This window comes from Calonectris borealis, chromosome 2 (genome assembly GCF_964195595.1).
Source record: "Calonectris borealis chromosome 2, bCalBor7.hap1.2, whole genome shotgun sequence".
Classification (NCBI taxonomy): domain Eukaryota; kingdom Metazoa; phylum Chordata; class Aves; order Procellariiformes; family Procellariidae; genus Calonectris; species Calonectris borealis.
This window is the reverse complement of record NC_134313.1, coordinates 167105224-167393581: the sequence shown is the minus strand read 5'-3', so window position 1 is coordinate 167393581 and position 288358 is coordinate 167105224. Positions and strand designations below refer to the sequence as shown.

The 288358-nt window shown below is 39.6% G+C and overlaps 2 protein-coding genes across 6 annotated transcripts; one reads left to right on the top strand and one right to left on the bottom strand.

Annotated features, from left to right (window-relative positions):
• The first annotated feature begins 53646 nt into the window (after nucleotides 1-53646).
• Nucleotides 53647-85142, top strand: LOC142078351 (vasoactive intestinal polypeptide receptor 1-like). 2 transcript variants are annotated; one of them, XM_075140817.1, is made up of 13 exons: nucleotides 53647-53679; nucleotides 63201-63300; nucleotides 66978-67085; nucleotides 67824-67933; nucleotides 70747-70844; nucleotides 71970-72102; nucleotides 72537-72690; nucleotides 74656-74716; nucleotides 76608-76677; nucleotides 77545-77636; nucleotides 78634-78763; nucleotides 82050-82091; nucleotides 84954-85142. In XM_075140817.1, the coding sequence occupies exons 1-13, from the start codon at nucleotides 53647-53649 to the stop codon at nucleotides 85140-85142; spliced, it is 1320 nt and encodes a 439-aa protein (XP_074996918.1). The 2 variants fall into 2 exon arrangements, 1 of the variants encoding a protein (XP_074996918.1); XR_012672180.1 differs by lacking the exons at nucleotides 53647-53679; nucleotides 63201-63300; nucleotides 66978-67085; ... (6 more) ...; nucleotides 82050-82091; nucleotides 84954-85142 and having other exon boundaries at nucleotides 73602-74716; nucleotides 77545-77584.
• A 15838-nt stretch (nucleotides 85143-100980) lies between these two features.
• Nucleotides 100981-250782, bottom strand: ADCYAP1R1 (ADCYAP receptor type I). Of its 4 annotated transcripts, none has more exons than XM_075144287.1 (17): nucleotides 250122-250782; nucleotides 217322-217489; nucleotides 186783-186888; nucleotides 157355-157462; nucleotides 144098-144133; nucleotides 143411-143452; nucleotides 141526-141629; nucleotides 140873-140970; nucleotides 140266-140398; nucleotides 137923-138076; nucleotides 134144-134204; nucleotides 129747-129816; nucleotides 127613-127704; nucleotides 113551-113634; nucleotides 107505-107634; nucleotides 107252-107293; nucleotides 100981-101322 (listed from the first exon to the last, which is right to left on the bottom strand). In XM_075144287.1, exons 2-17 carry the CDS (start codon nucleotides 217370-217372, stop codon nucleotides 101113-101115), a joined length of 1521 nt encoding a protein of 506 aa, XP_075000388.1. In that variant the 5' UTR covers nucleotides 217373-217489; nucleotides 250122-250782; the 3' UTR covers nucleotides 100981-101112. The 4 variants fall into 4 exon arrangements, with proteins under 4 accessions (XP_075000388.1, XP_075000389.1, XP_075000390.1 ...); XM_075144288.1 differs by having other exon boundaries at nucleotides 100981-101309; nucleotides 250122-250736; XM_075144289.1 differs by lacking the exon at nucleotides 113551-113634 and having other exon boundaries at nucleotides 250122-250736.
• Between the last annotated feature and the right edge of the window lie 37576 nt (nucleotides 250783-288358).

The following is a 288358-nucleotide window of genomic DNA, read 5'->3' as shown; positions in this document are numbered from 1 at the left end:
GTCAGCGCCTTGATACCACATAATTACCTTCAAAAACTTATTGTGCTCTGTTTTGAATGTAGTTGGCCTTTGTTCCTCCTCTTCTTGAGAGGCTGTTACAAAACCTTATTGCCCTGAAAACCAAAAACCTTGTCATTTCCATCTTACATGCATTCAATATTCCATTTCTATCTGTTTTATCCTGACCCTCGCTGGCTTTTCAGATAAATCGCACTCCTCTCTGCTTTCACCCAGCTGCTCCCTGGGTGTCTTCGTTTTGCAAGGCTGAACACAACGCGCTGTTACATGGTCTCTCACTCCTGAAGACCTTCCCATTCCCCTGACCAACCTGGACGTCTCTGCTATCGGTTGTTTTAGCTTGGCCTGCAGCTTCAAGCTCACTTGAAAAGTCCAGAAGAGCAAGTAAATATCCCTGATTACTGGAATTTCATGGCAATGAAATTATATTTTGCTGTGTTTTTAGCTCTAAATTGTGAGTTTACTTTTCAGCATCGTGGGAATGCTGGGCTAAGAATGCTGGGCTAGATTTAGGGACTGGGTCTGGATTGACAATTGATGTGTGACAAAAATTAACAACTGCTATAAAAGGACCTTTACCATTGTTCTGTTATTTTCATGAAATTATTTGGTGAAGTTATGCCAGGCCCATTCTCAATATGAAAGGGTTTTAATGAGGGAAAAGACAACAAATGCTGCCAAACCCAGAGATCCTTCACCATAATTTGTTCAAATCTTAGATCCAGGAACATGAACTGGCATTCTCAGTTGCAGAGGCATTCAGGGATACTGCAACTCAAAATCTCTCCTGCTTGCCTTCTGGACACCTGTATTACATCCATAGTAATTCCAAAAGATGTGTTTACTTATTGCAAATATGATACTGGCATGTGCTAAAAGACTTTTCTTATTTAGGCATTTGATCTGTTTAGTTTACACAATAGAATCTTTCTACTAAGATGATATTGGGGAAACATTTTGTTGTTGGCCTCTGTTGTTGCACATAAAACCTGGAAAACACCCCTCTTCAAACAAAACAAACAAAACCAAACCAAACCAAACCAAATCAAACCAAACCAAACCAAACCAACCACAAAACCCAACAACAACCCAACATTTAACTTACTGAAAGAATGATTTCTTCCTCTCAACAGACTCAGGTCTGCAGAGGCAACATGGTTTGTAATTCAGAGATCATTGAATAAAGGAGGCAGAGAAAAAGAGGGAGAAAGAGAAAGTCAGACAGAAAGGCTCCATATACCTCCCACGAGCTGAAACAGTTACCAGGGTGTCAGGAAAAAAGTATTATTATTTTAAGCTGAGACGTTAGGGTTCAGCTGATGGGTAATTAAGAATTTTCTACCCATGCTGAAGATGTAAAAATTATAGGACTTGTAAACCACAGGCAAATAATCATAGAATCATTTATGTTGGAAAAGACCCTTAAGATCATTGAATCCAGCTGGAAACCTAACACTGTGTCGTGGTTTAACCTGGCAGGCAGCCAAATACCACGCAGCCACTCATTCACTCCCCCCGCCCCCCCAGTGGGACGGGGAGAGAATCGGAAGGGTAAGAGTGAGAAAAACTCATGGGTTGAGATAAAGACAGTTTAATAAAGAAAAGGGAAAATAATGATAATAAATAATGATAGAATATACAAAATGAGTGATGCACAATGCAATTGCTCACCACCCGCGCTGACCGATAACCAAGTAGCGATCGGTACTTCCTGGATCACGCCTACCCTTCATATACTGAGCATGACGTCACATGGTATGGAATACCCTATTGGCCAGCTGGGCTGGCTGTCCTGCTTATGTTCCCTCTCATCTTGTGTACCTAGCTCAGTCAGTAGGCACGGGAGCTGTCCTTGGACTAGGAGGGCACTTAGCAACAACTGAAAACATCAGTGTGTTATCAACATTCTCCTCGTACTAAATCCAAAACACAGCACTAGGAAGAAATTTAACCCTATCCCAGCCGAAACAGGGACACACTGCCAAGTCCACCAGTGTATATAAAGTGTAACATACTCTTTTTCTTTTTTTAATTCTCTTCTTGTCTCTGTCACTATCTGGCATCCAGAAGTGGAGAGTGTTAGTACTGAGCAGGCATACTTAAAAAGTAAGTATGAAGATGTTTAATTTTATGTGTGACAGTTGTGGTCCCAGAAAATACTATCTAGTAAGCCAGTCTGCGCACAGTTAGAATGTAGGTGACAGTTGTTATTGAATAATTACATTATTAAATTGGGTGTGACATTTTTCTCATCCAGTGCTAGACATCCCAGCCTGCACACCTGGTTGCTCAGGTGTCCCTTTGTAATTAATGGGCAAACCCAGTCTTTTTCAGGATGGTTTCAGGACACTGCTTTAGGACAAGATGAATTGGTCCATATGCTTCACTATTGACTGATGGTAACGGGAATCAAGACCGACCAGTTTCTTTTACATAATCCACATTTTTTAATTTTAGTCCTTGAACTGAATTCCCATGATAAAGCAAAATTAAATTTTTACACTCATTTAACTTCCTCAATTGATATTTGCCCATTACTAGGCAGGATTTCTTGTTCTGTATCTGTAGCATTCAGGATGCTGAGATAGTCTCCTGTCTGGGTGCTACTTGAGCCTGGATTAAGTAGCTTGGGAAAGGAGAATGAAAAGATGTGTTACGTACAGCACAGTACAAATACTATACTTGTGCAGGTTTCTAAGTGATTTATTTAAGGATATTTTCCCGTGTTACAGGACACTGCATACTGCTTGTATTTATGACACCATAAAATGTTAAGTATGTGATCCAACCTGGCCTTTGGAGGTCTGCAGGACAGAAACCATATTCATGCAGAGATTAAAAAAAAAGTTGTCTCTTTTCCAGAACAACACACTTCAAGGAGATTACTGGTCTTTGAATAACTCTTTTTTTTTCCCGTTTCTTTCCCCTCCCCCCCCAAACAAAGAATCTTAGCAAATCCTGGTTGTATCACGTTAAGTAACACCATTTTATTTAGCAGCTTTATGTATCCATTCTGCTAATGCATTCACTAAAAGATCAACTTTTTCTAGTCAACAGATTACCAATGTAAACATTAACTGAATTACCAGCACATTTGATGGCTCATCTCTAATGAAAGTAAATAAAGATTTATTTATAAGAATGACAAATGTATTAAAGAAAGAAAAATGAGCAAAATCAATTGTTAATGTGAGTGGTATTTTGCAAAGAAAAAACTAATCTTTTAGAATTGTGCAATGTCTGAATCAAAACTTTTTGAGACTTGAACTTGAGCTGTAATTGCTGTTTTTTAAAGTTTGAATGCATACATACTTTGGTGTGATAAAAATAAACTAGTTTGAAATACAGTTCTGCATAAATAAAATGAATAATAAAGAGCCCAGGAAGACAATTTTTTTTTTCAGGTATAACAAAAAACAGCAAAAACTTTTTGATTTGCTGAAATACAGAGTATATAAATTTAATGCTAGAGTAAGAGTTGTGGCAAAGATGAGAGCACACCTTGATATCTGTAAAAAGGAATAATATATGCAAAAGGAATAATATATGCAGAAAGATGGCTGTGAAATTTGATGGCAATCATAATGAACAAAAACTGAGAAATGCCAGTAGATGAGCAGAGGAAAAGAAAATTGGGGGAGGAGAGGGAAAGTCATTTTGTTATATTAGAATCAAATTATGAGAAGCAGGAAGAAACCCATTGAAAAAGTCATCACATAATTATTCTACAGACACTGGGAATAGATTTGTTGGTGTTTTGCAAGATGAGAAAATTAATCAAGAATTGTCAGTATTCCTTTTCTGCTCAGAATCTAGAAACCACTGAAGATAAGAAAATGGCATGATCTTTACCTTCTCCTTTCCTCTTTTTTTTCCCCCCTTTTTCTTGGGCATGTTGCAGGCTCATTTGATCAATTTGATCTTCAAAAAGTTCTGACAAACAGTTAAAGAAAACACCTTCCAAAAGGCAACTTGCTCAAACGATGAAGTGAACTGGCTAAATGTATCCTTTAGTCATCTGCAAATCTGCGTGTGGTTGTCTTTGTCATGGAAACAGCCGGTGAGAAATTTCCTTGGGAGTGAAATCACTGACTTCCTAATCAAATATTGAATTAAAATATTTTCCAAGAGCCAAAACAGCATTCAAAGTAGTGCTTCTAGCATACCGCAGGAAAAAAATCTGCCTATTACATCTTCCATGATTCTTCCTTCTTACAAAGTGGGGATACAGAAAGACTGTCTCTGACCATGATAAATCAAAGGACTTGGAGTCTCACTGTAATGATATTATACATGTTGCTGAGAGACAGCAGATATTAGCTCAGCTGAAGCCTAGCTAACAAGGCTACATGGTGTTAGGACCAAAGCTGGATCAGGTCAGGCTCTCTCAGAGTAAAACTAATTTCTCCTCACTGTTTTGTTTTGCCCAGGAACTACCAAAACCATGAGAGAAATAGCATAGTTTTCAAATTTCTTCTTCTGGAATGAAGTGTGAAGTGTTATTACTGAAGGCAGACACGTATTCCTTTTTTTTAGTGATACTCTATCATTGAAAAAAACCCAATTTTCCACAGTACGATTTCAATGAAGGATTTTGAGCTAGCTCCAGTCACTTGATATCTCAGTTCCATGACTGCGTAAGTATAATCTCCATAAAAAAGGCATGGGCATGATCGGAAGTAGTTCCATTTAACACTTAGAGGATCTTATTTTCCTACAAAATGACTTGTCTTTATTACATCTCCTTTGTGTTGCACTGGAAAAGAAATTGTGAATGAGACACCAAGTACATGAGTTTTGTCATCCCATGGAATGCCAAATGAAAACACACTGACACAATGTACATCATCTTTGCAGGCAAAGGCTAAGTCGTGTTATGGAGGCGGGAAGTCTTACATCATTCACTTCACAGAAGTAGCTCACCTCGTGTTGTCTGCTTAAAACATAAGTTTTCCCAGGTATGTATAATGTAGTACAGAAGTAACAGTCTGGAAAGTGGAAAGCTCCCCCCTCTGCCTCAGCTGGCATGGTGGCATCATCTCAGAGTAAAAAATATCAATACGAAAGCAGAAAAAAAAAAACTATGGTAATGTTTGCCATGATAGATGACATTAGAGAAGTTGACACTTCCACTCTGTTTTTTTCACAAACATTACTCATGATTCTGTAGAATCATTACCCAGTGAAAGTCAATGCTCTCAAGTATTTGGTTTTTTTTCTTCCTTTTTTCAAAAATTGGTGATGAGGAAAAACAAACCCTGTGGTGGCTCTGAGTCAAAAGTAGTAGGAATGTATGAAATACCTGCCCTACATTTCTTGCATATGCCATTTTTGCTAGAAGGTTCAGAAAATTTTCTGGTAATTCATAGATACAAAATACCTCTTCTGCATTTCTTACTTTTAATTTGAATCTTGTTTGATGATTCTAGTTTATGGATGGAACAAACTAAAGAAGAAAACTGAAAAACAAAGAACAGACCAAACAAACACATGAAGGTCACCTCATTCATATCTGAGTGAAGTTTTTGTTAAAAACAAGAAGGAAATCCAGGAGTAGAGTTACCATGAATGTTAGTGCCTGGACAGATTGCGGCGACTGCAGTGAGGACACATAGTCACCCTCAGATGCATTTCCTGTGGCCTTCTGTAAGGGACAGTTTTCTGGAGACCCCCTGTCTTCCCAATTATCAAGATTCTTTCATAGTCTAATAAAAATAAACAAAGCCAAAACCCAGTGAGGTTCCTCAGTGAGGTCCAAAAACATTGTACCAAGAATATGGAAGCCTGGACCCCCAATGATTTGCCACAGAACCACTTCAGATGTGAATTTAGAGCTCATTAACTACTTGGCGACAGGGACCTGTTTATTTTTAATTGTATTTGGGTTGGGCTGGAAAGTAACTTTTCTCTCTTTGACCAAGAGGAAAAAACTTCACATTTAATGTCAGGTAAAGAGCGTGTGCACCAACAGTCAGCCTGCAGACAATGACGCACTGAAGATCCATATCTAAGTACAGCACATTTGTCTGTCCTTTATGATATATACTTGATCTTGCATTTCACATTTTCGATGTGTTGCTCCTAAATTGCCTAAATTGCTTTGGAGGTAAGTGACTGTTACCATAGTTGTGTTATTGATAGGTACAAATTTTTCTCTGATACGCTTGGAGAAGCTCTTAAGGTTAGAGAACTTGTGACATTTTCCACCTAGCAAGCAGTCCATTTTAGGTGCTGTGCACCTGTCACTATTTTTGGATCCTTGGAGAGTTTCCAGTTATCCTTTTTTCACAGTAGCCTTTGGCCAGCTGTGTGTTATAAAAGCTAAATTATATATTAAAATATGTATTCATGCCTAATAAAGGACTTATAAAATTAATCTTAGTAGGAAGAAAAATTATTTCTCTTTAAAGACACAGTGAGGACCCCAAGAGTTCTTTACTGATTTAACTAGAAATGAGGTAAACTTTGGTAGTTTCAGCTGGAGTTTGCTTTGAATTTTGGTGTCATACTTAAAACCAGGACATGCAAATCTAGTGGATATGAAATACCTGCACATAATGTGGCTCAAATATTCCTTTAATGCCCCCTGGCTGAAACCAAGAAGCATTGACTCTGTTAGTCTCAGGAAGGTGTTGGCATTGTGGATTAACGAACTGGGGATCTGAATTGACAAATCTGGACATAATACATCTTAACATTTTTTCCCCTGACATGGATTAACATGATAAATGTAACCCCGGAGAGAATGAGATCCTCTTAGTATTTCATTGCCATCATCAAAGACTAAGACTGGACTTTCTTTGACCAGTGCTTTTGTGTACCCTTTGTCTTTGTCAAACTTTTGATGCTCTTTAGTCTTCTTCTATACTTCTGTTTTCCCATTGCAACCGTAGGGCAAAACAATAAAAGAAAATCATTAAAAAAGAAACAAAAACCAATAATACAGTAGATCTTTCCTTGGATGTCTCGCAATACATGAGTGACAAGGGAGAGAAAAACTGGAGTGTGAGAAAGTGCTTTCCTTCCACTATATTGTAGAAGATTATTTATCATTGATCTCTCGGGGGGGTGGAAGGATGCCTGGACAGAATCAGAGGCAGCAAACATCAATCATGTTAAATCTGTTTTCTAATAACTGAGAACATATATGTCAGAACCCTATGAAGACTTTTGATAAAACATAACTTGCACAATAGAGAATTTAAGGGATAACTCTGTGCATTTATCAGTCTGTTGTTCGAAATATTGAATCGTAAACCGTCAGTCGTGCCTCTGTCTTCTTTCTTGCTACCTGTTTCATCTCCAGGTATTTCAAAAGCCTTTTAGCTCTGCTTTTGTAGTGAACTTCTGAACAACAAATAAGACTATTAGAGATGTTGTTTCCCTTTTTCTTCCTTCTCTTTTCCCAAGACTTCCCCAGTATGGTACTCCCTGACGTACTCTGTCTTCTCAAACGGAGATCATATGAAAACTTACTATTCTTGTTTCCCGTCAAAGAACTAAATGAGCAAATTAAGCCAAAAGTAAGCATGTATTTAAACCAGAAATCTACCCTGGATCACTTTGAGACCCTTCAGAAGTTCAGATTTTAACTGATACTTTCAATTTCTGTAACAGAAATAATGAAGTTAAAGAACAGGTTTTCAGTTTATATCAATAGCCAACTGGAAAGGACTGTCAGGGATGGGCTGAGCCTATGTTGATATCCTGCAAATCCCTGACCAAAGTCCTTGGGAATGAAGGTCACCTGGCGCAGCAAAGCTTGCAAATATGCTGGTTGATTCCCTTAGCTTCCAAACCAGAATGATTTCTTCCAAACTGTTTTTTGGCAATAGTCACTGGAAGTCTACAGCTGGCTCAGGCATTTACTTGAGAAGTGAATCTCTTGATCATCCCCATTGCCTGTGCTTTGTTTTACATTGTGCAGTGTTCTTGAAAACTGTGAGCTGTGATCCTTGCAGATGGAGCAAAACTGTAAGACTCCAAGAGCACAACTAATGTGCTCCCCTCACTAAAGGGCAATCCCAAACTAGACTTAATTTGATGCAACACGCCTGCCCCCCTGACCCCCCGCACTGTAGAGTTGAGCTGTCAAATTCCCATCACAATTATTTCTGTTTACGTAACCACCTCTACTGAGCTGAGCAACTTGTTAATACAGATATAGACATTGATTCTTGATTCTTGTGCCTGGGAATTGTTTGAGAGAGTGCTCTTTGGCCCAGGAGGAAGGCATGCCAAGGATCATAGTAGCAGTTTAGCAACACTGATAATCATGTCCCAACACCTCAAAACAGTTTTTATTTGGAGCGATGTAATTATCATATTCTGACTCCTATTACATAGGCAACCATACCTTAAAAATGAAAAAAAGTTCATCACAAAATAAGAATGATAGTTCAGTCAGCTTTTTAGCTTGCACTACTCTGATCAGAAAGCTGTTCCAGCAATTTCCTTCTGTGTTTGTTCAAAACTTTCACACTCCCATCTTAATTTCCAGTTGACGTTAGCATATGGTTCAGAGTTGTTAAAAGATAACAGTGAGTCATGCCTGAAAGTCACAGCGTCTGGGACTCAAGACTAAGTGGAGACGTAAACAGTGGAAGCAGTTATTCTGGACTCCCTAGAATGAGTGGTGAGAAAGAAGTACTTTCTGGATGCAATTCATCTGCCCAGGATTTGGTCATGTAACAAGAGCTACGGGACTTCAGTTATAAATGATTTGTAGGTATGAAAATAAAATTTGTTCTTTAGTTACAATTGCAGTGTAGCTGGGTGTCAGGATTGTGCCTGTTCTTGCACAGTGCATTTAAGCCATTAATGCCCCGCGTGTTTCAGGGACTGCCCAACTAGTTGTCTGCAGAGATGAGATAATGGACTGTTCTGAGGCATTGGACAGAACTGAAACTAGAGGACTGACTGAACAATCAACCATTTAACTGAGTGTTACAGGAGCTCCCCAGGTGGGAATTTCTTACAGTTCTGGAGATTGCCCCAGGCACATCCTGCTCAGCCCAGTCCAATTTGCATGCTTAAATGTGTTGATTAACGTCCTGGGTAAAGTGACTCTTTGATTTCCAGGCAATTCCTTGCTGCAGAAGTTATTAAATTGTACACAGATATTTGTATACAAACAGTACAACCTTTCCAGTAGAAGCAGAAGCATGTAGGACAGTCTGTTATAGGTGGCTGAGAGTTTTAGGAGATGTTTTGTGTGTGGTTAATATTATCGATAAAGATGGATTGTAGATGAGATGGACTGTTCACACAGGACCACAGCTAGATTATAAATGAATAGAAGAATGGTTTGGGAAGCCTCACCAGATTCAGCTGAAGGTACTACTACAAGGTCTGTGACAACAAAGACCTCTGTGACCATAGGACAGCAACCAATAGTCCAGTTTGAGTGATTTGATTTCACACGTGAACATTGTCCTATGAGAAGATCCTAACAAATGATTTTTTTTTTTCCATTTTAACAAGCGTTCAGCCTTTGAGCATCTGTGCAAAATATCTACTTTAGGATGAAGGGTGTTTCACTGAAGACGCCATTCATTATAGTGGTTAGATCTCTGTTGACCACAAAGGGAGAAATGGGTGGCAAGTATTACTACTACTACACACCAAGACACAGTACTAGCCACATGTGGGCAGATGAATTCCATCCATATAAAATTTTTTTTAAATTACCATTTTAAGAAACAGTGAAAAAGCTGATGGAGCAGTCCACATGGGCTCCATGGCCATGTAGGATACATAGTGCCAAAAGCTCATCCTTATCTTTTGATTATGCTATATTTCATTTTTGCTATTTGGTTAGCAAGCCTATTTTTGGTTCCTTACACCATAGCATGTAAAACATAATTTAGCATGGCCTGGAGGAGTTCTATTAATGTCAATATGCAAGCTGAAAAATCACACTGCCTTCAGTACTATTTAAAACTGAAATGTCTTCATACAGCTATTGGAAGTGTACTTGGTGGTATAGGTCATGTTGATTAATTGATCTTACTAAATGAAAAAGTAGAGGTATACTGTAATTTTTCAAACACCAAACAGTCTATTTTAATACTTTAAGCTCTCTGCATCCTTTATTCAGTTATGAATTTCAATAAAGTAGGATTAAATTGAATTGTAAAAACAATACATTGTTACATCTTCTGTTCTGAAGTTTCTTGTCCTCTGTACCTAAAATATAGTATAATTAGTACATACCAAGCTTCTGGTGATGAAAATCTTTCTGTCGGTGTTCTTCTCTGCTCTTTCCAATGATATATAGCAACAGTAAATGAGTAGAAATACATTTCACAGCATCCTAGGTCTGAAAATGTATTTTGCTTCTCCAGGCTACATGAATACCTGATAAAGGAAGATACCGAATGCTTGGAAAATCAGCCCTGAACTGTTTGAAGGCCTAATGCACCAGCAGTTATATTTCTTAAACATGTAAGAAGATTCCCTGTCTGCAGTTTTCCCCTCCACCTACTCATTGAAGTCATAAAGAGGGTGGAAGTTCCCTCCAATGTATTATTATAAACCTTGTTTTTTGGAAGGTTTCAGAACTTTATTTAGTAAAGAAGCTTTCATGAAAATACACCCATGTTAGTTTGCAGGGTTTGCATCATTTAATTCTCTATTCTTTTAGTGGGATATCCTGTGATACTGGAAAAGTATTATGCAAAGGGCTAAGAGCTTTCCTTGCAGTGGAGTGAACTAACGTTTCCACACCATCATGCTTTAACACGGTGATTAATGACAGTTGAAGTTGAACTGGGAAAGAAGCTGCAGAACTGGATTTGGTGTGTGGCTCCTCACTGGAAGTTGAGATAAATTGGAAGGGACTGTTGTGCTGTGTGAACACCAACTGATACCATGTAGGGTCCACTGAAGCCAAGGGTCAAGGGAAGTCCACATGACAACCCTGAATCACTTATCTGCTGCAAACCCATGCTGTGAACCACTGGACTAGGCTTTGCATCACTGACATCTGCCGCTCCCTTTGTTAGGGGTTCGCTGCTCTTTTTCTGGGTGTTGTGAAGCGAAGTCTGCAATCCTGGACCCGTGAAACTGAAGACACACAAGAGATCAAGTAAAGCAGAGCACGACACGCTTCTGTTTTTGTGATGAAATCAAAAGATTTCCTCAAGGCTTGAGAGATATTGTGCTTCTTGAAGCATCAGTTTCTGAAATAATGAAATAACTTGAAAATAACTTTTCCATGGGGAAAAAAACCAAACAAGCAAACAACAAAACTTTCAGCTTTTACTATTGTAGAGACAAGCTTGATAAGTATTAGAGTGTAATAAAAAACTCAAGTGTTAACAAGGGAGTATTAAGTACAAAAATCCCATGATTTATTTACAAAAGCTCCCCAAAAATCATTGTTCTTTAAACTTGATACATTTTTAGTGGTTGTGACTAACAAAATGGAAGCTGCTGATAATGAAGTAACGTTTCTCAAGCTGATACGGTGCTTCCTATAACTCAGTTATTTATGAACAGTTTGTGCACAGATAAACTTCAAATTGATTCTTGTTCTCCTTGGACAGATGGGCTTGAAGGTAGTATTTGGCTGCTATGATTCAGCAGCGTTGAAGCACAGCTAAAAGTGAAATTCTTTGTATCCTGGTGGCGTGATAGTACTCCCAATATGAAAACATGAACAGAAATAAAACACAATCTTGAGAAGCCTGTCAATCAAAAAGCTCAAATTATTCAGCTTAATAGATTGGGTTTGAATATATAAAACAGGGTAACAAAGTCCAAAGTGGAATGTAGGAAGATGCAATGTTTATGACCCTCTGCTTTTAGCTTTGATTACAGACTATTATTTTGGGGTAGCCTCTTTCAGTATCTATGTTATTCACATGATTTGCAACAGAAAGAGAAAAAAATCGGCAACAAAAAATCCTTCTCCAAAAACCCAAAGAGCCTGAGGTCACAATCTGTACGTTTCTAAAATTTGTTTTTCTTTTTTTTTTTATCTTTCAGATTCAAAAACAGAAGACTACAATGGATGAGTCAGGAAAGTATTTTGGTAGAGCTGTTATCACAGGATTCATACATTATTTATATACAGAATTTGAGTATATACCTCAGTTTTCTAGAGCCACACCAATCAGCTATGTTAATCCAGTTAATTAATTCTCTTAAAAAAAATGAGCAAGTGTATCTCCCACTTGCTGCAGATGTCTAAGGACAGAAGGTCATGTGCCTGTATCGAAAGAAGGTCCCATGTTTCCACCCCAAATGACTAAACTTAGTGTAAATTGGCTTGAGTTATTTTTATTTGTTTGGGGTTTTTCTTTGTTTGTTTTATGTGGGTCTTTTTGTTGGGTTTGTTTTTTCCACAGACAACCAAGGGATACCTTTGTGTGCTCTTACCGATGAAGTGTGGAAGGCATGTGAGGTGGACAGAGAAACACACACCACGTCCTATGCAAACTGTCCAACAAGCCAGTGGCAAAATAGTAGAGGGACAGGAGGTGTCCTCTTTCCCATCTTACACCAATAGGCACTAGGCTTCCCAGTGGTAGCAAAAGGATCTGTGGCTTGTGTGCATAGTGGTTTTTTTAAATCTCTTCCTAAATACACCAACTTCTGAAGTAGAGCACATCAACCAGGATGGGACTCCTGTGTGCGTCATACAAATAAAGATATTACAGAGAGATTACAGAGAGAGTCTGGTTTGCTTTCACCAGGAGTGCCTGTTAGGTTGTTTCACATAAGCAAAAGACAAAAACTGCCACCACAGTGTAAGCGAGGTACTGGTTTGGTCAAGCCCACAACACAAGGGTTGTTCTGGACCTCTACAGAGATACGAGTTCAAATGCTTCAAATACTATAAGTTCAGAGGGGATGTGGTGGTGCCCCAATGCCGTTTAAAGCCCTGTATGGAAGTCCCTTCATCTCCCTGTGCCTGTGGGTCCTCTGTCTCATGGCAGTGTTGATATATGTGGTAGCAGTTATAAGATCCTCAGATACTGTAGCAGTATGGTCCTTTCTTTGATTGTGAGATAGATCAATTACGTATTAATGGCTATCCATTAATTAATCCATTATTAGTCCATGAATGGATTAAGTAGTTCATTATCCTTTAATTCACATGAAAGGATCATGAAACTCTTCACATGAAGCTTTAGGCTTTCATTGCACATCTCTTGAGGGAACTAAAAGGTTTCCTCATGCAGATTTGGCTTGTATCAGATCTGGAAATTTCTCCTCGTTACTTCCGATTATTTTTAAGGAGAATTGATTCTTTTGGAAGTCTTCATTTTTGGCCAGTAATGGAACAAGAAGAATATTTCATCTATCACTCTGCTAAACCAATGCTACCAGAGCAGATCATTACAAAGGAATCAATCTCAGCAACATCCCCAGGATGTACTAACTCAATAACATCACTTTTCAGTGTCTGTTAGACAAAGTTTAAAAGAAGAGGCTGGGCTGGTGGGCAGAGAACATTGAGCATGGGTGAATTTACCTTGGCAAACTGGACGTACCTGAGAGCTTTGGGAGAAGGCTCCACCTTAGGGCAGGATAGAGGTTAGTGCTGCTGAATGAGCTCCAGTGTACAGATAACAACTGGATCTGTTCTTACATTCTCCTCCCTTACCCTGTGCAGAGTTTTATGCATGGATGAGCTATGGTAAAATAGGAGATCGAGGATTGCATATTCCACATGAAGGTCCAGACCATCATGCCAGCTTACATGAGTGAAACCTGTGAATTTGGGGTAATTAGGTGCAAGTCTACCACTCTGGTATCTGTTTTTCAGCTGAGTAATGATTTCAGTCATTTGGTACAAGAACTGTAATCATAAATCTCTTAGGAATGAGGAAAATAGTCTAACCTCTTCATCTCTCTGTGTCTCCATAGTGGATGCGTACAGGACAATACCAAAACTGGGAAATCATGCAGTGATACATTCCCAGAATACCCCTCTAGCCTCCAGCAATTGGTGACTCAGACTTACTGAGCCCTGGCAGGGGCTCTGTATTGAATAGCCTTTGCAGGACTTTTGTCCTTAAAATCATGCAGTCACTTTTTGAGCCCACATAAAATTTATTTTATTATCTGCTACATCTCATGGAAAGGATTTTGACAGCTAAACTATGTTTGAATCACTTTTAAATGTTCTTGGACACCTACCCCTGATATATCTCAATACCTTTGAGAACTTGAACTTTGGTTCCTAAAGCCCTGATGATCAAAGGTAAAGTCTTGCAGAACTTGAATAGGGAAGCCAAAACACGGACCTTCCTGTCAAAATCTCTCATGTTCCTGTCCTTATTTAATCTTACTCATTAGCTTGACTATTATTGATATATTGTATTCTAGGGTGTTTGGCACCTAACATGGAAAGCAATGCCTACTGGCCCAATATTTAGCCTGTAAATCATTACCGATGCAGTGGAGGAGATGGCTAGTTTCTCCTGGGCCCAAATAACTTAATGTATACTCAGAAGTAAGCATGTTTGAGGGCATTGCCAGCCCTCACTTGGAAATAGTTACCTTGAGCACAGTAACCGTGTGTACAGTATTGCCATGCACTGCAAACAGCAACGCTCTTGTTGACTCTGCCACCGCAAGCGGTTTCAATAAACCCGCTTTGCTTAGCTTTATAATGGCCTAAGAGCTCATCCATAGCCAGTTAAAGAATGTTGGTTGAAAGATGCTGACATCCAGCTGCAAAAAGACCTAACCTGATGAGCTGCAGTTATCTGACTATCCTGACTACAAACTTCTGTTTTGTTGAGGCAGAGGGAAAAAAAGCAAAAAAAAAAAAAGGCAACTGAGCAATCAGCAAGCTCAATAGAAAACAAAGAATGGCTTCACTGTGATCATAGTATCTCTTTCATGCTAACGATTAGAGAACAGTACTGCAAAGCAAGCTGAACCTGCAAAGGATTGGTTTTGGTATGGAGAGAGTGAGACTCATCACATTACCCCCTAAAAGTCATCTTTCTTTTCAAACAGGTTGAGTTAGAGCCTGGGTAGATCCCACCACTGGGGAGCTGTAAAAAAAGGATGTTTCTTTACATATCACTTCCTTCCTAGTAAATCACCAGTCATCCATGGATTTCTTCCCATTAGTGATAGGCAATGTTTTTATATCAGTGAAGGGCAGCAGCACCTTTTTCTCCAGGTCTTTCTGATTAACTTGTTAAAACAAAGAAGTCCATCAAACACTTACACTGCCTTTGTTAAAAAAAAAAAAGAAAAAGAAAAAGAAAAAATTGCATTAACTGGGTCAAAAGTCATTACCCTGCTAGGTACTGCTAAAAATGGCAAAACCCCCCAAACCGTCTCTTTATTTATCATGACAGCCAGGTTGCTTAATGAGAACCGATCTTTCATTTCTTACTTCTATTTTGGCTTCAGCACAACACCTGTTTCAAAGAGAGAATGCTATTGTGATGTTTGCAAGTTATACATTGCAACTGTACATGCAAGCAGGAGAGAATGGGAGTTCTAGCCAAAGTTAACAGTAGTAACAAGCAAAATCTGTGAATCTGTTATGTAAGGGAAGTCTTCAGGAAGCATCTGTAGCTGCCATTTTAGCGGTCCTGCTTTCATTCTAATTTCTATTCTAATTTCATTTCTAAGATCAAATGTTCACCTTAAAGTTTCTGAAGTAAATGCTCACCATGATGCTGAGCAATTTTTCTCCCCTTAGCCACTTCCATATTGATGCTTAGTGCAGACCCTCGTACCAACACCAAGCACCGAGCTCTAACGTCACCTTGAGATCTTTGGCTTCTTGAGCCAACCTCAAAGGAGCTTGCTCCAGTTGGTATCTGAACTCTGAAGCAGTTTAGTTTTCATGTGCTACAGGGGTCTTTTTGACTGCTACCACACACCTCTGATGAAGTGGTGTTATTACCTAACTGGACACTATATACACTGAACTGTGAAATAATTTTCCTGACTTTTGTTCCTGATTGATTGACTTCTAGGACAAAGAGGGACATGTTAGTGCTGCAAGTTCAGGCTGGGGGCTTTCCCCTCCTCCAGTAGTATTCCCCTAATCTTGCCTTCATATACCCTCACATGTCTTCAGCTCAACAATATTTACTCCCTAACTCCACAGCAGTATTATGAATTTAATTAGCTGCAACATTTGCAAAGTGCTTTGAAAATGATTAGTGCAATATAAATTCCATGCGTTATTAATATTTCAATTCTTTCTTTGCTGTGTTGTAGGATTCAAATGAAATCTTGCTGCCCCTGTGTGTTTCTAGAAAAAAAAATCCCCTTACAAGTGCAGGCATCTGTAACTGCTTTTATACGATTTGTTAGAAACTGATTAGACTTGGAGAGAAATTAGTCCTCCTCCAATCAAGCAGTTCAACTGAAAACAGTTTTGAAAAGAGGTCTTTGAAAAGAAAGAGGTTTGACAACACAGACATGTAAGTACCATATATAATATTATAGTCATCAAAATTTGATATTCTAACCTGTGGATGATATGGAATCAATTAAAAGAAACAAGAAACTATAAGATGCATGAAACTGTAGAATACAAAGTGTGCATCTTCACGGTAATTGAACATTGTTATTAAACATGCACCATTTTAACAGGCTTCATTCTCTTTCATCCTCAGAGCTGTTTCAAAAACGAAAGACTCCCAGGACTACAAATTTATCTGCCTGCAAGAATATCTAATAGAATTGAACTGCCAGCGAGTTTACCTTCCTTTCTTTTAGGGTATAGTCAGCATCCTCACCTACAGCTTAAAACAAATAAACCAGTGAGAGAATTTCCTCAACAAAAATACCCATAGTATAGTGGATAGATTTGCAGGCAATGGCAATACTGTTATTACATTTCTCAACATGAATTAACACAACAGATGATTCCAATGTTTGCTGAAGTGTAGAAGGTGTGGTTGCTCATTTATAGGATCTGGAAATTTCAGACTATCAAAATCCCACTGAAATACCGAGGAAGTTATATTCTTTGTTTATTTAGGGTCCTTTGAAACTCCCAAATTCAAATTCACTTGGTGTCTTTACAGTTGTCCTTTGAAAGTGCGTGATAGGATCACGGATATGAAGTAAAATGGCTTGGTAATGCATCGCAGGAGAAGAAAGCAGTGTGTATTTGCATTGATCCTTTCTAGTGCATTATGAGGGATGTAGACTGAAGTACCAGCTCAGCACAGACCCAGAGTAATTCTCAAATAGGAACTGTGCTGAGCAGCAAAGCTCAACTATATGAAATACACCCAACTTCTGTGATAAGTACATATCATCACCACGGGTCCAAAATCTGCTCTTCTCTGCTCTTTAGCTCTCAAGATAAGCCAATTTCAATAAAAATCAAAAGCTGGCACAGAAGGGCTCACCTAACTCAGTGTGGGTATAGGTAACCGTATTGACATTTCTATGACCTGGACATGCCAATTGCTCAAGAAGTACTCTTATCATTTTACTACTAAGTAAAAATTGAAGTTTGTTTTGACACAAACTTTTTGTTCTTTTTTAATGCCTATCTTCAGCAGAGAGGTCTGCCTCCCAAGATCCCTCTTGGACATCCTTCAGACTCATTTCATTCTTGTCTTCTTACATACAAAAATCCTATGAATGTCAATGTGATGTCTTTGGTCTCCTTACTAGATCAGAGACATCAAAGGTTTAAACAAATATTAGCTCACACAGCTTATCTTGATCTTCCCCAGATGTCTATCCCCAGGCCAACCATATCCTGGGCTGCATCAAAAGCAGTGTGGCCAGCAGGTCGAGGGAGGTGATTCTGCCCCTCTACTCTGCTCTGCTGAGACCCCCCCCCCTGCAGTACTACGTCCATCTCTGGAGCCCTCAGCACAGGAAAGACATGGACCTGTTGGAGTGGGTCCAGAGGAGGCCACAACAATGATCAGGGGGATGGAACGCCTCTCCTATGAAGAAAGGCTGAGAGAGTTGGGGTTGTTCAGCCTGGAGAAGAGAAGGCTTCAGGGAGACCTTATTGCAGCCTTTCAGTACTTAAAGGGGGCTTATAAGAAAGACGGGGACAGACTTTTTAGCAGGGCCTGTTGCGACAGGACATGGGGAAATGGTTTTAAACTAAAAGAGGGGAGATTCAGACTAGATCTAAGGGAGAAATTTTTTACAATGAGGGTGATGAAACACTGGCATAGGTTGCCCAGAGAGGTGGTAGATGCCCCATCCCTGGAAACATTCAAGGTCAGGTTGGAGGAGGCTCTGAGCAACCCGATCTAGTTAAAGATGTCCCTGTCCATGGCAGAGGGGTTGGACTAGATGACCTTTAGAGGTACCTTCCAACCCAAACAATTCTATGATTCTATGTTCTTGGCACTGCTAGTACAATTTATTGGTTTTCTCACTATAGAGAATTTTTTTTGTTTTATTTTTATTTTCTTCTTCCCACAAGTAGCCTATAGTCACAACAAATTGATACCTGATAAAGGTGTATTCTAAGCGACCTCAAGTTGATTTTCTACCACACTGAGGTACAAACTGAAAACCTTTGAAGTTCTTCTGCTTCTCCAGTTACTTATACACAGGGTTTCTCAGCAAAAGGCTGCTCAAGTATTGTTTACTTCTTTTACTTGTCTGAGTCTTCAGATACTTATTAGGAGAGAGACATACTAGTGGGAACTTGCAAAAGAAGTTGCAGGGTTGTGTAATACTTTTAGCATATGTGACAATCAGGCCATAAGCAATATGTAGCAAAAAGTCCTTGGAGATAATTAACATCTTTCATGATCCAGCACATCAATTTTATACATCCAGTGCAAATGTTTGAATCTGATGCACGGCAATGGGTTTGCCTTCTGGCAGAATAGGAACGTAACAGAGAGCATCACCTGTGTACAGAAATTAGTAACTTGGCCACATCTCCTCAGAAGTGAAAAATTCAGCAGTCAAGGATTAGGTACATGATAGTGTCTGTCACAAAAAGTACTATTGGGACTAAAAACTTGTGTACACCCAAAATTATGAGCTATACTGTATGATAATGATTGGGGGGGGGGGGGGGGGAGGAAGCTAGAAACATGTGCAATGCCGAAAGAATAATGAACTGATATAAGCCTAATGTTATGAAACAGAATGACAAAAAAGAGCAACTTCCACCTCCCTACACAGGTGGAAAGCCCTGTGTTGACATTTTGAAGACTAAGGTGGAAAGTTCACAGGAATGGACCCAAACTAAAACATATTGGTTAATAAACTTAAATATATTGGTTAATAAAAACATATTGGTAATAAACTTATTCAATACCTTCCAATATTTCTGTAAGGAAGATCTGTGCAAAGATGAGGAAACCCTAAAAATTACAGTCATATTTATTACAAGGACAAAACGTCTCAGCCCTGCATAAGGAAGTAATCACTATTTAAAGTTGCAGATTCTGATTTTGGGGTGAAAAGTCATAGGAAAAGTAAGTTCTGAGGGGTTTGGTTTTTTTTTTTTAATTTACTTATTTTTAAAGGAAAGGAGAGATTCTGCTCAGGGAGTTTTCCACCATAGACAGATCTCCACATGAATCCCTCTGTCTCTGTATCCTTCCTAGAGAACCTGAAAAAGCGTCAAAAAGCAGGCATGGCAGAAAGTGACCTGTAGTGAAGTGAGCTAGGACAACTTGTCTGCTTTAGGTCACCAACTCCAGTGATGCTGTCCTGGCCAACAGCAGAACAGGGACCCCAAAAAGCACAGGAGCTCAGAAAACTTGGGGGAAAAATTCACCTACTTTAGGAGGCAACAGAATAATTGGCTTCACAGTAGACCCTGATGGCTACTGCTACAGTCCTTGAAGTCTGAGGAAGGAAGCTTGATGAAGACTACCGTCAACCAACATGAGTAAGCAGGGTCTTAAACTTTGTTGATACTTTCCACGAATGTAACTAAAACCCAGTATTTACATGAGAATCCTCTACTGAATAGACTGGATTATGAGGAATTTGTTTTAAAACATTTGCTGAATTCACTAGTAGAAATATTGTTTTGGAAACTGTAGACTAGGTTTCTTTGTCTCAGTTCACCAGCTTATAACTGCATTATTCACCTTATAGGAATATAAGTACTTTCAAGGGTGCATGTGTGAAGGAAAATTACTTCTGAAACACAGGGAATAAATGACATTTACTGTGCATAAGCCTGTAAATGTTTCCTCTAGCTCAAATTGTAAATGCCTGTCATCTCTTACTGCTAAAAGAAGTAATAATAATAACAGGGCTCTCATCATGGTTCAAGGTCCCTAGATCCCATATGGTTTATAGATTTATTGCCTCTTGGTTTCTGCAGCATCTGAATTTTTCTACATTGTGCAAGAATTCTCTCATTAGGAGTTTGGCACTTTTGCGGCTTTTCTTCCTCCTCTCTTAGTAAAGTGCAAATTAATTCAGACCAGCACTACATGTTATAAAGGGGTGGATTTGCGAAGATGATTGAGAAGTGCTTCCCTGGACTGCCAGTTGTTTACCTTTGTTAGTACAATTTGCATTTACAATTATATTGCATTATCCCAAAACTGCTGATCACAACAGTATTCAAACCACACAAAATCTCTTCTAATATTAATTTTCATTCTGGTTTTATATGAGTCTATTTAGCTTTTGGCAGAACTAATTTAGAAAATGTAATTCATTTTGGAGCGATCACACCAGGGTTGTTTAGATGGGGGAAGTTTAATGAAAATGATCGTAATAATTATGAAATGACCTTTTGCTATTTATTGGAACATTAATTTTACGAGTGTTTCCCCAAGAAAAAAGTACCAAGTGGCACAGAAGAAGAGTAAAAGAATATATTAAGGATTCATTTACATTTCTACTTCTTTTACTATTCATATTCTTCAAATCTAATATTCTGGTTCAGCTTAAAACTTCCTTCTGCCTGCTGTAGCCCGCTATTATATGTAACAGACTCCTGTGGACCACTCCAGGATTACAATTGACTGCAACTGTATTGCCTGCCAGGGAGCTGCTAAATCTGGTAGCTCACAGAGATGAAGTTGCTGCAGCCCCATGCCCCCAGGTCCATCCAGTAGCAAGGCTGGGCGTGGATTTCCAACAGGCACACACACATAAAAACCCCGTGGAATCCATACAGATCAACACGGAGAGAAAACACAGCACTCATGCAAGCACAAACAGTACCAATAGCCTCATCCTGTTCCCGTCTCTGGTGGATCAAGGGGAAGGTCAGTTAGTGGTAAATACATACTTATATAGACTGTGGATCCTTCCAGTAACTGGCTTTAGACATTCAGTCTATCCAAAACCAATCCCTGAATCCTTGGACTGCCCAGCTGCTGGCACTTGGGTGTATGAGCCCTCAAAGCCCACAGACCCATTCCAGTTGCTGGACCCCCCTGCATGCACACACACATGCACACACTGTGCATCCCTCCAGTAGCTGGCCTTAGACAGTCTACCTAGTATCTGGCCCTGGATCCCTATCTCTCCTCACACCCACATGCAGGTGGGCTCAGATACCACTCAAATCCCATGGTCTCTCCAGCAGCCAACTCGCCAGCCTCACATCTCTCCAGTATTTGGCCCAGACTTCTGTCCATCCAAATACCTGGCTCCCATGCCATGTACCTCCCTCACCAGCTAGTCTGGCTTGATGTTCAGCAGTGATCAGACACAGACATACACACCCACACAACCTGCACACACTCCGGTCTCTCCGTCTGCTGGCACCATAGACACATGAGCCCTCCAACCCATGGTGTGACTCTGGTTGCTGCACTCGCAGCTGCACACAGAATAGGGAGCCCCTCACCCAGCAAAATGATTATAAATGGAGTTTAATGAGGAGACAGGACAGACTGCATTAATCGGGCGTAGGGCACGGCCAGACAAGCATACTGACCATCCACGGTTTACACGTGACCGGCCCATTTTATCCCCTTCTCTCTCTATTTTCCCATGTTTGTTCCTCCTCTAGCCACCTCAGTCCCTCCCTTTCCCTGCCTTTGGTCCTTCCCCTAACCATCTCATAATAAGTTTTGTACCATCCCATGGTGCTTTTCCCCTGCATCCCTTCCTGAACCTCATGCCTGAAAGCAGTCAACCCCCCCTTTCGCCTGTACGGCAATCCAGGGCCCTCTCCCATTAACTCATGGTGATGGGTCTCACCCCAGCCCATGGGTCCAAGGCTCTCCTGGGACAACCCTGGGAGCAACTGAAGCTTATTTCTCTGATCAGGTTATTGGGGTTCCTCTGCCTGCCATTGTTCCTCTGCATTTGTGGAAATGAATCTTTTTTCTCATAACTGAACACCACCTACTTTAGAGAAAATCCTTTGGCCATCAGCAGATGATGCTGCCACATTGAAAAGGCTCCTTAGCCGCTGCTAAGGTGTAGCACGGCTGAGACACTCTCTCCACAGGCAAGCAAGGCTCTCCCTTAAAAGTAACATGAACATAGCCTAAATCTGTCTGTCTCAAAGCAAGGAGAGACTTGAGCTTTTATTTTTCCCATTCTTAATAATTTCTGCTAGACATTAAGCTGTAAGCACATATGCTAGCCTGAGTGCATTTCAAAATAAAATGGCCATTAATTAGTTTGCAGGCAGTCCAGTTTTGAAAGATATGTTTCACATACGCGTTACACATAACAAGGAGATTAGGCTGGTGCTGCAGTCAAGGCACAGGGACCAGTAGCTTTGGAACCCACTTGTACTGGTAGGAGTGGTGCAAGTACTGTTAGGTTCACCTAGAAGCAGCGTTCTAGATACATGGGAAATTTTAGTCAGTCAAGGTATCCGGTAGGTTTAGAACTGTCCAGTGTGATAAGCGGTGCTCCTTTTGGATTACTGCTTTGGTATCTTCTGCTTCTCTTTTGCTATGCTAGATCACTGATTTTTGCATAAACATTAGAAAAGTGACATTCTTTAATGATATTTATGAAGTGCCATGGCCTGAGAAGACTCTCTAGAACAACTGTTGGTATTTTCCCACTGCCCGTGTAAGCAGGGCAAGGAGTAAATTAAAGTGCATTATCTACTGGTGAAAAGGATTACAGCAATAACAAAAATTACAGCTGGGAATTGGGAAGTGGAATTAACAGAGCAAAACCGCAGTAGTCGTTCTAACAGCAACAATTCATAAATGGCAAGGTGACTTGGAAGCTTCTGTCCTTTGAGGAGGAAAAATAACGCATCCAGTGTAATGGCAACTGTGAAGAAGAGATAGGGATTCATGCCTTTACTGGGAGTTGGAGAGCATGTCTGTTATGGTAATTTAACAATGCACATTTTTCTCAACTCCACTATTAGGATATTTTTAATTGCTCACCATGAATGTTTCTGTTTCACTAACTGAGGTGAAACCATATTGGGGTCTCAATGAGGAAAAGTGATTCATTATCTATGTGTGAAATTAAACATTGAAAAAGAAACAACCTTCAGGGTAATATTTACCGATTATCTAAATTAATCTGGTTTATTCCTGTGACTTAGGAATCCATTTCAGAAGCTGAGGGACAGTGGAGGTCAGATGTACCCTCAGAGCAATGCCACACCTTATGTGCATATCTGGGAAGTCCAGATGATGACAACCACCATCCTACGAGGTGCTGAAGCTTCACAACTGCCTTGTAGTAGTGTATCCTGAACCAGCCAAACTTCAAGGTACATACTCATCCTTTTGGGACCAGTTAAAGAGACACAGTCTGCCAGTATTCCTTATTGACTTCTATGACTTGGATAGAGCTTGTCTGACAAAAGGTTAGAAGGCTATCAAGGCTGAAGAACAAAGTCCAAACACAATTTTTTGTCTTGCTGTATTCGATCCCAAATGTTTATTATTCTCTTCAAACATTTTCAGTCAATATCTATTGTCTAAGAGTGGATGCCAAAAATGGGAGAGTGAGGCTGACAGGTCAATGCCAAGGAAACTGAAACATGTAGTTTGAATTACTCAGGTTAGTGACATTATCTTTAATAAATTACTGTAGATTGTGGAAAGTACAAAAATCTGAATAAAAGCAATTGTAGCAGATAACGAATATGCAGAAATGTTGCAGAGTCCTTCAGTGCCATGGGCACACAGTAAATAGCTTGCAGTCATTTTTATGTTGAAGAAATACAGAATTAATTCATGATGATCTATTTCTCTAAGTAAAATAATTCACATGAAAGTAGGTTACATTGATTACTGCATGTTAAAATGATTAATTAAAAGTTTTATGGGTTTTCAGTTTGATTTTAGTGTCACAACATTATAAATCAGGCACAACTCCATTAACACTGATAGATTGGCACTGGTTTAAATTGATATGATAAAGGGAGGAAAGAAATGTAAAGGTTCAGAGGAAAAGTAGTCACGTCCTTAATTGACACAATCTGGAGTCCTGTTTACTGGAGTGACTCTGTATTGATTTGCACCAGTAGGGAACTGCAATTCCAGTTTGGAAATATGACCAAATATGGAATAAAATAGTACCCCAAGAAAAGGGCTACATTCTGTCCATCTAGAGATGCAAAAAACATCTGCGTTTTTTTGCTGACTGTACAAGTAAAAAGAATTTGGGTCAGTTGCTTGCAAAATTAAACACTTGTCTAGACTGGTGTCATCAGACCAGGAATCTTCATCTGAACCAGTCACCTTAACCTGTGCTCTGCATAATATTGATTTAAACACTCTAGAGGTCTATAGTATCTCTACAGAATCAAACCGAAGTTGTGGGATCAAGTGTTAAAAGTTTAATTTTAATTTTTCAAACCTTTAATCAGACTACTAAACCCAACATTTATTAAAGTAATAGTCTATCTGTAACAATTCTTGCTCCACAATGAAGTCCCAAGAAGCTATTTTAAAATAACATTGAACTGGGGACATTGCTCACATAAGTCCCTCCCCATCTTCACAGACCAATACTAATAAATCTTACTCCCCTTCTTCCTGCACACAGCCCTTGCTGGCTCCTAATAAGCTCCCAGCCATGCTTCTTCCCCCATCCCCTATTTTCCAAGCCTTTCATCAGTTTTGGGGACCAAGTGTTACAGTCAAGGCAATTTTACAAATCAGGCATAAAAAAGAGAAGCCAGATTTTCCTATGACCTTCTTGTGTTGGAGGCTGACTCAACAACAGATCTAATATGTAGATATTATTTGGAACAGATAGCCATCTGGAAGCCTAAAAGCAGAGCAAACCCTAAGAGTTACAAGTGGGGAGCTTACAAGGAGTCATATTCTGTTATCTGGTGCAACAAAAAAGAAACAAGTAGGGGAAAAAAACAACGACCAGGCCTAAAATACATTTGTCTATTTATGCAGTGTTATTAGTTTTGAAAGGTATTTCTGTTAAAATGAGCTATTCATTACACAATTACAATAACATTTAGAAGTTCAGGGCAGTTATCACCATCTACATGCGCATGAGATGACAAGTTACTAATGCCTTGTGAGGCATAAAGATGTAAAGGTTACATTCAAAGTTTATAAGATATGGAATTAAGACAGATGGATTTGTGTGAGCCGCTTTTTCAAGATACATAGGACAGGAAGAAATGGTTTAAGAGTTTCTTGTGACCTGAGAAACAGTTTAATTCTTTTTCTATAACTGAAATATTAATGGTTAGCAAAGTTTCTGAATTTAGAGTAGCTATAAGAATCACAGAGAGAGGTCCACCTAAGAGATGTTGAGCTGAAGAAGGAAATGACATGAAATAGAGGTAAGTGGGAGCAAGGACTAATGGGAGGCATGGCCAACAGGAACAACCAGAGGAGTGGGAAAAGCTTGTGGAAATAAATAACGCCAACAGATCTTTACAACTTACATTCTTACCATTCAGCAAGTTTTAAAATCTAAACTGTGAATTTAGGTTGCTGCAAGAGAAAGTAGAAAATAATTTTCTGAGGTCAGGATGCAAGGGCTAGAACCTGTATTTAAAATTGGAATCCAATCCCTGCTGCTGCATTCCTAACAGAAATGTCACATTTGGAACCACTGGACAAGAACAAGATGTTCTATGCTACAGCATAGCCTGCCTTTACAACTGCAGAAGGAAGCTGAAAACCCAACCTGGTTGTGTTTTGCTCGGTCAGCGAGAGTTCTGCAGTGGGAAGCCTGGCAGCAGCCCAAGAGTTAATATAATCCCTCCAGGTCCTTGCTGGAGTGACAAGTCTATAATGCAGACTCTAGCCAGGTGAAAGGGATAATAGTGTGTAGGCTGATAAAGTAAGAGCTCTGCAAGGATTAAATTGGCTACACAGCTTCGTTCCCACATCCCATAAGTGAGGGTGTTTCATTGTTTAGAAAATGATGCTGTCTTTTCCCTGGCAGCACTGACTCTAGCAATCTGGCTTTAATGTGAAGCAATTTCCAAGTTTGTTTCTATCATGGGGCAGCTGGAAGAGATCAGGAGGTAGCTTATCCCTAATAGACTTTTTTCTCTCCGGGTTGATTGTACAGCAGAATGGAAATGGTTCATTTGACACACTATGAGCGCATGGCCAAAGGGGCCAAGAGTCCTGACATCCTCTCTAATGTGTTTTTAAGCCACTTTCCCTCAAATGGGCAGGTGAGTTGAATAGCTATAGAGCAAACCTTCAATTCCTAAGAAAAATGACCACTGGTTGGGAGTCCTAGTTATGGGGTGTATTATTGCCTCAGACTCTGAGGACTTCTGGGAGACAGAGTTAATTATAGCTTACAGCCATTTGGCCGTGTTGGCTTAGGCAGAGCTGTGGACCCCTTGGGCTGTCTCATGACATCCTGTTTCCTTTTTGCTCTGGGCAATGGCCGGTTATAGTCAGCTGCCTATAAGGATGAAGATGAGGAGGTAAATGCACAACTCTAGTCTTTTACGCTCCAGTATACATCTACATGCAGTGTGTGAAAAGTGACAATCCTTGTGCTTATTCATTATGACACATCCTATAAGGTTGGTAAACATGGTGACAATATAGATCATGGCTCATTACCTACAATTACAGCACAGATACACTCTATAAGCAGTTGTGTTAAATTTTTGACCAAGTTTCCAGAAACCATTGTTCTATTCTTGATATCAGTAACCAGGCAAAAAACATATCAGATGGAGCCGTGAATCTTTTCTTTAAGATTACTGTCATCATAACTTCTGGGAAAACTTTCTAGTCCCAGCTACTTAGAAACATGTCAGTCTTAAGTTTCTAATATCTTGTACTCACTTAAGAGCAGAAACTGGAAACAGATGGATTGCCACATCCTACTCTGATCAGGAAGATTTAGCTGTAAGCTTGATAAGGAATAACAAACATCTTATATCCTCTGGCACCTTGTCTTTCTGTTCTAAAACACTGAATTATTAGTTATCAGGTGTGTCTGGATCATCAAAAAAGTCTACTTGCTGCTGATTAAATTACTTATACTAATTAATCTGCGGTTTCAGTTAGTTAACTGGGCAGTCATTGCCTGAGATCTAGGAACAGAACATTTTCAAAGGTGCTTAAGGAATAAACAGATTTTGTATCACTATCACATTTGTAGGAATTAATTTGTCTTTCCAAGGAAATAGAGAGACATCTGTGACAAATTTTTCTAAGACAGGTGGATGAAACATGTGATGGAGAAGAGATTACATGGGGCTGTTTTTATTTCTTTAAATATTTAAAATATCACTATGAAAAAACTAGGAGAAACTTCTGTTAAGCAAACATTCCACATATAAATAAAGCTTGATTGCCTCAGTGATGCTAAGAAAACGTTGGCTTAAGCAGTAACTGATGCAGGAAAGAACTGATTAACACTGGACCAGATTCAGTCATCATGTCAACGTGCAAAGAGAAATAAGAATGAATTGGAGATGTGCTGATTTGTACTTACTAAAAGTCTGGCTCTAAGTTTGCTATAGAGCAAATATCAGCTAAACAAATATCAACAAGTTATAACTGGGGGTTTCTATCAGTCATTTAGACTTCATTGGAATCTTCCATAGGTGAACTAGAATAAGATGTTGCAATGTAGACCAAAAGAAAGCTGCAAGCATCGTAGTAAAAACTCAGATGAGCATGTTTAACCTTTGCAAACATTCATTATTTCTGGGCTATAAAACAATGAAGCCCTCTAATAGCCCATAGTCTGAGTCACTTCCAAGACTGAAGTAAAATAAAAATCTTGAATGGATCAGCTACAGGATTTTTTTTTTTTGGCCTATTGTGCCCAAATATATACCAGTGTTAATGCACAGATATATGCTCAGACTATCTGTATTGGGCACTTTATAAAAGTCACTATTGAGCAAGGCAACTAGAGTCCCCCGCATTCCCTTCATAGACACCTATTTGCTAAAGGTAGACTTATATGGAACTATTTCTATGCCAAAAAATGTTTTTGTAAAGATAGTTTTTGAGATGCAGGATGTTTTTTCTCTTCAAAAGCTCACCCTCAAGAATAACCTTCATCCTAGTAATCATAGCATTCAACTGTAAGGCAAAACTAAAGTCAAATGCTAAGTGAAACAAGCTAAAATTGGGTTCCCCGAATTCAGAGGTGATTGAACCAGCATGACCATGAACACTGAAACAGTAACATCTTCCTTTCCCACATGTACGTCCTACTTTTTAACAGCTATGAAAAATTAAAAGGTAAAAGCATTTGACTAAACACAACTGCCTATGTGGATAAAAAGTTTATTTTTGACCCTGGGCTCTCTTCATGGGAGATCTAATCAACACCATCAGTGAAGTCTATGGCACAATTCACTTAACTCTATCATATACATCTAAAAAGGCATGATGAATCACTCTGGAAGTGCTCATTTCTTTCTGCTGACTGTGAGTTTCCCAGGGGGAACAGCCGAGCTATCAACTGCAGATGTCTAAAGCTAAATGAGATTAATCTTACCCACAACATTTAAATCTCATAATTTACTTTATCAAAGAACTTTCCTGACTAGATCTATGCATGATGGGCATTTATATAGCACATTACAGTCTCCAACTACCCTGTACTAAAATGCCTAGAACATGAAATGTTTGCCTGTAAACAAGCACTTAATATCCTTATACTATTCTTCAAGAAGTGAAGGGGAAAATACAATAATTAATTCATTATCGTGTCTGCAATGTGCTAAGCAGCTATAAACCATGTCCAAATCCGGAAGGAAACTAGCTCAACCTCTGGCTAGGGCAGAATATAAACTTTTGAGATCAGAAAGGAGAGCTGCAAGTGGAAGATTCCTGGGTCAGAGATGCAAATGCAACTAGTAACTGAAGGCAAAAAAAATCATAAAGAGCTGGAAATGGAGCAAGATAATGGGAAGGAAAAAAAAAAAAAACCAAAAAGAGCAGATATTAAATGTTATTAAGGTCCCCTGGACAGCAAAGACCACTTCATTGGCTCAATGAGCTAGCTAAGGAACTTATGGTTATGACAGTATGGGTCCCTCTCCTCTTCTCCCCACCATAAAACCTTTCAACAAGAAAGATTTTGTATGTTGATAACCGTAATTAGAGCTGTCTCCTAGCTCAGCATGTGCCTCCTCTCCCTAAAATATTGAGTGCCTTAAACCAGTATGACCAAAAGCCCAGAGACAATTCACTAAATAGAGCAGATCCTGTAGCTGAGGAAGCTTCACTGAGAAGCCTAATGACCTGATAAATCAGTCCCTCTCTCCCCCCATAGCCAAAACTCCCATTAACATCTGCAAGTGGATGGCCAGTAGGTGGCAAGAAGAATGGTGGGGTTAGAGAAATATTAAAAGCAGCACACAGCAGGAGGAGGCTGGGATCTAAATGCCAAAGGTGGATGTGGGGGGCTGAACTTCAGCATGTAATGAAGTAGTGGATGTCTGCTTAAGGCTGCTTGTTTTGAAGCCATCTACTGAATTAAAGAAAGAGTGTCCGCATTGCAATGGTAGGGTGTAAATCATGACTGTCCCTTCCTCAGTCTCACTAGAAGACAGGCACAAACTATCATCAGGCTTAATCATTCCTTAATATCATTATTTATATTCTAAAGCACTGTGGACATTAGTGCCAAACACTTTTCCTACACTAACTTACTGCAAGGAGCCTCAACCATCCTGATAAGCCTTTATTTCTCCCTTTAGTGGCTCCTCTACAGGATTCCTTGTTGATTTTGTCTCAGAGGCCATAAGGCTCTAAATGTCATCATAAGTTGACCATGCTGCTTCTTTTCTTGTGCGTCTCTGACAGCTCCCAAGCAACCTGTGCTAGAAGGCTGGCTGTGCGAACCCATCCCCAGACCCAGGGATTCAGAGTCCCATGGGCATCCTCTTACAGTGCTAGTAGGTTAACAGATTATTAACAGGCTATTAACAGTTTTTTTCATGCTGGTATGTTTGGTCTTGAGGGAGGGGTTCAGTTTTTAGAATAGATTCAGCCAGTGACCCAACTGACACAGATCCAGGCATTTTTTTACACCAGAACGGAACATGAAGTGGTACACGAGTGTAGAGACTTTTTGCATCGGTTGCATCCCTGATGGTTATTCCTCATTTTTTACTGCCCCTGGTTAGCTAGAAAGGATTATTCTGAAAAGGGCTGCTGGATTTCATCTGAAGAAAAAAAATGTGGCTAGTCCTAGAAAGTTACTGCAGCCCTCAGCAAAAGCTTACTCTTCACGTTTGGAAGAAAAGACGATGCCCTTAGCACAACCAGATATTTTAGGCAAGTGAGGCAGAAGCGAGATAAGCCTGGGAGAAAGCCAACTAATCTGGGTCAGCAGATGGGATGCTGTAAAGCAAAAGGCACAGTAGCAGGAACTATCTGAATGAGAGCAAAACAAAAGGGCGTAGCCATTACCAGTAGCTCTAGTGTTTTTTAACTAGTGGGGATGGCAACTGAAAAATCTATAGTAGACTTGTGTGTGTTTATAAAGCAACAGGTGTTTAAGAGAACAACATTGTAAAAAACAGAAACAGCGTAGGCTATTTATTATTAAGGCAAGAGTAACCAGACGGGAATATTTAGTTATTAGAAGTTGTAAGTGAGAAAGAACAGCCTCTACTTTTTAAAGGATCTTGTAATTTTCCCCTACATGTGCCTTTTGGCACTCAGGCCAAGCTGACATATGTCCATCTCTGCAACTTTGGGGGTAGCCAGCAAAATCCCCACCGTGGATTTCTGTGCAGACTTACAGCATGGAGACTCTAAAGAATCTGCCGAGCATCTTTTTTAGCCCAAAAAGTTCTTTATTCGACTTTCTCTTCAAAATGAGGATTGAAGGCACACTTTTAAACAATGAATTCTGCTCTCATCTCATGAACAGACGATGGGGTTTGGGACCTTCTGTCTTTCTCCTAAGGTGCTTCAAAGTTGATGCTCACTCTGGACTGTTGGAAGCTTGGCTTTGAGGCTTTGGGGATAGCCAGGAAAATCCCTCCATGATGGCTACCAAGCAGTCACAGGATACATCCAGTTCTGGTGTGTTGAGTTACTGGGCTTGGCTGGAGGAAGTGTGCTCTCTGGGCTAGTGCAAGAAGAAATTAGGACTCAGAAAGATTTTACCAAGTGGTTACATAGATTTGATAGAGATGGACCTCACCATTCTCCAGCAAAGACAGAATGACTGCTGCATCAATCCTCTCCAGACACTTGTGCTTGGATTTGACATAGCAATGAGAAGGATCTCAACACCTAGGTTTCAAAATGCAGATATGCAATTGTGTTTAGCACACAGTAGAATTGGAGTTTATTGGAAACACACTGGTCTAACCAGTTATCTTAGACATATGCATGCTTTCAAGGATGCCTGGATTTGTCTATCTCCATATATAAAATAAGAAGTGCAAGGAGGACCATAAGAACATAAATGTTCAGACCAAGAGTTAATTTAATACAGTTGTCTGTTTCCAATACATAGGCAAAAGGACATAAGAATTAGACAAGCTTCCTTCCAGCGTTCAGTATCTGCAGCTGATACAGCTGGAAAAAAATGGGCAAGCTTCCATCTATCTTCATCATGGCTGGGATAATAAATACTACTACTTTTCCTTAAAGACCTTGCATCCAGATATTATCCTTGCTACAAAACTATTATTATTGTGTAAAACAAAGAGCTGAAATATGTCCTTCAATATTCCTCATTCATTCCATTCATGTGAGAGGATGACATTTATCCCTGGTGATTTTTGGATGGAAAATATGTATTTTTCCCCCACCTCTATTTTTCAAAAATAACATGTAAACAGATCAAAATCTTCCCAAAATAATTTTTAAAAAAATACATCAATTGGGCCTGATTTCCCCCACCCCTGCCCAGTTTTACTGGGTGGGAGGTATCTGTGTTGTTTTAATAACAAGTCTGATGTAGCTTTCTGTCTTTCTTTGACGGTCACTCTCTAGGACTGAAAGAATTCACATCTTGTTTTGGAACAGCAGCTAATTGCTGCTTGATGGTCACTTCACATGATGGACTCAAGGTCTGTTAACATGTGAATCGTGTTAGGCTGGCGATACAATAACTGTCAACAACAGCGACAGCACATATGAAAGTAACGTCAAAGCACTAAGAAAGACAAAAACACGGCCTGGGGCTAAGGAGAAGATGAACCCCCATGCCTGTCAGTAAGGGCTGCCATGTATATTAATTCTGCTTTTCCATTCTACTACTCAAAATCCCAAAATATGTAGGCTTGTTGTGGGTAAAAAAAAAAATCCCCAATTATGGGCTGGTTGGACAGATTTAGGTTTCTTTGGCTTCAGTTCGGTGAGAAATAAAGATGTGGAAGACAATGTGGAAGACAAGTCTGGACTCGGGACTCTCCCTTCAATGTCAATGGGAACTTAAGGTCTGGCAATATATAGGCAACACCTTGAAGAGGACTTCACTAAGGAAGGCAATATACTGTGACAATCCATTTTTGCAGTATAATGCTGTAGCTATGATGGTGTTGGACATGACAGAGGGGCTTTTTTCCTTTTATGTCAACATATACAGTAAAAAATGTTACGTCTCTATAAAAATATCAGCTTCCTGAAAACACAGGGCAGATGTGAAGGGAAAAAAAAATCAGCAAGATTGCAAAATTGCTTGCACTTAAAAAAATTCATAAAAATAATAATGGCTGAATAGAAACATTTCACAGCAAGTTTCACAAAATTAAAAAAAAAAAAATCAAGGCCTCAGATGCCTTGTTTTAATCAGCTGTGCTAGTTTATGGATTTAGCTCATCAGTCTGATCTCTTTCTCGGTCCCTTCTTCTGCCAACCTGCCCTTAATCACCAGCAGGCTAACTGAAAACATAAATGATTTCTGAAAGACTTGTGTGCAAGCAAGATCAGTGCCTGCCACAGCATGGGGTTCTTGTAATTAGGGCCTTAATTCCACTCCTTCTGCTATCGGTGGTCATCCTAGATTAAAGCATAAATGACTTTTTAATGCAAGGAAAGACTCTTAAACCAAGATATTTTCCTACTTCACCAGCAAGCAGATATATAAAAGATATTCAAAGCAATCAAATGGAAGGTTTAAAAGAGAGAGTCAGTCCACACAGCACTCAGGGCAGAAATGGACCCATTAGAGTTATAACAAACCAAGACATGTTCCCTCATGCATAACTTCTTTGATGGACTCTTCTCCCCAAAGTCTCTAGCATCCTTGTGTTTTGAGCATATCCTGTGTAATCTTATTAAATCATTCCTCTAATTAACTTGATAGCATGAACTTACGGTTGGACTTACTGGTCAGAGTTGGATTTTGTTGTTTAATGTTCAGACAGTTACAAGAAAAAAACTGCTCACTGGAGAAAAAAGTTCCCTGATGTTTAAGGAAGATCAAACAGTCTCCAAATATGGGCCAACCTTATTATGTAAAAGGCATAGGTGAAGTGTCCTGAAGACAAACAACGTCCCCCATACACACACACACACACACAAATAAAACCTAAGGCTCTGCTATCTGCTTAGCCCCAGAGGGGCAGAAGCTGGAGGCACAGGAACAGCCCTACTGCAGGGAGACAACACATTTCAGTAACCCTCGCTACATCGCCTCAGAAGCACCTTTCCTATTCCCCAGGAGCAATAGGAATACAAAAACCTGGTTTTCTGAATCCCCCCCACCCTGTTTCTTGGGTCTCTCATTACACATTCCCTTTGAAGGAGTTATCAGGCTTCAGTACTTCAGGAATGGGACAAACCACCCAATTTTTGTTGTACTGCTGAAGAGCCTTTGGCAACATATGTGGCTTTTTTAACGATGCACTGGAGCAGTAAAGAAGTTAAAGACGGTGAACCAGCCTGGTAGCTTGTTAGAGTCCCTACTAAAAGGCATCTCCCTCTTTTCTTTTCCTTTTTTTTTTTCTTTTCCCTTTTTCTACAAGAACTTTTTTCCTATGACTCATTATTTCCTTGTCCAAAGGACTTCATGCAACGGAAAGGTAAATACGACTTGGACTGGTACAAACCAGCGCTGCTGGCCTGGCCTGGAGACCAAAGTTGGGTTGATTTAAAAAGATTAATGATGTCATCTTTTTCACATAGAAAACAAAAATGAACACACTTTAGGAACAAAACTTTCCAGGCATCTGATTTACCAGCAAGTGAATAAAGAAATGCTTAGAGATTTACACAGGTAATCATGATTTTTTCTTTTTCCAGGGCCTGCTTCTGTTTACATTAAGGCTGATTAGCACAACTAAGTTAAACACGGAACAATTGTCCCAAGCTCTGTTTAGGCTGAACATTATTGCTACTGCTGTTTCAGATTGGAAGAAAAGAGAGTGTGCTCAAAACCTTTGCTTTTTTCTGTTCTGTCTGCGATTTTAATGAAAGATATCACCTCCGTTTCCGGGTTTTGCTTTATTAAAGCTGGAAGCAATCTTGCTGTTGAACAAGGTCAGATTTTTCATGTTGCCATCATACACAAAGCAGATAATGGACATGTAAGTCAAAGTTACTCACAAATATGCCCTTTTCAAAGTGAGGTCTATTGGATGACATTAAAGCAGAGACCAGTTGCGTATGAAGTCAGTGGAAAAATATGTCCTGAGCGCTACAAAAGGAGGATCCCTACACATTATTCCAAAAATTAAATTGGAATCATATTGCAAAAAGGTGCAAAAGAAAAAACAAAAGTCTTACCCAACAGCTGTCATATTTGCCTAGCTTTATTATCATGATAGACAGAGCAGTAAAGAGTCAATTAATTCTCTTCCACAAACATACCCTCTAATTAGTGACTGCTGGTCCTAGACTGAATAGGCAGTAAACATGGCAAAGTTTATCTTCAATGGAAGGTAAATATGTACAAACTTGTGTATATACTTGGAGAAAAACACACACAGACATATATATTTTATATAGCTTATAGACTAGATAACTACACAAAGTGTATAGCTTACTAGGGTCATCTACCATTAAATCTTTTCACAGTGCTTTTGTCATCTAATAAGGAGAAAGTGCATCTGCCTAATTTACTTTGGAGATGGGAAATAAACTTATGCTGTAGAATTGCCATTTTGAATATTATTATCATCATGGAGGATGTTATTAGGACAGTACCTGGAAGCTTTGATCACCTTGTGGGTCCCCTTGTTGAAGCTGTTTCATCTTTTATCAAGTTACCTTAATGACATGGTAGGAAGACTAGAAATGGAGCTGAGTGATAAGCAGCCACGGTCAGGTACACACATTTCATTTTGAAATGGGGCAGTTCTGGGATGGCTCAGCATTTGTCTGGGAGAGTACCTGGGATTTCTGGAGACCTTGTGCACAGGTGAAGGAGCTGAGGGTGAATGTTAGACCACAGAGTTGCATGAGTTAGCTCTGTAGTTTGGTGGAAAGTGACAAAGAAAAGAGCGAGGATGGAATATCAGAAGAATCAGGATGGCAATTCAGGGTGGTCCCCCCAGCCATACTGGTGGTGGGAAGCAAGGAAGAGGGCTCCATCTGCCTCCTGTGCTTCTGCAAAGACGTAGCTTCTCAAAAGCCCTGCTTCTAGCAGTCCTGTCTTTGCTTTCCCATCTTACATTCTTAAGCTTGGGAAAGCATCCCAAAGCCATGCTCAGCACAAATACATTACATTCATAAACTCTTTGCTGTGCACCTATTGACTGTCCCCATCTCTGCCTACTTCCAAAAATCCGGATTGCTCAAGACCTAATTTAAAAATTTCCTCCCGAGACCATCGTCATTCGCAGGGACTGAATCAAACTTGCTGTCCGACCTCTCCGGATCCCTGACTGACGTGTCACAGGACTGAATTTACCTTTTCTTGATCCCCCGGTAGGACGGGATGACCGGACCTGCGAAGAGCTTGGCTGCCCTCTGCGGGCAGGAGGAGAGGTGGCTCCCGGTGCCTTCGGCAGATCCGCAGCTCCATCTAGTGTCACACAGCCAAACAGCGAGGGAGTCAGCAAACAGCCAGAAAGCAAGGGAAATATCACAAGGAAGCTCTTTGGGGTGTGAAGCACGTCTTAGCAAGAAGAGAAAGGGGTTTGCTCCGTCGGAAAGGGTTGTCTTGTTAACATGTTGCAGCTACAGGTCTTTTTTTTTTTTCCACATCTTTGCAAAGGATGACTGATGTCTCCAAGGACTGGAGATACCAAGTTGTTCGCAGGAGCACTGTACCATTGGGGTTGAGCTTTCTGAGTTGAGGGCAGAGCTTTGGTCCTTCAGTGGAAAGCACAACATGAGAATTCAATGGGAGTGAGGCTGAGTACTTGAGTTCCCCTCTCCTGAGTTGAGTATCTTAGGTATGTTTCATAGAGTTACATTTCAAAGAAAAACTATAAAAATGTAGGTACCAAAGTCCAAATTACAGTTCTAAAAATCTCTGCACAGAATGGACCAGAACTCCATAAACACATGATTTTTTTTTTTTTTTCCCTGGCTTTTAATTATTCTCTTGGTTCCTAGAAGCACTTAGCCTTCCTGTGTTGAGGGAGTTTTAGCCTTCCTCATATTAACATCCAATCCAGACCCCAAACTTGACAGCTCTTTGACATTGAAATTTCTTTGACATCCTTCTCAAAGACTTCTGGTGGGTTTGCAGATGTTCTCTGAGGTCACTTAATGATGCAGGATGCAGAGGGCTTGTGGGGGTGAAGTTTTCCCTTCAGAAAAATAGATATATAATTAGAGCATTCACACATCTTGGGAGATAACCAAGAGCAGCCATGTCCTCAATCTGTCTGGACTCAAATTGACTTTTCCCGGTGAAGTAGGTTTGCCCCTGGCTGGGTGCTGCCCTGTGTTGGGGACATTTTCCCTCCGTTCTCTGAAGCAGTGACATTATTAGAATCATAGAATCATTAAGGTTGGAAAAGACCTCTAAGATCATCGAGTCCAACCGTCAACCCAACACCACCATGCCCACTACACCATGTCCCTAAGGGCCTCATCTATACGTCTTTTAAATACTTCCAGGGATGGTGACCCAACCCCTTCCCTGGGCAGCCTGTTCCAAGGCCTGACCACTCTTTCAGTAAAGAAATTTCTCCTAATGTCCAATCTAGACCTCATGTGATTATGCAGAGAAGAACAAGCCACTGAGCTCAATGTAAACCAAATCATTGCCAAATCTGTGGTTTCTTCCAATTATCACCAAGATGTAAAGTATTTCTGTATAAGATCCATATAGGCAGGCAGAGGTCAGATGTACTGTACTTAGGACTTGAGAAGAAAAATTGATTTTATGCCTAGTGGTATTTGTTCAGTGTGTGCAAATACAGCCATGTAAATAACTGACTTTGTGTTTAGTTTTCACTACTGAGAAATTAGGAAAAGTGTTGGTTTTAAAGTCAAAGTCAAATGTGAATGTACCTGATTTTTTTCCTCATTTGAAAGGTTGTATAAAGTTTCATTTAGATTTGAAGCTCTTCTTGGTCTCTTCAAATCTAAAGGATTTAAAGTCCTCAAAGATTACCAAAGAGAAAACAAAACAAAAATTTTTGGAGCAATTACTTACTCTAAATTAAAAAAAAAAAAAAATCTTTTTGATTTTAGAATGTTGGAGCCCTCTATTCTTTACTTTTAATTTGTATGTTTATTCAGCTGAAAGAAAATTATGAAATTAGCATTATTTCACCAAATCATTTAGTCAATCCAAATCTTCATTTTTCAAAGAATGACCATTTACCTCAAAGAATGTCACATATTAGTATAAAGACAGAAGTACCTTTTTTCCCCTAATTAATGGCTTAAAAATGACTTACTGGGTATATTCCTCTATTCTCCCCCCAATCGCCCTCAACAAACAGGGTAAAGGAAACAACAGTGCTTCAGTGCAAACAAAAATAAAATAATTTCCACCATTTTCGAGTAAGCAAATATTTCATTAATAACAAGGGTGTCTTTACAGACAAAGCTGTATTTGCTGACATATATGATACTGCTATGTGATCTTTTTCTATGCCAGTAGTGCTTCCTGGCCAAAAAATATCACCCTTTACTCAGTTTTTAGACATTTTAGATCCTAAATAACGCAGGTAGTTCTTTGACTAGTGCAAACAGTGAGGGATTTTTCTTTTTTTTTTTGATGAAAATGAGCCTGAAAATTTGAACTCTCATGTGGTTTCCGTGATTTCCAAGTTTTGGTCTCATGCACTGTTCTTCCCCTCAATAGGGAGCACTAAAGAGGTTGTGCTCCACTATATGATTCCTTACTTTCATTAAACTGGTAAAAAGTAATGCTATTCAGTCTCTGTTGATTTGTCAAGAGTGGCTGGAATGGGACATTGGATTTCAGATTTTTTTTGAGAAAACAGATAAGAGCACACAAGTAGACAAGGATCATGCAAGTCATCTTCCATGAAACCATTGAAATGGCTACAGAGTGATTTCATTTTAAGATGCTCCATACCACTGATTTCAGCACTGCGTTTTGCTCTCAACTCATGGATTTTGTTCCAGCGCCTGGAAGTTATTAGTACACCTGATTTCTACTTCCCTAAAGATAATTTTTTTTTCCTCGATTATTGCTAATCAAAACATTTTTTCTTGACATTTCTTTTCACAGTACTGGAGCAGTTCAGGCATGAAAAAGTGCATATCTAATTGCACTTCCAACATCCAGGGGTATCTCAGAGGTCTCCACAAGGCAGATGGATACAGCACCACAGTTAAGAGATTGTACTGGGGGAAGAGGGAGGAAGGGGGGACCTTTGGAGTTATGGCATTTATCTTCCCAAGTCATCGTTACACGTGATGGAGCCCTGCTTTCCTGGAGAAGGCTGAACACCTGCCTGCCAATGGGAAGGAGTGAATGAATTCCTTGTTTTGCTTTGCTTGTGTGTGCGGCTTTTGCTTTCCCTATTAAACTGTCTTTATCTCAACCCATGAGATTCTGCACTTTTGCCTTTCCAGTTCTCTTCCCCATCCCACTGGGGGTGTGTGGGGCTGAGCTCCCTACTGGGGTTAAACCTCCACAGAGATTCTGTGTCCTTCTGGAGCAGCAGCTGGAGGCCGGGCAGAATGTCCTCGAGTATCTCAAATGGGGCCAGATGTCCATCCTTAGGCACTCGAATTACTCTTTAAGTAGTTGCCTAGGAAAAAAAAAAAAGAATATTTTGTCAGATTTGTTGTGGGAATACTTCCTTTTTGTTTTGACTTGCGGGGTTTCAGTGAAACATTTAAACATTTTCCTAAGAAAAAAACTCACAAAAACCACACGCACAAAAAATTTACAGTATTTTGGGGAGAAAAAAAAAGAAAAGAAAAATTGTATCTAGTTGGAAATTTTATAATCTAATTCTAAAGCACAGTTCTTGGATTAGGGTTGTTTTGGAAGTGGGGTGAGGATGAAAGGACACTTAGTTTAGGTTATAGACTGCCTTCCTTTGGTGGCATTCTGCTGGATTCAGTGTAAAAATAACCAATTGCCACTGCCTTCAGATCGAGCTTTGGATACTGCATTAGAACAAAGTTCGTATTTTGAGGTACAGTTATGAGCAAGACATAGTCCATAGAGTGTCTCCTCAAATATCACCTTGTTGGTCTGGTTGCAAATGTAGGATGTGAACACTTTGCATGGATGGGATGTCTGCACCTTTTCTCAAAAGCCCAGACAACAATAAAATCTGATGATTATTTTTTGTTACCAGGCTAATTGGTTCTGCTCAAAAAAAACCATTGTCTAGGATTCTTTTATCTATGACTTAATTTTGTCTGTTCTTTTTTCCTCTGTCGCGGGATTGTCATCAATATTTATGCACCAGCACACCTTTAAAGAGTTGGCCTTGTACAAACATTTACCAAGTTTATGAATGTGCATTACATAGATGTTTCTTGGTGTACCTAAATTTCTGTAATGTGTTCCATAATAAACATGATTGCTTATCAGTTTTAAAATCAGTTCATGTGATTTCTGTTAGCAAGTGCATGCTAATAAACCATTTAACTATTTTCTTGCACCTTTCTGAGCTCAAAACACCTTTCCAAGCACTTGACTTGTCTCAGTTTTGCACATACATGCAGCATTTACGTTCTAACACTTTACAGTATTTGGCCCCTAATTTCTTGTTCTAGCTTTGCAGAGATACGAGGAGATAAACTAAGGTGATAAATGTATCAAAAAGGATTTTTGTATGGTTTTTTGTTTACAGTATGTTGATATTTATCATGCAACATTTGGCATGTTGTGATTTTCCATGAACTTTACTTAAAAAAACCAGAGAATTAATAAAACCTAAGCAACCTATTCCTACTTGTTCTGACCTGTTGGGTTTTTTTTTTTTGTTCACTGGTATACTTGAAGGAGAAAAAACAACCAGGTCAGCGTGAACATCTTTTCCATTTATAAGACTTAACAGCAAGCTGAAAAATCAATTTTTCCTGCTCCTCCACTTCAAAAATCTCAGTTCAGTAGTGCCCTGACTTGCACACTCTTTTTTTTTCCTTCCTAACCAACAGCACTTGCTCACTTCTAGTATGAAATTCAGGTGTCGGCTCCCTGTCAGAGGTAAGACCTTTGTCTCTGCACAGGCAGTTGAGTGCAAAACAGCACAAAGCTGTTAATGAGAGGTGATGCCAACCCACCGGCGTGTCAGGCCTCACTGCAGAAGACAATGTACGGGGGAGAAAGTACCCTGAGTAGCATCGAGGGAATCTGCATGGGTTGCCTGCATTACCAGCGTGTTTAGAGGTCACCGGCTATTTTTGCCTTCTTTTTCTCACTAGATCCTTGAATCTTCTGCTGCGTAAATCTCTTTTTGTTTAATTCACCATTGCAGCTGGTACATCACCACAAACAACACTTGGGCACATACCACCAGCCCCTCAGACTCTTCAGGCCGCTAAGTATTTTCACATTTAACCAACGCAAAAGAGGACAGTCTTCCTGTTGCCGCTTCATGTTTCATGAAATGTCTGTTTAATTATGGTGATTCTACCTCAGTAGCTTTTCCGCTATAATAAACCCTCCAGTGTCAGGAGGAGAAACAATAATAACAACAAACCCTGCATTAGGAGGAAACATTTAAGTCCTTGATACAAAGCTCACTGCCATCTATTAATTAACAGAGGCCACAGGAGCTGTTTTCGTTGTTCTCAGAAGAGAATTGTATTTTGCAACTGATAGTTATATCCCTTGTAATAGGAGGCTGCAGAAATAACCTACTAATCACCTGCTCATTTCAACCTGAATTAAGGTGGTGATGTTTCCAAGAAAAGATCTGAGGATGTGTACCCAGGCCAGACCTGTACTCAAGGATGTAATCATGTATCTTTTCAGGATTCATACGCCCGCCTGAAAAGCAATTCTAAGAATAAACTAACAATGCCGAAAATCCAGCGTTGCTTTGTGCATTCACCTTCGCCTACTTTCTGCTTCTATTATTTCATTTTATTTGCTGGTTAATATTTGCATCAAGAGTTGGAGGTTTAGCAGCAAGTGTAAATGGAATGGTGTTATTTTATTATTTCCTTAATAATATCTCAGAGAAAATTCAGGGCCTCTTAATGGCAAATATTATAATAAAACATTATTACTCAAAGAGCTTTTATTTAAATAGCGGAATCAACCTTCCAGTCCTGAAATATTTAAAATGAGAAAATACATTGGCTTGTTGTTTTTTTGGGGGGTTGTTGTTTTTTTTTAAAGCTTAAGAACATGAAAAACAGTGATACAGTTCAGCGCAAAGGCATTAATAGCTGATTCTTTTCTCTGACAGTGGCTGTAGCAGAAAGCTCAGTAAAGGTATAAGAGCACAACAACTATGCAGTGACTCTTCCAAGAATACCTGGCTGACTTCCAGCAGTCTGCAGCTCAACTTCTTTTCAGCTTCTGAAAAATGTTCTGGGCCAAATTGGTCAATAGCTTAATTATTTGTTACACAAGTCAATCACTTTAAACACAATGTATTAAGCTCAGCTGGTCACATTTGAATGCCTGTTGACTCATTTGGCCCTGTAAATTGACAATTGACTGCTATTAAAAGTAGGTGTTTGTTAAGGATAACGTGTGATTTCAGTTTTTTTCATCTGTTTGCACCTTCATCACCTCCTCTGGTATTTTAGCTGGCCTGTGTGTAAATCTGGACTTTACTTACAGGTTAGAGCAATGTTAGAGAATTTTTTCACCAACACTATTGTAAGGATTTTGTGATGGACTTGTTTCCTATTTTCATTTTTCACAATTTTTTTTCCTGGGAGAGAAAGAAAAAGTAGGGAAACAATCATTTTCATGATCTCTTCAGGTGAGTATTGCATATTACAGAAACACAAAAAAAAGCCCAAATATTGACATAATCACTGTAATTTCTGCATCAGGAAACTAAGACCAGAAGCTAAGTCAGTGTGATCAAAGAATGTAAAAGTACCATGTGCCTGAAGCTTCAATTTATTTTGTCAGTATGCAAGAATTATTCACCAGTTTTTCAAATAATTAATCTGGGACAATTAAAAGCTGTTTATAAAAAAATAAGTAACAGGAAAAGGGGTTCAGTGAATACGTAGAAATGATGAACTGTTCCCCACGTTCAGCACAGAAAACTAGCTATTATAAATATAAATGGAATTATCCCTGTTTAAGGGGAACTTTATGGTTTTATGTTCTCTGGCCTGACTACCATAAGTCCAGCGTTTTTTTACTAGTTTTAAAATATTGTTGGAGAAAAGAGAAGAAGGCAGTCACAATTGCCTTTAAAAGAAAGGAAATTTTGGTCAAATAACCGAGTTCATACAATAGGATCTTTGAAAAGGTAAAACCTCACAATCCCAAACTGTAAGCTTGGCCCCTCTCTGAGCTTCGTGGCACACTTACACTGCTTCTTACTCCTGCTCTCCTGAGTGTAAATCAATTGTAATGCTGAGTTAGCTTTTATGTAGTTTCTATTCATGAGTTCCTGTGTACAGATCAATCTTAATGCTGACTTGGTTTTCATGCAGCTATTTTTCATGGGTATTTACAATAAGAATTTTCTCACATTATTCAACTAATGCTGTAGGAAATAGCTTAATTCTCTGAATATAATTGTGTAATACTCTCCCTATTGCATAGTTGTCTCAAAAAAAAAAAACCAAAACCACCTTATGGTTGAATTACATGAATTTTTTAATGGAAAGAAAATGGTTTTGATGCCTTTTCTCACAGAGTTTTATTTCTGTTATTTCATAGAACCATAGAATAGTTTGGGTTGGAAAGGACCTCTAAAGGTCATCTAGTCCAAGCCCCCTGCCATGGACAGGGACATCTTCAACTAGATCAGGTTGCTCAGAGCCCCCTGACCTTGAATGTTTCCAGGGATGGGACATCTACCACGTCTCTGGGCAACCTGTGCCAGTGTTTCCCCACCCTCATCGTAAAAAATTTCTTCCTTATACGTAGGCTAAATCTCCCCTCTTTTAGTTTAAAACCATTCCCCCTTGCCCTGTCGCAACAGGCCCTGCTAAAAAGTTTGTCCCCATCTTTCTTATAAGCCCCCTTTAAGTACTGAAAGGCTGCAATAAGGTCTCCCTGAAGCCTTCTCTTCTCCAGGCTGAACAACCCCAACTCCCTCAGCCTTTCTTCATAGGAGAGGTGTTCCACCCCTCTGATCATTTTTGTGGCCTCCTCTGGACCCACTCCAACAGGTCCATGTTTGTCCTGTGCTGAGGGCTCCAGAGCTGGATGCAGAACTGCAGGGGGGGGTCTCAGCAGAGCAGAGTAGAGGGGCAGAATCACCTACATTTGTAATGGCCCCTAGAAAAATAAGAGTAACAACAGGCAAGCCCTACACAAAATCATAACTAGAAAACAGCATCACCTTTATCTTACAATAAAACCAATGTAGTTAGCTTTTGATCATCTAGAATTACTAAATCAAACAATGGTCGACTTGTTAGACAGGATTCAAATAATGTTGCTTGAATTGCAGAATTGACTCACGTGGCATTCTGCTTCCACTATTACTGTTTTCTTAAAATATGGATATTCAAGTAGCACTCAAAATTGCATCCACTTACCCTTAATACATGATATTGTTGAGTTACTACAAAAAAAATTTAATAACAAAAAATGTAGCAGTTACAGCAATAAAATATACAATCTATTCTGCTGAAATGTTAAGTTTGCTCAAAACAGAATCTCACTTAAGCAATGACTACAGCCTTAATTTTGACCCCAGATGGTATTTTGACTTACTGATTTGCCAAAAGTTTAAACAATATTCTCACTTTGAGTCAAAGCAAGATTTCTTTTTAATTTCTTTGTAAATGCCCCGAATGAGACAAATGTTACTTTTTACAGTTTTCCTACAGATTAGTTAAATTGTTGCAGATCAGTTAAACTGTAGCAAGTTCACAAATTTTGCAGGATAAAAACTCTTCTTTGTTTCATTGGTCTATTCCTGGGTGAGGTTCATGGATTTTTCTTCCTGCACTTAAGAATCAGAGGGTAAGGTGATAATTATCTGGTGCCACCATACTTGTGATAACATGAAATAAAAGTCTAGCTCTAAAAAAAATAGGATTCCATATTATTTTTGTCATGGATTTTTCATGAAGAGATGTTCTGCCACTAACAAATGGACCTATTCATTGAATATTAGTTTGGATTGTGATTTTAGCTAGATATGTTATTTGAAATACAGTTTTCATCAAATCTAAAAGAAGTAATTTGAAAACCATTTGACAGCCATAAGATTTTTTTTTTTTTATGTATTTAATCTCTTCTGGGCGGGGAAATCTTTTATACTAGAAAAGGAACAAGAAAGAAAGGGAGGGAGGGAAGTGGGAATAAAGAAAAGAAGAAAAGAGAAAAAGGTCTCCCTGTAGTAGTTTTCATAGCCAAAGTTGATGGTGGTTTTTTAATACATTTTATATTTGATCCTTTCTCATTATTAGCCTGTCAGATACTATTTGTGAAATAGGAAATACTTCAGCTCCTAAGAGTCTGAAGGGATTGCTGTTTCTGAGATGTGTGGTAGCTTAGATTGTGCAGTTACTTATATGTGTTCCTCAGGGCAGCATTTAGGGACTGCACTTTGCAGCATCCACTTTGTCAAACTTTAGGTAAGGGGAGGGTCCCCCTAGGTACCCTGTAATCAGTAGAAAAGGAGAGAGATGCCCTTCCACAAAGTAGTTCAGAGCAGAAGCCTAACTTTGGCATTCCTGGGGACTAAGTCACTTTAGAGGAAACTAATATAAGGCTTTCATTCAACATTGATGTAAATGGAGGTATTCCACAGTTCTCCTTCCATAAGCCAAATATGTATGTTGAAGGGAGTAGGCTGGTGTTACATAGATACCAAAAGAATTTTCTGTTTAATCCCAGAGATTGATGACCCTCTTGTTTTCCTGAGATAGTTACTTTTTAGGGCAAATACTACTGCTCTGATGACTGCAACTTTAGCTGGAAGACCTACAAGAAAGTTTCATCCCTACAAGACTTGATTCTGTCCCATTTGGGGGTTGTGACTCAGAACTCTTTAGCTACAGTATTTTGCACTCCCAGAAACTGTGTCAACTAATTTCCCCCTACGCATAGCTTGCAGTGCTTGGCCTTGAGCACACAAAGTTTCCCTCACAGGAAAGCTTGTGGTTCCTGTTATGATTTCATTTTTCTTTAGTTCTGCTTCTCCAAAATGCCAGCACTCAGAATAATGAGTCTCCAGGGGGTAGATCACATAAAGGATTTATGTGTTGGATTCATTTAATCAGTATAGGCAATGGCACACAGGATCCAACTGGTCTAATGTTAAAATAAAAATATAAAAAATTTTTGTTAAAAAAAAAACACTTAAGCATGTCTGCTTTTCTTCTTTCATTACAAATAAAGCTATGACATGACTATCTCAGCTGTACATATCTACAACATAAAAGCTTAAAGAAGGTGAGAAGAACCTCATACTTTCTAGGATCACAGATGGATTCATCAGCTAGGTGGCTGAATATATATCGGAGTTGGGTCCTTCTATTTATTGCTATTTACATATTTCACATTATTTTTCTAATAACCAGTCATTAAAAAAAATCAATCTGTTTACATACCATGATCTTGTTCTGTGTGTAATTCTTAGCTAATCAAAAGGTAATCAGTTCTTAGCTTATCATCCTCCTAGATGGTTCTTCTTTACGCCGTCCTCTATTAAGAAATTGGCCAGCTCACCAAACTCATACATATGGTGTTTGCATCACACCCATGTATCACCTTCTTTACGCTGTTCCTCCCATAAATGATGCTTCTTCTAGACATTAAAATCGTCTGTGAATATATTCGCACGCTTATCATGTCCTGAAAACACATGGGTGTGTTTGTCTGAGTTAATTGGCTGGGTAGTAACAGCACACACGTTTGCTGTAATGCTCACTGTGTTCCTCTGTCTTCATCCACAGGCTTTGAAAGATGTAGTAATTCTCCATCTGGTTCAGTCTCACTTTCTTGACTCTTTGCCTCACTTCTGCCAATGTCAAATTAGGAAAGCATTCTCTTCAGAGCAGGGCTATCTGCATGGCATGAAAACAAGAAAATAAGAGGGCCAGGGATAGACAGAAGCATTGGTGTGCTTGTGGCATCTATGTTGTTTCATTGCTAGCATACTACTGGCATGGTTTGGCCTAGCACTCTTTTAGATCATGCCTGGGCACAGCTCAGGTGATAGCACAGTCCAGAGATTGTTTCCAATGGACGGTAAGGATGAGGCTGGGCTCTTTCTGGGGGAAAGAGCAGCTAGCCATATGGGCAGGAACTGTCTCTAACACTTTTCTTGCAGCCACAGAATGGCCCCTTGCCCATTTTGATTTGCTAGGGCAGATGCAAGCTTTGGACCAGATCCAATTTTCAGAAAGCCCTTCCCATTGGTTTGGGTTTTGGGTTGAACTGAATGCGATACGATACTTCCATAAAGCTGAGATTTCTTAGACATGCTAAGAAGATCATGCTGAATGACAGGAAGAACTGGAACACATTGAGAACTTTGTTGTTGCTTAGAAAAAATAGTGGTGGAAAGACAGTCTTCCATTCATTTTTCAGAGGAAGTTTTGTCTCTTGATGTATATCCATTACAAAGCTGATCATATTTCCTTGTGTTTAATGTGAAGAGTAACACAGGAAGGCACAGCAAAAACCATGCTACTGTAATTTTTGACAGCAGAGCACTCTGGCTTGTCACTGCCAGAAAAGTTCTGTAGATCCCATGGATCTTCTGCTACGGCTCCTGTGACATGTCTGCTCTCCTTATCATCTAACCTTCCAAAGCTTGATTCAAATAGCCTTAATACATTGTGTTAGCACTGGGATCATTAGAAGTACACAGTAATATCTTCCATTGAAAGAACAGAAATGAATGACATCAACAATACTCATTCAACTGCTAGTGTTTGTATTAACATCCATGCATCTTTAAAATCACCACAGAAACTACATTCTGCTGTGAGCAATTATTTTACCACACCTAGGAAGCTGAAGAAGAAAATGCACTTTGGGATCTTTTACATGTTCTCAGCTCTTCAGTATATATGGAGGGACTAGCAGTGTGCTCGTAAAGTGAGTCATGGACCTTATTCCTTTCTTATTTGGAGTCCAACTGTGAATAGTACAATATTTAGTTATGTGGTTCCTTGTAATATGCAGAAATACAACAACCAAGAAACAAAAATCTCATAATAATGTCTCTCAGCAAAAGACTGCATGTATATTTTTAGGTGAGATTGAAGGGGCTGCTTTATATGAAGGAAGTAAAATCATCAATGAAGCGTACTATAACCAGATGATACAATCATGCAAGATGCTTAACATCCTAAGGAGAAAGAGTTTGTGATGGCATGAAAAACAGGTTTAGGTAAAGGAGTGCAGCCAGGCCTTGTTGTAATTCAAATAATCTTTGAGAAACACATAGCATGAGATTCATCTCACCAAAGATGAATGTTAAAAGTCAACGTAAATCAGATGTCTACTGTGGCTAGGATTTATCTTATTTGATTTCAGGCTTGATTTATTTGCTCATGCACAGGAATCGAAGTCTATTTACCCAGGTAGCCTCAACCTGCCATGTCTTCAGTGCCCATGTTTCATACCTGCCAGGCTCCTGTGAATGTTAAATATACTAAGATATCTCAGTTGGCACTGGTCACCTACTATTGGGCAACTTAATTGAGCCTTGAGGTGTATGAAGTTATACGGGTTCTTAGCCAATACAGTCAATGGAGTCTAAAGAACCATTCAATGGAATAATTGAAGGTGCCATTTGAGATGATTATTGACCCCAATGGAAGCTTAAACATCCAATCTGCATCTAGACACCTACACGTTGATATCTAAATTTCTCAATGTCTTTAACAAACTCCACTTCTCATCTCCCTTTGAAGTCACTTAAAAGAGAGAGAATGGCTTAGGACTCAGTACCTCCCACGACAATATAATACAAATGAGTTTCTAACAGGAACTTTCTATCTCGTTCCCATAACTGTAAAGGAAGTTTAGCTAATTAGTTTAGACTGGCTATTAACCACAGCGGGAGCTCACTTTTCCAGCTTACACATTCAGATAGATGCTTACGTTAGGTGTCCATACCAAAGTGTGGAATTTCACCCCTAAAGTAAACATCTGAGCGATCCTCCTATCCTCCTTTTAGTGGAGGTGAGTATGCCCTGAGGAATTGATTATCTTGTCCTCTGTAGACATCTAAATTACATCAGGCAAATTGCATTCAACGATGTTTGTGACTGTGAAAATAACCTGAAATAATCAGTTCACATTTACACTCAATGTCTGAAGTTAGATGAGAAAAGTACTACTGTAAGGGTGTGAGAGGAGCTAGCTGCCTGAGCCCCCTCTACAGTCAGTGGAGAAATTGGCATAATCAAAGAGAAAAGTCTGGACAAAAGATGCCCTTCTCTCTGTTAAACGTAAAAGAAGCAGAGACCAGTATACACCAGTTACTGAACTTCTATGTTGTTAAAAATAGGTTACTCATGTTTAACCTGTCTTCTATTTTGTAGACTCAACCTATGCCTAGAAGAAACATGGATCTTTTCTTGGCCCTTATGAGGGCAGCGAGTTTAGTCTTAAAACCACATTTTAGTGAATAAAAATCAGTGTTGTTCTACTCATCTTGAAAAACAAATAGAAATGAATTTGAGTTGAAATGGCCAGAGGAAAGCAAGAAAACAAATGAATAACATAATGCATAAAACTATTTCTGAGGACAGGAACAGCTGGTTTGTCAACTCTTTAGAGACTATTAATAGGAATGAAGATTGCATTGTGTGTCACTGGAAAAAGTAACTTCCTTTAGGTTTGAAAAAATGACTTTCTTATTCAACAAATAAGATACAATAGAAATAGAGAAGGCATCACTGACAGATTTTTTTTTTTTAAGTAGGAATACTGAAAAGATTAAAGGAGTTTATTTTTTAAAGAATCTGAATAGTATGTTTGTGGTAGATAAGTACAGATGAGAAATATTTTTCAAATTCAGAAAGCATCTTAGATGCTTGGGTGGAATTAAGTTTACAGATTAAAACATTGGGATGGAATCCACATGAGCCAAGTGTCCATGATTGCATGACGAAACTCTGCCTATATTTCTGTGGTGTCCCTGGAGTCAGGCCAGGTAGCAACAACAGAATATGGGTACATATAGAATCAGAGCCCCAGGAGAGAGCAGGAGCCAATTTTACCCAAGAAAAATAGTAAGTAGATAACACAGCTAGTGTATACAAAGAAAACGAATTGGACGAATTATCCTCATGCAGCTCTAAGTACTTGTTTTCCGATATTTAGTGCCTTACCTTTTTAGTATCTCAACAACAACCTATTTCTTCAGTTGTTTTATCTTCCTGCTTTCACCCCACTCCCTCAAACATCACAAGAGATCAGTCTCAGGAATAAAACTTCCATCCTGTTTATGTACCCTTCATTTTTTAGGTACAGTGAAGCTTTGTTTTTAATTATAGTGGCAATATGTTACTCAGTAATGTCATGTTCTGTCTAACCACTGGATTACGTGCTTTCAGTAATTACAGCCTTCTTCCCATACTTCCAGGGCTTTTTGTTTTGCATCTTTAGTCAGATTTATCAAAAGATTGTTTAGAAATGTCAATAGATTCACCTTTATTCTCTGGCTGATGGCTCATATTGCAATGTGGTGCCGGTGCACTATAATTTTGTTGTTTAAGGAGGTGCTTGTATATGCACACAGAGGAAATGCAGTTGCATTTCAGAAAGATTTTTGTTATGGAAAAGCCTTTTCAGGTAGCATATGGTATCAAAAAACATTCTCCAACTTCTACAAAGGTTCTAAGCAGCTAAGTAAATGGCAAGTCATTTTCATTAAATGGCATCAATTGATTCAGAATATCCATGATGGGGATTAGGAAGAATCTCAGGTCTATTGCTTCATTGATTAAGTTTCATACCATCATGATGGCTAGATTGCCTGTTGATGCTAAGAAGAGGACATTTTTATGCACATCAGAGTGATATTCTGAGCCCAGGTTGGTGTTGTAGAGCAGTAGGGAAACACAGCTGATCCTTATCTTAGATTAGTTACCCTGTAATTGCTGAAGACTAAAAAAAATTGCTTAGTTATAGCCAGCTTATCAGGCAAGGAACAGTTTTGTGATAAAAAGTAGCAAAATACATTAAAGCATACAAAAGATTATGAGAAGTATGGTTACTTTCCTGTATTATTTCATTATTTGATCTTCTTTGGTTACATACAGAGAAATAACAGAGAGTAGAATGAATAAAGTAAATTAATATGACAAACAGAAATTAGGTTTTAGCCTAAATAGAGGTTTAGCCTACAAAAGGATCTGTTTAAAGTAATAAAGGGATATAAGTAGACTAAGGAACTCAGAGACTTTAATGTAGGTGAGATTTATAACATTAACTATAGCGAGATGTTACAAAACCCCAACAAGAGCAGGCTTTGTTTTCTTTATTAGCATGGACAAAAACTCTTACAAGAGGAGTTTCCAGCTAATTAATTTTAAGCTCAAGAATTGAAATGTGGCCTGGTTTTTAGATCAGCTGGAGATGAGATAGGAAAAGCAGATGGAGGGGAGAAAATATATAAGGAAGGAAGTACTGAGAGACCTCATCTGCTTGAAGAAGCGATGCCTTCTCCTAAGGACCACTTATGAACACCCCTGTCAAGAAACCACACAAAAAAATACCAAAACCAAGTTCTCACTTGGTTTTGCTCCAAACTAGAAGACAGGTTATGATGACCTAAAAGACTTCATCAAAGTGACCTGCGAGGCTTAAAATAATGGAATCCAGTTGAAATATGAAATATCCAGTGGACTGGAATATCATGCTGATATTCATTTAATTGCATCTTTGTGTTTACAGTGTGACTCTTGAGACTGAGAGCAATTTTTTTTTGACACACAGCAACCAAATGTCTGAGCAACATGACCTGACTTTGAAATTTGACCTTTTTTGAGGGGACGAGATGATTGGAGCCAGATCTCCATAGATCCCTTCTGACCTGAATTATTCTGTTATTCTATGATCTCATATACTCAAGTTGGTTGAATACTGTTCAGAAGGAATTATAAAGGGTGTATTTGATAGGCCTCTACTTTGCATTTTCCTTTGCTTTAGAATTAGGAACTGTCTGATACCATGTGGTGCCTGCCTTGTAGTGGGATCCTAAAAATTATTCCAGTGTGATGAGAACCACCTTATTGACTAGTGAGAGTTGGCCACAGCTTTAACTCATCCATTATAGATGGGGAAAACCAGTCAAAATCAGACTTCAAATGATTTTTTTTAGATTTTAATCTCTTTATTTTATAATAAAATAATTTTTTTTAAAATAAATCAGACTTGATTTCTGGAGGAGCATTTGAGGCTTATCTGTGCAGGTAAGCGATCAGATGCCATTATGCACTAATGAAAGACAAAGACATATAGAAAAGGGGAGGTAAATGAGAATTAGGTTACAAATGTTATCCCACAAATCTATGCCTTTGTTCCCCTCTTTATTCTGCACAGGTTGTAGAACTGACTGTCTCTCTAGCACGAGCCTGGGGATACTATTTGATTTTAGACCCAATTTCCTTTGATTTGTAAGACTAAGGTGGGGTATATCCTGATACAAAACACCCACGTTTCAGTATTTTAATACAGCTGTCCACACGTGTACAAGTTGTCTAGATTCCCGTTACCACAGAGTGATTTGGTCAGGACTATCAGGGTGCAAAGAGAGAAATTAATAGATACCACTGACATGACTCAGTTTCTTAAACATAATTAAGGAATGCCACTCAGGGTGCCCTTATATATCTGAAATATCTAGGCGGAGCTGGCAAACATGATATAGGACGTATAGGAGAGCTATACACTCATGAAGAAAGCTGCAAAAATATATATTTCCTCAAATGGCATTAGATGCTTATTTTGGGGTAACTTAGGTGAGTCCTGGATCTCCTCTGACTACAGAGAACTCTTGTGTTTAACACCATTGGGAAATAATGAATGATAAACAGGATATGAAGTAGCACTTAAATCTTATCAAGAAAAAATGTTTTTCTCATGTCCACAATTTCTGCTCTCCCAGGCCCTGAAAATAGCTTGGTGCAATATTTACTGTGGCAAAACCCAGAAGTGGTGCCTAGGTCCTATGAAGCCTGACATTTAAAAAATTGCTATAATTTTTTGGCTTTTTTTTTCCCCCCACAAAATCCAAGCCATAGGCAAGAAGGGCTTTAGCTTCTACCTATCACACCAAGAAATAAAACTGCATTTGAGTCATCTTTGTAACACAAGGGCCAGAAAGACCTTATGCAGCTTGTGGAGGAAATCCTCTGTCACTGCTCAAAATTTTCCATCCGAGCAGAGGGGGATGCCAAAACCCAGAAACTCCAACTGTGTGAGTCCTTAGGGAATACCATGTTGTCAGACCCACTGAAAACCCAGATCCTTTGAAAACCTGCTGCCACCGACCACAAGCACGGGCCCATGAGCAGAAGGAGGGATGAATCCAGCATCTCTTCTTGCACAGAGAACATCTGCCTCCAAATACACCCTAAAAGACCAATCGATGCTCCATATCCCCGCAGTTTTCCAGGTGTGCGACCAGAGGACGGGTTCATAGAGCTGGATCCAAAATCCCAAGGGGATGCTGGAGAATCTCCTTCCCTCCACCGCAAGCCTGGTCCTGCGGGGCTCGAAGGTGCCGGGCTCCCCCAGGAGGGACCCGGGTGTCCGGGAAGGGAGGTGCAAGGCTCTCCGGGGCGGGTCTTGGGCAGGTAGGGGCGGGCTGAGCCTCGGCTTTTGGCAGCTTCACAACAAGCAGAGGGAGCAAGGAGGACCCGGCGGCTGCTGCGGAGGATGCTAAGTTTGTGCTGGTTCCTGCTCCCGCTGGTGAGTGCCCGGCAGTGATGCCTCTGGGATCGGGGAGAGGGGTAGGAGAGGTGGGGGACAGCACATCTGGCTCCTGGCACTGTTGCCCACAGCTGGATGGCTCTGCAGCTGCCCCGCAGGATCCGGGGGAGGGAGGGGATGCCCACAGAGGCAGGGTAACTTTTCTCGTAAGAGGGAGCAGGTAGAAAGAAAGAAAAATAAGGAAAGGATTCCAAAAAGGGGACGGGGATGTAGGAGGGGAGGAAAGAAAAAATATTCCTGAGTTAGAGGTTTGACCCAGCTCTTTTCTTTAAAATTTTCCAGCCCTAAGATGCTATTAATAAATGCCTTTTCATTTCCATTCCTTAGAATTGCAGTTTCCAAAGGACAGAAAAGCATCCCTAAATCAGAATAGCTGTAGCATGGCTTTAGAGGGACAAAAGGGGACAGCTTGTCCTGAGAAAGGCAACTTTGCTGAAGAAGGAGGATAACTAAAAAGGAATAGTTCCTTCTGATGGATTTGGGACATTTAGCTCTTTGAGAGGGCACTGATGTTTTTACTGCTGAAGGCATCTGCTTATAATATCACCAAGCAGGAGCATGAACAGCCTAATTTCTGCTATGCACTGGAGGCAGCAGGTGAGATTGTAACATTAAACATCAGGGAAGATGTATGAGCACAGAGACACAATTCAAGCACGTATGTCCCTCCTTAAGCCCCATGCTCTACTGCTGGCATTGCCTAGGCTGGTTAGCAACAGCTAGTGTAAGTTCAAGTGCAGTCATATATCCTCTTTCCCCTCAATCTTCAGCCTCAGAAAAGTGTTTGGAAACCTTCCTATGGGTGTGATTCCCAGGGACTCATTAATTCTAACTTTAGCCATTTCACAGTGAAATGTTTAGTGTAAGCTGGGATTCAGGCTCCCGCTGTAGTCCAGGGAGGGACTGTCACCTTACCGGGAGACATTTCATCTTGTCCTGAGAAAGAGAGATGGGGTGAATGTTCCTCTAGGGCCTGTTTTCTTCCACTGGTAACAGGAGAGCCTAGATGGTGACAGACTGGTCTTGACCCTTCAGTTTTAAAAGGTGAAAGGTGGGATGTAAATTTTCACACCTGCACCTCACATCCTCTGGAACTCGTTTTTTCCTCTGTATTTACACAGCTTTATGTATTTGTGATAGCATATAGGTCCTTGCTACGTAAACCTTGTCACGTATAGATATTATCATGTGTAATACCCTTCTTTTGGGGAAAACTAGTCAGCCTAAAGTGTTACACTGCTACAGGTAGAGTGACTTTGGCATCTGGACTAGCCTTTTTACACATAATACACGCACAACTTACTCTTGCAGCTGTCAGCAGAGTGGAGCTAACCTGAAATGATGTATCATGCACATCTGTAGGGTGCCATGCATCATTTTAATGTTTTAGCATATTGCAGCAGACTGTGCCCATAATAAAAGAAATTCTACAACCTGCATGCTCTACGTAGCTTTTAGCCTCAAACTGTTGCTCAGATATGAACTCCAATTACTTGTCTGGTAAAAGTCCGTGCTCTAAATGTTAGTGGTTATTGTGTCTCAAACTAGGTCTTATGGGAAGCTTTGCACCCTAAATTAGACAGTCAGGGAAGGCCAGAGACCCATAGGATGTACTGAGTACGTCCTTTCATATTTCAAAGGATCATGTCAGAGCAGAGAAATAATTCTAGTGTGGATTCTGTAAATATTGCATTATTCAGATATAAAAATAAACCAGAAGGCTAATCCTGAAAACTTCTTCTGTGAAACTGGGTACTTTTACCTCCTATCAGCTCCACAGGGAGCTGTATGTTGCAGGATATACTTTGTGCCTTGCAGAATAGAGTCCTTGACATTAAAAATTACCATTTGCTTGTAAATGACAAGGAACAGAGAGCAATGGGTGCTGAAAAGCATAAAAATGACTTTTCCTGTCCTAAAGAATTCAGAGTCTCAGGAAACAAAGGATGGGGACCAGAAAAGTCTCTGCATTCACTGTCCTTCCTGCTGAGCTAAACTGCTTTCTTCTTCAAACACGTAACAGCTTTTAAATTTCTGGGGAAGGGGTTCTAATGAATGGAGGTGAGAATGGAAACATAGGTGGATTATCTGTGAGCTATACATTTGCTTTAACAAAGCGTTTCTTGTGGTAATAGGCATATGGATCCAAATCCGTGGCAAGATGCTGAGCTCCCAATAAAACAGAGCTGGGTGCCTAAATTTCTGATATAGCTATAGCTATAGCTACTATTGGCTAATTTGTGTTGGAGGGACATACATGCTTCTTCTAGGGATCCGGTCCCTGCAGACCTTAAATTCCCCTCCATAGGGAAGCGGAGGTGTGGAAGAATCAGTCTGTTTAGGTGTTTGATAGCCTGGAGGGAGTTAATGAAGGGAGACAGACTCCTGTACAGCGAGTCACTCTGTCCTCAACTAGGTGTCTGAGAGAGGTAGGAGGAATCCTTCCCTGGAGCTGCTTGGCTGCCTTCATTGATCATTAAGGGAGGCTTGATGGGGGAGTTTAGATTAATCAGCTAAAATTATCTATCTAAAATTAGGAATCTTGTCTAAAGCTACTCATTTAGCCTCCTTCAATACTACTGGGAAGAGGGGGCTATGGCTTCACTCCAAGAACAGTGGCTATGGCTTCAGTTGAGTGAACTTGCTGATGGACTTTGACATCTAGGTTTCAGTTCTTTGGGATTAGGTGACATGAACCCCACCTTTAGGCCAACATGCTACACACGCAGAAAGGGAGAAATTTCTCTTTAATTTGGAGGAATGTTTGCAACAGCAGGAAACGGGGATCCTCAGTTATTAGTGTTCTGTTATTCTTTAAGTGTTGCAATTAAATGCTCTACCAAATTTAGCATAGAGCTAATAAATTCATTTTCATGTTTCTCAAGCTAATACTAATTATGTAGGGTTTATAAACAAAATAAAACTGTGTGGCTGTATTGTCACATACAGAATACTTATGAGTAAATACATATATTGACATACCTGGACACGTATGTATAGCAACTACTGTTCTGTATTCAGTTAAATACAGTCAGATAAATACAATCCAATACACAGAGGAGCATTCAAGCATTACTCCAATGTCTTAAAAACAATCTTGAAAAGATATTCCTCTAAATGACTGTAAGGCAATCAGCATCTCAGCTTCTCTTGTTCCATAGGTAATCGAGTTAGAAAGAGAAAACAAACACTGAAAATATCCTCTAGGTAGTCATTTTCAGCGAAAAAGACTCCTGAAATAATCTATTTAACTGGCTGAAGAGAAAGATTGGAAATAGGTCTTTACCTTTGGGGTTGAAAGCTTCTGGGATCAAGACTGTGTCAGAGCTTGCAAGTTGAGGGCAGGACATTCTATGATAACTGAATACGTTGCTGGTGACTGGAGTCACGTCTCTGCTGTGGTGACCTCATGCTTTAGAGTCAGTCAAAATCAAGAGTGGTAAACATGGCTTGGATATGGTAGAAACAAAGTGGATGCTCATCTATCTTTACAAGCGCATTTGAGCAGTGGACTTTTTTGCTGTATAAGAAATCTTTGGTTATTTTTTATAATTTCTTGTAGTTTTCTGACAGGACACAATACTACATATATTACATTATAATTATCCCAGAATTACTCATAGGCCACAGTGGATAAAAAGATCCTTACTGTGGTGATCGTGAATGTAGTTGTACTGAAATGGACAAGAGCTTATGGAGCTTGAGGTTGGTCCCAGCTCCCTTCAAAGCACAAGTGAAAATTGACCCTGACTTCAGTGACCTATGCTTCCCCATCTCAAAGCTTTTTAATTAACACTTGGCTTTTTGAGAAAGGAGTTAAGCAGATGGAAAACGACAGACCTTATGGAAGATTTTTATGAGATACAGTCAACAATCTGAGAAGTTTATGAAAAAGGTTGAGGATTTCTTTGTCTTCTTCAGTTATTTGACCTGTGTTCAACATTTTTCATGAGCCTTCTTCCAGCCCATAAGCCTTTCTTGTTCATCAAAATTTCAGTTGAAAAAAATGTATGCATTTCAGAGCATATCCTGGTTCTCCAGACTGTGTCTTTGGCATCACTGGCCAACTTTCAGGACTGACTGAGCACTTCATTCCACAGTTAAAAATGGTCAGGGGATGTGGGAATTTTGAATGTCTTTGCTGTGCCTTTCTGTACTCTAAAATACCAGGTGAGTTTTAATCCTCCAAGCTGGGAGTCAGTGTGTGATGTGAATGGCAGACAACTCTGGCTTTGTATAAGGGAAAGCTAAAATATTCAGGCATCAGAGTCATATCAGAAAAACTGAACAGGGGAAGCACAGACAGGGAGAATAGGGAGTACAGAGATGATTTCAGAGGAGATCTGAGGTGAGATCTGAGACATGAATGCAAGCTGTAGAGACAGAAGCAAAAAGAACAATCATGGATATTCTTAGTAAATGATTTATGCGCTTGACACAAAACCTATTCATGAGATTTTAGGATTGCACTGCATTGGAAACTAACCCGGATCACTGGAAAGATCATTCAAGTTCTTGAAACATTCCCATCTTGCCAATGAATTCAGCCATTTCTTTGATTTTTGATTAATTTTCAAAAAGACTAAGTGTTACCAATTTATTTCTGGCCCTTTGATCCCATTGAATTGTTTTTTCAAAAGTGACTAATACATTTGGTGCCCAGCTTTGAAGCACTTCCCTTGTTTTCAGAGAGCATAGAAAATGTCCCTACTTTTCCCCAAGTGTGCTAATGGACTTCTTAATGAGTGAAGATCTGTCTTTTATGTGACATCTAAATCACAGTTTTTCTACCACCACAACAGCCTAGGGGCACCATCTTTGGATGGGCTCTTGGGAAAGATTGCCTTTAACTAAGTTGCACTAAGTATGGCATGAGGATGTTGCTAGAAAAAACTCTCTTCCCAGTCTGATGTTGTCCAACATGAACAAATCAAAGCCCAAAGTACCATTAGATTGATTTTTCTGCTCAGATTTGGGCAAATAAATGAACTATCATCTAACAGAGGCAATACAAAACAATGTTATACTTACTATCAGTGAGTATACCACTTAAGGTTTCAATGCAATAACCTCACAGGTGTTAAGAATTGGAAGTCCAAAAGTAAGCGCAAGCTCAAAATCTGACTCTCTAAACTGTCCCAGGTTTTTAGCATGCCCATGCCTGTCATAGGTAACTTTTTAATGTTCACTACGTGATTGCTTTGTTCCAGGCAAGGTTGTTTCAGTGGCTAGGACTTAGAGTTAAGATGCCCCTGTGTATTTTGGCTGGTCACTAATGTACAAGCCAGCAAAAAGGTCTTCATCTTGTGATTCTCAGCAATGCAAAACCCGGTTCCTTGAGTATAACACTGCACAAAACCTCTAAGTTTTCTGTAAAAGCCTTGGGGTGAAGGCATCCCACTGTGATTTTCAGTAAGGTTCATGCCAGGTTACTGCCTAGCTACTAGGAAACGTTGATCCAAGAAGTAGCATTTTAAATCAGTCTCTTATGCTTATTACTGTGGCAGGGAAGACCGTGTCAGATTGGACATCCCTGCCTCAGAAATCTCTGCTTTGTTTTGGTTCCTAAATTATCCTTTCCTAAGGTGAACAGGAACTACTCTTTTCCTACAAGAGCTCAGTCATTACAGCAGATGCCTCCCAAATTGCGCCATGACCCTGCAACAAATACAGAGCCCCTGCTTTCTAGAAAGCCCCATCACCTAACCTTTGTAGGCAGATTAGAGCAACAACATGCACTTTTCTCTCAAGGCACTGTGAGATTAATAACAAAAAATAAGTAAGCCATATCCAACAAATCACAAGTAATGTTCTGCCCCGAAGGCTTTTCTTTAACTGTAAAATGGTTTAATGTCTTTCTTCTTCTTAAAGCCTGAGGAAAACCAACAAATTGAAGCATCATCACTGTTCTGAATTTCTTGTATATGTGTCATTTTTTCTTTCTTTTTTTTTCTTTTTTTTTTTGTAACAGTGGGATTACTTCCAGTAAGGTTACAAGATTATTAGTTAATAACACCAGCCTCATTTTTACTTCTTAAGGGATGATCTGTAGGTTACATCTGCAATTGCAGTTGATGTTGATTCTCAAACACCAAAGTGTCAGTAATGTTTAACATATGCACTGGCCTATAACAAAAAATCTGGGCTGTGGTGGCTATAGCCACCCCCACCCCAAATCCAGTAACCCAGAAGCAAAAAAATGTGAGCATGCTGATTAATCGCTTAGCTATCGGTGGTAGTGGGGTTGACTACAATCTCACCATTGGTGAGTATCACCAGCAGTAGGTCAGGATTTCTAGAATATATTGGAAAAACATGTTTTCTGGTGATTCATCAGTGCTTTCCGAGGCAGGAGTCTGATGAACTAGGGATCTGATCTGTTATGGCAGTTCCTCTGTCATGCGTAAAACTAATGCGGTACAACTTCCCTGCCGGTAGGGTATGGGCTTCCCCAGCCACTGTAAATAAATAGCACTCCATGGATTTCAGTGCAGCTCTGCTGAATTATGGTGTCTGGTTCAACAGGTGTAGATTTACCAAAGGAGAGAAAAAAGAACATGCAGCCTACTTCGAGCAGCAGGCAGTCTGGTCCACGTATTCAATGTTCAATGTACCATTTGGGAGAGCTCAGCTGCTTAGTCCCTCATTTATGTTCTACCTGCATCTGCTGCATGTGTTGCTTAAGTTGGCCTTTGGAGAAAGATAACCCTTCCTTCTCTGAAACTTTTCATAACTAATTATGTGTCTGTTTCCACATTCCCAGCACCTCTGGCATGAGGAGGGAGTTAAGTTAACCCATCTCTCCCAAGTGCTTCTCAAAGGCATTTCAAATCTCCTTTCATGGTTTTTATTTCATTTTGGGTTACGACTGGCCATTGCTTTCAAGCCTTTTGCCAGAGGACTTAGTATAGATGGTAAGTTGTATAACAGCATGTCAAGTTGTCATGACTTTTAAACATCAAGCCTAAGAATATTCCAAATACAAAGTTTCTCAGCAGTAATAAACTCCAGAAATTCCAGAAAGTAGAGAAACTGCTTATTCCCTGTCCAGCTGAATCCATCTTTATAAACTGAAATAGTGAGGGATTTAGGTAGCAATCATTTTGTTACACTACTCAAATAATTTGTTTGTTATGTAGGCCAAATGCAAAGTGAAATATGTGTTAAAAGATAAAGCGATGAGCAGGAATCCTAATAATATCTGAAAAATTTCATTTCAGAATTGTGTTACTATAGTTGAACAGCAAGAAGTACTATTTTAAGAGTCACTCATGGTGATTTATAAAATATATTTTGAATTATCCACTGGAGGAATATAATGCATGAAAAAGCCATGTCTTAATTTTCTTTTCAAACAGTGTCCTTAATCCTTTTTCTGTTCTAATATTAGGATGTACGAACCATCTTTACGGCCTCATAATTAAATGCAGCCTGTCTATGTTATTTTAAAACCCAAATGTAGGCAGAATTTTTAAAGGTTTTTAAAGATAAAGTTGTGTTCTACTTTTTTTCCCCTAGGCAGATATTATTGCTAAAATATAATAGTCTACATGACTTCCAGTAAAGTTTCTGTGGAGGCTAAAAGAAGTTCTGGTTGCACTGCTCACTGAAAACATTCTGAAGGCCAATAAATCAACTTCCTGAGACTGAAAAGGCAATATAGCAGTGATGTTTTCATCTGTACTGTGTTTTCAAAGTCATTAGAGGTTTGGAATGGCCTACAGGCTTCCTCAGAACTGTCTCAGAAAGACTTCAATCCATCATTTCAATTAAAATCACTACCCCCTGAGCCCCCATGGCTTTGCCTTGAATAGCATAGCTTGCAAAGGAGCACACCCTCTGCTCTATTCCATGTAAGACTCCCTATGTCTTGAAGATCCCAATTTCCCAAAGGAGGCTTTGGTGCGATATTCAGTTGCTTTCTCGACTCTGCTGACTCTATTGACACTGGGATTAATTAAGTATGGGTGTGTAGAATTATTTGAGACATCAAATAATGCATTTGAGACTTCTACATGGGGCTGGCAAAATTAATGCAGAATTTACACAAGAGGGCTGACATACCCTATAGCATCCCAAATGGCACTCACCATTCCTGGGTGAGTGAGACATCCTTTAAATTTCCATGGACTGCAAAAGAAGCTCAGATAACAAGTAGACACTGACATTGAAGATTCTATCTCATAATTGAATTGCCTTTCCAGAGATAACCATTTTGGGATGTTCTAGGGTATTAAGAACATCTTCACAATCACAGCAGATACGATGCAAGACTACAGTGGACATTAAACTTTCTGGAGTGAGAGATGGAGACCAAGCAAAATACATGACAGCACCTAAATGACACTAGGTATCTGTACTTGAGAAGATGAACCTAGACCCTGTCCAACAACTGATGTCTAGAAATCCATTTAGCTATTTAAATGTAGGTATCTTAATCTGTGAGACAAATATCATTCCGTAAGCTCCAAAATAAGTCACTAATTTTTTCTCATTTCTTCATCTGGTAAAATGAAACAGTGCCTCTGTTTAAGGAGTGTGTAGCAACCCTGCATCCTCAGGCAACATGTTGATAAAATTTTGTAATCACTCAGATTAAACTATGGCCAAGGTTACTATTTCTCTGATTTCTCTAAATTTTTGGACTTCAGTATTTCCTATTTAAGCCCCAATGGACTTAAAACTTCTGGTCCTATTTATTGCTTCTATTTTTGTAATTATACCAACTGCATTCAGAAGGGAAGAGCTTACACTGTGCTCTCTCAGTAGAATGATTTGTATGGCACTATAATCTCAAGGTTTCAAAGACGACCAGGAGCCCATTCTATCAGTATCAGCATCAAAGCAGAGTAGGCACACTCTCCTGAAGAGTAATTAAGACTTTATTGTCACACTTAGGGTTGCTTCCTCCAATAAAGAAAACTTGATTCTTGGGAGCTTCCAGGGATCAAAATAGGAATATTTTGCCAATAGGTAATTCTGAACACGCAAAATAATTAACTAAAAGAAAAAACAAAACACCCATGTATATTTAAAGAGATTTTTTTTTTTTTTATGGGGTCAGTCTGCATGTATGTTTGGGGGACTCAGTGTGAATATTCCCATGATGGATTCATTCAACTTTGGCCAGTTGACAAAGAGGTGGAGATCCAAAGACTGTGAAACCTATTTAAGTTTTGTGAAAAACATAGATGTAAATAAGAGGTGGTATAAATGTCGAGATTGGAGAAGAGGTGCTATGTGAGCTTGACTGTTGAGATACACTGAAGAATCCATACGAGTATACATATCCAGACGCATATACAAATTGATAAATGTACGAGATCACAGCCTCCTCCTGCCATTTACCTGTCTTTTTTGCAGAAAAATCTTCAGCTGGAGTTTTCACATTCTTAGACCTCAAAGTATCAGCCACAAGGTACAAACTGGAAAGAAACCTGGCTCTTCTCGTTCCGATAACCACAGAACTTCTTGATTTGTTTTGTCTTTCTCTCACTGAGGTTGTGGGAATCCATCCAGAATGCAAGATATTCCAGCAGGTGGTCAAAGAGGAGGCTCTCTGCTTAGAAAAGAATGAATCTGTTTCACCTGATCTTAAAGGTAATGGTCCTTATTGTCAAGCTCTGATATAAATATCCCTTGTATATAATTTCAGGGGCACAATGTCAAGATACCGTTTGTTCTCCTGAGTCAAGATTTGATTCCTATTTTATCTCATTTCTTAATAGTTTGAAGTGTTGCTTCTATAGGCTAACTTTACCTCATCTCATTTTAGACATCTTTAAAAGCTCAATGTCTAAGTCAGGACTTGTCTTCTTAGATTCCCTGCAAGTAAATGGAGGAAGGTGGGTGTCCCTAGAACATGTTTCATTGCCTCTGGTTTAGATGCTTACTTTAGGATGAGATGAATCATTCTCTGGAGTTGTATTTCTCTTTACTAACTACAGAATGAGACTAAGATGATTACTTCAGACCCTGACAAGTTTAGATGCTTAGTTAGGGCAGGAAAATCCTACTTGGAATGTCTTACATTCCTAAAGTATTTGGTGTGTTCTTTACTTATATCCAAAACTGCAAAGAAGCTTTCACAGAAGACACTGAAAAGCATGCTGAAATTATATTGTGTTGGGAATCATTCCAATCTGGTGAAAATATTCTTTGCAAAAAAAAAAAGAAAAGAACAATCCCAACTTCTTCAAAATATTTTATTTCTACATTTTTGGAGGTTCTTTGTTTCTTTGTTTGAAAAGATTTATTGTGGTGGTGTTTTGAAATCTATTACATGCTCAAATATAAATTCTGAAAATCAAAACGAACATTTCAGAGAGCTTGTAAAATATTTTTTAAAATGCTCTGTAGGGGGTTCTCTTTGCTGGCGTTTTGGCATTGTGGAGATGTTTTGAATTGATTCAAAGTGAAATTTCAAGATGTTCAAACTCTTTCAAAACTTCAGTCATATTTTTTTCTGTCCAACTTTGCTTAAAAAAGTATAAGTCCACCTCAGTGAGATTTTTCAGTTGCCGTGAATTATCAGATGTTAATTTGCTACGGAGGAGTTATGAGACAAAGATGCCTCATGCACTTGGTATGAATAGAAGTATTGTAACCACCTGGAAGTCTACCTTTAGCAGCCTACCAAAATTTAGACTAGCCTCCAGGATATTTCCTTTATCTTCTTATTTATGTTAACATAAATAAGCAGCCTTTCCAATCACTCTGATGTCTGATACCCTTCTTGTACTTGCCTACTGTATATTCATTGTATTTCCTCCTCCCCCTTTAATCAAGTCCAGAATACCTTCTGGACACATTTTGCACTTGGAAGACCCAGTAACCCACCCAAAAAAATTCTGGCAAAAATCAGGCATTTTTGATAATGATTTATTACATGCATTACAATAAGACATTCCAGGTATTTTTCTCTTTACCAGAAAAATAATTACATGATTTGGGAATCCTCTTTGTAGCAAAGGCTACTCAAAGAAATAAAAACTGCTCAGATTTCTGTTAAACTATTTTAAAATCTTGAACCTTATCAACTCTGATCTTCTCAAAGCTCCCCTTTCCACCTTTTATTCCCTAGAGATGGAAAAACTTTAATGAAAAAGGTATTTACAGCCTTTCTCAATATAGTTTAAAATGAAACATTAGATCTGGAAGAACAATTAATTCCCAATATTTCATCTGGGGTATTTTAAAACTAAACTAAGATTGGTAAAAGTCCCTGGCTTGCATTTCAGTTTTCAGGAATTGCACATGAGACAAACTGAAGGATCACAATTTGAACAGAGTTACTTCTCAACACTCACAGAGAATCCGAGCTGGAATTAGTCTATGTTGCAGACTTTTTAGTTGAAAGTAGTTCCACTTTATTCTTGTACAAAACGGTGTCTAATGGGTGTCATCACTAGAGTCTAGGGTGCAATTCCTCTCATCTTGAAGTAGATGTATAAAATAGGTCAGTTGCATCAAGCTCTAAAAATGCTTTTTTTTCTCCATTGTCTAAAAAAGAAAAAGCCCTGGGTTACTGAAGAAGACTTAAATATCTATGACGTCAACATTACTTGATATAATTCCTACTGCAGTTGTCTTGATGGAGTCTCAGGTGACTTGGGCAATCATTAGTCTCTTGAAAACCTTGGCGTGTAAAATGTTCTTGCTGCCTCCGCACTCAGTGGTTTCTCTGATAGAAACTGTAGAACTCACTGGCAATGAAGCCAGATCTAAGACTTAAAACATACAGGTTTCACTCCTACATAAGGCCACCTGGTTCTGTTTTTTAACCCCACATTGTCAAATACAATAGATTTTTAGACAAAACTCCTCAAAGGTACTATAGTCCCTCTAAGAGAGACCCTTAAGTCCCTAAGTCTGTGTGTGTGGACCACTGCATGTCTAAGTGGGACTCATGTTACCTGACTTTATTCATTTGAAAATTAGCAGCCTAATAGTTTAGGCTATAATCATCAGAGAGACCTAGGTATTTACAGCGAGTGATTCATCCTGTCCTCAGAAAGGAGTTGCCAATATATGGGATGAATCATGTGCTGGAAGTCCCTGTCTCTTCCTACTGATTACAGAGGGAACATAGCTAAGATTAGCTAACATATTTAAGATAATTAAAATTAGAGATAATGAATCAGAGCTTCTATTCTCCCATCTGACAAACTGGGGATACCGGGAATCTCATCCTCCCAAGGGTGATATCAGGATAATGCTGTGGGAGATTCTCAGGACTATCCTTTCAGAAACTGAAGAGTAACTTTGCTTAGCTCCAGGCAAGTAATATTGCTTCCACATTTCAGCTCCTGACAATTTTAGATTTGCCTTGTCATCAGTCACAGAGGAAACAGAAAAGAATCGGTGAAAGAAAATAACACCTCTCAAATGAAACTCATGCACTGCTTTATATCCACCTTACGACTACCTAGAGATTAGTTTCAGTTACAGCGTGGTGCTTTTTTTATTGGTTCAGGCACCTTTTCACGCTGATAATTTTTCTATTCTGCACCCACCTACTTGCCAACAGACACTGCGTGACCACAGCTTGAGTCTCAATGAGGTGATGCATCCGTGCCAAAGCTGTGATTAACTATAACTTCTGAAAAGCGTTTTTATTGGACTCATAGCTAGTAGCATGTCCTGTGTCATCAGCTAGCAACCTCTGGTTTAGGGAACCTCATGAATGCCAACCAGTCAGACCTACTCCTGATGGTGGTTATTGTATACGGTGCTGAGAGATGTTCTTCTAGTTTGGGATGAATCTAATCCTTGTTGAAGTCCAATGCCATTGATTGCCTAAGACCAGGACTTCAGCCCTTATTTCCTTGAAGTCAGGTGAAATTGGTAGACTTTAAGCATGGAATCAAGAGACTAAGGCTCTTAAGTTTGTTGTTTTTCAGTTAGACTCTGAAACCAGTAATGAGAAATCTCAAGTGCTAGTATTTATTCAATATTTTGATTTTGGTCACTTTTGTTTTGACAGTAGAAAGAGCTCCAGTTGTTTTGATTTTCAGATTGTGTCTGCTTGAATTCCAGGTACATTCTCTCATGAGATAAGGTGGGGGAAGGTCCAGCTGAAATGCCAAGTGTATATGTGAGCGACGATGCATTCAAGAAGAGGAAAACAATACAATCCTCCATCTGCAGAGCCGCATGTCCTGTTGTGGCTCTTCTTCATGCATGTTAATTAGTGGGAAAGCCACAGACCATCTCATTATGGAAGATCAACTGTGTGATGTTCTGTGTGTGTTTATTTAGAGGCACTTTTTTTTCAGGATGCGCCAGAGATTGGGATGGTCTAACCTGCTGGCCCAGAGCCACTTTTGGGGAAGTGGTTAAAGTTCCCTGTCCGAGATTTTTTGAAGAAATCACCAATATCCATGGCAAGACTTTTTTCCTATTCTTTTTATTTCTAGATATTTTGAAAATAAATTCTAATGTTAAAGATTCAGTAACTTACTTATTTTCCTGATTCACAATGCTATTTTATGTCAGCTGACATAGAGTAATTATCCAGATACACATCTTGGCTTATGGTCAATATTTGGTACTCTTCTGTTTTGTGTTATGCTGTACTAATTGCCTGGTCTCTTTGGTGGTCTAAAAAACATGGGTAATTGCACTATATTGCTAAGGTTATAAAGGAATATAAGTATGTCATAGAATCACTGACTTATAAAGTCATAGAATAATTAATGTTAGAAAGGTCATCTAGTCCAATCCTCCAGTCAGAGCAGGACCAAGTTCAAAAATTATGTCTAACTTCAAAGCTAGATCAGGTGTCTCAGAACTTTGACCACAAACACAAATTATGTTGTAAATGCAGGATAGGCTGCGTAATTTGATTTCCTCTGTGTAAGGACTGAATTTGCAGAATGAATTTCCTATATGAAATGTAGAAGTTCCACTGCATGTTGAAATGAATGGGAACATCTGTCTCAATTTTCAAATGATAGATATATAGAATATTATGACCCTACAGCTAATCTTGCTGAACATGACTAGACCTGTAAGTGCCTAACTTAACAATCAAAGTAGGAATAAAAAATTGTTATTTCTTGTCAAAACTTAAAGAACACCCCCCTCTATAATTCATTCTCTGATATACTTTACCATTAAAGGCTTCCTTCAGAGAAACTGTACACAGGAGGCATATTGGTCAGAACCATTCCCACCATATACCATTGCCTGTGGATTCGATGAAAGTTCCAGTAAAGGGCCTGAGGATCAGGTGAGTTTTTGATTTCCTGCTTGTGGGCATCTCCAGAGTACCCTCTTTTGAGTGTGCTGAGTAGTTGGATGCTTCTGCACATATGAGCCTTGTCAGAATCCAGTAATTACACATCTTCAGTGCTAAGCTCAAACCTTTTAGGTATATTTAGAGACTGTTTAACAAATTAGGCTTAATATAAAGCAAAGGAGTAGCAGATAGCACTTTCCTTTCTATCCAATTGTCTCCTCTTGGTGTTAATCAGTAGACTCACGATTAGTTCACTTGTCCTGTCTCACAAAGACTTTAGTTCTTTGACAGAGGTGATTTGAATCCACATCATGTGCCCATCTCCCAGGGAAGCCCTACCAACCAGTCTATGGGGAATTTTTCAGGGAAAATTTCTTCGGTTCCCTCCTGTTGCTTGTTTTTCCAGATTTTCTTCGAGTCAGAGAAAAAGATCCCGTAACTTCATAGCATGGTGGTCAATGTACATCTCTAGGAGGGAACTCTTGGATGCCATTGAGTATTTTCACACTTTATCTCAGGTGTTCAGTGGAGTAGGAAATGAACCCCTATTTTTCCTACCTAAAGAGCATCATTAGGTGCTCAGTTAGGCTCCAGGAGTGTTTCTTTTTCACCCACATCTTCATATGATTTAAATTTCCATGTTCCTCATCATCGATGTGGCCCCAGGATAGGAATGCCTCACACTGCATTGGTGGTGTTAGTGCCTCAGTGGTGAGCTTTACCTCATGGCTGAAGGTGGTTGATTAACAGAGGTGTGCTCGGTGTTTCTGCCTCTTGAGTTCTGACCTTTGTTAAATGGGACAGTTCTGGCATGAGAGAATAGGGGTGTCTCCATCCCCTCATCTCTTGCCTGTATGGGGTAAGGCTCATCCATCTTGTACAAAGGCACTAGCTCCTGGGGAACATCACCGCCTCCTCCTCCTATCGTGGTATTTTGATAGAAGCAATAGACTACCTCCAATCTATGAAAGAAAAGGCTAACTCATATATAACTCCTTGTGAGTGTTTTTGGTTCTCCAGGCATCAAAACTCAAACACAGCAGTGCTGCTTCAGGTAACTGAATCTTTAGGAAGTGTAGACACAGTTGGAGTCAGCTACTTGGCTCCATGAACTTAGAAACTCAAGCACAGCTGTAATAGGCAGTACAGATATCTGGAGCTCAATTCCCCACCTGTGAACTGAGAATATTTGTACTTCTTTACCCTGTGGGGAAGCTAGAAAGATAGATGCTTTAAAAACTTCTGGAAAGTTGCTGGAAACCATGCAAGCAGTTCAGAAGGGGTGTGAGACTGGTAAGGTACCATGCATTCTGGCGCACCCTTCTCCAGCCATGGGACCAGTTGCCATGGCATGGCTCTCACTCACTGAGCTAAACTCTCTTACTCTCCGGACCAGGGTGGCTTTCTCCAAGCAGTCCCTGGCTTGTGCTAAGCCAGGCTTAGTCTGTAGCTGGACTAGGCTGAAATCAAGCAAGGGACTATATTTACATTTTAACATTATGGAAGATTTCAGGGCAGAGCTCATCTCTGTGCTGTGGCTGTGTTTAGTTTGTCATGCCAGACAAACCCACAAAGTCTATAGAGGGAAGATAAGATCGGTAAGCTCTACCACACTGTAAACATAGGGAAGTAGGTGAGAAGAATCCCATTTATATTCTAAGAGAACCACTTTTTTGTATTTTGTACCTGCAGTTGAGGACTTATGATGTCTTCTGCATATAGTGTTGTTTTTTTAGCTACCCTACAAAAACAGATAAAATGCATCAAAATACTACATTGTTCAATTGAAGAACCTATTTTCTAATTTTCACCTGTGTTTTGAAAATACCATATAAAAGATTAGGAATATTTTAGAAACACTAGGATGATTCCTAGATTGTCAGGGTTGCACGATTTATTTATGGATCTACTGAAAATTGCTAATCAGTTTTCTCAACCTAGGATTGCTGCCTTTTGGATAAACAGAGTTTGGATCAATTAGAGAACAAAGTGTCCATTGCATTTGCAAGGACGAAATTTGCCTGGATTCAGATAATTTAGTTTCCTGGGATTTTGAATAATTAGGTGATCTTGTAGTGAATCAGGATAAAATTTGCATAGCTAAAGCAACATAAACATGCTTCATTTTTCTTGAGACATAGGATATTTGAAAGCAAAACAAACAAACAAATGAACTATAAATAATTTACAGTGTTACAATATGTGGCTACTGAATGAACTGTTTGTCCAAAGAATTAAAGACTGTGAGGTTATTTTCTTGGCTTTAACTTTCCTACCTCCACCGTGTGATGTGACTGTTTCCCAGTGTTTTGGTTTCCTCACCCGCAAAATGTAAGTTTTATTTCTCTTTTAACTATGCTGTTTATGAAAATTAACACTTATCAAATCAGTGGGAAACGTCCTTTGAGCTAAACAGAGTAGAATCTGGCCCAAGTCTAAAGTGATGGATTCACAAATCACCCATCAGCAAGCTTCAGTGCCCTAGGGGTTTAGGTACCTATAGGAGAAAATGTAGTTACTTAGCAAAAGTAACATTTTCCTGTTGAACATGCTCAAAGAGGTCACTACTTCATATGATCCTGTGGGCTGTGGAATCTGTCTCATGTGTAAGGTTATGTAGGATTCAAAAGAAAAAAAGTATGTTAATGATGGAGGGAAAAACCTGAATCAGATCTTAAGCATGTAAAGCTACACATAGGTGATGGGACTGACTAGTAAGGGAAAATGTATCTTAGTGAAATAAGCATACCAGCGTGCATGCTGCATAACCACCAGCATTGGTCTGTGTTCTCTTTTTCTCATAGAAATCATATTATTCTGCATTTTGGCGTGTCTACACTGCTGGCTATGCAGCATCAGTGATTTCACTCATTACAGCTCTAATTGTCTTTGCTGCCTTCAGGTAAAAAAAAATGATCTCTTTTTTCAGGATGTCTTAAGATAACCTCATCCTAATTCCTCTCAAACCCTCTGTGTTTCTGTTTTGTGGATTTTTTTATTATTATTTTCAAATCTTTCTCAGCCATAACACTGTTGATGGCAATGGGTCCTTCTGTATTCATGTTGTGGCATTTCCCTGCAGATGTTAAAACAATAAAGCTGGCTGGGCAGTCTATCTTAGTCTCTTTAATGACACCATACAGTGGAAATGGTCCAGCCTGTTATCACTATTAACATAAGATAACTATTCCTCCAGTGCATAGCAGGACACACCCTGCAGAAACGGACTGTCTCATGTCCCTGGACCAGTAGTAATTCTAAACTGTCCATTCCCTCTGTGAAAGACCATTTCTTCCATAATTTGGAGTGATAGAAAGAGATTTAAAGAAATCTAAATGTCATGTTTGATGATGTTGGATATTAGGAAATGGATCCTGGTTTTGATTGGTTCCAATGCACTTGGAAAAAAAGCCTTAAGCTTAGTATGCAGACAGGAGTGCACAGCACAGAAGCAGCTTCCTGACTGGTGTGGATTTGCAGTCTCAAAGGTCATATCACTTACAGAGAGACCCGGGACCAAGAGGCTTATCTGTCTAAACTTTGAAGGAGATTCCTTCAGCTCAAGGTCAAACTTGGACAGGGCAATGAGGGAAATGCAGTCTAGGGTAAGACAGCTACTTCTCTGGCAACCATCCCACAACATCCGACCGACACCTATTCAGTACTCTGTTTTCCTCTGGCCAGAAAGGGACTGAAGAGCCTGTTGCAAGCTTGTTCAACAAAAAATGCTATTTAGAATAATTAAAAGACATTATTGCAATAAAACCCAAGAGTCCCGGAGTTACTCTCTGCTTCTGGCATCTCCTTTAAATGTGTGGTGATTCAAGGACAATTATACTAGCATTTTTATTAGCTTAAACAGAAAATAACTGCTCTGCTCCCTTGTCTAGCTCCCTCCTAAATAGTGACAGATCATTTATTTGCTTTGGAAGGTGTCTTAAGTCACCCTGTATTCCTGTCTGAGTTTCGATGAGATCATGAGAAATTTCTCTTGAAGAACAATTTTTATTTTCTCTTTCCATGTCAGAAAATTCCACTGTACACGGAATTACATCCATATGCACCTGTTTGTCTCCTTTATCCTGAGAGCAATTGCTGTTTTCACCAAAGATGCAGTTTTGTTTGCAGATGAAACTATGGACCACTGCCTAATGTCAACGGTACTAAATTTCCCCTCTCTCTTATCTTTGATTTAACATTTAATTCTTGAGCTGAAGAGAACACGGCGATTTCTTAATCCCATTTCTCTTTAGTTTGCTAGAATTGAAATCTTAAACCAAACAATATTACAGAAACCCAAAGACCAAGTACTATGACTACATTCAGCTTGATATATAAAGTACAGGTCTGTTGACTCTAATGAAGCTGTAGCAATTTCTATCAGTAAAGAATTTCATCTATAAGACAAAGACAATGTTTCCTTTTCAAAAAACTCAAGTAAAGTCAATGGAAATGATGGAATCCCAAACCTACTGAAATCTTGTAATAATTTCTCCATTCTTGTGGGGTAACACTGAATTTTGCCTATACTTGTAAAGAAACCAGACACAATGGAGAGTAGACCTAATAGTTTTTTCTTCCTCTGCATTTCCAGGTTGCTTGTAAGGCTGCTGTGGCATTCTTCCAGTTCAGTATTTTAGCCAATTTCTTCTGGCTTCTTATAGAAGGGATATACCTACAAACACTGCTTTTGCTGACCTTTGTTTCGGACAAGCAGTATGTATGGTGGTTCATATTTACTGGCTGGGGTTAGTAGTTTTTTCCTCTTTGTGTTGTTTAGTATTTCTATTACTTTCAGATCTAGATAAAATATTTGTTCTGAGATAAAAGGTGCCTATCAAAGGTGCCACCTTTCTGATGAAAGTTCCCCATTCATCTAGTACTACTACATCAAAACCACACCATTATTCTGTCTTTCTTCTTATTTTGTTAGATATTTAACCGTTCAAAACTTTGAAGGAGAGGATGGGATGGATTACTACAAGCACTATGATATGCCTACTCGAAAGACTACAACATTCATCTTTGTCATTGGAATTAATTTCATGCAACTACAGTAATTTAAAAGTTAGCCATCTAATCTAAATTATCTCTCCAGGTTTCTCTTGCAGTCAGTAGAGTGAGGTAGGCATGCCGTGGTGGTGATTAATCCAGTCCTGAAGAAGATGAGTAATGTGGCTGAATAACATCCTGGAAACATTTTGCCTTCCTCCACTGACTAAAGAAGTTTGGGTGACTACCTTTAAGTTGACATTTTGCTTTTAGTAAGCAGAATTAGATAGATTAATCTCAAATCATGTTGAGTTCAGGCCTAGGAATCAAAAAATCCTATTTTTTTCAGAGACCTTCTGGCTTTCGGGAATCTTTTGAGCTTATACAGCAATTAAAATTATCTCTGATTTTTAGAATATGTGCAGGTAATACATAGAATTTCTTTCACTGCAGAGAATGTTTTATTGTGACTCTCAGATATTCTTGTACCTCATCTTGGCTATTCTAAAATGGAGGAACACAAATTGAGTGGTTACACAACATTTTTGCCTTAGGAGTGAAACTCAAGTTCTCCTGAAGTAAATAGTAATTTATCCTTCATCTTCAGATTCTTAGACTTTTTTTTTATGTAATTAAATTTTAAAAGTCTGCATTTTATAAACGGGATGTTAATTTGGAACTATTCCAATTATGATATCCTGATGCTTAGACCTTGATTAATCACAGCTAACTTTAGATAACAAAGGAAACACCTCAATTAATAATACAGTAATCCTTATCTCCTTCTATAATCAATGGAAAATGAGAGACATCTCAGGGGCAACTCAGATCTTAGGTGATATGGATGTAAATATTTATCTTGATTAATTAAAAAGGCAACTTGAACTGAATATGGTCCCAGCTTAAAGGCCTTGAACAAAGGTCTAAAATTAAGAAGGACAACTTCTGTGCCTTTCCTACAATGCTCAAATGATACTTAGAAAGATATTACCTATATTTCTATGGATATATCAGTGAAAATGTCACCTGCTTCAGATTAGAGCCCCCTTTGTGGCAGGTTTGAAAGTCACTTAGTCTTTACAAAATTCAATTCACAGAATGAGAGCAAACGCAATTGCTATTTTATAGATCTGCTTAAAAAAAAAAAAAGAAGAAGAAGAAGAAAAAGAAATAACTATTCAGTCATAAATACAGAAGGATAAACAGTGACAAGGTGAGATTAGAAATCACCAATGCATGGATTTAGCTAAATTCTCATGGAACGCTCATCAATTGATGGGTCTAGAGTGATTAGTAGAGACTCCTTAGGACAAAAATGTGAACTTTTCCAGCAAGTGTATAGAGAGTTGTATGCTGGCCACAATTCAAAAGATAAAAGCATTTTAGCTAAATAAGTGATTCGTCCAGCTTCACAAGTGCTCGTAATTCATATCCAAACCTTGAAGTAATTCTTACCTGTTATTTTTGAAAAGATAGTTTCACAGCATCCCCTATTCTCCTTTGTTTTGATTTCATTCTTCTGTGTTTTTTTTTTTCTTTTTTTTTTCTTCCCTGAACAGCGAGCTAAGTTCTTTCATAAAGTTATTTAAAATCGTCTGGCCCATTATTTGACCTTTAATGTACATCCAGTCTGCTGCACTGTGAACCTTCTTGGAATAAAGTTTCCATGGGACAAGGTATTCAAAACAATTATATTGTGTGTTCCATGTTGATTTGTCCAGGAGCTCCCACTGCTGTGATGTTTGCTTGGGTCCTCACAAGAATCCATCGACAAAATACTGGGTAAGTCAGAGTTTGGATAAGGAAGCCAAGGACATCCTATTTTGTATTGTATTTTGATTTGCTAGTGAGGAAAAAATAGATATAAAAAACTGAATAACAAAAAAAAAATGTTCCAAAGTTGTGCCTCTAATCTTTAAACTTCATAGGCAAGTAAGTGAGAAAATAGTTTTAAGTCTTCTGATTTTGATGTGCATATATGGAGTAATAAAACCTGGAAATATTATTGACATTTCATTTAGCTTCCTAATGCCCAGTCCTTGAAATAATTATATTTTAAGAAAATCATTGCTTTTGTATAAAATCAGCCATAAATTACTAACCCTAATCTCTTCAAATAAGTACCTCCCAAACAAACACTTTATGTCCTGATAAGCAGCTGCTTCTTTCATTTCCATTCAGTTCTTTGATTCTCTCTTTTTTTTTTTTTTAATTTATTTTTATCTTTTAATATGAGAGCCAGGTGTAAAGCAGATGATTATTTACTAAAAGCTGCCCTGAAGGCCTTCAGGTAATTTCACAAGGATGATCAGTTGGAAAGGACATTATTTTACACCTACCTGCTCAGGACTCAGATTAATGATGTAGAAGCAGTAAGTTCTATGGTCCACCACATTTGGCACATCCTATTTTCCTTTCTTTATATTACTGCAGTACATCTGCAGAAGTTCTCCACTGTAATGTTTCATAAGTGGAAGCAGTCTACCTTTCCACATCATGTGCTTCCTTTTTGTAGCCAGGAGAGGTGCGGGAAGATTTCATTTTTCCTCCTTTCCCACTGCTCCTCTTCCAAAGAATTGATGGGTTTATCTGTTGGATCTGTAGCAAAAGAATCTGGCACAAGATAATCCAGTTACAGAGTTCAGAGAACAGTGGAGAGAAGGAACAAGAGCTCTGACAAATTCTCACAGGCTTAAAGAGGGGGCTGAAAAGTGTCTGAACTTTGGGTGCTCTTCCAGCAAAGTGCCTACCTGCTCTGATGTATTTTAGCTGTCCACTTTAAGATGAGATTAATTGTGTCCTGCTGTATTGATCTCCTTTGACTGCAAAGGAAATGTAGTTGAATAGATGAAGACATCTACACAGTCAGATGAATCTCATCGCAGATCCTCCATTCTTTTGGTTGATCTTCTAATATTAGATATATGAACAAACTACAGTATCAGGACCACTCATCCTTTACCTAATAGCCTAGTAAATTGGAAACCTAAGTTCTTCAAACACAGCTGGTCCGAACTCACATTGTTCACATTGCAAAGACACACCTTATGCTCGGACATGCTGGTATAAGCCACCATCTGTAAACTTTATTATTATGCAGCCAAGTATCCTGTATCACAAAACTGGAAGGGAAAATATAGGAAGAGGGAGCATGATATAACCTAGCATGTATGGCACTTGAGTGGAGAGAGTTAAGCTGGACTATTACTGATGTTAAATACATGAAAGCCTCAAAACAAGGACCAAAAGCCCATTCTGCTCTCTCCCTTCAGGGTACCTTTACTAGGGCTCTAGATTTTTCTTGCCTATTTCCTCATGACCCCAAAGTCATTATGTTTGTGGATGCAGAGTAGTTTAGTCTCTGATCTGTACCCTGTAAATCAGTCACTTTTTCAACAGAAGAGCAGGAAAGAAGCCTGAAAATACAAATGTGCATTTCTTGACTTTGCTTTGGTTCTTCAACCATTGCCTCTTACTGAATAAACTTCCTTTAGATTGGGCTGCACAGAAACTTTTAGAGAGGTATCAGGGTACGAGTACTGGCAGGGGCCTTTAAATAGTGATTTCGAACTTAGTGTCCATCACTTTCCTATTCTGTGACAGAAATACATTCAAGTGTTGTGAAAAGCTCACATGGGATAGAGAACATGACTGGTTTTGTTTGCTGTTTCAGATGTTGGGATGATGATGAAAATGGAGTGGTGTTATGGATCATCAAAGGCCCCATTTTGCTAACTGTATTAGTATGTTCTTTCACTTTGTCTTGAGTATCTTTTGAAATGTGAAAGCTAAGTTAATGTCTCCTTTCAGTAAGCTGGGAAAAAAGCAATACCACATGCTATGGTATTGAATTTTAAATAGTTGGAAATTATTGTATAACATACGGTTTTGTTGTTGTTGGTTTTGCTCGTTTTGTTGTTCCCCCCCCAAACACCCTAAATCACAACCTAAAGGGTAAATGCCATCTTTTTTAGAGTCATGCTAGGATATAATGGGATCATCTTGATACCTCCATTCCACATACCATAGTCGTGTCTTTGTCTCTGTAAGTCATTTCGGAAGAAAGGCAATCTGTACTGGCATGACTCTTAGATAATATGAAGCTGGTTTAATACAAGAAATACATATAGATCATTTTATCTAGTATATTTTTTAAATGAGTTCTTAGGACATAAACTTAAGACAAAAAATCTCCTTTATGCACCCATTAATTCCATCTAAATTTAGGGAGGAAACAGTTTGTCATTTAGGACTGTATCTGTTATAATCCGTGTCATAAACAATGAAGGGAGCAGGGGGGACTATTTAGACATTGTAGGATCTGCTAGGTGCTGACAGCGAATATTAGGACTTAATATCAGACATAAAATGATATTGAGATATGTAGGTCTATATTCATTCAACATAACTTTCAGCATATCTTTATGTATAGCTACACATTAGTGGGAAAAATAACACTATTTCTAATGCTATCAATTTAATCTGTGAGCAGATCTTCACTGGTTTATACCAGTGCAATTCCTATAACCGGGAATTTTCAGTTAATTTGTATCAATTGAAGACACGTCTTGATTTGTAGTACGTTTACAGGTTTTGTCTTGTCTTTTCAGATTAACTTTATTATATTTATTAATGTGATCAGAATTCTAGTCCATAAATTGAAGTCTCAAGAGGGAGGAGGGAGCCATTCAAGCCACTTTGTGTAAGTATTTCTGGGTCTCTTGGTATTGACTCATTCTAGCTGTTATAAGAGATGTTTTATGGGCAGGAGCACAAAATGTTCAACTCCTTACTAATAGAAAGAAATCCCCAGAAGAAATAAAAATGTAAACTTTCCTTTTCATCCCAAATATCACATCTCTCTTTTTCTTCAGGGGGAGGAGGGTGGTGTGGATGTGTTGGGAACAATGATAAAAGTAAAATATAAAGTATTACAACTCCAGCAGGACCCATCTTGAAAGTGTAAACACTAAATGTCAGGTAATGCATCCATCTTGCTTCCAGTCCTTTCCACACAAATGGCCACATAGAGAAAGATGCAGATAATTTCCTTTAAATTCTTAGCAGTAACATGATGCTGATGTTCTGGTAACTGAACCTAGTCCTTCCTGTTTCCAATCCCCTTCACAATCAATGGGGATGTCATCAGTGCAGTCAGAGGACTCTAGTGAACTATTTGACTCATCCTAAAATATGTAGGTATGGCTCTTAGTTATGGCACAGGACCTAGCATAAACCTGTGCCCTTCTGGAGTGAGCTGAAGACCAAGCAGAATACCCTAGCACATCACCAGTGGTTCTTACACTACTCTTTCAGCAACTGAATCAAGTCCTATGGACAGTGATGATTACATCTCCATTGGTGGTTTTGGAAGTTGAGAGACTTATATGGGGATACCTACATGTGATTGAGATTAGTCTCAGGAGACTAGATCAGAGTATTTAGTTTGGTGCCCCTGTTTTTGCATGTGTAGGAGGGAGAAGAACCCTTAAATGTCAATTGCATGCTGATGTGTTTGTCTTTGTTCACCAGGGGTTGACGGTGGGAGTGGCAGAAAATAATCTTTCTGTAACTTCGTTGGATGTAATTGCCTCCATTATGGAGCTGTCCTCTGTATTAAAATTTGTTCCAACATATAATTGTTATCACTAATGCCGTATTTCTAACAGTGCATTGTTCTTTAATTGTTGGTTTGCCAGGAGACTTGCTAAATCCACATTACTCTTGATCCCCCTCTTTGGAGTGCACTACATTGTATTTGCATTTTTCCCAGAAAGCACTGGTCTGGAAGCTCGCCTTTATATTGAGCTGGGCTTGGGTTCTTTTCAGGTAAGCTGGACAAAATGTTTATCAGTCCTAAGAGGTTTGGGCTGAAACACCACACTCTCATGAGTTTTACATTTTAGGTTGGTTATTAGAGCAGGTGTTAATAATGTGTCTAAATTCAACACACACATTCCGTCTTACTACTTTGCAAGCTCTTTCTGTTGTCTGTTCCCTTATCTTATTATTTGAAATCTCACACTAGTTTTGAGTTCTGACTCAGACTTCATATTAATAATCATGAAAAAGAATACATCTACCTTTGTTGAATAACAATCACTGAGTACCATGAAGACCAGTCTATGGATTAAGGTGAACTGATTGAAGCTAATTCCACATATAATAAAGATGATGATAAGAGGATTGAAAACATAAGGATAATGTATAACAACCTGTTCTGTCTTTACCCTTTAGCAGTAATGAATCCATTGTGTTAATACTTCTTCGTTTCTTTTATTTTACTATACTACTGTTCAGAACAATATCTTGGATTTGAGAGGGCTGGGGCCTGGGTATGGTACACTTTGTAATAAATAGCTGAGGTCTTTTTGCTTCCCCTTTCCCCTGTACCCCACAACAGCTTGTCCATGTTCATATGCGTTGAAAGTGATCCCTCTTCATAGAATCATTGAATCATAGAATGGTTTGGGTTGGAAGGGACATTAAAGATCACCTGGTTCCAACCCCCCTGCCATGGGCAAGGACACCTTCTACTAGACCAGGTTGCTCAAAGCCCCATCCAAACTGGCCTTGAACACTTCCAGGGTTGGGGCATCCACAACTTCTCTGGGCAACCTGTTCCAGTGCCTCACCACCCTCATAGGGAAGACTTTCTTCCTTATATCTAATCTAAATCTACCCTCTTTCAGTTTAAAGCCATTATCCCTTGTCCTATTGCAACAGGCCCTTGTAAAAAGTCCCTCTCCAGCTTTCTTGTAGGCCCCCTTCAGGTACTGGAAGGCTGCTATAAGGCCTCCCTGAAGCCTTCTCTTCTCCAGGCTGGACAACCCCAACTCTCTCAGCCTGTCTTCATAGGAGAGGTGCTCCATCCCCCTGATCATTTTTGTGGCCCTCCTCTGGACCTGCTCCAACAGGTCCATGTCCATGTCCTTCTTACGTTGGGGGCCCCAGAGCTGAACGCAGTACTCCAGGTGGGGTCTCACCAGAGTGGAGTAGAGGGGCAGAATCACCTCCTCGACCTGCTGGCCATGCTTCTTTTGATGCAGCGCAGGATACGGTTGGCTTTCGGGGCTGCAAGCACACATTGCTTGGTCATGTTGAGCTTCTCATCAACCAACACCCCCAAGTCCTTCTCCTTCAGGGCTGCTCTCAATCCATTCTCTGCCCAGCCTGTATTTGTGCTTGGGATTGCCCCGACCCATGTGCAGGAGCTTGCACTTGGCCTTGCTGAACTTCATGAGGTTTGCATGGGCCCGCCTTTCAAGGCTGTCCAGGTCCCTCTGGATGGCATCCCTTCCCTCCAGCCTGTCGACCGCACCACACAGCTTGGTGTCGTCAGCAAACTTGCTGAGGGTGCACTCAATCCCACTGTCCATGTCACCGACAAAGATGTTAAACAGTGCAGGTCCCAACACTGACCCCTGAGGAACACCACTTGTCACTGGTCTCCACTTGAACATTGAGCCATTGATTGCAACTCTTTGAGTGCAACCATCCAGCCAATTCCTTATCCACTGAGTGGTCCATCCATCAAATCCATGTCTCTCCAATTTAGAGACAAGGTTGTCATGCGGGACAGTGTCAATGCTTTGCACAAGTCCAGGTAGATGATGCCATTTGCTCTTCCTTTATCCACCAATGCTGTAACCCCATCGTAGAAAGCCACCAAATTTGTCAGGCATGATTTGCCCTTAGTGAAGCCATGTTGGCTGTCACCAATCACCTCCTTATTTTCCATGTGCCTTAGCATAGCTTCCAGGAGGATCTGCGCTGTGATCTTGCTGGGCACAGAGGTGAGACTGACTGGCCTGTAGTTCCCCATGTCTTCCTTTTTTCCCTTTTTAAAAATGGGGGTTATGTTTCCCCTTTTCCAGTCAGTGGGAACTTCACCGGACTGCCACAACTTCTCAAATATGATGGATAGTGGCTTCATCCACCAGTTGCCTAAGGATCCGCAGATGGATCTCATCAGGTCCCATGGACTTGTGCACCTTCAGGTTCCTTAGATGGTCTCGAACCTGATCTTCTCCTACAGTGCGCGGCTCTTCATTCTCCCAGTCCCTGCCTTTGCCTTCTGCGGCTTGGACAGTGAGGCTTGAGCACTTGCTGGTGAAGACTGAGGCAAAAAAGACATTTAGTACCTCCGCTTTCTCCATATCCTGGGTAACCAGGTCTCCCGTTTTGTTCCGGAGAGGGCCCACATTTTCCCTAGTCTTCCTTTTATCCCCGATGTACCTATAGAAACTTTTCTTGTTGCCCTTGATGTCCCTGGTCAGATTTAATTCTATGGGGGCTTTAGCTTTCCTAACCTGATCCTTGGTTGCTCAGACAATTTCTCTGTATTCCTCCCAGACTACTGTCCTTGCTTCCACCCTCTGTAGGCTTCTTTGCTTACCTCTCTCTCAACCATGGCTGGACACTGTTTGGGAAAATACCTGTTGGCCCAAGACAAAGCTGTGTGTGTCATGGACCACGTTGACATTTTAACAACACGTAGAAGCAAAGGTCAGCATTCAGGGCTGTGCCTTGTTCAGTTTACTAATAGAGATGTAGTCTAGCACTGTCCAGTGTTTGCCTGTGTTTGCATAGTCGGTGAAATGGCTTGGCTCCCAGCTGACTAACACCCCCCCAAACAACGTCTGGCTGTAGTTCTGGGCGAATATGGACCCAACACTTTTCCCAATAGGTTGTTTGAACACAGCCATCGTCTTGTGAGTAAAATAAGATAGTTTAGCAGTAAAGATGCAAAACAAGAGCAGGTCCTCACCCAGTTTATTCACTGCTGTAAATATAGACTAGAACAAGACAGAGGTCCCTACTACCTTATCTGAGGAAGAACTTGTTTGTAGGATACAGTAAACAGTAAGTTAGTCCTTAGTGTCTCCATAGAAGGGCAATAATATACACATAGTGTCGCCAGTCCACTGAGGAATTTAATCCTGTTATGAAAACCCAATAAGTTGTGCCACATCACCTAAATTCCAATGGCACAATGAAAAATAGGTATTTTTGTTGTCATACTCATATTTTGAATGAAACCTGATGTCTTTCTCTGATTCTATGCTTTAAATCCTGATGGTTGGCTTTTTTCTCCCTATCCCCCCTGTCCTAGGGTTTTGTTGTTGCTCTTCTATACTGCTTCTCAAATGCAGAGGTGAGTAGCAAGTACGTAAAATCATCAAAACCTTTTAAACTCATGGGCCTCTCTTGTTTTTCTTTTTTTTTCCTATTTCCAAAACAGATCTGTGCTTTGATCTGCTCCCGAAAGCATGAAATATCCATATCTCTTTTTCCCCTGGTACCGTTGTTGACTTTATTCATATTCATACAGTTCTGACAGAAGGACACAAAATAAGCTTTAAAGCAATGACCCTTTAGAAATGGTTGGTGACTTTCCTGTCAGGGGACTTTTTTTCTGCTTTATGTCTAATAGCTATCATGATGATGTCTCAAGGAAAGCTTACTTTCTTTAGGTTTATTTTCTCCTAGTGAGTTTCTTCCCTTTCCCTTTCCCTTTCCCTTTCCCTTTCCCTTTCCCTTTCCCTTTCCCTTTCCTTTTCCTTTTCCCTTTCCCTTCCCTTTCCCTTTCCCTTTCCCTTTCCCTTTCCCTTTCCCTTTCCCTTTCCCTTTCCCTTTCCCTTTCCCTTTCCCTTTCCCTTTCCCTTTCCCTTTCCTTTCCCTTCTCCCTTTTCCCTTTTCCCTTTTCCCTTTTCCCTTTTCCCTTTTCCCTTTTCCTTTCATTTTTCTTTTCCTTTCCTTTTCCCTTTTCCTTTCCTTTTCCCTTCTCCAGGGCAGCCTGTGTGTTTTCAGTAGTTTTGTTCAAAATTTTTCTTTCCTGTTTTTTGTAACATTGTTAAAATTTGGATAAATTCCCTGTAGTACATTTTGGAGAGCCTGCCATTTTAAAAACTAACAGCTTCCCACAGAAAGGAGGAGAGTTACCTGGATTTCCTTGTGTAAACACTGTATAGATTGCCAGAATTTGCTTGCACTTTCCCCAAAAAGCCATGAAACCAGAGCCATAAGAAAATGTAAAACCAGATTTCATCCTCAGAAAAGTGTGTAGGTTAGATGAGAAGAATGACCCACTAATGGTGCCTCAGTCTCCCCGCTAGTTTAAACTGAACACTTTCATCGAGATGGCTAAATGGAAGTGAAATTAATCCTACCCAGGGATGAATGATGCCTAAAATATGTTTGCTACTTAGGAAAACAATTAATAATGGCCATTCTAGTGCTGTTCTGAGAGAGTGCCTTCAGGACTAACTGTAAATACAGAATGCTCTACTTCCCACCTGCCTTCTGTCTGCATAGGCTCCTTGCCAACAGCCTTTAAATAGCTTGCATATTGTATCTCGCAACACACAAATCTAGTAGGTGTTGGAAAAGGGTCAGGCAGAGAGTGCTCTCTCGCCCCAAGATTAAGTTGTATGGGTTGGCTTGTGTCCATGCTGCTTGAGGATAACTGCTTCTGCAGCAGATTGGCCACTCATTACAACTTGGCAGTGGATCCTTCCTGCATCTGTTATGGTTCCCTACAATCATAAAATTAATATTTTCTCTGTGTGTGTTCCTTCAGTTTTAAGTATCTGCAGCAATGTGAGAGACTGTGCTGCTGCCAAGCAGAGTGGTATCTGTATGGGATGAAACTGGTATTGTACGTCTTGTTTTTTGGACTAAGGTACACAGGAGTGTTGAAGGGTCTTGAGCTTGTTGGGATAGTACTGGAGTACTGGGTAGGTGGAGAAAGCCCCCTTTTATTTACTAGAGTTTTGAAAGCTTCAGATGGCTTGTTCTGTCCATACTTGAAGTTCCATACAGGGGCTGGTATGTCTGTGTGATTAACAGAGAGAATAAAGGCAGAATAGGGGCCACCTCAATGATAAATATTGCCAGTGACTTTCAGGGAGCCCTGACATCCAAGATGTACTTCTGCATGTCCCACCCTCCTTTCTGTACATTGTTGTAGAGCCTGTACCTAGTAGAGGATTAGATAACAGAATTACTAGATGAATTCCTAAGTTCAAAGTACTTAAATCACATTTGTCCATACATACATCCCCTGTAGAATTAATAATTTCACTTAACAGTTTATTTCTGCATTTAATTTGGAGTGGGTTTGTGTTAATGGTGCTACAACTATAACACTGTCATAGAATTTCAGTACTAATGAGAGCCACAGAAGATGGCAGCTATGTGGTTAGAAGCATTTGACGTATCTTCTTAGTTTAGGATGGCATTTGTAAATTGCTTTGTAGACATTCAGGAGAGCCAACCCCCTTGCAGGAGAACCAGAGGGAGATGAAGCTGAACGTGAACAGCGTGTTTCCTGCACCTACTTGGTCTCCCTCTGCTACAGTTTTGAGTGTGAGCTGCTTTATGTAGGGCAACTTTATGTAGAACCTACTTTCCCACTGTCCCCTCACCCTGGATTCCCAGTAGTGTCAATAGCAGGTTGTGAACCTCCAGGGTTGTTCAACCTACCTCTTAGTTGTGTGTCAGATGGTAAAAAAATCAGTTTTGCCTATGTTTTTGAGGATTCCGAGACCTCTCTCAAAAGTAATTTGTATTCAAATTGATTCAGTATCTTTCAGAGTTAGTAAGGGATCTTTAAGAGGGATTTCAATCTGGATAAACTGAAAGGCTGGAGAAGGACCCTTATTGTACATAGCAGGTCACAGCAAGGAGGCACAGAAGATTCAATATGAGAAAAAATAGAAATTATACAAAAAGGTAGAAATATTTATGAAGCACAGCTACAAAAACAAACTAAGAAACTGCAGTCAAAAACTTCCCCGCCATCATCTGACTTTTGGAAATTAAGTCTGTTTATTTTCAAAAGTGAATAGGGACATAGCTTAAGTTCTAAAAATGTGTTAAGGCTTAATCCTGATTGATTTGGATGCCTTTGTGCATCTGGGCTAAGTAGTGAGGCAGACATTTTGGCATATTTTACCTTCAGTACCCACTAAGTCTTAATTTTCTGATTCTCTGTTTTTAAATTCCTTTTCTATAGGTTCAAAGTGAACTGAAGAAACAACTGTGCAAATGGCAGTACCAAGAATACCTGAACTTCACACACAAACACAGGACTTTGTCCAGAGAAAACAGTCCAGTCAACTATGTCACTCAGTTATCACTGCTTGAAAAAATCAGTCCAAAAAGGAAAACATCTGCATACCAGAATGGTGTAACTTCTGTCTGAGCTTTTCTAGCAGGATGAGTTGCTGTGATGTTATAACATACTACCTAAGAGATGGCCAGCTTGGATCCTTTATGGCTTTCCATAGTGTCAAGAGCCTTCTGTGAATTTCTTGTCCTGAATGCAAGCTGCTTTTCTCACCTGGTACAGATCAGTCTCACAACCCTGGTTCTCTCTCTCCTTAAGCATACAAAATCCACTTGTTTTGTTTTGAAAAGTCAGACCTTGAGCTGGTGTGAATCAACAGGTTAGCACCCAAGAAAAAGGAACTACATTAATTCCTCCCAGGCCCAGCATGTTTGTCACGTCTTTATTAGTGTTTCACAAAATTTCCAGTTTTCAAGAGCACTTTTCCTAATCTTCGTTTGAAACAGTTATGTGTCAGTAAAGGTTTGCCATAATGATTAGTGATGTTTTATTAGTTGTTTTGAGACAAATTGAGCCTACTTAATGGGAATTATACACAGAAACTTGCTAAGCACCTGTCTATGGAGCAGCAACCTCCTTTAAAAGGAATCTCAAGGTGTCTCAAGAGTGACATGAAAAAAGAACAAGTCACATTAGCTGCTTGGGTTATTTTCTTCCACGCCTGCTGAAAAGAGAGATTAAATTAGTCCAGAGGACCCCAAGCCCTTTCTTGTCTGTGGGAAAACATGGAGTGGCTGAACATTAGGCAGATTATGCGTGTATGAAGGAAGAACATAGAGCAAACCCAATGCAGCATGCCAGTGGGGCTACCTTGAGCTCAGAATAATATACAGACCTAGTTTTAGTGCCCAGATGCTGGTCCTTGTGTAGTTGGAACAGACCTTCTGCCACCATAACCTTGAAAGCTGGCTGGATCCATCAATGAAATACACAATTAAACTGTGCTTTTGTGCTTTTTTGGGATCTCCCCTTGACGACTAATCTGCTGCGATTGCTGTGATTATCTCAGTCTTGCCCATCATTTCTCAGCTCATTACCACTCCACTCGATGTTTCTGGGGTCAGAATTATCAACACAGCAGTGTGGTCTAGTGAAGCAAAGTAAAACAGAGCAAACCAATGTTGTGCTTGCATCACTTCTTTGGGTGGCCTTCCTCTTTCTTCAGGACTGAGTTGAACTCTACCTCAAACTCTCCAAAAGTAAAGAAAGGGCACACAAGGTACACCAGACACAGCTATAGTTCCTTTCAAGATAGGACCATTCCCAGGAGAACCTGCATTCAGACTTGAAAGCACTGCTAGAGACCATGGCCATTCAAGTACATGTTGGCTTTCTGTGAACTGCAGTATCAGTTTAGCTTTAAAAAGTAGTGCTCCAGTCCCTCACTTTGCTCTACTCTTGGTTAATTATTTAGGCCAGGAGGCATTTGACTTGGTGGAAACCTCTTTGTTGATTTTAGGTGCTTCACCTCTAGTTCCATTATTAGAGCAGAGATGAATTGTCCAGATTTTTATAAATATGATTCAGATCAGTCCTTTATTGATTAGGCATTTAACCCATCTGTCCCAATGAATCAGATGTCCTCTGTAAGGTGTCATTTTATCTATTCTGACCTGCTTATCTGTTTTCCTTGTAAAAGTAACCTTTGCTCCTGTGTTGTTTACGTTTGTTGCCTAGCATAGTGATGCGAACACATTTGTATGATGTACATCTATAAAATGCAAGTGATAATTACAGCCGTTGTGAGTTTGTAAATTTTAATTATGTCAGTTTGGATAATTCATTTGAGACTTTATAAAAAAAGGACAATCTTATAATTGTGTTTACTATGGATACAGTTTTGAAGCCAAAGAATCATAGAATCATAGAATCATTAAGTTTGGAAAAGACCTCTAAGATCATCGAGTCCAACCGTCAACCCAACACCACCATGCCCACTAAACCATGTCCCTAAGTGCCTCATTTACATGTCTTTTAAATACTTCCAGGGATGGTGACTCAACCACTTCCCTGGGCAGCCTGTTCCAAGGCCTGACCACTCTTTCAATAAAGAAATTTTTCCTAATGTCCAATCTAAACCTCCCTTGGTGCAACTTGAGGCCATTTCCTCTTGTCCTATCAGAGGATGAGAATATGTGCAATTTTGCCCTTTTCATCCGAGAAAAAATTTACATTATGTGATCCTGCAACCTGACTTAATACCCCACTCCCCTTCCAAGACACCGTCACTAAGACATAGGTCTGTGGGACCCTGCTTCTATCCATTTTTGAGAAAAGACCATTAGTTCAGGTATCTGACTACTTCTGAAAGTTTTCTTGAGGAAATAGTTGTGGTAAACATTACTGAGTTGTCTAGATGAAGGAATTGACCCATATCTCTTCATCTGCCTTTGAGGAGAGACAAAGTTGCAGTGAATTATGCTTCTGTTTTTGGCTGACCTGGGAATGTTTCATCAAAAAAAAACCTGGCCTGAGGCTTTATGTTATGGAGATTTCTTCTCCAAGTACAATCTCCTCTTTACTTTCTTTCCCACTTAACTTCATCGTTTATTTGGTGCATGTATCAGCCATCTTGTGTCACACAAGCTCCCAGCTTCCCAGCTGAGCTCCCAGGATGGCCTGCATTTGACTTTAAGACCACCCATCTCACTATATGTCCTCTTCCTTTATTACTGGGAAGCTTCTTTATTGGACAAAGGATCCTGAGGAAGGAGAAATGATGGCAAAGAAAGGTGATAGGTCCAGTATACCATGAAGGATCTTTCCATCAGTCATTCAGTGTTCAGTCTCCTCATAAAAATTCAACAGCTCTATCAACTCCACCGTTCCTACCAGACCCCGCAACCTAGTCTGTACCCATATACCATCACCATGCACATTCAGCTTGCATTATCCCCTTTTGCTTCAAGCTCTTTCCAGTCACCCTCAAAACTCATCTCACAGAGATCCAACCCAATGCCTCAAAAGTTCTCCAGCAACCTCCAGCAACCAGCCACCTGCTCTGCCTGTCCTTTGTCCAAAATGTCCCTGCATCCCTCCCAATGCTATTAACATTTCCAAGCCTTTTACTTTTCAAACATTTTGGATCAGGATGTGTAAGCCATAAGCTGGAATCAAGGGCTATATGAAGATATTCTGCATATATACAAAGCCACTATTTACATAATTTGTATAAAGGGCACACTTGGAACAATCTGGTGATGAAGTTAATAATCCTGGGGAGTGCAAAAGTTTCTTGGATAAAAGTTTTGTTTGGGCTGTGAAAAGGCTGCTGATCCCTTGTTGATGGCACATCTGAGGACCTGATGGTGTGCGTAGGAGTAAAGGATATACTGCTGCGAAGGCAGCAAAGCCATTGTCACAAACGGTGTCTAGAAGTGCTGTGCGGTCTGCGTGGAGGCACTGCCATCTCGTGGTGCGTGGTGTGTGCTGGGCACGCTGCTGGCCTGTCTGGATGTGTGCAGCCCGGAAAGCTAGGCAGTGTGCCGAAACATTGCCCCCCGCTCACAGCCAGTACGAACCTGAGATGTGCCCTCTCCCAAGTGAGATTTACATAATTACCAAAGGACAGCTGCAATATATCATGAAGTTATATCAGCTAGGAAAAGCTGCTTTCTCTTCCTCTAATCCTCTGGCATATTTACACAGTATAACTCTTCAATTATTTTTAAATGCCCTTACAAACTACATTACAACCTGGAAAGGTTAAAACCAACTGTTTCAGCTGACTTTTTTGGTGTTGCAGCAAAGACAGGTTCTTAAGGTAACTGAAATTTCTCACCAAGAGTAGATTTTTAACTCTTACAGTGTCAGCATATTTTTTCAGAAAACTTGATTGTGTGGACTCCAGATTAAAAGAAATCCTTCCAGCAGGCAGCTTTACCTGCTTTGCCAATGCTGAGCTTCCCCAAGGTTGCCTAATCCATCCAGAGCTGGATTTTCAAAGCAGTGCAGAGGGATGATAGAAGCTATTGGAAAAAAACAGGCCAGAAAAACATGGAAGGTTTCAGTGCATCTCAAACTAAAGGAAGAAATAATTAATCAATTTAAAAGTGCATTGCATGACAGAGAATGATCTTCAGGAAAAATTAAATGCTGTGATAAGAAATACCCAATGCGATACTCTCTCTGTAAAGCAAAGGTGGTGTTCAGCCCACAGGCTATAATAGCTAAATTTAGGCATCTGTATGTTGCAACCTGTATATGATTTGGATGTCTAAGCCAGTGGAAGTATTAGCAATACAGTTAGTGAAATCCATGAGCCACTCAATTCTCCCTAAAGTAAGTACCTACATTTGGACAATTCTATAACTGTCTAGACATCACTGGCTATTGAACTGGAGTTGGATTCTGTTGCATAAACATAGTTACCAAATGCCATTTGAGATGTCTTGGGTCATCCAAGACATCTGCGCTGTCCTGGAGATATGATTCAGATTTTTGGACACTTATCCTTTTCTGGAAGAGCAGCTGGAGGCCAGGCAGGACACCATACAGCTCCCAAAATCACACTAGCTACTTGCATCTAATCATCCAATTCCTGCTCTTGGTGCCTATTATCTGTAATGAAAGCTTGGGCACCTAGTCCGTGTCTACATGCCTTCCTATTCCTTCAGTCCTACTCCGTGAGATAAACTCCACCCTATAGCTAAAGCATATTAAAGGAGGATCATACCTTGATTTCTTTGATCTAGGCTACCTATGTGGTTGAGTCACAAGCACATTATGACTTCCTTGTCATCTACTAAATTGCTGTGCAAAAATGACTCCTCTCCAGCAAACTTAATCTCAAGTCGAGTTGTGTTGAATGGGCAAAGTTGATTGAATCCATACCCAAGATTAAAAACAGACTTTAGAAGAGCTTAGCCCAACAATGGATGACTAAATCATGCAATGCAGAGATGGGTCCAACTTTTTTGGAAAGCCAGTGGTTACCAATTGCTCAACTACTGGAATAGGCTACAGAAACTGCCAGATAAGTTTGATGCCTGTGTCCCACTATATAGAAGTTGCCAGAAATAGTCCTTTGGTAAAGACAGAGACCTAACCTATAAGTCTTGATGATGTAGGGTTAAAAAGTGCTTTAAAATAAATTTAAACTAGAGATAGGGAGAAATAAAAAAAAAAATTAAAGAATTTTTTTAGTATCTGAGTGAGAATTTTTCAATTTCAGAAAACACAGTTGGATTTGAGGCAGTACTTTCCTTGGTGTGTTGACAGACCTAGAAAATGATGTTTTCCCAGTGTCTGGTCCTTGGAGCAAATGTACTATAGTGTGGTATTGTTTCTTTAAAATTCTGGATATTTACCATTGGAATTTTAGAGTTGGCTGAAACACTTTTGGAGGTGCTTTTTCTTCCCCTGCCTCTTAACTATAAAAGGACCCTAAAAAAATCACTTAGACTAGATGTAACCTTTAGAAACTAGGCCTTTTCCAGATTCCGTGTTCCACATTTGATAATCTCCCTGTTTAGTAAGATAGTGACTGATGCAACCCTTCTGCAAATGGTGGAAAGGGGAGACTCGTCCTGTGCTGCCTCATCCAGCACCCAAAGAAGGGGCTGAGGCTGCCTCAGATCACCTGGTAAATCCATGTAAATTGATTACCATAGGGTATTTACAATCATTTCAAATATACAAAAATGAAAATCCATATATCTGCCCTGCCTCTCTCAACTCCCAGCCTGCCCATGGGCCCAAGACCCCATTACATCCAGGCCCTGCCTCAGCAATGTTGTAGGATGCCAATCTCCAGCTTTGTAACAGCCCCACTCCACCAAGGCCTCCACTGATCTGGGATGGATCCATAGGCTGACGTCCTGGCCTGGCCTTGGACCTGTCTTGGACCTTCCTTGCCCGATGATCTGGACTCTTGGTTGAACCTGTTCTCCATCTCCAGGCTTTCCTTGCTTTCTCACTGGGGCTGTGACTGACCCTACTGTCCATGAGATGGCCCCTGTCTCCCAGCCCCCATCCCGCAGGATCAGCTGGCCCTGGCTGCTCCCTGACATATCTCTAACCTCAGTTTCAATAGATATATGTCCACTTCCCCATCAAAGGATGAGGCTCCAAATATCTGTACTTTGGCTAAACAAAGAGGGAGAATAGCAATTGAAAGATGTAGCCTTTGTGGAGGATTCACAAATCCACGAGGGCCAGACAAAGACTTACGGTAGCTGAAGCTGAGGAAAGAGATGGGAGAAATATCAGAAATAGGTCATCTACAGTGAGGTCTTCTGTTTCAGCAGGGTGAATGTACCTGATCTTTTGAAAATGATCTTTTGAACCTGATAATAAAACTCTTGAGGTTTGCTTTGACTAGAAAAGAAATGAAGCCTTGAAGCATATCAGATGTTATAGAAACCAATCTTTTTCCACCTTTGCCAGTGGACAGTGCCTTTGTTTGAGGACAACAGACTTTCTTTTCCTGTTTACATCCCTTAGAAATAATATGTAGGCCCCAAAGAACCTGTGGATCAAAGCTCAGAGCCACAGGGACTGTTAGTTGCAATGGAGAGTGTGTTACATTTGTATTGGCAGTATTAGACCATAGTCGTGCTTGATACTGATGCAGTGCTAAACACCTTCCTCATGTAACTCCACTGATGGATGGTGACGGAAGAGTGTGCACGGCCCACTAATGGCAAAGACTTCCTGCCTGGTTGGTCCAGGACTGACTTTGCCCAGCAGAATCCAGGGACTCCTTCCCATGAGGAAGGAAGCTAACCCTCTTAGCCCAAAAATCTCTATCCTGTTGCTTCAGGAAGAAATACGCTACCCTGTAACTTCACAGACAAAAATTTCTCTTTGGTGCAATTTTATATCAGAACAGACTTATACAAAATGATAATACATTTATTGTGTCATCTACAGCAGTATACATGTTAAAAACAATTTCTCAAAACACAAAAAAGGTTAGAAAGCAGCAATCGATATCTGTGTTTCCACCTCATAACAAAGCTGAATAACCCCAGATCCCGTTACCAATTAAACCAATTTTGACCAAAAAAGGTCAGTATTAGACCCAACAGGCCAGTAAGTTTGTACCTTGACACAGTCAAAAGTCAAAATACAGCTTGCCATCCAATAACTTGGTACTTCTCTTCTCAGAGCTATAGCATGTTACATTGCCACTAAATTGACAAGAAGAAGGGAAAGGGAATGAACACACCAAATATTTGTTTTTACAGATTATACCGGTACACAAAGGCCTCTTGAGACTTCTCTGCAAGGACAAAGTCCATTGGAAAAGGCATACCCAGAAGCCTGTCATTTCAGACACTGAAGAGTGCCATATCGCACAGTGTCATATCACACAGTAATTCTTTACATGGATGAATTCCCCAAAAGAAAGCCAATGGGAAACTGCAATTTTAATCATAAGAAGGTGAAAGACCACGAGGTTCAAAACATTGTTCAAGCTCTGCTGGTGTGTTTTCATACACAAAGTACAATGTGTATTTAGCTGAACTTAGCTCTTTAGTACAGATATGCACGGCTCTTAACATCAGAGCATCATTAACTACTACTGCATATTCCCTATCTTCCTAATGTTACTCTTAAACGCAATTCTGAATTGGTTGCATGTGCCTGACTGCTAAAAGCAGAGGGTAAAATCCTAACTTTTTTTCACTGCATGTGCACTATATACCATGATTTGTTTCTAGACACAGAAGTGCTGGTCATATGGACACAATCTGACAGAGAGAACAAAACTTCCTGGAAACTACTCTCGGTGAGAGCTACTAAGCCTTTATCAGGCATGTACCTCCCCCAAATCTGGTTGGTAATACCCAACAGAAGCCACCCTCAAGCTTTTCAAGACCATTATTTCTCAGTATGCATGGAACAGAACAACAGTGACTGAGCAAAGTTGCCAGGGGAAAAGTCATCTACATGTAGACTTCCACAGTGTCAACGTCTGTCTCTGATCTGGTCAGCTAGACTTCCTGGTGGAAAGAAACAGATACTTGCAAAGTATGAATCATCTCACTCATCAGTAGACATCAAAAATGTGTTTGATGCTTATACTCTAAAATTACTCATTTCTCTCTCGTGACTACAAAGGCAAAGTGGAGAAACTAGATCAAAGGAAGATATCTTCACTATTGATGTCTAAAGTTAAAAGTGATGTGGATATCTCCTTAGCTGCCTGCTTAGTGACACAGGATCTTTTCCAGGAATTTGCCTATGAGCCAGAATGCCTAATGCTGAAAGTCCTGGATGTTGAAAGGGACACATATTTAATATAGCCCTTGGTATTTAAGTCTCTAAGAAAGAAAATCAGGTAAAACCAGATATTTGGTTGTATCTTTGCATTACATACATTTCTACAGTTGTAGACTCAGGAGTCCGACAGACACTGCCTCCACACAGATATCAAAGTCTAGCTATCTGAGTTTGGAGCTGAGTCCCATCCAGTGAGTTTATCCCAGTTTCCTAGATATCCACACAGAGATCATAGATAAGACATAGGAACTGTAGGAGACACTAATCTTGTCTGGCAGCTGGAGGCCAAGCAGGATCCCATGTGGTGTCCCATATATCCTGCTCTATCTTTTCTTACTACCTTGTCTTGCGTCCCTTTAGACCTTCCATGTTATAATAGCTCTGCTGGGGTCATATTTATTGCTCTGCAGTGTCATGTAGCAGATGATTTTAAGCATCCTACATTTCTCTGGAAGCCTTCCCCACATGAGAAAATCTCAGAACAAAAAAGAAAGTCTTACTATCTTGAAATAACATAATCAAACCAAGGAGAAAAAGCTTAATTTGTTGAACTTTCTAAGTACATCCACGGAATGTGGAAGCTATGAGGATTACCTTCGGCATTTGGATCCTGCAGTTTGTCACGTAGGAAGGCTTCATAGGACTTCATGGCAGCTGTGAAATCACAGCTTGCATGTTTCTGTAGATGTTGAAGACACAGAGGGGTAAGTACAGTAGCTTCATCCAAGGTGCAGCATCTGTTCTAACTGTATCTTCTCAAATCAATCACTCACTGTGAAAAGGCTAAGAGACTTGGTTACACTGCTTTTTCATCCTGGCCCTTCTGTAATATTGGGATATAGATACTTCTTGTGATTATAGCTGGCTAACAGTTGTCATGCTTTCCTCACCATCTTCTCTCTATCATTATTTTTCTAAGTGTATGTTGGATGGGAGGCATTGAGAGGTTCATCAAAGACTGGATGAGGCTACGTGGAGAAAACTGAAAAAACGGTCATCTAGATTGTCCTGGGGAAATAGCTTGTAGTAACTCATCCTCAGCTGTTTGCAGCTGTACTTTTCAACCTTTTTTTGATCTGTGAGAGCCTTCACATAATTACAGGTAAGACAAAAGCCCTTCAGGAGCCTTACAAGCATATATTGTTATATACAAAGAATGAACTTATTTTCCTTAATCATCTTCCATGGACACTTCAGAAAGTCTAGGGGCTCTGAAGTCTCCACAGACCACAGGCGGAAAATGTCTGCCATAAGCAATTGTTTCTGAAACACTATTGAAAAACAATTTCAAATAACAAGGCAAATAAAGCCAATGAAATTAATGGGGGTTGCATTTCTTCTACTGCCACTGTTTATTAAAGTCACTCTGGACATATTTTTTTTGCTATGCCCTCTGAAATTTTTATATCTAATTTCTGGCAGGGCTGGGCTGGAAAAATAATGTGAAGTAACACTGCTGAAAAACAATTTCAAATAACAAGGTAAATGAAGCCAATGAAATGAAAGGGGTTTGCATTTCTTTTATTGCCACTAATTTCTGGCATGGCTGAGCTGGAAAGATAATGTGAAGTTAGGTATCTGCATGGTTCACGGGCCAGATTTAGTAGGGATTTAGTAGCAGCGTCAGACACGTGGGCACTGAAACCTCACAAACTGACACAATCAATATATTTTTGCCCATTTGAATGTTGATTTCCTGCAGTATGTTGACTGAATGAGTGTCCTATACCTTTGATTGGAAGCAGCAGCAATACAGCTTCTCTTGCAAGATTATAACTGAAACCAGAAAAGGAGATTGGGATCATTTCTGCCTTTAGATCTGACTGAATGAAAGCTGCTCAAAAACTAAATCTCCTTTATACACTTCGAAGAACTGGAAATCCTTCTCTTAGTTTTTATTGCTACTTTTTTTTCAGGATGTTTGGCATGTTGCTTCCAGTTGATTTTCCTGCTGTTCTCAATGGATTTGCATATGTCTGTGTTTGCTTCTTTGCATTGTTTTTGTTGCCCAAATTGAGATTAGAGCTGAAACAAATGCCGCTTAATAGCATGATTATTTTTAGTCTTATCTCTCAGCTGCATGATCAAAGATAAACTGTAGACTTTATCTGAAATAAAACTGTTCATATTTCAGGGAGAAAGGAACTGGAGGCAAGATTAGTATGACAAGGAGCATAAGCGAGCCAGGAGTTATTTTAATTTGGAATTCAGAAAAAGTTTTCCAACTGCAAGAAGAATGAAGTTTTATAATAAGTTTCCAGTGGGAACAGAAAGTGAGAAAAAGAAAACCTTACTGAATTTTAAAAGGGGAGTTGATCACTGCAGGAGTGGGAGTAATATGCTGTGAAAATAACGGCAATTACTTAATCTGAGTTCCCTTCAGATTAAGTGTCCTTATGGCACTGTGTTGATCTGGAACACCTGAGGATCAGAGACCAGCAACTCTAACTCTGCTAAATATGTTTTGTTCTTGATCATGTTGGTTTTACATACTTTTAGCTACTGATTTCTTTTGTCCACGGCATTTGTGAATCTTCGAGCTAACCAGAAGTCCTGCATAGCCCTTCATATGCAAGCACAGAAGCTATCATGCTATGCAGAAGCAGAATTTCATCCATCATTGATATGACAATATTATGAAAAGCCACAATTTTACAAAATGACATGGACAAGGCAAATTATGGCAACTAATCCTTGCATCACTGCTGAAGAGGATCAGATTCTCCCAGGTCAGGTTTGAGCAGGAGTCTAACAAACACTATATTGTGTCCAGTTCTGGTCCCCACAATTCAAGAAAGGTGCTGCCAAACAGGACAGGGTCAAAAGGAGGGTCATGAAGATGATCAAAAGGATGGACAACCTGCTCAATGAGGAAAGACTGAAGGGGTCTTTTCTCCCTGGAGAAGATAAGGCGCAGGGGGAACCTCATCGCAGTATTCCAGTACTAAAAGCGTGGTTACAAAGAGGATGGAGACTGTCTCTTCACAAGGACCCACACGGAGAAGACAAGGGGAACAGGTATAAGTTGCATCAGGAGCGCGAGCTTTCATCTCAATATAAGAGAGAAATTTTTTACAGTGAGAACAATCATTCACTGGAACAACCTCCCCAGGGATGTAGTAGAGTCCCCATCACTGGAGGTTTTCAAGATGTGATTGGACAGAGTGCTAGTTAATCTCATCTAGACTCCCTTTCTCATGAAAGGTTGGACCAGATCATTGTTCGAGGTCCCTTCCAACCAGTGCTGTTGATTCTATGATTCTATGAAACTGCTCTGCATTCCCTTCTGGAAGGTATCTCACACTTGCCATTGACGATGGAGAGAGTCTAGGGAGAGTGACCTTTGCAAATGTAATCTCAAATTATCAGCACAGTCAGTTCCTGCCCACTTCTGGTTGTTATTTAACCTTGTAGTTGCAAGATACAGTTCTTTAATTGCAATGATGGACAGCTGCTGAAAAGGAGGAGCTAGACACCAAATACGATATCTGAATTTAACTTCCAAACTGCACCTTTTCTGTCTTTCACTCTGGACTCACCTGCCTTCATGCCTCACCCTTGTTCCACCACTCCATTTTAACACCTGGTTTTCAAATACAAATACTTAAATGAGGCAGAGGAACTTGGGTGTTTTTCCCCTATTAAATAAAAACTCCCACAACTAAGCATTTAAGTTTCATTACCTAGGCTCTGAGTTCCAGATATACTAAATGTACATGAAGGTAAAAGGAGGTGAGGTCACCATGCAGCAATGAAACAAGCCTTGTCCTTTGAAATACAGGTTGTAGTTTTCATTTTGGGATGTTAATTGTCCTGTAGTACCAGCATTCCACATCAAAAAGTCAATAACCAAACAGTGGTTAGATACAGTAAATAGTCACAAAAGCTGCAGCACAGAAACTTTTTGTACATTTACAAAAGCAAAACAAGAAAATTAGACAAGAAATACAGTATGGACATGGTAGAAAAAATGGCTCAAGGAGCACTGCACACTTGTTTTTCTTTTAATTATGTATTGGTTTTAATAACATAGCCTTTCTAGCTTCAAAATATATTTCACAGTGAAAAATCAAACAAAGCACTGTTACACTCAATTGATATTTACACACGCTTAGAAGCAAACCACCTGTTGGTTTCTTCCATCCTGAAACAAATTGAAATGACAGCCACCGTGCATGGTGGCCATGCATGTCCAGCGTCTTCAGCTTACATTCAACATAAAGATTTCTTGAGATCTAATTTGTGTGATGGCATCAGAGTCTGGTTTAGATAACTATATACACCTGAAGTATGATCTTTCCAGTAACACTGAGAAAGTTTGAATGACTAAGGAAAGCCACATTTGCAAGTGCATCAACACCGCCAATAAAAAATCATAATAGAAGGGGGTTGCTTGTATAATATATTGTATATTAAATACGTCGAGAGATGCCATTTCTTCTAGTAAATTCAGTGCTGGTGAAAGGTACTGAAGACTTCAATTTGTCCATTGAATAAGAAACACAGGGACTGCAACAGCAGAAATTTCCCCTCCACTGCCCTGCAACTTGTCTTGCTCCTGAGCTTTGGCTCTAGGAATTTAAGGGACAAGTCCAAATTTTCATGACTATTCAGTCCTTGACCTCTCTTGCTGAGACCGCCAAAAAATAATGGTAATACTAATGTGCTGAGGCCAAATCCCAAGCCAAAGTGAAGTGGCTTTGTTCTAACAATAACAACAGTTTTCTGTACTGATTTTAATTTAGCTGAGGCCCTGGTCACCAGGGTGCATGATTAGAAGGTGGTTTTGGTGATGTGGACATTTGCCCACGAGGCACTGGACTGAGATCCACCAACCCAAATTGCAGAGCACTGTAGGACGGCCAGGAAAACAACAGAATCCAAAAGTAAGCTCAGAAAAATCCTTAACAACAACAACAAATATTTAAAAGAAAAAAAAAAGATCCAAACACCTTCTTGCTCTGGACTGAAACATGGCAAAAAGTCTCCAGCTAGAGGCAGTTATTCAACACCTTTTTCTCAAGAGTTCTAATTTATTAATGCTTGAAAATTGGCTACCAGCCATTCATGCAAAATATACTTTTTGATTTTTTTAAATAATACACTTACAGTATTGTCGATGTAATACCTTGTGAAAGCCCATACTACAGAAAATAGAAAACTAAATGTTATCTGTTCATCTAACATTAGATAGTCTCATTTAAAAAATGTCTAAGTATGCATTTACCTGATAGATCTGACTTTCCCCATCTCCCATGTCTTTCTGGACTGCAAAGTGCATGGTTCCTTGGGAAACTTTCAAAAATAGCTTTTAGCAGCATCTAATGAGAGAGGAAGCTCCAAACTATCAGTTAAAAATACTTCAGTGACTTTTGCAGAGAGTCTGGTAGAGGGGGACAAATTCTGCTCTCAGAGCAGCAAACCAGGGCTGAAGACTGGAAAAAAAGGTGTCTGGATCATTTATCTCCCACTTAAGATACTGGAGTGTAATGTAAGTGATTTAAACCTTTTTGCTGGTCTTTTGTGCGAGAATAGATTTCACCTGAAAGGGGTGTAAGCATCTCATAAGAGCATGATCCTGTACAAATACGAAGTCAATCTCAATATTCCTGTCTCAACATTTCTGTTTCAAATTATTTTTACATTCATTTACACTGCTACAACTGAGAGCAGATTATGTCCCATAAAGCACTATATAAGTGTTAAGTATTATAATTAATATTTTGTTCACAACTTTCTGACACCTTTTTTTTCTCCTTTTAAAAATAAGGAAACTAGCATTATTTTTAAAAACCTATGCTTAAAATGACATTAAAACTTTTTTTTTATCTAAACTAACAAAAACCAGTGAAATTAAAAGCTCACACTCAGCTGACACTAAAATTCTGAGTCTTTCACTTTTTTTTTTTTAGTTCATGATCATGTCAACTAACACCAAAGAACAGGCCTGAATTTTGAATTTCCTGGTTACTATTAGTTTCAGTTCAAAACTTCGCCTTTAAAATGTCATTTTCATTTTTGTTCTTTAATATATGCATACACATACACGCACATATATATATATTTTTATATATATATATATATATATATCAGTTCATAAATCCAAAATGAAGTGAGTGCTAGGACGGTCCTCAAAGCCTTTATGCACTGTATAAAGACTTTTAAGAATTGACATCATCGACATTTGATTGAAGTAGATATGTACCAGTCGTGGCTTTAACTACAAGGCAAAGATTGAAAGAACATTTTAGTTCCTCTCAAAGAAAAGCAGTAAGACCATTGGTGGTTAAACAAACAGAATATCCAAAGAGAGAGAAAACTGCCAGGTGTGGGAAGTCATCCGAAGTCTTTATCTTTTCCTTCCATACCATCTTATTGTTCAGTTTAGTTGCTCACCAAATGCAGATGACTTTTACTTTCCAAGATGATCATGCCAGATCCCTCTTGTGCCTCTTGCTCTGGCAGGGAAGAGTCAACAGACAGAAGTCAACCAGGTTGCAAAGGCACCACACTCTGCGTGACAGCACTACCCAAAAACTGGCCATGTTTGGACATGGTTGCAGAGGGTTCAAGGTTATCTGGAGGGAAAGGCCATCCTGGAATTGACTTTTGCTCTTAAGGTGGGAGGGAGGGGACAGTTATTTTTATTATTCAAAGAATCCAATCAATCAATCTATCAAGCAATCAGTCAATGCCAAAAATATAGATTTATCTCAACTGCATGGCCCTTTTAGAAAATTCACAGCTTAGCTAGAACATAAAGCATTCTCAGAAGTGTCCCTGGGTACGGAAAAAGACAGCTGATCCCATCTCTCTTGCCCGGAGTCCCCCCACTGATTGATGGTAGCTATGCAGCTTCATATTGGCACAACAGTTTCCTTAAGTCCACTGGGAATATCTGACTAAATCCAGTCCTGAACTTAATTTTCTGGAGTTCTTCCTGAATTGGCTGGTTTGATTAATCCAAGCATATTAGCTCCATCCTAAGACTCAAAAGAGAAACACTGCAGATATTCACATGCCAAAAGACAGGGACGGGCTAAGATACGTTTTACTAGGGCAAAAAAAAAAGCAAATCCAAACCAAAATGGAAACCAATTTGGAAAATAACAATGGTCATGTCCATTCACAGATTAGTATCAGTTTGGCAACCAAGGATCACAACTGCACAGCAATCACTTGTTACTTCTGACTGAGAATGGATTACTTGCAGATGCTCTGAAATGTAAATCATTGAGTGGGTGGGCTTGGCCTGTTGTTTATCTTTTAAACTTTTTCCCATTAATTGCCTTGAGTACAGTTGGGTATTTACAGTGATTGTTAAAAAGATATATATACACATTTCCTTTGCTTTTTCACCTCTACAAACATCAAGGAAACGTTGGGAAGGAGAGGAGAGGAGAGGAGAGGAGAGGAGAGGAGAGGAGAGGAGAGGAGAGGAGAGGAGAGGAGAGGAGAGGAGAGGAGAGGAGAAAGGCGAGGCGAGGCGAGGCGAGGTGAGGCAAGGAAAGGCAAGGAAAGGCAAGGAAAGGAAAAAGGAAAGGCAAGGAAAGGAAAAAGGAAAGGCAAGGCAAGGCAAGGCAAGGCAAGGCAAGGCAAGGCAAGGCAAGGCAAGGAAAGGAAAGGAAAGGAAAGGAAAGGAAAGGAAAGGAAAGGAAAGGAAAGGAAAGGAAAGGAAAGGAAAGGAAAGGAAAGGAAAGGAAAGGAAAAAGGAGAGGAAAGGAAAGGAAGAGACCTACACCACCACCAAAATTATGATTTTTTTTTCTTTTTAAAGGGATGGTTTTTGGTTTGCTTGTTGATTTATTTGTTTTCCTTAGCTGCTCATGTTGCTAGGTTCTCCGCATTTATGCTGGACATCCGAATCTGAGAGCTGCTCTTGCTCAGAATGGAGAGTTGTGTCCCCCCGTTCACTCCGCTGCTCGCTAGAGAAGGATGACGATGTTTGAAATCCACAGCAAAATACCGGTTGACTTTCCAGCTCCTCCATTTTCTCTTTATTTCTGATTGCACCTTTAGGGAGAAACTTCAAAAGGTCATTTTTTATGTACTTAGCCGCTCGAGGACATGCTGACAAATTATTAAGTTTAGAAAAAAACTCACAATTTGACAGACTATTATTAAACTCCTCATTTCAGCAAAATCTGAAGTGACTTCTCCATGTCTGAAAGAGGTCCAGGCATGCAGTGGGAATAACAGCCTGGGTTCTGCGTCTCTGACTTCAGATAATTTAGGATCAGCCCAGAGGTGCATAGAAGACCTGGTCAACACTAACTCCAACATGTTCCTTTAGCTAGCTTCTTGGAAAAAATATCCTGTTTTCATCAATGGCCACTACCAAATACATAACAAGGAGTTTTCATTCATCACCAATTTCCCGGCAATCTTGCTAGGTGTGCATGTGTGTACATATATACATAAGATAGTAAGGATTTAATATAAGATCATACTAGCTCAGACCAACATTTACTCAGTCTGTTACCCATTCCTGACAGTAACCTGTAGCATATTTCTGAATGAAATAGCATAAGAGCAAGGAAATATGTAGAGATGTTTTCTCCGTATATTTTTCCGGTCTCCAATGAGCTGCTGTGTCAAAGGTGTTCTTGTCTTTAATAGCCATTGCTAGATTTTCCTAGACTAGTACTATTGTCAAAATGGATCAGCATATGCCAAAATGCTAAACAAGTGCTTCAACTGTATGGACACTAACTACAGGAAGGAAAAGTCCAACTGGAAAACTTACATTCTCCTTCTAGTACCTCTACATTTCTGTTTTGGTTAGAGTATAGATAGGTATAGATTAGATAGAGTATGGAGGTATATTACCTCTGTAAAAAGAAAATAGCGTTTGCATCTATAACAGTGTAATATACCAAAGGTGAACCCTTTCTTACCCTAAGTAATTTAGTGGAAGCACAAGTCATTCTCTAATGTCTTGAGAGGTAAAATGGTTTTAATTAATCTGGTTGTGTTAGTTTGGCTAAGAACAGCCACCCCCATCCGAGGGGTTACAGGAAATCTGACACGCTGTGCATGTTACCTTGGGAAGTGCTTATCTCCACATCACTTCTAGACAAGACCTTCTGGCTATTCTTTTAGCACTCATGGAAGATAACAGATGAAACAACAGTTGTAGGTGGGAGGGGTGGATATCCAGTAATTCCAGCTGGTGAATTCCAGCTGAGTGCAAGCCACTAATTCCAGCAAGGCATGATCCGGAATTCACCTTCTGAGCTACATGGGACTGAGCCACAAATAATGTTTTAACATTTACTTATGAGTCCTTTAACAGTCACCTTGACTAAACCCATAGGCAAAGGTGACCTATAAGATTGTTTAATGAACTTGAAGAGATTGTTATAACTATCTGAGAAGGAATCACTTGGATCAAGGAGTTAGAGGCCTTTTGTACTAGACACTAGCTACTGCATGCTGTATGTGAACAAGCACAGAACACTTACTGCACTAAAACTGGTAGAAATAAATGGTCTCAGCCTCCTTGAAAAGGAAAAAAGAAGGTGATTTTAGGAGAAGTCTTCTCCTGTTGAACTGCATAACAGATGTACATCAGTGGAGGATAGAATGGATGAACTGTATATATTCCTTTTAAGGCAGCATTGAGGAGGGAGTCGTCTTCCATTAATTCAGAGAACAATTATCTCATGTATTCAGTCTGGTATACAAAGGCAGGGGAATTTCAATTGGCAGATCAGAACATGTGAATCAGAAAACAAACAAACGTGAGAAGCTGGTGCTAGCAGCAGGAGCAGCAGTTGCCATGTGCTGAGACAAGTGTGAGGCTTGCAAGGTACCCGGGAGGTGTCTGAGGGGGTTTCTGGGCATCCGACACTCTTGGGCTGTGTGTGTGGAGGGACCAGCTGGCAGGAGTCAGGTCTCACGAGAAGAGTGGGCAACAGTTGGATGGTGCCAGCTGTCCCCATGGCCAGGTCACACTGTGGGAAGCTGCATATAACCTGGGGAGCTCCCGACCAGGAGTGCAAACAGGGCACAGCATCTGTTGGGAGCAGCATCAGCAACAGGACGTGGCATCTGCTGGGTATAGCATCAGCAACAGGAGGTGGCATTTGCTGGGTGTAGCATCAGCAACAGGACGTGGCATCTGTTGGGAGCGGCATCAGCAGTTTGTGTGACAGTTCATGCAGGAAGGGCTGCGCACTCTGCCAGTCGTTGGGCTGCTGCCTGCTCTGCTCACCTGCAGCCTTAGGCTGCAGCCCTGATGATCACCTGAGCTAGCTGGTGGCTGTGCAGGCCTACCAAACAGTTTGAGGTCTCCAGGGAATTAGGAGGGTTTATTAGGCAGTACTTTGAGGTTTTTGGAAGCATGGTGGTAGAGACCAGGTAAGGGCTGCATTCTGCAGCAGACAGGTATTGGCTAACTAGCCAGGCTAGCCTGGGAAGAGTGGAGGCAGCCATCCAGACAGAGCTTCCTATCATGTAAGCTGCTGTCCAGGTGGAGGGATGCAAAGGCTGCAACCCTGTCTCCTGGGTAGAGGGAGGTGGAAGCTCCACCTGCTCAAGATGGGCTCTGGTGGAGTCATTCAGGCAGCAGGTGGAGGAGCTGCAGGAGGAAGTCAGCAGGCTATGCTGTGTTAGGGAGGGTGGACAAGAAATAGAGTATTATTTGAGATTTTGCAAGAAGAAATATTAGGGCCCAGTGGCACTGACCTCCAAGGACTACCAGACAAAGAGCTTCAGCAGAGAACAGACAGCACCTTGGAGAAAGAGGTGGCATGGTCTCTGGTGATCCTGTGGGAACAAATTATCACTTCACTCTCCTTCTTCTTATGTACCACCCAGCAACAGTTGTTAAGCCTTGTCAGCAGACAAAACCAATGAGCAATATTCACAAGGAGAAACTGTACCAGCAGCACATACTAAAAGCTGCAAAAGGAAGCTGCGAGTGCTAGTAGTGGGTGACTGCTGACAGGCACGGAGGCACTCGTCTGTCGGCCTGACATACAGTCAAGTGAAGTTTGCTGCTTGTGAGGAGCCAAGATCCAGGATGTCACAGCGAGATTGCCACAACTAGTTAAAAGCACAGACTACTACCCCCTACTTCTTTTCTATGTGGGCACCAATGACACAGTAAAGCAAAGCCTGGGCAAGATCAGGCAGGACTTCAGAGCCCTGGAGGCTCAAGTAGAAGGGACAGATGCCCAAGTGATCTTCTCCTTTGTCTTGCCAGACAGAGATAGGGGTGCAGGCAGAAGTCGATGCATCATGCAGATCTATACCTGGCTTCATGGCTGGTGTCATTGCCAGGGTTTTGTTTTCTGCAATCACAGGACATTCTTCAGTGAATACAGGCTATTGGGGAGAGATGGGATACACCTACCTAGAAGAACCAGGAGAATCTTCACTAGCAGATTGGCTGACTTAGTGAATTGTGCTTTAAACTAATGAACTTGGGGGGTAGTGTCCAAAGCTGTGACATCTGCATATTCATAAGCAGCAGGTTGGATGAGTTCACCTACCAGAGCAGTGAGGAATGCTCCCCCAACCCTCTCCAAAGACAAGAACCCTAAGTCTAGTCACCTCAAGTTTGTATATACCAGGGCGTGTAGACTGGTCAGCAAACAGGAGAAACTGAAGCTCTGTGCCCAGTCAGAGAGTTATGATATTATAGAAAACACAGAAACTTGGTGGGAAAACTCATTACTGGAAGACCACAGTGGATGGCCACAAACTCTTTTGGGAAAATAGGAAGGGAAGAAGAGAAGGTGGAGTTGCATTTTATGTAAAACAGAAATTTGAGTGTATGGAGATGAGTTACAGAGACCACAAAAGTTCTGTTGAATGGCTTTGGATCAAGATTAGAGGAATCGTCACCAGCGGGGATCTTTTGTGAGGTATCTGTTACCGACCTCCCAATCAGGATGAAGAGGCTGACGAAACCTTACTTCAGGTGCTTAAGGAAGTCTTAGGCCAACAGAACCTGGTTCTCATGGGTGACTTAAATTACCCAGACATTTGTTGGGAAAACAACTCAGTGGTACACAAGTCCTCCATCAGGTTCTTGGAGTGTATTGAGGATTGCTTCCTGCTACAGACGCTGGACATGCTGACTAGGAACAGCACATTGCTAGATTTACTGCTTACAAACTAAGAAGACTTACTTGACAACATAACTAACTACCAACGGTAGCCTTGGATACAGTGATCATAACATTGTGCAGTTGAAGGTACTGCTGAGCACACTGAAGACCAGTAATAGGACAAAACCCCTGGATTTTAGAAGAGCCAATTTCAACATGCTCAGAGCTCAGCTGCGAGGGATTCCATGGGAAGCATCCATGGAGGGCAAAGAAGCTTGTGAGTGCTGGGAAGAAGGCTCAAGAACAGCTTCCTGGAAGCATAAGAACAGTCCATCCCCTACAAAGGGAAAGGAAGAAGGCAGAACAAGAGACCAGCTGTCTTAACAATGAGCGTTTGCTTAAAAGCAAAAAAAAAGAAGCATATCGGCTATGGAAAGGCAGCCAAATACCGATCAAGGACTACAAGAACCTTGCTAGGGCATGCAGAGAAGTAGTCAGGAAGGCTAAGGCTCAGCTCAGAAAATGGCCAAAAAAGTCAAGAACAACAAGAAAGGTTCTTCAGATATGGGAGCAGTAAACAGAAGCACAGAGAAGACATAGGCCAATTGCTAAACAGCACAGGGAAACTAGTCACTAATAATGCTGACAAGGCAGAGGTTCTCAATATCTTCTTTGCCTCTGGTGCATCTGGATCCCAGGTCAAAGGATCAAGTAACTACAACAACACATGCGCCAACTTACCGGTAATGGAGGAAGGTCTGGTCTATGGCCTCTTGCAGGGGCTCAACCCACATAAATCTATGGGACCAGATGGAATCCACCCCAAAGTGTTTCAAGGCCACTGTCTATAATATTTGAAAAGTCATGGAGATCAGGGGATATCCCTGATGACTAGAAGAGGGCAAATGTCATACCCATCTACAAGAAGGGCCCAAAAGAGGTTCGATTCGGTTCGGTTCGGTTCGGTTCTGTTCTATTCTATTCTATTCTATTCTATTCTATTCTATTCTAAAGAGGACCCAGGAAACTACAGGCCCATTAGTCTTACTTCAGTCCCTGGGAAAATAATGCAACGAGACCTAGAAACTATCACAAACCAAATGAAGCAGGGGATTGGGGAAAGCCAGCAAGGATTTATCAAAGGCAAATCATGCCAGACTAATTTGATCATCTTCTACAACAAAATAATGTTTTCTGTTGACACGGGGAGAGCAGTGGATGTTGTTTATCTGGACTTCAGCAAAGCATTTGACACTATTTCCCACAGCCTTTTCCTAGGCAAACTGGCAAGATATAGATTTGGTGGGTGGTCTGCAAGATGGGTAGGAGACTGGCTAACAGGCCACACTCAGAGGGTGGTGAACAATGTTTTTTACTCATGCTGGCCTGTTACTAGTATCCCTCCAGGGACTGATACTGGACTCCACACTGTTCAACACCTTCATAAATGATCTGGATGATGGGATTGAAAGCACCCTCACCAAGCTGGCTGATGACATCAATCTGGGTGGTGAGGTGGACATGTCAGAAAGGAGAGCCACCTTACAGAAAGAACTGAACAGGCTGGAAGAGTGGGCTAGCAAGAACTGTACGAAGTTTAACAAAAGCAAGTGCAAAGTTCTGCACCTGGGATGACATAACCAAAGAGCCCAGTACAGTCCCTACCTCTGTTAGGGAGCATTAATCTGAGCCATCATCTCTAGCAAGACCAATGTTTTGATTTAATAAAGACATCACACATCCTCTTTCTTCTGCTGGGACAATGTGAGATTCAGCCTAAGGTATTAGGGAATATGGTGATGATGAGTTACAGTGAAGGATTAGAATAGCAGTTACTCCCACAAGGAAATGGGATGGGGATGGTGGGTGAGGGAGGTTAAATACTAGAAGTCTTACCTCCCCATTCAAGAAACAATAGAGAACAGCAACAACAAAACCCTAGGTAAATGGGAGAGAAAAAAAAAATGTAATTCAAATCCTTCAGTAAATGCTGGAAAATAGCTGGCATTAAAACAAACAAACAAAACCAAAATCCTAGTATACAAAACATATACATAAATAAACACACAGTCTGAGAACTGTGCATGCAAAGTAGTTACAACGAACAGAGATTTCTTTTTAACAAAAGCAGAATTCACTGTATAATCACCTGGAACGATCCCAGTCCCAATTCAAACACTAGTCTCTCCCGCTTACTGACATTTTCAGGAGAAAAAGCAAACACCGTGTAGTGAATTCCAAACAAGGGGATAAGCAGTAGTGTAGAGCGAGCCAGTCTCCTGTTACAATAGAGTGAAAGAACTTTAATGCAGCCATGTAATAAACAACTTGTGCTTTAATTAAAGAAGAAAACACAGAAAATATTTTGTTGCCTCCCTTTTGGGAAATACATACACTGTATAATTATACAAACAAATATACAACATTCCCATTTGTTCCCAAACAGTGATTTCACACACACTGTAGTTTGCTCCCACTTCTTCACACCGCTACAATAATTGCACATTAGCAATGCTTAATACTCTGTACTGTTATTTTAATTTGCATTATTATAAGCAGAGATTTTTTCTAACATGCCAAACATGAGGAGGGTAATCTTGCTAAGGGATTCAGACTGCTACCATAACACAATAATAAACCTCTCACCCAATTGCTTAATCCCGGTGGAGCGTTTGAAATCACTTTGTGTGTGTGTGTGTGTGAATTTCTTTCTGCATAGCAAAACATTCCAAAACAGCAATACAAATAAAGGTAAAAAACCCCTGTATGTTCTTATACTCATGACTATTCCTCAAGGTCTTGATTTTGGTCTCATTTATACTGTTGGAAACCTAAGTGTAATTCCATGGTAACTAATTTCCATTGCATCAGAATAAAGAGGTTTTAGAGAGAAATCAAACTCGGTACGTATAAACAAAAGGGCTGGAAACCAATGTGTGTACCTGTAAGCACTTAACTGAGTATGGATGAAATTCCCCAAAAGCAGGGCTCCAGCCAAGACTTATGCATCAGTTTTGGTCAGTGTCATTTGCTGACTGAACAGCAAAAAAGACCCAAGAGAAAGCAAATGTTGATCTGAAAATAAGGCAAGTGCTTTATTATAAACAAAGTGGTCTACAGTAACGTCATTTTCAAAGGGGAAAAAATATGATTGATTTCCTTCAGGTAAGTTAAGGAGGTAGATGGGAGGACAAAAGATCTAAAAAGCCATAAAGATTTTTGGAAGAGCTGCATACTTTTTCAAATTCAAATGTTCACTCTGCTTGTATCTATATGGAATATTGCAGACACGTTTGAATTTGTAAATACATGCTCAACAATATCCCAAAAATGATGTGTTTGTCTTACTGAAAGTGACGACTTAATTAATACATCTCCAAGAACTCTGTGATCGTATGTTGTTGTATCCAACTGGAAATGGGATATCAGTTCATTGCTGGTGTCCCTCAGTCATACTTTGTGCACTAATGATGATAAACACATCACAACCCTTGCCTTGAGATTGTACTAAACACACATGATTCATTAGTCTGATGCACACCAAATCTCAAGTCTTAGTGAAAGACTCCACAAACCAGAGGACAGAGTTCTTGGGAATTATCAAGTTAGACATTGACCAGAAGTTTTTTAACAGGAGACGAACAACCTTGGAACAGGTTGATGAAGAAAATACAGAGTTTCCAACTTTGGTGATCTCTCGAAAAAGTAAGTGATACAGGAGTGACCCAGTGTAATAGACTGAAAGACCTTTCAAGGTCTCTTCTAGTCCTTTTTCTCTATGGAGGTGTAATCAGATTAATGAAAAGGAACAGAAACATTGTGGAAAAGATTGTAGAACAATATAATCTCCATAAACAATAAAGGATGTAAAGAACATAAATGTCTTAAACTAGACATGGAATAAAAAAAAAAAATAAAAATCAAATGAAGGTAGTAAACTGGACAAAGAAGTATCATCTCTCAAAATCTGTTAGCTTTTATATTCAGAATTAATGACAACAACAACAAAAGGATAAATGTTATTTTGATTTAAAAGTCAGACTAGAATTGTGTATTAGTATGTTGTATCTCACCACAGTCATAGGAGATTAATTTTGGGAAAGATGCGGAGGAAGACTTTTCTGTTTTCAGTTTTCTGGCATTAATTATATCTGATTAATCATACAATTAGTTTGTAGGATCTTGAAATACAATGTCATCATCAACTTATTTGAGATACCGTCTTCAATATTGTCATAAAAGTCAGGAAGAAAATACATGAAATGTAAGAAGTAACACATTGTGAAGTTTATAGATGATTAAGATCTATAAAGAGGAAAAGAAGATTTTAATTATAAGAAAAACTTGAGATATTACTAATGACTGTGTGGATGATGATGAATTGTGTTTTTTCAAGAGGATTAGGAAGAAAGAAGACTTAAAGCAGTACCTGTGATATATGTAAGTTTATGTGCAATGGTGAAATGAAGATGTTAAAGAATACAGAGAGATTCCCAGGAATGTAACAGCCAAAGATATTCATCCTCTTATCTTCCCACACTCTTTCAGACAAGCAAGAAACTCAGGGGACAGATCTGAAAGGTTTGAGGACAATAATGACTCAGTTGGGCTTAAACTGACTGTTTAGAAGAGATATGTTCTCCAAAAGGTCTAGCAAAAACCTTATTTACATTCCCACAGGTAGAGGAATGTCTTAAGGTTACTTTATAAGAAAGCAAGTTGTATTTCAATTTTTGTTGAGGCTGACATTCTATTTTTCAGCTGTTATTTTCCTTAAAAAAAGTTTAAACATGAGATTTTCTCCAATAGCATGGCTGTTGGCCTTTCCATAAAGCGTTAGTACAAAATGACACAGGTAATGGTGTCCTCTGTTTTTCTTCACTCCTCTACTGAATTATGGAAAGACATCTTTATAATAAAAGGAATAGAAAGTAGAAACGTTGTCTAACTTTGACCAGTATCTGTATGAAACATGTCTTTATTTTTCCATTGCACATCCACACTTATTAAGAATATTGCTGAAGTGCCTATGAATATTACATAGGACGTAACTGGGCATGAATTGGAAATGAAAATGCACATCATATTGCATTGCTGAGTAGAATTTTCAGTGATTTCTACTGAATGTTCCAGTATGTTCATATTCTGCATTTTAAAATAGGTTTCTAGAAGACAAATTAATGCTGTGATCCAAACAAACACAGTAACTGTACATCAGATGAAAAAAAAAAATATTTTGAGCAACTGTGCAATAGGGAACGAGGACTAATGAGTTCTAAATGGTCTAAATAGCTTCTTCCAGCTTCTGTGAATGAGATGTAACAAAGATATATCTCTAGATTCAGAACCTGCAGGTACAACTGTAAGCACCGCTGAGCTGGATATGTGATGATGCCATTTGGAATAAATGAAGGAGGCCATCAGGGACATGGGTCCTCTACATCAGGGGACCTGAAGCTCTAGAAGCAATCATGTAAGGAAATTTGTGGTTGTCATTCTTTTTTCTGTCTCTGAGAGAGAGGTGAAAACTGTAGCTTAGAACACACTCTCCCATCAGTTCCAGGTATCTCCACTGCACTGAAGATGTGTTTTATGCCATTTCTGCTGGGACTGTAGCTGCTTCTGTTGGACCAATTGCAAAGTCGTGTAGCTCAAAAAAGCCGTTGTAACTTACATAAGATTTGAAGATGACACTGTACTATTAAGGTAAGGATAAAATACAGAATAGCTTTTACTCTGGCAAAGAGTTTATTGCCTTGGTCTTAGAGGTTCTCACCACATAACTTCATAACTTTTTTGAGACAAAATGTCACAGACTGTCAAAAGAAGCAAAAGATCTTCAAACCATAGCCTTTGAAGAAAGACTATGTAGTTGTTGTTTTGCTATTTAGTCTGCCTCTTCAAAGCAAGAGAATTGTTCAGTTTAAATGCTGAGTCTTAAGTGAAATTAAATTGATTAAATATAAACGTTTGCAGAGAAGACATCAAGGTCTGTGGTAGTCAAGTAGAACAACATTCATCTCACCAAGGTTTGGACATACATACTGTAGATATCTATATCGAAATTATTAGCATAATGTCTCTAAAGCCAATACAGAGAAAAATGCACTTTTAAGGCATAGTTCTAGCCTGCTATAGATGCCTCTTTAAGAAGATGTGACTCCTGTTGTAAACCCCATGGGTATGTACTGAATACATCTATTAATGTATATATTGACTAGCTTAAAGTTATAAGATATCTGCAATGATGACATCTATTTTTAATTAAATTAATTCCACACCTACATTCCCTTTATTGTCAATGAAGAGTAACAGGCACTTATGCACAAGGACGAATCACCTGTCCCTAAGGAAGGCCTTATCACATCCTAAGTCTCTCCACTGACTACAAAGGGAATCTGGACTGAGCTTGTCATATAAATTGCTGCACTGTAGGCTTGTAAAGTTTAGATTAGAGGAAGCTCATCTTTTTGGCCATAACTCAGTGATGAATATGTACAAAAAATAATCATGACAATATTTAAATAGAAGTTTAAAGAGCAAATCATGAAGATACAGGATGTCATTAGTGATGAAACACTTAATATAGCTCATGTTTAATAAACTAAAGTATCTATTTTATCAAAAGGATGCTAAACAGAGTTAACATCTGACTTTCAGGAACCTCAGTAATCTCTCTGACAGATACATGTCTTTTCCAAAAGCTTAATTAGATCTGTAGGATCACTTTCAAAGACCTGAACACAGTAACTGATTACAGCTTTTTAATTTTCCCATGCATAAATCACATATTCAGACTAAAGGACTCGAAAAGCAGTGGAAGCTTACTGAGACTTTCGTATTTTAGCACAAAAAATAAGGTTTAATTATGTTTTTGGAAGTGTACAGAGTTTTTCCAGGCTCCTGTTTAGGCTGAACTCTTCTTGTCATTGACTAGGTAGAGGATTTCACCTTAGAGAGTTGTCAGTCTGCCATCTTTCTGAAACACTGCACTTAATGGGAAATTTGTTCCTCTGCAAAGGCCCAACATGAAGTCTATGCTGCATCAGGTTATATATTAAGTAGTGAACTTCATATTTCAAACTATCTCCTCCTAAATTTAGGTCCTAGTTTTACCTAACTCTTCTTAGACTTCAAGGTTCTCTCAATGTAGGATATGGACCTGCTGACTGTTCTTCTATTCTCCATTTCTTCTATCTGCTTTTGCACAATGTCAGTCTGTTGACTGAATCTTTTGAGCATTCTCTTTGGTCTATTTCTTAAATACCTTGAGGAGATGTAAAATCACAGAGAAAATTTATTTTTATGTTTTAAATGGTTTTTTCTAGCTAACAAACATAACAAAATATGCAGTTGTAAGTTACAAAACAACCTTTTTTCCTTAATGGTGTCAAAGACAAGTACTAAATATTCTACAGCAAAATGCTAGACTGTTGGATCTGTGTGGCACGATATCTCTAAGAGTGTTGATTTGCACTCATAAGACTGCTGTGAAATTAAGGGGAAAGTTCATCAGAAAACATATTTTATAATAGATTTCTGAAAGGTACACCTCATCTAAACGAATCCCATGAGCTTCTTGTACGAGTAACAGAGTGAGGTGCACAACAAGGAAGTGATTAATTCACATGTCTCTAGACTAAATGGCATTTATTCACTTTTCTAGATGCCTCACTCTCCATAGGCAAATCTTTGACAAAGGTTTCTGTCTAGACACATAATATTTTCATATTAGGTTAAGCTTAGCTTTCCTCACCCCTGGGTGTATACCAACACAACTTCACTCAGTTCAATGGACAGAAGTTGTTTTACACCAGCTGAGAGTCTGATTCACTCAATTCTGCCCTGCCCCTGTCGTTCTAAGAGACTTTCAGGTGAAACATTTACTTTCAGTATGACCAGCGTGCCCCTCTTTGCTGTATAATAAACAGTAACTATTAATAGTTTCTATGCAGACACTAGCCAAAACCATAAATAGCATCAGTGATAGTTACAAAATTTTTTAAAACATAACCTTAAAATCTTTGATCGTGGGGCATCAGCAAAAGCACAGAACAACAACAAAAAATTCTACATGCAACAAGAACTAAATGAATGCTTGCTCTCTGGTTACTACCCCTCTGCTAATATCAATTCATTTACTTGCAACATGCGTCATACAAACACAGTAATGTCACAGGATTGCGTACACTTACAGGGTAATGGTTGATAGTTCTGACATCTTGCAAGAGTGCTGGTTAGCCCTCTTAGGCTTACAGTAGCATTTCTGAACGCAGCTGCTAAATATGACAAGATTAGCATTTTTTTCAGCATATTGTGAACAGGCCAAGGTAGGTCACTTTCAACACATTTCATGAGACACGTCACAAAGATGGAAAGCGGACATGACAGAATGAAATTACAGCACAAACCAGCTGCTTGAACTGAAGCAAAAATGAACAAAAAAATTAAAATGCGCTGGCTGTCGCTGGCAATTGTGATGCGTTGATTCACAGACAAACCAAAGATTGAACAACCTGGAGGCAGGCGGGCAGCATTACGCATCCAAAATACACATGACCTTTGCAGCCTGGTATTGTACAGAGGGTAACAGAACAATATATTAAATGAAAGTTGACTGCACGCTTGTGGAGAACAATTAAGTAGTAACATAAACTTGTAGGATGGAGCTTAATCTAAGATGAAGTTGGATCAGATGTTCCTCATTTTCGTGTGTAAGTACCCAAGGTAGTGTGGATCCCTTCTTTTTAGCGAAGAGTACTAGTAAGGACACCAAAGCACCTTTTCCGCCCATCTTCCCTGATGCATGGGGAGGGCAGTTCAGTATGGAAACTGCATGTCTGACTGGTAATTCAGAGGTACCACTTATTTTTGGTCACACACACTAAGACAGGTGTGGTCATAAAAGCAGCAGGCACATATACTATGAAGCAGGACCATGATGTCTACATGTTGTATTCTAGAAAGAGCTGCTGTGGAGAATGGGATGTTTACATTTACAACTAGCTAGAGAGAGGCTAATTCAAATCAGCTGTCAAGAAGGGTAATCTGAAACAAGACGGGAAGGCATTTTGAGGGATCTGAGGGATAGGGATTTTGTATCTTTTATGGTATGCTGAAAAACATGAGAATTGAAAATAGCAATTTCTGATCAACTTTCGAGGGGAGATTTTTTGTTTTGTTTTGTTTTGTTTCCAACACGTGGTTGTTTTGGTGGGATTCACCTCAGGGAAGGTTAGATATTTTCAGTATAGAAGTCTAAGTAAACTGGACATCCTTGGTCCCTTGAGAATCAACAGAGAGAATAAGCAGCCAAGAGAGAAAAACACGCTTATTGGTCAGGGTATATTCGACCTATTTTAGATGCCCACTTTAGGATGGATGAACAGCACACCAAACACCACTTACTACCCTGACTGAACCTCCGTTGACTAGAAAGGATAATATGATGATTTTTTTTTACAGCAATGGTCTACAAGGCAAACATCTAACTTTATTCAAACCAATCAAACTCTGTTTCTGTTGCTCTGCTAATATGCACAGTCTATGATTTGTGTTCACCTCATCATAGATGGAAGATGCAGTTTATAAACTGAACAGTAAAATAGAATAAATTGAAAACAGGAGTACTGCTAACTCTAAGTCAATCCCATTTACTAGAGTTTTGTGTTTTGTTTTTTTTTTCCTTTTAGGTAATCAAAATCTGACAGCTGCGTTATTAAAGATTATAGCATAAGAGCTGGAAAGAATACAGTATCGTGGCATGCACACATCCAGCAAATAGAAATATGAATCATGTTTCAACCTGCAAAATGAATCTCATTTCTTGGATGAGGCTAAGGAAGTAAATATGAAAATGACTGTTCCTTTTACAGTATCACTTTTGTGATAAAATTTTGCACCACCTCTGTTCTTCACAGGGCTGAGTTGTGCATTAATTGTCAGCTAAGACTGATCAAAAACAAGGAGAGAATTTTTAGAGATAGTTCCTTATTACTATGACTGAGATGGATTTTGAGTGTCTCACTCATTTTTTGATCACCTGATCTGAAACACATTTTATCAGACCAATTTTTACCACAAGAGGGTTGTTCATCATGTGTTAAAAAACAGTGCTTATGAAGGCACTTTCATAGAATCATTTAGGTTGGAAAAGACCCTTAAGATCATTGAGTCCAAAAAAGGTACATAACCTGAAAATGAAAGATCTAAAAATCAATAATCATTAATCACTTTGAAAACTCTTAATCATGGGGTGTTGTAAGGGATTGTGTTCTTCAATGACATTCTTACTGTTGCCATCGTAATCTAGAAAAAAAAAATCCCCAACCATGTTTCCTTTACTGCTTATGTCCTGTTTTATTTGGCAGGGATTGATTTTCCTTGTAGCTTTTTCTAGTGAGTAGAACTAACATGACAGCACTTGATATTTGCTAGAATTATCAAAAAGGACCGACTTGATTTTGAAAATAGCATCTAAGAATTAACTACTGCTCCCCACTCAATGAGGAAACATTTACACATGGGCTTGTGATGGAAAACTTTGCTAGCATTTCTTAGGAAAAATTAATATTTTAGTGCTGTTTGTTAGCATTTTTTCTGCCATTCTATCTAATTTAGGTAGAATCATCTCTCTGTTGTTAGATATTGTAAAGTGACTCAAAATCTTTAGAGTACAGAATTGATAGTTTTCTTCCCTTTTTTTTCCCCTCCTTTTTTTTTTTTTTAAACTTACTTACTTTAGTTATTTATTTATTTATTATCCAAATAGAGGCATTGGTGGAAGGAAAGGGAGAAAGAGACAAGAGGCAGAGGAGGCAGGAACCAGAAAGAAATGGGAAAGAGGAAAAAATAGGTAAATAAGAGAAAATTAATATAAATGAGATTATGGATATCAAAACAGTACGTTAATTAGGACAGGATCCTCAGATCTCTGTAGGCACACACAGAATGGAATTGGTCACATCTAACTATATGTATCTAAGACAAATTTAAACTGAACTATCACCTTTAACTCAGTCAATCATGGAAAGAAGCAGGCACTTCCAGAGGCTGAGCTGACCTGTGTAACAGAGGCATCTAAGACATATGGGATGCATTGCCTTACGGAGGTGCCCTGGTCTCTCAGTTTGACCACAGACGAAGACTACACTGCTTAGATCAAATACGAGACTTTAGACAGCTAAAGGCAAACAAGCTGAGTCTCACCGCATGTGTCCTGTGCATGGACTGCAGCTGCATCTGGGAGGAAGAGGGAGAGTGCTAGGGTGGAAGGGGAAAGAAAAAGTTAAACATTCCTAGGATTAAATGAGTGATGTATGATGTGGCTGAAGACTATCTTGTCAGACTGAACACCTTGACATCTGGCAAGGTAATGCAAATGAGAGAGTACACAAATTTGAGACAAACGTAGTTGCAATTCCATTCTAAAGACTTTGTAGGTTTGTCAGAGGTGCTTAAGAGAAGTAAAATGAGCATGCTGATTCACGGAATGACATTACGCTCTGTTACCAAGGCCCTGTAGATCCATAATGAAAAAGATCTGGGTTCAGGTCACTAATAGAACACAGGGAATGACGGAGTTTGTGGGTTGTCTCTAAATATGCTGAAGGGGAATCCTTTGGGAAACACAATAAAGGTAGAATTTGATTCATGCAAATTAAAACTGTGCCTCATTAAGAATCTTTGTGCACCCTGCTCAAGTAATTCTATGTAACCTCACTACAAATAGGATTGGCAACCATGTAGTAGTAGGAAAAGGAATGTAGAAACAAATCAATGAAATAAAGTACTGAAAATACAATAAAAAGTTAACCAAAGTGAAAGTAGAAAGATTGTATGGGAGAGCGAGAAAAAAAATTGAAAAATTGAGTCATACCGTTTATTATTTATGCTAGATGCCTACTTACCTACAGGTCATATTGTTATCGATTGGGGGATTTCTTTTCCTTGCTACTCGATAGCTAAGAATTTCCTGAAGCTAGACTTGATTCCTGGCCAAAACACCAACTACATTTACAAAAACCCTAGAATTACAGACCAGATATAAAAAGTTTGGAAAACTGAACTCATTCTGTGAGCAGAAAACAGACTATACAATTCCATCCTGCTGTGTGGACTGCGGGTCCTGATCCACTGTGTGCAAGTAGACTCATTCACCCCTCTCACCCAGACACAGAATAAGCATGGGTGCTTCTCAGCAAAGTCGTCATTTAGTTCCCTGTCATATAATATTCAAAGTTTACAATATAGGCTTATGCCTTTTACCTTGTCGAGCCATGCTAGCTTTGCAGTCAGTGGCGAGAAACAGGCCACAAATTGAGATTCATCTGACCTATTTTAAACATCTTGTTTAGAATGAAATAAGTTGTACTAAGGATTTTATTCTCTGGACTAGATAGATCTCTACTGACTGTGGAAGGAGCCCAGCATGATTATCTTATTAAAACAGGTGGATCCCATGCTGTCTTGCTAAAAGTACAACCATTGTTGTACTCTTCATAAAAAAAGGCAGCTCTGTTTCTCTACTCTTCAATTGAAAACAAGTCCAAAAGTCACCTTTTGTCAAAGTCTTAGTCTTGTTTCCTATAGCTCTACTTTTTACTGCTAACACCACTAAACCAAAAACACTTTCCCATGACCTTTCTAAAGGGTCTGAGGTATTCCAGGATCATATTCTGACATATTCTGGAATAATCTGAAAACAAATTGGAAAAAAAGAGAGAACGTGAGGTCTCCTTTACAGTCCTTGTCCAAAATACATTAAAATTGGCTTTAATGGGTGGTAGTAGTTTTCTTTCATCTGACTTTTTGGTCTCTAGTTTTTAGGGCTCTTGCATTGGTTCAACATGTGAGAGGTCAGCTTTGTTTCTCTTCGCTGTTTTGAATAGGTGTGTCTTCCACAGCTCAGTGGATTGCTTTTTTTTTTTTTTTTAAGTGATTTGAAGGAACATAAAGAAGGTTTGCATTTTTTGTGTCTATGTACTTGTAAAGTCAGTGAACTTCAAGCTAAAAACTAGGATGTGTGTAGGAAACCTCATGAGGATCTTACACGGATTTCAAAGCTCCCACATTAGAGAGAACTTTCAATGTCCTCTATACGCTTCACATGACTGTACTTTTAATTCCACCAAAGTTAGATTTAATCTGTTGTAGCTGAAAGCTGGCATGGTAATTACAACAATAATTTGACACAGAAACAGTATGTCTGTGAGGAAACCACTATCACCTCTCCAGAGGCTGAAGCTGGATTAGTGCTTGCAGACTATAACTGAGGTTGAAAACGAATGTTTAACAAATACAGGTTTGAACTGGAACTTTCTGACCTTTGCGCAGAACTGAGGCTTGAAGATGAAACAGAATGGACAAAGAGAGCCAAAAATCATCTCTACACTGTTCATTCTTGGCTTTGCTAACTTCTATAGGGTGGACATACAAGGATGGAGGAAGCCATCAGAGATCAAATAATGAAGAGATAAGGCTTAATATTTAGCTGCGCTCTAGAGAAGGAAGCTGGTAGTAGAGAGCAGAATACTTCGGTCAAAAACAGTCTTTAAATGAACTGTAGCTTCAAGGTCACATGTCCTGATCCTTCCTGTGTATTAACTCTGGAGATCCTATTTGAACAAGCTAGATTATTCTTACTGACTCCAGAGCGTAGACTAATGTCATGCATTATGGAATAATTCTGATGGAGGTGCAGTAACATAACTGTAGTGTAGAAGACGATAGCATGTTTAGTGAGAAAAATGTACCACACCAAATGAGATTCTTCAATGGTTTTGAATATAGGTTTACTGTTTGAAATGAAGAATATGTATGTCCAAATACAGACATAAAATATCCGAGATGTTATTAGCTTATTGTCCTTAAAACAAAAAAATGTGCAAAACCCACAGGGTATTTATTGTCACAGTCTGCCGCAAGAAGTGGATTTTCAAGCATTATAGACAGGTCTTAGTCCTGTCAGCTGGCAGAGCTCAGCATCAATATAGCTACACTGGGATTTGCAGCTCTGAAGCTTCAGTTACATTGTTTTGCCCCACCTGCCTCACATGTTATACGATAGCCCTGCAGACAACGATCCAAGTTTCAACCCATCTCTATAACCCTCCTTAAGGAAAAAAAAGAATGCTGCCTTTGTTGAAAAGGCCTGGGCTTGCAGACATTTAATCAGCTGAACTCCAGTGTTTCATTGGAAATATATAAGAGGAATTACAGTTTGGAAATCTGTCAGTAAAGATACAGGTGCACAGCAAATGAGGTACTAAGACTATGTGAACCATATGGGCAGCTTTGGATTGGTCCAATCTTGAGGTAGCATACATTTTTTTAAACTACCTTCACCGAGGCTTAATTCAATATTAAGCCATAGTAACCTGGTGGCCTTTGAGTGTGTACTTGTACTCTCCAAGGCAGGAAGAATTTGTTCCTGGGCAATTAACCAATTACCCAGTTTGCACCACACAGTTCCTTTTATGCACAGGATTAGTTACAAGAGCCTCATGAGAAGTTCACCCTTCCAGATCAAAAAACCTTCTGCACTGCGACAGCACCATCTTTCTTGCCCCTTCCTCAGGCTCTAAGGACTATGTACTTGCTTGGAATACATCCTAATAATTCTTCATACATAAAACTAAAACCACTGGATGTGAAGCATGTGAGTTGCTGAAGTGAGACACAAGAAATCAATGGCAAGGAGAAGCAGAGACACTGAGGGGAAATTAAACTCCTTTTGTTCTCATATGGTAGAGGCAAAAATGTGAATGGTAGCAAGAAGTAAATGGAAGACCATGGATGTTGGTGTGCATCAAGCCTTGATGTAAGTTGAAAGCACGTTCAAGATCAGAGATGTCAGAATTATTCCCCATTGTCGGCAGTCTCGCAACAACTGCTGCATGACCAGTTGCTTCAACTCCATGTTTATCTTTACACTAAGTAACCAATTCAAAGAAACAAAGGTTCAAACTGATTTGGGGACAAATAAAATTCCAGATCTATTCCTTTCAGCCTAACAATGCATTCAAAAGAACAAACTTAGCTATGAGCAATGCGGGAGGGAAAGGGAAAACAGCCAGAATGGTCTAATTTGGATGCTCCCAAGTTAGCTCTCAGTTTGAGGTTTCTGAAAAATTATCTGAATCTCCAAAACCATTGTATTTCCCAGTAAGCTATCCTGATAAAGGATACAACACTGAACCCAAATCCATGGGTAATTCGTAAAGATGCATGGCCTTAGGCACTGGACGTTCTCTATCCTGCTGATCTCCATGACAACGGAAGTTTATCAATACAGATCAAAATTAGGTTGTTCACTTTGATGAAATGCAGTGACTTTAAAACCACATTTGAGGTCTGTACCCTGTTTTCTTTAGGAAGGCCACCTTATTTTTGCTAATCAGTAAACTTGAATGTGTGGTAAAATTTATAATACTACAAAGACTTTATTTAAGTGTAGTTTCACATTAAAGTAAGAAGCTTTATATTGTGCACATTGCTAAAGTATTTGTGGTCTTTTAAAAAGCGATGCTGGAACAATTTCAGATATATATAACATTTCAGACGGTACTTGTGTAGGCAAAGACCTATATTTACACAGGTACACAAGCAAACACTTATATATAAATCACGCTGGCTTGAGCCTTCAGATGTTATGAGTGCTGTTCCATACCAGTTATGGCAATCAAGCCATGCTGTTTTAGGTACTAGCTTTGAAACACATTTAGGTCTGAAATATTCAGATATATGCTACTAACATTTCAATGGGAATTCATAAGACACTATTTAGCCTTTTTTTGTGCCTAAATCTCCTCAGAAACAGGACTGTTAGGGTTAATCCAACCCTTGATAGAACTGTTGAGAGTGCATCAAGCTTTGTCTTACTGTTTCTTTATAAAAAAATGGAAGGAACATTTCTATAAAGAGAACCACACTGTTGAATATAACATGGCATTGTTCTCTACCTCATTAACTTGCACAGCTCCTTGATCTTTCTAGACAAGGACCATCTATTAGTGGCTTCTCTTTTAATGCAAACATGCTATTTTCCTGTTCCTGGCTTGCTCTTGTAACAGATGGGGAAAAAAGTCTGTACTTTGCTCACTTAGGACACAATCTCATTCTCCAAGGCTGCTACAGAGCATGGAGTCAAGTGGAAATTTTAAGTCACCATTTGAGAATTTTTAAGCATGAAACATAGGCAGATTTCAAAAAAGTCAGCTAGTTCATCAACCACATAAATCAGTGTTGTATCCATTCCTCTGTTTGTATGTCCATTGAAACCATAAAATGCCCATAAAAATACCTTACAGCAATGTGCACAAATAATGTTTAAAGACAGAGTCATCCTATTTTTCATTACTACTTCAAAATAGAAAATAACAGGAGTCAGTCTCCATTATACAGAATCACCTGTGCAGGCCAAGGCACAATGGACTTCCACTCTAACCACCTTCTAAGGATTTCAAAATAACAGAAGCAGAGCACTTTTTAACATTGCATTCATCACAGATGATCTTGTAACCACAAGAAACAAGCTTTGTGATCAATCATTGATTATTTCAAAATCAGAGCCTGTCAAAGCTCCAGTAAAGCACTTGTATATCATTGGAAATCGATGGAATTTCCTTTAAAAATACTGTTTTGCTCTTCTGAAATATCCCTTTGGCAAGTGGCCCATGAAATAACAAAACCGCTTTCAAGGTGGGCATAGTTTTAGGTCTGATCCCATCATAACTGTAAAATGTAAAAGATGTATACGGGATGAAAGGACAGCGTTTAGGTTAGGAAGCTAGATTTGCCAACCGAAGATATATGTTCATGTTTCTCTACCTGCCACAAGGCACCGGCGGGGATTTTGAGTAGCCCTCTTTGTGCATCATACCCTCAGCTGTTCAACAGGAATAACAGCTCACAGGAACATTATAAACACACTAAATGTTCTGTGTTGTTTGATTTTACAGTAGTTGAGACCACAGCAAATCTATAGATAGATAATCAAATCAGGATAGGGTTCTCAATTACTTTGTCTGAAAATAAATAAATCCCTGTGTAATTATATTCTTGCTAATTATGGTACATAGCCTACATGAACTTACATTCCTAAGGAGTACACTCAATTTTTTTCCAATCTCTACCTGAAAAGATTTGGCACAAATTAATACCCCCCCCCCCAAAAAAAAAAAACCACCCAGAACCCAAAAAAACCTCAAACCAACACCCAAAATAATAATTTGTCTTGGGAAATGTAAATGCAAAGTATAGTAGTTGTGAATGAGAACATTTTCTCTAGAGTATTAAATAAACCCATCAAGAATTAGTGTCAATCAAGGTAGCAAACATCTACTCTCCTAGCATTTCTTAGAAATGAGAACTAGGTCCTTGCTGATCATGCATTAACACCAAATGATCATCGTCTATGTTTTCCATTGTATTTTCCTTTCATTGCTGGGTTAGTGGGCATTCCAGCACGCAACTGATAGTACCTGGGGTTAGGAAATTAAAGTGCCATGCTAAAGAATATACAGTTCATCAAACATCTGCCATTTTCTTGTCAAAAATAAGACTTTTGGCATGAAGACCCTGTCAATAAGTATTAATGCTGGCAGTCTAAGCACTTGCAGCAAGACAAAGCGGTAGCAGAATGAATCATTGAGTGTCCAGTGACTTTGTAGGTGAACTGTAGAGGAGTGTTGTTTACCAAAACGTTTGTGTTACAACATTGCTTCTCCTGCCCTAACCCTCTAGGTTGCACCATATGTAAAATCATACCTACCTATGATATATGCCATGTTTCTCCTTTCTTTCCAGCAAGATGCTGATTGGAGGAATGACGTAGACCTGAATTAGCTAGATATATGTGGGGTTTATTTTCTTTTCATTGAGTTTTCAACATGTGATACAAAATTTATGAAGAATCTGTTAAAGCAAAAGCAGAAACAAGCTTCCCCCTCCCAAATTATACTATTCATGATAAACTGGAAATAAAAAAAGAAAAAGAAGCTTTTTCAGTTAAATGTGTTTGATCCTCGAAAATGAATGAATAAGCAAAGATTTGATGGAAATGTGTGGGCCTTTTTAATCTTAAGGGTTATTCCAGCATGCATTTACATCATGCATACCTGCTTAAATACTGTACTGGTTTATGGTAGTGAGACTGTTAGATAATCTTCCGTCTATAATGACTCTTTCAGCAATGCAACAATGCTCATGAAAATAATAGCGTGGATTTAAGCTTTGTGTAGGCATTTCTATAGGAATATGGCTTTTTTGGGGAGGTGAATGTACTCTCTCTACAACAACTTGACCAAACCCAGGATTCCTGAAAGCAGATTCTGACATACCATGCTACACACTATCGGCTGGATTTCTCTCAGGAGAAACAGTGAAGCCTTGCCAGATCAACTTATTATTTGTTTCTTAAAATTCCGGACAAGGGACTGATGTATGAAAATACATGCAAACAATGTGGGCCTGATGTGTGCTAAGCCAGCCATAGTAGGGTTGTGAATATGTGTTTCCAGTCCCAAGAACTGTGAGTGCACATTGGATTCATGGACTTCTGATGTAGTGCTACTTGGCTTTCAGCATATGGTGTAACAGTGTCCCTAAATAATCTACTACTTCTTCAAAATATTTACAAACTCTGCAGTTGGAGATTGCTAAAAATCAGGCAGTGCTTTCTGTGTCAAAGCATGTTAAGTAAAATCTAACTGGACTGAATATACAGGTACAAATACAAGACATTGTCATTTGTACTATAGGATTAAGTATGTCATGTCCGTGACCATGGTACATTACAATTATTTATGCAATTCATTCATCAAGTGGGGCAAGAAACTTGTCTGAACTACGGAGATAGTTGTTTTAATTACACTAGGAATACAATCGATATCACTTTGTGCTTCCCCAGCACCTGAGGATCTCAGAACTTCTCACTCAGATAAAAATCTATTGCATTTGTATTACTGGACTTGGTTTGGTTTGATGCTTAATCTGGTGGAAGTATTCAGGACTGATACAAGATTAACTGAAACCGGAACATGGTTCAAGAAACAAAGTTATGTCTTTTTTATGCCTTTGGCAGTTCACTCCTACCGCTAAAAAGTAACTAATGATTATAATGACTACTGGGAGGAAGTATGAAAGCTGCTTAAGGTTCTCAGACAAAAACCCAAAAAAATCACAAAATGAAAATGAATATTAAAAAGAATGGCTTCTATTTCCTTTTTAATTCCTACCTCAGCTGCTTAGATATTTTTGATGAATCTAGCCCCCAATCATTTCAGCCATAAGGAGGAGTTTCTATCTAAAATATCAGTAAAAGAAGGGTGGAGTTATTGTTCTCTCAGAATCTGGCACGTTTTGAGCGGTTCAGTCTGAAATGGAATCAGCATCATGCAGGCAGCTTTGGAGGGGGAATTAAATGTGTGAAGAAAGATGGTTTAGGCATGAGACTGGTAATGAATGACTGAACATACAATTTGATAAAATGGAAGTTCACAATCACTAAAGCATTTGAATACTGCAGAAAATTGTTAGGCATTAGCTACATGTTTCCAAGTTTTTGACAGCCTCAAGGCAAAGGTTATTGCATATAATGATCATCAGAAAGGTTATTTAGAGAGAAAGTCTGATTTTTTTATAGGGTTAAAGCGCTCATTATTGTGCTGCAAATTATACAAATTATTGTTCGGGTTTTTTTTAAAGCGAGTCTTACACTGTATTCATTAAGCACTAGTGCACTCTTCTGTTGTGTTCCTGTCATACCTTGCAGCTAACTTCAGTAGTGGGAACTTCTTAATAATGAGTGCACAGTGGTAACAATATATAATTAATCTTTGATTTAAGCATATCCCCAAGGCTTTTGAAGCCAAATACAGGTTTAAGTGACTTGCAGAACCACGACTATAGTGTCTATAAAATAGAACTGGAGGTAGATTTTCCTAACAAAAATAATCATTAAAAGGGCCTGAACATAAACATGTTCCATATATGTAAGAAGAAAATCCATCCTACCCAAAATCAATAACCAAATTTTTGTGAGGTCTTTTATTTTCTTTTTTGATGATGGAAGTCCTGGCTAAAGGGTTATTCCAAAGAGTGGAAGATTGATACCAGAATAAATCTCAATCACTACTGCAGATATCATGCGATATTACCTTCAGAAACAGGCTGAACATCCTTCCTTGACCACAACTGATCTGTCTCATGTACTAAAAGCAAAATACTTAAATATGTTGTGGAATAAAGATCTGGATGGAGAATTTGGTCAGATGGGATGACGTTTAATAGTTTGAAACAGCAAAATAGGACATGAAAAATGCTTAATATGGACCACAGTCTAAATGCCACAGAGATTTCAATATGGTGACATAACCATACTATGATCTATCTTTTTTTTTTTTGTTATAACAGCTCTCTTTTTACAGGATATGTGTGCACAAATATTGAGTATGCCTGGTGTATATCTGCATAGACTTAGTAATTTCATTTCTTTTTATCGTTTCTGTGTGACTTTTCTGTTGTCGAATCTGTTTGGATAAACAACACTCCACTTCATAACACATACACAAATGCAATATCAATTTATACACACCCATTTATAAAGTTGCAAAAAAATATGAAAAATAATGGCAGCGAATGAAACAGAAAATATGATGTTTTCTCTTGATTTTGGTGGCTAACTATACACATAGGAAAAATATCAGTAAAACTCCGTCACCATATTGATCAAAAATGACAAGGATGTTTTATAGTCTAGTTCAATCACTGGAGTCTACGGCATGCTTTGCTTCATATGTGAGAGATGTGCAGCAGACACCAAACATGCACATAGCAGGTCGTAATCAGGACTAGCTCTGCACATCTTGGGTGCCAATTACAATCTAAGATTCAGTGGATGACTTCCCAGCAGCACATACATGGGAAGTCTTCATGCAAGCCTTAGGCAAACCATGCATACTGTTAACCTATTCACTACACTTTCTCCTGAGTTTAAATTTGGAGAAATATCCACCTGCAGAATGAATTTAAAGCATTATTTTTGTCTGTGGAAACACAGTTTAGAGCAAACTTCAAGGGCAGTACTTTCAGTAAGTGGATGTCTGACTACAGAGGTGAAAAAGTGAGGCATAAAGTATTATCATTTCATGTAAATGTAAACAAGACAATAGGAAAAAAAGAAGAAAAACAGGCAGCTGGAGGATATATTTTTCCCTGAAAATTGTCATTTAGATGGATAACATCATTATCGTATGAGTGTGGTTACTTAGGGTGAAACAGATAATTTTTAAAAAAAGTACTACAAAATAAGGATCTCCTACCTTATCCTGACATCTTTTATTTTTATTTAAGGTTTGCATGACTTGCCTTTTTTCACCAGGAATCCAGTGTTAAATCAAACAGGCTTACCTATGTTTATGAGTGCTAGAAATCAGTAAAGCTCACAAAAAATTGCAAAGCAAATATGTATGGTGTTTAGGCTGAAAAGCCAAGAAAACACCAAATATGCTGCCACATATCCTAGTTATTCAAAATGATTATATAATTTTTATATGGAGAATGACTGCATGCACTCAAAATGGGAATGACAACCATCTCAAATGGCCAATCTCTGCCCTCTAATGAGGTGGAAACTAACAAAAAGGATGTCAGCTTTAAAAAAATATAAACCACAAAGAAAATTTTAAAACTTCAAAAGCAAAATTATAGGATTTGTTGTGCATTTTTAAGCAATTCTAGCTGTGTGGGGGAATTTTTTGGCTTAAGTTGAATGCATTCAAGGTTACCAGAAACATGAACATAAGCAACTTTAGGACATCTTCCTAAATCAGAATTCAGTCCAAAGTTAATAAAACCTTTTCACCAAATCTCGGTGCTTTCAATGAACTTTGGACCATGTCCCTGGAACGTATGAAGCACAGCAGACTGTCCCATGAATATCATAATATTTATGCCTGGTCAGTATGTTAATTTCCAGATAACTGACTTGTAAAGAAGTTTGGGGGGGGGTTTAAATCTTGTATTTATGTTTGTTTTTCTAGGCCTTTTAAAGAAAGGTGAAAGCTGGCATTAAAATGCACTTTAGTGGGTTTTGGATTAAAAAAAAAAAAAGTCAAAATCAACCAAATAAATTTAATAGATCCTGTGATCTTTTTGAAAATCAAATTATTTCAACTGAGGCATCTTTTTGACTTTATCTTTTTTCCTATGTGTATATTAGAAATCTAAATTGATTACTGCTTTATTTGTACTTACAAGTAAATGCTGGATTCATTGCCCCCGATATCAGGTGACTGGAGTTTCTGCACAAGTATCACAATTATGCCAATAAAAAGCACAAAGTTTATCTAGGGGAAAAAGAAAGGAAAAAATGATGACAATGATATATTTTTTCAAGTATGAGAATGAGACATTCCCAGTGACTTGCTGGCTCCATTGCCTTATTCTTCTCCAAACTGCAATCTAGAAGTTTTATAGGGTCAGAAGTAATAGGATAAGTTTACAAGCGTTTTATCATCCCTTTTCCAGGCAAAAATATCCCCCTTGCAGTAGCTAAAGTAAGGCAGAATTTCTTCAGTTCCAAGCACCAGATAAGACAAACATAAGCGAAAATGTTTCAACATTTTTCATTATCAACCAGTGCAAAGAATAAAAAGCAAGATCCCTGCACATCAAAACCATATAGGAAAGATCTCACCAGTAAAAGTATCTTTATCTCCCACTCTCTGAACTAAGGCATTTCTCAGTTTAGTAGCATCCATCAATCACAATTTAGTGTCTCTCTTTTCCTGGAAAACCCAAGTTGTGTCATTTTCCCTCTGCTTGGCTGAATCTGTCCCAAGATGAGATGATCTCTAATGTTTTTGGGAGGGGAGGAGTGCATGTGTGTGTGTTTAATGTTCTTCTTCATGTCTTTTAGTTTCCTGTCATCCTGGGCATCTTCTCTTTTGTAGAATCATGACATTACAGATATATTTTTAAAAATTTGGAGATTAATTCAATCAGTTTATTTCAATGCTTTGTCTTCAGATTAATACCAGAAGAAAACAGTGGGAAATTTTAGTTGGTCTCTTATGCAACTTTTTACTCCTGTAAGAAGACCAAGAACTAGATGTGAACATCTCTTTCAGAAGTATTTTCTATCTGATCTGAAGACTGCAAATGAATGGGGAAGCCCAGTCATCCCTTGCTAGTTGCTTAAATCTTTAATACCTTCAACAGAAGCCAGGTATAACTGATTCCCCAAAGCCAGAATGTCATCCTTCATAGAATATCTCTGTAAAGCACGTAAATTCACATACATCGATATCACAAAAACCCAGACCATTGGACCCTCTTCACCTCAATACCCTTCAGTGTTATTAGCTGAATTACCTTTAATGTGTCTGAAGGTTACTGTACTTTAGAGAGCTGTCCAAATGCTTAAAAGGAGAAGCACCAAACTGGAAGAAAACACCTACATGTAGACAGCTACCTGTGAGCTGGGTGTCTAAATTCCCACAACAGTCAATGAAGTCCTGGCCAGTGCTGTCACTGGAGTATGGAGAGCAACTTAGCATGCCCAGAATTAGACACCTACATGTGGTGTCTAAGCACAAGCAGCTTTTCAGGTGCCACTAACCGTATTAATTTCCTAATGGGAGGAGCATTTTAAAATTCCCATATTAAACAGCATTTAAAAACCATTTTTCTACCATTTTAAACACCATTTAAAAATTCCCATATTCTTTTCGGGCAGCAGCTGGAACCCTAACAGGGTACTTTAGGACCTCTCAGTTGTTCATACACAGGTATCTAGCATCATTTGTGTCAAATCCAAAACCTCCATCAACTAAAGAGAGCGTAGATACCTTGTTGGCAATTGAACATCTTGCATTGTGTCCGCAATACTATTATAAAGCTAATATTAGATAAATAAATGTAGCCGTGAAATGAATTCCATTCAACAGACACAGTCCAGTTTCCCAGACACTGTTATCTAGGATTGTTTTAGATGCCCTGGGTTGTCCCATTTGGCCTTCAGCTGCCACCACAAATGGCACAGGATTCCCATACATCCCATGTCATATCTGCCAACCCCAGGCAAATGCTCCATATGCTCTAGGGTCTTACTTATGGCATTTGGTATCTACATTTAAGCAACTGAATAACTCCTTGTCTACCTAGTCTTTGCTCGCAAGCAGTGCACCATCATTTAACTTGTACTAAACCTTCTTTATAACAATGGAATTACTTAACATTGTGGAAGGCAAATGGTGGACGTTCAGACAAGCTGTCCAGTGTCCAGCACAGCAGATGCAGCATCGTTTGTAAAGCCATTTGAAGCTATTTGCATCGATTATTTGCCCTCAGAAGTGTTGAGGAAACGCCTCCTCCAAGTGCCACTTACCATGATTGATCCAACCACAGGACCTTTGATCACCCACCACAAGGCAGTGTTGTCATTCATGTCCCAGCAGCTGCAGTCGTTAATGAAAGAATGGGGTGGGGAAAGAGGAGGAAAGATAAAGATAAAAATATAACAAGGAAGTTAATAAACTTACAACAATTTTCAAAGGGGCAGAGAATGGGAGATTGGTCTTGCAGCTAAATTATTTTACTTGGGTTCAAAGGCACTAGTTCTTTAGTCTGTCTCTGTTGTAGCTTTCTTTTACAGCCTTCACCCAAATTATCTGAATGGAAAATAAGTATTTTTGTGGCAATTTCAGCGGTACCTCTCACTAAACAATTTATCCATTTTGGAAAATACCTCAATGCACGTTTCTGTGTCTACAGACAATACAGCTGTAAAATTGTTCCTTTAAGCTAACATCTCAGTAGGAGGGGAGAAAAGACAGGGATACCTCGAAGAGTAAGAGATGGTTATTCTGAAGTTTGATGTCTCAGTTATTTTTCCAGGGAAAGAAGATATGAATGTTGGTCCCTGACCCCGACATGAAGATTCTTACACATATCTAGTACACAAGGATGTACTAGAGGCTGGTTGTATTCACATATAGGAATGATTTTCTGGTCATTGGGTTGCAAGTCCTACCAAGGAGCAAGGATGGACAACAGTTGGGACCAGCTCCTTTTTTAAGCTGTTGGGAGTGAGTGATCATAAATAAAATGACATTTCTACCTCAGCATTTAAAATCTTCCTCCAGATTCACCAAAGGATTCTGCTGAAGTTTATTTCATACAGATGCATGTGGACATTCTTTTGTAGAGGAAGCTAATTACAAAACCCATATACATATGGGTTTTTAACTTTAACATATATTTTTAAAGCTAGGAAAACAATAATAATGAAAAAAACCTTATTATTTCCCCTGCCACACCACCCCCGCTACACTATTTTAAGTCATTAAGAATTTGATTGTCAGTTAAAAAATGTCTTTGATTTGTCTCCACTTTCTTCCCCTCATGCTTCCCTCTGGAAAACATAAAATCACAGAAAAATGTCTACTTTGTACCTGCAGTTCTTAGAAGGAGGGTTTCCCTCCCACTGGGACAACAGCCAAAAGTCCCAGCAGTGGTTGTCATGGTGCATTTGTTAGATGCCAGGAAACAATTTGAAAGAGCACACAGGAATAAAACACTGCTGATCTTATGAGAGCTTAATGCAACTTGTGTGTCATGTAAATGGTAGCCTGGTAGCGTCTGGGGGAAAAGTGAAAATCTTTACTTTAAACAAAATTATATACATGTGTAAGTGTGAGGAGTCAGAGCTAAAATTCTATCATCAAAGTACATATGAGAGAATTCCCAAGCAGCTGGGTGATGTCTGGTTTAGAAATTTCAGCTGAACTTATATTTTCAGTTGAACAATATTTATTATATTTCAGTTGAACAATATTTTACTGCATTCCCATAAAATCAACAATAAGTGTGTGTGTAGTACAGCTGGAGAGAAGAGAGAAAATTTAGAGCTGGGATGTCAAATTTGCACAAAATTACATATTTTTGTTTCTGTCTACAAAGCCTAGAAACTTAAAATCCACCAAAATCTATGGGACTAATGGCTGAGATTTTCAAATGCAAAGTAACATTTTTTGTTACCTCACTTTGAATGCCCAACTTAAAATATTTTAAAGGGGACAAGTGTTCAGAGGGAACTCCTTCTCACCCACAGAATTCTGGAGATCAGGCTCTTTTCAGTTATCAACAATTGTGTGCCACGAAACAAAAGCACCTAAAATCACCGATTATTTTTTTAATTCTATATATACATTTATAAATTAGGTGCCCTCTTTCGAAAATTACCCACTACTTGCAGCGCTCAACCTATCTAAGATGCATATTAAATCTACCCAGAAAGTTTTCAGTGAGTTGACCAATGCTGGAAGAATCTGGGCAAATTCTAATATTAATCTGGCTGCACAAGCAGCCATTGATGTATGGCAATTTGTCTGTATAAAAATTAGAAATTACAAAGGATAGAATCTACCTGCTCTAGTTCCAGTCATCTATATTGAAGACATCTACAGCCCAACTAATTATCCCAGACTCTGGTTGGGACAAATAGAGACTTGGAGGTTGTTGGGGTTTTCTTTTCCTGCGCTGATGTATTTTAAATGTGTGCTCTGGGGTGATATATCATCCCCCACAAATGCCTATTCTTCTTAGACTTATTCCTCTCCTTTTACAGGATGTGTCCCCAGCAAGCTCAGTTGCCAATGTCTACCTTGTAGATGTCAACAATGAATCAGATCAAGCTCACACAAAGGTTTTTTCAAGGACTTTTTTGGTCCGGTCCCTGTGACATCTATGAGATGGATGTGGTGGAAGAAACATCATCTTCTCCTCAGATGAAGACGACCAGAGGAAAAAAAGAAGCAATGCACAACAGAACAGTCTGTAATATCAGCCAACAAGCTGTACTACATAAACAGGCTCCCTAATTTCTTTCAAATGCATTGCTACTGTGGAGGTCAGGCACACAGGACTCTTTTTCAGGATGGATGAAGGGAAGGGAGCCAGTGGGATGGGGGAGGGATGTGATTTCCATTTGAAAAGGCCAGAGTCTGATCTCTGTTACATCTCTGGTGTACATCTGGAATAACTCCATTTAATTCAGTAGCACAGGTCTGGATAAAGAGACAGTGCATTTATCTCCACAAACCTGTCACTTACAGTGATGTGAATCAGGAGCTGAAGTCAAGGGAGCTCTGCCAGTTTTATAAGGAGCAAGCAGGAAGAGGCTCAGACTCAGAGTCTATATTTTAGTCCATGCCTTTGCGACTGTGGTTTCCTAGTTCAGTAATTTCTGCAATGTTTTCAGGCTCATGCTGGCTTCTCCCACACCCCCAGAACAATGCTCGCTGATTTTTAGAAAGTAACCACTGAGAAGCTCAGCTAGAATCTGTCTAAATGTGTTGCATGCTAAATAGCTTCTCTAACTAAAAGAAAGGAAAGGTTTGTTTTGTTTTGTTTTGTTTTTTTTCCTTCTGCGAGACCCGCAAAATGCAAGGACTGTTTGGACTCCTAAGAGAAATTAATGCATTTAGGACCAGTGTTGTAATCATAATAATGACACAACAGGGGTTTCTGGCTTGTTTTGCATTGAAATAAATGATTTAATTTGTCTTAATGTCAAAATAGAACATCGGGTCAAAGCACTGGCATCCCCAGTGGAGGAAGGGTTTTATGTGCTTTCCAAAAAGAGCATGAAAGAAGAAGGATGAAGAAAAACCTGACAGAACAGTGAGTCTTGTGCAAATTTTGGATCCAGGTAACTCTAGTATAAGGCGAAATTAGAACATAAGTCTAAGTCTCTCAGAAATGGGATTTGGGTACATAATGACACCTTTCACTCAGATCAAGGTTTTCAAAGGACCACTGCTGGATTTTCCAAATTTTAGAATAGAATAGAAGGGACCCACAACAATCGTCTAGTCCAGCTTCAGTCTCCCACATTCCTAGCATTTTTCCTAACATTTCACTAATTTCAAACATAGCTGTCATGAAAAAACCTTGCTGAGTTTGTATTTTCAAGGCGTACATTCATGTCCATTCCTACCAGCTATGCCTGCTGCTCTATCAGACCAGTCAGTCTACTGACTACCGAGACGTGCAGGGCCATCTCTGGGAGCAGCCTTTTCTTCTGGTCCTTTAGAAAAGGATACAGGATCTTTGCACGTTTTTTTTTCCCTACAGGGAGAGACCATTTGATTGGAATCTACCCTCTTGAATTCTTTCTGAAATTATTTCATTTCCTCATTTTTTTTTCACACAGAAGACAGGATGTGATTTCTGTCTCACCTTTACTCATCTCCCCCATTAGATTTGTGGAAAAAAACTCTCCAAGGGGAAGCTAAACTCCTAATTGCCTTTGTAAATCAAAGCTCAGCAGATTTCACTCATCACATCAGAGATATCTGCAATAATTTCTACAGATGAGCTCATCACGTTCGTCTTCCTTCAGTTCGAGAGAAGACAATCACAGGTGTGATTACCTGACAGCTCTTTTAAGATGAGATAAATCATATCCTGGACTCCATTAATTTAACTGAGCAGGGAATGGAGGGCCACTGGGTCAGCTGCAGATTTATGGGGTAGATGCCTACATCTTCTTTCATGAATTCACCAGTGTAATAGGGACATAAACATTGAACTATGGCTATTTATGCAGCTGAACAGGAAAGCACTCTAGGTTGAACACTGGACCTAAACTACTTGCATACACAAATCAATGTCAGAAGTGGAAGGAGAAATTAGTCATGTCCTCTGATCGCTATATTTCTGTTTCATCCTTGCCATCGTGCTGAATTCACGTGAAATGATTTCCCACGCAGCGATACCTACCCAGTGTCATCAAAGTGAAGTCTCAGCACTGCCCAGACAGTGACACAAATTGTTGGGGTACCTGCAGAAAAGATGGAGATATCGTTAGCAGTCTAGACACATTTAGTACTCAGCGATGAGCACTTATTGCAACTTCTCCACTGAGGTTTTATTTCCTAATAGCACTCGTGCATGAAAAAATGCAATTCATTACATTAATTCAGAGCTCTGGAAACATCTCTCTCAGTCAGAGGATGGGTTAGTCTTGGTGGGATTGTGGAAGCAAAAGTGATAACAGGAAAGAATGATGTTGTTTCAGGTCATTATTGCTCAAAGTTGTTGTACTGCACCTTATTGCATGAACATTAAAACATAGTCTGTGCAAAATAAAAGCAGTGACATCAGCTTCTGTATCTAGAGCTACTGTAATTGTGCAATAATTGGAGAGTGGCAGATGTTGAGCTGTAATGATGTTATTGTATTCTTTGTATTCTTATGTGGTTTTGTTGTAAATAATTTGCATATATTGCATTTTCTCTGTTATTGTGTAAATAACTGATTTTGCTCTACTTATTCAACCAAAAGAAAACAGTAGAGGATAGTATTCCATTACTCACAGGAATGTTTCTTTTTTTTTTTGTGGAAAAAAAAAAAAACAGCAAACCCCCAAAAGAGAATATTGGAAGCAAGAATTTAATTTCTATTTCAGACATTTCTTTACTCTTTAAAAAATGCCTGTAAAATACAAATTAAATGAAAACAGTAAGAATCCACTGAGAAACCTGGATTTATTTTCTTTTCTGAAAAGATTAAAAGTGCAGTTTTTCAGTGGAAGTATTTTTATAAAACAACACAATCTTGCAAGAGAACTCTGGAAAAGTTGGATCTACATTTTATGGCAAATAAAATCTGTGGCTGCAAACTGCTTACATCTATTCAGGCACCACTGGAAAAATAAAGTGCTAAAAAGCAAACAAAACAAGGACCTCGATAACCTCAGCTTGCAGCAGTGAATGAGACTGTCATGAGTTGACAGGAGCAATTATGTTTCATACATTTTGCAAGGCTGTGTTGATGTCACATTAATTAGTCATTTGACTGAATCCACTTAAATGAGTCTCTGTCAAATCTCATATTCCCGCTATTAGAAATAAAAATATCCCTGTTATACCTAGATGACTGATGAAGCCCTCCTCCTGTAAAAAAGCACACACAGAAATATTTGAAAGGAAAATAATAAAAAGAAATAAAATGACAGGCTTTGGGGAGAAGAAATCATGCATATTTGACTTAAATTGAAGTCTGCTTTTCTCACATGAGAATACCTAGAAAACATTGAGATCTTTGTGCACTTAACAGATGCAAATAATAAAAATAATCTTCAAATATCAATCATGGGTCTGATGTGCTATCTAGTTTGCACTGATATAAATTTTGATGGTATGGATATTGTTGCAAGTCTGAAACATGGGCAGGAAGGCAGAATTAGACTAAATCTGTCATAAAAATATAGTTCAAAAAGCATGTTTCAGATCAGCTTGGAGTTTTGAACCATCTGCTATATGAATATACATAAACTCACATTACTTTTCTTTACATCAAAAGATATATATATCTACATCACCTTCTTTTCAGCTTCTGAGTAACATTAGAAAACAGACAAGCCTCAAAGGCTGAGAAGAGAGCTAGTCTTGCTGACTGAGTAAGGAGCAGACAGTAGGAGAGATCTCAGGAAGACAGCAGTCTACCCGGAGAACTTACCAACGTATTGCATATCTAAGAGGAAAAAATTGTCTGGATCGACACAGCCATATGTAGTTCTCATTAATCAAAAGAGGACACTGATGTGCTCAGCATGTTTTAAGAAACAGATAAACATCCAGATGCTGCAAAATGCTGAGCTCTTGCTTATTGCTGCTTCAAAACAACTCCCTCCCCATCAGTTCTGAGCTGAGGGGCTGCTTTTGCCCTACATGACTTGCATCCAGAGTCTGGAAGTGCTTCTGTTCTTGCAAAATGCCAATTGCTCCAGTCAGGTCAGGGGAACTGCTATTCAAGTTGAAATATGCAGGAGCTGAGAAAATACTGTATTTTAAAAACCAAAAAAAAATAACCCCCCCAAAAAACAACCCCCAACCATCCACGTTTGGAGATTCTCTTAGTGTTATTAATGGATATTATTGATACTGCTTTGAATATGAAGTGATATCTATTAACTGAACACTAGGTATTATTTATCATATTCAACTCAAGACCAAATATTTTGAGGTTGCATTACAGAATGAATCCATCTGGGTAGTTCTTTCATTACAGTGACTGATTTAAAAAAAAAAAAAAAATCAGTTAATATGTTGTGTTGCAATATTCTCACATTCAGACAAACCTACAGATATGAAATTTGTGCAAACTTAATTAAAGGAACTCAGCATCTGATTTATGTTCAGTTTGCAAAGATTTAAACATTGTTTTCTTTTATAATTGTCACATTCTCATGTACATAACCCCCAAGTTCTTTTTGAAAAGAGCTTATCTCAGCTATAATGTGATTATACATCTATGGGTAGTACAAGGGGAACTTTAAACATCCTTTTCCAATAGTTTCTTTTCCAATAGCCTTTTCCAATAGCCACCCTTTTCCAGTAACCTTTATATGCCATAGGTTATTTCTGATCACTTGTTCTCTTCTTCTCTATACTTCTGCTCCTATTGTAGGGAGTCTTTACCAGGAAATGAAAATTTTTGTATATATACAGCTGCCTCAGGAGGGAAAAAAACAAAACCAGCTGTGGATTACTTGAAGGTTCAGGTTACATGAGGATGTTTTTTCAAAGGAGAATAGTTTAAGGCATGTGGTTTGTATGTAGACTTTACACATAAATATACAGGATTATCTCCAGATTATTTCAGAAGTATGTTTGTTTAAGTATAAAAATTGAGCTTAACCTTCTTAGGGTACATTTAAAATGAATGTATTTTTCTGCTTTCACCGTCTGACTTCTGCACAAAAATGTCAGCAAAGAACCGTTTGAATTAACATGTTGCAGGAATCAATTTATCTCCAGAAGGCCAAAATGAAAAATAATTACACTGGTTATCATCGTATAACTGGCCTTTCTGAAAAAAATCTCGTTTCTTTCCATTGCAGGTTTCCATTACCCATCCAAGTAGGATGAACGTATGTGGATACACTTCTCTGGAAGAAAGGCACAAATGAGGTCTTAGAAAATGGACTTAGACATAGCATTGCAGATTTGATTAAGCTGAAGAACTTGGAATTAAGATCATATCTTGTAGAAGGCAATTCTTAGTTGTAGACTACACCTCTGCAAGAGATGTGGTGTCCTCCAGATTTCAGTTCTATTCAGACAAAAAAGCACAACATGGTTCGGTCTGCAGTGGTACTTCTTAGGAACTTGTTAGGACGAGAGGAAATGGCCTCAAGTTGCGCCAAGGGAGGTTTAGATTGGACATTAGGAGAAATTTTTTTAATGAAAGAGTGGTCAGGCCTTGGAACAGGCTGCCCAGGGAAGTGGTTGAGTCACCATCCCTGGAAGTATTTAAAAGACGTGTAGATGAGGCGCTTAGGGACATGGTGTAGTGGGCATGGTGGTGTTGGGTTGATGGTTGGACTCGATGATCTTAGAGGTCTTTTGCAACCTTAATGATTCTATGATTCTGTGATTCTATGATTCTATATAAAGACTAAAAACTATACTTTGAAACTGTATGTGGAAATATTAGATGGTTTGTGGAGTCATCTTGCACACTGAGACACATTTTAGACAAGAAATGTCACATACCCCAGCCAATAATAGTGTACCAGTAGAAATATCTCCTCTCTGGGAAAAAGGTTTCTACCAATAAAGTGAAAAGGTACAATCCCTCGATGAAAAGCCAGAAGTAGTTGGACATGACACAGTAGTGAAAAAACACCATCACTGCTTTGCATTCCACCTGCAGAGAATCAAGAAAAACAAAATTATTTCCATGTCGTTTCCGCCTAACAGATAGAGAAAATGCTTTCAACCTCTCCAAATCTCTTAGTGGAAAGGAACACAGCTGGGACTGGTATTATACACATTTAACAGTAAAGTTTTAAAAGCATGAGAAGAATGTGAGGTGCCACTTAGACAGCGAAGCTTGAAAGGGCAGGTAGCCAATTTTACCAGTGGGAAGTGATCGACAAGCGTCTGCAGACAGCTTGAGAACATCTTACGTTAGTGGGAGTTCACATCGTCAATGGATGCTAATTGCTAGATTTAAGCCCCCTTCAAAGGATTAAGTGCAGAGAAGAAAAGAATCCAGTTGTGTATTGAGAAACCTAAGGAAGGATGTGAAATGGCAGGACAATTGTGGAAAGCCCTGAGAGTGGGATCAGAAAGGACGCACCCTGCTGTGTGCAGTTGGGAATTGTACTTCCTTGCCATTTGTGGGTGTTGTCACTCAGGGACAGAAAATGAAAGTAAGCATAAGCGTAAAGAAAGCACAGGGATTTACCGTAAAAAAAGAGAGAAGCTTTCATTCATTTACTGGGTGAAAATCAGTGGACAAAAAAAAAAAAAAAAAAAAAGAAGGAACTGGGGTTGTTTAGCCTGGAGAAGAGGAGGCTGAGGGGAGACCTTATCGCTATCTACAACTACCTGAAAGGAGGCGGTAGCAAGGTGGGGGTCGGTCTCTTTTCCAAGTAACAAGTGATAGAAGGAGAGAAAATGGTCTCAAGTTGCTCCAAGGGAGGTTTAGATTGGATATTAGGAAAAATTTCTTCACCGGAAGGGGTGTCGAGCATTGGAACAGACTGCCCAGGGAAGTGGTTGAGTCACCATCCCTGGAAGTATTTAAAAGATGTGTAGATGTGGCGCTTAGGGACATGGTTTAGTGGTGGACTTGGCAGTGCTAGGTTTACAGTGGACTTGATGATCTTAAAGGTATTTTCTAACCTAAATGATTGTATGATTCTATGATTCTATGATAAAAGCCTTAGGAGGAAACTGAGCTCTACCCTGACTGTGAGAGTAGGACACACTTGTCTTTCCAGAGTTGCATCCCAGTGAGACATCATTAGTCCTGCAAAAGTAGGACTTTCAATAAATCAGAGCAGAATCAGTGTATAAACTGGAAGCTCCTGCCTGGGGCAGTGGAAGGCTAACAATTTTGACTGGTTCCCACTTGCACTCCATCCTTTGGAACAAATCTACAACCAATATGTTTAAACCATCAGATCTTGAGTTTCTTCATGGAAGCTCTATCAGGGTTGAAAATTTGGTCATTAGATGGCTGATTTTAATGTGTTTTATGTTTCAAGTGTTTCAAAACAAAGAGGGAGATGCCACTATTAGAAGAGTGGTGTGAACAAACTACATATCTAACATGGTTTCAGCTTTATGATGGAGAAGAATTAAAAGCAAAAACTAGTTTCAATGACAAAGAAAAGGCTGACTGAGAAACTACACAGCTGCACTTCCCTTGTGGAAGTGACTCATAGCAAATTTAGCTCGTAACTGGATGGATAAAGGAGATCTCAATTTGGGAACTCACTGTAATTCCATCATAATTACACCCAGTGAACTGATTTATCCACTCAAATACTAGCCTTAAATGTGAAAGGAGTTGGGATTTACATGTAATATGTAGCTAAGTGCATCTGTGAAAGAGATTGCTTTCCATGAAACCACACACTTCAGGGACAAACACGTGGCTAATACTAATGATTTTTTGAGAGTGTGATCGTCAGGGGTATTTCCTATGTCTGAATGGTCACCCTCTCTACACAGGACTCTGCCTGACACCCAGAACAAATAAGGCTCTGGAGAAAAACCAGACCTTCAGATGAAGGAAATTGCTTGTGTCTGCTCTCATCCCAACTATCATGATGCAGATCTGTGAAAGGGAGAAACAACCTGAGTAGAGTCAGAAACCCAAACTTGTAGGTTTGTCCTAAAGGACGCACTGCTGGACACTGATGACATCATGAGATGTCATTTTTATTTTATTGTGAAGCTAGAGGGAAGTTTACCACCAATTACCTTCTCTCCCAATAGCTTCTCAGCCTGTGATACCCAACAGACTGCTGCCTGCCTCACTATTTTTTGTTATCTCATGCTGAAAAAAATAAAGGAAAAGGATTTGGCTTTGGTTTTACTTACCGTTGAGATAAAACAGTGGTTGCCATCCTGTTCAGCATAAAGAACCCCATCTTTAATGAACACAGATATTGCACGTAGGATGAATGAAACAAAGAGGTTCATGTGGATAAAATTTCGAGTGCAGTGAAGCTTCCTAGAGAGGAAAGAGCGAGGGAGAAGAAAAGAAGAAAAAGAAAAAAGACTTTTCTTTCGTGGAAATAGCGCACTAGGCCTAGCTGCACACATGGCCAGAGCTCCTAGCCCCTTGGTGATAAGAATAGCAACACCTGAAAGTCAAGAGTGTGGATAATACTGACCCTAAACCTGACCAAGAGGAGGATTTGGGGATTTTCCTGTAAAAGCATGCAGGGTAGCATAAAATAGACCCAGTCCAAAGCAGCTACTGCCATTGTGTAAAATAGACCCACAGCTTCTGCAGTTGCATCTATGGTGTACCAAAATGTGACTACTGGAGTGTGTCCAAGCTGGGAGAACAACTCTGTTAAAGGGTTGTCTCCCTTTTGTTCTACATCTGGTGAGATAAAAGCTTAAACATTGTTTTGGGCCGATGAGCTCCAGGCTCTTTTCTCCAGTGACTGAACAGCTCACTGCTCATGTCCTGACTCACCTGAAACGACACAGGATAACCATGGCGGTGGTGAGGGAAACAAGAGAAGTGCTGTATCCCACAGTGTACAGAGCCTTCACAGACAGATAGTAGTAATCCTTGGGAGGCAAACAACACACGGTTAAACAGTTCATCTACAGTCACGTCTTCTTTACCCTGTCAACATGCAGGGGGAACCATAGGCAGGATTTGTTTCTTGAACAGCCTGGTTGTCTTCTCCTCTCGGTTCCCGTGAGATCTCACTGTATATTAGAGCATTGCTCTATGTCTGGTGTACCCTTGGGTCTACATACTGTGAAACTTATTTGTCAGTGAGCTAGCAAAGGTTGTCTATATTTCTTTGACCACTGTGCATGTATCTGTAGAAAAAAATGAGTTGGGTAAGGGATTCTTTAGTCAATAGGGGAAGAACTGGGGGCTAACCCATTCTTCTAGAAGGAATCAGCTGAATCAACAGCAAACACTCATATTCTGGAAATATTCAGTACAGGGCTAGGAAGGATTTAAATCTTGCTTCTCACATTTTTATGCCCATAAATATCTGGTTGTTTCATTCTAATCACTGTCAAATCAGAACATGACCAGAGGCTGGACAGAAAGCAGCCTGCTGCTTCCCCCCTTCATTTGTTTTTAATTATAAGATTAATTCCCACCTGGTTATCGGACTCTGTTTCATTTTCATCAAAGCCGCAGGCATCATAATAATGAGGAAAAGGTTCAGACCAACCATCTTCAGTGCAATTTCTGCTGATGTCCCCTATGTCAAGTACAGTTGGGAATGTAACATTGCTGAAGCAAACGCCAGGACATACCCTCCCACCCCTTGGTACATGACCAAAGAAAACCCCACAGTACCACTGGAGGTACTATTTATCTGGCTATCCATAGAAGACTTTAATGGCATCTTGAAAGTTTAATGACATCTTTAATGACCCAATTCTACATAGGCACCTATGTATGTCTACTACTACAGCTGGTCACCAGAGAGCGAGAAAGATTTAACCAATATAGCCAGTGCCTCCAGGCCATCACAGATCTCATTCCCAAGTGGGTTCCTAAACCAGGGGTCAGCTAAATATCCAGTTCTCTCCATTGACTCTGAAAGGCATCTAGGGAATACAGATTTGAAGTAGACATCTACACTTCAGGTGGTTAAAGGTTAAGTCCAGTGATTAAATATAGGTAGTCAGTTTGTGCTATTTACGATCTATATCTGAGGTATCTGCATGGGACTGGCACAAGGCTAACACAAGGCTAACATGAGTTCTTGGAACAGCTGCTGGAAGCCAGGCAGAATACTGTACTGTATGTAAAATAACCATTATATGTCCATGGTGAGGCAACTGGATTTTTCTCCTAGTCAAATAACACATATCCCACTCATTTATCTTCAAGGCTCTAGATTTCCTAGGCTCTGATCTGAGAGTGACTTTGTGAGAAGGGTCTGCAGGAAAACAAAGGAAAGATGGAACGGGAAACTCTTCCCTGTCTCTGTCTTCTTAGCAATATGTTCATTTACACCTCCAGATGCCCAGTGTGGCTTCAGTTGACAATTTCAAACCTGTTTCAGAGCTTCTCACATTCCTCTGCCTGTTATTTGTTCCAGTCCCAGTTTATAACCTTACTCTAAAGCAAATGTTTGCAAGGACGCTCAAAACTGGCTCAGAGAAAACCTCTTTTTCTCTCTTTTTTACCCTAATTGTTTGGTTAATCTCATATATAAGGACTACTTCCTAAATGGCTTTCACTGGCACAATCAAAGGGCTTAAAACTTTATTGGGAAACAAGAGCTGGGGGTAAGAGAGGAAGGTGTGTCCTGACACTCACTTTGTTACTGAGGCTGCCTACGGTGGGATGGCCCCCATGGTGCTCTTTTTAAGCACCATTACTCTTGCCAGAGCTCAGTGACCTGGTTGAAAAATTAGAGCTGGGCTGCTGGCTGCACTTATTCCTCTCCAACACAATAGAACAGTTTCCATTTATCAAACTATTACAGTTTTTAAAGTTTAAGTTGTACCTTTACCAAAATTGATGGAAATTTCCAAGTTGTTGGGTTTTTTTTTATTAAGGTTGTGCTGCTTCGCATTCTTAAAGCAGTTTATTCAAGTGGCTCATAACACCAGCAGTGACCTTATTTTTAGAGAATCTGTTTGTCATCCATGCGGCAGAATATATCTATTTAATCACAGCATTCATTTAAGAACATTGCATTACTTGGCAAATTTTGGTAAATTACTCTTGCACATTCATCCCCATTTTCCTATGGAAAATAAGCACTGAATCATGGTGTTGACTTTCCTTAACACCATTTAGTAATTACTGTTAAGCAGGTAGATATTATTTATAACAACATACTTGCTAGATTGCAAGGCTCAATAGTGGAGGAATAAATTTTCGTAATACTGCTAAAAGTAATGCACCAGAAAACGTGTTTAAAACTGATTAGAAAATAATACCTAAATGGCAGGAGAAAAAGCTCGAGCTTCCTTTTTAACAGTTAAAATAAAAAGAGAAACATTCCATGGTTCTGTTTCTTACCTAGGGGAGACTGGGCTGTGCTTTCCAGCAGGTCATAATCACCTATAAAAGTGGAAATTTGGTATGAAATTGTTTAGATTGTGTTTTCTATTAGGACCCAAACTGGTCTCTGTGGAAATCAGTGAATAGAATCCATTTCATTTTTATTTGCTTGGATCAGGCCCAAATGCAATAAATACTTGATTCTGTCTTTTCAGAAAGTAAACACAGTTTTACTTGTGAGTTTAAATCAAAGCTGAACCTATAAAATTAAAACGTTGCTACTGCAAGCAGCGAGCACATAGCTAAAACCACATACAATCAAATTATGACCAATTTTATTGTAAAAATATAAAAGTTAGTTATTATATCTTTAGGAATTTACATTTATAATCCATAGATATTTAAGTATGGTCACAGAATTAATGAAAAATTATCTCCATCCATCAATGACAAAAAGCAATAATTAATTGGTTTTAAGTAAGACAGTTTAATTTTGTGGTTTTAGGTTAGATCATATTGATTTCTAGAAACTTATCAGATTTGTACTTTCACTTTTATCACAGTGTTACAACGAACTACATGTATGCATTATTGTAATTGTTAATACACAAACAACTTTTCAATAATCTGATATTATCAAGTGCTCTACATATAATTTTTGAGAACAGAGGTACATAGGAGGTAGTGAATGCAACTGGTTCTTACCTGCATGGGTTTGCCCCAAGTTATCTACTTCCCAACCTGAAATTAGAAGAATAAAAATAATTAATTTGATCTTGATAATAGCTTGCTTCCCATAAAAGCAGTAGATGTAGCAGTGTCCAGAGAAGAACTGCAAGAAAATTTTGTTTAAATCTTTTTTTCAAGATCAGTACTGTATATTATGGGTGGAAAGTGCTTTTCAGAAGATGGTTGGTTGCATTGTATTGTTAAATCTCTGGTTATCATGGAGTTTTCTCAAACTCTAGGAAGGATATGAAAAAGAAATGAGGGAGCTTTTTGGTGGGTTGTTTTTTCCCTTTTTTTCTTGTTTTTTTTTGGAGGGTTCTGAAATAAGAAAGACCCACATATTTCCAAAATATTGTGCCAAAATCCATGCTGATTTGTATACTAAAAATACAAAATGTTACAATGGGAAGTTATAAAAGTTTGGGTTTGCATGAAAAATTTTCCTTTTCCTTTCTTTTGTCCGTCCAAAAGAAGATGTTGGGATTATCTCAAACCAATCTCCCACTCGTCCTACTAAATACTTAACCCGAATTGCACTGAAGTCAGACTTTCCCGAATCCTCAGTGGATTTTGGCTCAAGCTCAGTGTTGGGGGATGCACAAAGAGGAGCTGCCTTAAGCCACCGAGTGGTGCTACTGCATCACGCACGGAGAGACTGAGAGGAGCCTGACAAAGCTGTCTGCAAATAGCCCACCCACCAGTGAAAAAATGTTTCCAACGTTTCATTGACCGCTATGGCAGGTTAAATGTTTAGATTAGCTTAGTTCTGTATCCCTTGGAGTAACCACAGGGCTTCAGGTTGTTCTTCTTTAACCCTGAACTTAAAATCTTAACTAGGGTCAAATCTTAACTAGGGATTGGAAAAGCCATTCACCAATTTGTATGAGACAGTTTTTACTAAAAGTGAAATCCAGACAAAGACTGATTTTGATCCTATGGGAAGGGAGAAAGACAGCATCTAAGGAAACAAAATAGTAAAGAGTCTTTTTAGCACAGCATAAAATGCATTTTATGTTTTATACTTTTTCAAATTCCTTATAATGTAATAGTTTTAAATTCATTGATTTCTCTCTCTCCTCTAAAATAAATCAGATGTGCTTTTTGATCTTCTAAGACAGAAAACAGAGGATTTAGTGTGAAGATGATGGAAGGAGTCTAGAAAACTAAGCTGAAGCATCAGGTAGGCTGTACTGTGTCTTTGAATGGGTGTATTCAACATCAAACCTACACATTCAACCCACCAGTTACCCTGGAGGGTTAATCCTGAAAGCCACGATAAGAACACCCTTGGTCTCCTGGCTTCTCTACCCAACTCCAGCTGCTTTCAAGATTTCACATTTGAGAATTCTTGGATGTTTGCAAATATTGGGTAGGTGCACTAATTCTGAAGAGAAATCACCAATGCTCTGAGCAAACATTTTCCAGCGAAGATCGTTCAACCTGCTGCATCAGACTGAATTACCAGATGCTGCAGAAGCGCTATGGCTGTGCTCCAGATTCTTGGCAGAATAACAGGGATGCCTCTGCAGAATATTTTGGACAGACCTGTTTCCCTTCTGAGCCTACCAAAACCCAGGTGTACTAACAGTCGTATAGCTCAGATATAGATGCCTATGTTGCTAAAATCTGAATTCAGAATACCAACTTTAGGATATCCTGTGGGAATTTTTACCTGTGGTTTTATTAGGCAGAGGATTAAAGAGCAAGCCGCTGTTCCTGGATCACTGTCTTTCATAGTGTCTTTCATAGCCTGCTGCCACTCAAATCAGTAGCTCATAATGGAACTGGTTCCTTACATGAGGGTACCTCACTCAATAGCCTGACCCACAGAAGCAGTGTAAGAGTAAGCTGCAAAAAACTTCCAAAAAACTTTTTGACTCATAAAAATCCAGTTTTAGTTTATCAGTTGTACAGTGTGGCTTAAATCGTGAAATGTGATATTACAAACTTTCCAGAACCCTTGTTGGAGGAAGACTAGGTCAATATTAAGTAGATTGAAGCCTGATGTTCCTGGCATCCTAGCACGTTACACAGATTGATCAGATTTTTTTTTTTTTTTTAATTTAAATGTTTTAAATTTAGCTATTTTATTCCTATAATCTAAAAAGGAAGAAATAAAAATTACCATTATTTCACTCTAAATATGGGTTGTAGTTGGTCACACTGATGTTATAATATTAGATTTTAGTTAACTTTGAATTTCATGACATCAGTAATAACAGTTAAAACATATTAATGCAGGTTTGTAAAATGAAGAGGCTTTTTATATTAATTTTTTTTATATACCCAAATTATTATTGCATATTAACTGTGTTTGGACATTATGAAGGGATTCACATTTTTGACAATGTTAATTTTCTGATTGCTGTAGGAGCAAAATTGCCTTTGATTAACATATTTTTCTACATCTGAGTCCTTGCTAATGTACTGAAGAAAGTTCCAGCACAACCTTTTACTATACAGGCTTTTAGACTTGATCCATCAACCTAATTTTTACTAATAAGTTAAGCTGCTGGAAAGACAATTAGATTTACACTGAACATTATGCCCTGAATTACACTAAAAGTCAAAGTTCGTCTAATGACTGTTGGGATGACATACACACATATACAATTATATTTGTGTGTGTATGCATATGTATATATATAAGCACACAATGAGGCAACATACAGCCACCATCTGCCTTTAAATTCCAATGTGCTGCTGCTGCCCTTCTCCCTGACACCATGTTTATGTACCCTGCACCAGAACATGGATGTTTACGTGACAGATAACTGTGCCAATGGCTATGTTTGCTCACATGTATGAGAGTGTGATGGAGTTCATTTGGATTATTTCTGTGCTTAACATTTAACATGTCTACATATATAGGGACAAGGCCTGAGCTTGCATTTGAACTGGGGTTGTAGGAAGTCCAGACATAGGGCAGTCCCTCTCATTTTTCAGACTATTACCCTGAAACTGTATTTTTGTGGTTTTTTTTTTCACCTGAGTGCCTTTCTGACTCTAGAGAGACTTCAGCAAATTTACTCTGGTGTCAATGATGTAATGGGCAAAATTGTAGTGCACTTCACTGCACGGGCTTTCACACGAGTCCTCTCGTTGCCTTACACTTAGGACATAAACAATGAGAAATTGGTGCATCAGAGTTCACTGATGAAGCAGAGAAAGCCTGTCAAGATGATTATGCAACAGGTTAGGTAAAACACATTACTCTCCCAGAAATTAAGAATAAATAAAATATGCTTTTCATCTGCATTTTGACTGGAAACCTATTTTTCAGGATTTTAATTCAAGGATTACAATTATGATTTACATTGACATCTGCGCTCCTCACATGTAGTTAAATAACAGCACCGCCCAAACTACAGGAAGGTGGACCCAACAGCAGCTATTAAACAGTGTCTTAGAACACCATTTTTTAAATCAATAACTATTTACATTAGTCAATAAACTCCTGAGGAAGCTAATGTTATTTTTGATAAGGGGTGGTTTATCCAGTATGTTGACAGATAGTGTTATTCACTATTTGACCAGACTGAATGGGTAAGTGTCACTCTTTGGGAAGCAAATCTTCCATTAGTGCTTTAACTGTCATTATTAATTAGATGTTGTTTGCAGTACTACTTAGAGACCCTAGAGAAGATCCATCAGAACACTGAATTGTCAGTTCCAAAGATCAAACAGAGAAACCAAACACAGAAAATATTGCTTATTTCTATTTTCTACATGAAGAGGTGAAAGAGAAGGAAAAAAAAGGTCAAAGGACTTGTCAATGGCTACCCATAGTTAGTGGCAGAGACCCAGATCTTTCATGCCCTGTTCTTGCACATTTATCAGACTTTCTTCCTTGGTTTTCATGTGCTGAGCCCCAGAAAGCATAACTGCCTCCTCACTATCCTCCAACGGATGAGAAATTTGATGCAAGCAATTGTTGCTTCTGATTTAAAGTGAACAGGACTGGCAAAGCTAAGGCCAAGAAACAGCCTGCGTACGATGAGCCTCGGAGCTCAGTGCAGCCTTTTAGATCGTCTCCTTCGTGCCAAATTTGTGCTGGCTGCTTTCGGTGTCAGCTGGCATGGCAACTGCTTTATCTCCCATAGATTTGTTTATCTGAGCACAACTTGCATTTAACCCTTTTGTTCCAGCATTTGTCCATTATTAGTGGCAGGCCAGGGAATGAAAGGCTTCCAAAACTATTCTGTCCTGAAATGGCTTCCCCACATTTTTCCCTTATTCCTGTTGTTCCCATCTCAGTACTATGGGAAGACTGGTCCCCATGGGTAAGCCTCCAAAAGGTTGGATTTTGACAGCATTGAGATCAATGTGCAAAGCTCTCACTGGTTTTATCGCGTGTTAATTCTGTCCCTTGAGAAAGTGCAGAGACTGGGGCAGAGAGAGGTTATGGAAAACATTTCCTACAATCACTTGTTATCGTGCTGTCCAGCTATGTGGATAATGAGCTGGTTAGGCAGGAATTCAATTTTTTTCCTGTTTTATATAGCACTGATTAGAAGCTTAACATTTAATTTATAAATAAGAAATAAATCAGCGAGCTCACACGCCCGACTCCACAGCATCTATGACACTGTGCCTTTTTCTCTCCCTTCCCTATTGCTGCATGCTGCTCTTATGCACCAGCAATCTGTTCGGCCGGCTGGCAAAGCCGCAGTCGGGAACAGCAGTCTACTTAGCAGCTTTTCTGGGGCTTTCTGAGCTCCCCACACAGATACCGCTTGCACACTCTGCCTGCTGCTTCTAATGCCCTCTGCCCAGGCCGTACCTGGGCACACACGATCCCACATGCACGCTATCCAACCATCCCGGTTCCTTCACTATGGATCTTTTTTTGGGGGGGGGAAACTGATCCAGAATGAGCTGCTAGGTCTTTACAATCTCATTAACAGAGTCTGTAGAAAGTGGCAGCCAGGTAAGATTACAGAGCACATGGTCTTACAGGTTCCCACGCCTTTCCCTATTCTAAGTGCTTTCCTCCACTATTTCCAGGAGTTTTGCTCTCTCCAGCCTCATGCCCCATAGACAATACTTTAAACTGTAGATTGAAAGTCTTTAGTCGCTTGGCATTTATTGTATATTGTCGTTTGCCTTGTCAAAGGGATTTGTGAACATAGTGCTCGCATGGAGACAGTACAAAATTAAGTGGTATTGTTCACTGTATTTAGAAAACAAGAAAACTGAGGCAGAGGAAAATTAAGGGTAAGATTAGGAAACCTGGTTCATATTTGTATGTTTGAATAAGAACTGGTGCCCAAGGACATCTGAGGAACTGATCCTGTGGGACAAATTCATCCCATTCAATTTCCCCACCCGAAGATAAGTTCATCTAGTTTTTAAGTCTGCTCCCATAAAGGGCAAAGAGACTGGCACTTCCAGAGGGTGATTTGTTTTAAACATCTACCACAGGATGAGATGAACTAGCTTCTGCAACTTCTTTGTTACCCAGTGGTTGTACAAAACATTGCAGCAAAGGCAGTGATGGAACTGATATACAAGTCCTTTCTTCCTGTACCCCATACTAATTTCAGGGCACATGGTTTCATGACATAGAGACAAGAAGACCCAGTGAATCATGCCTGGAGATCAGGGGAGAATACCAGTGAGGGCCCATATGGAGAACATAACGGCCATAGTACATAGGGCTGACTGCGGCAGGACAGATGTACAGATAAGATAAATAGTATGTAAGGGAAATTATGACTTTCTTCTTTTCTTCCTCTTTCCTATCAAAGGCTATGAAACTAGCAGTGGACTGAGGTCACCATAGCAACTGCTAGGCATCATCTAAACATTATGTGTATCTTTCCTATGAGGCTGGCTGTCACGGGAGCATCCATCAGAGTGAAAGATCAACACAAATACTGTTGAAGGGTCTTCTAGCTCCGAAGGGCAGGGGTCATATTTCAGAGAAAAGCAAATGTTTTTCAAGCAAGAAACACAGAAAATAAGAAACGTTGTCCAATGGAGAGTATCAATTATGAAATAAGACCCAGAGAAGAAAGCATATTAAACCACTTGCTTAAAGGCAAGAATTAATGTGGGCCCACCACACCTAAAATCTTGCAATTAACTGGGACTCCTTTCTCAGTTATTTGAGTCAAGAGGAGAAACAAGAATAAAGCAAAGACTGCTAGTAAAGGTTGAAGCATCTGCCCGTGTTGCACCTACAGTGATACTTCAATGTATTACCTTTTGTTGTCCAAGTGTTCTCCGAACTACTCAGCAGCTCTCAGCATGTTCCACCCTTGCATGTTTCCCAGAGGAGCATGATTTTTTTTATTTTCCAAGGCCAAATTAACTTTCAGATCATACTGACAAAGGTCTTGAGCCGCATTATAGCTTTGCCCTGGCCACTGCAGGATGTCATCTTGCAAAGGGCCAAGGACTTGATATTTAGCTGAAATACTCTTGGTCATGTGGTATGTTTGAATATCAGAGGCACAGAGTCTTATGTCCTCATAATTTGGTGGGAAAGACCATAAAATGTCCTTTTCCTGTAAAAAACATTTATGAGGCCTTAACTACTTGATTGGAAATGCAGATACTGTTACTATTCTTTGATGGCAATATTTTCCTCCCATTTCCCTCTGCATTGCAGATAGACTTTGCGATGCTGTGACCGAGGAGGCAGGCTTAATTATAGCTTGTCCTCCTCGCTTTAGAAAAGCTGAAGTAATCCCATGGCTTTACTGCCTGTGGAAAGCCCAGGGATGAAAACCAGCAGGAAAGGACTTGTTATCTAGTAAGCACTATTATCTATCTTGGTTATTGGCAAGACTTATTATTTTTAACATCAACACCTGGTAGGTCTTTTGTATCCATTCTTTATGTCACAATTCTTTCTAGGACTTGCTGAACACTAAGCAACAATAACACATATGCAGTCTGCAGACAGCTTTGAAAGCTGTCCAAAACCTTTAGCTGGTATATATAAAAAACCAGATACCTTTGCATTGAACTTGCTTCTGAATGCTACATAGGATTTTATATAAAGTGAAGGATGAAACTAAGGTATGCACAGAGTCCTGGTTGCTTCAAAGACTAATTAAGCTCTGATGCCTCATTATTATTCCCATGATGAAAATGCTATGGGGTGGCTCATGTCTGTTTTTCAGAGATTACTACTTGGTTCCGGTGTTTTTCTTCCCTTGGTTTTCATGCAGGATATTGGAATACACACCTGGGCTGAGATATACTCGAGTAGAAATCTAGACCTTTGCATTGACCTTTTGCCTTGCCTATTTGACAGGCAAATGCAATTTCCAATTTCAGTCTGCTGCAACGCTGACCTTAATTTCAGCTAGCAGCAAAGAAAACCTGCATCTTCTACTTCAGTAGAAAATAAGTGCATAATCTTCCAGATACATTTTGTTGTTTAGAAGGCCCTTGATCTTTAACAGTCAACTTTTCTTTCTGTCTATATCAAAAAATATCAATATGTAACCCAAACTAATAGAAACTGTAACTTGCAAATATCTTTTCACCCGGTTTGGGAGTTATGTACCATTTTCACAATGGTACGTAGTCAGCACTTAAAGACTTTACCAGGACTATTTCCCCAGAAGTGACACAGAAGGGCTTTCCACATATAAACATGTAGTATCATTTCCCCTCTCATCAACTCTTCTCTTGTCATCTTATTTTCTTTGATTAAGGATAACATCTAAACTCAGAGAGGAGAAAAAAGCCACAGATGGCTTCCCAAATCCAATTAACCCTGCATTCGTAAATCCCATTGTCCACCTATGACATCTTTAGTGCAGAATAGGCTTGGTGTTCTTATGACAAAGTACTTGAGTGTCTCCCAGTGTTTTTAATGGGATCAGTAATAGACTATTTCCAATTTCTCATTCTCAGGGACAATAAACCTTGTTGGCTGAGCACTGACATCCTATAACTTCCAGGGTAGCAGCAAGCCAAACACTTCTGTTCAAAAATGTGAGCATAGGATATAATTCCCTCTTAAACTCTATAATACCTGGATACATTCTTTATTCTACTGGATTTTAGTTAGGACCCCTTAATCCTGGTATCAACATAAGATGTGTTTTATGTCTTTGGTAAAAATTGGTATATTTTCTCTGTCTTACATAGTAAACCATGCTTTGTAGTAATGCTCTTTTGGGTGTAGCAGGCAGTGTCCTAGACTGAGCACTAGATAAACACTCTGAATTACTGGAAGATTCAGTAAGAGCTAATCATACTTATTATTTGGATTTGTGAATGAAAGAATTTTCTCAATGTGGAGCATATGGCAATGCTCAGAAACTGCCTATTATAATTTGTATTAGTTGTTATGCAAATCAAAGATCTAAAAATATGCTCATTTCTGATCTGGCTATTGGGTTTCTTTCAATGGTCCATTTGAGTAATGTGGCTTTATAGGTTCCAGCACATCTCAGCTGTGCAAGGCAAAGAAAGAAAAGCACAGGCTTGGCTTCTGTAGATTTCCACTACCAGGCAGTATCACCTCTGTCTGGAAAAAAAAGGGAAAAACAACAAAACAGAGAAAATTTTCCAGCTGGGAGTGCAGATCACTATGTTGAGGCCATCTCTAGGTCTTGTTATGTCATAATGAAATGCAACATCACAGCTTGACACATTTTTCTTTTTTGCTTCCTTTGCAAAGATACCTTAGAATACTTTAAATATATTCTGTTCTAGAGTGGTTGTCTCTGAAGGTGGTAGTGGGAAGGCACTGCAGAAAGAATAATATACAACAGCGACATAATGGAAGTTATAGTTCCCAGTGAAAGTTGTGAATTGATGGATATCAGTCAAAGAAATGAATGTTGAAGAGGAAAAGAAATTAATATTTAGGAACCCTCTAGAAGGAAAGCCACTGTAAATCCTTAACCTACTAGATTAGAAAAGACTCGGGAGCTAATATGTTTTTTTCATGTGGAGACATTTTGAGAACGATCTTTTTGTTCACAGTCTGCATCTGAAAGGAAATGAAAAATTCTGGTGATTTTGGAGGAGCGAAGAGGTGAAATGAAATTTTACAAGGAGGGGTCACCAACCGCACAACATGGTATTTAACATTAAGCTTTCTGTATGACGTTGACAGCAGTTCAAATGTTACTCCTCAGTTCAATTGCAGTGAAGGTTAGAGCAGAGTATATTTTCAAATTAAAAACAGCAACAACTGTTTAGCTAAATTTTTAGCTAAATCCATAGATAATTTTTTCAACAAAGCATCTCTCTAGATGACAGTTTAGTTGGTTAATTTTTATTTTGTAGTGGGTTTGGTTTTGGTGTTTTTTTTTTTTTTTTTTCATTTTACTGCATATGGAAATGAGACATCCAAGTCAAGGCAGCCAAATTCCTTTCTGAAATTCATAAAACAAACAGCCCCCTCCAGTGACCTCATTCATTTCAAGATAAGCATTTGAGATAGGTCAGAGGAAACATCTACAAGTACCCATTGCTTTCCATTTACTGAACCAGAAATCCATGTGATCAGTTCAGACTTACACATATAACTTTTAGATATCCAAAGCCAAGTGACATAACTCCTACCCCTTCTTGAAGATTAACATGTTATATAGTTTGCCTGTTGTTATACAAGCAGCTGTACCTACAGGTGATTCAGTGTTTTGTAAAACAAACTTTTTAAAAGTATAATTTAAATTTATTGCTATTGTTTGTAAAAATGATTTATGGTCATATAAAAATTTTGCTGTATTAAGAATGAATATGCTATTAATAACAGTGTCAGTGCCTAGCCCAGTTACATATTCTAGAAACATAACAGCAACCAGAGGATACTATAACAATCTATAAAATGTGATTAGCTGTCTTAGAAACCTTTTAGTTATCTAATAACCCTTTATTTAAGGAACCGTCATAAAATGTGACTTTTTTCATTAAACCCTCATTGAAGCAAACGTACTTGGCTAATTAAAATTAGCAGCAATGATAGTGAAAACTCATGCTGATTCACCCAGGAGAGTGATTATGGATGTAGATATTTCCACCTTGGAGTCACTAGTGCAAATCCAGCCAGATCTGTAGAGATTTAAACTACTCCAGATTAAATGTTTATTTGTTTATCTAATGAATTATGAATCTTGGTTTTGTTTCTACTGAACAGATGTCCAAAAACCCCTCAAACCCAGCACTACAAGAGGTAACAGCTGTCACTTTTGTTAGTGATCCTGTAAGGAGGTAAAGCAAGCAGGACATATGTTTACACTGGACTGACTACTCCTCCCCTAGGATCATACTATCACCCTGCTACAGGTCAAATGTGAAGTACAGTATGCAAACAGGTCTGGAAATCCTAGGCAAATAATTTAAAAATATTATTTCAGGCCTTTATTTTACATAGTTGTAGTTATAGTAGAGCTTTTCATTTTCAATATTTTTTTATTTTTCTAAAATGTATATTACTTTTTGTTTAAAAAAATAAAAGTTTCTTTCCCATTAACAGGTAACAGGTTAGTCAAGTGCTGGAATAGATCGTATTAAGCTAACCTTGTCTTTGAGGAGGGAGATGGGTTAAATGGTTTCTCAAGAGCCCTCCTAGCCTTAATTACTTCAGAAATGATAGCACCATGGAAAAGAAGTTTCATTAGTAAAAGGGAAAAGGCACCATATTTGTGTAGGATATAAATAGAAGCATCAGAGACATCCCTTGAAATAAAGAATAGTTAAAAGGTCCATGGCAGAGGTGTGCGGACAGGTTGGCAGTGGGGGAGATTTCCTGTGCTGTAGATGTACATGGCACCACTCTCCATAGCATCAAACTAGCGATATCTCTGAGCATTGTGTCCGAAAGAGGCAGGGAGAGAGAGAAAAGTGTTGTGTTATGTTACCGTGTGTTAGCACACTGTAGCTTAAGGGTATGTAGGGGGTGTAGATTACAAGCCATCAAAAAGGAGGGGTTCTAATAGAAATTCGGACAGGCGCTGTATGAGCAGCTGGCTTCCTGCAGTTATATCAGAAGATAAGAATATATCAGCCATCTGCTGATGCACAATAAATAACATAAAAGTATTTTGCCTGCAGGCTGCAAGCATCACTGATAACTGCATAGTGAAAACTTTGGTTGAGTGTATATCCTGCACAAAGGCTGAACAGAATTGGTTTGACAATCAGGCTGAACGACAAGCAGTCAACAAAAATTGATTACAAAGTCATGGAGAATCAGGTAAAAAAAAAAAAAAAAACAAACAAACCCCCCAAAAAAACTGAAAGAGGGAAGATTATTTTCTTACCCATGCTGGATACAAACCCTACTGGATGCTGATATGCTGTTTTTTCTATTATCACTAAACGTGGATGGCTCAGTAAGTGCCATTGTACCCACTGAGTCAATACTGAACCAATATTACAGCAGTAAAGATTATATTTAATTATACTGCTATAATTAAAGCACATAGAAGTACAGTAGTAATTATATTTTCATACCTGATAATTTAAAGACAGATTTCTCTTTCCCCATTCAAAAATTAGGTGCCTAATTTAAGTGAATTGCCCTTAGTACTTGCAGGATAAAGAGAGGTATCTCCAAGGTACGATTCACCTCATGTCTCTTGGAATAACATAAATTGCCTTCTGTGGGTCTCTCTCTCTCCACTGACCTCAGATGGAGTCTAGAGGACTTGTATAGAGAAAACGCTTGTGTTTCATATGGGTAAATTTAGATGAGGTAAAGATCACCCTTAAATTCTTCTCCATTTCACAAGAGCACTGGCTCTTGCTTCAATGTCCAGATGAGTTCAGATGGATGTATTTAAGGGTGAGGATTTCAGCATTCCTGGAGCTATATATGAAACACTTCTTGTCTCCCACAAATTGTGTTCTGTGTGTGGCAATGCAAAAAAGGTGATTTTGCACTCAGGACTGTAAATGAATAATTCATTGGTAAAATAATCTTTGGGAAAAAGGATCCTGGGGGAAAATGATGAACTCGTGCCTCAACGGACAGTGCTAATTAAGTGATCTGCAGTAGCCTAGATGGGTGCTGGGAGGAGATGGACAAAACTGTGTTAATTATCAGCAAACATTTGTTGTTAGTTAACACTGATGGGACGACGTAGCCCCCAGTCATTCACCTGGGAAGATCATTTCATCGAATCATGAAAAAAAAACAACAAAAAAAAGAAATCTCAAGAGAACATCTAATCAAACTATATCTCTGTTGTGAACAGCTTAATAGTTATTTCCTCCTGTCCATACACTCTCATTTTTACCTGGCAAATTTTCATGCATTTCAAAGGTTAAAAAAATCAAGAAAGGACAAGGGTTTTTTGGTATCTTGTAAACAGTAGCTTGCACAGAGACTCTTCCAATTAAAAAGCACTAAGTAATATTAATAACTAGGTCAAATAGTTAGTATTACCACTACTAAGGTAGGTTCTCCTTTTAATAGCAACTCATTTGGGAGCAGCGGCTGGGTTGTGTAAGGATTGAAGCTGGGATCTAATAGGATTTGTTTACCAAGCATGGTGAGTGCATGAAATGACTTGGACTTTTGATCCAAACTTAAAGTGGTAGCAGAAAGAGAGAAAAGAGAAAATGCACCAGCCTAGCTGATTTTTTTTTCAAGACAAGGGACAGCTCTGCTAGGCAGCAATGCATGCTGGAAGCAGAAACAGCACAAATTTCTGATCTTTCATTTTCTTTCTTGGTTGCTGGTGCCAGCTGCAAGGGGCAGGAGGATGGTGATGTCTCATTTCTACAGACCACAAGAAGGCATGATGGAGTTTCTGCATCTCTCCACGAATCTTTAATTCCCACTGACTCTTCCCTGGACTCCCAACATGGGAGCTCCTCACATTGGTCATCTCACACCTACGTTCTCCTTAGACATGAGCAGAACTCAGCTCTGAGTTTTAGTTATTTTCTAAAATAAGTTTGAATTGTGATGATTAGTTATCCAAGACCCAAACACAGTTTCAAATCTCATTGATTTCAGTGGAGACCCAAGAGCAGAACATCCCCTTTAGCAATTAGAGTTGGTGATATTTTCATGTTGTATAGTCTGTGAAGGTTTTTTTCACACATTCCCTCCCACCCCTGCACACACACACACACACACACATCTACACACAAACATCCCGGTTTTCTACGGTATTTTTTTAAACTCCACGCTTCTGTAGATTTTTTGATTTCCCTTTACACTGAGTATCTAAGTGAGGTTTTACACTCATGCTCGCCATGCAGCTTTACCAGACAGAGGCAAAGAACAAAGAGAAAATACTTTACCATCTTCAGAGATGATAAATCTGAAGAGTGCAGGACACTTGACAAAGACAATTTCACCCACACTTGCAGGTTTCCAGCATGTAATATTGTCCCACATTCCTGGGCAACCTATAGAAGAGAAGGAGGGATAAAATACATTGGTGGTGGAAATCCATTCCTTTCTTCACACTTATTGCACTTTATAGTTGGTTCTTTTTTCTATCCATAAAAATGTGCTTGTTTGGAATAATAAACAGTGTTATTTTCTAATAAGTTTTCTCTGGAATAAAGTAATTTTCATTCATAGGAATAGCACAAAATATGTCGTTGCATGGCACAATAATGACCAGACTCTACCCTAGCAGAAGATGACATTTCTTAGTCCCAGTTAAATCACTCTAACAGAGACCAGAAACAAAATTTCCCTTGAGCATGAAATCTATTGCCATGTAGCTATATTTTAGTAGCATTTAACCATCTTTCAGTATTGCTGAGTTAAATCTTTAGGCATCTTTGACTTAAATACTATACATTTCTGTTGGCTCTAATCCTTGTCAAGGGTTGGGTATTGGCACATTTTGGAATTTGATCCAGGGAAATGACTAGAAACTGAAAAACAGATTCTGCTTCATAGAATCATTAAGGTTGGAAAAGACCTCTAAGGTCATCGAGTCAACTCAACACTACCATGTCCACTAAACCATGTACCTAAACGTCAAATCTACACGTCTTTTAAATACCTCCAGGGATGGTGACTCCACCACTTCCCTTGGCAGCCTGTTCCAATGTTTAACCACTCCTTCAGTAAAGAAATTTTTCCTAATGTCCAATCTAAATCTCCCCTGGTGAACTTGAGGCCATTTCCTCTCGTCCTATTGCTTGTTACTTGCGAGAAGAGACCAACACCCACCTTGCTACAACCTCCTTTCAGGTAGTTGTAGAGCGCGATGAGGTCTCCCCTCAGCCTCCTCTTCTCCAGACTAAACAACCCCAGTTCCCTCAGCCGCTCCCTATCAGACTTGTGCTCCAGACCCTTCACCAGCTTCATTGCCCTCCTCTGGACACGCTCCAGCACCTCCATGTCCTTCTTGTCGTGAGGGGCCCAAAACTGAACACAGGATTCCAGGTGCGGCCTCACCAGTGCCCAGTACAGGGGCACGATCACCTCCCTGCTCCTGCTGGCCACACTATTTCTGATACAGGCCAGGATGCCGTTCGCCTTCTTGGCCACCTGGGCACATTGCCAGCTCATGTTCAGCCGGCTGTCAACCAGCACCCCCAGGTCCTTTTCCTCTGGGCAGCTTTCCAGCCACTCTTCCCCAAGCCTGTAGCGTTGCCTGGGGTTGTTGTGGCCGAAGTGCAAGACCCAGCACTTGGCCTTGTTGAACCTCATACCATTGGCCTCAGCCCATCGATCCAGCCTGTCCAGGTCCCTCTGCAGAGCCTTCCTACCCTCGAGCAGATCAACACTCCTGCCCAACTTGGTGTCGTCTGCAAACTTACTGAGGGAGCACTCGATCCCCTCGTCCAGATCATTGATAAAGATATTGAACAAGACCGGCCCCAGAACTGAGCCCTGGGAACACCGCTCGTGACCGGCCGCCAACTGGATTTAACTCCATTCACCACAACTCTCTGGACTCGGCCGTCCAGCCAGTTTTTTACCCAGCGAAGAGTGTACCTGTCTGAGCCGTGAGCCGCTAGCTTCTCTAGGAGAATGCTGTGAGAGACAGTGTCAAAGGCCTTACTGAAGTCCAGGTAGACCAATAATAATAATAATAATTCATCCTACAGCCTCTTTTGTGGATATGTGAGGGAAGCTCACCTCTTTCATGTTGTTCATTTTCTTAAAAAAATATTAGCAGTAGAAATGTCCCCCATTAGTAAAGAACCATCGTAATATCATTCTCTACCTTTACTGCAGTTTTTGCTCTGCAGAATATAAACTGAATGTCAAAAGGATGATTTTGACATCTAATGACTTCTTGCATAAGCTAAAGACAGAATCAGGTCTTTAACAACTGTTCAGAGATTAAGCTTCAGCTTTGAACTAAAGATCTGAGTGGTAAAGAACCAACTTTCTGTTACATGCATGCAGAAAGAGGAGATGATGGGATTGTGGACGGGAGTTGTGTTCTCTTAGGATATAGAAAAAATCCAGATCCCATCTGCTATTGTAAATACAATAAAGGAGCCCAGCTCCTGCTTCTTTCTGATCACTGTGAGACATGACAAAGTATGACTGGCTTTCAAGAAGCATAAACTCTCCTGTAATTCTGTAAACCACCATTTTACTAGCTCATAAACCTAAAAGACTAATATTCCTACTAATATTTAAAAAAATAACTTAGTGAAGGAATCTCAAATGGGAATCATCTTCTACCTCAGCAGGAAAAGAAAGAAAAACTAAATCTAAATATCTCCACTACTTATTTGCATTTGATGTTGAGATCGAGTATGTAATCTTATCAACAGTTAAAAGCTGCAAGCTCCATGATTTTCTAAGTGGTTTTCTGTTCATATACTCTTTCTTTGACTATGTGCCAGGAAAAATAAGATCTTCAGTAAAAGCAGATAATACTTCAAAGTGTCATACTTTCAGCCTGGCACAAGTACAATATAATGAGGTTTGGGTGATCAACTTTTAAAGCAATGTGGGCTTTATCAGCTTTGGTGATAGTAGCAGATTTCCATCAGTGGAGAATGTACGCTCACAGGGCTGGACTTGGTGTATTTTTTCGATCAGCTTCAGTGGCAGGGAATCAAGCTCTATGTTTTCTCACAAAATATAAGCCAGATACTACCATGTGTGGTGGATAGGGCAGTTCTGAGTGATACAGTGTCTGAAGAATTAGGTCAGTCTCAAACAACACTGTTATGGTGTTATAATGACAGCATATGGTAAGGGGTTGATAATCATTATTTCAAATTAAGAATGCAGCATCAGATCACATCATGTAAATTAATAACCATATAAAATCCTGATCCTATTACCTAAAAATTCCTCAGCTTTGCCAGACCCACCAGAATACAGTATTACTGCAAAAATGCTCGTTCATTCATCACAGGAGCTGGAAAAAAGGAATCCTTTACATTTCCCTCTCCTCTCTCATTCTTCCACTCCTACCCTAGGTTGTTTCCTTTGCCAGATGGGGATCTCATTGTATGAATACTGTGATTCACTAGAACATCTCCAAAAGTCTCAAAGACTGGGGTTTGAAAAGTTTTGCAATACAATCAGTGTATTTGCTAAAGATGGAAATCAAGATCACATTGAACACTATTAGATTTTATTGTCTTTGATAGCTAATGTCTGTCCACGCAGTAGGAACTGTATTTACCATGTTAATCTGAAGACACGTAGTATAGGTTTATAGTTCACTGATGTATGGCACTCTGTTCGAAAGTAAAGGATATGTAAATATCCATGGAAATGAGACATTTGCTTACAAGAGATGTTAGAGACAATCAAAGTGGTTAATGAGATCTTCTGAGAACCACCTGCTAGCCTTGCTCACTTAAATTAAATGAGTTTGATAGGAATAGGGAAAGATTTCTTATTTCTTTTTATTACTTCAACATCAGTTGTCTTCCAAACATTGGGATAGCAATAGATACTGCAAACCAATCGAGAGAAATGCAAGGAAATCCTCATACCGCAGAAAAGAAAGTGTAGACACAGAATAAATATTTCATAGCACTGTTTTTCAAATTCAGTTATACCAGGTGGCTGTTTTTGTGGTAATATCATGCAGAGCTAAAAAATAACCCCGTTTAAAAAGACATTATAAGTTCGTTGTGCTTGAAAGTACTGATGTGCTGACATTGGAAGACAGGGATAGAGAAGCAGAGAGTCAAGTAATTTGCCTGAGTTACTAAAATAGATGAGTGATGGAGATTGGAAAGAATTCATAATCAATGAGAATGTTGCCTGATCCTGCCTGGAAAAGCATATTTGAAACACACAATTAATAAGAACAAAGAAAAGAATGACGAAAAAATTTAAATGTAATAAAGGCCAGCGTGCGCAGTCCCCTTGCATTTGTAAACCATGATACAGCCAGCAACTCCCGCTGGGTGAAATCTGCCCACGGAAATCAATGTGACTTGAGTGTGAAACTGCACAGTGGGGTTCTCCTCTAGCACTGACGGTATGTCTCCATTGCCGTGTGATGTAGGGATGTCCAAGCTAGTTTTAAAAGAGGTGGCTCAGACGCTGCAAACAGCACGGCACAGCTTCAAGTGGGCAAATTTTCCTGGTTCTTGGCATGTTAGAAATCAGTAATAACAACAGACAGTTTTAAAGAATAAGATTTTGTGTGGGTCAGAGTGAAAACTGGTGGTCTTGCTAATGGATGGTCTTGAAAACAGGGCACCTTGCAGGAAGCACAAACTCTGCCTTCCCTTCCCATGCCTGCACTGCAACCTGCAGACTGAAATTCATGTTTGGTAAACTTTGTGGGATTCATCTCAGTTAACGTAAGTGGTGTAAAACTTGGCATGTGATCTTGGGTAATTGCTTATGCCCTGTTCATAGCATGGGCAGAAGAGTGCTTCATCTTATTCAGCTAGTCACCTCCTCTCCGATGGGATGGATGATCCTTTGGGAGCCCCCATCCCTTGTCACTGACTTTTGAGGAAACACAAAGTAGTCACTCAACTATTGGATTATTATTATTATTACTTTAGGACTGGTTTAACTTGGCTGAGACTTACCCTTTTACCCTATTCAGCTAAGCAAAGTTTCCTCTGTAGTTCATGAAGAGAGACTTTCCAGATAGGGATAATCCCATTTTAAGGTGGCGGTGGCAGTGAATCACACTGTGAGTGTACTTCCATGTCTTCACTGACTACACTGAGTAGAACGAGGCTAAGAACTGTCTTAGCCTAGACAGCTGCCTATTTAACGGCTGAAGCTTATATTCCCCATAGGGTCTATGTGGTCTTTTGAAGCAGACATGAACCAACTCTGCCCTTGGGCAGAGGGCTGACCAGTGGCCATGCAGCCTCCCTTAGCCACTTTGAGCAAAGGAGTCCAGCTGAGGGCTGGGACATGTTACTGCAGGCTGTGAACAGTGCCAGCATAGCTGTGTAGCTCCTGAGCAATTCAAACCACAGGCAAACCACAGTGGCTGCTTATGAAAAGCCACATGATCAATCCCTACATCTCTGTCTCAAGCTGCTTCTTATAAAAGTGAGATAAAACTCGTGTTTAGACTGCAAGCTCCCTGTGGCAGGATCCACTTTGTACTGTTCTTGTGAAATGTATTTCAAAAAACAGAGTCCTGATTTCAGCTGAATCCACAATATGGATTTTATATGAATTTCATATGAAGCCCATGATTCCTAAGTTTAAATTCAATATTGTTGAAGCTGAAGGGGGGTGCCTCGTACACCTAAGGATGGATCTGACTTTGCAGCTACTGAAAAAGAACAGCCTTTCAGAAAAAGGCCAAATTTCATAACAAGGAGGAAACTAGGGAGATTTATCATTGCAGAATCTTCTAATGCAATTTTTAAATTATACCTAACGCTAAAACCATTCTAGTCATCCTCCCTCCGTGGAGGTTCACACAAGCCTTGTTCCCGTCCTTCGCTTCAAATTAAGCCTGCAGGAGCAAAATACTTTCTCTCTAACCTGCTACTCCTGGCACCTGGAAGGTTCCCTCCTTACCTGAAATGTCTGGACAAGCACCAAGAGAAAAAAAAAAGAAAAACAAAACAACAAATCCCAAAGCAAGCCATGCTGGCAGAACAGCAGTGATAAAAAGATCTTCTGAAATTGCTTACAGTCCCTTATCTTCTTTTTCTCCTGTGTCTAGGGCTGTCTTGAGAGTCCCAGTTTTGATAGTGGCTAGATATAAAACCAGATTTTAGGCATCCCCATAGCTGAAGTTCACTGAGTTCAAGGAATGGACCTCACTTTAAATCCCCTGAGAATAGAGCCTGTTATCTTCCACCAACACGGAGTCACTATGTCACCAGGACTATGTATAAATTCTTCTTTTTCTATAGATTTGTGTCTTATTTTCTCATGGTGCCTGTACTGCAATACCCTCATTTACACTCTCTATATTTAAATCCTTTTAACAGTATCCATAGCATCCTCCCATGTCCTTATCCTCTCCCTAGTGCGACATGCCTCCTTCTCATCTCTGCTAACTTTTTGGCAAGAGAAGGTGCAAAAACAGAGACCTTTTTTGGGTGGCAAGACCCTGTGTACTAATTCACTCCTCACTCATTCACTCCTCTTAATAAAGTAAGTCCTACCTGTCTCCCTCTCTATGAAAATAATTATTTTGACATCTGTCTTGTGCTCAGCACACCATTTTCACAAAACATAAGAATTTGCAGCTCTGAGACTAGGGCACCTCTGTCAAATGTTACTGACTTTATTCAGTGGACTCAAAAAAGTGAAGGAGGGAGTGAAAAAAGGAATGTCAGGACAGTGGACAAAGGGATTTATGGATTCATGCACAGACAAAAAGGAATAGAAAAGAATTTGCATAAAATTTGTTTCCTTATGAAATCAAGAAAAAATGTAAATACATAAATGTTATACCTCTGTATTTTTCTGTATGAAAATAAAGGGTTAAGATGAAAATCCATGCTTTTGGCTTACAGCATTCAGTTTGATTTTCAGTTCCTCTCCTTATTTATTAATTTAAAGTATCACCTTCAAGGTCTTATTGCCTTCAGGAGAGTAATATCAAAGGAAACGTAATGTTACAAGCCAGCATATTAAACTGAATTACACGATGCACAATAACTTTTAAAGGGCATGCTACATATAAAGCCTTTCAGAGAGAGGGAGAATATGAGATAGTTGCTCTCTGTTCTTTCATAAATCTAGGTAAATAATGAAATAAATAATGGCTTAAGCAAGGCTTGGGTATGGGGCTGAGATTTTCAAAAGTAGTTGACATTTCAAAGGAAAGGTATCTTATAGGAACTCTTATTACAGAAATGGTGGTTCTGTCAGTGTTTCAAGTTAGGCAGCAAACTGATAACACTGTCAGATTCAATAGTCTCTTTTGAAAGTCCAAGCCATAAGAGAGTAGAAAAGAAAAATCAATTGAAATTCCAAAGTTATAAAAAGGGAGGAAAAAAAACAAAGAGGAGAAAAAACATTAAAGGAAGACATTCTATGTTGGAAAAGAGAATACTTGATCACACACAAGGAAAAAAGTCATTTCTTCCTTAAAATGTCTTATATACAAAGCAGGCATGAAAGAGCGAGTACAAAGGGGAAGGTGAGCAGAGAAAAAGGAAAGGATTTTTCCTTCCCAGTTCTGCTCCCAATAGATTCTGAAATTACTTGAACAAAGTCTATTTATTCAGCATATGTCATCTGGACCAGCTATTACACTAAGAATTTGTTCCTCTGTCCAACTTTTACTACTACTGCACAGACATGCGCCTTGCGTTGTTTAACGCGGTGTTCATTCACCATAACAGTATAAACATTATGTACGTAAATCTGAGCTAAGTTCTTCTACATTTCTTTTATATGCATGAAGAAAAACAGACACCTCTGGAGGGCACTGCTAGAGGGCTTCTAAGATAAATTATCCTCTGGAGATGCGTATTTTCTTCCACTGATTAGAAAAGGCACTAAGACCTAATCTTGGGCTTAAAACAACTGGAATTAGAGCAGAGGAATTCCACGTGTATAGTCCTCCAAGTGACTCAGCTAGGGCTGTATGTGAAGAAAAATAAACTGTGGTCAACTTACCAGCAGTTGGCCCACCTTAATATTTTCCATTGCCTTTCTTTAGATAACTGCTGCCTCTGGTATAAAGTTATGCAACGCTATATTATGACTATTTAGAATCCATTGTTTATGTAATGATAATTATATAAACCATGATAGCATTTTTTACTAGTACATCATTATCAGTAAAGTGAGTTGTTTTATGGGATGATGTTTTCAGAGATCTAAGATGTACTAAGTGCAGCACTGTTTTCAAAGAACTATTAAAAATATCATTAATTTATGAAATAAAACATTGGAAAAAGTTATTTGAGATATTTCATTTCTTATCTACCAAGTTAATCCTAGATTATATTAAAACTAAGAGTGAAAGAAACAGAAACAGTGTTTGTTCTTTGAGTGGAATAGTGAGTTTTATAACATAACAGTAGAAAAAGATGAGTTGAAGATAGAAGACTTTAGATCTCAAAGATTAAGTGCATATGCTTTGCATTTGCCAAACATAAATTGTATATTTTAGAACTGGGAGCTACCAAAGTTCAACAGAGAGTATTTCACTGAGTTGGAATGTTCTGTATTACTCAAGCACTTTGGTTCACCTTCTGACCACCTTAGCAGTGAGCCACACAAATCATAAATTAGAACTCTATTCTTATTCCTACTATTTTGGTGGGGAAAAAAGTAGATACAAATACACACACAAGTCACTCTTTGACCATGATCTGTCTCAGAGGTGAAAAGAGAATGAAAGTCTTCTCACACGTGCAAAAATTCAACCATTAGAACTACTCTCCTCAAGAGGGTGAAAGGTTCTTTTCTATGTCTCATGTGAAACACTTAAACCTCAAAAGAAACGGCTAATACTAGATTATTATTTTTTTCCTTGAACATTTTATACATGGCAAAGATCAGCTTTTAAATGACAGGAGCTGTTATCTATAATTAGAGAGGTATAAACCTTTTTTCTTCTTTTAAAGCTGTTTAATTCTTTACAATCATAGGATATTTATTCTAAGCTCACACTTATTGCTGTTCTTGCATTGTTACCTGCCAAGAAAAACTCATCCAAGAAAATCTCCAGAATCCTTTAAGTGCTGCCAACCAATTGGCCTTAGGTGAGCTTTGGAGAGTTTTAAAGGGAAACTTCAGTTTGGCAAAATGTTTGGAACATTTCTTTGTCTAATTATACAGAGGAGTAAAAAGCCAATAGTCTGAGAAATGGAGAGGTGTTTTTTTAAAAAAACTTTCTTTAAATATAATAAAAAGGATTGGTTATTCATCTATGAAAAAGTCACCACACTACTGTTCTGGAAGCAGAGACTGTGAAATTACTCAAAAAATTGGGAGATTTTATTCCAACACTGCTGGAGGACAGAATGACACTTACAAGCTGCCAGAACCTGAGCCAGTGCCAAGCTCACCAGCTGCAGATAATCTGGTATCACTCAGGACATGGGTTATGTGAGATCATGGGGTACTGCTGGAGGCAGCCTTGACTGGCAGCAGCTGGTACCCCTCACTTCTTTTATGGCTGGAGGCAGCCGAAACAATTGTCATCATCCTACCCCACACCACCACGTGATTCTGACACACTCCTTTACCTTCTTAGGAGAAGAAGAGGTCACGTGCTTTTCTTTATCAACCTTATCTTCCATTAATTCTCTAAGCTGAGAGAGAGGGGAAAAGGGGAGCTATTCCACCAGTGCCTAGAAGTGCATACATCACGGTGCTACAAATCTTAATCCTTAAATGACTGGGCTCAGAGTCATTTCTGGGAAGAGCATAGTAAAAATACTGGCTGATGTTTGCAGAGTTAAGACAGTGCTTGAGAAGAAAGCAATAGAGTAAGAACCAGAAAGATCTGTTCCTCTTCCACAAAGCCTTACCCTTCCTCTGTCAGATCCTACCCGAATGGATCCTCCCCTTCACAGGCACAACCTACCCATAAAAAGTGATTGACTAAGGACAACAAGGTGGAGCACTACCAGCTGTGTCCTATCTTTTTGAATAATTTCAATTAACCATATTAACAAAGCCTACAATTGTTTGTGGTGATGGAAGAGCGGGATAGAAATAAATATATATTATCTATTTATATACATAATATATAAAAATGTTATATATAATATGTATTTTTCCCCACAAGTATTAATGTGCCTCACAGTGAAGCCTGGCTTTCAGCTAGGGCTGTCAGTAAGGAATCTTTCCAAGCTGTATAGCTGAACAGTTCATTGCCACTTTTGCCACCCATGGAGAGTAGTGATATTTGGCCCATTATGAGATTTATAGGCCTGTGAAGAAGACATCTGTAAAGATCACTAGGATAACTAGTTGCCATGGATACAGAGAAAGTAGAAATTTTTTCAGTGTGTCTTTTTGGTGTTTTGGAGTCTGCATTCCTTTGAAAATGGAGAGAGGATTTGATTGCATGGAAGAAGATGAGAGGAAGTTTTGGTAGCACGTCTCTTGAGCATTGAGGTTTCCCAGTAATAAATTCAGGCTTTAAATCTGTTCTGTCACAAAAAAAAAAAAAAAAAAAAAAAAAAAAAAAAAAAGATAACATATTCCTTTGATTTGTTAGTTTCTAACTAATCTCATAACAACACTGAAGTGGGACTAAAATGGGACACAAACCTTGAAACAGTCTCTGAGTATAAGGTTACAGTTCAACCTTAAAAAATCCCGGTGGAGAACAGGATTTTCAATGGAACAAAGCCTGAGCTCAGGAGGTGCCTGGTCAATAACATTTGTCAGGAATTTTGACTTGTTTCTTAAAGGATAAATAGACCAAACTAAGCAGACAAACATTAAACAACTGAAGATAGCAACTGACCTCAAGTCTATATGACTGATAATTTCAGAACTTATATTAAATTCTGTAACACATATATTAACTTCCCTCAAAGGAATTTACAAATTATTGTTATTTAGGTTTCATGGTAGCTCTGGGGGTAAGAAGATTTTCTGCTCTTTTCACAGCTGAAAAACTAAACAAAAAAAACCCAAGCCAAAACAAAATAATGGTGGCACTGAAAGCTAAACACTCTCCAGAGTAAGGGTTGTAACAGAGCTCAGAAGCAAGCTGCCCCTTCATATTCAGACTCCTGTCCTCCCCACTTTCTTGCTTTTCTATTGTTTATAAATAGAATTATCTAAGTGGAAAAGGCACGTCTGTAGTAGAAGATAACTTATAACAGATCTTGGGCCAAATTAATTCCAGATGTAACCACAGTGACGCCAATGTGGATACTCTTGAGAGTCATTTATTCCTTGTTTACTCCTTCAAATCTTCTGAGAATGAGAAATGACTGAATTAAATAACTTAATTTCTTCCAGTGTGCAAATTCCATAATCTCTCCTGGAAATTGTTCTAGTGGTGAATCAAACAATTCCTTATTAGAGCCCATGGGACCTTATGATCTAGTGGAGGAAACAAAGGGAATAAATACATTATAAAAAGCCAGTTCATACTCTGTTAAGAGGCACGTTAACACATTGCTTTTCATACTTGTGAACAGGAAGACAGAAGCTGCATTTTGTTCAAGCTTTTGGAGTAACTAAAAAACAAATCTTGAAGCAAAGGTGTGATTCAATAACAATGTCAGAGTTTAACAAAGCCTATCTCCTGTTTCATATTGAACTTCTCTGACTCTGCTCACAATATATTCAGAGAGTAGAAAAACTAACACTAAAAAATAAATGCAATCCAGCCTCACAAGCACTTGCATACATCTGGGAAATTTTGGTCAGTATGAAAGAGACTAAAGGAAATGATATTACTATTCCATAAGTTCCCAACTACTAGATGCCTTCCTGTTAAAATAAAGATATATAAAGATATACGCCTTGATCTGGGCAGGTTACAATCTGAAGTCAGTGAAAAGGCAATGTGAGGGGTATCAATAGATGAAAATGGAAGCAGAATGCATGATGAAAAAGGACAAAGGAGATGCTAGTGAAGCATGGAGAGATATGATCATTCCCCTGGTAACAAACCGTGGATGCTTCCACTTTTTTTTTTTACTTTTTTTTTTTTCTTCCTGAAAAGATTTCTTTGCAGAGAAAGAAAGGGAAGAAATAGAATGGGATGTAGACTGAGAAGGAGCCACCAGTTCCATTACACCCAGACCAGCACTATCACCAGCAAGCAGAGGCCATATAGATTTAATCCAGAAAAAGTAAATGTGTATACACTGCTCACAACTCTATATTGTGTAAGCGATAACATACAAAATCTACTAAAAGCCTATAGTAAAGCACAAAAAAACAAAACCCATAAACATCATAATGAGACATAGGAAGAGGTCAGAAGTATTTCCAGTGTCCTAGATTCATGAAACACATTAGGTGAAAATGCCCAGAAAACCATAGGAAGTGGACACAGGAAGGCCAAAACCAGTGGTGGTAATGCAAAATCCGAACTGCTAGAGACAACATAATTCCCCTTTGCTTGCCTTTAGATCATATCCTTGGAGAACAAGGGTAGTGGATCTGTCTTTCTTTGACTAAAGACTGGAAGGACAGAGGAAGAAATGGGAACCAGTCATTAGAGTGTTGAAGCTGCCATCACTACTTGATGATTTATGGTGGAGGACCAGTAATACCAGTTTCAACTTCCAGACATATAGAGATATGCATGAAACCTCCAACACTGCTGGTTTAGTCACTACCTTCATCAAAGCCATTACAGTCATCATTGTAGAAAGTGGTATCTTGGGCTTTAACCATATTTAGGGAAAAGGTGTCTGCAGATCCTCATTTTCCTTTTGTTTACTGCTGTACATAAGGAGTTAATTCCAACAAAAACAATGAGTTTCTCTATGTATAAAGCTGTTATAAGTTGGAGACTAATTGGTTTAGAGAATTTAGAGATGGGTTAAAAAAGAAATATGAAAATTAATTAAGTATATTATTCCTTCTCCCTCCCTTCTTACTAGAAAAAGTTAAAGACCTAGTAATAAAAGAAATTGTTCTGTGGTGTGGCTCACAAATATGTGTGGGCAGGTAATTACACTCCCATCTGAAGTTAAAAATAACAATGAAAATTTGCATACATATAATCAATATTCTTTTACTGGTGGTATTTATTGGAATGTGGAATAATTATGGAAAAACAAAAAAGAAGGCTAAAGGGACCTGTGGAGGTCATAAAGATTATTCCCTGCACCCAGGTGGAATAAACCATAACTAAAATATCTAAAAGGAAGTTTGGGAGTTCTCACTGTCTGTGATATTCTTATTACCTGGACAAAGGATGAGAAAAGTACGTTACAGGGCACAATTCTGCATGCTTGTGTTACAGAGTAAAGGCCCAGAAACTTCTTTATGTTTCAATCAGTTGATAATTTTTGACTTGCAGGGACTGTGATAGCATCAGTATCATATATAAAGATGGTAACAAATTTCTTCATGATATTGTGAGAGTGAACAGATGTATTACTTAGCAGATAGAAAATTAACCCCTGCTGTAAAACCCAGTTAGATGTAGTAGTTATTTATATAAGTATGTATTTATACAGGTATAGAGTGCAGGTATATATTTACATATATCCTCAGATAGGTTACTCTGTCCACTCTAAGTACACATAGAAGAAAAATTAGGAAGCACACAAAAAATTCTCCATTTGTAACCCAAGCAAGAAATCTTATTCATGTGAACAGGAATGATCAGCTGTTGTAATCATACCGTTTGAACTTTTCTTTATCAGTTTTCAATCCAGAAGAATAACGGGAAAGAAATCAGTGATTCTGGTATATCCTGTATAAAGACAATTATGAAATAGTTCTACTGACTGGGAGTACTATATTTAATTTTGTTCTAGCTTATTCAATTATGATAACAATGGGTTCTGTTTTAAGCTGTTTGCAGGTTAGCAGAGGAGGGGTAGAATTATATTAGTCATTTGGCTGTATGACCAAAAACCTGGAGCAAATTCAAGTACTTTCCTGTCTTGGAAATAAAGATGAGGCATGCTCTCAAAATGTATACAACAGTCCTTCAGCGCATTGTAATTAATTGTTTGTGGTCATAATTTCAGTTTGGCTTTGCTCTTGTCACATGGTTTGGGCATACTCTTGTTACACACTCTAATAATCGTTTTTCTCTTCTAAAGCATTTCATTGTGCATTGACTTCTATTTCCAGTGATTTTTTTCACACAGTGATTTTTTTCCTGGTTAATCACCCGATTATGGTACCTGCAGCTTCTTCCTCACTCATAAATTAATAATTATTCCAACCTTGCTTTTTGTTTTAGTTGTGATTTCTAGTTGCTTTGTTTCACTGTGCTTGCTTTGATTTGTTTTTCTGTAAAGGAAACAAACCAATCAATTCTACCAACTCTGTGAGCGTGAAATATATGGCTTGATTATCAAAAGTACAAGCTGCTATGGGAAGGCAGGAATTCAGGAAGTTTGAAATGGCTTATAGGGTAGTCAGAAAGGCAAGGAAAAGGATCAACAAGAAAAGCACATCCAGGGTCTTGTCCACAAGATTCAACTATCTGCTCTTGAAGGGTGAAAACTGTCCCATCTAACTAAGACATGTGCCTTACCGGGTAAAGGGTTCCCACTTCGTTTACTCAAAAAAAAAAAAAAAAAACACCACAACCAAAAACAAAAACAAAAAAAACAGACAGAAGATATAATGGTGTATGTAAATTATGGAGAAAGAGGAAATCCAGGACTGGGAAGTGAAACAGGCAGCTAAACTCTTTAAGATTATGAATACACCTTGTGTGGGACTCAGCTTGCATATTAAGACACCTTAATTTAGGTGTTTTAATATGCAAACTGAATGTAAATCTCAGTATCTATCAACTGTACAAGGAGTCTTGGGAGACTAGCCAGCTAATTTAGCCAATAAATTAGATGTCTAATATCCAGTGATGTGATTGTTCCCCAAGGAGGCCATTTTCCCCTAAATACAGAGCCCAGTAACAGTTCTCTTTACTGAAAGACGTATTGAAACCACCTGTTGAATTCAGTGGGAGTTGAGGTTGCAGATGGCCAGCAGCAGAACCACATCTGGAGAAGAGCGAGAGCTGTTCCTGGTGCTGACCGCAGAACCTCCCACCGCCGGCTGGGTATTTGCTGCACTTATTTTGGTAAAAGGTGTTTCTAGTTTAAGAATTATCAAATTATTATCATATTAAAAAAGTTATTTGTTAGTGATCTTTTCAGAAAACAAGCTGGTGGTAGCTATAAATATATTATGAGCTGGGAGGTGAGTCTGTTTGATATTTCTGTATAGCTTGAGGCTCAAAACTACCCATGTTAAAAGCAAAAGTGCCTCTAAACTACATGTTTACAGTATGGTGCAAGAGGCAAGTAATTACTCTGATTCATCTGTAAATCATTTATGAGACACTATGTATTCATCGAGCTGTCAAAATAATGAGTCTTCATGGCATGCAGGAGCAAAATTCAGAAATGAAAAGAGGAAGAAAGAACATTTATTTTAACTGAGATCAATCTGAAGTCTGGATGGCAAGTTTTCTAAATTCTATTCCCTTCCAACTATCTTGCAGGAATAATGCATATATTTCAAAAAAATAAACAAACCCAAAAGCTGGCATAGAATTGGACTTTAACATTCAATATTCCTGAAGATATGAAATGAGGAAAAAACAGATCACACATCAATAGGAGAGAAGGTATGAAGGTATATTATCCTACTACTGAAGTGTCTGAAATTTAAAAAAAAAGGAAAAAAATCTTAAAATATATATCAAAGATAGGCTGGTTTAATCAACTTTTTTCCTTCCCCCCCCTCCCCCCCCATGGAGGAGGCTACATGTCCAATTTTAGCAAATATTCTGCTTTCAGCCAGCTAATATGAGATTAGTTTCACCTTTAGACTTCAGTGTAGTATTACTTAAGTATTCCTGCACCACGGAATAACCTATTTCTGTGGTGGAATTTATATTAGAAAATGAAATCTCAAGCTGGGAAGCATAACAACGGCACAGACCAAGTTCATTTTTTTCTAGTATAGCATGCAAAATTCTTCTCTCTACAATGAAATATTTCAACACATTAAGCTATATGACCCCCAAAACAAAATACATGAGAAAAGTTCTTCTTTCCTTCATTTCTTTTACAAAAGGCTGGAAAACTGGATGAAATTGAGACATCGTTCCCTTTTTCCTTTCCTGTTCCTTCTATTTCACAGGAGGAATTTGGGGAAGGAATTGCACATTATCTTTTCCTCCCTTTTGCCAGGAGCAAATTACCATGCACATTCTGAGTCAGCAGTGCTGGCTAGCAGCTCATGGGCAAAGCCAAGGATCTCCCTTTCCCCACCCCCATCCTGCCTTGCCCAGAAGCTAAAAAAAAATATAATGAATATTGGACATGCAGTTCCTGCTGCCTTGCTTGTCCAGTGATGGAAAAGCCTATGAAGTTCAGCAGATACTGCAGGGCTGTCTCCAATTTCTACATCTCTTCAGTGTCCTATAGAGGAGATCAAAATCTGATCCATGGTAATCTCCAACAAAAGAAAGGGCATAGCTTAAGTGTCCAATGAAGTAGAAATATAAAGAAATTTGTGGAAAAAAATAGGGCTTAGATATAGAGTAAGGACGCAGGGCGTTGGTATTTAAGGTGTTATTATGCATGTAAGTTACTTTGCACTTCTACTTTTGAAGGTAAGTAAAACTGAATTATCTCATTTTTGCCATGGTGAGAGGAGTACATACAGATATTTTTCTACCACTTAGCAGATGGAGTACTTAACAACTTGTTATAGTACTGTAACTTGCTCATCTGTCTGAAGATGATTTAACTTACTGTTCTTCAGTTTTATTTTGCTGAGGAAAAATCAATATGCACAATCTGTCAGGAGTCCAAATTATTACACTTATTCAATTGCATGTATTATTGAGTAGGCAGTTTCCTGTAATGAAGTTCTTGGCTTAAGTTTGTAAGGTATGTTAAGAACTAGTAGATGTAGCTCAGAATAAGCTGAAACAAGAAATGAAATTGTACAGTTGGGCAATTTTAGTCATTGGCCACCTATGTGAGGATATCAGTGCTTGGTGAAATCTCATCAGAAAAAACATTTCATAGTAAAGAATAGGCTAACAAGACTCTCTTCAGTCTTTGGTCTAACAACACTTGATCCATGACTAGAGCTTTCCAAATGGTCCTACAATACACAGAGATACCAAAAGGAGTGATTGTAAATGTACAAAATGTGGTATGACAGAATGTTCCTCCAGAAGCCAGTAGACTGGTGAAAAGGAAGTGATTCTTAAGAGTGTACAGAAAATCTTCCAATTGAAGATATTAAAAGAAAGCCATTGGAGTTGGTTCTAACCCCTTTTTGTTCCCGTCACATTTACTGTTATCCAACTAGTGGTCTAAGTACAGGCAACCATTCCCGTTAAGAAAGCAAGCAGTAACTGGCAAATGTGCTTACCAGAGGATTCAAATGACCAATTGCCAACATCTACATTTGAATAGCCCTCAAATTTTTTGTAGTAACAGAGAGAAATAAGCAATCCTAGAGAACAATGTCTCTCATCTGAAAGCAGACATTTGAAATAGGTCTGATGAGTCATTCCCTCAAAAAGCCAACTTTTGTCCATTGACTGTGAAGGCAGCTTTGGGACAATAGCTGAGATAAAAATACCTGTGGCAAAGAAATCTCAAGTTCCATTAGAAAAATTCCATGCTGTCTCTATGCAAAAAAAAAAAAATCCCCTGATATTGTTCTCATCTTCATATCAAGGTACAGAAGAATAACCAAGGGAGTTCAAACAATACCACCTTCATGGCAGGCTCAAAAAAGTCCCATTATATCCCAGAAAATAAGGTCCAACCTGTTCACTTCCTGGGCTGTGCCACTGCTAAGCTTGTTAAATCTACCTCTAATGAGAAACTGTATAAAAGATTGAATAGAAACAAGGCAGAAATAGAAGGACACTGCACGATGCTTGATGACTGTCATTCAAATGACAGACTGGGTGACCACAGTCTCCATGTGTAAGTAAAATGAGAGATCTGGTCATGCTTCTCTGCATCAGGTCCCAGGCTGGAGCATTGTTCCCAGCTCACGCTTCTCTTGGAAAAGCTTTGTGTGTTCCACAAGTTCATAGCCCTGTCAGCTGATGAAAAAACAGTGTCACACACTGTGTCTTTGCTCTAGTGTCTCTATTCCCTTTTGTGCTTCTTCCCAACACAGAGCCAGAAGAAGAAACAAGGACCCTGATTATCTCTACCAACCACAAGAAATGTCATTACGTGTGGGGAGCTATTGTGGGGGTAGCATGGGAATCGGCAGGTATATTACAGATCTTCGTCATACCAGAATGATAAAATACATCCTTAACACAGCCAAGAATCCTACTTTCAGTCTGTATTGGTAGATCCTATTATATTCACTGGCCACACTTCATGAATTGATTAGTAACAAAAGCCCAAACCTTAGGAATTATAGAAAGGATCAACATTTTTATTTTGTCTTTATTAACTATTAGCTTATGTAACAGTATCTTTTACATCCTGCTAGGCTTTTATAAATAAATTACTGCTGTATTGTTCTTTCCTTGCCTTTGGGTAATTCAAATAATACAACCAAACTCTGTGGATGTGTGTGTACACTAATCCTGTAGTTTCTCTGTAAAAAAATAGCCGAACATATCACTGTTAGTCAGTGCTCAGAATACTTAACATTAGTATTTTTCTTTTCTCTGTCTTTACAACCAATGCAAAAGATAGGCATTTTTTCATAGGTTGATTAAGATCCTTCAGCAAACAAACCTTCCTTTATTTTTTTAGAGGACTCTCTTAGGAAGCATGACTGCTTCTCTTTCCATTGAGATTCATAGAATCATAGAATGGTTTGGGTTGGAAGGGATCTTTTAAGGTCATCTAGTCCACCCCCCTGGCAATAAGCAGGAACGTCTTCAACTAGATCAGGTTGCTTAGAGCCCCGTCCAACCTGACCCTGAATGTTTCCAGGGACAGGGCATCTACAACTTTCTGGGCAACCTGTTCCAATGTTTCACCACCCTGATTCAGTGAGTCCTTTAGGTTCAGACTAAGAAACCTAAATATATATGTCTGTATGCAAACTGAGGTGGGCTTCAGCTGCCTCAGTGCATGTCACTAGGGCCACCTGAGCTATTACCTGACCTCCTGCTTCTATTCCAATATTGTAACTCCAATAAATCTGTACCACATCCTCCAGCCCTGTGTGGGTGTCTCGGATACCCAAGGCATCTGAAATGGCACTGGATACCTGTCTGTATACAATAAACCTCTTTCCCCACAGGGGATCATCAAACCTAGTTGTGGCCCATCTCCTAACCTAGGGTTTGAGATTCGGGTTGCGACACTCAGCTTCCAATATAGTGCACAAAGTCAATATATTTCTGAAGCCCTGAAAGTAATTCCAGTGATAAAACGAAGATGTCTGTGGGTAATGATCTGCACTCAGAAGTCTTTGGGTTTTCATCACTGATTATTGAGGGAGCCTGGGTGACTAACTTAGACTGAACACAGAATTTTTAGGTAACTACATCAGGTATTTCCACTGTAAGGATTTCATTTTTTTTTTACAAAGATAGGTTTTTAGTGCAATTTGAGATGCTTCAGGGGATCAAGTTGACAGTCCAGATAGACACAGACCTTCTGTAAGCCCCGTGTCAGAATGTCTTGATACCTTAAGGAATCTAGAGACACTTATTGTTTATGTGCACCTGAATCTGGTCTAAAAATCTCCAAAGTAATTCCCTAATTCTCTTGCTTCAGGAACTTATTGGACACTAGAATGCAATTTACATTCAACGTCTCGGGTTCATTTAGGATTTCCCTGAAATGTAGTCACTGCCAATGCAGAGAAATTCAAAGTCAGTCAGTGCTGTCTTAATCCATGTTCCATCACTAGAAATAAAGAAACCAGCCAACTGTGCCATTGATTCCAGCAAGAATCTAATTCACTCTCTTACTGCTGTGTTTTTCTCAGTGAGGCTAACAATCTAAAGGAACAGTAAAGACTCACTTTTGTCAGAAAATACAGCAGCCACGGAATATGCCATGGGAATAGGAACAAAAGAGCATTTTCACAAAATTACCTTTTAAAAGAATATCCGGTTGTCTGACACTTGACTCACTCTTTTTTACAGAAATATAACATGTTTTTAGGATCTTCATGAAAACACAGTTTGCATGCAAGGAAACACTTTAATCCAGCACTGAAGTGTATCTGCTTCTGCAGAAGACTGCAGCAGCTGCCTGACGGGATACAGCACAAGCACACAGTTTAAAAGGAGCTGCAAAGATCTGAAGAAAATCATATTAAAATCATAGATGGTCACTCAGTTATAATTCAGCTGACACGTTAATAGTCTTTAGGGGATTTTTTTCTGCCACAGTACTATAGACATTAAAAAGCTAAATTATTGTAAATTGTCACAGCTTCCAGCTGTCCATGGCTCTGAAGATACCAACAGATCACAGCAGCACAGGAAAGACCATCACTCATTTCATTGCATAAATTTTGCTGCTATTCATAGTCCGTATTTTAACCGCAGTGACCTGGTATATCATGCTTGCAATTACATGTAATGCTCACAATTACATCTTGGGGCAACATGAATTAAAACAATCCCCCTGCCTCACAGGTAAAATCCATTGCAAATGCATCTACTACACTTTGTATTTGAAAATGGTAACTTAAAAATAAAAATTACAAAAATAAAATAAAAATAAATAAATAAATAGATAAATAAATAAAACAAAAACCAAAACCCAAAAGCAAGTAAATAAGTATATAGGGCAAACCCTCACTTCCTAATAACCTCTGCATATACTGTAAAGAAGCTGTCCCTGTTTACCCTAGATCAGTTTCTCTTTGCATAATGTGTCTGCCATGCAGTGGAAGGTAAGATTGGGCTTCTTGATACTGTTTAGCTCTGGACAAAAAAAGAGAGGTGGTGTGCTTTAATGAACTAGCTGTCACTATAGAAACAAGGAACTCACAAGTGGAACTGTGTAAATGATATTTTGTTTCAAAGGTTAAACAAAAAGAAACTCAAAAAAACCCACATTCAGTTCAATTAAGTGAGATTTTTTTCCTTCTTTTTGGCTGACATGAAATACAGAGTTGGACAGGTGGATAGGAAATTTTATTTTTAGCTTTTTATTTTTAATTTTAACATTTTTTATTTTTTAATCCTAATTAAATTTAAGTAGCAATACTTCTGTCATGAAAGTCAATACATTTTTATTTTCCAAATTAGTTAATGGTCATTATTTTTCAGCCTAAATTATTTAAAAATTTAACTTGAACCTGCATTTTTCAATAAATAAACTGCTTGCAGAAAAATACTTTTGTTCAGTCCTACTCCCAGAAACTAATCTTATCTGAGTCAATATCTTACCCAGTTGCCTGGACAAATTTCATTCCATTTTATTTTCTTCTAACTTGTGTTCCTTGGTTATTAAAGAAGGACTTCCTGTCAATTCTGGAGATTACAAAAGTAACAGCTTTGAAAGAACCAGGTAGGAATTATTACAATGAATATACCATGGGATGGGAATAGCTCATACACATGCTTTGCAGTTAATGGTGTTTTTAGAGCTATAGCAGTTAAATTCCAGTACTTCTCCTTCCCTTCATTTCCCATCTGAATGGAAGTCCAGCAAATGCTGAGAAGATGAGTAAACTTAGATTTATTAACAGGGTTTGCAAAGGAGGCAGTCCTCATTTAAACCACCAAAACGCTGCTGCATGTGTCGGCAGAATGTGTTCATGCTGCCCAAGGAGATAATAGAAATTTCTGCTCCATTACAGCAATTTTTGCATCTTTTCTCTGAGTCATCTTAACTGACTGTTCCCAAGCTGATCACCTCACCTACGTTTTAACTATCTTAGAGAGCCCATATAGCTTAACTTGCTCTCCACCTTCCCTCTTGAGTGAGTAGAGAGAAAAAAAGGCCATTCCAGAGAACAATTTATCCCACAAATGTCAGGAACCCATAGCAGTTTGAAAGGAATAGCTCTAGGGAAGGACACACAGCTCTTCAGTGGCTACTTATACTTAGCTTAGATCAGACAACTGAGGTGTTAGTTACTAGAGAGACAAATCGCATCCCTGGAGACTAAACAGTGAATAAGAACTAGTAGGATTTGGGGTTAAGACTCTTAGGACAGAGACTAAAGTATCCATATCTATCATCTGTGCTGTAGAAAATCCATGGTAGAATACTGCTCTGGTTCTGCGTGATGCACCTATGACCCTGAATGCACCAATTTACCATGGCTTAGCACTATACTGTGGGCACATGGCACTCAAGAGAAAGGGCTAGTATATGAAGGAAAGATTTTCTTGACACTGAGATACATAGGATTACAAAAGACACTGTGGGCCCTAATAAAGAATGGTACAGAGATCCTCAGTCTAATGGCAACCCAGCTAGATCTGGAAGCAAAAGCTGTAGCATTGCACAGCACTGCCCTGCAGCAAATTATTTCTGCTCCCAGGACCATGATCTCAGCTGAAGTTACAATGCCAAATAAATATGCCTGCTCGACTGGCATTAGCATCTTCATATTGTGTCTAGGGTACAATGTGGATGGGTTTTTAATCCCTGTTACCAGGAATCTTTCACCAGTAAAATTATTATAGTTATTATACTACTTGTCTTCCCAGGCAGACCATATATATAGGTATAGCTTGGTGGTATATTATAAAGGGATGAGAAATAAATATGCTGGAGGCTTTTCTTAGAAATAGGAACATACCAGCGGTTTACCTGTTAGAGTTTTGTTCCATCTCCAGCCATGACTGGCAAGAAACTTTTCTGTAGATCATTCCAAAGCAGTTTGTCTGTGACACAGCACCCTTTCTTTCCTCTGCCACAGCTGATCTTGAACTTTTTCAGTGACAAAACACTTCCAGGCTTTCAGCTTCACTGATGTGACTGAATTCACGGTAGGATCCTGACATCCCTTTTAGTTGCTGCTGCTCCATTGGGGAACAAGATTCCTTCTAGAGCCTGCAGCTTGATTTATGCCTGGATTGTGAAGATTTTGTTCATTCCAGTACTGCTACGTTATTACCAATAAACTTCATACCACCTAACTTCAGACCTCCATATGATTGCTTTAATAGGCAATGGAGAGAAATGGGCACTTGTCATACAGTCTTCTCAACATAGAATCATGGAATCATAGAATCATTAAGGTTGGAAAAGACCTCTAAGATCATCGTGTCCAACCGTCAACCCAACACACCATGCCCATTACACCATGTCCCTAAGCGCCTCATCTACACATCTTTTAAATACTTCCAGGGATGGGGACTCCACAACTTCCCTGGGCAGCCTGTTCCAAAGCCTGACCACTCTTTCAGTAAAGAAATTTCTCCTAATGTCCAATCTAAACCTCCCTTGGCGCAACTTGAGGCCATAACATAACATAGGATGGTTGTGTAAAATAGGACAAGTTTAAGTCCTGTAAGTACTTGTAAGTGTAAGTGACTTCTCTGTATTTATTTTGATCTATTGACTATAAACACAGTCTAAATAACTAGCATTAATGGAGGCCTCTGTACTTTATACAACCGTATTTAGGTGACATGAATCCATCCATTGTATCTGATGAACAGACTTCTAAAAAGCCTGTTGATAAACTCAGAGGCATTCAGCAAAGAGCTAAAGAATGAGTCAATGCTTGGAAAACAGAGATTAGAGAAGCTCTTTTTCTTGCATTTGCCTGAGAAAGTGGAAACTTTATCATAGCTCGGATATTGCTATGGTGTCTTGTTCAGATAGAGACCTCTACAGTATAGATGTCTGAAATAAGCACAGACCCTAATTCTGGTTTCGGATGGTCCTTGTCTTCTAACTTGAAATTCTTGCTTGTTTCTACCATCTCTAACATGAGGTTAGTAGAAGACACTTTATGCAGTGTCACATAGATAAATCCATCAGCACAGAAAAACATCTTTGACCCAAGACAGATGTATTCAGGCAGATCAAAGCTATCTAAGTCAGTATCCTGGCTCAAATAGGAGCCAAATAGAAAACATTTAGGTGTAGAGACATATTCTTAGCTATACCCTTCCAACTCTAGGAATTTAATAGCTTTTAAAAGCTGAGTGTGACAATCCTAGTCTTATTGTTCTTGTGCACAGCTGCATCAATAAGGGAGACATATACCACATACACAGGCACACAATGAAGTAATGTCTTCCCAGTGGTGCCAAGGGAAATAAGAACAGATAATTAAAAGGCTCTGAAAGAACAGGAGACTGATGAGACACCCAATAAAAATCTAAAACTAAAAAAACCTGCTCCATCGTCATACGAAGATGCAAACATTTTTCAAGGTCTACCGTGATTTTCTCTCTTACCACCATTACATTCTAATTACCACCACCTACCCCCTTGGCACCCTTACCAATTTCTTTCCTGTTGATTTACAGGGTAGCTTGTTGATAGGATTCCTCTTAACAAAGATCATTGTAGGCATTGCATCCCTGCAAATACTTATTTAATTTGAATTTCTTGACTTGCCTGGCAATGCTACCACCCTTCAACATTTTTCAGAGAAAGGGCAGGAGGAATGGGACTAGCTAACTAGGACTACAAGTTAAAGATTAATTTGACAGTGAGTCACATACCACATAATCACCAATGAGTCCTCATCACTTCTATTTAAATTCTTTCACTGTGTTCACTATTATCATACCTTGGCTCATTCCAGATTTGTCCATTTTAGGCACTATGAACATCAAATCAGAGGCCCAAATCTGCAGATCACTCAAGGAACTCCCTCACCATTTGAGAGAGTGCCACATTCAGGGGACAAGTCTGGAATATCAAGTTCCAACAGTGGAAAGCAAGACAGGTTATAGACTGGGAAAAGTCTATCATGCCAATCTACAGCTGGATAAACGTTCTACACTTCATTAGCAGCGCTCTTCCCAGCGTGGGATTTCTCCAAGTGGTGTATTTCCTGGCTGTGATCTTGTGCTCCCATGGACAGGATCAAATGCGACAGATCAGTAGATCCCAGATCAAACCAGACAAATGTGTAAGGCCCTTGGAGTTACCACTAGGTGAGATACAAACCCACCAGGAGGCAGAAAACAGCTGGGAGGTTCATTCTGTCAGTACATGCATGTGGCAAGTGTGAATGTGCAGGCTGCTGAACACCTGCCTGTCTTCTGAGGTCACCACTCAAGGAAGTTTTGATTGCAAAACTTGCTCACACAAGCATAAGCAGATCTACTACTGTTAAGTACGTGGATGGTATGAAGAAGACACCTAAATATCAAAACATCCCATGGTAAAAATCATGGTCCAGATTTTTTTGGGTAATCCAGACCTCTAGCATGACCATGTCAGTATAACAGAGCCAGATGCTAAAGGTAGGATTTTTCTGATAAAATGTAGACATCTACAGTGTAAATGTATATAGCTGGGATGATCACCCCTACTTCCATATATGTCCATAGAGAAAAAAAGACATCATCTAATCTATTTTGAGGATGAAAAGAATTATGTCTCAGGCTCTATTTACTAGATATGCAGAGCTACAAGACGAGCAAGGTGACTTGCTTATATCTAATGTAGATGCATTGGCAGGCATCAACGTTTAATTGGATGAATCCCATGCTAAGTGTACGTGACCCAGGAAACTGTCTTTCAGCTTCTGAATAACCCCTGTGCCATTCTTTCCTAGCCCCAGGGTTGGGAACAGGTCAACAGAGTCTGGCTGGGAAAAAAAAAAAATAGAAAACGGGTGCATATGGATCAGCAGTGAGCTTTATCAATTCTTATCAGGCAGAAAATCCCTTGAGGACTGCTGACAGCTAGAAGAGGGTCCAACAGGAACTGAGGCAGCTCTACTCTAGAACAGAGAGAACAAAAACTCAAACAAGGGAGACTGGAAACACTGGTGTAAGAAGTAGCCTGGCTCCACTGCCTGGAGAAGTTGAGTATGAAGTAATCATTCCCCTCCCTCTTTTTTTTTTTTTTTGTCTTTGCCTTTCATTATTTCACTTTATCACTTTAATTCTGTCTCCAGAGCAAAGGAATCAGATTCCGAGCCCTACTGAGATTTCATTTTCTTCAAATTCTCTTTTTCATTCAGGCTGTAGGTGCTGGTTGAACAGGGATGGGCACACAGAGTCAGCACATGCTCCTTATTTCTTCTTATATAAAGGCTCCTGAAGAATTAAACATTTAAGAGGAAGAAGCCATCATAAAACCCATGGAAAAAAAAAAAAACACCAAAAAAAACCAAACCAGAAAATCTCAAGGCAATCATTGTCTCTGAAGCATTATAGACATTACACAGCAGCAGCAGGAGGGAAAACAGTACTGTGAAAAATAAAACAGTAATGAGCATAACATCTGGGCATGAGAGGTAGAGGGGGAGGGAAAGGGGAAAACATCAGAGAAATGACAAGTCAGGGCTGCATGCTTTCCATAATATAGTGCCAGCCTTGCTCTTCAAGACCTGTAGTTGCAGTTGCCGCATCAACATTGTGCTTGTGTTGGACCTCACCCAGAGGAGCTCTGGGGAACCATTCAGTTTATGTCTATGTTCACAGATGCTGAACACAGCAAGGGGGCAAAGCAAAGGCGGGAGAGTTGAAATATTGCAAAATATAGAAACCCATAAGATGTTCTTCTTCTGTTGACTTCCAAGTGCATTGCTTTCCATGCAGTACTTTTAGGCAGGAGAAATATCAGTGCAGAAGACAAGGACACCTCAAGGAGCAGAGAACTTACTATTACCGTTATTGTTTTTTGCACCATGGAGTAGGATTCATGATCTGTAACATTATTGTTCTAGATACTGTAGAAATACAGGTCACAAAGACTGTTCATGTCCCAGATTCAAGTTTTATACGTGATCATTTGACTTTGTGTCACTTGCAACACAATGTGGAGCTACCTTGCTTACAGAGATTACTGTAGTTCAGCTGATTAGGAGGATTTTTTTTAAGCCACAGTAACCTGAACGTGTGCCCAAGCCTCTACAGACTTTAAAACCTCATAATCCCATTTTGTACCCTGCAGCCCCTCTGAAGAGAAAAAAATCCTCAGAAAATATATATCTTGAATTGTTCTCTGGAAATTTTCATGCAGAAGTAGTCAAAAGAGGGAAGAAGTAATTTTATGCTTCTCTTTGCTCTTGAATAAACAGAAGTTTACTCACCAGCCAGGAGGGATTTCTTCCTTCTTTCAGCTGTTTCTGACAAGCAAGGGAGTTATTTCCTATGTTTCTTTTTCTTTGAAGGGAAACAAGCTAATAACATATTTCTGCACTACCTGCCATCATTAGTAAGTCTTACTGCTACAGATGAATAACAAAAACCAAATGTTGGGCAATTTTCACTTCTCCCAAGTGAAAAATAGATTGTCTGCGGCAGGTGAAAATCAGGAGGAGTCAACACACTGCAAATATGATTGCTTAATTTATGGGCAGTTATTACTTTTTCAGGGAGTTTCGTAATGAAACTTCTCCAAACAATGCTTGATAACTTAACCTAAAAGCCAGGTTCAGCTGTGGCGAATAGTGCTCCATTCCAGTCTGTTACCGCAAAATGCTTTTGGAGAAACGGGCAAAAATGCTTTTGGAGATACTTGTGGTATTTTCCCAAATACTGCAGAGTGTGAATTCACCCTGGTGGAGTATCCCATGTTTGTACACCTCTTGTTAGCAGGTAGTGATAAGGTGTCATTCAAAACAGAGTAAATAGTATCTCAATGACATTGAGCAGAAATAAGAAGGTGGTAGAGCTCTATTGATGTCCTATCCTTTAACTATGGAGATAAGGCTTTGTTGGGAATGAGGGTGGCAGGATCTGGCTTGAAATAAGTATCATGTAATGAAAGGTGAGTCTGGAAGGTCAGGACTTAATGGGGACAGAGTGGAAATTAAATCTAGTCCCAGAGGTGAAATGAAATATATGTAAAACATGTCTACAGTAATTTAAAAAACGTAGAGAGAAAGGGCAACAAACAGGAACCACAGAATGAAATGGCTTTCAAACAGGAAATATGCCAGAATTCTTCACTAGAAAATAAATGTCTTTGAGGGGATGTGGCTTCTTTACCCAAAGCCACATAAACTGTGCAACTTGTTGCCACAGGATGCGGTGAACAACTAAAAGATGCACAGTGAGCCTGGGAAAACCTTTACAGTGATTCAGTACAAAAAATATTGGGGGAGCAGAATAAAGAGCAGCTGGGTTCTGCTGTTGAGCTAGTGCTTGAAAGGATTCAGTCCCTTCCTGCCTGAGTGGGTGATACATTTTAATCACATTGAGATGCAAAAGCCTTTCCAATGGCTCTGGATCTCCTGTATCTCTGAGCTGTGCTCTTCGAATTTGGAGCAGGCAGGGGAGTAGAGTTCAGTCTGGATAGCCCCTCAATTACCAGGGTTATTCTGGATTTGACGATAAAGAACAAACCAGCTGGTGAAAGGGTCTCTTTTGACCTGGGAAAACCTATGAATTCTTGAGTCCAAATAATAGTCATTGCATAATCATAAGAAGCAGGGCTCATGGTCAGCTTCTGACATCATTCTGGGGGTAGGGGAGAAGAAACAGGTTTTTTCCCTTTTGTCCTTGCTTATGCCACTTCTGGACCAGGGAAAAATTGAGAAGCTCTTCTGGAATGCACAAAGAGGGTCTCAAAAAACACATCCCTGGGGCTGAAATGAATTGCCTGAAGTACATGCTTTCCTCAGTTCCACCAAACCACACAGTTCATTTGCCCAAAGCTGGGAAGCAGAACAAGAATGAGCTTATGTATGAGATGAATAGCAGGACTCTGATGGAAATACTCCCAGCAGCTAAAATGCAGGAATGGCTTGCTTCAGAGGGTGCTCTGGTAACACAGAGATTGCATCCTGCCCTCCCTTGCTTTTGGACTAAAATGTATGGTGAGGCAAAGAGGAGAGAAATCTCCCCTCTTTTATCACACACACAATGTGTTTTATCTGCTTTTCTCTGCAATTTTACCAATTCTAGTCACAATAGAAGCAGTTTGGACAGGACTCAGAAAATAGACCCTGATTTGCAATTAGTTTCTTTGTCATTCTTTGCCCTTCTGTCATTGGTGCTGGCCATAGGCAGCTCCTGCTGCAGTCAGTGGGAAACGAGACAGGATATTAAACTATTAATTTCTTCTTTCCTTGCTGCCTCAGTTTCTTATCTCAGCAATAGCACAAGTATTGTTTATCAAGATTACGGTCATCACAATGTTAATCCCTGTAAAGGTCTTCAGATCATGTGAGAGAGAGGCACAAATTATTACTGAGTTGATGAGAGGGAATGAGCTGTTGCAGAACAGACCAACGATGCACTCAGTCTTATGTCCAGTCCCCAATAACTGGTGCCACCCGCACCAGCAGAAGACATAAACACTATCAAAGCCTTTCCAGGCACACTGTTTCTTTTTTCTTTCCTTTTTTTTTTTTTCTTTTTTTCTTTTTAGATTAATTTTGTAGATATATGTCGCTGCATCACCTAAAGTACAGAAGCAAATTCCTGACCTCTGGTAATAACCAGCAATTGTTCTGGTACATCCCCATTGATCGATTTTTTGCCCTTATAATGTTTCTCTAAGCTCATTCAGCTGCAGTGACTGCACCTCTTACAGTAAGATGTTTGCATCGACATTGCTGGAAACCCCTGCAGACATGACAGGAAAGGTTTAGAAACCATCAGTCAAGGTACAGGGTTTATCCCAAGCTGAAACTCACCTGGAGAAGAGTCATTGAGAGGGTTCAGGGCAGCTGCCCGCCGTATCTTCTCCAGGCAAGTCTCTTGCTCCTTTTTAATGATGCAGTTGGAATGGGTTGCTGTAACCTGAAATGTGGAGAAAGAACAATTACAAATTTAATATAGCTAGTGAGTTTTTAAGGAAACATCAGTAAGTTTTGAGGTCCCATTCCAAAAAAAAAAAAGAAATAAAAATATTCTTAGAAGATGAGAGGAAACTGCCACAAACTTTTTTTTTCCTTTTTTTCTCTTTTTTTCTCCCCCCCCCAAAAAAGGGGGGGGGTTATGTTGCTCTGCCTGTCAAAGTGTAATTTCTAATGTGTTTGCTTTATTTCATTTTATTCCTTCCTCATATAAAGCTGAAGCAAAGGTACCTCTAAATAAATAAATAATTTAAAGAGGAATCAGAAATCAGTTGAGGCTCAGTTTGATCTTGCACCAGTTTCTTATGAGTCTTGCACAATCCATTAACCTCACTCAAGACTCAAAATGAAATTAAAAGCTCTTTCTCTTAGTCTTTCACCCTGTCCATCCCTTAATGTTTCCTTCTTCCTTTATTCCCAGTGAATACAAGGCTACTTTCTTGCCAAAAGAGAATGCAATGCCAATTAAACTGAGATTACTTGATCCAAATATTTTTTTCTTTTTTTTTTTTTTTTTGCTATCTTTAAGGCAGTCCACTACAAGGAAAAAAGTGGGGGATAAAAAAATAAAAAAAAAAGAAGAAAAAAAAGAAAAATAAGTCTATAACAGGAACATTGCAGCCAACAGAATGTAAGCAATCCCAAAGCAGCAACAAAATAAGAATGAGACCCATGCCCAAAAATCAATACAAGATTTCATTCCTGTTGTAGAAAGTGGTCAGGAGACATCAATTCAGGGGAAATACAATCTCAGGTTTCATTAGACCATTTTATAGGGGCACTGTTAAGGTTCAAATCACACTCTCTGGAAAGCACCGTGAAAATCAGTGCACTGGTTGAAGATGGGATAGGTCACCCTGGTTCTCTGCAAGCAATTTTGCTGTTTCATATTTCCCATCCCATTTCCTTCACTCTTGACGATGGAGAACTACAGAAGTAGTAGAGTGTATCTGCCAAGTGATCTGTTTTCCCTTACCTGCTAAGTAAGAACAAGCAGACAGGGAAAGCAATACCTGAATTCAGTCTGCTTCAGTTTATTTTTGGAGGCCTGATCTGCACAGGTCAACTTTACTTCCCTCACATCCCAATGGAGGGAATGGAGTGAACAGTTGTAGTGGTTTAACCTTGCAGGCAGCCAAATACCACGCAGCCACTTGCTCACTCCCCCCGCCCCCCCAGTGGGACGGGGAGAGAATCGGAAGGGTAAGAGTGAGAAAAACTCGTGGGTTGAGATAAAGACAGTTTAATAGAACAGAAAAGGGAAAATAATGATAATAAATAATGATAGAATATACAAAATGAGCGATGCACAATCAATTGCTCACCACCCGCGCTGACCGATAGCCAAGCAGCGATTGCTACTTCCTGGAACACGCCTACCCTTCATATACTGAGCATGACGTCACATGGTATGGAATACCCCGTTGGCCAGCTGGGCCAGCTGTTCTGGCTGTGCTCCCTCCTCCCAGCCTCCGCATTTGGTAGAGCATGGAGCTGTCCTTGACAGGGCACTTAGCAACAACTGAAAACATCAGTGTGTTATCACCATTCTCCTCATACTAAATCCAAAAGGAAGAAATTTAACTCTACCCCAGCCGAAACCAGGACAACAGTTTGGGTCACTAATGCCACCGTACACTCAACACACACTTACAGTAAATCCCAAGGCACACGTAATTCTAGTTTGGTGGTGGTTGTGTTGTGCTTTTGTGTGTGCTAGGAGACAGGGAGCCATTTGCACACTTTTGGTGCTGTAACAGTCACAAGCCACCACCCCTATTTCAAAGACAGAGAGAGTTTCCTAATGAACCTCTACTTTACTAGTTTTATTCACCATTTGTAGGAACTGGTAATGATACAATTTTATCTCCAAGATCCTAGTAATAAATTTCAGCTATTTTCCCCGTGGGATACACCAGGCATAACAATATTAGATTTGTTTATCTTCAAAACAAACACTGTTCTGTTCCAAGGGCTCCCAAGGGCCTGGAAAATATATATTGTCACATATCTCTGGGATGTCCCAAGAACATAAGGGCTTTTGCTACATCATCCCCTAAACCTCGCCAAAGATTGGGAAAATTGCATTGGTTGACATTTAAGTTCTTAGAATATCTTTTTAAAGGATAAAAGAGAAATAGCGAGTAAGTCAGGCTTCTGCTGCTAGTACTGGTTTACTTTCCACAGTTGCCCAGGTCTGAAAGGAGTGTCCAGGGGTTGTCTCAGTACGTGAACGTGGCACTTTCTGTACAGTTCAGTATATGCAGATTAGAAAAGCTGTCTAATAATAATAATAATAATAATAATAATAATAATTATTGTCTACGCAAGCAGGATACGAATAAACAAAAGGCAATGTTTCTTCACACATGTATTGTTGACCTGCAGAACTCTTTTCAGCTTGATATTGTGGATGTTAAATGTTACAGGAGTTCAAAACAATATATATGTATATGCTTATGTATGTATGCATAGTCCATCAAAGGATACTAAACACTAAGAAACCCACCATGCCCAACTTTTGATGTCCTATGGGGTAACCCTAGACCTTTAAGAAGAAGGTTTAGATTCAATCTATAGTCAAAGGACAAAAAAGTGTGATTTATTCTTCCTATTTTTGGTCTTTTCTTTAGTAGATGTAAATCAAAACCAGGACTTGATTGATTATAAATAAAGCCTAAGGTTAAAAACTCAGATTTTATTCTTTTCCTAGCAGACAGACACATCTAGTCAGATATATCTGACTAAACTGACTAAATTTCGTCAATTGTATCTGAGTAAGTCCGGCTCAGGAAGTATTTGAAATGCAGACTGCTGGGCATAGAGAGAGCACTATAGTGATTTAGCCTGTAGCCTTCCTTAAGCTTTCACTGTTGGCAGGATAGTTTGATGTGACTTCCCATAACCATCTTTATGCCGTGTTTTTGCACTCTTCATCAACAGATTTAAAAAAAAAAATATATTGGGGAACACGGAAACTGAGACAGAAAGCAAAGAAAGGGAGGAAACAGTAACCCCAGTGCCAGAGGAGAGGATAGAAGCTGCCTGTCATCTCCGCTAATTAGCAATGATGTATCTTAGAAAATAAAACCAGATTAGGATTGTTTATACCAAAGAGTTTCTCTGTTGAATGCAGGAATGCATTAATGTTATCATGTTTTCCTGAAAGGAGCCGCATGTTTCATGTTTCTCCATTAACTATGTACTGGTAGAGCCTTTAATCTGTTGAATCAGTCTTCAAAAACTAAATGGCAAAGCACAATTCAAATTGAAGTGTAAGCTGGAACTCCATGGCCTCCTGATTTCATTTCTTTTGCCTCAAGGACATTTGCAATTTCCTGAGCTCAGTAGAGACAGTCTGGTTTCAGTTTCCCAGAAGATATCAGCGATATGTTCAGTTAAAGAATATTTTGACACATACTAGAAAAATCAAGAAACCAAGTGGATAGTGCATGAAATTAATTCTTTTTTAAAGATTTATTACTTTCAGTGGAGTGAAGGAGTTTGACTCACACCATTTTTGAAAGGGCATATATTTGTATAGATCCAAATACTGTAAACGCAATCACTGTCTGTTTAGTTCTGAGAGAACACAAAAAGACAAAAGCAGCTGCCTATGACTCTATAGATGTGCAACAAATTGAGGCTTTCCTTTTTCTTCATTTATTTTTATTAAGGTGGCCACCACAGAGGTAAAGCGGCATGTGCTGTGTGTAACTTGTAGTACTTAACTCTTTGTTGTTCCCTTGACATTATGATAATATTAATAACAATCATGTTATTATGTTGCAACCTACATATATTCTCTCACACATACTCTCAAGGTGCTGCTTTATTGTGAACTGTTCCATTAAGAAAGCCATTGTTAGTACATTAACCTGAGCAGAGAACCAGGTGAATGCATTTGTGCTGCTTCCAGACCTGCCCCAGCTGTATGTGTAAATCAGATTAGCAAATTTTAGAGTCGTGTTTGAGCAAGGCATTACTAAAATGTATGGATGCTCAAGGGAAGGAACAACAGGAGAGAAATTGTGCAGATTAGAAGGGTACCATACACTTCCCTGCCCCAGAAATAAATACTTCTTGCTGGGTTATTCCAGATGGAAATTTCAATAAGCTCTCTTTCTTCTTGATTTGGTTCAAGTATATCAAGCTCTGGGAGCAAGGCAAGTGAAGGTAACTTCAAGAGCAACTTCTTCCTTGCCCCAAGATTTTCTTGTTCATAGCATCATAGAATCATAAAATCATAGAATCATTAAGTTTGGAAAAGATCTCTAAGATCATCGAGTCCAACCATCAACTCAACACCACCATGCCCAGTGAACCGTGTCCCTAAGCACCTCATCTACACGTCTTTTAAATACTTCCAGGGATGTTGACTCAACCACTTCCCTGGGCAGCCTGTTCCAAGGCCTGACCACTCTTTCAGTAAAAAATTTTTCCTAATGTCCAATCTAAACCTCCCCTGGTGAACTTGAGGCCATTTCCTCTCATCCTATTGCTAGTTACTTGGCAGAAGAGACCAACCCCCACCTTACTACAACCTCCTTTCAGGTAGTTGTAGAGCGCGATGAGGTCTCCCCTCAGCCTCCTCTTCTCCAGACTAAACAACCCCAGTTCCCTCAGCCGCTCCCCATCAGACTTGTGCTCCAGGTCCTTCACCAGTTTCGTTGCCCTTCTCTGGACACGCTCCAGCACCTCCATGTCCTTCTTGTCGTGAGGGGCCCAAAACTGAACACAGGATTCGAGGTGCGGCCTCACCAGTGCCCAGTACAGGGGCACAGTCACCTCCTTACTCCTGCTGGCCACACTAGTTCTGATACAGGCCAGGATGCCATTGGCCTTCTTGGCCACCTGGGCACACTGCCGGCTCATGTTCAGCCGGCTGTCAACCAGTACCCCCAGGTCCTTTTCCTCTGGGCAGCTTTCCAGCCACTCTTCCCCAAGCCTGTAGCGTTGCCTGGGGTTGTTGTGGCTGAAGTGCAGGACCCAGCACTTGGCCTTGTTGAACCTCATACCATTGGCCTCAGCCCATAGATCCAGCCTGTCGAGGTCCCTCTGCAGAGCCTTCCTACCCTCCAGCAGATCAACACTCCTGCCCAACTTGGTGTCATCTGCAAACTTACTGAGGGAGCACTCGATCGCCTCATCCAGATCATTGATAAAGATATTGAACAAGACTGGCCCCAAAACCGAGCCCTGGGGAACACCACTCGTGACCGGCCGCCAACTGGGTTTAACTCCATTCACCACAACTCTCTGGGCTCGGCTGTCCAGCCAGGTCTTTACCCAGCGAAGAGTGTACCTGTCTAAGCCGTGAGCCACCAGCTTCTCTAGGAGAATATTTTGGACACTGTAGGGTATCTCTAGTGGCAAAAGACATTTATGTTTCAGCACTTCAATAATTTCCTCAGTTATATCAAGTGGATACAGGTCTTCTCAGAATAAATACAGGACATTCCCTATGAATGGGATATTAACCTTATGACACGTTCATAGTCACTGATAAAGACTTGTGCATAGGAGAAGTTGTTGGGTGGCTGGAAGGATTTGGAAATTTTTTAAGACATCAAAGCTGAGCATTGGAAGAGGTCTCAGTGTTATCCAAACTAATCATCCTATGGGCCGACAGTGCAGAACAGTCTAGCCAAGAAACCCGAACTGTCTTTGACCACATACAGTCATTCAAAAAATACTGTTCTGCTCATTTTACTTTCTGTAAGAATATTCACAATTGCTTTAAAATATTATTTCAGTACACAAGTTAACTCAGTGGATTTATAGAAGTGAGAAAAGTCACCAGTATTCTTCAGAAACTCCAGGATCAGAAAATACTCTTTGAATTCATAATAAAGGTGTGATAATGAATTTGTTTGGGATTTTCATTTCTACAAAGACCTGATCAAACATAGCAATTCAGTACCATTAGCTGCTCTTTCCTCTTCTGCATTTCTGTATGCCTCTTCTGCATGCCTGTAAAGTCCTGATTCCTTTTTTTGCAAAGCAAATGAGAATATTTCCACTCCATTCAGGATATGTCATATCAGGTACCATGACAGTAAGGAGGGGGTAAAGAAATACAAATAAGAAAATGCAAAGAAACAAAACAAAAAAAAACCTTCACTAAATCCATCATGGACAGTGTTTCAGAGATGAAAGAGAGTCTGATTCACCTTTTGTCTAAGTGTGGTCTCTAAAGTAATGCAAGAGAGGAGTTTAATCCACTAGGTATATTAGATCACTCATTTCATACTGAATTACTCTTTTTACTAATTCTATTATGACTTTCAGTTTTAAAAAATCAGTTTAAAAAATAATACATTATCATGTGAGCATTGCAGAAAGAAGCTTACTTTGTCATGGAAACAACATTACCAAATTTAATTCCTGTTCTTATCAAGCAATGATTCAACTGGTCGAACCAGGGCCAAGACTTGAAAAACGTCATGTTAAAAATAGAGGTGTTTGGGAACGAGCTCTGATTATCTGGATTTTTTCAGAACTGATTTACATCATTACTGGTACCCACAACACTGGCCTGGCAGTCGAATAAATTGTTGTCTCCAGGAAGGCCTTACGTTGTTACTTTATCTTGGTTTTGTCTGCCTGTGTAAATGGCACCCAAACTACTGTAATTTCAAAACACTTCAGACTAAGTGAAAGGGTAAAGTGATTAGAAATTTATTCTAACCAAGGCAAATTGTATAATCTGCAGCACAGTTTTGACACCATGCTTTAAGCAAATTGTGCAGAAAAAAAAGCCACAAACAGAGCACACTGCCAAAAAAAAAGGCATTGATCCCATTCAAACTGGCTTACATGAATTTAAGATATGGTTACCTTCTAACACTGATGGCTCCTGGAGAGATGTATGTCTCACTGCAGATTAGAAAATAGTAGCAGCATAATCAACAGTTCCCTTCACCCTGGATACCTTCTGAAGTGGTAATTCTGGACAAAAGATGTGTTATGCAACATGGGGTAAACCTATTTTTGAGTTTGCCTTAACTGACTTTTTATCTTGGAGATCAGTTGAAAAATCTCTCTTTGACCATGGTGAGGCATTCTCAGTATAGTTGATGACTTCCACAGGAACTGACATCTTGAGTTAAACCAAAGTATACCTTTCTTCTGTCTCTAATAGCAGACAATACCAAGCAATGTTTCTCAGAGCCTTGTACTGGCACAGAATGCAACCACTCATTGGAAAAGTGTTTAAAAATCTTACTAACCATAATGTGCTTGAGGTGAAACTAAAGGTTCAATAACCCTTTCTAACTGCTGATTGTATTACTTAAAATGGCTTTCTCCCATTGTTCCTAAGACTTTCTCCTCCAAAGATAAAACTCTAGAAGTACAACTCCCGATAACACATGCTAGATGTCTTCCTCTTTCATTCCTCAGAGGTTAACCTAGGTCTGAAAACCTGACAGTCATCGGCCAACATTGCAATTCCCACTTATTTTCAAAAGTATTCAAGAGCAATGGGATTTAAGTGCCCAAATCTGGGTCTATCCCCTTACAAATTTGACTGAAACTTCATGGGAAGTTTCTCACCCCTCTGAAAGCTTTTTGTTTGGAGCAAAAGTGGTTTGTATGGCCTCACTGCAGGACATTAGTGGTGCAAGGCTTGCAGAGATCACCGCCAATTGCTTCCAATGACACTCTCCAATTCTTGACACAGGCTGTGGCAGGGCAGTCCTTGAACATGGCAGAGCCATTGACAACAGAGAAACCCAGTGTAGATCCAAGCTGTAGCCAAACCTCCATAAGTGACTGTCTCAGTAAGCAGAAATTTCATTGAACAGGGACTGCAGGTAAGTAATATATATGTAAATTGGTGGAATTTGTGATTGGTAAAGGAGAATAAATAATTAGTCTTTTTTTCTCTGGGCTCTGTGGTCAGATTGCTCAAGGTAACTATATTCTGTGCAGATTCGGCACAACAGTTTGGATTGATTAATAAGTAAAAACGACTGCACGGGAAGTTGGAGGGTAGGATCTACCTTTGCTAACACATTGTGTCTGGCTGAGAAATGAGGAGTTATATTTACAGAAATCTGGGATATTACAGAAATCTGCAGCTGAACACCTGCAGTGAAGGAACTGAAAAAGGAACTCTAATTTTTGACCATTCTGGGACAACCTGTTCATCTGATCTGGGGAACTGCTGATCCAATGGGGTAAGCCTGTAGGTGACAATGATTTTGCTTGTCCATCTCCTAGATTTTCTCTATTAAATCAGTACCTTGTCTTGGCAAAAAGACTAGACTACTCTGAAACCTAAAAGCTCCCACCTAAACTCTGAATAGGGGTTACATTCCTTCCAGCTGATACCTAAGAAGGTCCCTGACCATCGTCCTTAGAGTTGCCTCATACTTAGAGTTGCTTTTTCTGAGAGCAATAGCAACAGACAGAAAGGCTTGTTCCGCTCTCCTATTACCTATAGAGGATCTTTTGGGAAAGGCATACCTCTCTTTCACTCTTCAGGCAGCAATGGTAATACGGGAATGTTCCCTGTTTAAGCTAGACTTGGAAGGCTGTACCAGGTGCCGGAACAACCCAAAACCAATAGGATATAAAAGATAGCCTACAGCTGTCTTAACCTTCTTTTCCTGGTCTACAGATCTTGTGTTTAGAGCTTCAGTCCCTCACATACCTTTACCTTCATCCAGACATCCTTGCCTCTGGGGTCTGCAAGACCATGGCAACTGTCTATGACATTTCTTTCAGATAGAATCATGGAATCACAGGATAATTCAGCTTGGAAGGGACCTCCAGAACTCTCCAGTGCAACCTCTCACTCAAAGCAGGGTCAGCAATTGGATCCGGCCAGGTTTCTCAGGGCTTTTTCCATCTGGGTTTTGGAAACCTCCAAGAATGGAAACTTCACAACCTCTCTGTGCAACTTACTCCAACGATCAACTACCCTCAGGGTAAAAAGGTCTCTCTTCATATCCAGTATGAAGCTCCCTTGTTTCAACTTATCCCCATAGTCCATTTTTCTCCTGCCATGCACCATGATGAAGAGCTTGGCTCTTTCTTCTCGAAGATCTCCTCATAGGTACTGTAAGGCTGCCATTAGGTTGTCCCAAAAGCCTCTCTCCTTCCACCAGCTAAACAAGCTCATTTTTCTCATCTTTTCCTCGCATGCCATCTTATTGGCCCTCCTCTGAACTTGCTTTAGTTGACTGACATCTTTAGTGTATTGAGGAGCCTAAAACTGGATGTAATATTCTAGAAGTGGTCCAGCAAGTGCTGCGTAGAGGGGATAATCACTTCCCTGGATCTGCTGGCTATGGTCTCATTAATACAGCCCAGGACACTGTTGGCCTTAACCTGCTTTCCTTGGGACTTATGTAAAGTGTACAGAGTCAAGGCTACCATGTAGCTGAATGGTTTGTCACACTGCAAAAATTCTTGATGAGTTTCACTGAGCGAAGGCTGAGGGAATCTGTGCTAACGTAAGACTTCTCTCACTGCAGGGACGTCGGGAAACAGAGAAGCTTTTAGGAGTTCTGCATTTGTCGTGCTGCCGGATGCCACATTCATTTGCACGGCAAGTTCTTGTTATTACTCGTTATTATTTGCCCATTTATACTTCATTACATTTAAACAAAACCCTGAAGAGAAAAGGTCTTAGGCAGGAAATTTGTTTTGTGCAGACTCCCAGCAAGTTCAATAGAAACCCCATCTGAGTCACACTTGGAACAGAAATGCGTGATGAACAGCTACAGGAGGCTGCAGAAACACTTTCTACACACACACACATATACCCTACCCAAGGGAGAAAGCTTTAATTAATCTACTAATTAAATTAAAGCTATTTGCCCTCAACTATCACACACATTCCTCCCTTTCACTCCTCCCCACAGGCGGCTCCAGCAAGTGCGTCGTGCTACAGCTCTCACTCTAAGAGTCCCCAAAGGGGCTTTGGGACTGGGGAGAATACTGAAGAACGGAGGCAAAGAGCTCATTACAACAGTGGTAATGGGAAGTACTCAAGCTCATTCTCAATTTCCTTCCTTCTCCTTCCAGTGCTAAAAGACATTGGTTTAGATATTGTGCCAAAGTACAGGGGAAAAAAAACCCACCACAACCAAAAAACCCCACTCAAATCCCACAAGGAATCAAATTGTTGCACAAAAGACTGTGCCTAGAGTAGCTTTCTCAACAAACCCTTCTTTCTCCTTCCCGTCTCTGGAGGGTTTCATCACTATTTCACTGTAAAAACTCAAGGAGGGGAATAAAGTACATATTCATGAAGGAAAGAAGGGAGCAGACTGAATGGTGTGCAAGGGCACCAACACAGTGAGACGAGCCAGCGTGGAGCTCAACAGAGGGGATTAGAAAGGAAGAGAGGCAATGTAGGAAAACTTCCTAACGATGATCAGTGAGGCCATACACAGAAAAAGCAACACCAACAACAACAAATTACCAGAGAAAAAGAAAAGTCATCTGGAGAGGCGTTTATGACCAGCTTTGGTTGTCCTTGGGCTATGGACACTGCCTGGGAGGAAAGTACAGCAGTGGTTGTAAAGAGATTAGTGGCAGAGCCACAGTGCATGAGCTGCCTTGTTCCTCTGATGTCCCAACTTACGATATGAAGAGTATGATGTAGCTGTGCTTTCCCATGTGTCGGCCACGTTCACAGCCATTTAACACTGATACAAATACAAAATATTATATAAAATGTTGCACTGATGAGTTGAGGAACTGAGGTGTCATTGAAGTAATCCAGTTCAGGGGTAAGGAAAGTTTCTACTCTGCTTAAAGGTGTCAGTGTGAAATATTTCACTATTTTGGAATCAAAATTTTAAAAGGTGATGCAATCTGCTCAGGGGAGGAGAGGTGGGGGGAGGGAAGTACAGATATATGAACGTATTCCTGCAGGATAACAGAAGATGTTGAAGCAACTGAGTTTTCCACGTGATAGAAAATTCCAAAATTTGCCTGCATAAAGTTATTAACCACTCTAATCCTTCAGTCTGGGTTTATACCATAGAGAACGATACTAATGCTACTTTTATTAGGCAATCTAATAAAATAGGGTTCCTGTTATGATTGTCTGCCTAATGATGGGTACCTTATCTCTGTATTTAGGACTGCATCAATGCCGTGCTGCTGAGAAGCATCAGCAGACACTCCTCTCCCAGCCAGTTAATGGTTTGGTGTCCTGGTTTCGGCTGGGATAGGGTTAAATTTCTTCCTAGTGATGTGTTTTGGATTTAGTATGAGGAGAATGTTGATAACACACTGATGTTTTCAGTTGTTGCTAAGTGCCCTCCTAGTCCAAGGACAGCTCCCGTGCCTGCTGACTGAGCTAGGTACACGAGATGGGAGGGAACATAATCAGGACAGCCAGCCCAGCTGGCTAATGGGGTATTCCATACCATGTGACGTCATGCTCAGTATATGAAGGGTAGGCGTGATCCAGGAAGTACCGATCGCTACTTGGTTATCGGTCAGCGCGGGTGGTGAGCAATTGCATTGTGCATCACTCATTTTGTATATTTTATCATTATCATTATTATTTTCCTTTTTTTTCCCTGTTCTATTAAACTGTCTTTATCTCAACCCACGAGTTTTTTCTCACTCTTACCCTTCCGATTCTCTCCCCGTCCCACTGAGGGTGGGGGGAGTGAGTGAGCGGCTGCGTGGTATTTGGCTGCCTGCCAGGTTAAACCACGACATTTGGACACTCAGTGTTGGTCAATATTTTTGGCCTAAGTTATCTGGGTGAAAAACATGGTATGGAGAGAGACCTGCAATGTCAATGTTTGTTTCTTGCTAGTAACAAAAATGAGAGCCCCAGGTGACTTGTGCAGTTGTAAATATTGCCCATCCTCACCATACTTCTTGGAAACCATTATCTGTGCATTGCTTTTCCACCTTAAGCACCCCAGATTTTATAGGTCAGCAGAAGTATTGCACTGTCATTGGGCACATGATTTAATCATGGCTGATCACCAGTATTTAAATATCTGACAAGAGTTCTTTAACAGCAACATTTAAATGTAATTCTCACAAAACATAATCTCTGGTGATATGCAGTTATATCATGACAGTGAATAGCTAAGTTCTGGGTAGACAAATCATTGCCAAAGGGGTGATCAGTTCCACCAACACAATTCCCTCCACTGATGCAGCAGACGGTATTTGGTACATTTGTGATTCAGAGTAACTTAACCACAGGCAACATTTCTGTCTTGGGCATTTGTAAGCTTAAAAATGATACCTGTTTAAAGATGCCCTAGACATCACTGAACGTTAGAAGCCACTTGTATGGTATTTATCTCGTTAAAGTAAAGGAGTCAACTTCCCAACTAATGTATATTGACAAATAATGACTTACAATGGGAGATTTGACCTTTGTCTTTAATCCTATATCCTATATTTTCAGAACTAGAGAACATCCTGAACTAGGATCATGCCTTGTGATTTGAATGCAGTTCAAATGTGGCCCACCTAAGATCATGCAGTGAACAGGTGATGGAGTACAATTTTGGACCTCAATTCCCTATTCCTGATATTTCAAAGGAACAATAAAAGCATATTGTTGCCATATATGCCATAAAAGAGAAGCACATGCCCAGACTTACTATCACGAGGGACCCATGTGTTAGCCACAATAAAACCACAATAGGCAGACAGCAATAATTGACATTTTCACAGGAGCTTGAGTGACAGGGAAACATAATCACACCCAATTCCTTTCTTTAATCACAAGAGTTGAACTCTAGAACATCTTAGATGAGGTGTGACATATAGTGGGATTTTCTTTTTGCACACTATAAAAAATCCAGACCCACCAACCTAAATCCATTTTCTGAGGAGTTGAGAGCAGCAGCTATACAGGAGAGAAGAGATAGGAACCAGTACTGTGTGATGAAATCTCCAGTCCACATCACTGGACTGGATTCAGCACTGGGCAGAATATTCAGCAATGCTAGGTACTAACAGAGCACCAGCTATAACTTTCTTACACTCCAGTAAATCTTCCCTGTTAGAAACCAACCCTGAACCCTCCTGCTTTTTAGTTTTTTTTCCACGCTGCTGTGGGATAGGATTCCCAAAAGTACAGATGGTGTTTTGGAAGGGAAACACACTGTATAAAAGGTTTGGACTGGCATGGAACAATGTATTTGAGACCAGTTCTAGCTGCAGGTGTGTTAGACATACAGCTCCCTCTTTCTCCTTCCTAAAGTTTCCTCTTTTTCTTTTTTTTCCTTTCCTAACATTTTATGTGCTAATATTATTATTTCCTAGTTGCTGTATCAAGAATATTCTGCCATTATAAAATCTAACTCAAAGTTCTTATGAACCACGATGTAAGAATGCTACCATCTCCTGCAAAAAGTGGGATTCCTATGCCTGCATGACTCCTTATCCGAATGCCTTGCTTCACGTGGTGTGGGGATAGATAAGCTGTGCAGAGACTGCCCATGAGACAATCATGTGGGTAGGAGATAGGTGGGACCCAGCCCCTGCTCTGCTAACTGCTCTGTTAGCAGCATAAAATGCATGCAGCGAAGAATTTATCACACGTGCACTGCTCATGAGACGTTCTTAGAAAATCCTGCCAGTGACTACACTATATTTCAGGAGCTGAACCTCAAGCAGGTTTCAGGAAGTTCAGAAATATGATGTATTACAAAATAACATTGCAAAATTACTAGAAAACAAAACAAAACGACAATACACAGTGCCAGATTGCATACCCTATCTCAAATGCCTATTTTACTCTTATATCACTGCAGGGTATGATTTGATTTAAGGAGGGACAACATGCAGCGATAGAGATGGTCTTCTTCTAAGAACAGATCTCCCCCTTAAAGGGTGACTTCATCCCAAATAAACCAGCAGGACTTGGATGCATTTCAGACCCTGACAGATAAGCCACAGGTCTCACTCTCAGAGTCTTGTCATGACCCAGATTCTGCTCCAGCATTTTCTGCTCTACTGCTATACAGAAATTTGCTCAGAAAAGGGATATCTTGCTGAATAAGGACAGATTCAAGATGTATTTTATTATCCTTATAGCACATCTCCTGTGGTTCTCATCTCCAACAAAATGCAGCAGGCATCTAAAGTGTTAAGCCAGTCACCTCGGTTGGCAGGTACAAGGGCATTCTTGATGCAGAACTCAGTGGCACAGGGGCTCTCTCCAAGGGTAACAGATGCTTCAGCTGTGCTGTTTGCAGCTGACTGCAATGCGCAGACATTTAGGACTCAGAATCTTTTGCATATTTAAACAAGAGACAATTTTTCAGTGTCACAAAAAAAGAAAAAGAAAAAAAAAGGGGGGCTTTAAAGCCCAAGCATCCATGGTTACTACTCTACACTAGAGACAATAAATGCTGGCCGATACGTTCAAGCCTCCCTTCCCAAATTTAATTTGCTAAATGGGTGGAAGCAATACATTGGCATCCTGGAGAAAGAGGTAAGGGTTCTGCTGCGGTATTTATGCATGCCATATTTAATAAGGTCCTTGTATGTTGACTGAGAGAGCCTAACATTATGTATTTGGGCTTGAAAATGCTGCATCTGACCTCATCAGTGACAATGACCACATCATAGCCTCACTGACACCTGGTTCTGAAATCTTCAGCTGTCCTAGATTCCCACATGTCTTGATACGTCTTGATGTAGCATGGATCCCGGCAGTACCTTCCAAATTTTGCCTCTATAGTTAACAGTGGTGGCTGGTGAGAGCCACGCAATACATGCAACATGACCTCAGAAAACATGCCTTGCTTTGCATGATAGCCATGAGTTCATGCCTCTCTCTTTCCCTTGATCGTTGTTCTTAGTAAGCCAAAAACCTCAGAAAAGGTTGTTGCTCAGGTTCAGATGAATTTCCCCACATGAATGCCTGTCCGGGACCTGAAGTGGGCAGAATTTCTCAGATGTTAACTTTAACAGCTTCATTTTCAGCTGCCTACTCCTATCCTTTCCTCCCAAGAAGTTAATTTCTCTTCTGCTAATGTATTTCCCGCTGCAGTGAAAAAACTCAGTTCCACCATGTATATTATTTTTACTTCTCAGGGAGCTCAGGCCCTTATTGCCCATCCTACAGCCATATATGTGCAATGGAATAAAAACAGGCAAAGCATTTCCTCTAAGGTAAACGGTCTAAATTTTCGTAACTCCACTTATTTCTGAATTGTAGTATGATAGACAAAAAAAAAAGATACAGCTCCGAAGCCCTTGAAATGGTAACGTTAGATTGCAGTAATCTTTTAATTTGGTTCAGACTTAAGTTAATAGAAAGAAGAAGATTTCTTTTTCCTTGGGGAAAGGTAGGGTCAGAAATGGGGGCTTTGATTTTCTTGTTATCAGAAGAAAACATTAGCACATGTAAATATTGTATGTCTAATGCATACCGAAGAGAGAAGGAGAAGAGATTCCTCTGCCATGAGAGCAAATTGCTGTCATTCTTAAGGTAAACAAAGATTTGAAAGAAAAACTGGTGAAACTTATTTTATATTGTCCCTCATGGGTTAGTCTGGGTGACTCCAATATACGTTAACTGTCATTTATTTGATCAAGATTACTGTGTTCAGAATATCTACATTACACCTTTGACAACAGATATAAATATTTCACATTTTCACATACGAAAAAAACTGAATAAGAACCACTGCCCCAAAATGCAAGCAATCAGTACTGAAAACAGAATTTTCTCTAGACTAATGTTATTCATACGCATCCCTGTCACTTTACCTTTATTTTTTCTTACATTACATTAAACTCAGGATTTCATTTTTCTACAATTCTGACAGTGTTATTTCACAATGGCTTCTGCCAGCTTCTGCAGCTGTTTGGTGTTTGGTTTTTTCCCACAGCCATGAACACAGCTGGAAGATTGCCACTTCACATTGCTCAACATCCAAAAGTCTCCAGCTGTAAGCTGTGCCATGTAGTGGGACCTGACCTCAGTATAAGATGACCTGCCCCTCAAATATTAATTATCACAAGGTGTTATCTTGGATTTGATTAACAGAGATATAGGAAAAATCCATGGACACAAAAGGGAAAAGAAGTTGAATTTCCATCTTCATGTCCTGTAATTAAATATGTGCAGAATTAATGTTGTAACCAATAGGTTACAGTGTGAAAATGAAAGCAAAATCAAACTTATAATTCCTGGTTCCCATCTACTCCTTTAATTCACAGAAAAATCCCTAAAAGGTTAAAATGCAGCTAGTAAACCATTGAATAAATAGAACAAAGTCCTGTGAAGTGGAGAAAGAATAAGTATGTCAATACAAAGATGAAGGCATTCATCAGATGAAGATTTACATGGGACTTCACATCAGTGTTAGAAAAACAGAAGGCACTGCCATTCCATCTATGCTTTTCCAGAGCACCGAGGGGTGCCCCCCAGCTGCTATGCCATGTACTATCAGTACATGTAGATGGATTTTATGGGTGAGAATAAATTAGATACCAGGTCATGTACAAAGAAATGTGAGAGAAAAGGCAGAAAAAGAGGGATGCTTGATCGTCGGTTCAGTACAATGAACCGTGTCGTGTTTCACTCGGACATGACCTGGTGATTTTGTTTACGGTTTGAGCTACAAAATAGACCAAATACAAAACCCAACATTTTTTTCAGGTTAGCTGAAGGTATGGATCTTAGCATGTATGAAAGCCAGGTGTCTCACAGAGCTCCTTAACCCTGGATTTACATGCAGATCTCCAGGCAGCTCACCAGCATATTCTTCTCCACAGTGCAGCACTGAGATTGACAAAACTTCTCATAACTCATACATCTGTCTTTGGCACCGTCACTCTAATACTTGAGCATACCTTAGTGTGGAGAAGAATTGTGGAATCGGGAGCTTCAGCTAAGATCAGATAGGACTTTGGCCTGTGCGCTGAGAACTAGCAGATGTGTACATATGCTTGAGAAAAGACCAGAACACCTGGCTTAGTTGTCCCTTCTGTAAGGAAACTGTAAACATCAAAATGAAAAAGCTCTCAGTTAGGAATGTTGTTTGCGGTTACCCTGAGGTGTGGCCTAATGAGTACCAGCTGATTCAAGAGCCAATGAGCACCAGCTGATTTAAGAGCCAAAACAGGTGAAGGGAATTGTGAGCAAGACATATGATCGTTGCCGGAAGGAAGATTGGAGAGAGGCAACGGAGAGAGTCAGAGGGGTAAAGCAATGGAGAGAGACAGAAGGCTGAAGCAATGGAGACAGACAGAAGGCTGAGGCAACGGGGGGGGGGAGAGAGAGAGACTGACTGACTGACTGAGGGACTGAGGGACTGTCCTGTTATGATAGAGGCTCTAGTATTGCTGCGCATATATATGTAAGGGTCTGTGCTATCTTACACCACAAATGGCGCCCGAACAGGGACTGCAAGAGGAAAGCCTGAAGAAAGAAGGTCTTGAAGAAAGGAATTAGAAATATCCAGTGGTGTGCCCCTGTTGAGCTGGACAGAGGACAATTCAGGTGAGCAGCCCCAGGGAAGTTATATGAACTTTATACATTAGTTGTGGGGCAGTCGTCATCTCAGTCACAGAAGCTTCAACTTGAAATGTTTCAACGTATTTTGAAGGTAACAAGGTCTTGAAGAAAAATGAACTCTGTAATGGAGAACAGGAAAGGTCTTTGTATTAGAAGTGTTAAGTTTGTATCTCTGTATTAGAAGTGTTAAGAAAATATGTTTAGTAAGTTAAGATTTGTATTAGAAGTGTTAAGTTAAGCTTTGTATTAGAAGTGCTAAGTTTGTATGCTGTTTTGTCATGTAGAATTGATCTTTGTGTTGTAGTGTAAATAATTTCTGTAGACTGTAATGTTATATGATAAAAGAAGATAGTTAAGATTAATATTTGTTTGACTAAAAGGAGAATGACCATGCCCATATTGGGATTCGTCATTACTCTAGGTACGCACTCCCACTCCGACCCTGAGTCACTCCGACACCTTAGCATTAAGTGGATTTATCTTTTCCACACCTTTTAGAGACAGGGCATGGCCTTATTTGACACAGAGAGAACTAAGGAACAAGAAGGTGCAGCATTGCTCAAATCGAGCACTAATCTGGGGCAATAAGAACATTTGATCTTCAAGCTCTCATGCCTTAGGTTACTGCTTTAATTGCCAGTGATCCTGAATTAGCTGTTAGATTGAAAAAATAAAAAAAAAGAAGATGATGAGTTTTGTGAGCAGTAGCACAAGGCTTTATCCATTGATCACATGGATTAGTGTCTCCTAGATGAGCTCCTTTTTGGATACTCTGGTGTCTAACGAGGCTTGAGCTTATGCTGAAGTTCATTTTTCTGTAAGGAATTAACAAAACCTCTGTCTTTGCCTAAATATTTGTATGTAACTGTTAGAAAATTAATTTCTCTGAGAATGTTATCCTTCTGTCAAATTTAGTTGAAACCAGCCATAGCATTCAGGATCTGGGAGGAGACAGATGACCTGGAAGAATGAAAAAATAAATACATATATGTAGATGTGATTACATCAGTCTGCTTTTCTTAGGGTATCAAAGGATCTTACAGCCCATTCTTACCAATACTGCCTGCTTGTACAAAATTCCTGACTCTCCCACAGCTGCTCTACAAACAGAGTCCGCAAGGGAATGCCTACAGCTACACTCAGTTACAGGATGAATAGTAATTTCATCACTTTTGATGTCAAAGACTGAAAATATGCAGTAAGATTCAATAGGTATTTTAAATTAGCATACAGTTTGTTCACCTGGTGTTTCTGCATTAGTTCAGACATAATAGACAACACATAATGGCTAAAAGAATATAGATTTTGCACATCTACATTGCTGGAAGAAGTACTAAAATGGACTAGCTTAGCCTGAAATTGCATGAGAACTTAGTTTCCACTGCAATGCAAACATGTTGTAGAATCATAGAATGGTTTGGGTTGGAAGGGACATTAAAGGTCATCTAGTTCCAACCCCCCTGCCATAGGCAAGGACACCCTCCACTAGACCAGGTTGCTCAAAGCCCCATCCAAACTGGCCTTGAACACTTCCAGGGTTGGGGCATCCACAACTTCCCTGGGCAACCTGTTCCAGTGCCTCACCACCCTCATAGGGAAGACTTTCTTCCTTATATCTAATCTAAATCCACCCTCTTTCAGTTTAAAGCCATTATCCCTTGTCCTATCGCAACAGGCCCTTGTAAAAAGTCCCTCTCCAGCTTTCTTGTAGGCCCCCTTCAGGTACTGGAAGGCTGCTATAAGGCCTCCCGAAGCCTTCTCTTCTCCAGGCTGGACAACCCCAACTCCCTCAGCCTGTCTTCATAGGAGAGGTGCTCCATCCCCCTGATCATTTCTGTGGCCCTCCTCTGGACCTGCTCCAACAGGTCCATGTCCTTCTTACGTTGGGGGCCCCAGAGCTGAACGCAGTACTCCAGGTGGGGTCTCACCAGAGTGGAGTAGAGGGGCAGAATCACCTCCTCGACCTGCTGGCCATGCTTCTTTTGATGCAGCGCAGGATACGGTTGGCTTTCGGGGCTGCAAGCGCACATTGCTCATGTTGAGCTTCTCATCAACCAACACCCCCAAGTCCTTCTCCTTCAGGGCTGCTCTCAATCCATTCTCTGCCCAGCCTGTATTTGTGCTTGGGATTGCCCCGACCCATGTGCAGGAGCTTGCACTTGCCCTTGTTGAACATCATGAGGTTCACATGGGCCCAATTCTCGAGCTTGTCCAGGTCCCTCTGGATGGCATCCCTTCCCTCCAGCCTGTCGACCGCACCACACAGCTTGGTGTCGTCAGCAAACTTGCTGAGGGTGCACTCAATCCCACTGTCCACGTCACCAATACAGATGTTAAACAGCGCCCGTCCCAATACCGACCCCTGAGGAATGCCACTCGTAACTGGTCTCCACTTGAACATCGAGCCGTTGACTGCAACTCTTTGAGTGCGACCATCCAGCCAATTCCTTATCCACTGAGTGGTCCATCCATCAAATCCATGTCTCTCCAATTCAGAGACAAGGCTGTCGTGTGGGACAGTGTCAATGCTTTGCACAAGTCCAGGTAGATGATGCCATTTGCTCTTCCTTTATCCACCAATGCTGTAACCCCATCGTAGAAGGCCACCAAATTTGTCAGGCATGATTTGCCCTTAGTGAAGCCATGTTGGCTGTCACCAATCACCTCCTTATTTTCCATGTGCCTTAGCATAGCTTCCAGGAGGATCTGCGCTGTGATCTTGCTGGGCACAGAGGTGAGACTGACTGGCCTGTAGTTCCCCACGTCTTCCTTTTTTCCCTTTTTAAAAATGGGGATTATGTTTCCCCTTTTCCAGTTAGTGGGAACTTCACGGGACTGCCACGACTTCTCAAATATGATGGATAGTGGCTTCATCCACCAGTTCCCTAAGGACCCGCGGATGGATCTCATCAGGTCCCATGGACTTGTGCACCTTCAGGGTCCTTAGATGGTCTCGAACCGGATCTTCTCCTACAGTGCGCGGCTCTTCATTCTCCCAGTCCCTGCCTTTGCTTTCTGTGGCTTGGACGGTGAGGCTTGAGCACTTGCTGGTGAAGACTGAGGCAAAAAAGACATTTAGTACCTCCGCTTTCTCCATATCCTGGGTAACCAGGTCTCCCGTTTTGTTCCGGAGAGGGCCCACATTTTCCCTAGCCTTCTTTTTAACCTTGAGGTACCTATAGAAGATTTTCTTGTTGCCTTTGAGGTCCCTGGCCAGATTTAATTCTGTCAGGGCTTTAGCTTTCCTAACCTGATCCCTGGCTGCTCAGACAATTTCTCTGTATTCCTCCCAGGTTACCTGTCCTTGCTTTTGCTTCCACCCTCTGTAAGCCACAAAAAGGCTTCCTTTTTGTGTTTGAGTGTGTCCAGGACCTCCTTGTTCATCCATGCAGGCCTCCTGGCATTTTTGCCTGACTTCCTCTTTGTTGGGATGCATCGCTCCTGAGCTTAGAGGAGGTGATCATTGAATATTAACCAGCTTTCTTGGGCCCCTCTTCCCTCCAGGGCTTTGCCTCATGGTACTCTACCAAGCAGATCCCTGAAGAGGCCAAAGTCTGCTCTCCTGAAGTCCAGGGTGGTGAGCTTGCTGTGTGCCCTCCTCGGTGCCCTAAGGATCTTGAACTCCACCATTTCATGGTCACTGCAGCTGAAGCTGTCCTTGAGCTTCTCATTCTCCACCAACCCCTCCTTGTTGGTGAGAACAAGGTCCAGCATAGCACCTCTCCTCGTTGGCTCCTCTACCACTTGGAGAAGGAAGTTATCATCGATGCATTCCAGGAACCTCCCACATTGCTTATGCCCTGTTGTGTTGTCCCTCCAACAGATTTCGGAGTGGTTGAAGTCCCCCATGAGGAACAGGGCTTGTGAATGTGAGGCTGCTCCTCTCTGTCTATAGAGAGCCTCATCCGCTCGGTCTTCCTGGTCAGGTGGCCTGTAGCAGACACCCACTGTAATGTCGCCTGTCCCTGCCCTCCATTTAATCCTGACCCATAAGCTCTCGGTCGGCTCCTCATCCATCCCCAGGCGGAGCTCCATGCACCCCAGCTGGTCATTGACATAGGGGGTGACACCCCCTCCTTGTCTCCCCTGCCTGTCCTTCCTAAAGAGCCTGTATCCTTCCATTCCAACGCTCCAGTCATAGGAGCCCTCCCACCTCGTCTCCCTGATGCCAATAAGATCGTAGACCTGCAAGAGTGCGCACGTCTCTAACTCCTCTTGTTTATTCCCCATACTACGTGCGTTTGCATGGAGGCATTTAAGTTGGGCCCCCGATGAAGCTGCCTTACTGGCTGGAGTTCCTTTGTGCTGCCTTTCAGGCGCTCTCCTGCTGACCTGTGATCCTTCTGCAGGCTCTGGGCATCTATTGCTGGCACTGGCATCAAATTGGTAGGAGTGGGACGGATTGAGGTTCCCTCCCCCCTGCAACTTTCTTTTAAAGCCCTCTTCACCAGCTTGGCAAGTCTATGACCGAAGATGCTCTTCCCCTTCTCTGACAGATGGACCCCATCAGCCCCTAGTAGACCAGGTTTAAATGTCATGTATTTTGTTATGTTTTTTAAGTGATGGAGCAAATTATCATAAAACGGGCTAACAGAGATGTAATAACTAAAAACAGCTCAGCCAGAGGGCAGCAAGAAAAAAGAACATTTTAATATTTGTAAGGAAGTAAACACAAATTTATACCCTTGAGCTTTAGCATATCTCTAATCTTACCCAACATGCATTTTGCATTACCAGTTATCTGGCAAGCCCTTAGCAAACAAGAAAGCCAAAATAAAGATCCAAAACAGTTTTATGCCAAAATATGTAACATGCTCAGATGTGGCTATCAGGTAAGAATAATTAAAAAACCAAAAACAAACCAAAAACAAACAAACAAAAAACCCCCTCTGTACTTTCCCTTCCCAAATCTGCAAATACCAGTAGCTCAAATTACTGACAAACTGTTTCAGGAGTCTTCAAACAACCAAATCAACAGCCTGTATTTAGCCTAAATAACCCCTGAATAACACACTTTGGCTGCAGATGCTGAGTCAGAGTGAGATTGTGGTACCAAAAGCATTTGAAAAACGCACACAGAAGTTAAATTGTTTTCTTTTTCCATCTAAAGCTCTTAGAGAATTAATAGGAATTTTACACTCCAAAAGAAGCCTGCTGAGCAATGTTTGACATAAAAGGACATTGCATAAATGTGTTATAGGGCAGGCCAGGAAGAGTAAAAAACTTTGTCACTTTGCAATCCTCCACAGAACTTTTCCACGTAAGTGTACATATATATAAAGTGTATTGGAACAGTGAACGCAGCCACTGGGCGCGTACAAAGGTTGGGAAACCATTTAATGCACTAACTGACACAAATGAAATCTGGCTGAAAGACATTCATTGAGACTATTTTCCTTCAGGAAACAACAGGTTGATTAAGTTTACAGTCTAAACCATATTGATAGCAAAAAAAAAAAAAAGACAAAAAAAGCTGTCATTTGTTGCTTTTTAAAAAGAGGAAGGAGAGTTATAAAATGCTCCCTTTCCATATTGTAAGTGTCTTGTTTGAAGACTATATTTATTTAGAAATTTTATTTTGTACAAAAAAAAGGGGGAAAACTGGTGGAAATTGAAATTAAATTCTTTAAACTTTACCAGAAAGAATAATTTTATCAAAGTACTACAAAATATTTTTAAAATGTTAAAATGTTGTTATGTGGCAAAAATATTCTTCCTGTTCTCTCTAAAATGGATCTTCCTTCATTTTTTTTAAAGATCCTGAAGTATTTAATGGTATGCTTTTTTATTTTTCTTTACTACAGACACAATGATCCATTGGCATCTGCCCGCACCCATACAAGAACACACATTCAATACTCGATTTTTAAAATGTATTCCAGGAAAGGTAGTAGACAGCATTTGTGATAACCTTACAAACCACCCTATGAAGATGAGTCCCAAGATGTTGATAATGCAAGACAATCAATTGGCAACAGTGACTTACTCTCATCTATTCGTCATCCACATGACATTCATAAAATGTAACATATTGCTCAATGAAGATGAAGTTTCTAAAAACTAAAGAAACCAAAGTCTAGTCTAAGCTGATTTTTGATGACCCTGCAGTAAGGAGAGCACTAGAGGGGGATAGGATGGGTTACACCAATATCTAAAGGTGTCTGTCTCTTGCCACTGACTATAGAAACATCATTAGTATATATTAGTATAGGTAAATATCTTAATCTAGACATCCAGCATTTAGGTGGCTAAATATTGGCCTAAGTACATTTCCTGACAACAGTCAGGTAGGCAACTCAGCTGTAACATGCACAGTAAAGTTCAGAGGCATGTCCCATTCATTAGGAAGGTGATGTTCTCCATTTTGGGCACAATTAACATTGTATGGCATGGAATAAATGTATCACAGAGATTACCATATTTTAGTATAGAAGGGGACCCATATCTCCAAAATCCTCACTTCCAAGTGATTTCCACATGGGAAAAAAAAATCTGAGAGAAATCCAATTTTCTTTTTAGGAACATGAGCACAAACTAGCCTGGACTGAGCTATTCGCCCCTTGCCCAGAGAAACAAAGAGGGTTTTGTTGAGTTGGGTTCTCTGCCCTTGGGGACTGCAGTGATAGCAACACTTAGGCTTTATGGCTGGCAGTGTTTTTTAATGGGCCTCATAGATTTTGACTAAATAGCCATGTCTCTATTGCTTTGAAAAAGAAGCCCTGGAAACAGCCTTAAGCACTGTATGCTCTGCCTCTTCCTAACCCTATGGCTATTGCATAGGCAACCTCTGGACAATTCATCTGGAGGGCCTTATGGTGTGTAACCCTGGGAAAAGCACTGATCCTGTATGCTCCCCCAGGCAGGCTTACAGCATAGCTACTTGATCCTCAGGAAGGCCCCAGTTCTTGCTGTAGGACATACATTCATTCTGAGAAGCAGCGGAGTTTATTTCACAGATTGGGAAGAAACTATTTATTATAAGCCATGGTGAGAGGGGCAGGAGGGCCCCCTTAAAAGACCAAATCCCTAACAGTGCAGTGATGCAAATGTTTTTTTCATATTCTTTTCCTGCTCTTTTGCTTCCATTTCCCCCTTCCTTTTAATGTAGCTTTGATTCTACATCGCAGCTATCTCTTCAAGCTGACTCCACAGTAAATCTTCTTAGGCTGCTGACTCAGCAAACTCAAGGAAGAGCAGGCCAGCAGCACACTTGCTAGGGACTTGAATAATATCCCTCCAGGTGCTGGATATTAATAGCTGAGCAACATGAAAAATCACTGAATCTGATTTTTTTTTTTTACAGGCTCCTTTTCTAAAAGATCTTCTTTTATTTCCGAATTTGTTATTTGATTGCTGATCCAACGCTCCTCCAAGCTCATGAATACAAAACCAGCAGGGAAAAGAATCATATTAATGTCCTTAAATCAGTGTTGTCATCATATTATTTGCCTGTCACAGAAATTATTACTACTACCAAAGGGCAAAAAGTGAACACATTACTGTAGGGCAACTGTTTTTTGCTTTGTAACCTGCTGCCATGCATTTCTGAGACCGAGATATCTTGCCTGCCTAAATAAGGAAAGTTGCATGTAGATACCTGTGTTCGTGCATAGTGTTGTGAACCACACATTGGTAGAATATGCATATCCCTAGACTTTCTTTTTTTTTTGGTTGTCATTCATGTTTTGTACAAATAAGCTTAATAAACTTAAAAACATTTTAACCAAGTGTGTCTTTCTTCAGCTTCTGCAATAACCATAACTGACACCTGATGTGCCCAGTGTGAGATTACAAGTGCCAGTGTACTAGACAGAGCACTAACACAACATCAAGGTCTCCCACCAGCTTCAGGCATCTTAGGCAGAAGTGTCAACATGCTAGACTTTCTCAAAAAAAACCAGGGACTTGGAGATATCTCAGGTGGAGACATCACTCTGAGATATCTATCACTTTGTCACTCTCTGTAAGTACCTATCCCACTTAGCTGATGGGCTAAGGACCATCTGGAACCTAGGATCCTGATTTTTGATCCTCAGAAAGGTGCTTGAAGTTGGTTGGTATCAGAGTCACTGTCATTGTTTTGCAACACTGATTTTCCCAGATGTTTTTTGTCATACATGTTACCAGAAATTCTGAACCTTCTCTTTGAAACTACCTTATCCAATATTACACACCCTGAGACAATTTTTTTTTCTTTTTTAAACAAGGCATACGCTTTTAAGAGGTTGTTATATTCTGCTGATTGCCCCCAGCACCATCTCCTTATATTAAAAAGGAAAAGCTATAGCAGCAGTAACATCTTGGCTAGCTGAGTTTTTTCTCCTCTGGAGAACATTCCCAGCGGTTCCCTAGCTATATTTGTACATACTTGTATTTGCATTACATAAGCAACAGGGAAGTCCCACGTAACTGTGCATTATGTTAGAGACGGTTGCAATCCTACAGAGAACTTGACTTCTCTAACAGGTTTATGAGACGTTACAAATCATAAGGCAGATAAACTCATTAAAAGCTGTCTCATTAAGTCCTGCATGGAAAAAATAGGTTGCTTAAAGAGCAGGGACCAACACAACCATCTATGTTTGTGCGTAAGGAACCTCACATTTGGGCTGCAGCAAAAAATGGATGCTCTAACAAACGTAGCAGGGTTGGAGAGAAACTGGCAGAAAAGTGTGTCTGAATACACTGTCTCTCATCTTTAAAAAATGACAGAGACTGAAATGTAGATGATCCTATTTGAACGTAGCCTGGCACTGGAAGTGACAGCCACAGATGAATAATGGAGGATACAGACAGCTCTCTGCTCTGTAGACTATACTCACTCTTAAAAGATTGAGAAATATTACCCCCTTCAGTAATAAGGGTCTGAGCAAACAGATCTTGTTTCTCTCTTCACCTCTTAATGAATTGCTTAAACATAATCAGATCGAGGTTTCATTCTCTGATCTGTGAGATGCTGTCTGCGCATCCAAATCTGTATTTGCCCATCTGACCCTCATACAGTGATCGCAGTTCAATGTAGGTATGCAAGAGGCATCACTTACACCTTTCTGTTTCATCTCTCTTTTTTTTTTTTAAAGGAAGTCAGTGAACATATGTTTGCCAGCTAATGAAACACTATGAAGAATATCTTATCATTTGAAACATTTAAGCTTAGCAATATTAAAAATGCATCCACAAGAAATTCTAAGTATTAGCTGAAGAAATACATCTGATTGAATTATTACAAACAGTTAAAACACCTGCATTGCAGTTACATTTAAAATTCAGTTCATATACTAAGCCAACTTTGTGAGTCATGGATTTCATTGTTTCTCAAGTACATTTGGAACCAGACAAAGGAACAATGGCTTAGGATCCTATCTCCTCAATAATTTTATGATGACTTTTGTTAATATTTCCGATAAAAATCCAAACCCACTGTTATTATAAATGAATGGAATGAGAAATCAATCAAAATGGCAGTGAAAGTGAATTCAGAAGCAAAAAATAGCTAGGATGAAGACAACTGATGTACAAATGAAAAGAGGAGATGTTCAGACAAAACAAAGAAAAGAATGAGAGTGACTGAAAAGAAGTGGGCTAGGTAACAAAAAATGGATTAAGAACAGCTAAAATAGCAACATAGACATTTAAAGCTAGGAAAGCATTTAAAATGGGAAAAAAAATGAAACTCAAGAATTTCTCTAAAAGGCCTGCTTCTAGATCCTGCCTTCAGTCCCACGTGATTAATAAGAAGGTGGAATACCTTTGTGATAGGCAAATACAGAATAGCCTGTTAAACAGACGAAAAATCTAACCACGCTAGTCTCTGACAATTAGAATTGGCTTACCATGCCCATTTCTAACTATTTATTAGCATATTATTTTCCTGTTGTCTGGTGTGAGTCTATACTTAAGGCCACGTAGAATTTTTCATGAATACACTTTGTCCTCTTTTTGCCTTTTCTTAACCAGTTTATGAATGCGGACATTAGTCTGGGAGCTTTGGTTTTCTGTGGGTAAAATGGGACTGTCTATCGTTGAAGCCCAAAACTGCACATCCAGGCAGGTGTACAGATTCAGGAGCTAACACAGCCACACTGACTATGAGGGATGGAGACATGTGCCACAAAATGGGGATCAGTCCCAACTGCTGAAAAGCGGAGCTCTCCTTGAGAGTAATTGGAGATTTCTCCAACAGTACCAGATGTGTTTAGAGGAAAGCAATGTAATAGAAGATTTTTTTCGGGAACTTCTTGGAGGCTAGGATGACATTCAAATTTAATGTAAATTTTTTAAAAGTCATATCCACTCCCTTGGTAGAAACTCTGAAAATCTGCGTGACAGAAAAGTACCAATTTGAGGACATCAGCACAGAACATTAGAGGTGGTTTGAAGAGAAAGTGTGTGTCCAAATGGAGAGAAAATGTGTTACCACAAGCATTACAAAAGAGTCCCAGCAAGGGAAGAACCATAAATAACATTATATCATTCCTGAACTTCAATCTGTGAAAAGAAACTTAGGGATGTAATAAGGAATGAATATTATAAACAAATTACAGTACAATCTCTGTCATAGGCATAAAACCTCTTCACTGACCAAAGAAGTTTGTGTGCAAATACACAAGTTCATGGGTGTAAAATCATTAACTTTAGTACTTGGGTTCCTGCAAAAGACTATAATAAAACCTTGCTCTCATAAACAAGATCATAAACATTGCAGAAACAGCATATATAAAAGCATATTTGTTCTTATTAGCTCTGGTTTGCTTCATAGTATTTCATTAGAGAGTTGTTCTTCCAAAAGCTGGAGCTGATCACTAATTATCCAGCTCAGCGATCACAGTTATGTCCTGAAATGCTAGGAATTGGAAACTTGCTGTCCTTCTACATTTGCCAGAAAGGTCATCCATCTGAAAGCTCAAGAAATATGTTCAGTCACATTTATTTCCCTTAATTAAAAATTGTTCACCTCTAAATACGAAGACACTGTTTGGCTGTCTCAAGCTGAACACCAAAAATCTTGAAACATTGAAGATCACTTGTCATTTTAAAAAATGTCTTTTGCTTTTCCATTCATATAACCATTTAATTAATTTTGTTCCAGTCTGAAAAATATGCTTGTATACCCAGGAATTCAGCAGCTCTACCAATCTGCTTTCCAGTTTCACCCAGTGCAGGATGCATCTCACCAACACTTATAGATGAGGAAACATTGAAGGTGTCCTAGGTTTAGCTGTAAGATGGGAGCTCCTAAGAGACTGAGACATGACAGTTGTCATTTCTGGATCTCAAAGCAGAAGCAACAAGGTGTGTTTATGTAATATCTAGTGTATGTCCAAAAAAACAGCATCTGAATTTGAACTAACCTCCTTTGATAGTCAAGAAGACAGGAATCTCATACTAACAGAACCATCTAAAGCAGGTTAATTGTGTTTTTTTTTCCCCCTCCCCATTAGCTTAGAGGAAGTCTACTGTAACTATTTCAGAGATACAGTATAAAAATTAAACATACTCACTTTATTAATAAGTAATACTTTCTACCTGACCGGGAAAGCTGGGCAATAGTCAGAGGAGTCATGCACTAGAAAGAAATTCAAAGACCAGATATTTGTGTGGTAAGGGACATATTATTTGGTTAAACAGAAGTATACTACCAGTTCCAATCCTATTCTACAGAATTTAGCTGAATAATGCTACATATCAGATATGCAGTTAATTAAAGTGGTCTCTAAATGAGACCTAAGAGGAAAGAATGTATATTTTTATGTGCCAAAATGAAGATGAGTCCTGTATCCTGACTGCTATGCATTGTGAAAGACAGGTCACACAATTGATACACATGAGCAAGGAACTCTGTAAAAACTGCTAAAAGATACTCTGGTCACACCACTACCATATTAAATAGTTCTTATTTAAAAATAAAAACAAAATATATGTCAAGAATGCTTTAAAATACCTGGCTATTAAAGTGCAGTAACATGAGAATATCTGTATATTAAGCAATTGTAAAGCATTTGCATGGAAGTTATAGAGGCTATTATTGAGAACGAGATAGAGGATTTAAATACTGGTGCTATTTATCACAGTATCCTGTGCAATGCTTCTTGAGAAGTGATGAAAAGCACAGTTATGATCAATGGTCTAGCAAAGAACTGAGCTGAAATGCAAAATGAGTTTATTATAGGCGTTTTATACTGTTCCTCACAGTTACAAAGTGAAAAAGCATGCTTTATTCAGTGGTCTTATGGCTGTTACATGAGGCTAGATACAGCCACAATGCGTAGGGGGACAATGGGCAGGAATAGAGTTACAATCCCCAGACGTGTTAAGACTGAGTGATTCATGGAATAGCATGTTACTTAGTGAGTAAAGACTTATGGTAAAAATAAATCCCCATAATTTTCATAAAGAGTTGAAGATCTTCAGAAAAGTGATGAAAGAGTTTGAGTGCCTGTATCTTTAGATGCCCACTTTTATGATTTTTTAAAATTGGCCCTCTGAAAATGGAGACATCCGAAAGCACTGGCTGAAATATCTGGAGGCTTAGGTTTCACAAGGCTGATGGGAATGTCTAATTTTATCCCCTCTGCCTGGAAAAAATAATCTTAAACCAATGGATTTGAAACAGAAGCCCCACTATTTTTTTTAATTATTACTTTATTTTGTTTTCTTTTTAGTCTCAGATACAAACAGCGAGCAAATCCCCTCAAGGAATTGACTTGCCATCCTACAGGATGAGCAGTGATCACAGATCTATTGCACCCACAAAGGAGGTTGGAAAAGTCTTAACATAACCTATGGGACCACACAGAAAAAGCCAGAATCAGCAATAAATCCTTCACTCTTAGCAAGTGCTGGCCTTGAGAACAAGTATTTATATCAGTACAGTGTAAATAAAACCATCTTTGCTTACCATGGGAAGCAATGTGAGAGTGAAGAAGCAGATCTTCCAATTGATGGCCATCTTCTCTCTTGATTTTGATCTTTAGTCAAGTTTTGCTTGTTAACACTGTTATTAGGGCTGAAGCACACGCTCTCTGCAGATCTTTTGGTTAAGGTGTTCACGTCAAGGCTCAGATCTCTGCAGTGAAAAAGGAAAATTATTATAAATATGGAAAACATGAAGAGAGTGAAAAAGAAATGGACAGAAAACAGAGAACCCAAGACTTGAACTGTGCATTGTACCTATTAGAGATCAACCATACTTGTCTGGATTGCAGCTAATGTGGATGGTCTTGGATATTTAATTTAAAGCCAAAGGACATGTCTATATGATCAGTAACTTGTAATATAGAAACTACTGAAACAGGTTCTGTAGCTGCAAAGATCAAAATTGTACCCAAAGGAAAAGGTAGGACAGATTATTTTGAGCCAGAAACAGGACCTAACTGTCTGCTTCATTTCTGAAGTCATGATTTGACCTTCATGATTATCAGTAGTGTCTCAAAAGCACAGCTGTCTGGGGACTTTTTAGGAGACTGTATGAGATGATGATTTACTCCCAGAGATCACTTGTCCAGTTAACAAAATCCATGACCACAATTGTTAATAATCTGATAGCTTTGTGAGAATTCATCAATAGAGGTGCAAAAGAATGAATTGTACTGTCAGGCTAAAGATTCATCCATGACATAAGACAGGATTGACTTATATGGACAACAGTGTCATACATATCTGTGACTTCCATTGCTTGGTCTCTGCCAAGGAGCTAGACAGGTGGTCAGGACAACAACAGAATTGGATACCTGACATTAGCTCCGTCCTAGCATCTCCTGCCATAACCCAGTGTTTAAAAATTCCCACTCGCTCCAAATCATGATGATTCCTCAAACAGTTTTTCATTCAAGAGAATCTCTCTGTCTCAATCTCTGGCTGGATCCAATCCTCGTTACCTTTTGAAACACAATCCTGCCTCAGATCTTGATACCTTGGTGACACAGAGGTCTCATTTGATGTCCTACCTAGAGTCAGGTTTTTTAGCATGGAGATATACTTTCATATTCATTAGTTTTCTTTCCCCAGTTGTCCCTCACCGGAGATGAATCTCCTTGTATCTGGTTTGTGTGGCAAGTTTTTGGTAGCAGGAGGGCTACAGGGGTGGCTTCTGTGAGAAGTTGTTAGAAGCTTCCCCTATATCCGATAGAACCAATGCCGGCCAGCTCCAAGACAGAACCTGCCGTTGGCCAAAGCTGAGCTCATCAGCCTCTGTGATAACATATTTACGAAGGGGAAAATACTGCTGCGCAACAGCAGCCAGAAGAGAGGAGTGAGAATATGTGAGAGAAACAACTCTGCAGACGCCCAGGTCAGTGAAGAAGGAGGGGGAGGAGGTGCTCCAGGCGCCAGAGCAGAGGTTCCCCTGCAGCCTGTGGTGAAGACCACGGTGAGGCAGGCTGTCCCCTGCAGCCCATGGAGGTTAACGGTCGAGCAGATGGATGCGCCCAAAGGACGCTGTGACCCCATGGAGAGCCCACACTGGAGCAGGCTCCTGGCAGGACCTGTGGCCCTGCGGAGAGAGGAGCCCACGCTGGAGCAGGTTTGCTGGCAGGACTTGTGACCCTGCAGGGGTCCCACGCTGGAGCAGTCTGTTCCTGAAGGACTGCACCCTGTGGAAGGGACCCAGGCTGGAGCAGTTCGCGAAGAACTGCAGCCCGTGGGAAGGACTCACATTGGAGAAGTTCATGAAGGACTGTCTCCCATGGGAGGGACCCCACGCTGGAGCCGGGGAAGAGTGTGAGAAGTCCTCCTGCTGAGGAGGAAGGAGCGGCAAAGACAACGTGTAATGAACTGACTGCAACCCCCATTCCCCATCCCCCTGCGCCACCCGGGGGGAGGAGGTAGAGAAAAGGGAAGGGTGGGGGGAAGGTGTTTTTAAGATTTGTTTTTATTTCTCACTACCCTACTCTGATTTAATTGGTAATAAATTAAATCCATTTCTCCAAGTCAAATCTGTTTTGCCTGTGATGGTAATTGGTGAGTGATCTCTCCCTGTCCTTATCTTGACCTATGAACCTTTCATCATATTTTCTTTCCCCTGTCCAGCTGAGGAAAGGAAGTGATAGAGCGGCTTGGTGGGCACTTGGCGTCCAACCAAGGTTAACATACCACACCCCTTTAATGTATCTCTACCCTATAGATCTAATTCCTCCAAGATAAGTTCAGCCAGAGGTCTTTTGGTAATGTCTATGGTAGTTTAGGTGCAACCTCTCTGCTTAGGAAGGTATGAGACTTTAGACCCATGGGCATGAGCTGTGCCACACCAGTTTGTTTCAGAGCCAGAGAACTGTCTCTCAGTTTGAAGCCTTTGAATGCTGAGGCCTCTTTTAAAATCTTCTCATCTGATGTACGTTTCCTACACCTCACCACCTTCCATCTCTGTGAGCATAAACACAACTGACATACATCTTCACAACCAGAGAAATGTTTAAACAGATAAGTAAATGTTTGAGAGAAGAAAAGCAAGGGATCATAGATAATAACAAATCAGGGATACAGGACACACAAACAATTAGAGAAAGAATTGCAAGGGTATATTGGAAAAACATTTAAAATAATTAGGGGGAATGTGAGGAAACATAACAAAGAAGAAAAGACTGAAAAGAAAACAGACTGAAGACAGAAAGTAAATAAAGGAATGACAAAGGCAAATATAAAAGCACTTTTATGATCAAGGGACACTCAATTTTTATACTGACTGCAACATACTGCCAAGACATCAGCATTTAGAAAGGAGAGAGTCTTTCAATTCAAAAATAAAAAAGGAAAATTAAGCTCTCCCTAAATTTTTGTCTTCTCTATCCAGACCCTGACTAAATGGAGAACAATGATTCATAAAATTCCCTCTAAATTGATCTGCTTTCTTCCATCCTCACTCGATCAGTCACTCTCGCCCTGCTCTGGTACTGAATTTAATTACTTAACTGTATTTCTGATGGTTTATCAAATAATGAAAGTCTGATAAGATCTCAGCTGAGGAGGACAGCAAACATCCGTGGTGACATTCAGTAGTGAGGAGTTGGAAAAAGAAAGTCACTCCATTAACAGAAGCAACAGAAAACCAGGCAACGCATTAGCAAACACCGCATTTAAAATTATTTCTTGATCATTTGCACTCCTGTGTGCAGGCCGGTCTAGAAAGGCCAGAGAGTGGTGTGGAGATTGAATTCTGTCCTTGGATTCTGCCACAGTAATGCATCAGAAATATGACTTAAATACAGTGGAAAGGTGGGAGATGCCTGACTAAACGGACGGACTTCCCTGTGGGAAAGTGGTAACCTTTAGAATACACTCTTTCCAATATTTGAAGACCCAGTTTTACTTTAACGTGGCATTCGCTAGGTTTGAAAAGTGGAGAGTGGATGTTTTCTCTTTTATCTTTGTTACAAAGGAACTTCTAAAGAGACGACAAGAACACTTGCAAACCATTTCATTGCCTTTCTTTCACATTTTGCAGAGAAAGTAAAAGAATCAACTTCATTTTTGCCTTCAAGGTAGTCATGGAAACCTGCATCAAAAACTGGGCTGAGGCCTTCATATCGTCCACAGACACTCAAGTGTTTATTAGGTAATAACAACTACCAGTTCCGTTAACTGATGCCCCGGACTTGCAGCAGAACTATATGTATTGTTTAGCAGCTCCTAGCATGCATGATATACATAGGTGCAGAGTCCACCTATTACCAATAAAAGGCTAGTTATCTCACAAACAGGTACTGTCAGCTATGTTTAAGTAGAAAAATGAACTTTTTAAAAATATGGGCAATGTTTATAAATCATTTCCATTTCCATTCAGTACAGGGAAAAGAAATAAATATATGAAGATAGGATTTGGAAGGGAAGCTTGAATATCATATTGTCTTCTGATGTCACTGGTAGCCAAATTCTGTAATTTCATTAGTAAATTAGAGATACTGGTGCTTCATGTTGTTGTTTTATCTGCATCTGTTACCGTAATTAAAATTAGTGAAGTCAGAATAGCCAATAGCATGGGGGTTGCACCATTCAGTTATGCATATACAGTTCCCCAATATAAAAAATATTCCAGTATCTCTGGTGAAACAGAAGGGCTGTTGAAGTGTTTGAGAATTTGAAAATCAGTTGACTGTTACTAAAATGGAATGGGTTTCAGGAAATTATTTCAAGCATGGCTGAAATACAGGAAGAAAAAAGAAAAAAAGAATTGTTTTGGTTAGCTAATGACTTAAGAAAGTAATTCATCATCTATGAAGGTGGATTCATTTGTCCACTGTAGACACTTTCAGTGCCACATCAGATTCTTTGTGATACTTAGCGGCATATCACAGGTACTTCAAGGGCAGATTGGAAAAGCTCCAGCAAAACACGTTCTGCTGCAAGTGCCCATTTCTTTCCCGTATCTAAAAAGGGACTCGAGTGCTTAGCTCGTATGTGGACTATATTACAGAAGCCTAAAGGCTGGTGAGGAGAATTGCACCGTGAGAAGCCCATAAATGAGAAGCGCACAATATGATGTCAGTAACCAATAAAAACAGATAGTAAGTCCTTTCCAAGTAGGATGTGCCTACTCCCAGGGGGGTATAAAAGAATGACTGCTTCAAAGAATCAAATCTCACCATATCAAGTAATGGGTGGAATTGTTATACAGCTTCTCAGACAGAGTGTAGCCCTGTAGGATGAATGAAAGAGGATTTTTAGTGACTTTATAAGGCACTTATGAGCTGTTACTGAGATTTCACCCAAAAGAAAGAAACAACGGGATCTGCTAGGCTCCTTGTGATGGTCCTCTGGGACGCGTGCCGGTGGTTTGAAAGGAAAGCAATACACTTCAAATCTCACCCACAATGGCTTAGACTACTGATGATCAAATGTAAGTTCATTACTTAATTAATCTTAATTCAGTGTCTAGTTAGGGCTGCCCACCACATCCTTCTCCTGCACGATGACCGAGCTACTACACAAGTGTGGGAATCTGAAAGCTTCTGACAACATGCAGGATCAATTGAGCTTTTGCAGACTGAATACTCTACGTTGCAGAAAAGTCTATGCACAGTTATCCCAGTACTTCCTAGTGACATGAAGAATATTTCCCTATGAAGAATAAACATGGGTGGAGAATGATGGGGTGCAAAAGAAAGAAGGTGCCGAGGAGAATACTCCAGCCGTCACCAGTCAGTCTGGCTCACAGACCACTCCCTTGGTATTTCAAGTTCTCCCCAGGGAAGGGAACTCCACAGCTGTTTTACAGCACAAAGTTTGCTAGATGGCTTTTATATAGCTTTGGCTTATATATGAACAGGTAATTATGCAATTGATACTCTATCTATCTTCTTTAGGCTCTCAATACAAGGTATGAAATCCAGTGCATTTTATTATTTCCCTCCTAAAACTTCCCAAATGTAGTATGCCAGCTTCATAATTTATATTAAACGGTGTGGTGATCCTTCCTCATGTCAACTGATACACTTGCTAGCAAGAAATAAGCAGAGTTGGGGAAGCAACCCTTCGGTGACCTAGGACGTGTCACTTAATTTTAGAAACCTAGAAGACGCATACTCACATATGAGCTCATTGTCAAGTCTCTTTTTATATAGTCAACAGAGAGAAGTAGACATATGAAGAAAGCAATTTGTCCGGTCTATTTTAACTTTTAAACTTTCTACTTCTTTCCCATGAGTGTAAAGGAATTCTTAACAGCTAGATCATATGTTGACATCTAGGTTGTGGATATCTAAATTTGGACAGAATAACCCTACTTCCAGTCTCTTCTGAAGTATATGGATCAGCAATATGAAACCCAAAATAGCAAAGTTTGACCTACCACAAAGGCTTGAGAAGGGATTAGACCATTTAGGGTGTCAATAAGTTGATGCTGAAATATTTAAGGTAACAGAAAAACTGAAATAAAATTTAACTGAATACCAGACAGCAAGAGCTCTAAAGTTTCCCATAGAAAGTAGTTTGTAAAGAGCAATCCTATTAAGGCAAACAAAAAGAACAACATCATGGCCTTTCTACTATCTTCAATATATCACATTATTTCTTGGAGTTTAGTTATTTTGGGTTGTTTTCCTTTACTTGCATTAATCTTTGTGAATTCACTGAAATTAAAATATCTGCATGGATCACAGCAGCTGATAATATGGCTCTATCTTTCTTTTAAAAACCAAGAAGACATTTATCCACTTTTCTCCCCTTGCGTGCTTAACTGGAAAAGTCCTTAGTCTCCTTGTTTCCATGTCTCTTGTCAATGACAAAACAGGATTTGAAGGGTAATTACATCAGGAGGTCTAAAAGGTGGATTTTCAGAAAGGATTTACTGCTACAAGAGACAAGTCAGCCCTTTTAGCTATACATGAATGTCTTGAGGGCCTCAGGCAGAAATGCCACACCTTTGCCTGAAAGAGTTGGCAACCAGCAACCTGGATTTTGTCACAGGATTGTCCACAAGGAAGGATGCAGTCTGTAGGACATCCAGCCGTCGTTCTAACACATGAACTGATGTGGAGGTCATGTGCTGCAAAATGTTCATGAATGACAGATGCAATCAGCTAGTCTCTTCTAATATCCAGTGTTTTCACTGTTCAGGAAAATTGTTGCTTTTGACTTCAGGAAACAACATTTTAAAAAAAGAACTGGTACAATGCTACCAGTAATTTTGCATAGAAATAGCTGAAAGAAATATATTCAACTTGTTGCCTGGCTTAGGCCTTTCAGTGTTAAAGAATAACAAAGCCTGTCAGCAGATTCGTGTAATCTTCAAACTTCCTGAAGGTGCACTCTGCCCCATCATCCTGGTCATTAATGAAAACATTAAACAGAATTGGTCACATCCAAGTGTTAGACTTCATAGTTCAGCCCAGTCTACCCAGGCTCTCTTTACAGTCAATGGAGAAGAGGTAAATATTCTCAGGGAGCAATTTCTATACCCTAATGCTAGATGCCTAATTTTGGACAAAGTGAGTCTACTTTGAAAGAGTCTATTTTTTTTTTCCTCTGCTTACTCAGGCTGATGAGGGCAAACAAAGAAAATTCCATCTCCAAAGTTTAAGACACCAAAGCACTAACATTAAGCAAAACAGAGCACTGACTTCCATCTATGTCATGGCCTTTTGTTTGTTTCAGTTCTCTCTTTATTCCTTTTATTAACACTGCTAATAACTTCCTAATAACTTCCGTGCGTGTTTTACTTCAGCTGTCCCTGATTATAATTTTGGTGGAGGTTTTTTTTTTTTTCCTTTGAGTGATTTCAATTAAATTGAAATTCCCTGAAGATGTAAGAGTATTATAATTTGTCCTTACAAAGTACACTCCTTATCATTCCTGTATAACCTGACAGCTCTTGTACTTCCTAGTCCTCTAGCTTTATAAAATTTTCCTAACATTTCAAAAAAAACCTCTGAAAACTATTCTAGAACAGATTTTAATAAGTGTCACTCAGCCAATTCAAGAAAGATATCTCAATTTACACTTTCTGAAGATCTGATTCATTTCTTGATCATCTGCAAATTTTGTTAACATATCGTTCACTTTCAGACCTTACATCAGACTAGGCTAGCATAGCTCTTTGTGGCACTCACTATTAATTTTGAGAAATTAATACTCCTGCTGCTTTGTTTTCTCTTTGTTTAGGGCTCAGACACACAGTAAAATTTTTACAGCTTACAAAGTTGTTATGTCTCAGCTGATACACCGTAAGTATATATGTCCCTCTTGGTTCATGTCAAATTCAAGGCAGTATAATTTAGTTTTGGTTCTCTTTCATTGTCGGTAAGCTAAGTTTGTTGTCCTGCATTCACCACACACAAGAAGTTACCATAGGCCAACAGGTGTGTGAAAACCTGTTAAATTAAGCTAAATCTGTTATGTCTGAGCCACTCAGCTCTTCTCATGTCGGCTGATGCCTGCTTTCTTTCAAGGTAGAATCTTTCAACAGGAAGGATGTTATCAAAAACTTTTGGAAAATCCAAATCCACTATATCCCATCCATCCATATCTGTGATCATAAAGCCCAGCCTTTCTTGAGCTTTGAAAGTTTATGCCCCTCCGGGACATCGTGTATAAAACTAACCAACACTTGATTTTTTAAACAAACTCCAGTTAAAATTCCTGGCTTTTATAAGTAATAACATTTTTCATGATACAACAATTCTTCTCCCTCATATTATGCTGCTTCACTCATACAGGTATGATAAAACATCGAAGGTTACTGACATCTAAAGGATTGTTCTGGATATCTGAGTATTCTGACATTATAATGACTTTGGAAGTCTGTTTGTTGGAACTGTTGCTTCAGGCTCTCTGAAAATTCAGATGGACATGAATGGATCATTCATCTACAGGTCAAGACTTTCTAGTTTATCTTTGCAACTACAGCAACTATAGACTTATGAAAGAAGAGACTATGGAATACAGTTCGTAACTCCCTGTGCAGAGGATTGCTATTCTTAGCAGATTTCCCATATAACGTCCCACATAAAATTCATGCGGCAATTCTTGCCTTGATTGGCATTATTTTGCCTATTGTATTATCTATCAGATTTATTGTGCCATTACGTTGTTGACTTCCCCAGAGACCTGGTGAAATGGCATGACTTCTTTAACTAAAGACCATGGATATTCAGTTGCAGGGAAATATTTATAAACTACCGTGCATTTAAGAAGTATTAGTAGGCAAAGTAAAAAATGATATGAGAAGTTTTTATCTTCACAGGCAGGTCAATTACCCTTTTGAAGCATCTGTGATGTATGCGGTACTTCATAGCTAATATGCAACTAATACAGGATCATAAAGGCAACTACGTGCTGCTCCATTCCAGCAGAGCTTTAAGCGCTGCCTGGCAATGTCCTTTAAAATCATTACTCCACAAGCAGTAAAATGTGTTTTCTATCTGGCATATCAAAGTTTTACAAGAGCTACTTGATTAATTTGCTTTTCTTGACTGGTGGTCTGCATCTCCTGCCCTGGCTACAGGTGTCACTATTGTTTTTCAGTATTACATAGGAGCTCGTTATCTATCCATCAACATTGCTATCGGTCTCTGCTTTGAACCCATCTAGCTGGATATATGTCTGCTCAACAGCATCACTGTTGAGGAGACATCTATCACAGCCAGAGGAAAGTGTAAGAGCAGAAAAACGCAGCTCTGGACCAGAGCCCTTTATTCCCATTGTGTCTGAAAATCATCCCAAGTGCAGTACTTGTACACTACCTTCAAACCAACTCCTTAATTCAAAATAATATATTTACTGGGGCATGATGCCACTCTTAACACCCTTAATTAGCTCTGTTGATGTGCTGAACTGATTATCTTGAGATAAAGCTGTCATGATGCTACGTTGCTCGCCATACCCAAGCTGGTCTCTGTGCGAGGTGCTGCATGCTCTCAGCTGTGGGGAAATACCAGGGGTATCTTTAACAAGGCATTCCACTATTTAGTACAGGCAGACTCCAGAGGAGTGGCCCTGTAGTTGGTGATGAACCCATGGGCAAGACACAGTCTCTGAACTCCAGCAACAGCACACCAACCTTACATTGTCTCTGGGAAACAAGTCTACCCTTCCCATCTGAAAGTAGAACCAAAGCAATAAAATAAGCAATGAAAGGGAGTTATCTGTTACTTTGGAAGGTGGTAAATACAATGAGCGATTGCCTCATGCCAAAGGAATAAATATGTGACGGTATGCAGAAAACAGTCTGATATAACCTTGGCATTGACAGAAGGATGCTTGGAAGTGTGGAAAAATTGCCAAGGTGTTCAGAAAGGATGACCAAATGATCTTTCTTTGCCTTGTATGTACAATTCCTTGTCATTTTCCAATGCAAACAGCAGAGCCGTTCTGAGTATAACAGCTTGTACTTCACTGAGCATTTTGACTTGGCAATCTATGGTGATGTTCCAGATGAATATCCACTGGCCTCCTCTGCACGTCTAAACAACAACATAGAAAGCTTTCATGGGCCAAAGTTCAGCCCATCTTGATGAAAAAAAGAGCAGATACAATATGTTTCCTGATTCCTGTCTGGGTAGAGAAAATGATCCCCCTACTATTGTGATTCCTCAAGCACATATTTTTCAGTTCTCAGGGAAATGTATCCCAGAATAGGCCTGAGACTACAACCGTGTCTCTTTCTTACAGAAATAAAAATCCTTTTTTTCTTTTTTTTGAACAACTTCATTCCTACACTGAAAGATAAGGTTAAGTCACTGCATAAGCACTAGCAAGTTGCATAATTCCTTTTTTTTCCACCCACATTTCCTATTGTCCTCCTTTTCTATTGCACCTCGAACAGCCTAAGTTCACCCAGCTGTATCCTATCTTGTGGTTAGTGAACTCATTACATTTGGACAGCATTAGGACCTTCCACAGCACGTGTTCTTGCAACACCATGGATGAAATTCATGTCACATAAATTTGGCTGTCTAAAAGTGAAACATCTATATCTAAGCTAGTTTCCCTCAGCTCCCTCCATAGTGAACAAAAGATGAGCAATTCACCTCAGCAGCACATGGGTTTGCCTTGCTCTGGGACAACGTGTTACTCATCTTTGCAAACAGAGAGCTAATAAAGCAGAAAACTAGTTTGATTAGCTCAGAAGAGTCTGTGTCGAGTAGGGACAGCCCTGAGCATAGCAGAGGTATAAAGAAAAGAGGAAGAAAAACATTTGAAATTAAAGTCAGTTTTGGGACAAGAAGATGTTAAGCTGGGAATTAGAAGAGAGCTTCAGACCATCAGCAGAAAGAGGCCCTGGAAGTGCCTTCCAGAAAGAGAAGGATAGTCAAAAAAAGGTTAGAATTTTGAGAGGACTCCATATAATGTGAATATTTTGTAAACTGATTTCTCTGACACGTGGATTATTGCAGTGCTAACGGACATAGATTCCCAGTCACATGGCCTCTGACTCAGAGCTGGCTCCCATCCGTGATGGTGCATTTCCTCCCCCGCTCCTAGGCCACTTGTTGATCTCAGAAATTTCCATGAAACCTCAGCCTTGGTGTCTGGCGGTTGAGCGCTCCTTGACTGCATAGCTAAGCTGGGAACGTACTCCCACTGCCTGGGCCAGGTGTCCAGTAGAACAACACTGAAACCTTGAGAATTTTTAGTAATTACCTCCTGGGACTGTGGCCAGGATGGAAATTTACGGATGACTAAAGCCGATCATCTTGCGAACCTATAAACGGTGGTCCGAAGTGAGGCCCTTCGAGCTCTCCTGGACCGCAGCAGGCTGCGCCCAACATCTCCCTCTGAGTGGGACGCCTCTCAGAGCTCGCGACCTCTCAGGTCTGTGATATTTGGAGGACCGTTGCTGATGACGGGGCCTCGGCCTGGGCTGAACCCCCTTCACTCCTCGAAGCTCAACCCTTCGCCCGTTGAGAGGGAATGCCTAGACATTCAACGTGAATCTTTCTTCACTGAAATCAAGGGGAATTTTTAACAGGTATACCTTCTGTACACATATGTATATACATATTTCTGTCTGTCTGTATGTGTGGACTAATAGTAAGCATAATCGTGATTAAGTCGTGATTACAGTAGACTCTACTAACATTTATTTCATAAATATCAAATTAGTTAATGATTAAGTGCTACTGAAGTTTATAATGATTAGTTGATGATTAAGTGCTACTAAACACATATAGTCCCTAAGAGATAAACCCTAGGATGATTTTCCTTTTTATGTTTCACCCATGTAATAAGTAATAGAGTGAACCTTACCATTGAATTCTGTTAGGTCGCACCTTTATAAATCTCTATTAAAATCACTTTCTGCTAATACCTTTGATGATGATTCTTTAAGCGGCCTCTAAACCATTCATTCGTCACACCATCCAGCCACCTTAAAGCACAGAGTGAACTTGTGTCTCAGGAGAAAACTGCAATGAGAAAACCGCAACGTGTTCTTGGCCTTTCCTGCTCCCACTCATCTAGAGGCAGTGAAGGCTGCAGAGCTTTTCTTGGTAGTGCGTGATGAGGGTGATTGTAGCTAAGACATATGGAGAGACAGGAGGAAGAAGAGCTCCTACTCACACAAAAGGCAGTCCAAGTCTCCTTCCTTTGGTCTGACATAGAAAGAAATGAGTCTAGAGAAAAGGTTGTGGGATTCCTCCTTTTTTTCTTTATTTCAACAGGTTACAAAGGCCTTTGCACTCTGTCTCGTGAAGCAAGGACACATCAGATGACACAATGATGAGAATGATCCCAATCCTTTCAGCCCTTTCTCTTAGTTTGTCTCTAGATAGTTTGCCTTTTGAAAAAGCTGAAAATCCTAATAAATTGGGTAGCATTGCAGAATTATTCCATACTATAAAACTGATTTCCCAAGCCATGGTTCAGAGCACTGATGATGTCTTAGCTAAGGTCACATTTCAGAGTGCCCAATGCCTTAAAAAGGTGTGAATACCCATGACTTACAGCAGTGAAGTTTCTTATTGGGATTACTTTTCAAAAACGAAAATCTAGATAATGTAAATATTCAGTTTAATTCACACACCACTGCTTCGCTATTATTGTGAATAAAGCAGCACTAACGCTTCTAGAAAAAAAGTAAATATAAATGAATTGACGTGATTCATTTCCATGTAATCACCTTCTCAGCCTGTGATTAAAACTGATGATTTCTATATTCATCTTCATGATCTGCTCATGAATTTCCATATGACAATTCTAGAAGATAAGTTGGTCCTATGGTGCCCTATAATGTGGCAGAGTATGGCCCTAAGTGAACACCTGGGAAGGTTTGAACAATGCAGGATCAAAACAGTTTAACATAAACATACACACAAACATAAACATACAAGTACATACAAAATTTGTTGGCCGAGATATGATATGTTCTCTTCTTTTATTAATTCAAGAGGTGTCAAAAAACAAACAAAAGAAACCCACCAAAACAGAACTAGAAGAGATCTGTTGTATCTAGCACTGGTTTTACTTTTGTGAAACTCCAATTTACTACAGCAGAATTCTTCTTATATGCAGAAGATGTGTGAACAAGAGTCAATGGGATCTATTAAAAAGTGGGTTATTTTGCTGTATTAAATGTGGCTGTTGAGATGAAAGCTGAAAACCCTGATTATGGATATTAAGATGTGAGATGGTGAAGTTTATAAATTAACAGGATGGTCATCAGATCAGATGCAACTGAACTTGGTATGATTCACATTTTCCTTTAGAAATCATGTGGAATTAGAACATCCCATGTGGCCCAGAAGACAACCAAAATGTTATTCCTTTCCATTGGATAGCTTTGACATTTTATTGTCATGCATACCAGTAAAATCTAGGATATAAGGATGTAAATTCAGTCAGGCTGAAATCCTCTTCTTCTCCAAAATGCCCACTGCTGAATTTTAAATAGGTTGACTCATGTTTCAAAGACACAGTGAAAATGCCTCTTCCCCATGGGTGGTCTTTCAGGGCCTTGGGTGAGAGTTGTTTCATTCAAATGTATACCTCTAAAACTGAGCTAATTCCCACAGATTCCTCGTATAGTCACTGAGACATAACCAGCACAGCCAGTAGAGTTCAGAGCACAAGTTAGATCATCCTAAATGATGTATCTCAAAACATCAGATGAATTGTGCCCTATTTCTCTATATTTTCTATCAGGAAGGAGGGAGGAAGTGAGGGAAAGGAAGAGAGAGATTTTAGACAGACACACAGCATAAAAAATTTCAGCCCAAACAGTAAAAGTTTGCCAAAGCTACACTCAGCTGATTAGTAGCATCTTATATTGGGAAGCAAATTAAAGCCAAATAACGTGAAGTGTCCAGTAACAGAAGTTTTTTCTTGTTGCTCCAACCTCCTTCCTTTACTTTCCTTATGTTAGATCAAGTCTAAATTCTGTTCAGCTCTTCATTTGCACCCACCTTTAGTTTAATAAGTAATTTAAGCTCAGCAGAAATGGCACCAAAGAAATGGTGTCTTAAGAAGCAGGTGGAGCAGTCATGCAAAGCAAAGATTATTTAGCTCAGATGCTCAAAAAACAAGTTAACTACAATCTGTGGCCTTAAAGTGCTGGTATGGTTCTGCCATGTTGATCATCATCATGTGCTTTTCAAGCACTTTAGTGATGAAACTTTGACCCTTTGGAAACTCATTAGGTCAAAGGATTTTGGCCAAAGATTTCACAATTTCACTGTAGTATAATGTAACAGTCCTCCATTATTCCCCTATTCCCTTATTTCCTTGTATGCTCTGTAGAAAGGATTTATTCTAATCTCTAAAACCAGCTACAATAACATTGCTGTAGGCAGGCACAGCTTCACAGGTTGGTTTCTCACAGAAACACAGCACCTGCCCATCCTAGGTAGCACTTGACAAAAACGTTTTAAAAAGAAAAGCAACCTAAGAAAGAGAAAGTTTTATTGATCTCCAGCACTGGGAGATCCACTTCAGCAGCCTCCAAAGGTTGCAATTTATTAAGATGAGAAATAAAATGTCCCAAAGCCCTCTTTTCTGCGGGCTGCATTATTAATGACCCTCATGCCTGCGGATGGCAGAGAGCTACATGCAAGTAGCCTTCTTGGGTTTTCTCATCCCCAGTAAGGCAGCGAATTAAAGGTGGACCAGGACAACAAAGTAAAGGAGAGACCACCAGTAGTATGTGAGAGTCAGCTAGCAAAATATAGGCCAAAATTTAATGGTTCATCTATATCATTGGCTAATTGCCTGATAACCTCTAAGACATCCTTGCTTTTAAACATTTTCTGGCTCAGCCCAGTCTGGTGTACTGGCAGCTCAGGGTCTTTTGTTGTTGTCCTTTGGGAGTGTATTCTGCAGCAAAGACCAGCATTTCATTTGAGGCAGAAGGCAAAAAAACAACACCAAAAAAAAATTTTTAAAAATCCTCCACATGCAGTAGAAAAGGTGAGTTCACATTTTATGGTATTTCTTTCATCACGTCCCAGAGTTCACTTCTGTCCCTAGAGTTTGTTGCCAGCTGGAGTAAATGAAGCATGGGATGAGTTTGTATTTTGTTCTGAAATGTGTAACTCGCTGGGGAGACCAGGGTAGGGACACATAAAGGAAAGGAAGAGAATTATCCTCTCTCGGCAAGTAAAACAAAATATCTGATAACCTGAAGTCAGCACAGCGTGAGGTTGTTTTGGACAAGCAGAAAAAACTTTGTGATGGAGTCTGGATAGGATGGTACACAGTCACTGTGCAATGAACTAGAAGACTCTCCAGGGCACAGCTTGGCTGCCATTAGACATGCCCGAAAAATTGGATATTTTATTGAGGACTGCCTTATTCAGAAACAGCCATGAAATGAGAACGCTGTGTGAGGCAGAGGATAATTTTTCCAATAATATTTTGCACATTTTGGGTGTGTGCATGTCTCCCACTTAGATGAAACCAAAATTTTGTGACATGGATTTAGATGTCTTTTGGATTGTTTAATTTCATCCAGAATTGCTTGGCTCTAATTGGTCACAAAATCTTCCTTGATGGGCAATAGTCACAGGTTTTACAAAAATAATTCTGGTTTATGTTCTGTGAAGGAGTGGTTGTATTCTGTGTTATCTTCAAGCCAGTAATGAAAATAATCATAATTTAAAAAAAAAAAAAAAAGGCAAGATTAATTAAAACAACTCTGCCCAAAAAAACCCAACCAAACCAGGACATTAGGACTTACAGGTCATAAATATGTAGGTGAATAAACCCTAAGTGCAGTAATACGTTGTTCAGTGTCAGTCATCCAGCTCCAAAAGGCCAGCATCCTCTTTATCTTCTAAAACAGATCAACATGTCTCTATGATGGAAATTAATGTTGTTTTTTTTCCTCTGCCTTTTTAATCTGTTTTTGAAAGCAAACCAAACCCCCCAGTTCGCTCACACATGTAAAGACACCCTGAAGGCAATCTTAGTCTTTTAGGGTTACTTTACTGACAAAGAAATATACACTGTTTTTGAAGATATAGCGTGTATTTGTGCTAGGATTACCACTCCTAGTTTGCGTATCAATGAAGCCATAAAGCAAATGAAAGACCCACATTTCTGAAGACATAAGTAGCAAGTTCTGCTTTGAGTGACTTGCTTGAGAAATGAGGGCATTCAGTACTTCATGTCTAGACAGCTTCAGTATTACAGATATACATAGGATTAATTTAGCTCTGAGTACCAGCTGTATCTCCTCTGATTATTAATACAGGGAATAACACAAAATTCTTTTTATTATTCTTTCTCAATGTTTTCCCTTTTAAATATTTTCCAGCAAGTTAATAGAACTTGTTTCCATTAGCTGAAAGGTAGTTGAGATTTCTTCATGAAAACATGTCAATTCTTTCCTTCTGCTGACCCTCTGTAGAAATGAGATGCCCACCATTGTGTCTAAGTCCCATCGGAGTGTTTCAAACAACTGCCAGCTCTTGACACCTGCATTAGGCTGTGGACATCTCTTTCTCCAGCTGTAGCCATGCTGAAAAAAACATTACTCCCAGTCAGTTTAGAGACGCTAATCCGTGCTGCACTGCCTCCGATCTGCCCGCTGAGCTGATCGTACGAGACTAACTCAATTTACTCCAAATAAATTGGGTTAGCTTAAATAATAAGGCTTTGCTAACCAAGGTCAGTGTGATACAATCAGGTTAGGGAGCACTCTCACAAGCAGCTCAGCTGGCGGATTCAAGAGGTGGTGACAAGATGGTGGAGTTGGCTGGCGGTGGTGGTGGTGTCTTCAGCTACTGGACTTCACAGCAATTGCATAGACTTCAGGCTACAGAACTCATAAACCCAAGGTCTTCCTATGACACAACTGCTTGCTTTTTTTTTTCTTTTTCTTGTATGTACTATTCTTCACTCTTGATGCTCATAATTTTAACTATCAACTGGTAGATTCATTCTGCCACTCTTGACAGAGCAGGTGAAAATGGGTCTTAGTAGTGCACATACTCTAATGTTGTGATGAGAAACATTTCTCAGTAAGAAAATACGCAGCAAATTTTCCTGCTATTTCATTTGCCATTTAATTGATGCATTCTTATCACACATTAAATGGTGCATTGTCAGTTTAATTTGTTAAACTCTTATTGTGGTTCTTTTTTCATCCCCCTTATTTCCCCTTTCCTCAATACATAACCAACGTATCACTTTGCATCCCACGTGGGATTTCTCTGATTTAACCTGGTAAATCTTTTAATTCCTAATTTAGCATTCTGCTCTACTACATTCACTCATGAAAGAGCCCGGAAGGCTGAAGCTAAGAAAAAACACTTTCATTTTCTTAGATACTACTGAGTGGTTTAATGTAAAATACACATGCAGTGCACAGTTTGTGATCTCAGATTTTATCATCCATGCGTTTCAAAGCTGAGTCAATCCTGATCAGCTTTTTGATGAAAGGATAAAGATTCAAGTCTAGGCTGGAACCACTTAACAATGGTGAGTTACTGAAAAAAGTAGTTGCATAAGAGCATGGAACAGTTCACTAGGGAGATTGAAATTTGGCTCCAAACCACTGGTGTGAAATGTGGATATCAACACAAGTAGTCCAAAGCAGGATTTTGAGTTTAATTAATCTTGCTGCCTAGTTATCAGGGCTTTCCATTTAACTTAATTGTTCAAACCAAAGTGTTAAAAAAGCAAACAGGCAATCTGTATTTTAATCATAAGTACTACTTTGTCATTTATATTTTTAGTTTTTTTCCAAAAAAAAAAGGTTGATAATAACTGATTTGGAACACACAGCTTGGAAATTCTTTTTGATAACTAGGGAAGGTATTTAAGAAAGACTTTAAGTTGACATATATTTTAATTACTATTTTAAATCCATTTTGCTATATTAGACCATGCCATATGATGCATTCTGATTTACTTTATAACAATTCGTAATTTAATCATGATTTACTGTGTCAGAATTGAACAGAAATTAGAGACATATTTGGAAATGCACACACACCCAATGTTTTAAGCCCCACTGCCCTGACTGCAGAAGGAAAAATAAAGTACCTCATGACATTGAATTTTATTTATAGTTACATGATGTCCTGAACAAAGAAAGTATCATGTGGTGTTAGTGAACTGACAGTACTGCTCCTGGTCACCAGGGCTTGAGTTCTCCCCAGTTAATTATTAGCATTTAAATTATAAGCAGAGACATTTTAAACTCTTCCTACTGTTAATAAAAAGAGCCAGACACCTCCATTGCATGAATCATGTTTTGACTTCAGTTACTCTTTGCAGATGCTTAGCTCTCTTCTTAGGTTAAAGAAGCTACCTATACTGACTGCATTCCTAAGTCAGACATGATAACAGAGCTTGCTTTTTAGTACCATCTTTAGGATTTCACTTCTTAGACTTCCTTCTGTCATAGCTCGTAAGTTGTTTCTTTTTTTCCTTGTTATACTTCTATTTCACCAACACCTTGTGACCTCTAAAAGATCTCCCAGCATCCAAACTGCATGTTTTTGTGCCCATTTCAGTCAGTCTTGTTCTCTTGGAAATAAAAGATAACTCCTCTGATTGTGCTCAGGGTCTTTAATTGTCAGGAGGCAGAGTGGGTGTTCATCCTACAGCGTTTCTTCAGCAACCACTAAAACAAAAAATTAATCTCATTGCTAAAGAAGTCACATTCTGTGGCTAATTTCTTTTTTTTCCCCAAATCAGGTTCCACAATTTGTTTTCAAAGTCTACTGTGTATAGTGGCAAATATGGAGGTTGCTGTTGTTTTTTCTATTTCACTTTCCTACTCTTTCCTGTTACAAGCCTAGTTTTGAGAGTTGATGAGTACCTTCCCATTGGAGTTGGGTAGGTTTTAAGGAGTGTCTACCCTACATGGCCCACAGCACTCACACTGCAGAGATAACCCCCTGATTTGCTATCATTTACAAGACACATTAAGAACCCTGCAAGATCTGTTCCTTCAGCTTCCATGGTGTCAGCGGATTTAAAAATGCCAACAGTATTAAGACAGATAGATCCCTATTATAAACAAGAATTCCTATGTGCCTGTGTGAGCTACAAAAGAGAAGGAAAAAAAAAACCAAAAAAACCTGTTTCTGCAGAGAAGTGCCAGTTGTACTCTTTGACTTCTGAACATATCTAAAAGACTGAAAACAGACGCGAAGAAAATACTCTAAAATTGTTCTTGTTATTATTGTCACTAAGGAAACGACTTCCTGAGAATCTGCAAGTTGACTATACAGTCTCTTTGATGTGCAGCCAACTCTCTCTTCCAACACACTTCCCAACCCTCTGGAGAATCAGGTCTGCCCACCAAGGGAAATCTTTCCTGCTCTATCTCAGCTGAATCCTTACTTCACGTGGAGATTGAACTCTGATGCTCCAGAAAAGCCATAGTCCAGACTTGCCACAACATGAGATATCAAAGCATAGAGTCATGACTAAGCCAAGAAATTTTGCCTTAGGATACTCCCCTCTGCAGTCTAACAGCACTGCCAGAAGACCTAGAATAGCACAGGAGCTAGGGAATGCGGGAGGCACAAGACAGAAATTTCTCTGTCTGTTCACTTGTGGTGTTGTTTTCAGCCATACTTCACCTCCCCTTCCGCAATAATTTAGATTTATGCTTTTTTTGCATTGAGGCTAACAGGGTATGTATAGGTCGTTTAACCTCTTTAGTCCTTCAAATAGAGTGGCCTTCTGCAAACTGCCTATCGGGAATGATGTATGAACTTTGGTAATCTCTGAACTGTGCCCAGGAGTTGTAGATAAGAATCTTAGTTGACTTGTCTGCAAACCCATTCAACATGCCAGGCAAATAATTTCACATTAATTTAATAGTAATTTAATAACAGTTTAGTGACAAAATTCTAGAGGTCCAGCATGTTCTCTGGTGGTCTTTAATTTCTCAGCATCGGCACAGCTAATGTATTCCACAGTTGTAGAGTCTCTTGTATCCCAAAGGACTTGATAAACAACATATTCTGCTGAAATACATTCAAACCAGAGCATGCATGCAGATATCCCCTGCCACCAGTTCTCCTGCAGACTAAGAAGCAAATAGTGGGTAAATTAATTGAAAAGGGACATAGCTTATAACAGGTGGCAACTAAGGAACAGAATTACTTGTTTTAATCACTGGGGACTCAGGCAAGACTTACAGTCAATGGCCCAAATGGAGTACGTGGAAAGATTCCACTAATATAAAATAATTTCAGAGCATTTGAGCTTTGCAAATACATTCTCGTTACCACTGACAGGTGTCCATGTCAGATCCTAAGGTTCCTTGGCAGAGTCAGAAGGGCTTATGAACTGTTATGTTTATCCAAGAATCAGAACATCTCCCCATAGACAAGTTTACTTCTGGTGCGTCCCTAGCTCCTTGCAGTCTCTAGTCTTCTCTTTCCTTTCCCCTTGTGTAAAAGCGTAATCTGGCTCTCTGTAACTCTCCTTTGTGTGGCCTCTAGACCAAAAATGCTTAAAAGGTCTAAAAGCAAAGCTGTTCTGTCCAAGTAAACAGCTGGACCACAGTGAATCCATCTGTCAATGGCAACAATTCAATAACCACTGAGCAATTCTCTTCCAAGGTAAAAATCTATCTGTCCAGCCAGCCAGGAGTCTTTGCTTTTATGTTAAATTCATCACCCACCTTTGTATCAGAAGTGTTTTGTCAGCTACTTGTTTGTGAATAAGAAGGAGCATAAGGAAGCGGAACTGAGTAGCCAACAACCACCAATGGTGGTTTCATAGCAGGGGCAAGATAAAAAAAATGGACTTTAATGTTATAACTACATTGCTAAATACATCAGGTCTGGGACCCTTCCTTGGCCTTGAGGCCAAGTAACATGTCATCACTTTTACCCACTCTGCTAAACTGCTTTATCACAAATTAAAACAGCCTCATCCAAACTGCCTATGAGAACAGTCTCTGGGCATGATTTTCCCTAAGCATTGTTTGTAATTGTGGTGTTGGCCTTTATTTGTTAAATATCTTATTTATTAAATGATGCATAGAGAGTGACTTATTTGGAAATCAGATTCTCCCGGGTTACTGCAGATTCTTCCTGGTTTTCTCCCATTACAGCAGTGTAAATGATTATCTGTTTTCCTAACCATTTCCAGTCTAATTGGTATTCATACCAGTGTTGAGTCAAGCAAATGCACCATTGCTGAACAGATCTTACTGAAAGCAGTTTCTTCCACATCAAGGAAGATTTATTTTAACTTGAAAAGACAACAGGAATTTCTGTCATTACATATCATAAAAATAAAAAAGGTGCATTGCAAAACCTAAGCAATTGATAAATGTTTGACGATGAGACTGTGCTTCTCTGAGCACATAAGAGCTCTGAGGTTGTGAGTCTTCCGCAGTTCATTCCTTATTAACTAGCAATTTAGGATAATGACAGTGATACTTTTAAGAAATCCTGCGGGAGAAGAGGAGTAAGTATTCACTTTTAAATTCTATAAAACTATGAAGGAAATATCTGATTTTTTTTTAATTTAAATCTATTAACCCTAGTGTCCCATCCTTGACATGGAAGGCCTTTGTTTTGTAAATCCATGAGGAGAGTTAAGAGAGTGTTTTGACAGCAACAGTATATGAAACCTCAGAGAAATCGTAGTCAACTGTTAGATTTTATTGAAATTTTCTATATATCTTTGTGCAAATCAAAGTGGATTTCCCTCAGTAACTTCAGACATATACTTTGTGGATATTTATAGATAACCAAGTCATCCCAGACTCTCTTAATGGACAGTGGGGAAAAAAGGCCATTTTGGGGCACAAGTAATCTGATTTATTTTAAATTGTTGCTTCAGGAAAAAATGAATTGAACCCTATATTCTTATGCTCCTTAAATGTATCTCAGATATAGATATATTGTAGAAATCTATTCAAACTGTAAGCTCTCCAGGTGTCTCATGTGCAGGGTGTTGTGTTTTTGCAATGGAGCTTCATTGCTGTTGGACCAACATGTTGAAGAAATCACTAAATGAACAAACAAGTTTCAATAAATAGACTGATTCATTTAAATGATTTATTTTAAAAGACTTCAAAGAACATTGGTAGAATATTTGCTGAGAGACATATGAAGAAATCAGGGTCATCTCGTGTTGATTCAATGGTGTTGTAGCAAGGCCAAGTTGCAACAAGCAGGAAGAATCTATTTGACAAACATTTCAACATCACTGACATTAATAACAGTGGTTCCTTCCCTTAGCTCATTGCAAAACATTGTGTAGGAGCTCTTCCAAAACTGCTCATGGGAAACTCAGCGGGGAAAACTCAGAACAACAGGTGGAGCAATGTATACGTCACACTGTACTTTGCCTGCTTCGTATTGTTACTTACGGGTCACTAAAGACGGCAGTCTACTGATATAGACAATAAAGAATAAGGGAATCATACAGAACATTTTGTAAGGCCAGGCATGAAAATACAGTTGCCAGCCATGGATCTCATCTTAATGTTGGCTGAAGTCATGGCATTGGTAAGAAGAGCCTGAATCCCAATGGAACAAAGAGGGCACATAGTAAAAAGGGTACTGAACAAGCATGGCACATAGGGGAGTGGAAATACTTGGAGGAATGTGCATTGTTTACTCTTTTGCTCATTTGATGATCAAATGGGCTGGCAAATCAGTATGGTTCATTTCGCTGAATATGGACGAGTTTGTATCTTTTTAGAGACTAGCTCTTTGTTGAAGGCTAAGGTCAGCTTCAGATGATGTCACTACTACCAGTTCAATTTAGAGCACGTTACATTTTTTTTTCTTCATGTTCCCTTACATCAGTCCTTTTTCTTAGCCTTTTTGATCTTAGAGGAGAAAAAATTGCCACAAAGGTTAATATAATGTTTAGAAGTGCTGAAAGTCAAGGCAGGAGGATGATGGGACAACACTCTGATCTAAGTTTCTCCACCAGCCAAGGAAGCCAGGTGTTGAGATGCATTTTGAGGAAAGATGGCACTTGCAGAGATGTGAAACAGCAAGATAGGTTCAGCCATCTTCCAGTCTATCTTCTTCATCTTTGTCATTCCTGATACAAATGCACATTGTTTTCTGTAGCACAGGTTATGATCTCTGGTTTGATCTTTTACCTGTTGCAGGCTAAATACCGAGGCACTGAAGCTGGTCATTTTTCAGAGTCACAGAGAAGTGGTAGCACACCAGTGTGATGCAGTTTGGAAATGGCAAGGACACAACAGAAAGTGTAGAAAAAAATTGCAGGTTGGAACCAGCCCATGAATCACAAGCTGTAACATTTTGGGTTACAGCTCTCAAAACTGATTTATAAAATGCAAGTTTGAACATGCTACTAAAGAGAGCCATCTGGATTAGCTCGGACATCCAGTCAGATATGCCTGCATATTTTTTTCAATCTGACCAGTTTAGATGAAATGGGTAATCTCATTTAACTTTTTTAGATCATCTTGTCTGGCTTACCTGGCTTTTCTACAACACTCACTGCCCAGTATCCCCTCATAGTTAATGGAGGTAAAAAGGATGTCGAATTCACATGAATTATTTTAGAAACCCACTCTGGGATGAAAAGAATTGAAGTCTGAACTCCACTGCCTATAAAGACAGCCATTTAGTCCCACCCAGAAATCTGCAAATACAAAAATGTTATATGTTTAGAGCAAGTACTTATAAGAGAAGCAAAAGGGAAATTATGTAAAATTATATATGATTGTCTGAAAATTCCGACAACCTCTGATTTAAATGAAAGGGTTTTGAAATTTTAACATTTCAGGATATGACATACAGTATGAAATAGCCTGCCAGTTTATTAAGCAGAATATCAGGTGAGAGTTTATTCAGTCAGCGAAGAAATGGATGGCATGTTAATGTTCAGGCAAGATTCCTTTTCACCTTTAAGAAAATAACCATGTGTTACAAATTATCTGATCTAAGTTGTGTGGCTGAGCTATCACATTGTTGCTTTCATACCCATATTTTAAATGACATTTCACCCACTAAACTTTCTGTGGCTGTGAACAGATTTGACAATGGGTCACATCCATTGTACTGCATAATGCAGTAGTGGTGTACATGAAACTGCTGCAAAATACACATAATCTACTTATTGAGGTTTGTCTCAGAAGCTCTTTGGGAGTAGTAGAGTAGCTAAATTATGCCCTTGTTGTTCTAATTCAGTAGGGACAATGGGAAGGAAAGCAAGAGGTCAATTTAATGGGCTATTAGAAGACAAAAATAAAAATCAAGACAATAGAGTCAAAAGGGAGGCCCTTAGTTTGGAGAACCTTTTATTGTTTCTGCTAGGAGGATGTGAGGCTTGTTTTGACAGATCAGGAACCTACAGATAAAATGGATCTTGAAAAGCTAAAACACCTTTTTCTTTCAGGGAGAGTTATATCAGAGGTTTTCCAAACTGATGCACACAAAGCTCCCCAGAAGAGCTTGAAGAAGCTGGGCCTATCAGAATAATATTAAAGCCTGGTGCTTTTAAGAGTTTTGCTTTAAACAGGTCATGTTTTGCTTTAATTACCTTGGATCCAGCTCCATGTTTTCTGGAGATAGAGAACATGCCAGAATAAAGAAAGCAAAGAAAAGCAATACAAACCTTCACCAAAGTAGGTGTGTAGCTGTCATTCTTCATTCCAAACAGGAGAGTTTGGAGAAACTGAGACAACCATGTAGCAAAGTCAACAGCACTAAGGAGATTGGGAACTTGGACAGAAATGTCTTTTTGCATTGAAGATGCAAAAACTTCAGGGAACCTACATTTCAAGGAAGCTGGAAGAAGAAGTCACAAGGAAAAACTCCAGACTGAAGCTGGTGAGTCACGAATATTCAAAGAACCTAGAAGTAACAGGGGAGAGAAAGCTGGGCAACAAAAGAGCTGTGTCTTGGACACTCAGAAGTGTCAACAGAAAGTGAGAATATTCAGTCAGGCTGTCATAAGGAAAGTAAAGTAAGATCACAGGTATGACCCCAGCACATCTGCTGTGGATTGACCTTTTCCTCTGCTGCAGATTAGGACAGTGATGATGCGCAGATGAAGGGAGAATGGCTAAGGTAACAGGACAGAACCAGCATGGACTTGTGAGTTGTACAAGGCAACGTACGAAAGGATGAACCACAAGCTGGGAATACTTCAGCTGTAAATGATATAGGGAGAAAAACACCTTCTGGATTATTCAATCACAGGATGATGAGGAGCTGCTTGTAGTAGTTGAATCTGGAGATTCAACTGGCAAATGCAGTCTCAAGGTTGTCTCAGGGAAAATAATTCCAGGAATGATTTGGAGCTAAGTAGATACACCTGCAATGTAGTAATTCTTTTGTGGCCCAGTATCTTAACTGTGATATCCCAAGACAGCAATATCAAAGGGTATTTCCAACCCTGCGTGAGAGTATATGAAAATCAACTGAACTCTATATGTGTGTGTGGCAGAGCACCGAGGCCAAGATTTGATCTCATTCTAAACCATCATGAGGGATCAGAAACCTAGGACAGGATTCAGACTGCAGATTAAACCATCCCAGTGGCATTTATTGAAGACTTTCCAGGCTAAAGAGTTCCAGAGCTCACTCTATAGTAGATACCTATATTTATCTACATTGACTGGGCATTGGCCTGGGGCCAGAATCAGTAGCCTAAATGCTGGTGTTCGGTGTCACCAATACACCAGGGTATTTTATCTGCCCTCATACAGAGGGTAAGAGATGTGGTGTAGATAAGCATCATACCTACAGATCCCTAGTGGATGTTACATACCCCAGGGGATCTCAGATGGCACTTGACACCTATGTTTAGGTGACTGAACTGCATCCTAAATCTCCTTTGACTGTAACAGGAGCTTATGTACTTAGATACAGGTAGACATTTCAAAATACACACCTATCTTTAGGTGTCTTAATCTGCAAGCTGAATCCCATTTCTGGTCAGCATGATAGAAACTCTCTTAGCAAAAGAGACCTGCAAGTCTTCCATTCAGAAGGGAAATCTGTATGGAAAGGGAATGAGTTGAATACCAGAGGTGAAAATCTAGCAGGGGTACTCTTGCTGGGGCAACCAAAAAGGCTGTGACATTCATTTCTTCTCCTCTTCTGAATAACATTCAGACCTTGGTAGTCTCTGAAGGCTCTTTTCCAGGACCATCATTACTACATCCAGCTGTGGTACAAAGAGCAAGTCAGAGAACAAGAAGCTAGAGAATATAGAGCAGCGTCCAGAGACTTGAATGCTGCAGAGAAGCAATTTCAACATGGTTAATAATGGCTTTTCATGCTGTTCTCTCCTCTGTAGTCACCAAGTACTATTCTCTAATGAAGTTTGTTCCAGCTGTTAGCCCACTGTACATAATCATCTCGGCTAACTAACCCATTCACTAGCACAAAAACACCATCCAAGCTGTCAAACTTCATGCAACTCGAATGAATGAGTGTGGATTGTGGAATCCAAGGCTCCAGTGACAGCTGTGACACATTCACAGCCTTAGTCATGAAGAGCTTAAGCATCTGCGGTATTTCTGATGCTCTCTCATCTCCTCTGCATCTTAAGTTAGAGCACAAAACTCCTGGAAGGAATCCAAAGATCCAGCTCTCTAAAACACAGGAAATGAGTAACTTTACCAACTGTAACTTGGGCCTTTATATAATGCACTTGTGCTGGCTTCTTTGTATAATTTGTTTCTAGGCCAACTCTAAGAGAGAAAGTTCTGTCGTGTGTCCAACATCTTAGATATGTACTAAGCCCAAGCTCCTATTTGGCTTTTGGTACTAGTTACATCAATTTAAGAATTTAAATACATGTTAGATACACATAGACACGTCATTATTACAAAAATTGCTTTTTAAAAGGAAATGCTTTTTACTTATGACCATGAATGTGCCATTTTACATTTTTGCTAGAAATAAAAAAAAAAAAACCCCTTCTATAAACCTACTTCAAAAATGTGACAGTAAAAACAGAAACAGAAATGTTATAACTTAATAAAGTCTTACCATTCCAGGAAAAGGAATTAATAGATAAGGATATCTTAGATATTTTAAACTCCTTTTCCAAATAAATATAATTTCTTTCCACTGTGGAGAAGTGTATCTCTTACTACTACAACTTTAATTCCAGTCGACATATCAACGTGTTCTGAGAGGTTCCTGTATTTATTTTTTTCATTATTTGAATTTCAATAAATATTTTTAAAGGCCAAAGTTAAGGAGGAAGGTGTTAGTTAAATCCATTTATCAACTGACTGGGGGATTTTGTTAACTTAGGACAGCGGGTGGATGCATTATAATAAGAAAGCATTGAGCTATTGATTTATGGCGAAAAGCTGGCTTTTAGGTCACCTAATTCTAAGCATGTCAAGTGGTCCAAGCTGGTCAAAATGTATTTCACAAGGTGCCAACCCGAAGCTAATGAGGTCTGGTCAGTATTCATCTCCATCTTCTTGCAACTTACAGTGTGCTATTCACAAGTAGGGTATATTAGATGAGGCTTGGAGCATTGCACAGCTTCTGGCTGGCTCAAAGAACAGGCAGAACAAGCTTGCATCTGCCTGCAGAAAATCATGTAGCCGTCCTAGATGTGTCCCTGTGTTGATATATCCCCACCTGCTCACAAAATTATATACAGGCTTCAGTTGGCAAATCCTTCTTAGTAAATGCTCTGAAAAGACAGAAAGTGTCGATACACTGAGGAAGTCTCTGAGATTTAAAATAATCAACAAATAATTAAAAAAAAAAAAAAAAGACAAATAGATAGGCTGTTGCCTGTTGCCTGGGTCACATGACATGAATTCTCCCTGCAAGGGACAGGCTGAGTCTGCCATTTGTTGAATAAAGGGAATATGTGGGTGAGGAAGGTGTGGGGCCCACCACAGCAGGCTTGGGCTTTTCAGAAAACCTAACATCTATCACAATTTGCCATTGCTATGAGCTAGCAAAAAATTACCAGTCTTCCCCCCAAGCAAAGATGGGAGCAAGAGAGGAATTACACTTCACGGGGATATCTCTGAGACACCATGGAAGGATTCATCTCACTGATTTTGGATGGTATCTCTGAGCCAGCTGCTGCAAGAACCTCCATAGGCTGATTCATCTGACCCACTTCAGGATGAGATGAACCACCCTCCCTACTTATAATATAGTGAATTAGGGTGATTAGCTTGGATGAGACCATCTAGTTTTCAGATGCTTAAGTGAGAATAGATGAACGTCACCCAGGGTGACAAACACTTCTCCTGTGGAGTGAGAAAGCCTTCCTCCACATGAAATGAATGATAGTTTTGTCAGGGGATCTTTTGGGGCCAAGTTTTCACCTTGAGAATGAGGAAATTTATACCTCTTCCACTCCTCAGAAATGGACCTAATGATACATCTACTCCCCACAAAAGAAGACCTTGATTCTGTCACATTTCCCTTCAATAAGGCATTTTTCCTTAAGAATCCCCACCCAATCAGATAGGACAATACACTGTCCCTTGCAGGGGAAGAAAATAGCAAAACTTGCCTCATTCTGCGGAACCAAAGAATAAAAATATAAAAATCTAGGCTATTAACCCACCATGCAGATTAAAAGGGCTTTTCCTGCCCTTACCCTCAGCTCCATTTAGCAGGCCCAACAAATCATAGATAACGGACTATAATTATCCTTCCATTTGCAGCTCCTGAGCAATCATGACCCAACCATCTCTAATGGAGTGCAAAAGCCACTGTGATTAAGGCTTTCTGTGAAATGCCTCAACATTGGATGGACAAACCTGCAAACATATGTGGCAGAAGTTTAATGTTGTATGTTCAGTAAGGAGCTCTTAGACTTCAATATCCCCAACATGTTATAAAAGGAATTATTATTATTGCTATTGACATAACTATTATTAAGAAGAAGAATTAGACCATATAAAATATTTATCTCCTTTTCTGTCAGTCTTATAGTGAATTATGAGTTATGCTAACAAAAACTAGAATGATTCAGTTAATTTGTTGTTGGCTTTTTTTTTTTAAAATAGTGATATTAAGCAGAGGTTTTCACACCTTTTAAACCATTTTTTTTAAAAGAATATGTCAAATAAATAGATCAGAGCAGTTTCAGAACATAGTCCTATCTTAAGCCATCCAAGAGTAGAATGTGACACCTGAATGAGCAGGAATGAGACTGCCAGGATGTCTCCAGGGCAGATAAACTCTAATGTCAAATGCAAATCAACTCATTTCATGGGATGATTATGTCAGAAGAATTTGGATTCAACGGTAGCATAGAATCAGAGCAGCAAATGAGTCCCTGCGACTGCGCCTGTATACTTCTGAAGGGACCTTTCCAAGGGAATATTCCTCAGCACAACAGCCATGTTAGCTTGCAATGCTCTGTGTGACGATGCCTCTACCTTTTCTTCAGGAGATGGAATGATTTAGTGCCTCCTAAGAAGTTCTACCCTGAAATTATTAATCTGGCTACTCTACAGATCAGCCCATCAGCTTGCATGGGGATACAATCAATGAACTGCAGTGAATTACATAAACAAGACTTGAACCATCTGGCTTGTTTTACACAAGTTCCTACTTTGTCTTGTGGAGATAAAAGTTCAAGCCTAAGAAGACAGATCAATAAATTGAGAGAGGAAAAGGTGGTCAGAGAATAAAACACAAGCAAAGCAATGGGGTGAGGACTGGACATGCTGCAGTGAAGTGTTCTGCAAAAAAGTCTCTCTGTCTTCCCATATATTTGTGCCCACTCAATCACAATCCAAACAGCATTTCAACAACCACCAGAGACACATGAATTCTAGTTTTTCTTAGCATTGTGGAAAACTACCAAATACCTTTCTGTATGCAAAGCATTTCTTAAGAACAGAACGGGTTCAGCACCGAGGGAACTGGAAAAGTACCTCATCGAGGGATGCTGTAAATATCGGGTAGCAGGAGTACTCTGGAACTGAGCGGTGTTACAGCTATCCCTGATGTTACATTATCAGCAAAGATGACTTTAAAGTTGTGGATAGGAAAAAAGAGGGAGTTCTTCGTTGGTGAGTTTACATCCCTTTCAGTAGACTTGTTTCACTTCTGCACTGGTGTGTAAAACTCCCTCCAAAATCCTGTTGACTGCAGTGTGTACCGAATCCCGCCCCGGCTGTCTTCACAGGTGATATAGGATGGCTGGATGTGAAAGGAGAACCGGGAATGGAAACAAAGGAACATGAGCCAACACAAAAATACACTTTGCTGACTTAAAGGTTGAGGCTGCACTCTCTGAGCCAAGTAGTGGGGTGAAATAAAATTCAGTATCTCCACTGACTTCTATATCCTGATATCAGTTTACCTCTCCTGAGAACTGTGGCAAATAATAACTCCTCTGTTAAATCAGAACTAACTGTAAGACCTGATATTTATGCAGGTCTTTCCGCCAGATATGAGTTACAGCATGATCCTGTCCTGAGTTTACTTTTTCTCAGGGCTTCTTAACTCAAATACTCTGGTTTCATTAAAAGATAATCTGAGCTAATTTAGGAATTAGACTGTTTGTACTAAGTGTGCTCAGAGGGAAGGAAAGGAAAACAAAATCTGCTACATTGAAATGAATCAGCTTGGGGACATGGGTCTCAACTTATCAAAGGCGTAGGCACATATGGAACTCAACAGCAGAAAAAATATCTCCAGGATGCCGGCTCAGTCAGCCAAATGAAGAGAGATGTGATGAACAAAGGTCTGAACGTGATCAACAGCGCATTCCCACCACCTCAGAAATCTCTGTTTTTCTCTCCGTGGTAGCATCCCACAGCAAAACCTCTGCCTTCGTGTTTATGAGCTTCACATATACACCGACAACAGCAGATCTAGAGAGCTACATGCGGCTGTGGCACCACCATGCAAACAGCAGACATCTTAAATCTTCAGGGAGGAAAGAGCCCTCCTGTTTTCTTGCAGGGACCCCAACGAATGATGGAAGGCTAAAGCCAAGGAGCCATCACCAAGCTAGTTCCCTGTTTAAAGATATATATGTGTATTTACCACACATAAAGCCCCCCCATGACCTTGGAGTCTGTTCAGTGCCAATGGTTATCCTTCCAGTCACTGCACACATGCCTTCGACTGGAGAAAACAAACCAACAGAAACCTTCCACTCTGCGATGTCTGAGATAGATTGCTGGTACGGTAACAGATCAATTGTAGCTGTCCTGAATGAACAACAAAGCAGCAACCATTGCCCTCGGCACACAGAAACAGGAAAAAAAAAGGAAGAAGACCATAACCCAGAACTGTAACCGAGACACAAGCAGAGACATCAACTTTAATCCAACTCCCGTTATTGCACTGAATAGCATTCCTTAATTATTCATCAAATTGGAGCAGTGTTGCCTTACCCATCCTATAGGACAACTTCTTTCAAGACAGCTCCAGTGTGTTTTGCATTAGCCAAGTACAGACGCTTGTATAATGCATTCTTTCTCTGTAGCTATATCAACACCACTTTAAGGAGTTTGCCTTCATGCTATCGTTGACAGTAACCTTAAGTAATCATACATTCCCTTTGATTAGCATGTGCTAGCCGTGGAAACGTTTCCCCACTGTACCTGACCAGTGTTGCATAGGCTGAATAGAGAAGTGAGATGGCTGTGTACTCAAATAACATCAAATGAAAATCCATTTGTTGTTTGTTGACTCCAACAGATTAAAAAAAAACACTCAAAAAGCTACTTCAGTTACGTTGCATATTGCCATATCAGTCCAACACTTGCACTGTAATTAACATACACGGATGGTAATCCATAAAACCCTAGGGAAGAATCAGGTCACTTCGCTGCCTTATTCACTTTGGTTAATATTTTTTATTATTATTGTAATTACCTCCAGTGCTACTCCAACATATTCTTCAAGCTCGAGGCCAGATTCTGTTTACCCGCAGATTAGATGCAGAGGAAAGCCACTGACTTCCAGGGAGTTCTTCCAGACCTGCTTCTATGTAAGTGGGATGATCGTCTAGCCATAAACACCGGTATGTCACTAAACAAATCTCTCTCTCTTTTTTTCATGCATTTTCCAATCCTTAACAGCATGCTGTGTTATCTTTCTCTCCCTGGCTGTAAACTCTTCAGATTCCAATACATACCTGAACTGTTCACATGTTAAATTCACAGCATAGCGGTAAAGAGTCTGTCCTGTATGCTATCCCTCTGACTTAAGATGTGTTTTGCATAAAGATGGTATTATTAGAACCAGTTGTTCACATACTGATAAGGGAAGGTGCACAGAGGCATGCCAGCAGAGGTCAAAGGCACGTTAACAGCAATTTTTACTACTACCCCACAGTAAAAATAGAGAAGTCCTGGTGCACTGCTTGAAGGGTGAATCAGAGTTTCTGCGGCAGGTGAAGATGCAGAACTGCAAAGGGAGCCTTAAGCTCGAAAATGCCAACAGCAGCACCGGGTCTGTTAGCAATCAGGTTTTATTTACCAGCCATATTGTGTTAAAAACAGACGTGATTCCCATACCGAGCACGTTAACCTGTCACCACTTGCAAAGGGAGATTTATTCGTTTGAAAAGGATCAAATCTATCTCGCGGACGCATCCTCCGAGCCTGCAGTAGTGGCTGAAGGCAGAAAGCCTGCATGCAATTCCCCCCAAAAGAAGTATTCCCAGGACCTGGGGAAGGTGAGGGAAGAGCCGGTGAATCAATGTCACTCTAAGACAAGCCGGCGGTTCCTTTTCCCTCGCCGGCTGCAATAGCTGCGCTTTGGCATCTCCGGGGTCGGGCCGAGCGGGGCAGAGCCCGGCTGCCGCTGCCCTCGGTCCCCAGCCCGGGCGGGGAGCCGGAGCGGTGCCACCCCGGGGTGGAGGTGGGGGAGAGGCCGGAGAAAAAGACTTACCATTGCAGCAGGGATCCGTCCCGGTGCTGGAGATGCTGCATCCCCCGCCGTGCCGGGGCGGGGCGGGTGCCGGTGGGGTCGGAACCAGCCGCGGGGGGACACGGAACAGTTCCCCGGCAGAAGCTGTCCAGCCCCGGCTGCCCGCGGTGGAAGTGAGCGGCCGGAGCCGGGCTCCCCCCGCTTCGCTCGCACCGGGCGGAGGAGGGGTCGGCGCCTCCGAAGGGAATCAAAATTCCTCCTCCCTCGCCTGCCGGTCATGTCCAGGCTGCCTTTGCTCAGGGGATGGGCCAGGTCCTGGCCGTGAAGGAATTTGCCATCGTTAAATAAAAATAAAAATTAAAAAAAAAAACAACAACAACAACAAAAAAAACCACCAAGAAGGGAGGCAGGAGATTTGCAAACTTTTTTTTTCTCTTTCCCCCCCCCCCGCTTTTGTTTGTTTGTTTGTTTTGTTTTGTTTAGGGGGGATTATTCGTGCTTGGGAAGTAGGGGGTGGGGTGGAGGAGGAGAAGGGTGTTCAGGCTGGATCAGATGCTCTGCCTGCGAGTCCAGGCTATGGTGTGCTCGCCCCTGTATTTCTCTGTGTGTGTGATTCTCATACCCAGACAATGCTCTGCAAAGCGAGCTGGTCCTGCGGAGAAATGCAAACACCTCCTCCCCCAAGTGCCTGAGGAAAGGAAAAGCGATATGGAACCAATAGCTTTTACTTGGCTAGTCTCATTAATATGGAGGAAGAGAAGGAAACCAATGAGGACGAGCGGGAGGAGGGGTTTATTCAAATTAAGTTTCTTAAATCAAGCACTTTTTTTTTCCCTTTTTTCTTTCCTCCTCCTACCTCCCTCAAATCCTCCTTCTGCCTGTCACCTAAGCACCGTTTCTGCTGTCCCAGAGATTTTATTTCTTTTTAATTAGTGTGACAGGGTCAGCAAAACACGGTGATGGGAGGAAGGATGGTATCGCTGCTGGAAGGGAGAGGAGGGGGGTGGAAGGGAGGGTGAAGGGAGGCAATTTCTCCCGGAGCTGCAGAAGAGTTAATTGCAAAGAAAAGCGATAAAGTAGCTGGAGTTGGCAGGGAGGGGAACTGAAGGGAAGTGGAGCAGGAATTTCACCTAGAAGCAGCATTTTGCAGATGGTATTTGCAGATGGGCAGGTGACCCGTGTCCAGGATGAGCCCTCTGAGCTTGTGGAAAGGATCTCCTCCCCTCCCACAGCAGACACACACACCCCCAGGAAGGGAAGTGACTGCACAGGAACAGCAGCATCTGCACTGTCCTCATTGCCTCAGAGCTACACAGCAACAAGATCCCTGCAACAGCAGTGCAGGAGTGGTACCTGTTGCTGGAAAACCAGTGGAGTGGAGCTACAGAGAGGCCTGAGAGAGTTGGTGAGAAGGGAAGGGATGTCCAACTGGTTCCTTTGACTTGTATCTGGAAAAGAGCAGGGTGGCACATGTCCCCTGCAAGGTAAGTGCACAAAAGCATCCAGTCACTGCTCCCTTCTGCAGAGAATAGCACTCAAGGAAAAGCTCTCCAGACCCGAAAAATGATCACTAAAGGAGTCTGAACATCTACAGCAGGCCTAGAGGAGCCCTCTGCCAGGGCATCCCATAGAGACACTTGGTACTACGCTGCTTTTGCTGCTGCCAACCATGCTGCTCTCAGGCCCCACAGATCCATGTCAAGAACTTGAGATGCCGAATGCCTACATCTTTACCCAAATTCTCTAAGACCTGTGCTGTAAGAGCAGCTGCCTGCTTAAGAGTTTCTTCTAATTACCCTGAAATTTCACAACAGCTGGGATACTGATACTGTTGCTTCCCATTGTAGAAGCCCCTTCCTCTGCTTATCTTTTACCACTTCCTCTTCATTTTCTGCATCTCCCATCTTCCATTTCCCTTAGCATGTAAATTCATTTTAAATCCTCCTTGCCTTTACCCTGCTCCCAGATTAAACAAAGGAGAAAAAAGGCAATTTGATCATAAAAGCAACTAAATCCATTACCTGTCCAGTGTGAAAATCCCTGACCCAATTACTTACTTGTATGTTATAGTCCCTGTGGCTCTCAGTCCAGGTGCAGGAGCCTGAGGCGACATAGCTCCACAACAAAAGCACCAGACCAGACAGCCCTGCTCCCAGTCCCTTGGCACAGTAACAGCCCCATGGCTGCATAGATGCCTTCTCTTGAGAAAAGCATGCACAGACACATTGTGAATGCATTCAGCTCTAGTTTTATTCCAGCACTATGGAGCAGCCCAAAGAATCAACTAGACTTTTCAAAATTTTCCTTTGCACGCTTTCCCCCAGTAATGCCATCTTCTCTAGCCACATCTCACAGCTTTCAGCAACCTCACTAAATACAAGGGGAAAAAAAGAAAACAAACAAAAGATGTAGATGTTTACATTGTAGAGCTAATCTAATCAGCCTGTGCACTTTATATAGACATTAACAAGAGAGAGGCACTGTAGTGCCTCTATGTAGTATATGTAGTATACGTCTATGTAGTATAAAACACCTGACCAGATTTTCAAAAAGTATAAAGGGAGCCAAGACTAAATCAGATGTAGACACATATTTGTTAGTCAGATATATCTCAGCAAGCCTTATTTTTCTGCATCCTAAAGGGTAAGAGACAGGAAAAAGAAACCTCCATAGCAAAATGTTTGTTCTTGCCACAAAAAAGCATCTATGTTCATTCTGCAGACTTAAAGAACCTCTTCCCCCTCCCCCCAAAAAACCACAACAAAACAAAAAAGACCCCAGCTGTATCCCCTCAAGACTTCCAGAATTTATGGCAGTCCTACCTTAAAAACCAGAAGCCCCACTATGAAATCTTGTCTTGGGTTGCTAAGCGTGGAAGAAGGCTCCCAGCTGTTCAATTATTATGTGCCGCTCCAACATCTGCTCCCTATCTTTCCCAGGAGAAGGGCAATGGGCCAAGAGAATCATCTAGTGGCCCATATCCAGCCGCAGTTGGACTGCCTTAGATGATCTCAGCTGATATTCATATCAGGTTTCCTACTGAAGTAGTCAGGAGAGTCTCTCTAAGAACTTTGTTCTCCGAAGAAGACAATGTTTTTTAGGAGAAAACAATTAAGCTATTTTCAGGCAAAAGATGCTTTCCTGTTATCCTCATGAGCAGTCTATTAAATAGATCTTCATTGTGTGTAAAGCATAATAGCCATTATCGTGGCTAGCATGAGAGACTGACAAGGGCAGGAGAAGGCTTCCTGAGAGAAAATTGTGAGTTACTGTTAAATGACCTAGACAGCCATCCGTCATCCTATATAGGGGCAAGACACTGGCAAGCTGTCTGCAAGAACGTTTGCTGGGACTGGGCTAAAGGTATTTTGTTGGAAGGTCCTTGTCATTTTCTTTTATTTTGACACTTCAGGTGTGATTTAGTTGACCAAACAGCTAGGTCTGAGCTGGCCAACCATCTTTCCCTTCATATTAAGGTCAGATCTTATCAGTGCAGTCATTGGAATATAAGGCATGATCCATCTTAGCCCAAAGAGATACTGAAAACAGCTTGGAGGAACTGTGTCTTAAATGTGCCTGTTTTTCTCCACTGATGTTAGACATGCTGGGAACACTGGCCCAGCTTGTCAACACCCACAAAGGAGACCTCTAAGGTTTAATGAGGTGAATCCCTCTATCACTATCAGGTTTGACAAGCTTGAAATACTGAGACTCACCCAGTTCGCTTGTTGTCCTCTGCCAGGACAAGAACTACCCCCAGATAGCACCACAGTCTCCCACCCACACTGAGATGCCACCTGACAGATCCTATTGGCCTGCAGATCCTCTAATGTGATGATCAGCTGTGCCAGCATCAAAAAGAGACCCAGAAGAAAGGAAAGCTCTGCTGTGCTGCAGCTGAGATGTGACGTTGAGAAATACTTCATGCCAGATGGGACCCTCTGGTCTGCATATTCCTCAGTGTGGTGGTGCATTCCCCCCTGCTCCCCTGGGCCACTCCATGATCTCAGAAAGTCCCGTTAAACCTTGGCCTTGGTGTCATGAGTCAGGCAGTGAAATGTCCCTTGACCGTATCAGGAACTTTTGCACAGCTGAGGTTGGGGAATGTACTAATCGTACCAGAAACTTCCGCTCCCTGGCCCAGGTGGAGGGTGAGAGTGGGGATAATTGTCATCCCTGATACCCTTATCTGAGTTGTAGCTCAAGTGGAATGATATCATTGTTACTGAAACCTTGAGAGTTTTGACAGATGACTAAAGTCAATCATCTTGCAACCCTATAAACAGCGGTCCCAAGTGAGGCTCTTTGAGCTCTCCTGGACTGCAGCGGGCTGCACCCAGCGTCTCCCTCTGAGTGGAACGCTCCTCAGAGTTTGTGATATTCAGAGGACCGTCGCTGACTGGCACAGGACCTGGGCTGCAACACTCCTCGAGGCTCAACCCTTCACCCATTGAGAAATGCCAACGACGTGAGTATTTCACTGAACTAGAGGGGAATTTTTAACAGGTGTATCTTTGTATATTTATCTATTTTTTTGTGTCTCTGTGTGTGTGGATTGATGGAGATACCCATTTCTTTAAGCAGCCTCTAAACCACTCATTTGCGACACTCAGTCACTTCCTACCAACCAGTACATTTCTAACAGTCAGAAAGAGACATCTCCTGTTCTTGAGGACAAGATCTGGTGGAGTTAGAGAGTGGGAGAAAACAGCTATTTATGCAGAAAATGACAGTCATTTTTTCCCTTTCTAGCTATGTAAATGTGCTGTGATGTTTTAAGACATTTCTACTAGTAGAACTGGGTCCACAGCCAGGGAAAATGCAGTATGCTAATCATCTGTTATGATTAACTGGGACATACTTGGTGTGTAAGCAAAGGTCTACACCACTATGTTAAAAGGCAGTAACTCAAACTGTGAATTTAAAGAGCAGTAGGTATTCTGTTGTGTGCCTACTCTTATTTTTTAGTAAAAATAAGGTAGCTTAGCCCACAGAGATGTGTACCTCAGGATGCTGGAAGGTGGCATAGCAGCCATCAGTGAGAAGGTGAGGTGCTGTAAATTCACTCCCAGCTGATTGGACAGGAGGCTGTTAATCTGGCTATCCTTAAAGGGAATTTAATTGAATCAAACCCCTTGATTCCTGTATCCAACCTTCCTTTGCGTCCCCCAGCACTGTAATGAGGTTTATTGGAGAACAACTGCACCTTCCCTCATCAACTCCCCTCTCTTCCCTCACACATGTTCTGCTGCAGAAGATGCTGTAGTTGACTACTCTGACAAATGAGGGCAGGGGAGGACACACATTAAGCTTGGTTTGCAGTGCATGCAGGTAAGGTTTACCTGCTTCTGTAAATAGGCTTTTGCAAATAGACGTAGACAGTGGGATCAAGTGCACCCTCAGCAAGTTTGCAGATGACACCAAGCTACGTGGTGCAGTTGACACACCTGAAGGACAGGATGCCATCCAGAGGGACCTGGACAAGCTCGAGAAGTGGGCCTGTGTGAACCTCATGAGGTTCAATAAGGCCACGTGCAAGGTCCTGCACCTGGGTCGGGGCAACCCCTGGTATCAGTACCAGCTGGAGGATGAAGGGATTGAGAGCAGCCCTGCCGAGAAGGACTCGGGGTACTGGTGGACGAAAAGCTGGACATGAGCCGGCAATGTGCACTCGCAGCCCAGAAGGACAACCGTATCCTGGGCTGCATCACCAGCAGCGTGGCCAGCAGGTCGAGGGAGGGGATTCTGCCCCTCTACTCTGCTCTGGTGAGACCCCCCCTGCAGTGCTGCGTTCAGCTCTGGGGCCCTCAGCACAAGAAAGACATGGACCTGTTGGAGCGGGTCCAGAGGAGGGCCACAAAAATGATCAGGGGGATGGAACACCTCTCCTATGAAGAAAGGCTGAGAGAGTTGGGGTTGTTCAGCCTGGAGAAGAGAAGGCTTCGGGGAGACCTTATTGCGGCCTTTCAGTACTTAAAGGGGGCTTGTAAGAAAGATGGGGACAGACTTTTTAGCAGGGCCTGTTGTGACAGGACAAGGGGGAATGGTTTTAAACTAAAAAAAGGGAGATTTAGACTAGCTATAAGGAAGAAACTGTTTTCAATGAGGGTGGTAAAACACTGGCACAGGTTGCCCAGAGAAGTGGTAGATGCCTCATCCCTGGAAACATTCAAGGTCAGGTTGGATGGGGCTCTGAGCAACCTGATCTAGTGGCAGGGGGCTTGGACTAGATGACCTTTAAAGGTCCCTTCCAACCCAAATTATTCTATGATTCTCTGATTCTATGAAATGAAGAAATCACCCACCAGAAGCTGTGGTGGGTGCTCTGTCAGACAGCTTGCAGGCCAGACATAAAGGAGGGCATGCTTACCCAAATGGTGGTAGCCATACCTCACCTTGATCAGCCTGCACAGACTGCGACATAAGGTATATCATCCCAGGGAGTCAGTTTGCAGACTGACAGGTGAGTGTAGGTATCTGCATGTGAGCTAGGTGGTATGCTCCCACTATAGTCAATGGAGATCTAGTCATTATAGTCAGTGAAGACGAGGGATATGTAGAGCTCACTCTAACATAAATACCTGCATGTGACCAACCAAACACCCTGGAATCTGTTGGGTCTTTTAATATCTACAGCTCAGGTAATGTTTAGTTAGCAATCAATTGCCTAGAGAGAAGTAGCCAGTGCCTTTTGAGATGTTCTAGAGGACCTTTTCTTGAAACAGCTGCTGCTTCAGGAGACCATGGGTTTCCTGCAGCTCCTGTATTTTATCTGCTAGTCTCAAGGGAATGTTTTATATTCACATGGTCTACTAACAAAGTGTATAGTTCATGTGACCAATGCAAGGCTCCAGTATCCTACTTTTCTTGAAGCCAAGAGTACAGTTACCAATAAACTCAGAATTATTTTCCTTATCTGACCTGCCTCCTCTTTCTGGAGCCCCAGCCTCACTTGGCATAAGGGCAGAATTTGTTCTTTCTTCTTCTCAGGTAAATAAGCTAAAGATGCCTTCTGACAAACTCTTGTGATTCATGATCAGCTGTTTAAAGAAATTACATTGAGTGAATCATCCTACCAATGAAAGTCACATCCCCACTAAAGGCAGTCCACAGCAGGAAATGTGTGTGAGCTTCTCTGATAGAGAGAAAATGGGCAAAGTAGTAATGAACAAGATACAGCAGGAGGTCAGCAAGGGAATTAAATGTATGGGATGAATTACCTATAAGAACTGGCTAGACTAGGATTCTTCAGCTTTCAGTTGAGACCACTGAGAGGGAAAATGGTGGCGGTTTATAAAAAATGGCACTGAGAAACTGAATAAGGAAAAAACGTCCACTGTTCTTCCTAATGCAAGAATGAAAAGATGTCAAAAAAAAAAACAGGGAGGCCTGGTTCAAAACAACTTAAAATCTTAACCTAAAATTTTATATGACCTGGTGGATGCTAGAAGCTTCCAAGTGTTCAAAGCAAATCCATGGAGGAAAAGTCCATAAAGGCAATTAAATACCACAAGACCACTTCTGGCTCAGAAAGTCTCTGAAACACTTTCCAATAGGTGCTGGATGATAATTTAGGGCACTTTTGTTTATATTCTTTCTAGGGACTTGCAAGGCTACATGCTGATTTCTGGTCTAACTCAGTGCAGATATTCTTACATTTTCTGTTGTCGCACCTTGTCACCCAATCCATTAGCCAAAATTGCTGATTTTTTGAGTCACTAGACTGTGGTATACACAGGTCACATAGTTACATTGGCATCTGGGAAGCTGAGACATACTTGTTTCTGCCAACTCTATTTGGAGAACAGTTACTTCTAACAGAAGGTTCAGGTTCACATTCGCAAGGTAGTAGCACCTTACCATTTCTGAATATGAATAGCTGAAAACTACCAAGTGATGATTTAGAGATTAGATACCTCTGGTTTTAGAGATTTAAATATCTAAAACAAAGGTTTCATTTGACCTCTTTCAAAAATATATAATGTTATTGATGTCCTTACCTCAATGTACCTCAACATTCAACTTTTCAGCCCTAAGCTCTGTAATCAGCACAACAAATAATTGGGACAAATTAGGACAAAAAAAAAACATTTTAGAAAAAAATGCAGTTTTAAGGAACTGAATTATTGTGTAATCAGGATGTGTTTGATGAATAAGGAAAAAAAAAAGATGGAGAGGTTTCATTTCAATACTTTCTAAATGAAATGTTTTGACAGTTTGGTCTCCATTTTGACATGCTTAGCAAATGCTTGAATCGGTCTGGAAAGAAATTTTTTTCAGACTGTGTGGGCAAAAAGATGTTTTGGACTGATATGAAATGATAAATATATATCATATAAATTTATTGTATAAATACATCTATAAATATATGTTATATAACTTGTTATATAAATTACTATTCCCATCTGAACTGGAAGCTCCAGCATTCTTGCAGTTCTACTTATAACTTCTCTATTGCTATGTGGACAAGATCCATCCTGCCACATTTTAGACACTCAGATGAATGAATTTTCTAGGACTTTCCTTGCTCTGTGGTCTCTGTTCCTAGAGATAAACCCACAGTGATTGTCAGGGTACTTCTGAAACATCCCTGTCTGATGGCTGACTATTAGAAAGAGCTCAGAGTGTCTATACTCTAAATTGCATTGAAGTGACTTGGGTTATATGGGACAAATGTGTAATATGGTTATCATATATACAATCCAAGTAGTACTTTCAGGTATAAGACATAAGTATTAGTGTTGAGGATAAAATTATTTGCAGAGGTACCATCTGTAAAAGGAGGTCTTACATGTTATTAGGCATGAACAAATAACTTGCAAGCAATGCTTTTACTGGTGGGATTTCTGGGAGGCGAGCTATCCTCTTCTCAGACAGATACTTGTCTCTCTAGTGTTTCAATTCTTTGAATGTAGTCCATTACTCCATCCATTTTTCTAGTTATGGTCTCTAAAACATTTTGTGAGTGGAAGGTGCTCAAATGTCTATGTTCAGTCAATAAACTTTCTCAAGAAAGCTTGGTTTCATTTTTAGTTGAATTTTGCAACAATTCTGTTCCTTGATTGGATAAACAAATGCCTCTGTGTGTGGATTTAAGGTTCAATATCCATGCTAAACGGCAAAACAGTCTTGAAATTTGACCCACCAAAAGTTCTGCAGAAACTTTGGCAAAAACAATAAAATTTGTGTGAGTTTGGAGCTTCTAATAAAAAAAAAAAATGCAAGCTCTCTAAATAAATTAGTTGTTAATGATTATAGTGAGTATTCCTTAATTTCAACCCCACTTCACCTTCTTCCTTAATGAGATTGGGGTTTTTTTTGCTGATTTTTGCATGAAGAATGAAGTGATGAGAAACATGAGTAGCATAAATAAAAACAACCAGATGCGGATGCATCTTTGTTGTAGTCTGTAAGAGCTGTCTAGTCATGCAGATGTAACCACAGTATGCTGATGTGAGAAGGAACACTGCATCCGATGGTGCTAAAGGGGAAGGGAGACAAGTGTCAAAAGGAACAATCTCAGGAGATAATATTCACCTTCTACCACTCAGCTCTATGCTGCTGTCCAGGGGGAAGTTTTCCCATGTCCTTGATGAAACATCTGGGAGTTTCTCTCCTTCTCAAACTTGGATAAAACTGGAATTGGAAGAGAAACCAACAATGGTTGCATGTGTCTCCATAGCTGGCACTCACCAAGGGAAACATACATTATCTTCTGACAGCACCACTTTCTTTATCAGAGGGCAGGAAGAATAGATATGCAATGCCTCAAAGAGCACAGGGCACAAAAAGTTACGTTACTTTTTACAGGAAGCAAAGCTGATGATGTTTAAGGAGGAGCATCTCCACTACAAGAGTGTAGAAAGAGTCTACTGTTCAAACTGCACATTAAGCCCAGGCTGGGGCTCTGGATTTTGTCACGATGAGCCTATGAACCTGCTGTTGTCATATCCGAAGTCAGACTCAAGTTTCACATGGAAGACAACAGCTGATATTACCACTACTCAGCTGAGATGAGAGCCAGTCTACTGATTTCTCTTCATTTTCTTTGTTCCTGGAAGTCTGGTTCTCAGATCATTTACATCCAAGAACAAATAATCACAAATGAATTGTCTTCTGCCTTCAAGGAAGGTGGGGAAGAAGATGCAGAAGGCATTGCTAGCTCTGGTCAGAAATGAAAAGCAGCAACAAAGTGCTGAGAAACTCTTAGGGACAGCCTCTGAGCTTTAACTTATGTCCTGCTCAAATACATCCCAGAGCAAATAAAGCAGGCAGGGTTGCAGCACGAGAATTGCTGTGTGGAGACAGGGAAGGGATCACCATGGCTATCAAGGCTCTTGTTAGGGTCACAGTCCTGAGAATACTTACTCATGTCCTTCACTTTGCTATCATGAGCCTTCCCACTGATTTAACAAGTTTGCTCAGAGCTATGCACAATCCATAAGTGTCAGCAGGGTGGTCAGAAGAGAAAATTGCAATTTTCAGGGAAATATTCTTGTCTTCTTCTTGGCTTGTTTTGTTTGTTGGAGGGTGATGGCTGCAGGAGGAGTGGCGAGATAGTGTGATGAGGGGATTGTCTTTAGGTAACACCAGAAGTCAGTGATTTGATCAGGGTTTTTTTCAATTTCCAAAATAGATATAAGAAAAAAATGTAATAATGTATTTGTTATTTCTCAAAAAAAAATTCAAAAATATTTCTCACTAAAAGAATTACCACAATAGATTTATTTGTCAACCAAAGATTTTGACTATCCATAAAAAGAATTGGAAAAAGCAGCATTAATGTAGCAAGGCATATACATCTGTGCCTTCTCTTGTAATCCGGAAATCAGTTGCTAGTGGTCTGCAGAAAAATTCATTAATAACTCTCTCTGAATTTTCACCTACAAATATAAAGCAGTTCAATATATACAAAGCTTTTATGAATAGTATTTTTAATAAGAATTTGAGATTGTTTCAAAAGAAATCATGCAACCATAAATAAATACTGGTGTAAGGAGTATTCCTTGTCAGTATTTATCTTAGAATAGTGGATATCATAGTGAGATAAAGAGCCTAAGCTAAAAATGTTAGAAGAAATAGGTGTCCTTTGAAGGCTGAAATTTGTCTGTAGTACCTGCTTGCCAACAAGTATGGAAAGAACTCTCCACAATCATACAAACCTTCATGGACATTCATCAGAATATGACTGATGAGCAGAAGTCTCCTTTCAGGGATTCTTATTCTATCCAAAGAGTGTAGATACCTCTCAGAATTTCTTAAATCTTTTCTTAAAACCAAAGCCACCCAAGAAAATTTTCACTTCAAGCTTCAAACCTAAAAGGTGGTTGAAGGTGAGTCCACAAGAGAATTCTTGCTCTGCAGATTGATGGCTTGAGGATTTGTGGCCTAAGCCCTGACCCAGACAACTTCTCCTTAATTAAAGCATAATAAAGGCACTAGTGAAATAGATTTGAGGAAGAAGTCATTGATCCATCCAGCTTCCATCTCCAACTGATACACACCTTCCTTCATCTTCCAGACAGAGTCTTCTTTTGCAGCTGAAAGATGCATTACATCCTCTTTAGACAGTTCTTACTAGAGTTATTAATGACCAGCTTGTGGCTAAATTCAAAGGTCACACTTCCCATCTGAACTATCTTGATTTATAAGCTGGTTTTGTCACTTTGGATCATTCTGCCTTCCTTTATCTCTAGGCATAGACAGATGGCTCACCTAACCCTGCAGTCAAATGGTTTTCTTCTAATTTCTGTGACAGGATATCTTGAGTTAAATTCCTTGCTGTACTCTTCTTTGTGAGGTGAAGATCATCCAACCGTGGTCGTTGTCTCTGATTTTGGCACTCAAAATTACTTAAGTCTAATCTCTAGTGTTCTCTCCTTGAAATACCTTTGGAGGGAGATTCTTCTCTACTGCTGAAGGAGGACAAACGGAAAAATTTTCAGCTATGGAAGAAGACCAGCAAATCTCTTTTCCTTCAAAAGAGGAGAAGATGGAAGCAAATAACACCCTAGTGTGGGCTGCAGAAGGTGTATGATTAGCCTGAGCATCAAATCCATGTTAGCCAAGCCATAATGAAAAGGTTTTCTTGGAAGGAGCTTACTGCTACATCTGCAAATGCCACTCACGGAATTTTCCCATGTGGGACTGATGCCTGCTGGCTGTTTTATCTGACGAAATTCTTTATGTGGAATGAGGAAATCATCTTTTATCTAGAGAATGAAATTTGGCTTTTTTATATTTCTTTTGGAACTTCTTCACCCTCTCAATTTCTTATTCCTTTTATTACATATATTTGTTTTTCTTAACACACTGTCTTGGGTCCTAGGTGCTACATAGCATTTATTATGTGAAATAGTACCTTCCAATATGAGTCTTTAGCAGTGAACAAAGATGTGACTTTAACCATTACAAAATATCTCCTACTTGCACTCGCATCAAAGGAATAGCTGTGACTGTTGCTAGTAGTAGTTTGTCATCATTTAGCAAGCCAGACTCTGTAATAATGAATATGCTTTGTCACTGGAACATAACTGGTAATTATATTCAGATATGTTCTTTTTTCCCTGCTTTTTCCCCATATTTTTTTCCTTTTCTATTTAAATTGCCTTCCTCTACCTTTGGCTGAAAGCAAATAAAATGTGACAAAGCTAAAATCTTTTTTCTTCGACTTCTAGTAGATATCATTTCTGCTGTCCCCATGTTTCATGACACTCTTTGCAGTCTAGTGTGCATTGGTATGAAATCTGGTCCCCTACAGGAGACTGTAGCCTCCCTGACAATCCAATTCCCTTCTCTGAGCATGAAAATACTATGCAAAAAATTAAAGGCAGGTTCATACAAAATTTCTCTCTTCATCTCTTGTAACATGAAAATATGAAAACATTAAATTAGATTAAATATTCACAACGAGTACACTTGCTCCTTGGGGTCTGTCAAACCTAGCAGAGAAAAGAAAAACAAAAGCTAGTGATTGGAAGCAAAAGCCAGACAAATGTATTTCAGAAATAAAACATGCTTTCTTAAGTAGGAAAAGTAACCACTGGAATAATGTACCAGAGGAAGCGAAGGTTCTTAATCTCTAAGGGACACATCCAATCAAAGGTTAGATGTACCTGCAATGTAGATGCCTGTATGTGAGCTAATCCTTGTTTCCCTTTTCAGTCAAAGGAAATCTAGTTCATACAGTCACCAGAAATCAGTGCATGAATCACCTCAACCTAAGGGAGGCATGTAAAATAAATGAGAAAAATCACATCCTAAAAGTGTTATTTCTCTCCACGAACTTTAAAGGAACCTTGGGTCAGAAAAAGTTACTTATGTAGCCAACATCTAAAGATGGGTGAGATGAATCCCGCTCTAGATGTCTTCAAGACAGGCCCATTTGTCACTTTAAGGAGATGCTTTATCCAAACATAAACCATTGACTTCAATAGAATTGAAGTCCGAATAGAATTTAGTAGCTTATGGTGGTCAGAGGAATGAAAAAGTGGGGCACTCAACCCTGATAAAAGGTAATACTTGTAAGACAAGATTTCAGTGGTGGAACATATTTCCCTGAAAAAAATGATACAGAGACCAAGAGTACAATTCAGAATGGAAGGAATTGGAAAATAAGAAAAATGCCAATATTATCCAGACAAAACATTAATAGTGATGAAATAAATTTAATAGGATATGTTAAAGCTATTGCTTGAAAGCTTTAATCAGTGCTTAATTACTAAAGGCCAGGACAAGAATAATGCAGAAAACTTATTACCCTAGGCATTAGATTCTTACATTTTCATCTAATACACCTTGTCTTGAGTAAACTGAAGACTGGGTTCAACACGCAAAGGGTCTGATGGAATCAGGAGATCCCTATATTCTCAAAAGTTCCTCGAAAAGGAAACCTGTTCATCTTATTTTCTAATGTAAATAATAATAATCAACCAATAATAAATAATAATAAACAAACAAACAAAATCCCCACCCTCTGTTCATCTCTCTAGCTGGTTTTCTATTCTGTGCTGGGATTTACCACTTCACTTATTGAAGTTCTTATGATTTCTTTGTACAGGTTATGGGTTTCTTGAATTTGTCAGTTCTCTTTCAACAGTAACAAAGGAATGTTTTTAGAGTTACACAGCGAAATACATGTTGCAGAAAGCAAAACAGAAAGTGAGTTACATAATTAGTAAAATCAAAGTCATGCAGATCAAAAGACCTCATACTTCACACCCTAGCATGGCAGAAACAAGGTGTGGTGGAGTGTCACTTCAGCAAAAAGCTCCCAAAAATGATTATTTAGCACTCTCTTTTATCTCTGAACTACCTAACTTCCATTTTTATTCATCATTTATACTTGTTTTACATAATCTTACAATAAACAGTGCATAAAGTCAATAGGTTTAATATAACTTCTTTTGTATTTTTGTCACAGCAGTATTATCTCAGAATTTAGCTTAGCTCTACACACATTCTACATTTGAAAGAGTTCCTCACATATTGCTTATTTTAAATAAGCTTCTGCTTCTGCTCTCTGTTCAATCAAAGAACAGTCTGATCCTAGCAGGTTGACACAACATAAGGTAGATATAACACATTCTCATCCCAAAAAATTGGTGGTTTATGAGTGGTTTTTTGCCCTGCAATAGAAAGATTAGCAAGAATCAAATACTACCTATGTCCAGGGCAAATAATTATTTTTCTTTTTTTTTTTTTTTCATCAACGTATCATTAATTCACTAAATGTCTGCCTTACTCCTTTCTTACTCATTTTATTCTAAAACCTTGTATAAAGCTTACAGCATCCTCTCTTCAATCAGTTCTGATCTTTGCACTTTATCCAATTGTAGCTGTTTGCATCTCTCTTCTATTTTTCATTCCTTTGGCTTCTGTCCACCTGTGCTGCTGCTTTAAAGATGTTGGTTTCATCTGCTGTGTATTGTCTTTCACTTCTTTCAGTCATCTTCTCATTCTTCTGTGGACCTTTCCAAAGAAGACGCTCGGTCAGATGTTTATCCAAATCACTTACATTATTTCAGAAGCTTCTGCAGCCCTCTGCAGTGCCATATCTAAGTGTCTCACAATTTACCACCACCCTTACAAGAAGTGGTGAATGAAAGGTTTTAGAAATACTGGCATAGATAAAAATCTAGGATTCAAGCCATTTCCTCTTAGTGAAGGGATTCTTAAAATAGTTTGGCTCCACTGAAAATAAAAATATAAGACGTGTTTGTTCCACTAAGGGAAGATGTCTACAGTATAAATGTTTACATGTATAAATGTAGAGGGACTATCACTCCAGCCTCCTCTTCCATATGTATACATACTCAGTACAACTAAGGTCAATAATTTCTGTTGTAATACACATTGCTCATGCTGCTTTTAAGTGCATTTAACAGCCAGAGATAAAATACATCCCTCAGATGTCTCCCATGATACCCTTGGCTTTTCACCAAGTACATGCACACTTAATACTATTAGATCTACATGCAGTATAAATTTACGTATTACAAAACTGCTACAGTACCTTTTAATCTTCCGAAACAATTTCTCTGTGTATTTTTAAGTCAAAAATATACATCCTGCAAATGCAATAAGAAACAAGCCAAGTTATTCCTTTTCTGAAGTGATGGCTGTGCTTCATGTATCAAACACCTGAGCTGAAGTTGTGGCAGTGGCCTGAGTGACTGTGTTATCTTATTTCTCCTTCTCTCACTCAGTTTGCCCATTTAAAAAATGGCAATTATGGTACTGGTCTCTCCTGGAAAACACTAACAAAACAACTATGAAATATAGAGTATTTTTCGTCCATCTCATGGAAACACATGATCATACACACAAGTTATAACTGCACAACCCCTGGACACAGCTGTTTTCTCAGGGACTAGAAACTGGCACTTCAGCCCGGGGTAACCCATATTCCATTAAGATTTTGTCATCAGCATGGAGAGGCCAAAATGAAAGTTGGTTCTCTACATATTGGTGACTATCACAGATAATTTTGAATCATCTATTTTGCTGATAAATATTTCAATGAACCATGGAGGCAATAACATTGTAGCATTATGCAGTTTTCTGCAATAAGCATGAAAACACACTCCAGCTGCAGTGCCTCTGAACACTAAATGTTCCCTTTATTCATTTCTAGTTCTTTTTTATGAGCAATAAAGCACATCATTCTATCAATTCTGCTCTTTTACACTTAGGACCATAATGAAATGTTCTGAATGAACATGGACTGGAAATCTTAAAAATAAAAACCAAAACCCCAAAATGTCATCACTAGCAATAAAGTCTTTATAAGCTGTGAAGTTGAAATTTTTGTGGATATCTCTTTCAGTTTTTTTTCAAAGAGCTTCCCAAATCATGACAGGCAAGCAGATGGGCTTAACACAATCATTTCACATTGCACAGAATTGTCTCCAAGTAAAATTGCCAGCAATCGTTCTCATTTGAAGTACTTCATAGCATCTATGAGGGAATCATAGGCAGAAATTTGCAATATGAATCGGAATTAACTCTATGGGAGAACCAAACAGCCTGGGGATTCCTGAATGACAGACAAAGTGTTGGTGAAATAATAATTATCCCCTGTGCTTGCAACATGGTTCATCACAGAACCCTGCAATGCCCTCCGGCCATCAGTACAGGGTTCATATTCTATGTCACTGAAAAGCTGTGTCTCTGAAGAGAAGCACAGTACCTGCTAACAGCACATCCGCCCCTGGATAATTTAGTGTTATAGAAGGGATAGACGTTCACAGTGATGCTTAAACAGCCTCATGCCCTTTTTCTTTTGTATTTAGATTCTTTCCAAACATAAAAGTATTTTTCCGCGTAGGTGAGTATAAATGTCGACATGGTAGAGAAAAAAAAAACAGGAAAGGGGAGTATTTTATAGATTTGAGATTGCTGACAATCAGACAAGGATTCTAAAGGCATTTCAGTACCTAGCAATTCCTACAAGGAGCTACCTAAGTAGCCTTGCCTGGGAAACTAGAAGTAGTGTTGCCTACGGAGACTTTTCATCACGAATGAGTCCAGAAAGCCAAAGTAAGCTGTTTGCCGGTTTTCTTCAGTGTAAATCTAGAGCAGTAATTTTCAATATCTTCTCATCTGTGAACCCCTTTTTTTTTTCTCTCTCCAGTGCTATATAGCAAATTTGAGCCTACAAACATCTCAGCTGTGTTAGTTACCACAAGCCATCAGGGAAAATGGGTCAAATGTCATTCTAGAGTAACCCAAAAATTATTACTTTCCAAGCCACTGAAAAACTGAATAGGTGGGAAAGAATGAGTGCAATGACACCAGCCCCACCTTCAGGCCAGGAAGGCTTTGGGTACCAATGAAACAGAGATGGATTTAACCCTGTGCAAAAATAAAGTCACATTTTGGATGGAACTTGGTAACTATATTCATGGCTGTGTGATAGGACAGCACAGAGAGTGAAAGAAGTAGTAATTTAATAAGTGGGAAATTTGGAAGGGAAGAAGACTAGACCAGAAAACGATGCTGTCAGCCCCTGAGCCAGCTCCTTTGAAGCTATCTCAGGTCCATGTGCACGGCAATCATACCTTCAGCTGGAGGACTGTGGTTAGATCTGCTTGACAGAAAGAGACATCTGTGACATCTGCTTGCCTGTAAAAAAAACACCTTTGGTTCTTGTGATGCTCTTGGGACTTTCACCTTTAAAGGTTTGTACAGTACCTTGCACAGTGTTGCTTTGCTCTTATTTTCTCAGTACAGTGCTGTTCTCCCTTAACCTTATATAGTTGACCACATTTTTTTTCAAGGAAAAAGAGGGGAGGAAAGGACAGGAAAGGAGGGAGGAAGAGTGCCTGCTTTTTTTTTTTCTCTAGATAACATTAAGACAGTATTTATCAAGAGACTTGGTGTAGAGTCCTCCCACTTGGTTTTCAGGAGTCAGACATGGTTTACAGCACTAGACTGGAGTTAGCAACCTCAGCAAGCCCCAAGTGGACACTGGCAGGGCTGCGGAGAAAAGGGTGTCTGTACCAGGCTTGTAGTGCTCAGTGTGTAGCCAGCTTTGATCCTCAAAATGTATATGCTTGGGCTCCATGCTGTGTGAACTCCAATAATCTCTCCATGGACCAGAGGTGACCCTGAAGACCATATCACTACAGTCATGCTGGATCTATGCTAACAAATCCACTGGGCTCAAATAGACTCTGTACAACGTAATGTCTGTGGTCAGGGTGTCCAAGGGACAATTAAACCACAATCCCAAATACATCACACTCAGACTGTGAGGAAGGAGTAGCACAATCTAAACATTAGCTAATTAAAGGGAGTGCAGGGAAACCCCCCCCCCCCCAATCCAAGCCGTTGAGGGGATCTGGCATAAAGTTTGAGAAAGCTTTTGAACATAGCAGACTGTCTTTCTCTGGGAAACAAAAGTCTTATCATGCAAGATTTGCTCAGTAGTGTAACTTAGGGACCCAACTTTATCTCTTCATCATTTCTTCATCAGCAAAAGAGCTACTTCCAATCATATTTTGTTACAGCCTCTTCTTTCTGAGGTCTGCTTAACACTTTCAGTATGTCTAGAACGCCTCTGATCTCAAAGAAATGTCAATCAAATAGGCTTAATTTCCTAGCATGTAAATAAACTTCATCTCACTCTAGCAGGTGTCTTTTCAAGGAGTAGGTGTATGTTTCTTAGTCACGGTCTTCCAGTCATGGCCTGAGAATCTCCTCCTCTTCCCAGTAAGATTTTATTTTACAGAATCTCTTATTACATCCAGCCGTGTCTTTCTAGGCAATAATTACTCATCCACAAATAAACCCATCATGAGATGGGTAGTGGTGAGACTAAAAGTCAAAGACATTCTCTCTTTCAAGAGAAAACAAAAAATATCCAGTTGTCCTTTATGAGCCTTGTAACATGCCGCATATCATGAGAGTCTCTTTTATCTCGGGCAGTGGATAGCTGGAGAAAGAATCACAGAATGATTTAGGCCAGAGGGGACCTCTAAAAGTCATCTAGTCCAACCCCCCTGCCGTGGGCAGGGACATCTTCAACTAGATCAGGTTGCTCAGAGCCCCATCCAACCTGACCTTTTAATGTTTCCAGGGATGGGGCATCCACCACCTCTCTGGGCAACCTGTTCCAGTGTTTCACCACCCTCATCATAAAAAATGGCTCTCTTAGAATTAGGGAATTATCCCCGTCATCACTCTGGAATAGCAAACAATTATGACACAAAGTAAAGCGAAGTTGGACTGCCCCTGAGTGCCTTGGATTTGTTACAGAGTGTTTTGCTTGTCTAGTTTCTGTCAGGTTTATATCTGGGCTTGTTATCTCTACCTTGCTGTGTCCCTGAGCTGCATATCATGTGCCTGTGCAGAGCAACACGGGGAAGAGCAGAGCAGTGGTGGCACAGAAATGCTACCTGTGATCCCCAAGCCCCTAACAGGTTTGGTTTTGGGTTTTTTTTTTTCACATAACTCATGAGCAATAGCAGCATTTACTTGCTGTGTACAGTGGTTCAATGATGTAAGGGTGAGGTCTGGAAGGAATCAAAGACGTCATTCCCATTAAAGCAAAATGGGGATATTTTTCTAAATAAAATAAATATTAAAAATTATTAAATATTAAAATATTAAAAATAAAAATATTAAAATACTGCAACTGTCTATCCTAACTGGCAACAGACAGTCTTAAAAATCTATTAAAGGAGATTAAGGATGTAGAAAGCATTTTAGTTCACAAGCCAACAAATATAAGAGCTTTAAGAGGGAAGGTTAGAAGCTGATTGTAAGATTCCTATCCAGCTCACTGATGATAAATGTAAATACGATTTGATACAGTGCAGAGGCAACCTTTTCAGTCTCCCGCAAAGGGATTGATCAGAGGGAGCTCAGGACTGTAATAAAAAATACAGACTTTTCACTTGTAAATAGAATTGTTTTCAGATGGCCAAATCTTCTTTTAATCACCCCTGAAGGTATCACATGAGCCAGTAGTTCTGGGTCTATTTTTCCTTGCAGATAATGAGGCTAATTGACATCTGCAGCATCCTGATAAGGCCTAGATGGAAGGTGAACTGTAGGCCCAGAGACAGACAGAGCAAGATATCTCTAACAACCAGCATTAACAAGGATGCTGACCGTTATTAAATCTGCTCTTTCACAGAAAGAAAAAAAAGTTACTTCTAGATGTGCTTTATTTCGCAGCAAATAATCTAATGACAGCAAATGAAGCACTTAAATCCAAGAGGACTAGTGCAATGATTTCTAGTGATTTTGAGAGTTACACGCCTGACAATTAGGAACGAAAAACGCAACAAGGGGGGTGTTTTGACAAGTAGTTATGTCAAAAAGGTTTCAGAGGGAGAGAAGATTCTCTGTGATTCTCTTTGTCTATGCAAAAAAGAGTGGAAGTGGTTATTGGATGTATGAAGAGGAGAATAATGTGTCACTTTCGCTCTCTATACCGCTTCTGTGGAATTCATCCAGGAAAACTGCATGCCCTTGTGCACTGCTGCTGAAAAAAAAAATTACTAAAACTTACAGAAAATGTTTGACACTGTTTATCTGCAAAACAGACATTTGCTGCTGAGCAGGTCTTACCAGGCTCATTTTATAGTCAGTAGGAAGAAATAGGCACTTTTCAGGTGCGAGTCATACAGCATATTTCAGATATTTATTTTAGGGTGAGATAAATTGTGTCCTGGTTTCCACTGTTTTCACTGGCTCTCCAGTGACTGCCAAGAATCAAGAAGGAGTAACTCCAGTAGAGATATTTCTATTGCAAAAATTGGTATTTAATTGTATAAATCACAGACTGAAAAACAAAAAAAAAGTCTGTTTTGGTTATCATAAAGATGACTTAGAGATGACTGATAATGGTCTAATATGACTTTTCCATGTTGGGAGGAAATAAGACCTTCTGATAAGCTCTTTAACATAATGGTGAAAAGCATAGGCAGAGTGGCTGCAAGTTAAAGTCAGGTTACTTCATATTGGAAATAAAACATGTTTTAGTACTTAAAATAGTAAACAACTCTAAGCCAAGCCATAATTTCTTCCTTTCTGATGTCTTCAAATCAAAATTAATGTCTTTCTGGAGGAGATGCTTTAGCTAGACACAAATCATTGAGCACAGGCTCAGCATAGGTTGAATTACATAGAATCATAGAATCATAGAATGATTTATGTTGGAAAAGACCCTTAAGATCATTGAGTCCAGCCGTTAACAAAGCACTGCCAAGTCCACCACTAAGCCATGTCCCTAAGTACCACATCTACATGTCTTTTAAATATCTCCAGGGATGGTGACTCAACCACTTCCCTGGGCAGCCTGTTCCAATGCTTGATAACCCTTGCGGTGAAGAAATTTTTCCTAATCTCCAATCTAAACCTCCCTTGGTGCAACTTGAGGCCATTTCCTCTCATCCTATCATTTGCTACTTGGGAGAAGAGACCGACACCCAGGTCGCTACAACCTCCATCCAGGTAGCTGTAGAGAGCAATAAGGTCTCCCCTGAGCCTCCTTTTCTCCAGATTAGGGATCATATTAGATCATGAAAAATAATGTTACATTATGATTTTTTACTTTAAACTCTGTGAGTTTAAGCGCTCCTTATGAAAGCCCCATATTGCTCTACCCCATTTATAATAGACTGCACATTCTGATAGAAGCGCAGCACTATTATCATGACCTACTGCCATCATCGCTCTCCTGTAGTCAAAGTTAAAAATCAGTGTTATATTTCCTATTTTATTAATCTCTTTGTCAAATACTGTCATCTAAAATAAAGATAATTGATTCTTTCTTTCTTTCTTTTTCTTTCTTTCTTTCTCTTTCTTTTCTTCTTTCTTTTTTTCCTTCTTTCTTTTTTTCATCTTTCTGTCTTTCCTTCTTTCTTATTCTGTTTCTCTCTTTTTCTTTTTCTTTCTTAATATAGTGTGTAACAGAAGTGGGTCCATCCATTTTGCTACTTTAGAGAAAATATTTTTTCCTGATTTACAAGAAATTATTGTGAATAGTTGTTTTGTTTGGTTTTTTTTAAATATATATATTAAATTGTGGTGTGTAACAATGCTCAGAAGTAATTAAAACCAAATGAAATAAAAGACTTTATAGTGCAAGTTTAGGGAGAACTCAATGTGTTCAGTTCAGCAGGCTCTTATTCTCTACATGATTCAGAGACGCAAATATTTTGAAAGAATGATACACAATATGGACTTAGTATATCATGTGTTTGGCAGACATGGTAATTGCCACAAATTCTGGTAAAACTTTAGAGATTGTTGCTCTGATTAAGACCAATGTCTTCACTGGACAATTGGGCAGTGCAGACTGGCCTGCACAGAACACCAGTGTCCCTTTTCTCAGCAAACTACACAAGATCCCACCTAGATCTGCTTGTACTTTAAAGCAAGGTCTGATATCTGTGGCTTTTACATTCCAGATATTCAAGCACTGTACTAAAATCAAAGCAGACAGATCCATCATAGCCCTCTTAACATAACCTATGGGCTACTGATTAAGAAATCTTCCCAGGGCTGGTGGATCAAAGTCCTCTCCATCCAAGAGAGCAAAGAACCCAATCCTTCCTTGCTAGTGGGGGTAGTATGATCACATGGATACTATATGAAAAGAAGGAAGATAGTAGAGGAACTCTGCTCAATTCAACGTTTTCCCTCAGCAGATTTCCAAGTCTGGGTCTGGAGAAGAAGCTCGTATTCAGTGTCTTCACTGAGCTTAAAGAAAGGAGCTTAGATACTGCATATAGCTCAACATATGGACAACATTGCCCTTTTATCCACAGATACTGTATAAAAAGATTCACAAACTATTTTAGACTAATTAACCCATCCTGTTTGGGTCATACACATTCTTCTTATGTACGTCTCAGCGTCTCAGCTAAATATCTAGTGCCTGTAGCCTGGCTTCTGCCTTCTGTCACTACCTAGTGTTATTAAATCTCCTATAACCTGCTACATCTGAATTTTGATTATTGACTAATGAATTATTTATAGCGAAGGACCTTGGCTGTGATCTAAACATGGGATTGTAATTATGTTATAAATCATTAATTAGGAAAACAACCTCATGTTTGACAAGACTGTTTTTGCCATTTGTCAAACACATTAACCTTGTTAGAGATATGCGCTTTGTCCCATTATCCACCAAACAACTGCAACATCAGTATACAAAAAAGTTATCTGTCTTTTGCCTGCAGGAATATTTTACATTTTTTTTCACTGATGATAGCTGAGTCTTTCCTAAAAGTCTTACGAAAACAAGCAATGCAAATTTTGGTTATCTCTGCCTGGTCCTCCCTATTCCCATGGCACTGCTGTTTCAGGTCTCTTAAGTCACTCAAAACCCGACCTGTCTGTGGATCATGCAGAGCAGTAACAAACAGTGCTGATTCAGGATGGACTAACAAGAAAGTATTTTAGCTGATTTTAATCCTTCTTTTTTTTTTTTTTTTTTTAAATCATCTGTCTATTGACTGATATGTTCTTCTGAACAAAACAAACTTTTATTTTATGTGCCTAAAATTAGTTTACCTGTAGAATATACCTGCAAGGAGAGAGACCACATGGTGCAAACAGTGAAATACAAAGAAAAACTTATTTGTAGATTATTTAATTTCTAAAGAAATTTCTAAAGAATATTACTAATCAGTAACATAGGTCACAATCTCCAGCTGACTAGATTAACAATATATTTGCAGGTATGTAAGAAAAGAACATTTATAGCAAGATAATGAGATACCGTGGGTCCTTACGGGAACTTCTTTCCAAGCACAAGGGAGAGCCCAAGCAAAAGATCACAGGGGAAGATCATTGTAAAGCTTTGTGAATCTTCATCATTTAATCTCCAAAATCCACATGTGGATTTTGGAGATTAGAATCACTCTTTTTCTCCAAAGACTAGACTTTTAACTCCCTTTGCAGAACAAATTGACAGATCATACGACCTTACAGATCTAGTGTTTTGATTTGTGATTATAACCATATAATAAGAGCTCCTGCTCCACTCACATTCTTTCTCCTATTCCTTCTCTCTCTTTCTTCCTCTGTTTTCCCTGGTCCAGAAAAAAAAATTTGGTCATAAGTTTATGGAACATTTTTAATTTTTCAAAAATTTTGCTTTCATGAAAAATTCAGATTGTGGCTGTCAATTCCATTTCCCTCTGAAACGAAAACTTACTCCAAAATATTTTCTGGTATTTAAGCTTCTCTTCTTCACAAAAATGTTAGTTTTCAACCAGAGAAGGTTGTAAACCTCATCCAGAAGTGAGTGATTTTATTCAATCCATGTTGGGCATAAAATTTTTATTCGGAACATATGGCTGCAGAACAGGATAGCAAAAGATGTTGTCATGCAGAAAATATCCTTGACTTAAGCAATCTTTGAACTTTTAAGCCCCTTAGCAAACACGTGCACAAGGGAAAAACTTGCTGTACGCCAAATGATGCTGTATACAACCCTAAGGAGAACTTGATCTTCCTGGGCACACCTTGAATTTAGCAGCCCATTAACAGTGCTGATGTCAGGTCAAGCTCTTGCTTTTGCCTAGAAATGATCTTGCGGCTTTCTACTTCTATGCAGTTGAATAGTCACTACAGTCAAATCAATGAGTGTTGAGACTGACCTGATGGCTGATCTTTCAGCAGCAATAGATCCCAAGTCTTGGCAGGCAGGGACTCTTGCACACATTTGTAACTGCCTTTCTACCCCTGGAAGCAAAACGTCTGACAGGAAGACAAAATAGTAATAAGAAAAAAAAAAGTCCACAGATACACACTGAAACAAATGAGCTGCAACAGCTTGTTGAAAGGAAATGGCTTCTTCTGTGGTTTTCCTACCTCCTTTGTTCTATAAAATGCCAATAATTTGACAGCACAGTACTTAGTTATGGTCGGTACTTTAGACACCTCTGTGCTCTGTAAATAACATTTATACTGCCAGATTTTTCACATGCACAGAAAGTTTTTTATTGTCATCATCATGATTCTCTTGTGTGCCATCTCTACCTTCTGGCAGGTTGTCATTTTTATTGCTTTCCCTTGAGGAACTCCCTCTTATTTCTCTCTTCTTCTCAAACTGAAGTCCTATTCTGGAGGAAAATAAGAGTTTCAGAGGTCGGGATAGTCACATCCTCTTTAATTTTAGTTTTCCAGTTTTCCTTAATTTTGATTTTTAAGTTTTCCATAATTTTAATTTTACTGACCTGTTTCTTAATCCCTTCCAACTGGGCTTACAATTAGACAATCAATTAGAACAATCTTTGCTAAAAGTTTAATCCATGTCATTCAATTCTCAGAGCTTTGTTCCTAATGCAAGCTTCTAATGCTTTTTCAGCTGTCCTAGGTTACACGGGACATCCACATGAGATTGGCAGATACCACATAGCACCTACAGGAGACCTATGCCTTCTGGATCAGCAGTTGGAAGACGTTGGAATATCCCTTAGGATACCAAGAAGACATCAAAGGGAGAATTAGTTACTTAAAAAATAACATTTATGGTCTCCTGCTTGGCCCTCATCTACCAGAACATAAAGGTACAGGTTTCCTATAGGTCCTGAAGCAAGAGCAACTTCACTGCACAAGTGTTTTAGATGTCCAAGATGTTGGTGTTTAGGCAACTGTCTCCTATCCTGTCCCTGCGTCTTATGGCTAACCACCGAGCCTCAAGCAAACAACCTTAGATTCCTTTCCCACTTAACAGGGAGTGACTTTCCAAAGGGACATTCATGCAGGCTATTTAGGTACAGCACAACACAAACTTGCATAAGCAATGGTGGTAGGACATAGTGCAGGACAACTAGCTGACATCAAAGACTAAATTTGTCATCAGCAGCCTGTACTTAGACCAGCATAATCCGACTGTGAAAGTGCAGCGTTGTTGAGAGCTGCAACTCCCAGCTGAGATGGGAAAAGAGGTAACTTCTTACACAACCTTGTCTTCAAAGACTGCCTAGCCATGTTTTTCAGGTCCTTTTCACCACTGTTAATGCTGTATCTTAAGAAGAATAAAAAATTAAAAAAAAATCATGGCCTTTCTTGAATAATTGCAGGAAAAAAGAATGACAATCTGGCCATTGCTTGGTAAAATCTAGAGGATTGTCAAGTGGAGAATGAATTTCACCATTGTTTGTGTTTGTTTTGCTGCTTATCAGGGATAGCTTTGTCTAACCTGTTAGGAAGGTCATCCTGGAGCAGTCAAGGCAGATCAGTCGGTCATCCTGGATCAATCAGTCATCCTGACCATCCTGACTTCCTACAGTGCCTTAAGACCCTCTTTTTTCCTATGTGCATGCCTGGGCTTCCATCCAAAAGAAGACAAGGTGCATAATGGGTTGGTTTTGACCTGGCATGTAGTTGAGGGGCATTAACATACATCTCCACATCACATTTGCATCTTCTGGCACAGCCAGGGTGGTGGACAGGCTCTAGTCACATAATGAAACCCACAGGAACAAAATGAATACAGATAAATCCACTACACTGTGTGTAGTGATTCTCAAGCAAAATACTGCATAGGTCCTACTCTTTCTACAGAGGAGTTGTTTTAATTAGTTGTTTAATTTAATCTTCTTGTGAGATTCTCCTAAGGCGTTCACTAAAGTACATAGTTTCTGTATCTTAAGGTGTGGTTTGCAGGGTTGTTTGAAATACAATGAATATCTCATTTCCATGGGAAGGACATAATTCAGTGTGATAGGGGTGATTTAACAACATGAAGTGATGACCTAGAAATGCAAACAAATAAGTAATTACTCCCTTCCCCCAGTTTTTTGGGAAAAAAATGTTTCCAGGAAGGAAAAGGAAGCTGGTTAGAATTATAGCTCTGACTATTTTTTCAACAAAAATAGATTTTAAAATGCATTCCATTATTTGGATGAGAACGCCTTTTCACTAGAAAAATAACATTATGAGCTCTTCCAACATATTAATCACATTTGTCATTGTTAAAATTTCAGCTTGTTTCCCGTGTCATTTAGGGAACCCTTTGAGAACGGAATAAAATAACATCTTAATCAAGGAGCAATTATTTTTTTTTTCCCTATGACAAAACAGGAATCTTATTCTAACCATGTGGGGACCAATTAAAGACACAGCCAGGAATGGGAATGAATTAGCCCATGTGGGTAAGATTTACCATGCCAAACTTCAGGGGAGAGATTAATTTACCTACATGGAAGTGCCCATTGGCATTAGGGATGCTCTCATGTTGAGGGTACCAGATACCCGCACAGGTTTGGCAAACATGGAAGGATGTATAGGGGTTTTGTGCCCTTCTGGAGCACAACTGTGAAGCTGACAGGACATCAGCAAGCAATTTTGTTTAGGAATCAGAATCCTACCCTATATCTCCATTGACTATAAAAGGAGCAGTCGATGGTAACCACCTCAGAGTTACATGTCTAAAATGTCGGTGTCTACTTTTAGTGAGCTGGATGCCACTCATCCTCTCCTTGCAGCTGTATATAACATCAGTTGAAAATAACAGACCAGATTCCTTTTTAGCTTTGGTCCTTTCAAGCTGTAGCATTGGCACAAAGAGACCTAAACTAAAGAAGGCCAGTTCATCTGTGAATTCTTCACTGTAGGGAGCATTTGTGTGATGTAAAATAAATGTGCTGTGCTCTTATGCTTCTATCTCCCTCCGTCTCAGGCAAGAATTGTTACTTTCTCCCTGGTGTCCCAGGCCAGAAAGGGGGTGATTTCAGCCCAAGCTGCACTTTATGGCTTTACTTGGGTCTCCAACAGCCTTTGAGAGCTATATGCCAGATGGGAGAAGAGAGAACATGCCAGGAAACGCTCTAATCTTCATTGACAACTGTATCCACAACCCATGCTGGTTTCAGGCAAATATTTGGACTGTGGAAGGTGGGCTGAACAACGAGCCACACTGGCAGACAAAGCTGCTTCTAACCATAAGCCATTTTCTGTCAGGTTCTGAGCAGGTTCAACTGCTCAGGAGGGACTAAACAGACAAGTAAAAATTAGCTTCTGTTGTGCTATGTGCAACGTCAATCCATTTTACATGCCTCACTGTGGTGACCTGAAAGAAACGTATGGTTTGCTGCACACAATTTTTCTTCCACCTGGCTTGTTTTAAGATTGGGAGGGGAAAAGAAGAATGGGTGGAAAGGATGAAGTGAATACATGCAGCCCTAAGTGTTTTCAATAGAACATTAATTGAAATGTTGTAGATGCTGTTTGCCTCAGCTGTGGCTGTTCATAATAATTAGGTTGATGGATTTAGAGAGGAACAAAAAAACCAATCTCTCTTCTCAGAAAGAAAGAAATTCAAGCACTGGGTTAGGGATTTAGGAGTCTACTAAACTCCTGAACCCAGTAAATTGGACATGTATAAGTCCTGGAACCAGACGGGATGTATCCAGCAGGGAACTGGCTGACAAAATGCTGCCACTCTCCATCTTCTTTGAAAGTTTGCAGTGATTAAGAGAGGTGCCCAATGTTAAAAAGTAAAATAAAAAAACACTATGTTAATCCTTACAAAAAAGACAAGGAGGAGGGTATGGAGAGCTACATGCCAATTACCTTACCTCAATCCCTGGGAATGAAAAACCCCATACAAGATATTTTTAAGGGACATGAAGGAGAAACTTAGTTGAATTCCGCATGGGCTATCATAATGCAAAAGTTCATCCTTTGTTAGTAGGGGGGAAAGGGATCTTGAAGACAGAAAAAGTATGTTTTAACCATGTGACTAACAGGAATGAGGATCTGGTCCCCAGGACAGGTATCGGGGAACCTGGGTTCTTCAGCATTGCTTGGGATGGGTGACTTGTTGTCATCCTTCTTTTAGCACAGCTCTGATTGCAAGGGAGGGTGAAGTATACTTTGTGCAGAATGCAAGATCTGATACCCGACACAAAGGACTGAAAGCCGCATTTTTCAAGGTACTTTCAAGACATTATGCATTACACACAAATAAATCAACATACATTCATTTAAAAAACACCACTTGCTACTTTTGAGTATATTCAGATTTCAGACTGTGGCATCTCAGTAGTTACTAACTGTGACCTCTACGAAAAGGATCTTAAACAGTAATGTAGAAGTGCGATGGAGACTGGGCACAGGGGGAGGGAAATGCCTAAAATGGATAAACTTCATTGCAAAGGTTGTTTCTTTTGACATTGGAGGGAACCAATATGACTATAATCCTAAATTATGTCCTTCCAAAGACATGATGAAACTAGGCCATACACCTAACTTCCACAGAAATAGAAAATCAGAAAACAAATTTATATGTGATTTAGGTGTCTATCCATCTTGAAAAATATTCTCTTAAGCTCTTTTGTTGGCAGCTATAATAAAGACAGGGATCTCCTCTGTGAACTGGCTTCTGTGTTATTTTACATAGATCCTAACAGCAGGTAGACAGAGATCCAAGATGAGATTCATACTTTGAATGACCTCTGCACTCCACAGCCATCACATGCTTTCCATTTCTGTTCTGCCTAGTATTCTTTTTCCATAAGACCCTTCAGCATAGAGTTTATTAGTAGGAGCATGAAAGCAGGGAAATGAGAAATAGCAGCACTCCCTCTTACAGCTGAGTGAGATAAACGTTTTCACTTGTCCTTAGCTGAAAATTAGAATTTTTTACCTGTTGTGGTTTAACCCCCGTCAACAACTAAGCCCCACCCAGCCGCTCGCTCACTCTCCCCTTGGGGAATGGGGGCGAGAACTGGAAGAGCAAAAGTGAGAAAACTCATGGGTTGAGATAAAGACAGTTTAATAGGTAAAGCAAAAGCCACGCACACAGGCAAAGCAAAACAAGGAATGCATTCATTCCTTCCTATCGGCAGGCAGGTGTTCAGCCATCTCCAGGAAAGCAGGGCTCCATCACGCGTAACGGTGACTTGGGAAGACAAACGCCATCACTCCAAACATCTCCCCTTCCTTCTTCTTCCCCCAGCTTTATATGCTGAGCATGATGCCATATGGTATGAGATATCCCTTTGGTCAGTTGGGGTCAGCTGTCCCGGCCGTGTCCCCTCCCAACTCCTTGTGCACCCTCAGTCTACTCACTGGTGGGGTGGGGTGAGGAGCAGAAAAGGCCTTGACTCTGTGTAAGCACTGCTCAGCAGTAACAAAACATCCCTGTGTTATCAACACTGTTTTCAGCACAAATCCAAAACACAGCCCCATACTGGCTACTGTGAAGAAAATTAACTCTATCCCAGCCAAAACCAGCACATTGCCTTATCTGGATCTGAGTATTTTTTCACTGAATCTTTCTTTTTTTAAGACTGCAAAGAGTGGACTCTTTCCATTTCCAGGAGCTTCACAGTCTCAGAAATACTGTTGTTGCCTATACAAATGTACAGAATAATTATTCATACAATTCTTGGTGCAGGAATAAGCACAGTCTTGGATTATGGGTAATTCTCTGGATGAACAGCAGCAAAAGGCACAGAACTTCATTCCATTCACTATTTCCTTATGGTGAACAAGCACCAAGAATTTGCATAGAATTTTCATCCAGTCCTGTTTCTCTAAAACCAGCAGATTTTACCAGCACCAGGCAGACTTGCTGGTCTAAAATCTCCAAATCTGCCACTCTAATGAGGTCTGTGTCCAACCTACTTTACCCCTTTGCTCTTCGGAAATGCTTGTTTCTGCGAGTTTCCTGTCTTAAAATATGCATAGACTACAAGACTACAAAACCCACATCCTTTGTGATCAAAGGAGACACAGTCTGCCCACCTGATCTATGCTTTCTTGCACTGGACAATCCCACCACTGATTGGACCGGTTTCTGTTTCTCAACGTTCTTGATTTCTTTTTCCTTGACTTCACTATATTGAAGTTTTTGAGTGTTTTGTGTTTTAACTACACCTTGCCTTCATTCTGCCAGACTTTCAAAAGCAACTCAGGAGGGGTATGGGATTCCCAAAGGTCTTTTGCCCTCTTTGTCAAGCTCATGAAGTTGTCTTGGCAATAACATGGGTGGAAAGTGTGGGAGCTGAGAAACGAGCACACCCCATTCCTTGAGGAGTGTCTGAGATGTGGTCTCTGGTCACAGACCCACACAAAATCTGGGCTGATGAGCTATGCTTAACAGCTGAGATGAGACTATGGGCAGCGTGTACACCCCTAGTTTCTGGCAATTCAAAGTAAAATGGGACCTCTTCAGTCCTGACATGACTGATTTTGACTGCAGGCCAATGGAGTAACACTAAGCACAGTCAGCTGTGACACTGTGGCAAAAAACATAACTTCTACACTTAGTCACTCATGATCCTCTGGCTGTGCCTTAAAGCAGTCATTTCACCAGAGGATTTACAGCTTCTTAGACCACCATTTGCTTTTACAACAGCACAGATGATACAAGATCACTGTATGTGCAATTTCATCTTGGGCAAATCTCCAGGAAAGCTGCATTTCAGTAGTTGTTTATTTAATTTGCCAATGCCATGACCACAACTATACAAGAATAGGTAATTGCTTTTCCGGGCAAAACAGGTGACCACTATGACCTTTACCTGATATATCACTTGTTTCTCCAGCCAGGTCACCCTGCTATCTGCTGAATGGGAAATTACCCTAGCAAACTTCCTGATCCCCCTGTGAGAAGTCTGACAAATTGCAGTTGAAAGAGTGTCTGGGTCAAAAGTAGGGTTTCCTCCAGTGACATCAGGGGTAAGGTCCATCAGCCGCCACAGACGGGGGAGGTCTCCATCCAGCTGCACCACAAATTTCCTGTGTTATATAGAGCTGATCACTCAGACCTGCTGTAATAGGGACACCTTAGTTAAGCATTTGGGGTTTGAATACAGTAAGTACTTTCCTTCTAACTCAGACTAAACAGGTTGATATGAAATGCCTAACAGTTGGTCAATGGTTCCTTTTAACCACCTGGGTCTCAAAGATTGACTTGTGAGGTCTGGAAGGGAAGTGATGGCTCCAGCATAGCTTGATCCAGAGAACTTCCAGTCAATGTGTCAATGCTCCACCTTCCAGTCTTCTGGGGTTTCACTGTAAAATGTAACCTGAATGGACAGTCACAGTTTTCCATTGAAGGAATGCTTACTTGGCAGTTGCACCCAAAGATCTTGACATGATAACAGTCTTTCATAGGGACACCCCCACCCAAAAGCTCCACTGAAATAAATAATAATGCTTCTGAAGTAATAAATATCATAGTTCACCATAGTTCCTTCTTGATTTCTACAGAGACATTGTGACATGTTTTAAAGCCTTTCCATGCCAATCAGGAAAGGTGGATACTTGTATTTTCCTTTTCAATTATAGTTAAGTTTTTTCTCTGTTCTTATTGACACAGGAACTGGGGCTTTAAGAAAGAAAAAGATAAAAATTTGGGGTTTCATTTAAATTTAGTTTTTCATCTTACAGGATAATTTTATATTAGATACAAGGTGTCTAGGCAAAATCACACACTGGAGATGTCATTCCATTTTCACTGACCATAGAGGGAGCTGAGACAGGTAGTTTGGATGCTTTTATATAGCTAAGTGAAATGAATTTCACCCTCTTTTCTAAGACTTACAATAAATATCATGACAATTGGGAACACTCTTCATGCATTGCAAGTATTATTTTTCCTAAATTGTCATTCTGATGAAATGTTAGAATGATATTTTTTCCTTTCCTAGTTCATGAATGTTACGCACCAGCTTCAAAACTTACCCCTTCCTGACCATATCAGAAAATAAACAGTTTTTAAACATTTCCATATCGACGGTGGATTATTTTTAGTTTTTTTCTCATTTGAGCAAGAATTTCAGATTTAAATTTCAAGTTAATATTTTGGGATTCAAAAGCTTTTTTTCAATGTCTACCAGATTAATGATTTTTAGTAGCAAGAATATGTAAGAAAAGGGCTATAGGCTCAAGCTGACATTGGAGTCATATCTTTTGAATAAAACAGGACAAGGGATGCTCAAAATCTCTGAAAGGCAGATCAGACAGTACCTCTGTTGCTGCAGTCATGTATCTGCTTCTGCTGCTTGTTTTTCAACTGAAATAACAACCCTTTGTTTGAGAACCCCCATTAGTTGCTGTGGAGATAATTATGAGTCCAGGGGAAAAAAGTAGCAATTCTAGGTGAGGATATGAAAAGAGGAAGAGAGAAATTCCTGGAACAACAGAGATCTTGCGTGCAGATTTCTTAATAATTAAAAAAACCCAAACAAATAAACAAAAACAACAACGAAAAAAACCCAAATAAACAGAAGGCTCTGGGCTAAAAAGCTGATGGCTGATGCTCTAGGCATCTGTGTGAAAGAAAAAGAGACAAGATCTATCAAGATCTATCACAAAGGAAAGGAAAGGATTTACCTTTACTATTCATAAACACTTGCAAAGTAGGCATTTCTGCCTGAGTTAATCCCCCGGGGCTCCTTCAGAAGATCTAATCAATTCAGTCAATGGACAGTAAACTTCAATTCATCTCTTCCTCAACTAGACATCTAATGTAGGTGAGATGAGCCATGCTGCACAACTACCTACTTTTGTCCATTGATGGTCAAGGAAGCCTTGAGGGAAGAAGCTCACACCCACATCTGCATTGCAGACATCTGACCACCCAAGGGAAAGACAGCAGAGCCAGTAAATTTAACGCTTCATATGCAAGGATTATGCAAGGATTATCCGATGCCCCCTCTCCTTATGCTTCATGTTTCCTCACCATGTATCTGTGTTAGTTGCAATGGAGACATTGGTCATGAAGCAGGGAAGTCTTTCTCCTGCACCTGCTACATGGCAGGCCCAAAACAGATTTGATATAAAAGATCACTGCAAAGGCAATAGATGGTGGTGCTACGCAGCAGCCACAAAACAGACACTACTTTGCAGGGCTTTGTGCTTACAGGAGACATCTAAAAAGCAGAGCAGCATTACACCCTCACATAATCCAGCTCATGCATTAGGTAGCAACTGAGCAGTATGGTCAAAGGTTGCAGAAGGGCCACCATCATGACCAATCATCCAGGAACTGAGCTGAGGAGTGACCAACCTAGAACCACAACCAATAATATACCTTGACCTGCAAAATCAAACCCCTCCAGCAAGGGAATAGAACAGCTCTTGTCTCCTCTAGAAAGAGACTGATGACTTGCATCTACATGTCTTATAAAGAACAGATGAAAATGTGTTATATCTTTGATCGTGTCTGCATAACAGAAACACAGGCCCTGGATTTCACATCTTGGGGTGTAGCTTATATATAGAAATATATCTTGAGATATAGCTTGGATGAAATAAAAAAATACTTCTGGATAGCCACCTAAGGATTTGAGAATGACCAGAAAAATATGCTGTCACACAATTGACTAATTTTGAACATTGCTTCTACACACAGATTTTGGCCCAAGAAAATAACTTTTTTGTTCCAGGGCCTTTGGGCTGTCTGGTGCTAAACTCCAGAGCAGTCCTCAGCTCTAGGAAAGGAATGGGAAAGGGAAAGGGAAAGGGAAAGGGAAAGGGAAAGGGAAAGGGAAAGGGAAAGGGAAAGGGAAAGGGAAAGGGAAAGGAGGACTATTCCATTCCAGGACAGGACTATCTCCTTCCCTCCTTCCCCTCTCCCTCAAAAAATATCCTTTGACATTTTCTTCTTGAGTCAGTCTTTATGATAGATAGTTCTTGTATTTATTCTCACATTTTACCAGCTTCCCCTCTGGAAATTTCTCTTTCTTGTAAAAACAGAATTGAAAAAGAGTCATTGGAGTAGATTATACATAGATTAGCAGATGGTTCTGCGTATTCCCAACTCTTTATCAGCCTACCTGCCCTTTGCAGGTTACGTGGGAGCTGAGAAAGATAAGGACAATTTATAGACAATAGTGTCCCAGGAAAAAGGTCAAGACCTCTTTGGACAGTTGAAATTGTGCTGCATTTGTCAGCTTCAGATTCTCTTGCACTTTTGTATGAAATATTTGATTCTGAGCATTACAGCACATACCAAGCTGATCAGATGGGGTACAACTATGGACTATTATGATCTTTCAATTGTAGAGAGTGTGTTCTGGTTTTTACCAGCCACTGGAAATTTAGTTGATACATATTAGTTGAATTCTTCTAAAGTCATTAGTTTTTTCACAGATTCCAATGAGCAATTTGTAGCTCTGGAAAGTCATTCCCTGGTGGCCTCAGTCAAGCCTAAACACTTATATTGGGAAGAAAAACCTGACACATTAACCTTTGTTGCATTGACTGTCTGCAAACAACAGGGTTTAATAAGCTGTGAAAGAACATATTTAATTAAAAAAAACAAAACCAAAACCAAAAACAAAACGCTGAGGCAACAAAAGACTACAAACTGCTACAGTAAGAGGAAGAAATCAGTGCAGGCCCACTTCTCAAATATAGTAAATTGGTGTGATTCCAGTAAAATCAATCGTGCTGGGTCAAATTATACTAGTTGTGGATTGGGACCCAAGACCCAAGAGGATAAATACGTGATAGCACTACTGAATCAAAGACAGATGAAAACACTGCTAAACTGAACTAAGTATTCCCATCTCCCTCCAGAACAAAGAAGAAAGGGGAAAACGGGTCATGTCTCTGCTGCCTTTCCACAGCTTCCAAAATAATCATGGTTTACTGCTAATACAGACTACTGTATTTTGGCACTCCGTATTGCTGTATTTACGCACACACACACATGCATGTAGACAGCACCATTTTTATCCACATTTTTCTTTTCTTTCCATTATCACAAATTAAATTATAACCTTGATGACTCTGGATAATGCACAATGAAAATACTCTCCTTGAGCTATGACTCTAAATCCCCAAATGTATTTGTATAAATAAAATGCTGAGGTATCATTCTTCTATCATTTGATATATCAAAAATTAGAATATATTTTTTCCTGTGTGCTCCTCTGAAGCAGGAAATAATTTTCTTTTTCCTTAGCTGTGCCACAATCAAAGTTCATAGGCATCCATTCAGTAGTTAGCTTAATCATACTTATGCAATTACTGTCAGAGTATGACATTTTCCTTTCACCTTTACTATTCCCTAGAGATTAAGCTATCAACCCTTCAAGATCATTACAGTTGTTTACATGCAGGTAGCAAAAGAAGTCTCAAACAGCTAGAAATTTTTATCTCTGGCTGTAACATGAACCAAACTCTCTGCACTTTTGGGATTTTTTATTTTGTAACATGGAAGCAGTATCCATACCTGAGAAACGGACTAATTAGGGGAACAGAAATGTTTCTCTCTAAGAAGTTTAAAACAGTAATATAGAAATTTTAATGGACGGATAGTGGGAAACTTGTTCAATTTTCTGTAGCTGTGGTAGTACTGCACATGTTGAATTTAAGGCCAGGAGGTACCATCATGGTCATTTATTATGGAAAACACAAACACTAAAGTTTCATTTTGTGGTTCCCTCATACAGCTCACAGTGGGCCTAATTCTTTGCTGATATATGTCTTTGGATCATTATTTATCTCCTGTAAATGAAAAATAAATGGGTTTAAAGTTCAGGATGGAGCATGGCTAAGATGGTGAGAGTTGTGGATGGGAAGGAGAACAAATGCCAAAACCCACTCCCAGAGTTCCAAACCCATTTTTATTTAATGTAATTGGCAAAGGCAGTTTTGCAATGGAAAGAAGATGGAGCTCAGCAAAGACTGGAGATATTAAGTCGTGCACCTAGCCTGCACCAGAATAAACAACAACTTCTATTTTTCATAATTCCTTGAAGGTGCATGACCACCATGTACATAGGTGTCATATTCCAGCCATGCATTTGGCAATCATGAGACTACCTTAACAAGTCGGGAGATTTCAAAAAAGTTAAAAGGGCTTCAGTGAAATAAGTTTGAACAAATATATCCACCTTCCCAAACCACCTCTTAGCTCCAGTTACGGGGTGCATGTGCCTGGGGAAGCATCTGATTTCTCATTTTTAACATGTGTTTCTGATTCATTAGGTAACCCCTCAAAGTTAAGGGTAACTTTCCATGTGCCCTTTTGCAGACAAGAGGAGGACACATTGAGGGAAAGGAAGGAAGGGAAGATCAAAAAGAAAAACCCAGCTCTTACTTAGATACTTTCAATAGATCTCCAATTTAGTAGTCAGTAGAGACACAGTAATATCTCTAGAGGGAACTTTTCTCACTGAAAATGTGTTTAAGATGAAAAGGAATATTCTGGAATATTCTGGATATCTGAATATCTTTCACTCTTCATGAACTACAGAAGCCAAATCAATTAGAGTAAACTCAATACTCCTGTTTTAGAGGGTAGCCCTCTCCCGTCCCCTGTCCCCTCCCCCTCCCCTTAAAGGAAAGCTTAAATTTTTGCAAAGATCACAAGCCAGCCTTAACTAGACAGGAAAGATGAAAACGTGTGTTTTATTCTCAGCAAACAAGAAATGATGTAGCAGGCAGGCAAAGCTATAGGGAAGCAATCTCTGTGGAACAGAAATATCTCTTCTTGTTGTCTGCTAACCCAGGCATTAATCTGGAGTAAAGTCCCAACTTTTGAACAGAATTATATTCCTTCAATACTTAATCCTCTTGAAGTTACCGACCCACTTTAGGATCAGAACAGATTGGAAGTTTCTTAAGACTAAATCAAGAACCTTGAGACCTTTTGGAACAGCTACAGTTAGAGCAGAGTAAAAGCTGTTTGATCCCCAAGTGATGTCATGTCAAAGACATGCACGTTAGAGATAGAACCTCCCTTTCTGCTCTTAAAACTACAAGCCAGCCACAGTATTTGGATATCATCACCACAGCATGGACGTGTTACAGTATCTGAGATGAAATGGTATTTTGTGTGATTTGGTTTTATGTAATTTTTCTTCCTGCTCCTCTATCATCATCTTAAGATAGCAGAGACATCTGTAAATTGTGGTTTTTACTCTGTTCCTCTTAAGATCAGCTGGCCCAATTAGGAAGGTAAAGATAAAATCCAAAGGGAAAAGCTTTATCCTTTTCCTTTATTCTTCTGGAAGCTTCTGTACTATCTTATGAAAGTACAGTAGTGTGAAACTCCACAGAATCCAGCCTGCAACATAAGATACCAAATTAAGTTTAAAAAAAAAAAAATCAGTATAATGTTGATCTGTGCCATAGAGCCACTTCCAGCCAAAAGTATCCGCATGCCATTACACCACCAAGAAACATTGTTCCACAAATATCCCAGGATGTGAGTTTACCTGCTAAAGGGATGGGAACCATCTGGATATCAGCTAATACTTTAAACCTTTCTTCCCCTATTAGGCTGGCATACTTAGGTGGACACGGTTGTTGTACTAAGT

Excerpts from the sequence above, each read along its gene's own strand:
- ADCYAP1R1 (XM_075144287.1), bottom strand. The coding sequence starts at position 217,372 with ATGGCCATCAATTGGAAGATCTGCTTCTTCACTCTCACATTGCTTCCC. Across the intron at positions 143,453-144,097 it reads CTTGGGGCAAACCCATGCAG|GTGATTATGACCTGCTGGAA; the intron begins GTAAGAACCAGT and ends CCACTTTTATAG. Across the intron at positions 101,323-107,251 it reads ATTGTTTCTTGAATGGGGAG|TTTCTCCCTAAAGGTGCAAT; the intron begins GTAAGACTTCTA and ends GACCTTTTGAAG.
- LOC142078351 (XM_075140817.1), top strand. The coding sequence starts at position 53,647 with ATGCTAAGTTTGTGCTGGTTCCTGCTCCCGCTG. Across the intron at positions 53,680-63,200 it reads GCTGGTTCCTGCTCCCGCTG|GTTGTGGGAATCCATCCAGA; the intron begins GTGAGTGCCCGG and ends TCTCTCACTGAG. Across the intron at positions 82,092-84,953 it reads ACTGCTTCTCAAATGCAGAG|GTTCAAAGTGAACTGAAGAA; the intron begins GTGAGTAGCAAG and ends CCTTTTCTATAG.